Source organism: Neodiprion virginianus, chromosome 4 (genome assembly GCF_021901495.1).
Source record: "Neodiprion virginianus isolate iyNeoVirg1 chromosome 4, iyNeoVirg1.1, whole genome shotgun sequence".
Taxonomy (NCBI): domain Eukaryota; kingdom Metazoa; phylum Arthropoda; class Insecta; order Hymenoptera; family Diprionidae; genus Neodiprion; species Neodiprion virginianus.
In genome coordinates this window covers 40,872,134-41,160,491 of record NC_060880.1, presented here as the reverse complement: position 1 = coordinate 41,160,491, position 288,358 = coordinate 40,872,134, and the positions used below count along the sequence as shown (strand labels likewise).

The 288,358-nt window shown below is 42.5% G+C and overlaps 6 protein-coding genes across 13 annotated transcripts; 4 read left to right on the top strand and 2 right to left on the bottom strand.

Moving 5' to 3' along the window:
- The first annotated feature begins 14,204 nt into the window (after positions 1–14,204).
- Positions 14,205–22,265, top strand: LOC124302656 (uncharacterized). The gene is made up of 3 exons (XM_046759027.1): positions 14,205–14,679; positions 20,896–21,218; positions 21,301–22,265. The coding sequence occupies exons 1-3, from the start codon at positions 14,510–14,512 to the stop codon at positions 21,744–21,746; spliced, it is 939 nt and encodes a 312-aa protein (XP_046614983.1). The 5' UTR covers positions 14,205–14,509; the 3' UTR covers positions 21,747–22,265.
- Positions 22,266–77,884: 55,619 nt separating this feature from the next.
- LOC124302489 (ataxin-2 homolog) lies at positions 77,885–87,296 on the bottom strand. Of its 3 annotated transcripts, none has more exons than XM_046758717.1 (2): positions 86,849–87,296; positions 77,885–86,524 (listed from the first exon to the last, which is right to left on the bottom strand). In XM_046758717.1, the coding sequence occupies exon 2, from the start codon at positions 86,016–86,018 to the stop codon at positions 82,845–82,847; it is 3,174 nt and encodes a 1,057-aa protein (XP_046614673.1). In that variant the 5' UTR covers positions 86,019–86,524; positions 86,849–87,296; the 3' UTR covers positions 77,885–82,844. The 3 variants fall into 3 exon arrangements, with proteins under 3 accessions (XP_046614673.1, XP_046614672.1, XP_046614675.1); XM_046758716.1 differs by having other exon boundaries at positions 77,885–86,583; positions 86,869–87,296; XM_046758719.1 differs by having other exon boundaries at positions 77,885–86,566; positions 86,869–87,296.
- A 49,099-nt stretch (positions 87,297–136,395) lies between these two features.
- Positions 136,396–147,363, top strand: LOC124302909 (uncharacterized). The gene is made up of 12 exons (XM_046759478.1): positions 136,396–136,609; positions 137,200–137,732; positions 138,270–138,635; positions 138,803–138,987; positions 139,137–139,425; positions 139,517–139,689; positions 144,449–144,525; positions 145,084–145,613; positions 145,688–146,050; positions 146,346–146,530; positions 146,618–146,906; positions 146,994–147,363. Exons 2-12 carry the CDS (start codon positions 137,213–137,215, stop codon positions 147,170–147,172), a joined length of 3,156 nt encoding a protein of 1,051 aa, XP_046615434.1. The 5' UTR covers positions 136,396–136,609; positions 137,200–137,212; the 3' UTR covers positions 147,173–147,363.
- A 4,120-nt stretch (positions 147,364–151,483) lies between these two features.
- LOC124303858 (cytochrome P450 6k1-like) lies at positions 151,484–153,868 on the top strand. The gene is made up of 6 exons (XM_046761623.1): positions 151,484–151,733; positions 151,831–152,360; positions 152,440–152,817; positions 152,884–153,068; positions 153,160–153,448; positions 153,527–153,868. Exons 2-6 carry the CDS (start codon positions 151,841–151,843, stop codon positions 153,694–153,696), a joined length of 1,542 nt encoding a protein of 513 aa, XP_046617579.1. The 5' UTR covers positions 151,484–151,733; positions 151,831–151,840; the 3' UTR covers positions 153,697–153,868.
- Positions 153,869–156,165: 2,297 nt separating this feature from the next.
- Positions 156,166–158,794, top strand: LOC124303859 (cytochrome P450 6k1-like). The gene is made up of 6 exons (XM_046761624.1): positions 156,166–156,313; positions 156,792–157,318; positions 157,385–157,762; positions 157,925–158,109; positions 158,171–158,459; positions 158,537–158,794. Exons 2-6 carry the CDS (start codon positions 156,799–156,801, stop codon positions 158,698–158,700), a joined length of 1,536 nt encoding a protein of 511 aa, XP_046617580.1. The 5' UTR covers positions 156,166–156,313; positions 156,792–156,798; the 3' UTR covers positions 158,701–158,794.
- A 2,660-nt stretch (positions 158,795–161,454) lies between these two features.
- On the bottom strand, positions 161,455–285,335 carry LOC124303857 (uncharacterized). 6 transcript variants are annotated; one of them, XM_046761620.1, is made up of 11 exons: positions 285,096–285,335; positions 284,187–284,428; positions 239,448–239,497; positions 210,529–210,927; positions 199,044–199,168; positions 198,744–198,951; positions 177,543–177,657; positions 167,442–167,679; positions 166,968–167,354; positions 166,640–166,891; positions 161,455–166,563 (listed from the first exon to the last, which is right to left on the bottom strand). In XM_046761620.1, the coding sequence occupies exons 4-11, from the start codon at positions 210,680–210,682 to the stop codon at positions 164,821–164,823; spliced, it is 3,222 nt and encodes a 1,073-aa protein (XP_046617576.1). In that variant the 5' UTR covers positions 210,683–210,927; positions 239,448–239,497; positions 284,187–284,428; positions 285,096–285,335; the 3' UTR covers positions 161,455–164,820. The 6 variants fall into 6 exon arrangements, with proteins under 6 accessions (XP_046617576.1, XP_046617573.1, XP_046617574.1 ...); XM_046761617.1 differs by having other exon boundaries at positions 239,454–239,497; XM_046761618.1 differs by having other exon boundaries at positions 239,454–239,497; positions 285,129–285,335.
- Positions 285,336–288,358: the final 3,023 nt, after the last annotated feature.

Here is a 288,358-nt window from a genome sequence, read left to right as displayed (position 1 = left end):
ACCGATTACTCACAGTTTCTTTCACACCTGCCATTGGAATTGGACAAAAAGAATTAAAGCTGGATAGGCGGACAGTATAATACGCTTTATTATGACGCAGGGAAAGTTTGCTTCGAAAACACAATACGCATTCCGTTAAATGCTTCGCCGCAGAGCAACAAAGTTCCATGAATAGAGAACAAAAAATAATTCATAGCTGCAGAAACACGTTTAATTGGCTGAATAGTGACTAACTCTATAGCGGTAGCTTTCGATCAATGGGTGGAAATTATGCTCAGGATATTATGGCTAGATATGCAACTACAACTATGTTTTCTTCCGATATCAGTTAAAAAAATTATCGTAGGTTAAGCCGTTACAGCTTTTCATAACTTAGGTCTGGTACCAATTGCACACATATCGGTTGAACTCGTTGGGCCACCGCAAATTCGACTACTTATCACGAAAATTTTCATCCAGGGACTGCATGTCACATCATTACAGTAAAATGTTGGACGAAACTGATATTTTCGGCAAAAAATTCGACACTGTTTTGGCGGTTTCTATACCCAGTGTCATGCTACGCGGTGTTGCGTATTCTAATATAGAAAGGTCCCGATTACAGTGACTTGTAATAACCGTCGACGAAATTCCGCGGCAGGGCCGAAGTTCTCACGAGTAGTCGGCGACTTTGTTGTCAAGAAACGAAATGCTAATTCGATTTGCATAATTTATTTAATATATTCCGAATAAGATTCTTTCGGAAGACGGAGGCGAATTCATTTCGCTTGCGCAACTCGTCGTTGAAACTTCTGCACACGGCAGGCCGGGACCGCTTGTATTCCCGGAATTACCGTCTACCTACTTTTTCTCAACAAAATGTAAAATTAATTGACCACCAGGTTGAGATTTGATTTTACGATTGTTTTACACACCGGCCGCGGCGGCGAGACCACCCGTGTAAGACCGAGCGGAGAGGCGACGGGCGATTTATTATTGAGGAACGATCACTGCTCCTCTTTTGCGTTGGCAAATATTTGACTCGTCCCCGGCACGCGAGTCGAAAAGGGATGAGGAAAATGCGAAAGACGTAATTCGTAACGGGTTGGGACTCGTGGCGAGAGGACGGGCAAGAGACGCGGTTAAGAGAGTCTTAAAGCAGATGTATGGGATTAAGATAATAGCCTCGGTGTACGGTAGCTGTTCTGCTATAAATTGCTCTAGTCTGCGAAATAGGTACAGACACACACACGCGTCCCGGTATAAAGAGGCGAACAGATCGCGCGCCTATACCTACGTATAGGGTAGCAAAAACGACTGATATGATGTGGGTCAAAGTCTTGAAGACTAGGGCACCAAGTCGGTCGAGTTCGACGAGCGGTTTCCTCGGACGAAGACGGCTGGATGGTGCGAGAGAGTCGAGAACCCGTTGGGGGATGGAAGATTCGTTTTTCGATTCGGGTTATACTAATAATAACGCGCGTCAAAGTCTTCATTCACCGCAGACGTGTCGGATTAAAATTTTAATTCTACGACGATTCGTGTGAAAGTTTAACTACGGACAAAATGTCGAGGCGTTTGATTCGCATACCAGCTGAGACATCGGGGAGAAATCGGATGAAAAAATGGCACAATTTTGAGACGGAAAAGTAGGCGTGCCAAAGCTGATCCGGTCGAATACGTAAGAGACGGTGAAATTGAACGATGCGAGGATGCGAAACAATTGTGTACAAAGCGTGGGGTTAACCGAGAGCGGAATCTGGCTGCCGTTTGACGTTGATAATAAATGCGCGAGCCCTGGCAGCAATCGAAGCGACAATTTCCAGATTGAAAACTTGATTGCTTATCTCCAGACGCGCGATGTTCGGCCGTTTTAGCCGAGAAAGGGGGCCAGCTGAGTTCGAAGCTTGAGAGTCGAGGAGTTAAACGAAGAGCAAGGTGGAAGAAGAAGAGCCGGGCGAAAGATCGCTTTATATGATGACTGATGGGCCGTGGGGTAGGTTCTTGGCTTTCTTTCATTTTTCTTCCATGCTACCCTTCGCCTTCTCAGTCCCGGCACTCCGGCTCCTCGGCCCATCGGACAGCCACCCCTCTGCTTTCGGGGACCCCGACTACCCTAATAAGATAACGATAAGGACGAGAGCGGCCGCCTTATCGCTACGGATCTTAATCTCGCGTACCGCCGACGCCGAGGACTAGACCGCGGCGTTCTCTCTTCCTTTCCCTTTCCTCCCCCTCTCGCGCTTCCCTTTCCGTTCCTCTCTTTCTCCCTCTCGCTGCTCCTCTCCTTCGCTTTCGTGGTCCGTGGACGCTGGCCCGGAAAATTGGGATGTAGATCTAATTACGCCAGTGGAAATGGAAAATGTTCCGACGATGCGACGCTCTGCCTCTGGTGCGCGGGTCCAAGATTTTCTTTGACGTAACTGACCCGAATTCCCCTCGGTGCAGTGTAATGATCAGTCCGAGGTGTACCTATCTCTCGATCCGGCTTAAACCTCAACGAGTCGCACCTCCCCGATCTTGGATAATTGATGAAAGTCGCGTTCTTCGCGGACACTTTCAGTCAACGGTTGAGAAATGTAAGTATGCGCTTTACAGTCTCCTAAAACTTTCATCCGGTTGTACAGAATTGAGAGGAAGCTGCTTCTTTCACATGACTGTGTAAGCGAATTGATAAGAACTTGACCAAAATGAATTCGATTCCAACGCCGCGACATACAGGTTGGAATAAATCAAGTACCCAGTGTGACCTGACCTCTGCAGCGAGGACGTAGAAACATATTTCTGCGTTGAACCGTTACCCGAGAAATCCAGCTCATTCTCAGGGCAGAATCAATCCCCGCGCTTGTCGCGCGAGCGGGAAATTCCTCAACGGAAAAAAAGGAGAGAATCCGCCGAACGAAGGACGACCCCGAAACTCGCCGGGCGATTTTCACCACGGGGTTGACAGCCCCTGGCTCTCTACGTTTCCTACGAGGTGGTTTGGGGCGCGGGTGGCGCGCGCTGCAAGAGTGAACGGAACAGCGCGTCGGTGCCTATACGTATACTTCCTTGCCTGCTTGCGAGTTTGCAAGCTTGGGGCAGCTTTGCCGACCGGACCTCGTGCCTCTCTCGCCCCGCAACGCACGTATATACATACATGTATGTATATGTATACAGGTATATATGTATACGGAGCGCCCTCTTGGCCCCCGGTAACACGTAGGGGTTGTTCGCAAAAGGTGGAGGCGAAGGTGGAGCTCAGGGGAGAAGCTGGCGGAGGCCAAGGGGAAAGGAAAGGAGGAATGGGCAGAGACGGGGGAGGAAGTCGGCCGGAGGAAGGCTAGATCAATACTGGCATCTCCGCTAGCTGGACCAGGCTGGACATTCGCGGCGTGCCTGAAGCCGAGGTGTGGCGAGGCAATCTCTACGAAATTTACATGCGCGCGCGCTGTCGCGAACCCCGCAAAGACGTTTTAATCATATTGTTTCGCGCGTCTAGCTCTTCGTCGCGTCTATCTATGCTTCTGCCCACCTGCGAAGAAAAGTTCTCAGAGAGATCCGCCCCCGGAGATGACTTGAACGGTAATAGGTTGCAGACTAGAATCGGAATGGAGCTATTGTCCAAAACTGGAAACACGTCCTATCCGAATGCAAGCGACGAATTTGAAACATTTTTCTGCAATTTCGCGGGTCCCTCGGCTTCAGGGAGTTGTTAATTTAATTGTCTTTGGTGATGAGGAAACGAGCAAGTGTTTCGCTTTTCAAGTTCAATGTTTGTCCCGCAATCATATCGACGGAATTATTCTTATTAGACCAGATTTCTCAATTTAAATCTTGAAGTTTAACTTGGCTTGTTTGGTGGCTGCTCGAATGAAACAGCTAGGCTTGCAGTCATGCCGTGCACGAACATGAACTATGCACTGGTTAGAAACGAAGGAACCAGTGATTCATCTTTCCTTCTAAGTTTGATGGAATGAACATTCAGGAATGCAAGAGATTCATCACGGTTCCTCCCGGGCTGCCTTTAATGAACGTTAATGAAGTTCGATATTTCGTTCACGAATTGAATGCAGACAACATGTTGTGAGATATAACACTACGCGTTAAGCTCTACCTTATTTGACGTTTCACCTCGACGTATCAGCATGGAACAAATAAGAAATCTTGCCAATGACCATGGCTCTATTTGCTCGCGGGTGTATCTTGTTTCACCGTGATTAATTTCACGAAAATCAGAGGCTACCAAATCTTAACTTGTGAGGACAAAGCTAATGGTCTCTTGTTCTGAGATCGCTGGAGGTTCTCGGATAGCCTGTTCAACCAAGCAGAAAACCTTTCTCGTCTGTGTGACTCTATTCGTCACTTACTGGGACCGGGCTGAACTATACATATATATATATGTATAATACCTACTTATCTGACTAGCAACGGTTTTAGGAGGAGCACAAAGTTCTTTCCCGGTGGCTTCTCGCAAGACTCGTCTATGGAGAAGCCGGTTTTCGAAAGAGCTTTGTTCTTTGATAAGCGATGAGCACCACTGACCTGTGGCCACCGGGGTACTGGTCAATTTCCCCTTAGACTCTGCGAGGGTCCACGACGACGGGCGCCTCCGCGAATACGCAGCTTCTATATACGATAACGCGTTATCGAAAATACAGGAACGCCTCGGTGCTCGCATAAGGTGTAGCACCGCCACACATGCGCACCGTTGGGAAAACTGGACTCGACTCGACTCGAACTGAACGCCCCCATTTGCACACCTTTCCTTTTTTCACTCTCTCACCCTATCTCCCTTGGCTCGTATACCGATTCTTTTTCTCTCTCTTTCTGTCTCCCCACTTCTCACTCTCTCCCGTACACTTTCTCTTTCTTCTCGCTATCCGGCATCCTGAGGCCCTTGGCGCCGCTCTTCGATCAACGATAGACTACATCCGCAGCCGGGACTACAATTTTCCTGAAGGTCATATTCCATCGCCATGGAACGGTTGGAGATGCCGCGACGTAACCGATCTAGATCACTAACGAGGACCAGTTTCTGTTTTCTCAGTCACTTTGGTTAGACGTTGCATGTGTGTGTATCTGTACTTCCGTTCTGGCCGGCGTCCCAATTTCTTTTTCTCGCCCGCAGTAAGGCTACCTCTCATGTAGCTTATTCTACAACATATATTGAAAAATCGAAAGCGATTTTCATTCGTTCCTGTCCGGTATGGTATTTTTTTAGTGTCTTCATCTATCATACCAATGTAGAACGCGACCTTTCAGAAATTTGAAACTATGCCTCCAGGTATGGTTAATCATTGTTCGAAGAGCGGTGTCAAAAGTCAGAGCATATACGTGTATCTATTGTACCCACATATACACATGTATTTGTGACCCGGTGATGAGACGGCCTTAATATCGCGATACGGGGGTCAAACACGAGGTCAAAGACAGTCAGTCCACGCGCACACTTCCTGGCGAGTTCCTTAAAGGAGATCTCCTCCTTCCACACCCCGAAGTTTCTTCGTCATTTTTCTTTGAGCTCTAATAGGGTCGTCTTATTGTCTTCTCCCTTTCTTGTTTTCTGACGTAGCCGGCCTGATTCTAGAATTTTGCCGTTGCCGCGCGGTATGCCGTGGGGTTGACTCGAAAGGATTTATCGAGGGGCATTTCTCTTTATCAGTTTTTTTCCTGTTTCTCGTTTTTCTATTTTCTTCCTCTCTACTCTCTGCCTCTCGCGTTTTCTTTCGATTCGATACGTGGCGTCCGGTTGTCGAAACCGCTGGCTGTCATGGCCCGCATCGGAGTGCTCCCTTCATTCCTGCCACCAGCGTGTATCTGGTGCATTAATCAACTCTACCCATTGCAATAATAGTCTTTGCGCACCTTTTCACACAAACCGAGACGTGGAAGACTTGTACATTGCAGTAAAACTTATCAGTTTTTCCACCATAATGAATCTTATTTTCGTACTTGGCCACAGAAAGTGTGCGATACTTTAATTTTTAGTTCTTTCGTGTGTCTTCATAACCTAGCCGAATCTCTCTCCTTCTCATCCCATCTTTCATAGACAAAGCATAACGATTACAGCACAGTTTTTACATACGAGTATCCATCGATCTTTGCATCAGAATGATTGCAATCGTGCCTGAAAGAAATGGATAGAAGATATAGGAGAAGCGACACCCGACATTTCCTTTCCTTCTTCTCTTTCTAGGTAAATATGCGAGGTTGTTGGCGTGGGTACGTGGAAATGCGTGCGGTTGCTAGGTTTGAAAAAAAGAAAAGCAGAATAAGATAGAGGGAAGCAGGAATAAAGAGAGAAAATAGGAAAGAGGGTTGGTGGATGCGTAGGTAAAAGAGAGAGAGAGAGAAAGAGAGAAAGCGAGCGTGGAGGGGGGGGGGGGGGGGAGGCATGGCATCGCATGGTCGCGATATTACTAATCAATATCCAAGCATGCAAGGTTGGCTCTCGCGTCTCTTCCTTCTCTCTCTCTCTCTCTCTCTCTCTCTCTTTCCCCCGCTCACCCATACCTTGACTCGCTCAGCATACACTCTCACTTTCGTTCTCCCGGCATCGCTTTCTTGCGCTCTCTCGCATCCCTTTCACTGGTCAACCCCCTCGCGGTCTGTAAGCAGCCGACCGTCGTTCGCGTAGTACTGACGCAGTACACGCGTGCATGTATGTACTTTCCACCACGTGTCACCGGGAGGACCGGTACCGTCGTCATCGTCTTCGTTGTCGTCGTTCAGATAGCGTCAGAGGAGGGTGTCGAAGGGCGCCAAGGGGAAACCCTCGCTCACAGGATGTGTAGCCCCAGCTCTCTGCACTTGATTCTTTGACAAACATGTTTGCCAAAGGAAATCCAAAACTTTAATCCACCGGTTTACTCTGGCGGGCTGGACTGGGCTCCCTCCACCACCGTCAAGGGCCGTGCAGGGAGGATTAGTATATCTTACTCCCAAGTGTATTTCTATTGAAAGTAAAGTCGAGGCTCCGAATAGTTTTATCTTCGACCTTGACAAACATGGAACCTGTTAATGAATAAAGGAACTTGAACTCTGTAATATCTGCGAAACAATAATTATACACATTGGTTGGCAATCGATTCGCCTTTTCCAACTCTTTCCCGGAACTTTCGCGTTTTGCAATGATTGAGGATTCGTAGAAAAGTATATGTACCCCAAATGTGGATGCTCCTGATAAATTCCACTTTCAACTTATTTTCAAATTTGTATGTATATACATATACACTACTGTTTGTGATCGCGATATTGGGTAGTCTTCAGATGTAGATCAGTGACTGCGTGTATTATAGTAACTGATAGTGATGTGGCAATAACGAAATGTTAAGAAGGAGAAGACGAAGTAGAAGAAGAAGAAAAAAAAAGAAGAAGAGTGTATGTAAATTTTGGATTAGCGGATCTGTGCTCAAATAGAACAATATAAGAAGAAGAGAAATCATAATAAGACGAAGAAGAAGATGAAGAAGCAGAAGGTATGCAAGTTGTGTATTGGAGGATCTGTGCACAAACAGGACAATATCGAAGCATATAAGGTGTAAAGAGGTGCCCAGGGTTGGCTACCACTGTCCACTTTCTCTTTCGACGCGGAGGAGAACCCTTTTGGCGTCTCACCCCCTCCTCGCGCAGTTACCCCCGGGCACCCCCCTGGCCCCGTCCACCCCTAAGGCCACGATGGTCCACGCAGGCCTTCCCTCCGCTCCTTCCTCTCGCCCTGCACGCCACCTTAGCTCTCCGAGCGTCCCTCACCCTCCGCTGCTTTCGCTCTCAGCATCACCCCTCCGCCCTCGACGCTCTCTTCCGTTGCTCGCCAGCCTCCCGGCTTTCCACCCACGCACGTATACCAAGTGAGAGTGGACCTTGGGTCCAGCGCTGCTGCATCGACCTGTCCTTTCCCCGACGTCTTCGCCTCCCTTGCCTACAACACCCTTCATCGCCGCACCCTAATCCTCATCTCCGAATACGTCTACTCTCACACATCGTATCGATTGGTGAACCGACCGTTAGAGTGCGCCACCCAGCGACGACCTGACCGAACATCACCGCGTGATAATGAGTATGCATCTACCTTTATTTTTATGCATATGTTTCACGTATTATATCTCCGTAGATTGGTACGGGTAACACAATTTCAAAGCGAACGCTGATCCTCTTTCTCGTTACTGCCCGCAAAAACGCGACCATGGGAAGGTTTGCTCGCCTCGGCTCCGCACCACCGGATCGAGATAGAAGACTAATGAAGAGGAAAGCGTGAATGATCATTATTAGCTGCCGATATCTCTCACCAGCTCGACAATAAATTGTAATTGTGACATTCAACGATGTAAGAATAAAGAGTGCAGTTAAAGAGAACTTGTACGACTTGCTTATTGTACCTACATAATAGGTTCTTTTCTCAAATACTTTCGCTATTCGAAATCATACCTTTTGGAGTGCGGTGCTGTAGGTGTTTGAGCAGAGCCTCAACCGAAAATCATAAGAGAAAGCGTAACTTTTTGAACAAACTATGACAACTTTATTAAACTGGTGTGTAATATTATATCACGCCTTTTGACGTTGACGTATTCCGTCGGCGATGAGCACGGGACGTGATGGGCGCGACAATAAAGCGTCATCGTTGTGTACGGAAGAGGATTAAAAATTTCAAACAAGCGGAATCAGCTTGGCAAAGTGGGAGGACTATAAAAAAGTAATTAGCGGCAAACATGTATAATCGGGGAGAGGTCGTGACTGGTTGTCACGGACGTGACGAAGAACAGTGGGCTCTGGCCTCCCCCGATACGGCCTTCTCATGCTGATCCTCACCGACCTCCTCCTCTTCCTTTTCCGCCACCGCCAGTCTAACGGCTTTCCAATTTAACACGCAATAAAGTTTATCCGACGGCACCGTCGCCCGTGGGGATTTTCAGAATTAGCGGCCCATTGACGGGAAACAAAAACGTTATGACAAATTAGGCCACCCGTCCTCACCGACAACCAAGTAAGCGTCGGCAGTGAGAACCCTCGCGAACGACGCCCCGTTGACGTCGCCACCCTCCGCGGGGAGGCCTCACCCTCGTCAGCAGAAAAACGCGCGGAACCTACCCCAACCATAAATATGTTTAGCGGTCGTTAGCCCCCTTCCTCCTGTCTCCTCTGCGTTCCTCTCTATCTACCGCGCTCCTTACTCTCATTCTACCAATCCCCCTGATCAGTCAAAGGCAGGAGGCGATACAGCGAGCAACTCTTCGATTTTCCATATTCTTCCCTCGCACTTCTCCCCGCCATCCCCCTCTTCGCCCCCACTTGCTAACCTCGTTAATTCGCTTCTCTTTCCTTCCTCCTCGAAGTAAATGAAACGTCTCTCTTGTCATAATCGTCGAGCCCTGAATTTCTGACCCCCGTCCCAACCCAGGAATTACTTACCGCGGTCTGTCTCGATTCCCAATTCCCAGCCCCGCTTTCCACTAACATCTTAATCTCTCGTACTCATTAGACAAGTATGACAATGTCCCGGTATTAGATGATCTTTCGAGGGTCTAGACGGAAGCTCGATTCCATTATCTATGTCTCCGTTAGTACAATAACCACTATTTCTATATGACGATCAGCTCAAATACGGATAATTGGTATGATTGGCGGTGATTACGATTCGCCGATCGTCGGGTCACTGGGGATGAGCTTTTTCCGAAATCTGACCCAGAAATGAGACTTAGGTTTTACCTCGTTTCCACGATATTTTGCAAGTAATTCCTGGCTACTTTTTTTGGGAGCGTGTCATCGGGTCGACACAAATCTCATAATTAAGAGCATCAATGGCAACAGCCGATCCTTAATTATATCACTGCAATACTGTGAATATAATGAATCTTACATTTCGACAATTGATAACGGACACCATCCGTCCAGTCCCTCCAATCAGCTGTTAATCTAATTCGAATTTTTAAATTCAACGAATCAATCGAATCCCGAGGACGGTTGAAATTCTTCTCACAATTCTCTGCGAGTTGAGGATCGAAGGGGATTCAGTGGAAATTCACCCCGTCAATAACAGAAATGAGCTTATACTCTTTTTGCCACTTAATTTTTGTCTTTTCCCGAGAACCTTGTAAAGAGATCAAAGCAGAGCTACGTCGGCCTTTGAAGCACCAATGGGTACCGATGACATCATGTGATCGTTTTTGTTCACTACTGATTCCACTTTAGACTCGAAAAAACTGGATTATAAGTAATGGACCGAGTCGCTGATTTAATATCTTCCGGGAATAAAATCATGGTGTTTTGAACTTGGCGCCTTCCTAGATAATTTTCTATAACGGACATACAAATTTTGATACTACGGACGCAAAAGAAAAAAAAAAAAAAAACATTATAAGTCTATAAAGTTAAACAGTCATATTTTGGTTCGGTTTTGGAATTATTATGGCTACGGTCTGGAGTGAAAGATTTTTCGGAACAAACGGAGAACTGGACAACCCTCATCAAGTTTGGAGTAAAAGTAAACATTGCACTGTTCAAATACCTACCGAGTTTCTCGTTATTCTCTCATTTCTGTTTATTTTCAGGTCCGCTTCCACAGATTTCATTGTATTTGTAAAGAAATGATGAGTGAATGTTGATTTCAGACTCACACTCGAGTGAACGATAAGTAATTTACTTCCACCTAATTTTGGCAGCCTTGGTCTTCCAAGGCATCAAAGCCTTGTACCAAATCGGGGCACGACTGGCATGGTCCAGTTACTAGAGGACAAACGCACGGCTTTGAGAATAAAGCCCCTCGGAGCTGCCTGGGCCGTTTGTTGTCTCTTCCTCCAATTTCTCATCCTCATTCTCATCCTCATCCACATGTTCGTCCTCGTCGCCGTCTCCTCCACACACGCACACGCACAGGCGACACGGGCGAGATAGGACCAAAGGCAGAGGCGTGTGGGTTATTGGCGAACCGGGAGAGTCACAGGGGTGGCTCTCCGCGATAACAAGACACGGCCGATCACGTGACTCCAATACGGAGTAGCCAGCCATCAGAGCGAAGCCGGGAAACGCCGTTGGGGGGAGAAGAAAAAAAAAGAGGATCAGAGGGATGAGGACGATAGTGTATCAATACACAGGACAGGACACACTTTTCAATTGGGGCGAAATAGTAGTACGCCGGTTGGATACGAGAACTGCTTTTCGGCCCCTGTTTCGCTTCTCCACAAGGGTGGAGAGTATTAATAGCTCAAAGAACGCCAGATACGCTTCACGACAGAGCCCGAGATGCTCAGTCACTAGGTTAGTAATACCGCTTCCTCAAAGGCCCCGTTTCCCTCTATATTATAACGTGCCCGCTGTTAGTCAGTGGATCAGAAAACTTATCTCAGTCCATCCATTTGTTTATCCGTCTATCGATTTATCAGTTTCACTAGCTCATTGAATGCTGCGTGAATTTGAATGAGCTTTGACCTCGTTGTAACAGAGTAGAAAAACCGGTTGCAAAATTTTTGCCGAACGGACAAGTAAGCAAACAGACAGACAAGAAAGCGAGTTAATAAAATATGTGGTAAAAACTGAATGAGTTTTGCCAGCTTGATCTCATGAAATGTAGTGTTTTCATGTCTCACGCGCACCGCCGGAGTCAAAGTCATGTATTATGGTACACGTATGTATACGTATATAAGACGTAAATCGGTATCAAACATTTATGTAATGTTGTGCAAGTAACGCAACCTTCTAGAGTAGTACTGTGCTATGCGTATAGTCGGGCAGCCATTTTTTAACCATTTCATTTTAACCATTTTAAAAATTTCTTCTAAATTTCGGTTTTTCTACTCTAGAACAATTCATGTCATAAAGCTCGTCTAAATCTACGCTAAACTCGGTGCGGTGCCTCCTTTAAAGAAAAACTGTTTAACTAAATCAAGTATTTGAAAAACTAATGAAAAGTATCAAGTACTCGAATCCTCGATAGATATTGTTCTTTTCGGTCTAATTTTCATTCCGGGAAGGTAGCTTGTCTGTGGACTCATAGTTCAACAATGGGAAAATATTTCGTAAAGAAGCTCTTCACCCTTGACTCTGACTAGGTGCGATGAGCCAACCAGTTTCGTGCCAGGCTCGGCGTTAGCCACGGCGTTAACAATGAAATGGATAACCTTTTGAACGGAGAAGTCAATGGTGTTCAAACCAAACATAATGGCACAACAACCAGTTAACAATAATTGTCATCAGCTCTAAACGTGGAAGCGATTCGTTTGAAACGTTAACACATACAACGCCAACGCACGCATTGTGTCAAAGTAGGTAATTTACAATTGCGCGGAAAAAATCAACATAAAACTGCTGGAAACGTAGCTGAAACTATAAATCTTGTTCACGTGTATTATCAAAGATTGCAACTATCATAACACTCTTGGAATAAGTCAAGGCAAGATTTCACAATGAGGTATCGATAAGTGCACCAATGGACCGGATTATCCAAGACTGTCCTTATTCTCTGTCATATTCTATCGAGTACAATTTTAGTATAGATCGAACACCCGAATATTGCAGGAACTTGTTGAAAAGATTGAACTACCCTGTCAGGAGTATCATTGATTGCAACGAAGTTTTTACCCGGTATTTTAAGATGAATCATTTACTAAAAATTTTAGACATTGCATCTTTACCCGAAATTATGTTACTCAGCTAATAATAGGGTGGGCAACGTGCGTAGCTTTAAACGTATCACTCAACGACTCCAGGAAGGGGGTTTGAGAGAACTTAGTAAGAAGTTGGTTGTGTACCAAAGCGATATAATAGTGCTACCGGATGATGTGCGAACAATGTTCGAAAGCGATTCAGTTCAGGATGGAACTGTTATACCCAGTTGTTCCGAGGAATTATATGGTAGTGTGTTTCATTTTCTGAGAACAGTTACCGTGGCAGGCTCCTACTCAAGTTAGTTGAGACTCATGCATGGCATTTTGTGGCGAGCTTCCTGACACTCGTCGTCAGCTTTGCGCAACCCTTTTCCCTCTCTTGCCCGAAAACGTCGACGAGGAGCTGACTCAAGACGAAGAGGATGAGCAAGAGAATGAGGTTGGGGATGGAGATGGAGATGGGGGCGAGGACCCTTAAGCATCACGGTCCGCGATGAAGTCCTCTGGTAGTACGGAGACAAACAAAACTCACTTAACAAATGATACCGTTTGTAGTCGTCATAGAAGGAGCGAAAATAAGGTTTGTTATACCATGACAGCAGCGAAGTTTTCCCGGAAATGATGAGGTCAGAGTTGAAAGCAGTAGCTCAAACTCTTCTAGTCAACGTGACCAGAGCCTTGATCAGGGTGAATCAAGCTGCAACTGTTAGGAAGAGAGCGCATCATCCACTCTTCTGGCTTAGTTCTACTGTTCATTAGAAAAATATCCCGATTTCTCAACGCACGGCTCACCGTCCGCCAAATCGGCGTTGCATGTAACTGAATACATGAACTTACGCCTCGGTAAATTCATAGTCTGGAATATCACCTCCAACGTTCACAACAGAACACGGTTATAGTATCGTAAATTACTGGCATAAAGTTTTGGCGACATTTAGAGGCACGCAGGTCGCCAAGCTCGTCATTTTACGACCACTAATTGTTGTCTTGACGAAACAGAGTTGTATCAAAAAGTTTGTGTAAAGTTTTTGGTTGACTATATAGGGAGGATTGTATAATGACTTGAGACACGCGTTCCAATTTCAAAATACATTTGTCAATGCTCACAATAGTAATACCTGTCAAAAGCGGACTGCAAAGAAATTATATCTGAAGAATCACTGATGGTGTGCGCTTTCTGAAAACGACAAGATTCCCATTATCATGACTGCTGTTGAAGGTAATCATGTTTCCAGCATTGCGTGTAGGTGATTATACATAGATATCGATTCGGTTAGGTGAGATCAAATTCCAAGTTGAAAGTCGATCAGAATAACCCATTTGATAGCTATAAACGACGGTCAAGTAAATAAAAGTTGTGTAAATAGAGAGAAATAACCATAAAAATTCGATATAGCGATCGTGGGGTGTAGCAGGGGGTCAGTGAACACTAGGGGAGGCTTGCCAACGCACAGGTGAGTATTTCGGAACGCAAGACACCGCGTGTCGTTGCCTCGCGAACGCAGATATTTATGACAGGAGTTGCAGGTCGCGGTGAGGTGCCAGTGGAGTTTCCGAAGCGAGCATGCGATAATATTGCCGTTCGCGAGGGCTGTGAGGGTTGCCGAGGGTTCGACTGCACGCCAGTCCGTGCTGAGACGTGACTCGTGATAGTACGCCGATATTTTTTTCATCTTCTTCTGCCCGGTTATTTCCTGGGCTCGAGCCTGCCATGTGAACGATTATGTTTACCTCGGGTTGCACGTAAACGTCAAAAATATTGTTGGAATTGAATTTATAGGATCGCCGTGCTGAATGGTGATAAGACTATCACTTGACGAATACGACACGGCGCGGAAGGACTTTAAGTTTAAGAAGACTTAACTCGAGACACGGAATTGGCCATGTTGCAGAACGATTTGAATCTCTTATTTAAATCGTAACACTTCCAGTTTATCACTTCATACACGATGCATTTCAGAAATTTGAAATCTGAACATCGGGATTTATGGTCCATTGGTATCTCTGCGAACCATGAAGGAGTCCTAGAATCAATGACTCTATTGAAGCAAGATAAACGTGACCCGAATTGTTTTCGCATAAATATCACACTGCGGGAGATTCTTCAATCTTTAACTCGGTGAGCAAAGCAAGAAATATCTTCAACACCATTATTCGTACATTATTGTGCACTTTGTAATAGTAGATCGATTATTCACTTCCTTGTTGAGAGGTTGTGCACTGTATCCAATGAAGAAAAAAACAGGTCGAAACGTCGGCAGTTGATGAAATTCAACTTCATTGAGGCTTTATATGTGAAATTTGAATTAATTCAGGTAATTTTAGGTATTTTGCAGACTTTGCCTATTTTTGCACGCTGATCTCTTTGGTATCAGAATTTAGTTGAAGGTGAAATTTTACTTCAGCTGTTTTAGCTGTCACTTTGTTTGGCGTGAAAGAACATTCAATACTACGAATGAACTTCGATAATCAGTGAACAGGCGAAATTAAATTTCAAGGGTGTTAACAGCGGCCAGTTTGTTTTTGTAACAAATATTTTTAGTGAAGAACTAATTTTTAGTCTAATTTCTCAAACATACTTTTTACTTTCAAGAATCGAGCCCTCGGAAACCATTTATACATGTGTTCAATTTCTTGTAAGAATAAACAGTTACGGCTTACTCTTCATGCTCAGACTGCATGATAAAACTGTCAATAGCAACGACTATGCGTTGCACAACACGAACCGCTGTCATACCTATATGTATATCGTGCCTACGTAAAATACCTCAAATCCTTCTTGTGCAGAGGGGAACAAAGAGCGGGTGAATCGATTGGCTCATTTGTTAGATGAGAGGTTAACGGGTCCCTTTTTGTACGTGTGTACATAAGTATGACGGCATGACTAGCTGGGTTGCACAATGCTGGGACTTCTGGAATCTCGCGTGGGCCAGAATCGCGGATTGTTTTCGTATTTTTTCCGTCGGACTCTGGTAAATTTATTGGCCGGAGATTTGGACCGCGGGAATTTCAATGAAAGTATGTAAAGTTGATTGGGGAAGAGGACCGGGGACAAAAAACGCGAAGTGGCGAGGAAGAAAAAAATAAAAATAAAAAGGTTAAAGGACGTCCGTCTCGAAGATTGTAAATCGAAAAGACGTTAAAGGTTAACGTGTAGTACATGCCCTTGATATTTGCCGATTGATTGGCAGGTAATTACAGATCTTTTGCCGTTTTGCGAAATATCCAGTTTTAAATTATATACCGCAAACGTTGAAGTTTTCGGCGGAAGTGCCGGGACAAAATACGTCTGGTTGATTTTCGGTTTCGCGCTTCTGCATTATATCTACCTTATACGGCGACGCGGTCTTTCTATTCTCTGGCAGCGCAATGCTGCGGACCTTTTCTGCGGAGGGAAAGGCTATAAAACTGGAGAGGTGCGTCGCAGCTATTGATTCCTCGTGTTTCCTTTCGGAAATTACGCATTTTTTTTTCTTTCTTCTTTCCCTCCTTTTTCCTCTCTTTCCGACTTCGTTCGAGGTCGATAGGTCGCCGGCACAAGGCACTACGCTCTACACACAGCGCGGTAACGCAACGATATACGAGCCTACATACCACGAACATACAGTAACACGTACAGTCACGGTAATATTGCGGCAAATAGGGGGTGGGAATCGTGCCTTCAAATGCGCATCGATAACACATGATTTACCGCGCCTGGTTAATCTTTCGTGATGAAGTTTCGCTGATTGTGAGAACCAAATCGTAAATTCGCGAGTGCACGCCATCTCGGAACCATTATACCGGGAATTTAATGTAAATCTCGTAGCCTAACGCCAGCAGATAGGCAACCGAAGCTACGTTTTGCATATGCGGGAATACAAAAAATGCGTAGGTTGCCTATCTGCTGGCGTTAGGTGGTGGATTTCATATTGAATTTCTGCCATGATCGATCGGGGATGACGTGAACTTGCGAATGGAGCCCAGCGTCTGAAAATAGGCAACCAAAGTTACATTTTGGATGTGCAGGAATACAAAATGTAGCTTCGGTTACCTATCTGCTGGCGTTAGGCGGTGGGTTCCATAGTGAATTCCTGCTATGATCGATCGGAGATGGTCGTAGACTTGCGAATTGAACCCAACGCCTGCAAATAGGCAGCCGGAGTTACATTTTGGATGTGCAGGAATACAAAATGTAGCTTCGGTTGTCTATCTGCTGATGCTGAGCGACAAGTTTTGCAGACAATTCTTGGTCATTTCACTAAAAAAGCACACTTAATATGAGACTGGCGTGAAAAATAAATCTGCTTTGACTGGCGATTTCTTGATAAAACTGTCTCGTATTCTTGTGGAACCTGTTTAGTAGTAATTTCTGGTAGTCAAGCTTTTGGGGTTGTTGTTGATGGGGAAGAATGCCGTTGCGTTCGTCGTCTCCCCCTCTACACCGAAATTCCGCGTAAGCTAATTAATCCCCGCGGCTCATAATCTCGGCGTAATCCTGCAGACAGACGAGACGTGCTAACAGGCGCGGATAATTTGAAAGAGATTTAATAATCCACGACAATTGCAACGATGCTAAAACGCGTCTCTCTGTCGGTACATAGCGGCGGAGTTATTCCGGTGGGCAGTCGTAATGTTTTTCCATTTCCATGAAACGGCGAGCGAACGGCGAGAAAACTCATCAGATGTAATAAAGAAGAATTTGCCCGCGGCGATAAAACATACGGCGAAACCTCGTCGGATATCAGGCTTCAGGAACACGGTTTAGGAAAGGCGTGTGCAAGCGTTCGTTCGTGTGCTCGCTGACGTGTGGGAACGCGTGAGAGCGCGGGTGCACGCGAGTGTGAGGTGCAGTTGGTCACGCATAGAGCGGGGGGGCTAAAAAGAGGAGTTGAGAACGAAGGAAATGAGAAGAACGAAAGCCAAACTCGTTAAGCGGTTCGCGTATTTTATTTTTACGCTTTTTCGCTCTCGGTTAATGTAAACATATTCCTCGAAGAGCCGACTATATACGACGACGTCTCGCACGGATCAGCCCGCGGTCTACTTTGACCAAGAATTAAGGCATTCCAACACATGTGAACGAATTTTTGACCGAATATGTGCAGCCAAACTTGGCACGGATTTTTTTCTTCCCACCCTGTTTCTTTTTTCTTAAATCTCGCTAATAGCTTTCATGAAGCAGCTATATTTGATTGATTAAGACATTGATTAATGAACATATTATGATGTGCACACAATTTTATCATTCTCATGCGTAACAAATTGCTGCAATAGGTACCCACATGAAATGTGAAATTTCGACGTTTTTTTCAATCCATCTCGACAACATCGTCAATGCCTGTTGAAAATGATCAATAAACATGTTTTTCCGTGCCATTCTTTTCGTTGGTAATTTTTCCTGAAAGGCAACCACCACGTTAGATCAATTCGTTCGCCAATTCACCGTCGCGGGGTTACATGCCGAATTTACACAGCATGCAGGGGAACGCGGCGCGTAACCGCGATACCCAAATCCGTTTATCTTCGATCGGCAGGTCTACATTACATATTTATCCTGACTGAACCGACACCCCGGTGGTCCAGCGAAGCTCTGTGACTCAGACGTCGTCGTCGTCGTCGTCGTCGTTGTCGGCGGCAGCAGCAATGGCTACGGGCGGTTCGGCTCACCGCCCGCGGCAACTAGCTGACAGCTACATAAGAGACGTAACTAATCTATCCCACACCTTGGCAGCGGCCAACCGAAAATACTAAAATTCAAAATAGTTCGCTAAACAAGGTTTAAACTCGGTTTCTCCCAGAGGATCAAGCGGCCGGAATCCTCCGGCATACGCAAGCCTTCTCGCGACAGGTCTTGTCGCGTTGAAGCAAAGAAATAAATCATCAGTTGTGGTCTTCAACATATATTGAACATATTTTAAGAAGAAGGTGTCTGTGGGAAATCGGCTAATATCAACCCGAGTCTTGCTTTCAGTACGATTGGTTCGCCCCGGCATTAGTCATGACGAAGCGAGGTTCTTACAGTTGAGGAAACAACCGGGTAACCGCCGTATAGTTGCAGGGATATCACGACGCTGTTTCGGAGGTGAAAATGGGTGTTTCAGCCTTTCGTGAATTGACGTTACCCACATTTTAGGTATAAACACACACGTGCATGGAGTGTGTAAACTTGTGACGGAGAAAATCATCGCAACTGACGCAACGCGGAGGAATCGTGAGGTTGGAAGTTTGTGTTTTGCAAGCAGCATGCTGGTGTGTCAGTCCGGTTGCACGCCACAGGCGCAGTGCGGCATAGCACGTGAACCAGACTTCAAAACTGACCTAAAACTTCACTTATAACCCCTCCAAGTTACGCCGAGTTACCGTGCCTAGCTGTCTGTATATGGACGTGTGGGTCTGCTTTGGTTGTTCCCTCTGTTATTAAATTAAAGATCCTGCAAGTTAACTTTATTGGCAATCAAACATCTTTTCAAACGGTATTTGTAATGATTTGATTTCATGTTATTGCTCATCCGCGATTGACGATAATCACTTGAAGATGAACAGACGCAGATTATTCGTTAGTACAACAAGATGATTATTCTCAACTTCCATGTCCATTGAAGGTCCGATTCTTCAGTTGAAAACGTGTCCGGCTACCCCCACAAGACTTCGTTTAGTTGATGAACCGACGACTTATACATCAAAGCAACACCCAGGCAATTGGCATTTATCCAACGACCAAGTGTCATTGATGGGTCATTATAAATAATAGGCTTATAGCTTAAAGTTTCCTCTAACACTTGAATCAATAATCCATTGACGTATTGTCGATAGACAATGTTTCAAAATGCTCAATCCTTTGAACCTGTATTTTATTTCACAGGGCATGGCGAGGGCCAAGGAAGTCTTGAGCTGAACGAATCATCTATAACAGTGCCGCAAGCCAGATATCCGACCAACTGTTAGCGGAGTTCGCGTAATGTTTGTGGTGAACTCGGTAGGAATAAAGGGAACGAAGGTAGACCACGTAGGAGTTGGTGGTCAGTGATCACTGTGGCTTCGTACGGAGGGAGACAACTTCTTGCGGAGGAGGTCCCGGGCCTCTACATTCGACGGCTGACCCTTGAGGATCCAAGAGACGCGAAAGACCGGTCTCGGTCATCGCCAGCGCGTCACGTCTGCTATCCGCGGCGCAGGCCTTCCCCGCCGCTGATTGGACCAGCGCGGAAAACGTCAAGGTAACACGCGGTGAATTTTAAACAAGCGGGCGAACCGAATTCTCACTTCTCCCACACTCTTTTTCACTTCCCTTTATTATATGTATATCTTTTCATTCTCTGGTTAATATACCGATGTCGAATATACAGGCAGTTAATTACTGTGATGCAAATAATAATCCTTGTCGACGGCTTTGATCTGTTCAAGCCTCGTTGAGCCCAGAATTTATTTTTGCTATGTGTAAAAGAAACTGTATTTTTTTTTTTTTTTGTCAATAAATTATGCAGTACGAATCTCAAGAATTATATCAGGTTTCGCTCTGTGGATTTATATGCTGGCAACTTGTTTCGCTGACTCGGCAATCGTACGAGTCGCTTCAAGTCTATAATTAAGTGTAGTAAAATTTAATGGTTTCGTAACTCGTGTAAACTGATCAGGCCAGATCATGCAGATGCCCTTTGTCTGTAAAAGTTTCTACGTAACAATATATGAGGTGATCATTAGCCTACGTTACAGGTACCTTCGGTCTTATCACAGCTAGGATGCCTTGAATTTCGAATCGCATTGACAACTTCGTGGCTGTGATGTTTGAGAATGCAAAATCGGACCGCTCGGAAAATTGAGTTCCAGCTCACCAAAGTAACGCCTTGTGTATAACAGACATCAATAATGGCTACCCCAGTTGGTATTTGTACTTAATCTCGATTGCCGATCCCCTCCACACAGTCTCGACTAGCCTGTTATAATATTTCGAAGCTGACCATAACAGCAGTGGCTGTACAAGGCTAGCAACTTCGATGCAATTTTTTAACGTTTCGCAGGTGCGATAAAAATATACACTCCAATTTCTTGCCTTTGGTGAAGAAGACAAAAAAATATAAGGTCCTCGACGACGAATATCGCGTGGGGTATAAGCTTTACATATTATATCGATGTTCCATTTTCACTCGCATTTCTTTCCCTCTTGAACCGTCAAACACTTATCTCGAGCAATTTGTCAACCTTGCTTCTAATTTTTTGTCTAGGACCGGTATCGGATCGGTGCTTGACCAGGCGAAAAGTCGCCATGTAAATTAGGTAAACCGATCTGTTGCAGGCAGGGAACCTCGACGATTTTATTGCCCTCGATAATTATATAGGATTTTTACTTCAATAGCTATCGTAGCGTGACGCAGTGGCTCGACCGTATGAAAGATGACGCTCCGGCATTTCTTACCATCACCTCGCTACAGCTTCCCGATTCTCCGATACCCCTGATCGACTCCCAGGCGATCTCTCGATGCCAATCTCAAGAGTCGGCCAGAACACTCGACGGCAATAGCTATGACAAGGACGACATCATGGATGAGCTTCTGAGAAAGGTTGTCGCCGTCAGAGGTCAGACGGAAACTCAAAGATCAAAGCGAAACAAAGGATCCTCATCAAAGTGTTCGAGAGAGTTCACGGATCTCGAGGAATCTACCCGGAGGATAATTGAAGGTCCGTAAATTCTCCTTTCTTCGTGATTCTTTTCTCCTATATATCCCACCATCTGGATTGTCACTGTATTGTCTCCGAACAGGGCCCGGTTATTCAAGAGGAAGGTCAAGAAGGTCGACCCGAAAAGCCAACGGGAACCAACGCAAGGACTGCACTTGTTCAGAGGTTTCGAACAATCTGCGAATAAATATTCGCAAGAAGACGGAAATCCGGCGATCGTCACGAAGCCCGAGTCCGGAGGTAACGCATGTAATAAGGATTGCGATGAGGTACCACGGCCAGGAGGAAGGCGAGGAAGGAAGATCCGCAGCGAAGCCGAAGGATGTCGCTAAGGACAAGAAGGACCGACCCGCGACGGTAGGGCAGGAGGGTCGCGGCTGCTGCCCCGGGGTTAGCGTCGCTCTGGACTTCACTTTGAATTGTTCAAGCCTCCATTTGACATCTCGAGATGTGCCCGTGAAGCCAAGCGGGAACACAGGCTCCTTGACACGCCTGGATCAATCCGACGAAAATTCGGGGCCTGATTAACCCGCGAATTCACTAGTTCGATGCCGATCCCATTATGTGAATGAAGATCATCGAGATCATATGATTATATATATGGCACCGGGTTAAATCTTCTGACTAGTGATAATTTCACTAGTCGCGAAATAGCACCTCGAAAAAAATGACTAGTTCATCAGCGTAGCTCTGATAATTGTTGGAAATTCTTTGAGTATTCGCTACGCATATTGTCACTCTTTTTTGATTGGCTACTATTTTCAGATTTTATGTAATGCAAGCTGATCAAGTGATCGTGCACAACCAAAGATCAAGCGTCTGCACGGAACAAGATTCACGGTTCAGCACGGCTGGACGGATTTTTTTAAAGGTAGAATAGATTGGCTATTTTTTGAGTCGAAAACCAGTGTATCAACCGTTATTGTAATATCTGATTTAAATATATAATTCAAGGTTTGTTGGCTCGTGGTTTGCAGTTATTAGTTAAAGAGAAATTCCATCTACTTGTTATTACAGTATCGAGTTACTGAAAGGTAATATTTCGTACAATCCACACTACACAAACAGTTGATACTGCCATGTGAGATTGCGTTATTAAATTTGAAGTACTCTTCGGCTATCGGGTTTCCTGTGGCATTATCCTTTTACCATTTCCTTTGTCTTTTAGACGTAATCGCCGCACTTTCCCAGGCTCATCCGCGATGATCAACGAAGTCCGAAGAGATTATAAAAAGGTCCACGATACTAAGTGCAGGTGAAGCGTCGGAGGTTGTTATTGTTATCGAATGTTTCACAACATGATCGTCCTGGAGCAAATAGTCGTTAATCGAATAAAAGAAAACCCGCAGGGTCAGGTCTGGCGTATCACGGCACGGGATTCGCGGTGGCTGCAGAACCTCGGCGTGCATGGCTGTGAGAAAAAGAGAAAGAAGAAGAAGAAGAAGAAGAAGAAGAAGAAGGAATAAGGAGAAGGAGAAGAAGTAGAAGTAGCGGAGAGGCTTGTGCGGGGAACGGCCATGAACCATTTTCGCCCTTAGAGCAGCAGCAGCGCCGCGAGCTCGGGCAAGCACCGTACAGCACAGACAAAATAAAAGTAAGTCGAAAACCAGCGAAGAGTGTGCGTTCGCGAACTCCCAGCTTGCACGCCGGGGAACAGATTTCGCGGGCCCAAACGGACCCCGGGAGAGCGTCATCTCTCTCACCTCCGCTCCGTATGTCGTGTGTGTGAGCTGCCGCGGCGCGGACGCCTTATTTTTACAATTTATTAAAGGACTTAATTAATCGAGGACCGGTGCCGATCCATATTACGCGGTCGGTATGCGGGTACGCCTACACGCGCGTGGCACGCTTGCACGGCTATACAACGGTGTGCGCTTTGTGGAAACTGGTTCGTTAAGGTCCCGCAAGTTGTTCAATCTGGCTGATAGGGCCTAACAATATCCGTGCAGTTCGGGTCTCACCGAACTTCGTAATCAGGTGGGACTTGCAAATTCATGCATGACGTGTGTACTGAAAATTAATAGTAGACATGGAGCAATCTTCATGCACTTACTGCGGTTTCTATCCCAAGTACGCTCGGCCTGCGACAACCGCTTACCTGATCGGCTAAAGTGACAGATTTTTGAAAGACCTTTTAAGCGCCAAGCGTTTTCGAAAATTAGGGGACACTACTTTTCATACCTACGTGTATTGAAAATTTCAGCAGTTGTCGAGCGAGAAACCTGAAACTAAAAAACTCCTTTGCTGCAGCCCAATTTTCGTAGAATGATAAATATCGAGTACGATCGATGTGGCGTGAGACTGAAGTTCGGAGAAAATTAGGAACAGTCAAGGCGACAATTGTGCCCCAATTTGACAGGAACCAGTCGAGTGATGGAAACGGCTTTGACTAGGTGGAAACGTTCGTTGCTCGAATACCGACTCGAGTTACATCGTGGGCCTCTGATTCTCTCCAGTCTCTGGTCTTCGTGATTCCCTCTCTCATGTTTCGTATAACGGTGGCAGGCTACGTTCTATCGCCACCGGTGTGTCTGCTTTGGGCCCGATTACATGACGTCGCGTTACGGAACCGCGCATGCGTGCACTATACAAACACGTGATTCTTTATTTCCAAGAATAATTTTACTATACATGAAACTCGCGAGGAATTTACCGGCATTCTTCCCACAGCACGAAATCGTCGTATCTCGTTAGTAGAGCATATCATTATTTCTGGCATAGGGTTCTTGCGGCGCTGGCGTTCGCGCAAATATATTTGCTGAAATGATCAGATCGAAGAATTTCACGGGCTCTACGGGTTTGCTAACCCGTAGAAATCGAAACTGCCGATAATTATTATCTTATCTTTATTTATTGTATCGAAGCCAGATTTCATGCCAAGTCTTGGCAAAGGAAAGATTCAGCGTCTAACGAAAGGTTCGAAGATCTGTGAGACGTAATTCTTGAATTTCGTTTTTCGCCACTGCTCAACGATTTAAATGAATCACGTCGAATTAGTCGACATTACGAGACTCGATTTAACGAACCTTCGTGCTGGTCTCTTCGACTGGTTCGACGTCAATGGCGTGACTCTAAGGTGCTCAGATTTTTATAAAAATGTTAAAATATTCCCGTTACTTTTCCATTCCACCCCAGGAACGAAAACTTTCTTGCCTGCCGTAGTTGAACGACGGTGACTACGGAGATAATTGTGCGCACGAGTAGAAAAGGGATCCCGAAAACAGAGTGGTCAGAGAAAAGTTGCCTCGACGGGAACAAACGACGTTTTAGGCGGCCAATAAAGCAATCGTTAATCTTTGTCAGACGCCGAGTGCTTCGGAGCTGCTGGTGATTCAACGAGATGCCGATTCAGACTCAACGATTCAACGACTCAGCGGCTCGTTGACTCGTTGTCGCTTCCTAGCGTACGGGTTTCTGATAAACCGATTACGATCCATGCGGCGATACCCCGTGAAAGTAGGGGAAAATGTTATACCTCGGGACGCTTTTTCGATTTTGCACTGTAAAATTTGGGGTTTATAAAATTTTGATACGAAATTGATATCATCTGGAAGAGCAATCTTTTCGTAATAAAACGTATCTCCATTTATTTGTTCAAACAGCTTGATTCTTTTGTGACGAAATTTGAAAAAAAGGAAATGAAATGTGCACAGAGTTATAATACCCTCGTGTACCTTGAAATACGATGCGTCAAGTGAGATTTATTGCAAACTAATTATTGTAAATTTAGCGGTTAATCATTATTTTTGTCTTTAACTTGATTCAGGGCTAGAAAGGTGACGATTTTTCTTGTCTGAGTTACTGCATGAATGTTCTTTATTCAGATATACGAAGATTTTTATCAAGTATCTGTATCGTATTATTTGAAGGATCGGTGTACCGAGTTATTCCAACCCTATATTTCTTTGGCAAACTGATAAATAATCTAAAAAAAAAACGACAAAAAAGATTAGTTTACGTGGAAATAACGTTCCAAAGTTCAAGAGGGTATGATCTGTCAACAAGCAATGTGTGCATTTAAGGAGGTTATTAATATCGTTCGTATCTGACATGAATTGTACACTATACTCACTAAGTGTATATGTGTCTTGTCGGGTAAATAGATCTCCGAAAATGTAATTTATTAGACCGTTGAAAATCGACAACTAAGTCACAAAACAGTTGGTTTTTGATGCTCAAATCTTTAAATCACGTTACACGTCAAGATGACGAAGTATGTAATCAACGTTCAGGTAAGAAGTTCACGGTATCTGACTATTGATAGCAAAGTATCGCGTTTTCTTTAATCAACATCCACTACACGTCGAAATCGACGACATGTTTCAAGGCACACTATGATCAAGGTACAGCACGGCCATTTATTTTCGTTCACTCGTTCCTTTTCCAGAACTTTTTTTTTCAAAAATTAATCTCTCCCAGGATGATCAAGTTAATGAGAATATAATCTGAGATGTGCGTGGGCTCACTCGTTCGCGTGGATAATCTTCGCCATTCTCTCCCCTTTAGTGATCGTTCCTCTCACGTTCCATCACTCTCCCTCCTCCCTCCTCCTCGCTTACAACGCCCTACTCTATCTGTAGCTGCATCTCGTGCCATACCAATTCCGCTGCACAATTTAATGCAGGTATAAGGTACGCGTCTTCATTCCTGGTGACCGGACAACGAGAATCAGCCAGGTAGTGCGGAGTTAGATGTCAAGTTTATCTATCGTCAAGTATAGCTTCGAATCATGGATGTAGATAATACCCGGACAGCCGAAACGTTGGATATAATAAGTAAGCGGAAACGTTGCATGCGGTACGCGTGATGTACCCTGTACTTTATACTTTTCACTTGGAGTTTACAATATTATAATTATCAACAAGTTGTTTTAACAGTAACTGTGGCTAATAATTGCGCGTGTGTTAGTATAAGATATGCCCAGTATGTTCATTGTATATTTTTCTCGTAGGTCGGTTGGAAAGTTTGTCAAGAAGATCGACTCGCGTCTAAATCGTTGTATGCGACCGGAATAACAGAATGATGCAATGTCAAGATACACACAAATGCGATACATGCATGCGTCCGGAATATCTAATTGCTTAAAATTAAATAAATTTCAAATAATCGACTAAATTGCCTACCAAGGCGCTGTACGACGAATTGCGCCAATTGACATACGATTTAAAGACTCAAAGACGCAATGATTAACGTCACAATGGGATGCCTCACAGGAAGGCTTCCATCACCGTTGATTTAGCTTCATTAGTATTTTTATTATTAATTTCACTAATTGCCGTTTGGGGAGTTAATTGCCTTCTTCGTCTGGGAACAAGAGGATCACGACAACCCCGTCTTTTCTATAGAAGAATACCCCCAAGGCTTCCGGAATTTACACCAAGGGTTGCAGGCTGCAACCTTTATCGGAGATACCGCCGTGGCTTGCAGTTTTCGTAAATGCACAGCTTGGCATGGATGGTTGACCAAAGTGACGTGAATTAATTGCCAGGGTGATATTATGGATTATGAACGGAATTAGTAGAAAAATCGAACGGAATCGGTACTGATTACGTCATGATATTTTTGTTGTGAATTGGATATGAGTTTATCGACCCCATGAACTCTAACATACTCGCGAACCTGAGATACTTGAAACCTCGTTTTTTGAATAAACGTCGACCCTTGAAATAGAGCCTCACCAAAATCTTGTGCCTTGCACGAGTGTCTTATCGGCTTCTTGTTTTCGTCAAATATTCGTCTCTCTCACTCTCCACTGAAGGGGAAGTTCAAGGTTGGGCATCGTTGTTTAATAGCGTCTGATTTACGTGGCACCACTACGGCATGAACGCGAAATGCACAATGAAGCACGCCATGCTTCTAAAGCTTTCATTATCCACGGCTTCTTTCGGCAAGAGAGCTTAGTCCCGAGTTAAACGAAACTGACTGTCGATTGGCTGTTATACGAGAAATGCGAGGAATGCAGTTTGCAAGGCTACACGCTCCTAACCAGTGGGGAGAGCAAAGGTGGCGGGCGATCGTTTCTTGATAACGCTTATGCCTACCAGACAGGGGGAACTTTTCACAGGTAGTGCGATTCGGTAGGTGGTGCAATTTCCAACGCTGGTCATGTTTACTCGTTACACATTTATCACTTTACCGATTGTTCCCTTCCTCGACTTTGGGAAAGTTGCGATCTAGTTATACTTCCTCACATCGTTTCAACTCCATAACTCGGATTTTTCACAAACGTTGGCATATGTGCCGTTTGACCGGGACAGCGGGTGATCAACGCGGCACAGTGTCACGATTCTTCCGACGCCCTGACGATCTTCATCCCCGCAAGTTGTATACATATTATCTGACCCAGATCCCCGAGTCTGACTGAGTAAGTGAGGTCTAACACGGACTCGGAAGGGACGGGGTCGGGGACAGGGACGAGTAAGGAGGTCTTGGAAGCACACAAACAAAATATAACAGCGCCGGTTACAAGGAAGGTTGCCCCGACGAGATGAGAGGAGGGCTCGCGGAAAGAGGATGGGAGGAGAGCGTACCCTCTTGAAGCATGAATGAATTACGGAGGGTAAGAGACGGCCGTGTTCATTCATTCCCTTCTTAGCGGCCCAGAAACCCACAAAAAGTGTATCTCTCAAGCCAGCGGCGTAGCAGCCAACGGAAGCCGAGAGCCAACTCTCGAGACCCTAATTCCTCATATCTCGTTTCTACTCGGTGTTTTCGACTGTCCGCCTTCTGAACCAATTCGACTGCACCTTCATCGAGGCTCATCGCTGTTTCTTCGGAAGTGAAAAAAACTGCACGACTCATCACAATCATCGTGTGGAATTCTCCTCCAGAGATCCCGGTGACGCGAATGTGAAGACGACAATTTCGTAGATTATACTACTGTTCTCACTGACCGTGTTGTGCATTAACATTTCATTCGCTTAAAAGAGTAGAATTTATCAGACGTGTTCAATGATTTCAATGAAAAACACTTCTGGTAATTCGAGAGGTAGGAATTTCTGGCATTCCGACAGTTGTCCGACATTACCACGCGTGAAATTGAGGAAATGGTCAGCCCATTGAGATATCTCAGCTTCCACGAATGTCGCCGGATTCAGTCTGATAGATTAAAATGATACAATTTCCTTCTGGAGCGTGAAAATTAAAAACAGCGTGACCCAGTCTTTGTAAATAACCTCGTACGTTCAGATTAACCATTTCAAACACATAAATGTTCTGGTGTTGAGCATTGGTCAGGTATACTCACCTCATCTCTTCGCGACTCGTTATAAATCTATTCAACTTCATCGTCTTCTTTGTATTCCTATCCTAGTGGCGAAACGACGATCGGAAAACTTAGATCACCTGACCATGAAACGGGCCGGTAGGCGGCAAGCAACACAAACGTCAAGGAAACGATGATAAAGAATCGGCTACAGGTTGAGACCGCGCGGTTGAACCGTTGACCTAGGTCAGTTATCGTCCGGCACGACCCACTTAGGATTAACTTGGGATCTTTTCAGGGAACCCTCGGCCGTCGTCTTCGATTCGATTAGGTGTGGATTTGTTACGGTACGATGAAAAAATGAATTGGTATTAAACGGATTCTCTTGTATTAAGGCTTTCCTCCAGGGTTCCTTGAAGGGATCTCGTGTAAGGACGTTACCGGAACCTGTTACGTCATAATCCACTTATCCTTCTCATCGATCGATCGCTCGTGGTGGTGGCACACTTGTTCCACCCACAGATATGGCTCTACATGCCTACACTCTTTCACCGCAAGCCTGTATCTCGAAATATTTTCCCTCCAACCTTTATCCCAGGACCTCTTCGACGCTCTGGCACACAAGAATTGACCTGCGGGAGGTTTATCAGTCCGTAAAACAAAACCGGTAACGTCTTCATACCCAAGCTCGAGGGGGATTCTCCTGTTCATTCTCGCGTTGTAAAGTAGATGACTATACACGCAAGCCGTTCAACGGACTATAAAGGAAGAGGCTCGTTATACCGTGTTATTATAGTGGATCAGAAATGGTATACATCCACCAGTGGTTACCGATGATTGGTAAGCACTTCTTTTCTCTTTTTTCATCGCTCTATCTTTGAATTGCTTTTTTGGTCGTGCTCTTCCACCTTCATGTATACAGCACCGTCCCTGATACATATACGTTTTATCTAATATTACGTTCGTCAGGTGCTCGACACAATGTCGTGGCATCGTATCGTTTTAGGTTGTGGAACTAATAATATACTAAAAGTGGGGGCATACGGTTTGGAGCAGGAGAGAAGATTCCGAATAGAATTTCCGAAGGGGATGAGATGGTAGAAAAGGTCGAAGGGAAAAGTGAAGCGAATAGAAAACACGAATCGATGCGGGTTTATAGGTCAAACACCAATACAACGCGGTCGGTATCGTGCAACGGCTTAGCAGACGATCATCCCAGGATCCCAGTAATGACAAAAATATGATCCTGCGGGGTCGGGATGATACGGGATACGCGACTCAAGTAAGTCTCTGGGGCCAGAAAGTGCGCCTCTACTTCCCTAGCCTTTCCTCTTCCTCTTCCTGTTGCTCTTTCGCGGCCTCTTTCTCTTTCTCTTTCTCTCTCGCTCACGACCTCTCGCTTCTTCCTACCAACCCTCAGCGACTCGGATGAAAGATGGTGTCGGGGATTCACACCGCAAAATATTAGGAGAACGACCTGAGAAGTGAAGGCCGACGGAAGAGGAGGACAACGTCGACTTAAAATGCGGGGGGTATGAGGATGTGGAAAAGGAGAAGGAAAGGGAAAAGGAAAAGGAAGAGCGTAAATGGATGCGGAGGAGAAACTCCGTCACAACTTCTTGCGCCTGAGACTTCGCAACCCAAACAACACCACGTGTTCCGGTAGGATCTTACCAAGGAGGTCGTCCCTACCCGATGCCCTTTCCTCGCACGTGTCAAAGGAACCAGTTGATGAGTTGACTGCCGTGGATCCGTGATTAATGCGACTGTGAGGATAAGAACCGCGCAGGAAAATTTCCTTGTATAAGATCTGCACAAGGATTCAGTCAGACGAATTTCAAGCTCGGATGATTTGTACAGAGATCACATGGACGTTGGACTGGGAATATTATACACACAGCTGTTCCAGATCTGGGTAACCGCGTAACCTTTAATTTCGGGTATCACATGGCATCCTCGGATTTAGGTCTCAACTAGCATCTCACATCATTGACAAAAAGAAGCATGGAAAAAAAAATTTTAAAACCAACTGAAATAAAATAAAAGAGGTCCAGATGGTAACGATGGGGGTTTTTGCACGTCTGAGATACCGCAGCCGGACCAAATGTACGAATCTTTTTGCTATTTAGCTTGTAATCGAAAAAACGAATGTACCGTTGGTATTTCACGTCATGTTTTAATAGAAGACAGAAGCAGTCTTTGTCGGTGAATGCGATAACCTTTCTACCTCGCCGACGCATCATTGTCCGACATTGCGCGATATGTTCACTTTACATTATTCTTAGTGATGTACAGGGTTCGGAAGATACCTAATTACTGGCTTTGTTTTATTTTAGTGATATTTCTCGATGTTTACGACATGCGCGCCGGCGAATGATGTCTTCGTGATGTAAACAAGATAATAGGTTCCTTTTTCTACTCACGACGTGGGTAATGACGATGATCTCGGCATTATAGTTGGAGGAAACGGTTCTCAACCTGATCTCCCATCGAGAATCGATTCCGTCCCCGTCGTCAAGTGATGCTGACTCCCATTGCCAGTCGAAAAAAACGAACTGTTTTCATATCAAGGCGAATCGGGGTAAAGTGACCCTTGAATGTACAGGTGTTGCCCTTCCTCACCCCGCTGATATTCCCTCTCTCGTCCTTATTATCATTAAAGAACATTGGAGCAATTTTAACGTCTTCTTGGACAGCAAAAAATGCGAGCCGCTGCCCTAGACTGAAGAATGATCGGCCAGGCGCCGACCGCCATCATTCTCTCTCCTCCCCCTCCCCCTGCCCCTCTGCCCGTCGTCTCTTTCTCCTCTCCGCCGTTCCCTTGGCCGTGACTCTCTTCGTCTCCCTTTTACCCTCTCACTCTCTCATTCTCTCGTTCTGGTACTCTCCTGGACTCGTTAGATTCACCCCCAGATTAGGGCTTGTGCTATTATAGCTCCAGCAGCGGCCTGATGCACCTCGGTGATTCTACTCGTTTTTGTATGCATGTGTATGTGTATACACTTATATCAGACATTATCATGTATTGGTATGAGTATGTGGATGCATGCATGCGGTATATTCACGGTGGACCATCGTGTCTAGAGTTAAGAGAGGAATTTGTTCACGGAAAAGATGAGGTTGGGAAGGGAAATTGCTTTGGAGGTTATTATACCTACTTGAGACACGGTGATGAAATAGATGTTGACGTGGCGTTTGAAATCAATACTATAAAATATCAATACTTATACTTTTCACCACGCCACTGCAAAGATTTCAATGTTTCTTCAATCCTGATAGACTTTTGTAAAGCGTTTGCAATTTATCGTTATAGCTGTCACAGCGTTTTTCCTTCACCACTTTCTAAAGTATTGAATTTCGTTCAATCTATTCCACAAAATTCTTTGACAAAATTGAAATACATGAACTATCAAAACGAGGTCATGACGAAAACTCTGAAGCTGAGGACGATCGGTGCAATTTACATTCCACAAGTACGATCGAAAGCAAACCCTGAATATTGACTCGAAGATTGAACGATGCAGGCAAACTCCCGATCGTCGTAGGAAAGACTTTGCGAGTGACTCAATACGAGAGCACAAACGCCGTTGGGCTGAAATCATGAAGTCAAAACCCAGGTTACTGTATTAAGCTTCAGGGAAACGCCACGGCTAAGCTACGGTGTGAAGTGAAAGAACCGAGCAAAGCCTGTTCAGAGATGTTAGAAGATATATTATACTCGGGCGCCGAGGGCGGTAACACTTGTTTGATTCAATTCCAGGAACCCTGGGAACAATGCTCAGCTATACCACATTTTGCTCAATTTTTCTCTCTCAAAAGACCGACTATTCGCGGCGCGATTCATGGGTCCGCTGCTACATTCCCGTTCCGACTACCGTACACCAAGGATCCTTGGCATCATGACCGTGCTTCTTGAGTGGTCTGCGGACGATCGTCTGTCAGCCCTACAACCGGCGCCAGGGCGTCCTCGCCCTCAACTTCTTGAACCTGCAAACATCCCTCACTGGGCAAAGGGCATTGCGCCGGAGGTATGTTGCAATAAAATTTTCATCTACCTGCTACCTGGCCAGAAAAGATCAGGAACCATTTTGTGGCATAATCAAGTGCTACCTGAGCTTGGGATACCTGGACGTCTCAGGGTAACTGATTGACTAAAAGGTGTCGTAGAACTGGGACGATGGTGTCGAGAAGGCTTCTTCCGGGACTGCAGAGCCACGCGACCGAGTCCATTCCTCCCAGAAGCTGTTCGATTGTGTCCCGAAAAAGGTAAAGAAGAAAATCTTGCAAACCCACTTTAATTCCCGCTATTATTTAAGAACCCATGGCACGTGCCCCGGTTACCTGATGGAACTTTCCTCTGGGTGTCTAGGTCTGTTCCTTCGGCAAAATGGCAGATGGGAGTGAGAGAAGAAGGAGGAACAAAAGCCGTGTAAACGAAAGAAATTCTCGAAGGGAGTTAGAAATCCTGGAACATCCCGCCGTGTTTTTGTGACCTCAGGACCAAAAATTTTTCTCCTAATCCTCCTTCATGAAAGAATCAACGACAAAAAGGTTAGATGGTGAGGAGGCGGTGACTCGATTTACTTATCTTGACTCTCCCTTGGATAACACGCGTCTGAATGCGTTATAGTACCCAGCTTGTAAATCAAAGCGTTTGATCGTTGATGGTATTAGTTGAAAACTGGAAAATTTTTTTACCGACTGACGGAGTCTTGTAGGTTAAAATCAGGATGAAACGTACTTTTGATCAGATTTTTGAATCAAACTTGATATCTAAATGACTTACCTGGAGCGTAATCTATCAATAAGTATTTATTGGAAAGCGGAGCCCAACAGCAGTCTGCACCAGCTGGACATACCATCGTACTCAACTAGAACGTCGTTAGGTTGGTGCGATTGGTGAGGCAAACTATTGTTACTGTAGTCCATATTCTAGTGCTTGTTTTAGCTAATGACTAAAACTACTTCATTGCTCTGCATGTGGAGTATAAGAATTACAAGAGTTCAATACTAAGAAAATACAAAACCGGCGGATTGTTCGGAGAATCTAGACGGAAGGCTGATAACCGTTCAAAGGAGAAAGTAGAAGAGAAGAGGTCAATTATGGAAAACGACTGGGTATTGGCTAGGGCCAGATTAATCTGTAACACAACGATTCTATTTCAGCCCACCAAGTCCGAGTAAATATACCGCACAGTGTGTCTGAGCAGCAGCCTGAAGTCCGGTGAAAAGACACTCACACGATACTATAACCAACTTTCCCATTGTTGCATTACTCGATCCAGATTTCCTAAATTATTTCGAACCACTTTGTGAATTCACTATTATCTTAGACTGTTTATAATTTCATTCTGAAACTGTAATTAGTGCTGAAATTGAAAGGGTTTTATGGTTCTTCCGCTGAAGATGAATAAGAACACAAACACCGATTCGCAGTATTCCGATTTACATTCATTAGAGTTGGTTTTGGCCAAATATTTACACGATTATGAAAAGCGTTGTTTGCTGTCTACATTCTCGGTGTCGATAGTGAACAAAGATAAAAGGAAAACCTCTATCTACGCTACAAATATTGGGTGGGTACCCGAAAACTCAAGAGTAGAGAGAATTAGGAAATGTTTTTACTTGGGTCCCGTTTGAATTTCGTGTTAGCTTCGCGCCCATCGAAGATATCGTTATCAAAGTGCTACGTTGCGTGCGGAGCGATAAGGATTATAACTATACACGCCACGTATTCGAACCCAAGAAGAAAGAGAAGGTAATCGGATGCCGTCGAGTAATAAACAAGAGACCGATACCATAGGAAGATTTTTGCTTTGTGCTCTTAGAGTACGATTTCCGTAGTGCCAAAATTTTATGGTGAATTTTGGGGCTTTGAGTTGAAATAAAAAAAATGCTAAAGAGTGGTAAAAGTTGATACTTCGATTATTTTACGAGACATTTATTACCAAACAAACATTGTCATGCGGAGGCCGAACTTATGCTAACCCTTGGGCTGCGACACTCACCTACTGCTTTTTTCTTGTTGTACACAGTGGTGTGTTGTGGTGTCGGTTATGCCCCTGTCACACGAAGGCCAAACTCATAAAAAATCGTTCAATTTTAGCGTATTTCCAATTATCGTTAAAAGCACATATCTCCTTAATTTAAAAGGAAGCCGAAACAGCAAAGTTTTTATTCATCAAGTTCTCATTATTTTGGTCACAATATCAAGAATCAATGGTCGAAAATTGGGGCCACGGATATCGTACCATTCCCGGAGCCTGCGTGCAATTAATATTCCGAATTATTAGTTTTTTGCCCATCATCTTGTGATACAGCACATAAGGTATTGCGTTTTCCATACAGTGAAGCGGAAGCGGGGTTGAGTATTCGAGGTTTTAAATATTCAGGTGAAAACGTGCCTCGGTAATTACCGATAAACACCGGATAATGGCATGATAATATTAGTGCTATAACCGGCATACGTGGTGTAGTAATTCGTGAGACATTAGCGCCTTGTAAACCTGAATGTCAGAACACCCATCTGCCGTGTTGGCGTCTCGTTACGTACCGCGAGCGAGCGAGTGAACCTTCGTTCAACTTCACACCCGAGTGAAACGAACCTCCGGAACAGATAGATTGTATGTAACAGGCTCGTGTAACACGCTCGTATACGTACGTGCAACAAGGTAGGGCTGTATCTTCACGAGCGAACATAAACTGTACATGAATTTCACGCAAGGAAAGAAAACTTTAAGTTGGTTTTACGGAGCGATCCTGCTTCAAAGTTTTCTCCACCATTCGTACACCTGCAGAGGAGAATATGAGAATTTGATTTTAAAAAATTGCCATATTTTTCTCTAGCCGGACAAGAGATTGAACTTTAATTTAATCTAAATTTTTGCATTTTCTTGTTACAGTTGCAGTTACTCGTACTAGTCCTCCAAACTCAACCGATCGCGTATTCAAAGCGTTCACAGTACTCATCTGGAGGCGCGGAGATGCATACGTATGCCCCTGAAAGCGGCCGTCGGTTTCTAGCTGCAGGTGGTGCATTCGTAGGGCTTAGCTCAAGCCTGCAGTCTTGCGTCTCCCGTGGGCTCGAATGGTGGAACTGAAAAAAAATGGAAAACGGGGGTCGGTTTTGCGAGAGAGACGCAAGGGTTGAGGATATAACGGGATTTTCTACCCGGCCTTGGCCTCACTCCCACGACTCTTGCTGCGGGAGGAAGACGATATTCATCGCAAACGTAGGCACGCTGCACACAATGCTCACACACAGCCTGCTGGATCCTCGTGCCATGGAGAGCCGCAGCGAGGCCGCTTACGCCATGGGAAAATAGAACAGATGCAGATTGACTCGCGGCTTTTCTCTGTGCACATAACCGAGAATTGACAAATAACGTCGATCCCTTCATCCGCTGGCTTCCGGTTTTTAACCAGACCTGCAGGTCCTTACAGCAATCGGGGCGTGTGATCGATGATCGATATCGGTGATCATCGGCATACGTAGAGCAAGACTCGCCTGTGAGTAGAGCTGCTGCATCGTGTCGATAATAAAAGAATTTACGAATTGTTGTCGATCACTTCGCGAGCCGGACGATATTCAACAACCGGACATTGTCGTCATTCTTCATCGCTTTTATTTCCTGAGATACTCGCGTCTCGATATTTCGGATCGCTCGCTCGACGAAGGAATCGGGGAGCCGGAGGCCCGGGGAACAGAGCCGAAGGAATACGTTCACAGGCTTCGTCATTACAGACGGTGACTCAGAGCAAAACCAGTTTGGTAATCCTCTTATTTTACCACTGAGTATATAATATTAGACCGTATGTACCTATGTAGTTGTCACTGATTATAGCTACGGAGCTGCGAAAGAATTTGATACTCTCTCGCCGCGAAATTATCGCTATGCGCAACCGCCAGCGGACCTGGAATAAAATCGTTTTATTCATTTATTATACGTATTTCTCCTCGCTTTTCACGACTCCGCGGTATACGTGCCACAACGCGAAGCGGCAAAGTATACAGTAGAATTTCAATCGACGCTGATTGCCGTTTCTTCATGATTCATGGTGTTTGCTTTCCGAGTTGAAAATTCGTCAGGGATGAATAGACGTTCCTAGAAAATTGTGCATCGTACAATCCCCGTAACCTTGGCCAACGACGCGTCGGAGAGCTCGGAGGGGCGGGGAGCCGGAGGGGTGGGGAGCCGGAGGGAAAGGCATTGATCCGTGAAACTAGCAAATCTCCGGGGGTGAGTTTCAAAACTTTTCACAAATTTACGAATCCGTGGAAGAAACTGAGATCAATGGAGGAATTATTGCATTTCTCGTGGGGATGGGAAACTCTTCGAAATCCTCGCATAATAACGTGTTCTTACGATGATAGATACGCAGTTGTGTACTTTTCATTTAAGCTTATTGTTAAATAGACGTGTTTCTTCCAAGAACTTTTCCGACTACACAGGTCTGCAAAAAATTTTTTTCTCCGGTTGCACGGGATGTTTTTGGTAAATGTTATGTTTTCGAGTGTGCTGAAGCCAAAAATGACCTCCATTTCCCTCCATCGCGTACAGTATTCTTGCGAAATATGAGGTGTTTGCATAAAAAAAGCATAAAAATAATTAAAAACCATCATTTCATTACAATAATGAACTGAACAATATTTCTCATGAAATGAAACAAACAATTCCTTCATGAAATGTACCACACAATTCGTGTTCATTCTTATTCTCTATGAAACCGTTTCTTCTTTTCTTCGATACTTCTCCGAAGACGCTTCCGCTTTCCATTTTCTGTTTCCCTGTTTGTGTTTGTTTTTGAGTCTCACTCTGATACATATTAAATGAAAGTGAAAAATCACTTTTGCATATGATTTTCAGAATAAAGAATAGAACACCGGATTTCGAGTTGAACGGAAGTTTCACTTTAAATGAAACTACAAACACGAGTTCAAGAAAAAACTTGACGGGATGGAATTTTTTGAATTTTTTTTCCGGTTTCAGTGAGTGTAAATCTATAAGAAACAGTATCAAAAACCTGTACAGATTTTAGGTTGCACACCTGTGGTATCAGTCCCAAAGCCTGATATTTCATAACACACGAATTATAGAATAAAATTGCCCAGATTTTGCGACGACGATTAGCCTCGGTGTAAGGTTTCAATTTATTCTTCCAGCTTCAAAACAAATTGCGGAGAAGTTACGCGAGTCTCGCCGCGCGTTTGCAGAAGCATGATTGAGATGACGCTCGAGTTCTTTGAACTGTGAAATTCCAGAGGTGCAGAATCATCGTATTCGCGACCGCGTGGAGGGCTTGCGAACGAACGCGAGTTTTCCTTCGCCTCCTTTATTCGCCGTACCTTCCAAGGTGAGAATTAGAACTAGCACCGCGTGGTCGTCGCGATATCGTAATGCCATTACGAAGTTTGGTTTACTAGCTCATTGTCGGTATTCGCGAAGAGAGGAGAGGAGAGGAGAGGAGAGAACGAGACTAGCTGGCTGCGGTAGCTCGCGTCTAAAACAAGTCGATGCGGAGGTCGAGATGCAATTTGATCCTTTCGGTTTGCCGCTGGTTGAACTTGGTAGTCGTTCAGTATTTGACGTGAATGAGGTGACAGGTATTGTCCCGCGTGTCCTCCCGCAGAAACGTACCTACCTGCATGAATATACCTCACAGTAGTGTACCTACGTTTCTTTGATCGTCACCGTGCCTGTGTGCGCGGTGTCTCATACAGGTATGTATGTATATTTGTGACATGCCGAAGCGCGTGCGGCGCCTTTAACATCGTACTTATGCACGATAAACCTACTGCAGATCCTCCCGTCTCTCATCATCTTCCCTACTTACCTACGCGTGACCGAATATGTGCGGTAGTCAACCGTTGCGCGTGTTTCTATGACCTGTATTTTCCAACCGATAACGTCTTAACGAAGGGGCGGATTTGAAGTTTCGAATTTGAAAAGTTCCGAAAACGTCTAATTCCGACTTGTTTGGTGATGAAACTTGGAATAAAAAGATCAAACTTTTACGACACAACAAAGTTTCGAATGGTCGAAGATCCGACGGCTGAACGTTCCGATATATGTATATGCAAGATTCCGAAAATTCAAATTACAATAGAGCGAAGTTTCGAAAAGTAAAGTTCCGATAGAGCAAAATTCCGATAAATAAACTTCCGTAGACTAAAATTGCGAAAATTAAAATACACACACAGAGCGTAGTTTACTCAACGAGTGGGTGTAAAAAATTATGAAAACCGAAAATCAGAATGACCAGGTTTCAGAACGTAAAACCGTGGAAAATCCAAAACATAGAAGGATCAAAGTGATGAAATTTCACCAAGCCAGAAATTCACAGCACTGAAAATCTTCAATCATTCGGAATTTTAATTTTCTCGTTTTCGCACTTTTGGAACTTTGACTTGTCGGAGTTACGCTCTTTCGGCATCTCGCCCTTTCGGTACTTTGGCCGTCGGACTTTGGTCGATTCGAAACTTTGATGTTTCGTCAAAGTTTCATTTTTTCACTTTAAATTTCGCCACCAAAAAATTCGGAATTTGGCGCTTTCGGGACTTTTCAAATTCGAAATTTCAACCTCGCACCTCCACGAACTATTCCCAACCCGGTCAGTTACAGCAATTCGTTGTTGTCTGCGGAGAGATCGGAAGATGCTAAACGCAGCTGTACAGGGACGTAGGACCGGGGCGAGTGGGATTCTTCGCCGTCTGCAGGAGGTCTGGTTTACTAATAAGGTAAGGAATTATTCGCGGACAAACGAGGCGGCGCGATGCGGTCGTTGAAACTCGAGGCGAGAACCGAGGTGTTTCACCTTATCCGCAAGTAGGTGGCGGAATATGAATTTGGTGGAAAGTTGGCAAGCTGACTCCCGGCCTATCTTTGCGGGTCAAAGGCTTTGTCAAGAACGCTGCGGGTTAATCACACCTAAGCTACCGACCGAATTAATTATCTCTAGACGAGTAAGCCTGTAATTTTATCGCCTTCAAATCACCGGCCGCGTAATGAATATTCTAGTCCTAATCAAACCTCGGCGCATTCCTCACGCAATTAAATTCAATCTGACTCCCGTATCGTCCTCGATCTTTTCTTATCGTCTTTATTACACGCGTTTCTGCTTATACGTTCACACCAAGCAGCCTGCTGCTGTAAATCTAATATACATCCAATGTATCGAAATGTACACCTGACAGTCATTACCTGCATTCATCAAGTTTTGTAAATTTTATATTGTGATGTAAAAACGTCTTTTGGCATTACCAACTTATCGTGATCCCAATTTTTACGATCAATTTTTACGTGTATCTCGCAGTCAATGACACGATCACTCGAAACATCAACCGTGCCTCAATCTCCGTTTATTTGGTGATGAGGAAATAGTATATTCACTACCTTCCATCTTGCCGTTTAAATAACATCTAAGCTGAAAAGGTTGTCACTTATTTCCTGAAGATGGTCAGCAGGGCCCGACCTAAACCTCGATTTTACATACTGTTAATAAATTTTAAATTGTTTGACCTTCACTCGACGAATTTTTTCTTACTACAAGACGACCCGGTCACGAATAATTTCTCAACCAGAAATAGTATATTGTGAAACGTGTGCGCGAATTTGACGATTTCTGACGGGTGCGAAGTTTGCTGCATTCACACGAGTCAGGAATGCCAACGCGTACGAGTTACACATCCCATGTTTTGTAAAACTTGATGGGAAGTTTGACTCTAGAAAATGAAAAGCAAAGTAAATAAGAACACCCAGTAGCAAACTAACTCAATTGCCGTTAACCCGAAACTGTGGCGGAGCTTCAGAAGCGAAGCCCCCCAATGAAAATAATTCCTTTTTGAAGTTTTTTTTATTTATCAAATTTGTATCGAGGTTCGACGGTTTATTTGTACCAAAATTTTAAACGCATCCGTGAGAAAATAATAATAATAATAATAATGATAATAAAATAGATAATCCACACAATTATATAAACTTTCTTATGCTATATGTATCAGAATTTTCAACACAAGATAATAGTCTCCACTTCTTTCGTCCGATGACGCTATTTATGCCTGATTTTCTCAGATTCGGTGTGGTAATAAACATTATTTAACAGTTACGGAACACCATGCAGGTATTGGAAAAAAAGGAATAAGAAAACAATCTGTAACCCTGGTTCATTCCGAATGAACTATCACAAAATAAACTAAGTTTGAGGTACGGTTGATGTTTCAAGTGATCACTCAGTTTGTCCGATGATGAATGGAATCGAAATTTCACGTATATAATATATAATCAACCGTTGAATAACTAGCGCGCATTTTTTTTTTTTTGATATTGATACATCTGCAGTTTTCATGGCAAAAATGAATTGTTCATTACACACATGTTTGTTAACGCAGTATGGACACCACGCGGGCCATTTAACCGTAAGGTTTACGTCGAATTTCATGCACAGTTATAGTTTTCTTATTTAAAAGTAGTTTCTGAAAAATCTGAATATATTAAAGTTATTTTATCGATGCAAGAGTGTATTTATTAATGAGTTTCGATAGATCCACTAAGCCACGGATTGCTTTGAACTTGCGTAAAGAAGTGGACGCAAGAATATTTCCTGGCAAAAGTCCCGGATTTCGGTGCAAGACTTGTTGCTTTGAGAAACTATTGTGCTAGCATATCTACCTTCTTTTTTTGCTCCTTCTTTTGTATACCTTCCTTGTTGCTCCACGTCCTTCTTCGTCTTCCCTACTCCTCCGAAGATTTTGGTAGAATTCTGGCGCCGCAACGCGGGTGGTGAGCTTTCTCGTCGGTTCGATTCAGCCTACTGCGGACCCTCTTTTGTTGACGTTTCCGAGTAGCCCTGCATTCAGCCATTGTTGAGCCTACGTAACACACTGCAGAAAGTAACGCGGCGTCACTTGCATGGATAACATGCATCCGTTAAAAAATCGAAAAAAACATTTGCAGGATCGTTTGATTTCGAGGAATGGAGGCTTTGTTTCACAGCAATGTCCAGGGCGATGTACATGATCGGAGAATAAGAGAAGAAGTAGTGAGAGTTTTTCGAAAAATATTGTTATTGTTGTATTTTCAGAACATCGAGGTCTGCCGCTGGTTTTTCGAGACTTGGAAGCAAAAACATTACTTTAGATAAAATAAGTTTTTCTTTTCCCTTTCGCACGCCTACAGCAATCAGTCATTTAGGTTGGGTTCTATTAACGTTCTGAATTCCTGCATCACAATAAAATATTTGCTTTTCAGCCCGGCTGTTTGTATAGGTGCAGGGGCTCAAGGTCTTCTATCTTTTTTTCCCCCCTTCTTTCCTCCGTTACGCTCTCCGTCCCTCTCGTACCCATCTTCTCCATCCTTCTCGCTCTTCTCTTTTCTCATGCCGCGGATCTTTCATCTTCCAGTCAGCGTATACTAGCGTTTCTGAAAATATCAGGCCAAAACAACACGTGGTTGTTATATGCCGTACCGTTGCCGCGCGTTATTCCCTCAAGGCGTTTGGTCTTCATGTGTTCGAAACTTCTTTGGCACACGTGCTAACCAGGGCATCATAACCTTGTGCAACCAAGCTCTCGCCTTCGTGACCAGAGACTCAAGCTGTCCAACGAAGAATATTCCTTCTTCGACATTTCGTACTTTCCTACACCGCAACGTATCGCGGTATAGTAGAGGATTGGATTGCCCGGCTGAGTTTATAGTCAAGAATCATTCTTTTTCGATGGTCGGAACGATAATTGAACGGTTTCACAAATTCTGCTTCTTCCTTATTTTTTACACTGACGATCTTGGCATTCAACCGAATTCACGAGTAATAACAGTTATCGTGTGCAGGTGTCAAGCGATAATCATACCCACATAGCTTGAAGCGTTCTCATGCCAGTTACTAGACGAAACGAAACACGAGTTTAGTTACTGTTGGAAATTAAAGTGAATTTCAAATTTCATTGTGCAACATTAACGATATTTCGAACAAAATTTTTGAAAGCCACAAGATGACACGCAGTAAATTTTCTGGTCGCACCCTCAGCAAAGCAAACATCATTTTATTGAATCGGTTCGACCATTTGAAAGGACACGTCAGGAAATTTATAATCAATTCGAATCTGTGAATCTGTGTTTATACAACTGCTCGTACGCGTGTCTGTGGTTTTTGCGTCTGATACTAGTACAATGTTTGTGAACGAGAATTGCTTAAGCGTTGATAAAAATTTCAACGGAGGACAAAAGGCATTATCCAAATTCGGAATTAAATTTATTGCAGTCGATGTAATTCAAACTGCTGACGAAACTTGACACGGGGGTGGGTTTTTCCTGCACTGCGGGATCCTACGGGAGTTATGTTCATCGTTAAAGGGGTTGAAATAGCAACACTGTTGCCTGCACCCTACTCAACCAATCGAAGCTCGCCCACTGTGAGGGCGCCCAAAGAAATGCCAGGTGCGGCGGTAATGCACTGGCTATAATTTGCGGTTGCGTCACGCGTACACGAGAAGGAGGTGCAGTGACACCCTGCGTGGTTAGGAAACTTTTGAATTCTCGTAAATCGGATCAAAGGGAACATGCAATTTTCTTTGATTTGACTTGAATTCTTTCTACACCCCTTGGCTTCTTTTTTTACCCTCTCCCCCTATCTCGCCTTCATTGAACGTCACATTATGGGAAAAAGTATAATTTTTTTTCCCCCGACCTGCAACCTTAGACATTTTCAACGGTACGCACGTACAGTTTGCTGTAACATACATCGAAGTGCTGTAATTATCCGCACAATATTTCATGCTCAGGACCTCACGGTCTTTCGCGTCCCCCACAGTAGGTTACAAAAAAGTTTTCGCGCGCCCGTCAGACATATTTTATGCAACTGACGTGAGGGGGCGTTGCGAACTTGAATGACAGAATATCTGGTTACGAGGGGGGAGAGGAGCGGGAAGGCGGGGGTAGGCAAAGAAGCGGAAAAAAACGAAAACTGTAAAATTACAAAAACCGGATACAGTTTGCCACCGGAAGTAAATATTATTCCCTACGTTTCTCGGCGGTCTCTCACATAGTCGTCTCCCATGACTCGACAATGCCGCAATTGTCCCCTCAGCCAGCGTCTCCGGGGCTCTGTATACTGCATGCAACATTTACTGACAAATTTTTCACATGGTCGAGTCAAATGCTCCAACCAACCAGGCTCGCATCCGAGCTCGCAACCGGCGATATGTGAAAAACTGAGTCACATTGTTTGGACTTAAATTGTTTTAAGACCGATAATATAATTGCATTCACTTTAGCCGTTTTTCATTAAATACTGCATATTAGAAACTGTTGCATTCCGATCAATTCCGCTTTGTAACGGCTGCAGTAAGGATCAAATAAGGTGAACAAATTTTCAATAAATTATGAAGTCATATTATTTTTTCATTTAGATTGGACGCCCAAAACTTTTTTTCATCTATAACTTTCCGAGTGATGATTATTTTTCTGTCCAGTTTTCAACGTAGCGATAGCAGCGTAAGTCTTCTAATCATCGGTGGGAATAAGAGTTGTTGAAAAAACGTCGACGAAACTTGGAAAAGTGATGCAGCGTTCACCTGTGAACTAGGAGACTGAGGAGAAAGATCAAGTATAATAGTAAAATGGACATGGTGGAAAGCTTACGAAAAGAAATGTTTTTCAAGCGATCCCTCTCCCTTTCTCTCGTTCTGTCCAGGAAGGTTGGATAGAAGATGGGATGTACTAGGCTCGTCTATGATCCCCGAAACCCCCCCGAATACCACCGAACCTCTCCGAAGCTCCCCGACTACCCTGACCACCCTGACCACCTTCAACTCCTCCCCCATTCCATGTCAGCCTCAGGGCAAGTCGATTCTGGAAATGCTCAAGGGGAGTAGGGTATAGGTGTACAGCGTTGGCCGAGTTCAACTTGTTTTTCGAGAACGTAAAATTCCGGGAATTGAAGATTTATTTTTTTGAAAAGACTCTAATGGCGAGCTCAACTAGCGTGTCGCGTCTTCCTAAACTAGCTGAGTTACTGCCTTGTATGCATGACTTCCCCTTTCCCCCTTTGCCTCTTCTCCCCCTCCCTCCCGCTGCCTCTGACGCTACTCTTCGACCATTCTTTCACCCTCTCCCTGCTTCACCATCCACCTTTGCCATATCCTGCCTCCGTGTAGACTCGGCTATGGGTACGGTGTACACATTCGGAGAAGCCGGGAGGATGAATCATTCTACTTGTACAATGTCTTACAGCGTTTCCCAGATCAACCCCCCCCCCCTACCCCCCTCAACGAATAACCCGGACTCAGTCGCTGCTTCCCCATGACGCCGTAATGGAAGTACGATGCAGAATTCCATGATTGAATCCTTGTTTTTTGCTTCTTGGACCAAAGTATTATTCGTCCACTTATCACCAGCTACCGCTCCAGGACTTGATCCTGGATATGGAAAGGAAGGATAATCAGGGTTGGTATAGGAACGTTGATAGTTTGGAGGAAACGTTTAAATTGGAAATACGGTGGTGCACATGCAGTGGGAGTAGAATTCCAATGTTGCTTGTGTGTATACCGCACACATTTGCAGTGTGAGTATACGTGCAGGCATACCTGTGGCGTCGATGTGCGGTGTGTCGTGTATCCTCCTTTCGAACGGAGCGAGGCCCATGTTTTTAGAAAAGTTTGTACCAAGGGTGGCTAGAACAGCTTCCGAGGGGTGAAACCTGTTGCCAAACCTCCCCTTCGCCCGTCCCATTCCAACGCTCCGTCGACAGCCTCCCCCGAGAGTTGGAAAGAAACTTTTATCCTCCTTTTAGTTTGAGAAATAAAATCATCCCTGAGGAATGTAAATTGAGCCTGGTAGATAATTACCCCTCAAACGTGAGATCAACGTGTGTATCCGTAGTGCGTTCTATATTCGTACGAAATGCACTCACACCTTTTCTCACTCATCTTTTTTCACCTTCGGGTACACAGGTGCATATTAAATTGACCCGTGTAATAGTTCAGAACAATGGAATATTATACCTTGCCAATAATGCTTAGATTTTATTTATCTCCGTTATTCAGAGAGGTCGACCTTTACTTCTGATAGACTAGATGTTTATCCGAGAGACGTGATACTACGATTATCAACGATTGCCTGTAAAACTCTTCTTTAATGAACTCCAGGTACATGAATCCTCCGACGAATTGATAGATCAGCAATCGCCTGTCCCAAGTGTTAATAAAAACGTAATATCGTTATCTGGCGTCGAAGAGCAGTAGTATGGAGTAAGTAAACACGCGTCAACGGTTCTCTTAAATACAATTTTGGTAGCGGGATTACGTGTGTACTCGAATGGGAAGTGATTAATCAACGAAAGATGTACAAATTATGCGGAATATTTTCTAATTAGCCTGACGGTTGGGTGGATTACGAAGTTACGTCGTACAAGCCAGTTCGTATCTTTACACCGTTTACGATGCGCTGTGCGTACATGTAATATGTATACACAGAATATATACAATATATACATATATACGTATGTATATAATTGAATAAAATTACCATTATCATCTTTGGCAAGCAATTAACGTTTCACGTGATTTATATTACGGACATAAATAATTTCGAGATGCACTAATTATTGCCGGTGCTCTCGATGCCCGTGTATCCATTGCACAGGTATACACGCATACGAAGATCTCAACCGTCGGTGGGTACCTATATACATCCATCTCCTCTTCGTACCAAGATGAAAGACTCCCGCTCTCTGGTATACCTACCGAGAGTGGCCAAACTTCCCGTGAAGCGATAAATTCTAAAAACAATAGAAAACACCATCCCCGGACAATGGAAAAAATATTTGGGATATATATGGTCGGAGGCCGGTATGACGCGGTAGGCGGAAGCGTTATTTCTGTTTATTAAAAACCACAACATTTCTTTACGTCGTTTCGACCCATAGGCACGAACGTGTATCATCTGCAAAGCCTACACGTCGAACGCGCATCGTCATACCTTTTTCCCTCCCCTTATCTTATTTTCCCTCCACGGCCACCTTTCTATCCGTTCGCTTCTTCGTTTTCATTATTTTTCTTCTCAGAGATGCGACGCTACGATCGTAGCCATCTGCGAATGACGAGAGGTCCCTCAACGTCTTTAAACTGAGCGTAACGTCTTCTTTTTCAGCGACGTATACACCGTTCGAGGGACGTACCGAGAGACAAGGAGTGGTAAAAGTGCATTAACCTGAGATATAATTTCCAAAAAGATGATGACCTAGATGTGCAAAACGGCTATAACCCTTTTCGGGTAAAGAACAGTTCGCGTAAATAGTTGTCATTTTTAAAATTCCGAGGCTTCGTCCTCAGAAAGCATCAGTCACGTGCCGCTGAAGCATTTTTCTTCAACCCCATAGCCAATGTGAAAATTTTTGGTCACACCGCAACGGAGCAGCTTCCAAGGACACTTAATTGTGTGGAGGCATTTCCCGCCTCTTCTTCGCCTTTCACAATCAGACGCAGAGGAGGGGCGATAGGGGAGGTGGTGGAGGGGAAGCTATCTGTGAACATTGGAGCCCCACCAAAGGCACGCCTGGTGTCCGCATTATAAAAGACAAGGCGAACGAGGAGGACCGGAGTGAATTTTCTTTCAGGGCCCGAGCAGACATTGGCGGCCAACGTTCCGCGCAGTTTTACCAAATTATTTCTAAACCGATTCCACCGCCGTTGCCGCGGTCGCCCGACGAGCTGACGAGCTGACGAGACGGACAGGTAGGTAGATGAAAATTGTGCTCCAGCGAACCGGCGAACCTGCTTCGTTTAGATGAGGAACATATACCGTGCGACTCCCCGGGGAGAGGAGGAGGCACGAGTCGACGAGGTTTTCCTCTCCTCGATTTTCCCCTTGATGCGGACGCATCAAAGTTGACGGTTCGACGGAGCGTGGCTTGTCTGCTCTGCCTCTAAGTCGAAGTCGTCGGGACGCGTCTAGATCAAACGGACGGATGGAAAGCTAGATGTACAGATAGGTGGATGGACCGACAAATGAATGCCGCAAGAATATCGTCGGTCTGTTCGTCGGTACGAATAAAGGATACGATCATTTTCGGCGGAACGTAGTTGGAGCATTAACACCGGGACACGGCACTCGGGCGGGGAAGAGTGTAGTTTTAAAGGGTTGATGACAATCGGAGCAATATTTTGAACGATTGTTTTTACATTTTCACGCGACTTTTCCCATGTACGTTCTGGTTATGGGTACAGTGAGACTGAAATCAATCTTTGATCTCGCTGTGTTTATTTTCAGGAAACTTAATGTGCGCCTGGAATTCGTTACCCAAGCAGTAGATTACTCCGTCAAACATGTCAACTTATTTCTGATCTCTCACATGTACCGACGTTATGTCTTAGAAACTGGAATTAGACGAAAACAATAATGCTAGTCAGTGGAAAGTTTTACCCAAGCGTGCCGTTGCTGAAATAAAAATATGGAATTCAACTCTGAAAAACTTGAGTAAATCAATTACACAAAAATCGAGTTTCCTTTCAAGGAAAAAACATTTCGATCACTAAGCTATATAAAACAATCGAGACAAATGATAAAATATATTTATATATATAAATATGAGTCTTGATTAGATAAGATTGTAGAAAAGCAATTTTTTTCATCACTGTCGAATGGGCGATATGAATATGTCAATAATGGGGATCCTTTCGGCCTGGCTCCAGCTTGAGCGTTTTTCATCTCACCGACGCGACACTCACTCAGAGCCACGAATTGAATGGAGAAGCGAGTGACGTCGACATCTTTGAAGAGACGCACGGGCGAATATCCTCCTACACGTCATTCGTACTTTTCTTTTCGTATCCACACACGTATGTAATCAGGGTAACTCGCTGGAAATCGGAAACTATCACAAATACATCTACAATCGTTGAATACCTCGGAAAATTCCATTGGCTGATACCTTAAGAATATTTTTCGAAATTAAAATCATGCAAAGTAATCGGAAGTTCTAGAGAATCGAATACAAACTTGACGAATCTGATTTGAAATAAACGACTTGACGAGTCCCAAGAAGTTTTACGGTATTGGCTAATTTTTTCGTACAATGTTCCATTTGAATACGTCGAAAAATACTTCAGCGGCTGGTTTTCATTATACTCTATCATTTGGGTAGTTTATTATATTTTTTTTTTGTCAAATACGGGCGTATGCAGATACATATGTGTACGGCATGCATCTGGAGTGAACAGAGGCGAAGAATATACGTAGGCTATCATCGTGAATACGCGGGTGTCCGTGTAGATCGTGAAGGTGTTCGCGGCAGGCGTCAGAATCCCATCAGACCTCGGCGTGGCCGGAGGGTCAACGTTGCCAAAGAGTGGTCGAGCCCCTCCAATTGATATTTCAAAACTAGGGTCAACTGTTATTCTACCGCAGGACAAATTGAATGCCGATATTTTCACAACAGCGAAAGCTATCTTTATTTTAAAGGAAACAAAAGAATAACATTAAAAGTGGGAGGAGAAAAATCGGATGTAAAAAATACACTTTTTCCTACAGATCGACGAAATTTCTTCGCCCGGAAAACAGCCTTCAAGGTCATTTGAGATGCTTGAGAAATGTAAACGAAAATGAAAATAATTCACAGGTAGCTAGGCTTACCGACCATTAAGAGAGACCCGGTTTTGTTGAGAAGCTACGTACCTCGAACTGTCCTGATAAATCCTAGATAAGGATGACGAGAAAAAACTAGGCGTATCTTTTGACCTGACGAAGGCTGTGAGTAAAACTACTGCCGGTAAATAAATCATGCGTGAAAGCACAAGGACTGAAACAAGTACAGTTATCCTGTGGAACGATAGATCTCGAACGTCTTAAATCTTGGTCAAGTTTTTTTTGTTCACGTCGTTTGCAGATAGGTCCGCGCTGACGATTTAATTTCGATTAATTTCTTAGCATCTTGGTAAGAACCTGACACCAATCCCACCTTGCTGCTCTGAAATGTGTTCCTGATCTGTTTTTGTGGCCCGAAAGTTGCAGATAGAAACACGAGAATGATCGTTTCGAGCTTGCATACTTTATCACGCTCTCGTTTAAACTCGCAGGAAATCGTCGCCATGAAATTTCTGTGGCCCAAAAGCTTGCAGGCAAAGGTCTGAACGACGAAGTCAGAGAGGCGTCACTTCGAGGTGAGCTTGATTTTCCAGTAACTTTCGCTCCGGGCCAATCCGCTAATTGCGTCTCTCTTGGCTGTTTTAATATTGCAGACTCTACTCAGTGTGTCAGTATGCCGAAGAGTGGTTTGACTTGCCTGACAGCTCCAGAGTGTACTATCCGATGGGTTATAAAAATTTCATAGTATAAAGTATTCACGAAATGGCAGGTGGGCGAGCGGACGGGCGGAGTGGGCTGGGGTGCAGGGCTTCTATCTATTTTCAATACACGAGAATTCGATACCTCTGGCAAGATTTCCTTAAATAATTCAAAATCGGTAATGATTCCGACACCACGGCTTCCTATCATAAAAACATCGCCGAAAAAAGTCGCATTGGAAATTAACTATAACTACAAGCTTTTGACGATGAGCATCTACTAGGGTCCGAGCTAGAGAGACAACGAACCGAGAGCGTGGAGTAGATACCCTCTCATTTCGCTGTCTCTCCAGCTCGGACGGTCAGGAAATTTTGTTCTATACTACACTGCAGGGTGCCAGATGTGGATAGTACGTGACACGTGTCCATCTAGATACCCATTCAATAATTCACGACTAGTAATGATTCGGGTAACGGTTGACGATGTGCAAAGTGCCGGGATAGTAGGAAGGCGCAAGCTCTTCCCGTTATACGGAAAGCAAGGGTAAACGGTCAAGCTCTTGTTGCCGGGCGTTTGCAGCTTGTGAAATACATTTCACCTCCATTTTCACACCTCTTCCATTTCGGCACCTGCACCCCGATGGACTGGACTCACCAAAACGTGAAATCCATCTTCCTACCTCTCATCCTATCGCGGAGAGGAAAACCATCGCGCAGAGAGCAAAGCCGAGGTGTGGTATGGTATGTCCAGTCCAACCAGGATATCGTGTGTGTGTGTGTGCGTGTGTGTGTTTGCATGTCTATGTGTGTGTAGAGCGGCTCCCGTCTTAGGTCCCCACGGTTACGACACCCGAATTCTGTGCAGTATTGACGTATTTTGAATACAGGGGGTCGGAGGGAGGCGGAAGGGAGTGAGAGAGATAAAGATAGCTAGAGAGAGAGAGAGAGGGCCGAGCGGATAGCTCTGCCAAGGGCCATCAGCAGAGTCCACGCGCTCTGTTCGGGGTGTACGTGGGTGAATCTCGCGTCTTCGTCTCGCACTCTTGCCGTCCGGGCACGTACTCCGTCTCCCTCTCTCTCCCTCTAGTTCTCCCTTCTGTATACTTATACATATGTACACAGATGTATAGGTACATACACATAGATGCATCGCGCTTTCTCCGTCTCTCTCCAGCTTCTAGCACCCTCGCACCACCGACCACCCCAACAACCACCCAGGCCATCCAAGCCGCGCTAGATATCTCCATACGCCACTTACCGAGCTCAGGGTGTTCTCTGCTTACCATCTCGCTTTACACTGGCCCCTCACTCAAAATCCTTACCGTAGAAATTTTTAAATAAATAAATCGCCTCGGACAACAGAACTGTTCTTGCAGGTCTGGGGAATTCTTGCATTGACAAAAATTCCACCACCATGAATTTGAAATCAATGCTTCACCTTCAACCATTAGATGATATCCAAGTCTATGTTATCTTCGAAGAGTACCAACCGCACTGTCTATCAGTAACCCAATATGATATTTCGCACCGGTGGTTCAAATAAGCAAGCCCGTTCCATTCGTGCGAATGACATTACGACAATTTTTAACCTCATCAAACATCAGCTGATGAAGCAGTATCATATTTATCGTCGATGGTGATAATTTTTTTTTTCATCAGATACACCTAGCTGAAGATTCCAAATCTCACACGGTATGACTCTCATCTCGTGCTTGATGAATAAATCGTCTTCTATTGATATGCAATGATTTTGAGCGTCACTGGATCTGGTTTTCGCGTGGCAAGGACCACGAGCCGGTGCCAGGGGTGATGTAGGAGGAGGTTGATGGTGTCAGAGGTGGAGGTGGGGCTGGAAGCAGGAAACGACGACGGTGGTGGTAGCGACCACCCTCGCTGGTCTGCAGAATGTTGTCGTTGGAGGCAGCGGTCGTGGGGTGGCCCAAGGGTGGTCCAAGGGTGGCCGAGGGTGGACTCTAAAGTCCACCGAAGGGGAGCCCTATAGCTACCGAGAGCAAGGGAGAATTTACGCCTGGCAGCGAATTCCTACCGGGCCTCATATCACGAACACGCACACACTTCAGCTTCCAAAATTCTCGTACACCATCTACGCTACAGGTCCGTACACTTTCAGCCTACTCTTGTCATGTTTTATAAAATAAGGTTTCTGAAGCTGGAAAACAAATTCTCAAACGATGTCAATGACCCTGGAAACAAACCTTGACTACCTACCATTTGATGAAAATTACTCGGGGTCATGTCCTCTATATTCGCATAACCTGTTCAGATTCAACCCTTGGCTGGTACACCGGGGTACCAGATAACCCCAGCTAATTCGTTCTGATTTTAGCCAATTTAAGTTTTGAAAATAAGGCATTTTACGCCGTCAACTCTTAGTGTGAGGCAAAAGTCCATTATGACTATTTACTTAAATACATCACTTCAACTCTCAAAACAAATACCTTTTTTTCAGCAACTACTACTGAACGATTTTTGCGTCTGAAGCGGTATATCGCGAGTATATTCAGTAAAAGTTTAGGATTTTTTAATTGAAAATTTGAAAAGTTACGAATTTTTGTTGTGAAAATACTAACTTTTCCGATTCTTTTGAAATTGCAAATTTTTCTTCTCAACAATTCCTTGTTTTCTGAAAATGATTCTCTGGTAAATTTTGCAAATTAAAATAACCAGCAGTTTTACACTCGTGATATGGGTTTTAGTGGTTGGGGTCTCCAAACGTCCCAGTGTGCCAGCAATGTTATTCTGGTGATGTGTACCACCTAAGGGTTAATGCCATCGTTTGTTGTAAAGAAAAATCTACCACGTTATGATCCAGCTGTAGTAAATTGTCACGCATACTCTACGGGGTTGTAAACCGTCCCAGAACCCCATGATTCGTTGTTGTCAGGCGAGGATCCCCTAGCCCGCTAAATGGTAACATCGCGGCTTGTTACGAAACGGGGGCCTAGAAAGATTTGGGGTACGAAGTCAAAGCTCGTTCAAAATCACATGAAATCTGCTTCCGCTCGTTAAACGGCCGCTAGGAAGGTTGAACCTTGCCACGCAACGTCAGGACCGACGATTCCTCTTTGCGATCGAGGACGCGCAACCGGGATCGGGAGTCGATGTAACCCCCTGTAGGCTGCGAAGACCCACGCGTGGTTTCTCTTCCGCGCGTTTCACGCACACAGAGATATTGACGAGTACGTGACCGTGGATGGGCCATCGCGCGTCATAGGAGCGCCAACACCAGCCGGGCAATCACGCGCAAAGACAAACAGAAGCTGCGGACCGCTGATTGCTGAAGAAGAAGTCCTCCTCGCCGGCGTCGCTGGTTCTCTCATCACTCCCGATGCCGCCTGTGGCACCCTCCGCACACAGGAGTTTTCGGGCGGCGAAGGAAAACCGTCAGGGCAAGTCGAGATGCTGACGAACGCGGAATACGAAATCGAAGACGTGTTCCCCGACGTCGAACGAAACGGGCAGCTTATTCGATAAGGTCAGCAAAACGAGGCCCTCATTCCTCAACCGTCGGATCCTGCCTGTTTCTCTGCCTTCGTGTTGGTGTCAAGTTTATCTATGGAGTGAACCGGTGATTCGGATTATTGGCTCGGTGGATTATCGTCTTATCTTTGGTTTCCTCGACGTATTCCATGCTCTGCGTGGTGGACTACAATCTACAACAAGTTGGCCACACTGCCTGGAGGGACAATGATTTTATTGGCATGAAAAATCACTGCTCATAACTAACGGCATCACTGATTATCGATCTGACGTCAATGTTCCGAAATTGAAAATACGCAAACCGTGACGATGGAACTTTACCAAACAATTCACATGAAATTGCTTACAAGATTTTAGCTTACTTTTGCTTGAAATATCTTATGGCAGGTGTAGAAATTCGGACCACGGTTGAGTAGAGTTCTTCACTTCTAGGTATAAGTATAAATGTCTATTGACTTCCAGTCAGATTCTTTGCGTTCCACCGCCTTTGAAGGGTTCTGCTTCACTTTGTACCGTAATAACAAAGCTGGATGGAGAATTAAAAGGAAGAAGCAGCAGAGATTATTCTACAAATCAAAGACGCGGTTGAAATCTCAATTTGAATTTCCGTCCAAAAGAATGAAAAATGATTGCAAACCAACCATAAACTTTTGACCTTGCTGTAAAACACTTGCATTTAGCCTAACAATGTAATGATTCCTACACTGATGGCATTGATTTTAAGACGCTTCAACTTGAATCTTGTACTTGATCCAGATTTAGAATAAAATGTGAGTGCTCTACGAGAGCGGTGTGTTTTTAGATTTTTTTTCCATTTCCCCGCACTTCGATATCCAGACCCGCTCGTCGTATGTGGTGTGGATTTTTTGCGAAAGCCGTAACGTTGGATGTCAAAAGAGCAGAAATCGAGGTACAAGGCGGGGGATCTGTTTCGCTTGTCCAGGACCTCGCCTCCTGAATATTCTAAGCTCTAAAAGCTTCCCTCCCGTTCGGAGCCCGGCGCCGTTCGCCCTCACGTTAGGTACGGAGGGTCCATCAGGTCCATAACAAGCTCTCTCTATCCTAGGCCTCGCTCTTCGTTTCGCTTTCGCTGGCGGCTGCGGCGAGGTGAGGCGAGAGAGCGAGAGTGAGAGTTAGACTATAAACGAGATCGAGAGTGAGAGTGTGAGCGAGAGTGACAGTAAGTGTAGGAGCGAGAGACGGAGAGACGAAGAGAGAGAGAGAGAGGGAGGGAGTGAGAGAGATGGACATGGTACAACTCCCACAGAGCCACCTCTCGCCACCCCCGGCCATTCGCCCAGCCATCTCCTGGTAGCTCGCGCGCTCGCTCTACGTCTACGTTAGGTAAATTCGGTGTAACGTTGAGGGTGTTCGGGGCCGGTGGGGACCAAAGGGGAGAAGAGATGCTTGGGGGGAATCCTACCCCGGGGGTGGACCTCCCGGTGATCGATAGCCACACACACGCGTCCATCTCCCCTCCCTCGGTATCCCCCCCTTGCTCCCCCCTTCACCCCTTAAACTCCCCCCGTGGCCCTTCCTCTTCCTCGCCTCTTCCATGCCCCTTGTCGACCCCCGGCCAGCGTCTCGACCCCGAGAAATCGAACTAGTCTACTGGATTCGCGAAGACTACCGTCAACTCTGTCCACCAGTTCCCCCTCAATTAAAAACTATTCTAGAAGGAGGTTTCTCTTGCCTGCCCTAGTACTTTGAAGAACAATTTCGTTCCAGTCTGTGTGAAAATGTGGTTTATAAAAATAACACAAAACCGTTCAAAATAATCTCGCCACCTCAGGGTTCCAGTCGCGAACTTAACGTTCTTTTATTTGCAAAACAGCCACATCTCTGCTGAAACTATAAGAAGGATATAATATCTGTAGAAAGATCCTTTGAACTGAATTGGACTATCTATACTTCTGTCAGAAGCACGGTGATATATCTTGCGGATGAAAACTTTAGAAATTCTTAAATGGTCCGAATTACGAACGACGATCAAAAGCATTAGACGGACATTCCCTCCATAGCCTGATGAAAACTTTTTCCACGTGAGATCATCAATTACTCGTGTATACTCCCTCCCTATGCCCGCCAGCGAGAGTGTGGATCGGGAGCATTGGGGGACTCCCAGGTGCCGTAGCCGGTGCTCTGGTAATAGTTGTTCAGGTGCCAGGGAGGCTTAGGGACTCATCCGTTGGGTGGATTTGGGCTGGATCGAGATATTCCTAAGCGTACGCTTCGGTTTTCGTACTTACGCGTACTCTCGGTGTTCTATCGGGCTATGGTTTCAAAATTCAGCTAAGGTAATCAGGCCTTTCCACAGCTATTGGCACGCCCCTTTCATCGTTGTTTCCAGGAGCACCGCCCGCTAAGTTGTTTCAACTGAAGCTTGAAGGATTGTATGTTTGAAGCATAAAATTCCTGTCTACCGGATGAGGATGCCAGGCTTAAACATTTCGCAGTCGAAGGCCTAGCCAATAATCCAAGCGTGCAAGTCCAGTCGGAGAGTCCTCGTCTGGGATAGGATTATCGGTGGAAATGAGGGTTGGACCACCTCTGGCTTCACGATGAGGTATGCCGCTTGGTCACGCGTAACTAATTACAAGATCGCAAACATATTTCAAAATGGAGAGGGGGGTGGAAAGTATCCACCACCCTAACTTTCCAAACAACGTGCCGTGTAAGCCTCGTAAAAAATATACGACTGGGTTTGTATGTGTGCACCCTGGCAGGCAGCTACTGTTTGAGTGGCATTTGGAGACATGTGTTGTCGGCATGTTTTACGGCTGACAGCATACTGCCACCAAACGAATGTATCCTTTTGTTCTTTCCAGCGCCTTTTGATGCTGACGAAAATTCTCGTAACAGACTACTTTTCCGAAGGAAAAGTTTTCGCCAGCAACGTGGTTGATTTGAGAGCAGATTAGTAGAAGTGTACAATGATCTGAGTAAAGTGGAATTCCTGCCCAGGAAAATGGGCGAAGAATAATTTCGAAATTGATTTTCGGAATTCCCTGTAGGTCCAACCGCCTTTCCACGTGAATCTCGAATCGTATTCGGAATCTCAAAGTGGTTTGAACGGTGGTGCTCACGGGCGATGGAGGTGTTTGCGTAACGCAACACAGACGGAGAGTCGAGGAAAACGGTGTCGAGTTCCTTATGGTCGTAGGCCTATTTGGAACAGGCGCCCAAACAAATCCCGTTTCGGTTCTTCCTCCCCCGAGACGAGTGTAGGCTCCGCTTCACCGCCATCTTCGAAAGACGAAGAGGAGAGCTGCCTTTGCGTATCTGCGGAGAACATGAATAATTTCATCTACTTTGCTACGCCGAAGATCATGGTCTAGCAACGTCATACGGTAAAAGCGACTGAACGTTGAGGGTCATTTTTACTCCGAACCATCCCTTTGTTACCCTTGTCCATCGCACAAACACCATCTTGCAAAATTCCTATCGCAGCTATTTATCCCAAGCGATGGAAGGAGCCGCTCTTCTTTTCATCTTTACTTCCGATTCAGCCTTGAAAAACTACTTACCTTTTTTTCTGTTCTATCTTCAAGTTTACTTCTCCTTCGTGACGTTGTTGAAACTGTAGGACTTATTTCGCTACAATCTATTTAGAAACTTTCGTGTATAGAACATTATGTTATCATATTAATAAGAAATAATAGAAAAATTGCGACATCAATCACAGCACAATTTTCCCTTCATGTTTTTGATATGACAAATAATTACTGTAATCTGAAGCCTTTGCGGTTTCGTTGTGTTAGATTGTATTAATTTTTATAAATAAGATGTGATATGGATCATGCGAGAAAAAAACAAAGATTTATCTATGCCAGAACGTGGCGGAATTAATGATTGTTCGAAAAACAAGTGGAGGATAAACAAATCTGAACCTTCAAGTTGCTCAGTCCGGTTGTATCAATTGATATTATTTCGTTGTAGGTTTTAGACGCGAAGCAATCGTTCGAGCAGAGCCTCGAAGCCTCGCATTCCCTAATCGCAGAACTCATTAGCTATCCCACCTCGAGAAAAGAGAGGAACGCCGCCCGATTCGAGCCGAGCCTGTGTTTAACTTTCGAAAATGACAGGCGCCCTGTGGGTGTAATGGGGAAAATAAATTTGAAAAATAGACGAAAAGACGAAGTATAAAAATGAGCCGGCGCTGAGGATAATCGCGGCATCCTGCAGGACGTGCAATTTTCATCCGCTTCTGCCATTTTTGCAATACGACCGGTGCACGAAGAGAGAGCATTGACAAACTGGCTAAAACTCCCACCTTGCCGTCTCCGATGCTATGCCCAGTACCTGGAAGTGCTTAGGTTTCCCCTTTTCTCCTTTGCTCCTCTCCGCCTCTCCGCGCCGCTCGTCGATCCTTGCCGATCCTCGGCGAGCCAAAGTCGCCGGTTCCTAAACACCCCCTGGTTCGGGTCCAACCACCCGCTGTGCGCTCCGTTGTCAAAGGGACAATGGTGTCCAACGGCTCAACGACAATCGCTCGGAAATCCTGACGGTTTTACTGTCACTGGAAATCCATGCAAAATATACGGCTCCTGCGAATGAGGGGGGAACCATTTTCCTATGCCCAACAAAATTTTCCACGAAATATGGCTGGGTGTTATACAGTCGAAGCGGAACTGCTTATTTCCGGAATTCATTTCCACTACCCAACGTGGAAAGGTTTCTTTTCACATTTGGTAAAACCGTAATTCCTGGGATGAGGCACCTCTCGTTCTCGTTTTAAAACAGATGCGAATGTCCCTTCTGTGTCGTAAAATAAGATGCAACCTTGTCCACATGACGCGAAGGCGTCGTTTTTATTCAATGTAAATGATTTGATTTACCGCAATACGTGTCTCGTGTGAGCGATACCAAGAAGAAAAAAGGCTCGAAGATGTTCAATTATTTGAGGCAAGAAGGTTTAACAAGCATGTATATTATACCTGTGTAAAAATATCTGGAGGTATAATAATATCAAAAACATACTCGCTCAGGAAGCTGTTGGGCTTCACACCTGACCTGGTTACGGTATATATATATATATATATATATATATATATACACATGCGCATATGCCGAGGATTTATTAAGCCTATTGCTCTCGCGCGACAAATTGTTATACGACATATGTACATACGTATACGGTTTCAGTACGGAGTGATTTTATATATACGAGGGGTTTCCTTGAACGTGAAAGTATCGAAAACGATACCTTTGTTCGGCGCGAGTAACACGAGATTTGCGAAACCCCCATTTTCAACCTCATCGAACCCAGTCGACGAGTTACGCAACCAACACAAACTCATCGCAGACGTAATATCTCCGGCTCGTTTTCTCTTTGTGAAACGCCAGAAAGAAAAACAGCACGGAATCGAATAAAGAATAAAGTACGAACGATCGATCGTAATAAGAATCTGAAAAATCTGTTTGTCAAATGAAAATTATAATAATAACAATGAGAAGAAATAACTCAACCGTAAGTCGGGCAAGACCCTAACGATTTTCCAAAACAATTGCGCATCAGTAGATGGAAAAATTTTCGAAACAACCTGTTTAAGCGGCGAATGTTTTGAGGGTCTGCAAAATCAATCACGGCTATCTTAAGATCTTGAAGCGACTTAGCAAGGATTCATTAGGACGATATTCATTAGCGTTGCAAACTAACTGTTCTCAGAAGGCTGGAATTTTGTGTTCGTATAGAATAAGCTACCACGCTATTCTATGCTGCAATGCTTCGCGCTAGCCTAACCGTCTTCTAAGCTCTGATTATCTAGCCTTGCCACTGACTAGACAGAGCTCTTCTTAGGTCATAAATATAACCGAAAAAATGGACAGTTCTTCTATTGTCTTGACGCATCAGGCGGTCTCCGCTATGTCGTCACGGTTCTGCACCAGACGGCGAGCATTGGAGTCTGTAGGGTGGTAACAGTGCAATTCGAGGAAACTCTGCAGGTGAGGCAACCCCCCGACTTTTACCGATACAAACGCTTTGGCTGCACTGACAACAATACCACCGCAAATTTCTCATCACTGTCATAAATTTTGTCATATATAAGATCTATTTTACGCCATGGAGATAAATTAATAGATAGTCGAATGGACACCGATTTCTCGGATCATACGTTATTCACCACTTGATAATACCTTCGTTTGGCTCAGATTGTATCGCAGGCTGTACCTGGCTGGAACGTACGTATTCAAGTCTCCAATGAACATCGGACGGACCATATTCACGGGTTGTAATTTTCCGTAAGTTACAGGCACCGTGTAGTAAGAATTTTACTTCTGAATTTATCAGCTTCGCTTACAGGAAACTGCAAGAAAATAAACACCAACGTTCACTTTAACGGGTTATACCTAGTTACGATTTTACAAAAATCGAGTTTTTTTTCTAAATTTTATTTTCGTATCGTAAGTACATTCAAGTATATGCACAGGAAATTTCATCTCGATCCGACAAATATTCTCGAAGTTACGCGCACATTTGCAAAGGTACCTCGGAGCGTTTGAAAGTGCTTTTGAAACTTTGAACGCGTTTTTCTAAAAACTATTTTCAAAGTCGGCGAGCAAGATTTCTCGAAAACGGTTGAACCGATCAATCCCAAATTTTTACACATGCTTTATGTATATATCTGTCGGTCCTTGACAGAAGGTCTTTTTTTTTCGATAAATATTATCCACCTTATAAACGAACTTAGGTGAAAATTTACATGGAAAGTCGATTTTTTTTTTAGCATCTACCGATTTGTTAAAAATTAATATTTTGCTCATTGCTTCCATTAAAGACCAGATAACAGTTTATATTAACTAAACCTTTTTGTTTTTTCATTTCGGATGATCCAATACGGAGATATCTCGCCGCAAGACGCCTTTTTTTAGAACTGCTCCTGTGGATCGGCTATAACAGCTTTAAAAATCATTATTTTTACAAATAAAAAATATCAGAATAAAGTTCAATGCTACCCCAATATATATATATATATATATATATATTTATATCAACAAGTTGAAATATATCGTCATGAAAAGTCTTTGAAAAATCGCTTTTTTCGGCCTCCTGACACGGTATAATCCCTGAACCAGATAGAGATATTGAGCATACGTTTCTTTGTCTACAGATGTACCGCATATCTTTATTCGCTCGGAAGACAAAATGTAAAAAATACAACAACACTTCGGACTACCAGTGCTCTGTAGACTGGTTCGAATTACCGAGCAATTACGATGCTGAAACAAAAAACGACTGTTACATTTCCAAATTAAAATAACTATCTGTGAAGAGTTTACGAACGTTTGTTGTTCTCAGACAGACAGTAAAACGACGAGCTTCGATTTGCAGAAATGAGAAACGTGTGCGTACCTATAATAAGCTACGTTCTGAAACAGACGGTTCTTGGTAACAAGTTAATTTAAGCAATCGTTGAAATTGGCATGTGTATTTAAGTTTTTACAACTAATCGCATTACTTCATTCGTGGAAGCATAAGGAACAAACGACGCGTCGGAGTATCGAGAGGCAAACCATCCATCTCGAACTCCAGGCTGCTTTTAGTTTTATTGCTTTAAGCCACAATATTATTGTACGTTTTGAAAGCGTCGACCTCCAGCGTTCCCTGGTTTAGGAAGTACAAAAAATACCCGATATTATTTCTTTTTAACAATACTATAGGCATTCTATTCACTCTCGGTTCACATCGTTCCGGTTAATTGAATTTTGATTTTCAGTTAAAGAATGGGAAAAAGGCAGCTCCGGTTAGACTGTAATTATTTTCGTTTATTTTATTTTCTTGGACATTTTCGGACTAATGAAGAAAATCCACGATTACAGGAACAAAGATTCGAAGTACCTGACACTCGTTTTAATTTAATCCTGTTCGGTGTTATTGTAAAATAATCACATAGTGTCAACAGTTCAGAAATGACCAAATGGCTTTTATTCATCGACTTGATTTAACTTCTGCAAGATACCGTATTCATTGTTGGTCTAATACTGAGGATCAGTGGGTTAAAATTAATCTCCGAATACCTGTTTTACATTAATCTGTGAAATTAGGTTCTTCGGTAAAAATTTATATCACGATTAAATACCGTACGTTCTCCATCATTGGTCAAATATAACTCTCGCTGTTTCTTTCAGACTTCCGGAGTTTATGATGTTACTTTCATTATTCAGCGAATATTCCTGGGATATCACCCTGAAATTTCTCCCTATATTTTCCGTTTCAAGCACTGCGGTCTTCCTGGGTGAAAAAAAATTAAAGTAAAGATGTAATTCGATGTTTGAGAATCACTGGCTATAGACTAACAAGAGAAGTTTGAACGAGTCGTGCCCTCGTTCCACGACGGCCTTCAGGGTCTCTTATGGTGATGGCGGATGATCTCCATTATTCTCGCCCTATCTCTCCCTTCGAAAAATCTAGATCACGGGCGAAAATAACTCGGGTAAAAGTTTGGACGCCCCCTTCTCCCGTGCAACAATGCGCAATCCGCACGGCGGTGTCAAATAAAAGATTCCGCCGAGGAATCGTCAGCGACAGAGCAGAGAAGAGACTTGTTCGCATCCCTTTGAGCTGAGGATCAAAGACAAGAAGCCAGAAGCATATTCGCTCAAAATGACACCGAAAAAAAATGTAACGTAAATTTTAAATTGGAGATTTTTACATCTTTGGCGGTGATTATGTGAGTAGCACTTTTTTTTAGTCTAATCTACGTATGAATCGTAGTAGATCTACCTAAACGCATTGCAACTTTTAACATTGGTTTTACGACTCTTATTACCGCATTTGTAAATCTTGCCACAACTGCTCGAGATCTGATTCAAAAAATGTGCTGTCCATATGTTCACAACAGGAGGTGTACAATAGTTGGGCGATATACGTGCGCAAGGATGAAGAGCCGAAGTTACCGGTGAAAAATCCGAACATACGGAAGGACGCGGAGCAAAGGAGCAAAGGAGCAAAGGTCTCGGGCGGCGAGCCTCGAGGACCTCTTCGACAGACTCGCGCTCGGCTCTGCCTCGTGCCCCATAATCCTCTGCGAGGATTCGCGATCAGACAAAACACACAGCGAAGCCTTCGAGGCACGCTCTCTGAATAGAACCCATGTGATGTTTCTAATGTGCAGCTTAGATTCACTTCGGGTCGGCGTACAGCCGAATGTGTCAGCCGGTCGACGAGCCGGGCCTACATTCGTGACGTTTCTTAAGTCTATAAGGAAACGATCTGATCGTATTCTTTGCCTTCCCCTGAGTGGTCGACAACGTGACGCGTTTTCGGAATATCCGTTCCATGTGCTATTTACTCGGCTGCAATGTGAGCATCTTCAAATCTGAGTCAATCGGTTGTTTGCCAAATTAATGGAGTCACGCTGCATGTTAGAAATCGAAAATCCGCTTGCCTTTTGAAATCTGCACCTAATATTTCGAATGATAATTTATATTGAATTGCAACCGAAAAGTTTTCAATCTATTGGCAAGAAATAGACGATTTTTCACCGATATTTCAATCGCCTAACAGGATATACCTGGAAAATCTAGAAAACCTGGAATTGTCAGAGGATTTTCAATTTGTTAATGAAAAATACTGAATATATCTGTTTTCTATCATGGGAATTAGAAATGATTCTTTTGAGGTAGGACACGTTTACTTTTTTTCGTCGAAAAAAGAAATTGGCTTAAACTGACCTTATTGTACGTTGCACTTTTCTTCAATTCAAATTGAATTTGAACCGAATATAAAGTTAATAAGCTGAACGATTTAGGTGTTCGAAACTTACTAGAACTGGGAAAATGTCAGGGAAAACTAAGTTTTAGGTCTTAAAAATCGCGGAAATAACATGTAATTGTTTGCTGAAAATTTTTTGCCACTCTGGTCTAAGTTTACGCGTTTCACACTTGAAGGGGGATTGAAAATTGAGAAACTCATGCAGGTTGCCACCATTTGAAGGCACGCTGCTGCACTTTATCGAGTGGCATGCATGCAGTTGGATATAATTTATTCCTCCGAAAGTATTCGTATGCCAACCGAACGAGGCTCAGTGTTATTTTGATAAATGCTCTCTCGCCCCTTCCGGTTGACAAGCCTTTCTCATTCTCCCTCGAAATCACCGTTCGTCTCCAGTTTCGCCCATCGCCCTTCCCCTTTGCATGCCGACGTTACGAAATAACGCGAGACGCAGGGTGTACCGCTGAAATTTGTCTAATCCGACGATCGTTTCCCATGAATATGCATCTGCGAGGCTAATGCGATTTGATTCACGAATGCAGGGACACCCCTGTCGAAAGGGAGAAACTCTTGGCGATGGAAAGTGTAACGAAGTTCCAACGAATATATACATATATAGATTGATTTATCGGTGCTCTGTCAAACTGATCGTATACCGCAATCTTCAACAGTCATCAATAATTACGTCATTCATTGCTGATTATAGAGTCCTTTCCTTTGTTCGTTTTTATCATAATTACGGTGGAGGCTGATTTCGAGAGAAAATTTGTATTTCATACGAAAAATTTCTTGGCCAACGTTGCATAACACGCATAAGTCTTGTCCGGGGTGTTTTCATTTCCTTTTAGACTCCGATGTTTTTATATGATATTGAATATCATAAATCGATTGAAATAATCCGAGCTTAAGGCTTTTATGTTTATATGGTCAAGTAGGCAGAAACACAAACCTAATGTTTACGAGAAGCACGTAAATCCGTTTTATGGCCACTGAGCCTAAACTCTAGTGCTTATAATTATCCTGGCAGATAGCGATGGTAATAAAGCAATTAAAATTTTGCCCAAGCAAACACAACCCCGCCGTCAGTTTCCACTTGGCGTACCTACTAACGGTAATTCGGAATTTCAAAGGGAACAATTTCGAAAAATCGTAAAATCCATCGCAAGGATATTGCAACAGTACGTTTATTGATACATTGTATATACACATATATACATATGTATACATATATATACATAGTTATCTCGACGTTCTCGAAGCCGATATTAATTATTGCAGAATGTCCGTCCGTAATTTTAAAAATTAAACGCCATCACATGTATACGAGCCCTTTGAAGCGACCGCCTTCTCATAGATACGCCTAGTCCTTCTTTAATCATAGTGTTTTCCACGCCGACTCCTGCGGGCCGTCCTCTCTCGAGTCTTCCAGCCTCCGCACTCCTTGTATCTATTACACCGTGTGGCTATGTATAACAGAATTTTCTAAATAGATGGCAGACAGACATTGCGTCAACGCGATCGTTGCAATCGACAATACCTACAATCAATTACAGGGTGGCCACTAAATCTTTTCCAGGTTTTCCAGACAAAATTCTTATAATTTTCCCTGACTAAGTCGGATAAATTGGCTATAGCAAATTGAAAGAAATATACGCATTTTCCACGTGATTTCACAAAAAATTTTTTCACGAAAGTATGAACGGTCACTCGGGTTACACCGTCCTATCTAGCCGGTGCGGACAATCGTTTGTAAGATAGTATTTATAAATATTCAAAGGTTGAAGAGAAACTTCCGACGATATGATAAAAAAAATCGCATCAGATCTAATTAATATAGAGCATAAATAAAATGGGGTACGTATATCTATGAGAAAAATATAGTAAACGACTCCTGACAGTTCCCTGACTATTCCAGAATTTCAGAATTCCGTGACGTTTCCAGGTTTTTCCAGAATTCCCTGACCAGCAGCTAACCTGGTTAACTGTTAACGATAATTTCTCTTCGTTTCTGGTCCCTCTGATTCGTCATTCGGCACCCTAGTTAATTCCGCGTGAAACGAGACGAGTTCAACATCAGCACCCGTGCCGGAGAAGAGAGAGAGCGCGGCGTTGCTCCATTGAGGGAAACCGGAAGGCACCTGTTCACCGGCCACTTCCTGTATCGAGGGTAACCAGGTTAATCTGGACTGACCTCCACGTGCAAGTCGGTCCGTGTGCAACCTGCCCACAAAAAAGATTCCGGTCCGGCACGCGACCGCACCAGCGGCGCCGCACCGAGTGACAAAAAGGTCCTCCTCTCCTCTCCCCCTCGGGTCCGACCCGTATCCTACACTGGGACTTACCCACCCGTTCACACAAACGTCCGATCAACCAGCGGGTTTAAGGTTATAACATCCATTCGCCCGAGGAGTCGGCGAGGGGCGATCATGATAGGTACCTGGGTGCCTACATCCTCGTCCCGCCGACGGAATTAACGCAGTCGAAAAGCTCGCGCTCGGCAATCAGCGGTTCATTAATGGAGAATCGCAAGTACAGTTGTTCAAACGGTGCGACGCCCGGATTCAGGGTGTTTAGCCTAAAACCACACGCTGCAAGGTGATAATTTGACTACGCGTGTGATTTCATAAGTGTGCGCGTGTGAGAGAGACTGAGGTAGGTAATAATTTCATTCTCATTCTGGGACGTTCACCCATTTTACGCGGCATAACTCGTTGTCCGTTTTTTTTCGAACGTTCGAACGAACTCCGAGCAGGTATTTGTGCCTAACTCCTTGGAGAACACGAGGTTGGCATTGGGAACATTCAACGCGACGGAAGACCGAAACGAAAACCAATATTACGTTTTTTTCGTATGACTTTGAAGTAATTGAGTTCTTGTGGAACTATTCAATCTTCTCGTAATTCAATGAAATTCAGACAATCCTAATAAGACGTGCGAAATATCGTCGTTGCAATATCGGGACGAACTTGACTCGCATCTGAGAATTATTTCACGTCAGATCGCCCCTGCTGTTCTCCAAATTAACCTGAATTTATGTCGTCCCGCTCAAGTTTCGCATCGATTGTCCGATGTCGATTCCCATAATGTACCTACCGGGAGATCCAGGTATAACAAAACTACACCCACCTGCATGCAGGTTGAACGCGTAGCGGCAGCCGCATAATGCATGTTGCACACGTGTGCCTGTACACTTGAATTCTTGAATTCTGGGATGTAGGTCGTTTTATTCAGAATCACGAGGATATCCTGTCCATAGACTCCGAGAACATACGCGTGAAACTCATGAATGAGAGGCAAAGCCCTCCCGGCCAAGGTAGGCAACGCACTTGCTTCGGCCGCCCGGGGCTCTGGAGACTCCCACTTCCGGTCTCCTTCAGGGTTTCACCGCTCCACCTATTGGCCCACCTACTTCGGACCACAACTGTCATTCTTCTCAGACCTGCTGCTAGCTGGCTGTGACAAAAAAGGGATAACGTTTTCCGAGTAGTTTCGCCGTTTTCACCTCAGAACAATTGATGGAATTAAAAGGGCGCGGGGGGGGGGAGGGGGGGGGAGCACAGCTTGGATGGTCAAAAATCATACTTATTTTTAGGAGTTGGAAGTAGCGCGCTGCGATAGTTTCACTTGAACTGTCGAGTTCACTACTTCGCCGGACGTTAGTTTCAATGAAAAAATTCTGAAATGTTCTTCAAACTATAAATAATAAAGCTCCCTAGTTCAAATTGCTCCGAGTGTTTTCATTATCGTAAGAAAAAAAAAAAAATAATAAACTCCTGAAAACAGGTATGATTTTAGCTAGGTTTTACAGTGAAGTTCATTTCAACGAAACCTTGAGATTTCATACTAGGTGTATAATACATATATAATTATATATGTATATACATGGTTTGAAGGAAACCATAATTTCTCCGTTACATCGAGGAGCCTGGTTTCGATGTGAGCAGGTGTAGTCGGTACAAGCCGTAATTCATACTCTATAGAGAAGCACGATTCCGCTGAGAAACGTGTTTGAAAAATCAAAGGATATCGAGCGGGTTCGAAAGGCTGGTATATGAGTGGGTAATTTTTGGTGTAAGCAGAAGAGCCGAGTGTAGAATCCGAGACCCCGGCAAAGTGACAGGCGTTTCCCCTCTTTTCTTTCCACGGGTTTCGCTTTTTTCCTTCCTCTTTTTTCTCTAGCTTTTTTCGAAATTTGTGAAATCCAACTCTTGCCAGTCGCTCCCCTGTATGCTTATCCACGTTCCCACGAATCCTTTTGCTTTTACCGCTTTAAAAACGTACGACTGCGCGGCCTGCTCCCTCCGCGCACCCCTTTCCGAAAAGATTCGTTTCACCAAAACTGAGAAAACTACATGCCTAGACGATTTTAGGTTAACGCAAACACACGCATTTCATACATACACCGTACAGCCATTGTGAGCGGGGTATAAAACTTATCATGGGGACAAAACTACGTGACATATAGCAAGGAATATATATATATATATAAGAGAAACGGGACGGATGGTGAAGTGAAAATAGGGGAAAAGGATTCTCGGTCAAAATCTTGATGGACGTACGAAATGTGTATACAGCTACTCATACGTACGGAATGATGAGCTCTCGTATACCTCGAACAGATGTTCGCTGCCTTCGCGATTTTACGACTTACGCTCGACGTTTCACTGTTGGAAAAGGAAAAATTGAGGGAAGGAGAGAAGGAAAAGGACAGCGAAGGATCCAACAACAATCCGGCACACCAGCCTTCGGCTGAAGTGAAAAATGAGTAGTACATTTATGTATGTGTTTATGGGAACTCCTGAACAGCGGAGAATTATTTCCCATTTTTCGATAATCTTGGGGTAAAGGTCGCCGCTGTTGCATCGGCAGTTTATTTTTATTATTTCGGTAAAATGCATTACTTCGGTCACCTTTGTTGGTAGGGCACGAGCTTCCTTTGGAGAGTTGAAAAAATAAAAGAGATTCATTCCTTATGATCGATAAACTGGAACGATTCAACGATCGACCAATTACATACAGCAAATGTACAGAGTGTTTTTCAGCCTGTGATGTTGTAGTAAGATTTAACGACGGAAAGAAAGAAGATGCAGAGAATCTCCGGGACACATGGATCATGGACACGTGTTTTTATTGGCCTCTTCGCTCCTCTACACACATGCGTAAAACACGGTACGTACACAATACCGAACTTGTAGAGTTAGGAACTACCGCGTTGTTTGCCCAAATATCTGGCTAGCAGCTGATTACAGGGATTTCCTGCCTCAAGGATTACAGTGCACGCGGAATATCCTCGGGCCCCTTTGCACGGGATTATTCTCAGTGATAACTTTACTTCCTATCAGCTAAATTTATTTTTGTAGGCTTGCAGATGATATTTGTTTTTTGTGTGTGTTTATTTTGAGGGGGGGGGGGGGGGGGATTTTCCCTACTTTCAAGAACGTTTTAAATTAATACTTGGAGAACATGTCGTACTAGCAATGTTAAAAGAAAGGCTTTTTGCGGAAAAATGAAAAGATATTACAGAAGTATAAACAATTATAACACAAACCTAAACAATAAATCGAGTAGGTCTTGTAGTCGTCCGGTAAATACGCATGAAAATTCGGTAGTACTTATTAGTTATGAATCCGGAAAATTGATCTATGGGTGATTCTGTGACGCTAAATGGAATGGTAATAATAATTTTGCAACGAACCCCCGAGATCATTATAAAACAAGGGATAAACCGTTTAATTCCGAACCTAATAACTTTATCGAAAAATATGTCAGACAATAGTTGTTGGGGACGATGAAAAAAAAAAAAACGTATCCCATGCTCATTTTCGTATCTTCAAAAATAACGGAGAAGAAAGGTAAAAATCATTTGAAGGGGCGGGACGAAGACCTCAAAGTTTGAAGTGGTAAAAAAAAAAAAAAACATTAAATTCGTATAGATATCGGTTTTTTTTTTTTTTGTTACATAGAGCTTTACAGTAAGAAGTAATCTAACTTTGTTTGAAAATAAATTTTCATTGCTCTCTTTCTCACTTGTTTTTGTAGACACGAATATGAACACAGCATACGTTTTTGCAATTTTTTTTTTCTTCTTTCTGTCCCAAGTGACGAAACTTTTGCTTGACATATTTTTTGATAAAGTTATTACTTTCTGAGATAAACGGTTTAGCCCACTTTTCATAATGATCTCGGGGGTTGATTGTAAAATTATTATCACCATTCGATTCAGTGTCATCGAACTACTCTTAGATCAAATTCCCGACTTCATACCTAAAAATTACTACCATTCGATTTTTCCCATGGCCCATTGTTCATTCCGTATATGTACATAGGGTATAACTGAGATGCCTCGTACGCGTTTTGGTAAATGAAGGGAGAGGAAAAAAAACCGGAAGAAATAGCGTCGGAATTAGAAGAGAGAAAAGAAATCACTCGCGCTACCGACAAAAGTATTTGAGGGATCCAATTTGAAGCACGCAGGCCGAGCGATTCTCTCCACGGGCGTTGACTTCGCCCCATTAAAGCGCATCGCCCTGTGGATAAAAATGCAAATCTCTACCCCGGGGTATGACGCGGCGGTGGCGGCGGCAGCACGCTCGAGGAAGAATCGATTAGGTGCTCGATGAGTTACAACCCCTGAAACACCCTCCCCCACCCCCTCCTCACCAACAAAGGGAGAGAAATCACCCCATCATCAGGTTTATTTAATACAGCGGTGGCTCATGAAGACCGGCGTTGGATGCGGAGGCGGGTGGGTGGGCGGCGTGAGGGGCCGGGGGGGGGGGGGGGGGGGGGAGAAGCCGGCAACCTGTTGAGTCCGACAATATCGCGTTTTTACTAATGCCCCTCTCACCACAGCGGCGGCTGTGCGGCTGGAAGGGCGGAGGGCGCCGAGGGATGAGGGATGAGGAATTGGGGGGGTGGGGGCCGGGGGAGGCTACATTTTTAGCGGATGGGTTAGCTCTCCTCCCCCCTAACCTCACCCTCCGCCGCCTTCGCGATGCGGCCTTTGAGCGGCTGACGAGCAGTTTTACCGCTTCGGCGACAGAGAGAGAAAGAGAGAGAGAGAGAGAGAGACGCCGGCACGAGGGAGAGAGAACGGAGATTTTTATGGATAATGAGTCGCATGCTGCCGGGCTATTTATTGGCCGAGGGTAATTCGTTGTCTTCTTTTCTCTCTACGCTCTCAACGTTCTGGGTCAATTCCACTTCTTCATCCGCTTACCACTACTCTTATTTATCGCATTTACGAGTAGCATTTGTTTAATGAAAAGGTACCCAGAAGAATCCTTATGGAAATTGGCTATCGGTTGAATTCGCTAGATTTTCAGTATGTTGTAGTACCTATATATCCTCCCGATAAAACGTTCTCACAGACACAAGGCCAAAAAATCGGTAGTTTCCGAGATACAAGCTGCGGCAGGGGGGTGTATGGATTTTTTCATATCTACGGATTACGCGCTTTACACGAATTACTAAGCTTCGAGAGGGACTTGAACTCAAATATATCGCTCAAAAACTGCACAGCCGATTCGCAGAGACTACGCAGACGCGTGAAAAACAGGAGAGGTCCGTTATTGCAAGAGTCGGAGGTTCTCGTTCTTCACGCGAAATCCGACGCTGCACCTCCTTCCGGTAAACCAGCGAGTGCATGGATGGCATCAATGCATCGATGGAATCAATCGCAGCTTCCTTCGTATCTTTGAGAATCAACCGTGCAGGCTTACGAATGATTTGTTTGGTTTCAAGACCCCTTGAAGCTTTATAATTCATGAAAATCTCGAAATTCATAAATATCAAAAAATCTGTACACCTTTTTTTCCGAAGCCTGTATCTCGGAAACTACTGTCTCTTGGGACACGTGTTCATGAGAATTTTCGATCGTGATATAAAATAAAATTCCAATTTCCATAAGAAATCTGTGTGGTCTTTTCAAGCCTCGAATTATACGAGTAAAATGCAATAATGATCACGGGCGGTGGCAAAAAAAAAATTTTTTTTTTAAATTAGAAAGCCATCATACGAATAATGAAAATCGATTCACCTACTATAGCAAATCCTCATATTTAGCAGAGTTACGAGTACTCTTATAATTTTCAGATATATTTATTCGGCCCACTTTATTCCGAAGATAAAAGTTTTAAAACAGCTCTACACACCGTTGAATTATAAAATTCAAATTGAGACAGCTGGGTGGGTGAGAGCCGTTAAGGGCGGGGTTCTTGTTTCCCCCTTTCTTTTTTGAATTTTATTGCCGGTAATTCCGGGTTTATTCTTTTTACGCTCTGGAAAATAATGCCGCCCGCAGCTCATCACCGTCGAAAGATGGTAATGGGGGCGCAGGGGGGAGGCATTTAGCGGACGGTTTTGCACCCCCGCAAACAGTTTTAGCCTGCCTCTGGAAAGGGGAAGTGCAGGTGGGTTGGGGGGAGTGGAAGCGAGAGAAAAAATGACAGAGAGAGAGAGAGAGAGAGAGGTTCGGATTATTTAATTTCGACGGGCGCTCGGTTGTTATGACGCTTGAAATCTCGGCTTATTCGTGTTCCCCAGCCCTCGTTGTCGTTCCCTCAACCCTCGACAACGCCAAATGGGCGCGACAGATTAACTCTTTACGACGCAAAGTGGAGAAGTGAAAAAAGGATTTCACGGACCTGGTACACAGGTTGACGATTGTGGTGATTTTTTACTCGATATCTGGAGGTGAAAATATTGCTAATTCCAGTTCAAATAACTGATAACATATCTCGGAACAGATGGGAATATAAAATGATTCGACGCTTCAAAGTAATTTCTACAATCGGCCGAAAATTGATCATTCCGTTCTATCGACCAATCAGCGATTTTTTTTCTTTCGTAGAAAGTATTAACTGACTTCTATTTTCTTCTCGTGAACACTGATCTGCAGAAAAAACTCTTTTTTTCACCTACTCTATTTCGAAATATAGTAATAAAAAATATGTACCATGTACGCTGTTAGTTGTTTTTTTTTTTTTTTTTTCATTAATGAAACGCTATTTTTTCTTATAAATTAAAATCAAAAAATAATGATAGAAGCAATGTTTATAAAAAAAAAGGTTAGAAAGTAAAAAATTTCAACCATTCAAATCGTCAGAAAATCTATCAACTGGTATAATTCTAGTTATGTTGTAGTTTTTTCGTATCGTCGATCAGAGTTTCACGGCGAATCTCTTCTCTTTCTAATTTCTCCTTCAAAATCTCTTTCTGTCATTTCGAACATGTTTCGTACGTACAGATACTATTTAAATAGATTAAAGCAGTGTAAGTGCAACAACAAAACGCAACAAATTCGGAATTATGAAAAATAAAAAAAGCCATTCACATCATACAATATATGTATATACAACGTGACAGCAAAAAATGGAAAGCAGATATAGATTCGGCACATTGAAACCTTCGTATCCGTGATATAAATTTTTATTTTTTTTTTTTCCAAGGAGGAAGATTTCCTTCCAGACCGGTGAAATCAACCTCATCTATCGTTATCCAGCCAAAGCCCCGCAGCAGCGTTTAATTCTCGCGAAATGCTCTCTTTCACTCGGCCGACCGTGCTTTGAGGGCCGGATCGAAAGCAAGATTGCCGGAGATCGACGGAGATCCACCGCTCCGTTTCCGTAGACAAACAAGCCTCGCATCGCGGAGGCGCGCATCTGCCGTTGCTGCCACGCCGTCGAAGAGCAGAGTTTGAGCTTCCCAGGCTCAAGATGCACCTGGTCCTCGACGATGACGGCGACGGCGTCGAGATGAGAAGAGAAGAGAAGAGAATAGAAGAGAAGAGAAGAGAAGCGAAGAGGGGCGGCGAGGGGAGGGAATCGAGAGGAGAGGAGAGAGCAAGGAGAAAGAGAGTGGCTGCGCCACCTTCATCCAAAGCACGGCACCGTGCACCTCAATAGTCCTTTTCAATACGGAATGGTATCCTGCGGAGTACGAGAGATTTATCTGGCCCGTCCGTGTCAACGCTTCCCCGCCGGATCCCCGAACTCCGGGTGTACCGGGAATATCGGAATCACCGAATCACCGAATCACCGCGAATCTTTCGATATTTCGCTTTAATGATCCGTGCTTGCAGTCCGGTACGAATTGACGTAGCAGAATAATGGCGTCGATCTTTTATCGCGGCTTTACCACGCCGAGCGATATCCATCTGAGACTTGACCGTTGGTCTCTGATAGAAGTCACGGTCTAACAATAGCTAACGGAGGAAAAAAATCGCAGGCGTATGTGCCGATACTTGACTCACAAGCCTATTGTGACCGGCACAAGATCCTAAATCGAATTCACTCTCATTCAATCGGTTTTAAAGTCATCGAGCGACGAATAAATTTTTTATCTTCTTACGCGATCCCGGTTTTATTCCATTTTGATGGAATAATTGTTTGAATTTAGATCGGTTCTCTCGATAGTTTGTATAGTAATTGTTTCTATTCTGTAACTTGATATATAGTGTCGGATATTTAAAATGAGGTTGTAGGTAGAAATACGTACCAGGTTGGCCGCCTTTATGCTCTTACAATTATTTACGGTTACTCAAACTTACGAAACACCGTGCGTGGATGATTTGATAACGATATTTAAAATTTCTGCAAATTATTTCACGTGAAAGGACACTTGTTGTATCACGTGTTTTTATTACTCGAACAGGCTTGCTGTGTCTTTGCAAAATATTCAACCCAAGTTTTCATTTTTCTAAAGCTTATTCAGTTTTAATTCGCCTGATTTATCGTTCACAACGTTTAAGTTTGACAAGTAGAAAACTCACGACGCGCCCTGTCAAGCACAAGCCATCTGTTGCCATTCGCATCGTATGTGATACATACGTGCACATATGCGTACATGTATATGTATACTGGTGATATATCGCTGCGCGCAGGCTTGCTACCCCGCGAAATTAGGTGACATATGGCAAATGTGGATTTCGAACAAGGCCAAACCGATTGTGAGACGAGAGATGAAATCACGAAGGTGCAGAGATATTTGCCGATAAGGTCATCGCGTGTTACTGTGATCTTGTATGTACATGTGTACCAGGGTGTTTGAAAAAAATAATTTTATTTTCTTCGAAACAGGTTCAAAAGTTCCATTCGGGTATAAAAATACGTCGGTTAAAATTTGAGCTCTTAAATATCAACGTTAAGAGGTTGCGCATCGCACTTTACTAATTTCCGTAAGAATAACATGGAAAGAATGGTTTTTGCTCCTTTCAATTTTTGTAACTAGCTAACGATGCATAGTATAGAAAATTCACAGCCGTATTTTTCTAGAGAATATATTTCTCTCTGAAAAAGTTCTCTTATTATTTTCCGATAAATTCACTCGTTCAAAAGTTATTTAAGGTCAACAGTTACACCAGTGTGAAGAGCAAAAGAAAAATTTAAAAAAAGCTTTAATGGGTAATGAATAAGCTCGTGAAAAAAGTTGAGTCGTAGTTTTTTTTTTTTGTACAGAGCATGCATAACGCACACATAATGGTAACCGTATTGAATTTGAATCCTCGATGGTATCGAGGCTTTGGTTATTATTAGGCGATAGGTAAATTAATTAGTTAATAAATCAGAAATGAGATAAGTATCGACTCGGACGCCTCGCCCTCTCACGCATTCCCCGAGCATCAATCAAAGACCAATTAACTAATACGTTCCATCGCTTGTAGATAGAACGAGGCTGCGTGACGGAAGAAGAAAGAAGCATTCACCTCTAATACAAACACGAAAACAATTCTAATAATCGAATTCAATTTCAATACACCATCAAGGTACCCAATAATTGCTTCCCCTGAACTTTATGGGAGTTTTCTTACCTTCGACAACGAGTCATAGCAGCTCGATGGTCGTCCTCGGAACAGAAACTGGAATGAAACTGCACAGTGATCCTATAAGACGCTCTGGCACAATGATTTTCAAAATGATCGTCGAGATCGAATCGTTTACACCAGGATCAGAGCGTGTATAAAGTTCGTTCGACAAACCGTGCACGGTAATACGTCGCATATACTTCCAAATGGAAAGGTGATTTTAAGCATCGTTGATAATCCCTTGTAGACGTGGTTGATTACACGACGTTGCGAAGTGTTTACATTACTTACACGTACCGCTAATAACGATAGTCGAGGACTCGTCGGACTCCCAATCTCGCTTCATCGGCCCCGATGTTAATACTCCAAGGATTTCCGATCTACCGAGAGAGACTTGACGAATCGACCATGCATCGGAGGGCGAGTCGCGTTCACTCGCAACAGGAGGGAAATTTCTATTACAAGAGCTCTAGATCTATTGTATTTTCATTCTAATCGCGGCGTTAATTTGAATTCTTATTTGTTCATCGAGCCGTTTTATGCTCGGGGAGATACGTGATTGGAATCGATAGCAGCGATGACGACGCGTTGCTGCCGATGGCGCGTGAGAATATTACCGGGGTAAGGAGTGAAGGAGAGAAAGATTATCCGTGTACCAACCTATAAAGGTGTAGATAAAAGATGAGGAAAGAAACGGGTCGACTCCTCCCGGCTCTCCGGGGATAATAAACTCGGAGTAACTCCGGGGCGAGGAAATAACTCAAGAAATAACACGAAACTCAATCTCTTCGGCGTACCGCCGCGCCTCTCCTCAACTTCCCGAGGTCTCGTAACTTTCTATTACGCGACCTGCCTCACTTCTGTCGACGCCGCCTGAGTTACGAACTCTCCGTGCGTCTCACCGAAGAGTGAGAAAACAAACCTCCTTTTTGATCCGATTCCTCCTTCGCCGTTCATCCGAGTTATCGACGAGTAAACGACGACGAATCCCCGGATGAATTTACAAGAGTGACAAAAAATAATCGATTATTTTTTCACGATTTATTGAGCATAATTTCGGTATTTTTCAAACTCGATTAATCGAACGACTCAATTTTTTTTTATTTGATTTTTTCACTCCCACGAACGAAGCGCTAAAATATCAATTTGGATGACAAGCGAATGTTTTGACCTGAAAGTGGAAAATATTTTGAATGTAACTGTACATTGTCAAAAAACTATTCCGCTGTTAAGACAACATACTGAAATATACGATCTTTTGGTTTCATACGCACCTTTTCAAAAAAAAAAAAACGTAACGATCAATTAATCGATTAAGTTTTACCGATTCGATCGAGTTGTGTTCGATTATTCTCTTGGACTCGATTGTTCGACGCATGGATTATTTTTAGCCTAGTGGCCATCCCTCAATTTACACCGATATTTCAAACCTCGGAACGCCCATTCACCATGGTGAAATCCAGCCTTTATGCCGGCGGATTTTTCACGGCGTAGAAATCGGCGATGCACCGCCTCTGCAGCCCCCGAGTCTTCACACTTTGAAAGGTAGCGGAGATAAAGGGGAGCGAAAAGAACCCGCATTGTCACGAGACGAGCTCTGCTACCTCGACGCGAGGATGCAACTCATTACAACAGCTGTGTCTGCAGTGTGAGAAACTCTTGCAGGCCGTACGGACGCATTAATGCCCAGAATCAACGCCTCTCCCGCCAAATCCCTGGGGGTCCCTGGATCTCGAGGACGGTAATGACGGTTATGGGATCTGGATACACCGTCGCGGATGATCGGGGAGAAATTTTTCACCAAGAACGCGATGTCGTTCAGATTTTTACTTCGTGCAGTAAGGCACCAGTTATTCACCCTGTCCCATTTATTCACCATTTTTGTTTGTATATGTTTGTAGATGCTTAGTTATAAAATTACCAAAGAATATATTTTTAGCGTCTAATCCTCTAGCGATCGGTTCTAATCATCGAGAAATTTTCAATCTGTACCGTAAATTTATAATCTTGGAAAATAAAAGGGACAATAATTTGGTCTAAGCGTGTCAATAACTGTTACATTTGCCTCAAGCGATGCCGGATATTTTGCATTTGCGGTATCGAAGGAGGAAAATTTTTATTTCATGCCAAGACAGATTACGCTTATCGTTAAAATTATCAGTTCCGCTTGAAGACGGAAAAATGTTGAGAATCGCGGAGCAAACGCAAGCACTTGAAATGGAAGAATTCTTTTTTTTAAGATCGTTTGAGTCGTCGAATATAAAATACAAACGGGTCACGATCTTCGATCGTTCAGAAAACATGCATTTGTAACACTGGCTAAAGGTTTGTTGAAAAAAAAAAAAATCGATGGCTGAAATATTGGAATATTAAATGCAAATTTTCAAGTCAGGCTTTTCTTGATAACAACGCGTCGAAATTATAAAAACTCTGTACATACAGATACAAGGTAGGTGAGTCTTTATTTTCCCGATTTCTCAAAGTCACCACACCTTGTACTCGACTCGTGAAGCGTTGGGCTTTGGGATTAGGTACATATGTAGACGTGTGTACAACACGATGTACGAGTAGTTTCGGCTTGTTTAATGATATGGCTAACTTACTTCGGCTTCTCACACTCTATCTCTGCCTTCGTCACCGTCTCTCGCACGAGTTGTGTAGCCTTGACTAGAAGGGGGGGGGAGGGGAGGGATGGAGGGAAAGGGTGCGGGAGAGACGGCAGAGATGGAAGAATTGGCTCCAACATATGGTCCGCGCGAGAGACTCTGACTCCGAAGACATGAAAGCAGCTCTCGTTCGGCGTCTTCGACTCGACTCGCTGTGCCCAGCTAATCTCGTAATTTATCACAGGATATGATTTTCGGGGTAAAAGCAACGCGGGCAAACCCTACTCACAAATCGTTTCCGTCGTCGAGTCGACCCGCCATGTTTTCGCGATTCTTTCTTATGCTCCACGCACGAGTCCTCCCAGCTTGAAGAACCATTTCATCGTCCAGTCCATTTGCATTGACGCGTCACGCGACGAGTGAATCGTTACGCAATCGGATTGTTGCACAATTTTTCCGAACCAGCGTCGTTCGCCGTCGTGGAGGAAATACGATGTGCATGGGTGGCGGAGAAAATGATAGAATTACTATATCGATATTCATTATTTATTAATTAGCTATTATTCTGAAAACGTATGAACATTTGTACATGGATTTTGTATCATGAGGTACTTTTGTAACGGCATTGTCAAGATGTCATTCATAAATTTCATAATACCAAGAATTGTCCTGAATTTTATTTCCATTCATTATTCAACGCACCTTCGACCGTTTGGCAAGTTCAATTAATTATTATTATGCCTGCTTCGTGTTTTAAAATGTTTCGAGATCGTCAAACACTAAGAAAATTTCGAGTCACATGTTACATATATTAAGAACGAAGTTCCCATGCTACATATTTACGGTTTCGGATGTTAATTGCAGAACGACATAGTATATGAAAAATATCGGCTATTGCTGAATATGCAATTTGTTCACGTTTTTGCAAACACTGATCGTGAATTTGTCTCTTGACTGGTAAACTTGCTGGCTGGCATGTATAACGATAATTAATTTCGAAGGATCCGTTGAACCGCTTTCGCATTCACGAGGATGGAACAACAAGCTGTAGGATATTGCTGAAAGTTATGAATATTCCGACAATGCTTTTATCAATAACAATTAATTCATTGTTCTCGACTGAATCTCTTATATAATTTAGGTTCATATAGAAGCTGATGTGCGCAGCTCGTTGATTTGTATATATCATATTTGTATTATTTCTTATTCTTCGTCTTAATATTGATATTTATGTATTACTTATCAATTCATATATACCCAAAACATTCGTTCACAACGAATTAAAAAACATAAAAATTTAGCTAAAAGACGTACAGTATAGAGTAGACTACACCTAACATCATTTTTCATTTAATCATATTTACTTTAAGTTATCATAAACAGATCGTTCAATATTGCTTCGTCATCAGGTAAATTTTATACTTAAAACTAATTCTTTGAGATATCGTGAGACGTGCCTTGTTGACTTGGCGAAGCTCGTTACGTGTAGATATTTTTCTCTTCGTTTCTGAGTTCAATTATTTCTTATAAGTTTTGTTGCCAAGCATATTTGTACAATTTGTTTGCACATTTTATTCGTCATTTTTCAGCCCTGTCTCTTCACGTCGATATTCAACATCGCAACACTGTGCAGCCTACAAGGTGAGAAAATTTTCTTATTCGCTTTTCTTTGTTTGCATGTAGGTATTGTTATTTGATTTATTTTTTTAGTTATTTATTTATTTTTTTCTTCTCCTCTCCCTTCTCATTTACTAGATCTGAGCTGTTTTTCTAACCGTGTTACAAAATTCTTGACAATCGTTATTACCTTACACATACCAACAGCTATTTAAACTCTTGGAGGATATTAATGATATTGAATATAGGTACTTGAACATTTCATCAAGATATGGTATTTTCATGTTGGTTGCCTGATTGTACGCAGGTAAGCAGGGGATGAAAAACTAATGGAAACAGATTTAAATGCGTGAAGAAAAAATTTCTAGAATAATGGTAAACAGAACGAGGTATGTGGGTGGCAGGATGAGTGCGGAGTAAAGGAAAAAAAAAACAAACGATAATTGAACAACGTAAGGTGTATGAAATAAAATATATTTATAAAAACATAATTAAACACGTTTAAACTAATACAGGTCGTATTATTATATTCTATCTCGATAGTTTTATATCGGCCGTATACAGGAACAGAAACCACATTATTAGTATAATTATGATTAAGATTATTATTACTATCGTTATAATAATATTATTATCGTTATCATTATTATAGTAATTATTATAATTATTACTATTACAATTACAAAAACTTCAAGTTCCGCTACTAGAATGTTTCGAAGTTGGGTTCGAATTTTTTTCTCACATTTAATATTATGGCACCACCAGAGACGAGTATCGAAACGAAGAAAAAATAAAAAGAAAGAAAAAAGACCGGCAACGACGAGTTAGTAACGTGATGGATACATGTGTATGTATTTGCATATAATATAGTATGTAGAGTGGTTAAAATACCGGCTTTCAGAAAACTGCAAGATCATTTCTCAACTCGATAATTTTCGTGGGAACTTTGCGTCCAATAAACTATACAGTTATATGAGATTCCTAATGAAAAAATGGCCACCGTTCCTACACGGTAAAATGCCCGCACGATAAGATAAAACATAAAGAAAGGGAAGAAATCGATGACAAACATTAAAACAGTAAACAAACTAGGTAATAATAAACAAAAGGAATAAAAAAATTGTTTGGCACAACCAATCATTGTTTGGTACTGTATTCTTTCGAATTAGGTATATTTATTTCTATAATAATATATATATATTTATTCATTCATAATAATAATAATAATAATAATAATAATAATAATAATAATATGTATATCGTCGTACAAGTAAATATTGTAAATACGTACATTTCTCAAACGAATGCCCAAGATTTATTGTTACATAATATGTATATCATAATGTATAGTCAAAGATTGCTTTGCAAAAATGCCCAGATTTATCATTTTTGTTTTTTTTTTTGTTTGCAATGATATCTCTACTGATATGAGTACAATATGTATTTATTTGCTTCTTATCCTTTAAACTGAGTACAGTAATACTGCTTGATATGTCTAACGTATGCTGGATATTTGTATATTTAATTTACATGTCTATTACGCTTACATGTTACTGGCGGACGATCGGAGGAACTGATTCTGTGAAAATTTAATCCTTTTTTAAAATGAACATTATTTCTCGTTTGTCTTTTTTTTTTTCCTCTCTCTTCCCGTTTCTTACTCTCTTTTTTCTTCAAACCGAAGGTCTTGATTTTATAATATGTATATTGCAGCAAATGGATTTCGAACAATAAATTCGTGGAAACAGCATCAAAAAGACAAAACTTATCCAATTCGCATGAAGATAAGACAGTTTCAGGATGCGAATAAATTAGAGTATGCGCATTATATTTCCTCTGTCCGCCTCGTAAGGTATTCTGTATTTTACAGTTATTGCATTGGTTTTATTTCTCATTTATTTATTTATTTATTTAACTATTCATTTATTTACTTATTATTCTTTCCTTCGTTTTCTTGTTACATAATTGATTTTTTTTAAAAATTATTTTTCTTCGTTTTTTGTCATTTAATTCCTGAACTCTGAGGTAGTCTGTTCTGAGATTTCATACGTTACAAATGGCGAGTGCTAATTCGTTATCATTTAATATAATTAAAAAAAAAAATATTTACAACAACATGGTAGACCTCGTCCCAATTGAATGACTATAGGCAATTAGAAGCAATTTCTTTTCTTTCTATCAATCACAATATATTTAAAATGAGTTACGCAAAAATTGGAACAAACGCGAAGTGCAAACACAACAACGAACAAAGCAATGAGATACAACTAACTCGTATATAACCACAACACTTTTCAATACTTCAACTTATCAATATTTATAAAAAATTATTAACTAATATTCAACAAAATAACTATAAATTTCGTTTTGGCGAGGTCAGCAGTTACCTACATTGCGTGTAAATACTCCAACACTTTTTCTTTCAAGAAATTCGAGTTCGCCAATCTCTTCCCCGAGTCACGGCTCAAGTTTACAAAGTGTACTTTCTGCATTTCATCTAAAACAGATCGATGGATGGCGAAGGGACGCAGAGGTGATAGACAATCCCCCAGAGACTGACGAGCGCAAAGATCGTTGGCCAAGAAGAAGAAGCGCAAGATTCTTAATAACTTAGTCTATCTTAGGTTTAGAAAAGGAACCAGTGTGAAAACGACGTGCCCTTTGATTAACTTTATCATTATTTCGATTGAAATTCGTGAGATGCGACGGGATAGTGTTCGGAGAAGGTTAGTTGAAATTTTACCGAAGAGAAACGAAATCCAAATACGCGACAGTGGTGTTTTTCAATTCATTCTCTTCGTTGCTATCAGTTATTTTGCGAACTTTGTTATTTCAACTTTCACGCAACACAAGTTGTGATTAGTCTAACGAAAATGAAATGATAAGTGGTTTGCGATGAAAGCGCATTCGTTTTCACATTGGATGAAATATTTTTAATATGCTTTTTATAGATTAGTTATTCACTATAAAATACGAGTATTAAGAATTAAGGATTTCATCAATTTATAATTAGTCAATTAATATTAAATCAGTAATAATTACAATAATATGCCTATACATTTAACGTATTTTGTACAATTGATAAGCTTCAAGGTTTGATATCGTTTCAACATTAATTATTACCGCGCTGTCGTTTCATTTTAAGATTTACAATCATTTCATTTAAGTTATCGTGACTGGATTTGCCATTAGTCCGAGCCGTCGCGGTCAACAAAGCCGAGCAAAAATCATCGGTCAGCCGTGTGTACCGCGATTGGCGCCACTAAATGACTTGGTCAAATGGAAAAAAAATTTTTTATCCCGAATGATGCCAATAAAAAATTGCAAACTTACGTTACATTTGCATTCCGGTCTAACAATGAAGCTACTTCATCCGTCTTCTTTTTGGTTTCGATACTTTTCCCTTCGAACAATTGAAAATCGTGCATACAAGAATACGCGCAAAACAACAGTCCCAGTGACGGCAACGATTGATTAACGTCATTCGTTTTGAAAAGCGATTTGAAGTACGCAGCAATGATTTCATGAAATAATAAATGTCGTTGAGCAAAATCAATACATAGTCCGAGAACCGTTATCACCACGTTTCAGCAACTATTCCGTGCGAATCACAAACTGCCCACATACGTCTATTCTTATTCCTTATTTTGTATATTCATTTATTTATAACGAAGCATTTAGTTTAATTTTTTCTTCTCTTCAATCTCTACAGAAATTTCAACCTTTACCTCCCAGTGCCGACCCTCCTTTGGTACGTTTTCAATAGTTTCGAGAGAAACGACCCGCCGCGGCAACGCGCTCTCGGCTGACTCGCTGCCGGGATAACAATTTCGGGCTTTTGCGAAGGTAAAATAAATACAGGGAGAGGGGGTCGCGCAACGCCCGTCGTGTCCTTGCGTTACGCGTTCAAACGATGAGCACTCTGTTATTGTGTTGATTGTGCTGACCGTGACCGTGATGATGATTGTTCTTCTTTTTGTGAGTCTCCAAGTGTTTCATCATGTGATCCTTCCTTATGAACCCCTTGCCGCAGGTGTCGCAGGCGTAGGGTTTCTCACCCGTGTGAAGGCACATGTGCCGTCTGAGATCGGTCTTGTGATTGAACTGTTTCGGGCATGACTCGCACTTGTAGGGCTTCTCACCGGCGTGCTTATGTAAGTGTTTGGCGTGCAGGTACTCAAGGGGAAATCTCTTGCCACACTGTTGGCATTTAAACGGTTTTTCACCCGAATGAAAGCTTTTGTTGTGCTGCGTCAAGTAGCAGGCCTTGTTGAAGACCTTGTCGCACTCGAGGCACTTGTGAAACCCGTCCTCCGATATGTAGTGCGAACCGGTTTCCGTGACCGCGATTTTATGCTTCTTGTACATCAGCAGTACCTTCTTCATGTCCGTAACATCGTCTTTGACGATCTTCGGACCCGGTTCCGTCTTACTTTGAGGCAGATTGTTGTTCGCCTCAAAAGTTTTCGGTTGACGGTGCTGTTGCTGTTGCTGTTGCTGTTGCTGTTGTTGCTGCTGCTGAGGAACATGAACGAACTGCACGATAGCAAGGGAATCGGGTTCTTGGACAACTTCCATGGCGGTCAGGGACTCGTACCTGGGTGGCGAGTTTCTGTAGGGATCGTAGTTTGATCCTGGGGAATCAAAGGATCTGTCTTGAGGAAGGCTTTCCTCCGGACTTAGCCCCCCCACGTTAACGGCCTGCGGTTGGTTCTGGCCTATAAAAAACCCGGTGATACCGAACTGAGTGAAGCTCGGCAGGGGCTTCTGGTGATTGCTGAAGGTCCCAAAACCGGGCAGCATCTCGTGGCTTTGCTGCTGCTGTTGTTGCTGGGCGCTGGGGTCGTTACCAATAGTAGTTACTTGGCTGGTGATAGACTCCAGTAGACCCGGGATGCTGGTAGTAGTTGTAACGTGGGGGGGCAAGGCGTTTGGGTACGGCTGATGAGGCATCGAAGGACCCCCCATCGGCGGCGAATTCATTGGCGCCCCCATTATTGGAGATGGTGAAGTCATGTGCGGATGGGAGGCCATCGGTGAAGGTGAATTCAGGTGCGGATGGACCCCCATGGGCGACATGGGCGAATTCATGGGATGGTGGGCCCCCATTTGCGACGGCGAACCCATTTGATGCTGGTGGTGGTGCGGGTGGTGGTGGCCCGCCATTGGCGATGGCAGCGGGGAATTGAGGGGCACCATTGTGGATGGGATGTGGAGTGTTGAAGGCGGTTGCTGCTGTATGGTTGCCGAAGATTCGCTGCTGTTGGAATTGCTGTTGGTGTAGAGGGTGGCCGTGTGGAGCAGGCCCCTCGCCGCCTCGCCCGAGGGACCTGCCATCAAGTTTGGGGGACTCCCCGAAGAAGATAGTTCCGGCGACCTGGGCGGCCCCCTTCCCGATCCCATTACCGGGTCTCGGCCGGGATGATGGTGGGCGCTAATCGGCATGTTCGCCGGGTCGGGCTGTCCGCTCTGCTTAACCGCGTTCTTGTGCAGCGTCGTGTTGTAGTGACGCTTCAGGTGGCCCGAGCTGGTGAACCACTTGTTGCACGCCGTGCAATTGTAAGTCTTTGGTCTGCGCGCCTCGTTGCTTTTCCACGACTGATTCGTTACCGGCGGTGGTTTAGGGGGCTGCTGTAGAATCCCGGACAGCTGATGGGTCGGCATCTGTTGCGTGCTGGTTATTATTGGCGATCCCGGATGCCTCGGCGATTCTACCGCCATGTGCTGCGCCCTCAGGAACTGGCTCTGGTCCGGTATCGGCGACACGTTGTCCATCGGTCCCATTGGCGGCATCGGCGACACACCAGGATGGTACTCGTGAGGCTGTGCGGAAGGCCATCCTAACATAGAACTCACCGAGTGCGGTCCACCTCTCCCGGGATGCTGCATCGCCTGCTGCTGTTGTTGCTGCTGCTGTTGTTGTTGCTGCTGCTGCTGATGCAGCTGCATCTGCATCTCTTGTTGCTGTTGTTGATGCAGCCTCATCAGTTCTTCCTCATAGCGATGCGTTTGCACCTTGTGCGAGTCGAGATCGAGGATCTCGGCTTGCTCTTCAGGCTCTTGTTTCACCTCCTGTTTCATCACGCGCCCATTGTTATAGTCGTACCCAGCCGATTGTTGCTGTTGCTGTTGAGAATTTGCAGCCTGCGGCGGTGACGCATGCAATTGTTGTTGTTGTTGTTGTTGTTGTTGTTGTTGCTGTTGTTGTTGTTGTTGTTGTTGTTGTTGTTGTTGTTGTTGTTGTTGTTGCTGTTGCTGCTGCTGCTGCTGCTGGCTCTGCTGCGACGGACTATTACCGATCTGCTGATACTGCGGCTGACCGGGATAACCGCCGGGGGATGTCGGATGATTGGCACGAACGTGCTCACCTAGCAGGCCTACATTTTCGAAAACAGCGCCGCACTTGTCGCACTGCAAGGGGCTCCTGGGGCTCATGGAGCTTACAGAGTTAGCCCGTTCCGGAGGATAGTGCTGGGAATGTTGGTAGGGGTGATACCTGTAGCCGGTTTGCGTCTCGGGCTCGTGACTGGGCGAGTATTCGTGGGGAATGATGAAAGCCGGTTCATTTTCCATGAAGAAGCTTGCGTCGTGGAACATTGGCGTTTGGTAGTGACCGAAGGACTGCGAGGTCGGTGGCTGCTGTTGTTGCTGCTGCTGCTGCTGCTGCTGCTGCTGCTGCTGCTGCTGTTGCTGCTGCTGCTGTTGCTGCTGTCGTTGCTGCTGTTGCTGCTGCTGCTGCGGTTGGATGCCGGGCGTTGGTAAATTTTGCTGAGCCGGTGACGCTCCCTCGGACGGCGGCCTAGAGGGAGGTTCACTTGAATCGGCCAGCGCCGTCGTGCTATCTCGTTTCACTGTCACGTGGCTATTGTGATTCCCAGCCTTGCTGTTGTTGTTGTTGCTCTCCTCCTGCTGCGCTTCGCTTGCCCACTGATTCATTAGATTTTCGTGGTGATATTGCAGATGAACTACCAAGCTCTTGTCACTCTCGAAATAGATGCCACAGTCTTTGCAGTGAAGTTTTTCGCTCTCGGTGTTACCAACGTACTGTTTCTGCTTCTGTTGTTGATCGACACTTGCCATTTCAGTCACAATTCGCTTGAGCTCTCTCTCTCGTCTTTCGTCTGTGCCGTCGTCTGTGTGTAGACGGGGACGAGGACGACGCGCCGACTTTCAAGCGGATCAACACGTGTCAGTATTAATCACCTGCTTGTTTATTTAGCCGTAGACAACACTCGTGGTCGTGTACATGTTTACGAATTAGTGAGTCCATAGTGTAACATTCAATTTGCGAAAGTTCACGTTCACACCGTTTATTCTTTATTATTATTATCATCGATTTTCGTTTTTGTACGCAACAAGAATATTGCGAAATTTTTATTTCCACGCAAATATTTTTATTATATTCATTTTTACATGCTTTTGAGATTGTATAGGGTTTTTTCTTTCGCTTTAGATGCGTGGATAAACGCGTAGAACAAAAAGCAAACTAAAAATGTACAACGTGTTCTACATTTATCATATGATCCACGTCATTACAAATATCTCGTCCATTGTCCAAAGGACGCTAGGCGCGAATGTTTTATCACCTGACATTTTCGAACCGAGATTCAAACGATCAGTGAAATTGGCTGTGTCAATAACCGTACTGAGGTGCAAGAAAGAACGAGCACGCGAGATAGAGAAATATATATATATATATATATATATATAGAGAGAGAGAGAGAGAGAGAGAGAGAGACAGCGCGCGAAATAAAAACAGAGAGTGAAAAAAAAAACCACAAATAAATAATTTACAAGAATAAAGTATAATGAAATAAAAATAAAACGTTCGTGAAAGTGAAAACAATCACGTACGAAACGATAATAATGAATACTGTTAATAAATAAAAAATAAAAAATAAAAAACGAACTTGGCAATTGTTTGATTTACATGTTAGCCGATTCTGTGGCTCAAAACCACCGAATTATCTTCCAAACGAACTGTCTTCAGGTCACAATCTATCACTCGACACTTTGCCGCGCACTGATCGACGCCGCATCTCCGGCGCGGGACTGTTTCGTGAATATTGTTTTTAATGTCCCTTTTTACACATCTTTATACGTATGTGTACAGTTCACAGTTTCCAAACGGTCGAACAACCACCAATAACAAGCACGGGCACCCGCGATGTGCCGATGTATAAGATCGTGGATAAATATGTTATATCCATTTACACATATTTACGTCCTTATCATGTACCGGGGTACAGATAGCGCGCGATGCATGTGTCGAACGGCCGCGCCGAAACAAAACTGTATTTAAGGACGACGTGGGCGACGACGGCGGGAGGTTAGAGGCGGACTGGCGGGCGATGCAGAGGGGGGCGGGAGGTCGGGGTGGGGATGGGGGAGGGGGTAGGTGGAGGTGGCAGCGTCACTGGCGGAGAGTAAGAATAAGAAGGGAATACAAGGAACGGGGAAGGAAAAAAAAAGATAAGAAAAGGAGAGAAAACGAAAAAGGAAGGAAATTCCTTTGCTCGTTGATAAATAATGTGGAGAGCTCGCATGCAGGTGTGTGGGTGCGAAAGGAACGGCGAAGCGGACAGAGATAGGGAGAGAGAGAGAAGGAGAGACAGAGAGAGATAGAAGGAGAGAGAGAAAAGATATATCGTGTGGGCACGACGACTACGACGACACACTGTTGTGACCCGCGTTGGGCGAGCGCCGGTACAATTCTGTCGGTTGGAATTCAGGAGATTCGAGTCCTCGGCTCGCGCCAAGGCGCCGTAACCCCTACTCCCTAGGCGTCCCGAGCAACCGGCTGCTCGAGGTAGCCAACCAAATTTGAGATGTTGAGCGGTCCTTCCCCCCACCCCTAACATCGCCTTGCCCTTCTCTCTCTCTCGCTCGCTCACCTCCCAGGGAACCTCTCACTCCGCACGCAGAGACCGCGGCGAGTCCTGCAGGACGCTACTTTCCCCCTCTCGCTCTTGCACCTCCCCCTCCGCCAGCGCCGCCGCCGCCGCCTCCTCCTTCTCTTCCTTCTCACCGCGCCGCTCTTCCAAGCGTCTCCTTCCCCCCCTCCCGCTCCTTCCTGGCCGCCCTCCTGGACCTCGCTGGCCCTCCTGGCCGAAGCACGAGACTCAACGCACCGCACCGCCTTACACCGCCGAAAAACCAAGCTAGCCCAACCTAAGCTAACCTAACCTAACCTCAGCTGAGCTCAGCTCGCCCGTTGCCCGTCGTCCTCGGCGCGCGGAACGACTCGTGAGATCTAGTCCTGCGCACGGTGCCCGGTATGAAAGAGGGAATAAGAGGGAGCGAGATAGATAAGGCGGAATCCTTGCTCGTTCTAGTGGAATTTCACGATAGCTCGACGTCGCGTGGCCTTACCAATCTTATGATTTTCATCCCCATCAAACCGACGAGGTGTCGCGCGCACGGTGCACCCGCCCTACGACCGCTGTCGCGCTCGCTTCTCGTGGTTTTCAAACTGGCGACGCGCCATCGAGGGCACCTTGCGGGAGTTCCCAGCCGCTGTTTACTTCGTTCGCCGCGATTTCCTCGTTACCGTGATAACCGCGGTAATTGCCCCACCGTTCTTGAGGCATTTGAATTGGACGCAATTTGCCTCCGCGACGCATAGTCTCGGGCCGTCACGCGTACAGCTGTAAAGTAGGTACCTACTCTGATGCGGTGAGACGGCTGCCGTAGCCGCGCTGCTCCGATTACGACATTGCGTCGATCTCGTTCGGCTCTCTCACTTCAAATATCACGTTGAAATCAACGTGGATAGACAATTTAGGCACGAGTGACGAGGGAGGATTTTATTGTCGCGTAGTTGACCTTCGGAAAATGTCCTCAGCGATCGGGGATCTTCGTCTGGGATAAGCTCGGGCACGGCATGCGGAATAACGGAACAAGGTCATGCATTATTTTTCGGGGAAATCCTAGGCTGATCTGAAATTACCTGATTTCGCTGGCAATAGACGTAAGTTTTCGAGCTCCGGGAGACCACTAACTTTTTATTAGCGTGGCACGTTTGGGGAAGGGATGCGAAGGCGGGGAGGGTTGGAAAAGGTTCGACACGGAGATAGCGGCGTTCAAGTGTTTCTTGTATGCGTATATACAGTACTACACCCATCGCATAAAAGGTGAGAAAAATTGCGCGTAGGGTGAGGAGGAGGGCGAGCGGGGGAGAGTGAATAGTGGCATGGGAAAAAAATCTGCGCACGCGGGAAAAACTGAATGTATTATCATGAGCAAAGCTAGGTCCTTACAAAACCCCTGTAGCATTTGCCTGCTTAACCTCACCGCGCGGCGCAGCGATTCGCGAATAAAAAATATGTGGGTAACCTTGCAATTTTTTTTTCTTCCTTTTCCTCTTCACTTACTTTCTCTCTTTTATTATCCCCCTTTCCTCTCCCGCTTCTTCTTCACCCGCTCGCCTGCAGGCCAGACAACGAGCCGATGGCACGCACGGTGCCTTGCCTTATATACCTCAAACCTCACACCCTGCACCTACCTTATACCACACCTCCCGTTTGGTCTCCTCGTGTGCACTTTGCATACAGAGTGCGTCACCCCCATGAATATGTTTATTATATTGCACCGTAGCCGCCTAATAAAATCCGACGATGAGTGGAGGTGATGGGGTGATGAAAAACCGGCAAATATCGCTTATGCTTCCACGTTTCGACGAGGGATATGCGTCTGTAATACACCGAGCATACTAATACGATGCGTAGTCGCAGACGTTACCCGCTGGCTTCCACTAGCGGGATTCCGTAAATCTCTACCGTCAATTATCGTTGTCGCTTACATCGACGATGCTAGCGACGTAGGGTGATTCTGCAACGTAGACGTAACGATATTCATCGATGCAAAGCTAGTCACAGGCGCATCGATAAATGTCGATAGATTTTCAACAAATTTGACAACGTCGCAGATATTTTAGGTTACTTTGACTGAGCCCTCTTCATAAGTCTATTTCTCAGCATCGAAAGAGTTGATTAAATATTATTATTTTATCCATTCTACGGCGAATAAAAAATGAACTTGTTATTTTTTATATTAAAAAGCCATTGAGAGATTTGATTAAATACTATTATTTAATCAACCCTTACGATATCTTATAAATGGACTTGTATATTTGGAAAGATATTGAGGATTGAGTCAACGTAACCTTAAAACTATGTTTTTGAGTCTTATACCATTACTTAGATAATGAACACCGTTTTATAGAGAAGGTTAAAACGATTATGTTATTGTACTAAAAAAAATAATTGCTTGTTAAAGTGGATCTTCATATTCACCTGCACGATGAAGTTTTCAATCCTTGTTAAATCTAAGTACTATTTTGAAGGCTAGAGAAAAATTCACGCGCAACTCATTGACACGTTGTTGCACCATTACTATCGTCCACTGTGTCACTGATTATGGTTACGCCTTGGCGAGACTTCCATTTCATCGCCAGCTGACCGACAATTATCGTAACCTAACGATTCGAACTAGCGACAAATATCGTTAAGGAATCGTCTCAGTGTGACCCTCCGAAAAATCACTGATTTTCGCAAATTTTTTTTTTAATGTTCAAATAAACTAATCGGTCCGGTTTTTTTTTTATAAATAAATACGTTTATGAAGAATAGAAAATGATTTTTTTAAAGTTTATTTATTGAGTGCATCATTGTTGTATAAATTGTTGTAATTTCACGTGAAAAAAAAGGTGCTGCACGGTTTCCACGATGACGGCCGCAATTTTGATCTGAAAAAACAATTTCAAAAAGATTATTGATCTGTAGGAAAGTTACTGTCGCGCTATGGACGGTTTTTTTTCTATTTTCAAATTTGACAAAATGGCGGCGGTTTGAACAAAAAGTGTCGAATATGGCCCTTTTTTTCGACAGTTTTTCGTATAAAAAAATAGGAAGTTTTCAAAAAAAAAAAAAAAAAAGCTTCCATAGCGCGATAAAGAATGACGTTTAAAATGTTCTCCCGAAATTGGAACTAGATATCTTTAAAACTCTTCCTTTGAGAGTGGAAACCGTTTTGAAAAACACCATTCTGAGAAAAACGCGTTTAAAGTTTGAAGTTGGAAAAGTTTATATAAATCGTTTACTTACGATCAATCGGCGATGCCAGGTCTTGATTTTTTTCTTGGGGATTTCTCTCGTACGTCTATCCGTGGTGGATGTCAAAAACGAACTGAAATGCTTGGACAGTTTATTCTGCAAGGTTATAGAACCTTAGCACCTTAGTACACGCGCAGGTAGAAAAACCGTTCCCTTTCTACAAAAGGGAAACGCTGTAGCAACCGTAATAATTTGAATTTCGATTTGAAAATTTGAGAGAATGTTTAGAACAGTGTATACTATACGATAATGCAAAACAAAAAAAAACAATTTTTTGAAAATTTCACACTGAGACGATCCCTTAACTGCGTCGTACAAAATCACTACTAGCGACAATTGTCGATAGGAGGCGTTAACGCTGAAGATAATCGTCGCTAGAGAGTTACGGAATCCCGCTACAGGGCAGTCCAAGGTACAGAGGTCGAGGCTGTGTTTTCGTCGCAGCAATCTGTACGAAGTGCACAACGCACTTGCGGAGGGGTTGGCGATAAAAAATTGGACGGGTTAATATTTCGAATGGCCGATGTATAGAAATTTCAAACATGCGAAAATAGAATAACGAAAGATGAATTATTCGCAGTTTTGATTTTCGAAATTGTCACTCATTAGACTGACTGCTAATCAGTGAGACTTTCAAAAATCAAGATTTTCAACAATTCATTTCCCGTCATTTTATTTTTGGTGTGTCAGTGAAGTCAAGCTTTCCGAAGGAGCGACTGGATCCCAATGAACGATACAATTTGAGTTAAAGATTCCAGAATATGAGCAGCGCCTCACGGAAGTCGTTGGCCGTTTGGCCTGTGGCGGAAGGCTGCCGAGAAACGATCACGCCGATGCGCGTATGGAGTTGGATATAATGGAACGGTGAGTATCGGTGTGATCGGATGATAAATAAACTGGCGCAGTAAAGCTTGTAATGCGGCGATTCGTACGCAAAAAGTGGCCATAACCTTCCAGCACGAGGGCTCTGCAGGGTTAGGATGGGCTGGTCGGCTGGCTTGGCCCGCGCTAGTTTCGCCTGCGAGTTTTACCGTCATGTTTATAGCATTGCGCTTTCCTTTTAGATTCAATAAAAGCATCGATTGAATATTTGATTCAATTTCCCGGCGCCGCTGCGCATAACGTACGACAAACCGCACTCGTAGGTTTCACCGGTGGAAAGAAAAAAAAAATACTTGTAGCCTTTGGCCAAAAGTCTCTTGACGTCCCGTGGCGTAGCTCTTGGGTTCTTCGGCTTCTTCTACCTGCGCAGGTGAACATTACATTGCGATATTTTTGGCGGACTGTAATTTCACTCGAAGGTTTTTCGTTCCTGTATTATTCTTGGCTCTCCAAAACTTACCTATATATACATATATATATATATATATATATATATATATATATATATATATATATATATATATCTTTTCGAAAGTCACTTGAGATGGGTACACAGGTGCTCGGTAATTTTCCGTAAATATCGACAAGGTTTGAAAGTTGAATAGCAATTTGTCAAGATTAATAGTTTTAATTATTATTCTGAACAATTCGAGTTATTTCGCAGAGTGGTTGAATCTACAATTTTTGATACGTACCTACAATATATGGGATAACGTGCAACATATGTATAGCTGTATATTTTACCGAATACTCAGAAGTTACGGAGGGGTTGGCGCGATAAAAAGTTATAAAAAATGAAATAAATAAAATTACACCCCCAAACCCTGCAGCAATTGTTTTTTTATTTTCCGACTTTTCCCGCTTCGTCCCATTCTAAGCGGTTATGCCGTGGATATGAGCGCATTACGTTTACGGTCGGGTATTACAAAGAGTATAAGGCCACGAAAGAGGGCGCGCGGTTTCGCAATTTGAATAATATTTTGTCAGCGAGTAAAGCCTGAGAAATCAGAGGGACCTGGATAACAGAGGATTAAAGATCGGGTTGAGAGGGTAGCAGCGTCGAGTTCCGCACTGATGCTCCAGAGCTCGAGTGCTCATCCATACAGATTCGCAAAAATGTTACCCAGAATCACGATGTTGCTTTTAAGAAATGAACTCGTCCGAAGAATAAAAATTTTATGAAAACGAATGGTCCACAATTTTGCCAGTACCGTTTAGTATATCTTTGTCACCGTCCTCGAAACCTATAATGGTTTGGCACAATCATTCTGTTCAATTTTAATTATAAGTCTACTACGTGTACGCGATGCAATTTTTTGTTTAACAGAAGACTGCGCGAAAATCAAGTAACATGTATCGCACAGTGATTGTTTTTCGAAGACAGTGACATATCGGGTAAAAGGCTTGTGCAAGATAACACGGACAATAGAATTCCGAGAGAGCTGGGCCTAATTGGAATTTTGGCTAGACTGTTCCCGTCTCGTATCGACACCTACGCAGGTATGACGTTCTACAATGAGAACCGTTCGCATTTTTCCCACCGCATGTCCGAGTGTTCCCTTTTGTCGCAACGATGACACATTCACTCACTTGAAACTAATTATTCTACGTGACACATAGTTAAGTAAACGAGCCTGGTATTTACACGAGTCAAGCAAGGGCTGGCTCTGTCATACTTAATACGTACGCTTTATACGTACTTGATTGAGAAAACACGTCACAGCAAACTTAATGACTGTTTTGACAAAATTGCGAACTCGACCGTTCAAATCAAAGTATCGTAGCGCGCTCATTACAGTCTAATTGCATTCGCTATTCAAAACCGTCCTCGCACTCGGGTGCATTGTTCACCTGTCCGTCTATACCTCGAATTTAGCCGCTAAAGGCCCGTGTCGCGCCTCGAAACAAATCAGCTCTGTATTTCACGCATTGTCTACTGTCGCAAAATCATGTCTGCGTGTTATCTATGCGCATTCTCTCGCCTTCGTCAAACGTCCGTTGTATCACCGTTCTCTTGCGATACGGTTCGTATCGTGCATCTAATCAACAAAGTATATCGTTTATTTTTGTTTATACCGTTTCGTTAACACACATCACCTCACTCAATTATCATCCCTATTCACTCATTCCTGCCTGGTATCACAAATTCCCGAATTCTGCGTCAACGATTCGCTATTTATCACAAGCTTGCTAAACAAATGAGTACAGGTATAATGCGCCTCGGTACAGAAGTGCAATAAATGATACAAGTATATAGTATAATAAAGTTGCAATTGGTGCATTATAGGCATACCTGTATACTATTTTCGTATCATTCTTGACTCATGATTTCCAAGTATTCCTTGGATTCGTTTGTTAATTTAACGCACGATATTCTTATGCATGGGAAATTCTACTCCCGTATAGGAAAATAATTGCACTCTAGTATCCGAGAATCTCAGGCGAATCGAAATTGTCGAACAAGTGTGAGAGGCGTGTGGAGCGTAGGCCATCTTGCTACGTAGTCTCTAGGCGGAATGATTTCCATATTAATGTTTTCCCGCCACCTCCCTTCAGCCTGCTCGACGTGCCGGACTTGCGGAATATAACGCAAACTTGGCAAAGGCGGTAATTTCCCCCTTCCACCGCCAGCGCAAAATCTAAAGCAGCTCGGTCGGCCCGCCCGGCCACCGAAACAGCCTCCGGTTTCCGCTGGAGCCAACGAGTCCCGTATACCCAGAGAAAACTGCTTTACGCCTCTCTTTGTTCTCTGTCGCTCGCTCCGAGTCCGCACGTACTGCGTAATAGCGCGCCGCGCGATCGCGGGCGTTCCTCTATTTTTTTATGCCTAGTATAAACCAATTACCTGCTGCAGCGGGCATGAATTCTTCCAGGATTTTCAAATGATCGCACTGGGCAATAAAACCGGGTTTAAATTTACATACGTCTCATGGTTATAAGCTGTAACAGGCTATAACCGGCAACAGTTTCACAGTAGACAAAGAAACGTATTAACGAAGCCTCTCGACCGAACGATCAAAGATCAAAAATCAGGCAAACCGAAACGAACTGGATGGATCTTATCTTTGGGAACAAACCTTTGATATTTTCAACCGAAATGTCCGGGCGCTTTAAACAAACGTGTTGTCCTAACCTCACAAGAATATCGCAACACTTGACGAGTAGAGCGTTACAAGACAAAGCTCGTGTATCGGGAAGGGCAGGACTCGGGATTAACGTACCATCGAAAGTTTGAATGATTTGAATTAGCTGCGGTTACTTTCGCAACGGGTTTTACCGCCGACGAGGATCATCGTAGACGTTTTACGAAGACGGGAATGTAGCGAAAAAATATTAACAACAATTCTCCGTGGCCTTGTCCGAAAAAAGTTTCCGCAGTAGAAGTTAAATTTAGTTGGAAATAAGAGAGTGCAATGTTGGGCAGACGACGCGAGGCGCGGGTTTGATTCGTTATTCCGGAGAGCGCGACGGCTAACTTATTTCAAACCGTTAAAAGAAGAAGAGACGAGGGTGCGGATGGCGAGCGGATAAGCGCCGGATCCAACGGAAAGGGATCTCGCGGGGGACGCCGAGGGCTGCGAGGGGCTTTCTGTCAGATTGAATCAGCGTAAGCAGCCCATCTCACCCGCGAACTTCCCTAGCAACCCCTCCCGCACAGCGCCTGGCACGCAACCGTGGAACGAGATCGCAGCCAAAACTGGACACCGCCACCGTCCGAGAAGACCGAAATTCCCCTATCGGTTGGATATTTGCTGGCGTTGCCGTTCACGCCCCATTTTATTAAGGGAATTCTAACGCCCGAGACTCGCCAACCGACAAGGAAATCGCTAATATATCAGTAATAAATTATAATATCCTTCGCGTCATTTTTCCGTCTTCTATATTTTTCCAACATCGGGATCTCTCTTTCTTCATTTTCAATGCCGTCAAAATTAGTGACGAAAAAAGGCACATCAGGCGTTAATCGGTTGTAAGATGAATCGTTTTATCAACTGGATCGAAAATACGCGAATTGTTTACAAATTAAAGATTTTCAATAATCGAGAGTCGTGACCGTTCTTTTTCCCGTAAGGAAACAGCTGAAACTTTTCATCCGTCATCTGCAATCTTGTCTGTCGGAAATCAGATCATATTTCGTATTTTTCATCTTTCAGTAGGTACTCTATAAAAATCTAAAATCTGAGGTAGAACAAAACGAATTTTCGGATCACACATGAATGAGAAAAAAACAAAAGTATATCACAGAGAGAAGAAAATGAACAGATTTTATTCGAAACTGCTGGAAGACAGAAGACATCAAGGTTTTTGTCAATAAAAATACACACGTCAACTATATTTTTTACCAGAAATCTAGCAGATTCTGATTTACGCACAGTGGTTTCCACTGTTCCTAGAGTAAATTCTTCATTTTACCAAAGCATATTTTACCAAGAAACCTGACGTGTTCCTTTTTTACCGCAGTTCTGAGCTAAACCTGCTCTTTTATTCTCTCCGTGATTCACTTGAAAGAAAATCTTGGAAAGCAAGAGACACAACGCGCGTGAAAGGAAACGAAAGGTCGAAACTACAGGAGCTGCGGCTTGTATCCCGAGTTGCACCGGCGATCCGGCCGTGCAAGCGTTTGCTTCGAGGTACGACTAATAGATGTTTCATCCTCGGTATTAAAGTAACAACAAGAAGATCACCGCGGCATTCCGGAGTCGACATTATTATGGCACTCGGAGACATTGAGGCAGAGAGACGTATCATTAGAGAGAAAATTATAACAAAGTGTAGTGCCGCACGCTCCGCGAAACACTCCAATGGAATGCTCACAGCCGCAGCCGAGCGAAATGAGGTTGGTTTGCGCCAGCCGCGGCGGCCCGACGGCCGAGGAGAACCCGAGATCCGGGCCAGTCCACGTGGAAAATGAATTGAAATTTTAATCATCTTCCTGCACTCCCCGCCTCGTCTTCATCCCCTTCTCTTCACCCCGCCCTCGCAGCAACCCGCAGCCTACATCGCGTGGTCCAGTGTCAGACTTTACCGTAGGCACGGAATTTAATCCATGGAGGGGGAATTAATGCGTTGTAATTATCATTCGCGGGGACGGTGAAACATGAGTTACCAAAGTGAAATTTCAGGTGAGCGACGTCGGGAACCAAGTATCTTGTCGAAACGAGTAGTCGGATGGAAATCAGATAAGCCCGTAAGCTTCGACGAGACGTCGATTCGCACACTGTAAAAAATTTACCAAAAGTATCCGGCGTCGGCGACTGTAGAACAATTTTCGTGGTCCGTTCGGAATTTGAACGTCCGATAGTGTTAGGTTGACGTCAAATAGTGTTGGATCGATAGCAAAAAATATTCTATGGAAGTTCGCACGGCATTTTTTTTTTTACAGTGTATAATCGGATAAATTAATTGGTAAGTAAGAAAAATACCGTTTTGGTCATTTTTTATAATTACAATCATATTTAATGCATAGTTTTCTTATTATCGCAGCAAGTTGACTGCTTTCTAAAAAGTAATTACAATCAAATTATAAAATCTGTATTTTCACACGCTCGATTTTTAAGTCGATGCGACGCTTTGATGTCAGCCTCCTATCTTGTATTCAGCTGTTAACTTTTGTAAACATTGTGGGTTTGCAGGATGTTATTATTTTTTATTTCGTCCGTACCCTACAGATAAAATGTGAACGATAAAACGCCACGGTGATCTTTGCATGACGTTAAAAATACTACCATACCATAGTAAAATATGGTTCTGGGGAAGGCGATAATTACCAATTTGGTTTTCCATCAAGGGATACTTAATGACGACACTAATGCAGATAATCTGCGGGAAATCTTCGCCATTTGCTAAGTAGGTATATTCGTTCTCCGCATCGGATATTATTCCGGAAACCGATAGTACTTTTTCAATGTTCTACGAGTCGTAAAATTGTCTTACCGAAGGATTACCACGAGTAAATGAACAAGCTCGAAATGCAATTTAAATGTAAAGAAACTGCATTACCTTCCATAGCTCGAGTTCCGGTCGCGAGCTAATGGCGTTGGCTATTTCTCTCCGCCGACTTTTTTACCTGTGCAAATTCATACCCCGCACTGACTCACTTTTCACCATTTTTTTGCGCGTGACAAATAAAACGGTTTTAAAATAAATGAAGCGCTGATTTTATTGCTGATCCGCGCCAATTCAACATCGAGTATCGAGGTGTAGCAGTTTTCGCATTTACGATTCTCAAAGAGTCTCATTTAAACATGCAGCGTGGGCCGCGTTCAACGCGCGACAAAAGATGTTGTTATGCCTGCAGATTTGCGCTAGCGAACAACAATGGATTTTGGTGTTAATCGAATTTTATTGGAGCTTGAAGAAACAAGGCGTGTGTATAGATACCCGTACGGACCCTTAAGATTGGTTCTGACATATTCAAAGCCACCAGGACATTCCGCTACCGCTTGTTTAACATGCGAACCAAACGTGAACGGTGGCCTTAAATGTGTCAACACCAATCCAAGAGTCCATACGCACATAAATATGTATGCATTTATGTATACGATATGTATGTGTATATATACGTATATGTATATACGCGTGCGTAATTATACGAAAATGAGCGGCCATTACGAGTGCGTCTATTCCCCACCTTCGGAATACCTGGAAGACCAAGGTTCGACGCTTGGACAGGTTATGTTGACAAGCTGGCACGCGATATGTGAGGAGATGCCGCCGAGGGCAAATTAGAGACGATTCGAAGATACTTTCCGGATGCTGAGAATCGTTCGCGGGAGTAGAAAACGAAAACCGATTGTGGGGAAAAATAATCGATTTGTTTTTGTTTTTTTGTCGTTCCTAGATGTGCGCAAGATGCAGGCTGCGTCACGCGCATTGCGCGTACGATTTCGGTACATACTTTCGAGCAGAAATTAGCGGAGGGTGCAGAGCCGAGGAGCACGGGGTGCTCGGCGTCTTCCGAATGCTCAAAAAGCGGTGCTCCGGCTATTGTGTGAAATTAGAGCCCTTCTCATGGTAATTGGACCGCCGTAAGATCGCCAGAGGCAGTCTCAGTCGCATTATACGTCTCCCGGCGTCGAGGGAATAGGTTATGAACTTTTTACTTCCCATGCTTCTTCCGTAGCCCTCGCTTTACAGCCGCCTCCGCGCGTTCGTACACCTCGCATTATAGGTGTTCGGTAATCGTTCCCTTCCGCGTTTACATTCGCCGTAATTTTACCTCTTTCTTATCCAATCGTCTTCTTATGCCGCAGGTATCGGTGGCCGTGGAAGCATCGACGGATCGTCCGATCCATCACTTCTGCAGATTAGTTTCCGGATAAAAAAAAAAAAAAAAAGAACTTTATTTACCGAGTGACGAAACAAACAATGATCGGAATGAAAGTTTTAGGAACTTTCCGAAATTTTGAGGAACGCGTTGTTTTAATGAAAATCGAAATTCTTGTTCGAACGATTCCAACAATCAATGTTCAACCTGCTATCAACTTGAGATCCGACGACAATAGAGTCCTTATACTATTCTGATTACGTTGAATTTGAAACGACTCCTGTAATCAGTCGCTGATGATCCTCAGAATAAAATAAATCTCGAACTGCTTCATACATTTCACAATTCATTCGCATCGCTAAATTTTTCGTCTCCTCGGAAAAATCCATCGTGTCAGAATTTGCAGATACCTGAATCTGAATCTGCATTTTTCCTTGCGTTTGTAGGAATTAACTGTTACTGGTCTCTTTTGATTTCTATAAGATTCATTAAAAAAAACAATGCATTTTTCATTCATCGTGTATGATGATTGCTATTCATCGGTGTTACTTTTTTACGAATCAGAGGTGGACGAAGATGGTGGAAGATTAAAAATATTTTGATGGTGAAAAAAGTAAACAAATCCCTTGCAAAAAAAGAAGTTGGATTTATATTTTCGATGAAGCTACGTTATCCGTGGATAAAATTGAAAAAGATCTTTGCACATATCATTTATTCTTCTGATATTCGTGCAAGAGTTTCTGTATTACCATTGCAATTTAAGGCTACCACAAGTAAGTTGAGGCTTACTTAATTGGTCCAGCGTATGCTTCAAAAATTCCTTTTGCTTTCCGCATATTAATTTTTTAATTTTTTTTTTCTGTGGTTCATGGCAATTAAAATTTCACCGCTACGTTCCACTCGTGGTTCTCTTTCTCCTCCCCGCCTCTCTCAGCGACGTTTAATCAGCATTGGCGTGTTTTACACTTGAATCTAGTATCGTTCCTTACCATGTAAGATTACGTATCTTCAAGTCAGAGATTGTAAGAAAATGGGCGTAAAATGTAGCAGGAAACTTATCGCGGCGTGTGCATAATAAACGTACTAATGAATTAAAAAAATGTAAAAAAAAAATCTAAAAACATGACAAAATGAATGACAGAAATGTAAGAACTGAAATAAAATTAACGCAAGAATATACTTCTTCCATCAATCGAAATAATTTATTCCCCTTCGGACTGAATGGCGGACCATTGCCGACTTTTCGGAATCAACACTTATTTCGTACAAATCAACAATGCAAGTCCCGAACGCGAAAACAAAGAAGAAGGCACAAATTTTTATGAACAGTTCCTTCCTTTTATCTCGCATGAAAATTCGTTTCATTCTCTTTTATTCGGTACAGCTCGTGACAATAGTTTTCCCATGGCACCTTATTTCAACCATGTACATTTTCTTTCTAATCTTTGAGACTTCCGATCCGTCATTCAAAGATACGTAATCTTGGAAAGGGCGATATATGTATACTTATAGCTGTGGCCATAGAAACAGTGCCACTTCGTGTTTGTTAATTATAATTCATCATACGATTAGAGTTTCAATATGATGAAGGCATTCCAAAAATTTTCATCGAGCTTTTAAAAGATCAACTGATGCATTCATTCAACTGCTAAAATTCAGTTCATAAATTCACTACAATATATCAAGTCATTCATATTCTTCAAGCGCGAACTCTTTAGGTATCCAATATTCCTGTAGACTGTACCTTTTCTATTTCCATTTTTTTTTTCTTTTTTCCACTTTTGTCAACAACTCAACCGTTTTCCCAGCGACTCGGGTTGGTTAAATTTTCCAGTAAGTTGTTACGTTGGTAGTTTCATTTTCAATTCTTTGCAAAAATTTGACCATCGGCTCAGGAGTTTCGCGTTAGGAATGCCTAGGTACGTGCTCGAGGGTGGGTAAAGATGCTTAGTTCTTAATTATGAGAAACGTCTAGCCTTCGGCTTAGGATGTAGGCTCCTCTCCTCTGTTCTCCTCACCTTCCCCGTCCTTCTCGTCGGCATTACCGAGGGAGAGAGAGCAGGGAATAACTCAAACCGCAAAAACCAATAATTTTCGGCCCGGTCTGGCAGCCGAGATCTTATCATGAAAAAGGAAGAAATGTCATTGAGACTATTGGTAAATACTGAAATACCTTTTTCCCAGCCTACCGAAATACCAGTTTACCGGCATTCACATTAATTTTCGATGCGCCGGTTCGATGCCAACGTAAATCAGTCTATGGACAAGCGTTCGTGCAGAGATACCTGCACGTATGTGTGTTCCATACGGGGATACGAGTACCTACCGTGAGCTAGCTAAATGCATGCAGGATCCTTCTCCGTGGAGATAAATAACCCGAACGTCGATCGCTCGGGAACGCCGATTGGTTTTCATTTCCGTCGTTTCTTCGTTCACTTTACTCGCCTAATTATATTATTTCACAATTCTATCTTTTCCACCTCCACCTCCTCCTTCAACCTTTCGTCGATATTAATTATAAACATCGACATTTTTATACTTAAATTTCGCTTTACCTTCGCTCACTGTTGCAACGAAAATATTTCAATACCTATAACGCATGTTTTATTTTATTACATACGAACGAAAGTTGGATGCGGCGAAAATCCTTATAACAATAAACTCTAGTTTTATTATTTCTGAACAGTTTTGAAAATTTTACTGCCCAATACCGTTTAAATAGAATAACGCTACGGCTAACGTACTAAAACGATTTTCCTCAAATTTTATAACTTTTTGGTTATTGTTAAAACGAATTCCCGGGGATTCCCAATTGTCGTATTCCGTATACGAGCCGGTGCTCACATCGACGCTGCAGAGTAGCAACTGTAGCTGTTGAGGCAATAAAACTCCCGTTGGTCGCATATCTTAAATTCAACTAGGCAATTAAAAGGAGAATAGCGCGGGTGTAATGGGCTGTCACCGATATTCTTGGAAATTCAAGTACGGAAAAGTCCGCACCCAAATTACTGAGGCGCATAAAGCGTTGTAGTCGCCACCGTTACGGATGGTTTATTGCAAAAATGGGGCAATTAATCGCGCGTCGTGTAAACACAGGCACTTGTTAATCTTTTCGGGGAAAAGTGGATAATCGCAAAATAGGGATTTGTGGCAATTGCACGCCCTCGTTGAAGCGCACTCACGTGCAATGAAATTTCCATTTCATGTAATTATAATCATGGACACGTCTAGTTATTCGCCATGAATTAGCAGGTGAACAGACGTGTTTCCTTCCTTAATAATTTTCATTCTATTTTTAGTAACAAAGTGATTCTTCGATTTTAATTCTTCTTCCATAAGTTTTCCTCGAATTACAAAAGCGTGTACTTTATCCGATTTTTTCAAATTTTCTGTCACCTCGTTTCTGAGTTCTCAGAAGTAAGAATTTGGTTATTTCCGAAATCGACTAATTTTCGATCAATTTTACCTCGTGACTGGAAAGTCATGTCAACAAAATCAAGGCAGTCGATTAATTGGTCTTGAATCGAACTTTGCCGAATTGTTCGGTTGCTCAAAATTGATTTGAAAGAGATACACTAAAACTCTGTCAATCACGTCGTTTTTGAAAATGTTGAATTTTTTTCTTCAATTTTACACATTTCTTCACGCATAAAGATATTTGATTCTAAAAAGAAAAATTTGCCTTCCACTTATTACCCGAAACGATATTTCTAACCTAGAGTTTGGAATTATACATTATTTTTGGGGGAATTGCTTATGCTTAATTGTTCGTCAAAATAACGGGCTCGAGTGAAAAGTCGGGGAGAAAACGTGATTTAAGCTGAAATTAGGAAAATTACGAGTAATTCGATTTTTAATTTTATGACAACAAAGTGAATACAAATATGAAGGCAATGTTTTGAGGTATGCGAATTATATTCGCGAATCAGTAAGCAAACCACAAAATCAAAATTAGTTTCAAATTATTTAACAAAGCTTATGAGAGCCCCGTACATGATATCTCGAAAATTTGGAGACAGTGTTTTTGAATAATTTATCCTCTTTCGCACAGTCTCCTTTTTCTTCAATTATCACGTTTCTGAATAACACTACTAATAATTCATAGGTTTCGAGTGAAAAATCGTATTTCAATTTTAGTCGGTTACAATTTTGATGAAACGCAAATGGCAACGCTTTTTCTGATTTCGTGGTTAAAATGACAACAGTATATTTTCCGATTTGTATGATCTAAGAATAGCTGAATAAAGTCCACTATGAGTCGACAAAAAATAGATAATGAAAACAAAATTTGATAGCACAGTCGCACTAGGAGTTTCCTCATTTACCGATTTACCGATATTAGAAGAAGTACATGTTCGCACATCCGTGAGCATAATCCTGATACCCAACATTTTTTGTCTCACAATCAACTGTGGCATTATCGTAAAATGATCGCGATTCATCATCACGTAGATAATACATCTCCCTACCTCTCCGACGGGGTGGAAAATTTTTCATGGCTTAGGGGTGCCAAAATTACAAATAGAATCCTGGACACATGCATCCGTACAATTTCGTAGCTCGTTTCATTCGTACATCAAGAATCAGGCAGCCAACCTTTGATTGACTTTCCGATCCACCAAATACAGGAGACATTATTTTCCTTGCTGTTTATCCAGCCACTCAACTTCCTTCGAGACGCAGTTGCCTTGCAGTATCCGGATGAGCAAAAATTTACGCAAATAATCGATAATTTTCACGCCGTAATCAATCATCCGGGCCGGGTGCATGAAAAGTTCGCCATCTATTGGCCGGTGGAAGAAGATCGTTTCAAAATATCAGCTGCCTATTGGCTCCGACGAGTGTGAGAACGTTTTTAAACGCGGTCTGGTGGTGTTTGTGAGGTACGATACTCAGCTGACGACGCCACGACGATACATCGATAACTGTCTTCCGCGAATGATTTATTGCAACTAGGGCATTTTCGATTTCTTTCTTCCTGTTTTTTTTTTTTTTTCTCTACTCCCTGTCTTTTATTTCCGTCTCCCCTTCGCCCTCTGTGGCCCCCTCCTTATACCAACGAGTCAACCAAGGCTTAGAATTTTTTCTTTTTCAAAGATCGACGCTCGTCGCCCAGGAGATTGATAACCATGTAGAGCTGCGGTTAATGCTGCACGTCTCAAGATTTATCCGCCCTGTGATTATTTCCGGTGTTTTGTAACCAAAATTTACTCTGCACTCAATGTCGGAGTAAAAAAGTTGAATTTAGATTGAATGAAACATGTAATAATCGATAGACGTCGAAGTGGTAAATTTCTTTTACCAGATTTACGGAAAAGTCTATAAAGTGTTCGATTTTAAGACGCGCGAATCGTTTTGTTGACATATTTTATCATCATACTAAGTTGGGTGGTCGAGGAATATGAAACGAAGACAATTTGCATAAGTGAGTAAAAGAAAGAGGCGAAAGAGAGAAGAACGGAACGATGCCGGGTGATTTTGATAATTTGAGACAATAACAAAACCCGCGCAGATTAATTATCACGCCGAGTAGAGAGTATGAGGAAATTTGAATGGTTAATTCAGCAGCGCGCGTTATGCTGTGTAATAAGCGAGCGACGAGCGAGTGAGCGAGCGGCAGCGAATTTCGGGTGAATTTCAAGTGGATGTACAGCGTGTAAATGGTTCCGGCATTTTTCCCGCGGGCGTGCGGGAGATTACAGGGCGAAGCCCAGGGATAAAAGTACAAAACTCTTAATAAAACATATGTCAATGACCCGGTTTCGCCGGAGCGGTGGAATGGGGTCGGTTTTGCGGGGTCGAGAGTCAGAGGCTCGGGGTAAATCTGGGGTGGGAGATGTTTGGGGGTGTTTCGGCATTTTTCTGACTCTGGGGTGAGTTCGCCCCGGCGCGGATGTTGCGGCAGGGCAGGGACGCGATCTTCGTATTCCACCGTCAGCCGATGCGAGGGAAAAAATACAAATCTCTCCTTTTCACTCAACAGGTGCACATACATTCTATTTTCACACGCATATTCTAACTCCAATTTCGATTCGTCGGCGTGATCTTCAACGTTTTTATACATCGGCAAAATCGTCATCGAGTTCGTCATGGAAATCCGCCCCTGAACCGTTCTTGGAGAGTTCAAGATCAACCCGGTTTTACAATTACACTAGACGCCAAAATTTTGTAATGAGAATGGTGCTTACTAATTTTTGAATACCTATAATCCATGTTTGTTACTTACAATCAATACGGGTTAGTTAGTTACAATAAATAACAAAACACCCTGAATCAAAAAAGGTAAGTCAAAACGATGAACGGTCAATTGTAGTCGTAACAACAACTAGACCTGATCGAATCAAAGTAAATATGGTTTTATAATGAGGGTAGATAGGTATTTTGAAATTAGTAAGCACCTGCCTAGTTACAAAATTTTGTTGACCAGTGTACTGTAACACTATATATATATATATATATATATAACCTAATTTTTCTTCATAAAAATTGTATTTTTGGAATAAATAAGATAATCATATTACAATGAAACTGTTCGTATCTAAAATATTGTAACATCAATTCTATTATATTAAACCTTTTACCTAACATAATCAGTCACAAGTTTTTATGCTACACACAAAAAGTGAATTTTTGTTGACAAGTGTTATCGCTATTTCCTGTCCTCAAAAACTTTTTCTCGGATCTTCGGTTCGGGTGAACTTCTCAGCGTGTTGAGTAAATATCCGGGATCAGGAAAAATTTCGGTACGAGAGGAACGGAACCGTAGAAAGGTAGACCCACTAAAAACCAGAGCGTTAAACTGTTTTGTTTGGATCTTGGAAGAGTGCGGCAGGTTTAAGAATTAGTCGGGAACGATCGGCGAGTCCGATCATCCATTCCCGTCGCAGTGAGGACTCGAACTAAGCCCAGGATTGGCGGAGATTAGTATCGCATCAAGCTTCGTACCGTGAAAATGAAATACGATGCGTCAGGCCGCGCGGCGCGAAATCTAGCCGGAGCGGCCACTCGCTTATCAGCCGGTTTCCCAGGAGGAAAAAGGGGTGGCGGACCGGGGGAGGAAATGCCAGGCCGACGGAGAAGCGGGCGAAGATAGCCGGCGTCGATTTGCAATATCTAATCTCGCGCTTGCCGCCTAGAAACCCACCAAGTACAGGATGTAACTATGAAACTAGTCCCGCGACGGCAACAATGTTAACACGTCGAAACGCAGGCTGTTGTGCATCGGTTATCTCGCAGTGCGGGCACCTTGCGTGGCGCCATCGGGCGATCGATTACCGCTTCATCCGAAAGTTGCGCCATTGCGAGGGAATCGCCTGTACAAACTACCTGGTGCACCTACCTACTCAGGGGTAAGTCGCCTGACGCGATTACACTTTTTTAACCTTCGGAGTACACACTTATTTTTTTGATCACCGGGTACACTTTGGGTCTGTGAGATTCTGTCTTTTTTTCACGGTCTACCATTTCGGAACTACTCATCCCGTCAACTTCAAGGAATTTTTAGATATTTCCAAAATATTGTCAAATCAATTACCGTAGTTGAAATGCCGCTTCAGAATTAATTTTGAGGGATATGCTGTAGCTCTCCAGGTATTTTTATTCGTATGTGTCAAACCCCCCCCACATCGTAATGGGTCTTCGCGTGGAAGGTTCAAAAATTTGTTTCTTTTTTTTTTTTTATTTTTTTATTTTTCATATATAGACCCAACAGCCTATTGGCCAATAACAGGGTCACTGATTGTTACATTTTTAGTATATAGTAAATAAAGAGATTTTACAAAATATTTGTGATTAATACTAAATAATACTGAGTTAAGATTATTTGAAACTTATTTGGTGCATCATACATGCAATTAAACACACTACTGAAAAATTTAGCAAAAGAATTCGCAATCTTTTGTGGGTTAGAGCAGTCACTGTTATTAATTTTAAAATTTGGTGGGTACTGTTCTTGTTTTTTCTTACTACTGATATAATTCCAGAAACCCTTAGGATTTTTTTTTTTTTTTCAAGTTACTTTCCACTTCTTGCTGATATTTATCAAAGGCTGATTTTATTCTATTTCACTGCATTGAAGCACGCTTATCTGCCTTTTTGAGGCGTTACTTAAAACGTCCGGATATTAAGCTGAGTCCAACCATACGATTCTATTTGGTAACCGATCAGATAAGTTCAACGATGAATCGCTGGAGGTCATCAGGACGTGTATTTGAAAAATAGTTTTTTCTTGTCCGTGAAAGGCCATAATATATTGAACTCGCAAACTTCTACAAAGATTTTAAAAGCGATGCCTGGTATCGTTAATATCGATCAATGCTATCTCCAGCAAACTACACTGTGTAGGTTGTGTATATAGATTGGTATATACGTACAAGTTTTTCCCACGGTCTCTCGCGTCTACTTTTCTGTGAACCATTTTTCAGTCAGGTAAAGATAACGCGGAAACTATTTTTAACGAGCACTTAAGTGAAACTGGGCCCGTTGTCAAACGAAAGAACCATTTTTCTTGTCCGTGCACGTGATCGAATCTGTAAAGGAGTTTTTGCGAAATGACATGCAATTGTACAAGCACGGCTGGTTTGGCCTGTGAAAAAGGTCTCTTCCAAATTTCTGCATAATATTACTAGCGCAAAATAATTGTACGATCGACTGCTGATTTGACCTTTCATCGCTTGGATCCTGACATAGCAGAGACATTGTGTCCGAGTAAAAGTGCAATATCGAAACCGGCGTTAATTCTGAGTTGAATTTCCAAGCAAGACAGATTAAAAAGCGACGAAAAAAGTGACCGTTCTTTCGCGTATTTTCATTCCAAGCAAAGGAAGAGAGACGGGAATAATAACCGGAGGCGAAAGTAAGCGGTGCATCTCGTTTCAAAAATGGTGTGTTTTACGAGCTGAGCCGGTTTTGTTTGCGGGTCCGACGCCGCCCCAGAAGCAAAAACACACTTGGGCTACCGTCGCGGGATAGCCGTTGGCGTCTCCTCTACGAGAATCGTACACGCACACAAATGTGTGCATACGTTTAGGTGTATTCGCGAGTGCGTACAACGATTACTTGCTTACCCATACGCTCGGGATTCGAACGTTTGCATATGCCTACACGCTGGGAGAACGTAAGGTGGCTTTGGCCGGTGGTTGCACCGTACATGCCTGAGCGTATATAAATATATATGGATATGTTACACATGCCTATGTACGTACGTACAGTCAGTTGCGCACCAAGAGCGAAAGCACCGAGCACTGCTTCGCGGGCGTACAATGTTATTAATCACGCGCGCGGGGGGCGGCGAGAGGCGGCGGCAAATGGCAAGGGGGGCGGGGGAGCCTCGCGAACTTAATTAATTAAATAATATAATGGCCAGAGAAACCGGGGAGGCAGGTTTCCTATCGGAAGCGTCCATCAGCGGCAGCAACCCGGAGGCATTGTTTCGCCCGGGTCTTCACCGTCCGAACATCACCGCCGAACAAGAGTAAGATTTCGTCGCCCAAGGGGGCCAAGGGTCGTGTCACGTCTGCTCGTCTCCAGATTCGCAAATATGTTGCGGTAATGCCAGCTATACGTAGTTATCACTCGTCGGACTTTTCACCGTTTCTTTACAGACGTTACTGCGCGCGTCGCAGTTCCACGAACGTTCGCTCATTGTCAAAAATTTACTAGAATACAGTTCCGCTTGGAGAATTCCTGCCACACGTTGAGAAATTCGGTGAACGTATTCCTCAATGTAAAATAATTCAAGTTTTATTCACGAATACTCTTTGTCTACCGGATTGCGAATCACGGTTTAATTAACCCCTTACCGCATACAAAGCCGTATTTGAATTTTGGCTGCTCAAGTTTAAAACCAACTTTGAATAATAATTGTACATTTCTTCGTGTAACGGAACGTATTTTTTGTGTCTTATGGTACGTACGAACTGTTCAAACTATTTGAGTAAATGTAAATTTTTTATTACATCTCCTTTATTATTCATGCAATGAGGGGTTAAGTGTACTGCAAATACCGTATGCGAATGAGTCGTTTAAAAATTCATACAATTTATGCGCCTATTTTTAAACGGTTCTTACCACTATTACGAACTTGATAAAAGATTCACAAGCTGCCTAACGCGGTAATCTGTGCCGCTTGACTCTGCAACGTTACAATTTCGTACTTGATGGGCTTCTGAATCATTATTTATCGATCGCAGAAGTTTATTTGGCCGGTTAAGACTCGGTCGGCAGCAGACACATCCACGGTATGACGGAATGGATCAAAAATTTGTTGAAAAGTGCGTGGCGGGGGGGGGGGGGGGGGGGGCACACACACCAATCGCGTTACTTTCAACGCCAGTCGGCTTTACACGTCGAAGACTGTGACCCTGGAGGCGGTGTTCTGACGAGAGAGACGAATAGGTAGACGGGCAAGAGAGTCGGCAAAGTCCCGGTGGTGCGTTGTCTGTTCTTGACCGGAGGTTTCGGGACTTGTATAACTTTGCACAATGCCCTCGAGAACTTTCTAGACACCCCGAAGCGGCTAAAATTGGAAACTGTCCAGGGCCCCTTCGCTACAGAGATTTCTCCGTATCCGAGGGCTGATTCCCCCACCACTGCTGCATCCTCGCCGAGTCTATTTCTTTTCTACACGCATCTCGTTCAGCGACGCCTTGAGAAGAGAGGAAGGATTACCCGTCTTGATATTCCTGAATATTTCTGTAATTAACGATGGCTTCTGGAGAGGCTGCAGCCGCGGGTCTCGTGTCAAGGACGTTTATCTCCGGATCGAGACTTAGGATGCGGAGTCACCGTTGGATGCCGGGGCGCGGACGAGATAAGGGGTAATTTCTAGGCAAGAGGAAGTCCAGAACTGCCCGTAGCTCATCTCTGGGCGGAGGTAGGTGTAGGGGAGTAGGTCCTTCCCCCGTCCCCGCACTCCCCGCGGGCGAACGTGGCTATCCGGGGAGCCTCGTGGCGTTGGGAGTCGTTTTGGCGATCTTAGCTTAGCTTGGCTTAGCCGGCATGCAAATTAGATGCGGGATCTTATAGTTCGAGATATGGGGGCCAGGAGGTTCCCATAATTAACGTTGTACATCAGGACTATACAGCCAGGAGCTGCGCCGCCGAGCCTAGCTGGGCCCGTGAAATTAAACTAGCTAAACTGTGAGTATCGCACTCGCTGCGTGTTGGGGAACCAGGGGAGAAAGACGGAGAACATCCCTTGGAGGACGTCCTCCTCATCCGAGGGGCAGTTAAAACGGCGCTGAAGCGACCCCCGCGTCCTGCAGGAGGCGCGAATCAATTGAGACCTCGCGGTCTCTTCCACTTCCGCCCGGCCTCGGCGAAACTTCGAACGTGTATGTCCGTGCCGTGACAGTACCATCTACATTCCGAGGGGGGAGGGTGGGCAGGCAAACGTGTCATCCAGGTTCGCTGATATTCCCCGGTACAGAGATTAAACCCTTCTCCCCCTCCGCCTCCGCCCCCGCCGCCTCCTCACCCTGGTCGCGCTAGTCGAGGGCACACACGCTCACGTACGCGCGTAGAATGTAATTAAGATAAATTAGCGTAAAGGGGGAATCGGGGTAAAGCCTTAACGGGCGGGGCGGCGAGGCGAGGGTTAGCCGAGAACCGCGGAGGCCGGAGGATGGGATGCAAGTAAACTCGGAGCCTAATGATGCATGCTGGACTGGCCGTTTCTCGCTTGTTTCTAACTAACCAAATAATGACCGGCGGGGGTGTCGGGGGACTGGTCAGGCGTGGAGAGCGCTAGCGGCCTGGGGGGGGGAGGGGGAGTTATGGGCCAGCGGGGGAGATTCGGGGCGAGAGGGCGTGAATTTTAGACTTGCCGGTCGTCGAAAGGATCAATACCGAGTCGCGAGTGAATACTGATGCCAAAATGCCGAAATCCCAGCTGCCGAGGGTCAAAACTACTCCTCTTCTCATACGATCGAGGAACTCCGTAGATCGATCAGCACATCCGGTCGGGCGATCCGATTCCTGCGTAATATCCTATCGGCGTTTCTCCATTCCAGCTGTTATTCTTTTGGCATCATTAGGAATAAATGCTGGCTCTTAACAACTGTATAAAATGTTCATACACAAGAAGCTCAAATTCTTCTTTCCGCACGATAAGTCTGGCTAAGATATCAACGAATTAAGCATCAAGGCTGACATGTAACGAAATAAGCTCGCGAATAAGGTTATCTCGGCTGAATCGGACCGATGGCTGCTGAATCGATTCCAAGAATCGGGAGCAAGCGATCTGAACGGTGGTGTTAGATCGTGAAAAATAAAAGCGCTCTGTCGATCTGCCAGAGATTTATAGAGATGCATTTGCTGATCGGATGCTGGAGACGAGTGAGGTTAGAGGTTCACCCCATGATCGTCCTTTGTTTCCGCAGATTTTGACCCTCCGGAATCATCGCATCAAGTCTCATGGATTTTGTTAAAATTTTCCTGAGGAAGAGAACACACGTAGGAACCGCGGGGAGCGGAGAGCTTCAACCCCGTTAGTTCACAGCGTCCGGCCGACGTGGTCGACACCCCGGCGGCCATCTCTGACGTCCAATGGCGCAGAAACTCCGAGAATGACCCCCAAATTCGAGTCACCAAGACTTCCAACGTCACCACTTTCGGATTCCCGTCGTACACAACGTTTCATTATCTCCACACCGACGCGAGCTGTTTTCTCAGCCAGCTTTTTTTCACCTCGATATCGGTCTCTGAAGAGGATAATTTATCCGTCAATGAGAGAAATCCTGTGACTTCGAACCCGGAGTGATTACATTTCTCACGGTAGGTACTTGTCGAAGCAATAAAATTGCGTACCTTGGATGTTTCGATTTCGTTTCCCCCTCTCGTGCTGCGGAGAGTCAACTCGGAGTGATCGTACCGTGAATCAGTTTTCGAATTGGATCCACTTTCACTGGTGGAATAATTCGGACCTTCTTTAAAGTGTCCACTACGCCAATGCCAAGTCCACCACCCTTAGCTGGAAGGGGATTGGCGTAGGCGTATAAGCAAGGGAGAGGAGATAGCGGGAGAGAAACGGAGAGGTGGAGGGAGTGAGAAAGAGAAAGTAGCCTTGTCCAGGCTCTCCCTCGGGAGAGGTGGTCGGGCAAAAGTGGAGGCTGAGGCCTTCGCTTTCGCGTCCCCCGCCGTGCTCCTCCGCATCCACCCAGCAAGCCGCGCTTCTATCTCCTGCACAACTAACTAACATGTATTTTGCATAAAGCTTACATTACTTGAATTACAATGCCTTTCCTCCCCCGCGTCTCTGCGCATCCCCCATGAGACGCAGCGGCGAGATACTGCCCTGTAAATTGCTTCGGAGTCGTGCGAGCGATCCGCACGACGGTCGTCGGGCCGAATTCATCCCTTTCCATACAAGGGCCTTCGGAGTTTTCCTGCCGCCTATCCCGGACGGAGAAGAAATTGATAGTGACGTCACTTGTCACTGCAGGATACCCGACGACGCGATCAATTCTCCGTCGCGATTTCTGATTGACTGTACAGGTCGCAAAATGGGGCTGGGAAAACTTCCGAGCGACCGTCACTTCGGTAGAAATTATTCCAGTTTCCCGATGCGCAGAAAAACTAGACCGGTCCCAGGAAAAAGGTTAAGAGCCGCAGGATGTACGACAGCTAGTGTTCGACCTTCTTTCGCAGCCTATCGTGGCGGTCAATCTCTTCGTTATTATCAATTCTGCGCGTAATAATGTGCCGAGATATTCGCCAACTGCCGCCCGGCGCTCTTGGCCCCCGGTATAACCCTTAGCGGCACCCCATACATCCCCAGGGCTATCTCGATCACAATAAAAGAATGCCGAGAGCACCGCTTTTCTGACCCCGAAGATTGTCAAGTCGTAGGTACTCTCGACTCCCGTGACCATTTTCCCTCCGCACTATCTTTCCCGGATCCTCTCTACCTCGTACATTCACCGCCCGGCTCAGATTTACCTAACCTTTATTACGTTACAGTTGAGTAACCGTATCGCGATCAGGATTTTCTTTGAAGTATGAGAAGTGTAAGAGTCGATCACTCCCCAAAATAGGAGAGTTTCGTTCTTCACGACAAAACGTCCTCGTCCAAGTTGGCCGAGAGTTGGTCCCTGGCATCGTATCGCCAGCAGAGATTAGACTCTTTAGACCGACGTATATCCGCAGCCCCAACGCGCAGCGTCAGCGATTGATGCGTCAATCGTCTCGCGGGTCTGACATTGACGCGTAGGTAGTTAGCCTGGAGTTCCTCGATGTCGAGAAAGGAGTATTTGATTGCCTCGCACGAACCAGCAAAGACTCCACCTCGGGATATTAGGTCCGCGTATGGCCAGCCGCGGCGGACGTTACGCGACGGCTGGTCCGTACAGAGGCGGCGTCGCTCCTGGCCCTCGGTGGTAGGCAGAGGCTACTTTGTATGTACGCACGCTGACATCTTATCCACCCGGTCCTCCATCCGACCGGGGGTGGGCCGCGAGATCAATACTGGCGCCCCCTGGACCAGCCACCCCGATGCCCCCGCTGCCCGCGCCACGCACCAGGCCGCCGTGTGTGAGCGCCGGACCTCTTAGAATCACCAACCCCCGTTCTCCTCTTCCTCCTCTTCCTCCTTTTACTCCTCCTCCTGAACCTCCGGCCACCCATCCGCCCATCCGCTCTCACCCTCGCCGGTTTAAAGCGATGTGCCCATATTAGAGTGGCCCGGGGAACGCTGCTGCTGCTACGGAGTTTCTGCAAGCTGTCCAGTAAACGCACGTGATCTCTTATACGGCACAGCCACCGATTTTTGCCATTCAAGAGGCAGGATATTTCTTCGCGATATCCAGGATGCTTCTGTGCTTTGTGAAGGACCAGAAGTGCAGAGCTAACGCCGTCCTTCGTCATGCTTGCGGAAGACCGGACATTGTCCATGGACGTCAGGAAATATCTCCCCTTTACATATTCACAACAAATCTCAAGCGGAAATTCGAATTTCAAAAGTACACCATTCATATTTAACGTTTCTCGCTGCGAACATCGGTCTTGTAGGAATTCATCCCCTTCCTCTTTGACAGGACATCTACGTCGTTATTTTTCCAAACATCTTATCCTTTTATGGAATGATAACCGTAGAGTACACGAGAGTGTGATGCAATCAAGAAAAGATAAGGAAAAAAAACGAAAATAAAGGAAATGATCTCAATCCCAACGTGGCATGGAGGAAACCGCAGGGCAGATGCGATGGCGCAGTCGGTTATTATGTAACGTGGGATTACCGCGCCCTCGTGGAATGCCGGGACTTAAGATGCAGGTCATCATCTCGTGTCCCGCAACTCTCTCTCTCCCTCTGTCCCTAATGAAACTGAGGCGACCAGAGGACCGAACGTATTGTCGTCCGGGACGTCGGAACGTCGGGACCAGGTGGCCAACAGGACCACGGCCATTAAGCTCGAGGATTAATTGTCATGCAAAAACACCGATAGCTATAACGGAATGATACGACTAGCCCAGTAATCCCAAGTCCGCGTAACGTAACAGTCCGTCTAGAACCTTCGGCCGTTGGTCTCAGACACCTTGGCTCTTGGTCCTTCGTCGTCATCATCCCCGAGTCCCCGGAACTGCGATCAATTTCCCTTTGTCTCTTTTTTTCCTCTACCTTCCGCTTGCGGTACGAGGACGGGTACGCTTGTGGGAGATTTTCAATTCTGGCTTTGCGGTTTCTCGAAACTTCGTATTTAATCGCTAGTGCCTGGACGTAATTGCGATTTCCGTATATGTGGAAAGGCATGCTTTCTCCGCATGGCTGAATATGGAACTAGTAAAGGAAATCACTGCGAACTGGGATTATCTCGTTAAGGTTTAATTGAAGCCTAATTCGAGAAAAGTCATCAGCGGGTGAAGGGACGCGAAACGAGTCAGGTGCGCGTTTCCCCCTTTCGCGGCAACCTCTGACCGGTACAATTACATGCTCGTCAAATTTAACGACGATATAATGATTGTTGGATTACCATAGTTTCATGTAACGTACGGACGCATCGTAGACCGCAGCGAAACTAAGACACCCGGGGGACGTCAGCGCTCACCGAGGTCTATTCTCTGTGATCGATCGACGTCGCATGACCACTTCAACGCTCGACGGACAACTGGACGTACGCCAGGGGTCAGATCTTCGGCTAATCCTGATTAATCATCGGCTTCAGGTCAGCTACAAAGTCATTTTTTAAGTGCCTGTAGAACAAGGGTTACGCAGAGACGGAGGTCAGCGCGACCACTCGTCGGCACTTGAGGTTACAAGCGCTTCTGTGGTTTCTTCACATCAAACACGACCCTCTGTATTGAGTCGGCTGTCATTCCGGTTACAACTTTCATCTTTAAAACAATTCACCGCACACGGATTACGCGGAAATATAATCACGTATCGGTCGGAAGAAAACACACTCTTATTTACATTAAAAATCAATTGACGACGCGGAGATGGACGACTGTGGCAAACATCTTTTTCTCCTCAAAGAAAGAAAAGAAGTTACTTTTGTAACAGGAGCGTTTCCTGCAGCCAGGGTTTTCGTCAGAAACAGTGAGATCAGCATTTAGGAATACAGTTTTCTAAAAAAGGCTCGTTTGCTTAGCACGTCATCAGCAAGGACATTAGAGATAAGGTAAAACGAGTGAAAATCTTGATTAAAAATGGGTACAATGATTTGTGCCAAGGATCTCTGCGCGTACGCGGTTTATCAGGTTTCAGTACAGTAAATGGAAGTTTATATACTTGGCTATACATACCTGTGTAATAAAACATGATTTCAAATATTATTTTACCGTTTCAATCACATTCATCATCGTGTACGATACCCGAGTCATTGAAAAGAATCGTCCTTTGAGTACGAGACATACCTGATCGCGGTCAAGAAAATTGTTGAAAAATATCACGGGAAGATTTACACCTCCCTAACGTAACGGACAACTTCCACCGGTGACCTAACATTATCCCTAACGTACACAAGCCTTTCTTGGTCATAGACGTGATAGATACAGCCCGTTGACCGTGTTTCTCCGCCATGTTGCTCGAAGACCCGTAACGTACATTTCGCACCGAAGTCCAGAACCGAGGCAAAGACCTGCAAGAGTCTAGAATAGACAGATTGGTGGTCGAGAAGGGCCGGCGAGAGTCACGCACACTGATTCGCAGCTTAGAAGAATCGAAGAAAAAAATTCAGTATTACGACAAGCAGAGAGCACCCATTGTTATCAATGTACCGGTGTGCGAGTGTCGGCACATCAAAATTCTTCAACCAGTGGCCGGTGCTGGGTACAAGTAGCCTGCGCGACTTGCGAATGTAACTGGATATCCTCAAGTTGGCAACGCCCAAATGTGACCCGTGGTCCACTCTCCCCCCTTCTCTATATTCCTCTCCCGCTCTCTTCCTCTCGCTTCCTGTACGTACGTAGAATCTCCACACATACGTACACAAACACCGTGCGACTCCACCACCTCGGCAAAGGGGTAAACTCCACCGAGAATTTAATTTCCATTTCGGTCTCATCGCAGTCCAAAAATCCCAGTGTTTTTAACTTCAAACTGATTTCTTCGGTCGATTATTTCCTCTCCACTGTTTCCCAGGGTTTTCCCATTGGCGTTGTTATTTCTTACCTGGGATCCTGATCAACGACGACCGAATGATACTGGTCGAAAGATCTCTTTCGACCCTGGCAACTCGAACATCAGAGGAAATGTCCGGAAGCACGAAACAAGGCCAAATTTCAAGGCCACTCAATGAGACCAATCACGTTCGAATTCAATTACGAAACACCTGACTCACTTTCTATAAACGGTACGCAACTACTTTTCCGAGTGGTTCTTATCCTGTATCCTGTATACTATCAGCTCAAGTTTTGATCGTCGTTTATGAATTGCTTGCTCGCACGCTCTGAGGGATATACTAATTGGAACATTTTACGGAGCTCCGATATTTGCGGATGCGTGAAAACCGCGGATAAAGAAATGCCTGTATCCTGTTGAAAGACTTCGGTACCTGTGAAAAGTACGTCACACATATTTAGACACCTTCCAAGCTCCTCAACGCCTCATCTTCCGTTCGAGATCGGTGTAACAGCCGGCGCGTGCCGGTGTCTTTCAATGATGTACTTTTTCCTCTTTCTTCCTGCTTTTTTATTCCGACTTTTTCACACTGCCCTCTTCCCTGACAAGTGGTCGGCGAGTCTCTGTCGCGCTTCTTCGTTCGACTTCTTTAGGACAGGGATCTAACGGGTGTTTGTAGCTCGGCCTCGGCCGCGCTCTGTCTTAATCCTAAGACATGCGGGCTGGACACGTGCTCGGGTCTTCCACGACGCCTTTTTGTTTGCCCGTTGAGTGTGGTCAGTAGTCGGTGGGTCGGGATGAACCTGGAGGTCCATATAGACGGATGTGCCTGCCGCGAGAGCCACCTAACCCGCGGACGAGGTTACAGATGAGATACAGACCATTGTAATCTCGCGTTTCCCCCCCTCGCCCTTCGCCCCTTTCCAATTGACCCCTGCAGCGTCCCGCAGGAAGTTTCGAGGTAACTGCTCTCAATAGTGATCGAACGAACTGTGCGACATTAAAACCATTATTTATGATTTCGAGCCGTTACTTGCCTACTTTGCATGTGCGTCTACCTTGCACGTTCTAGTCCACGAAGTTTGAAACGCATGAACCGGGGGACATATCATAAGCCTATTGTGATATTGGAATTGGCCTGACGTTGATCCGATTCCCGTGCAGCTTGGCGGCGACCGTTAATGTATTCCCGATCGCAGCTCCGGTAGGTTGGCCAAAGGTATTGATACGAGCGAAAGCAGGTCGTGGCGTGAAAAGGAAAGAGTTGAGGAGATGGTTTTGCATGGCGAAGAAGCGAGTAATCCCCGTAAGACCGACACTCAGAATTTTCCCGGGTGCACTCTGCCAACGGTTTTGCATTGATTCCCCATCGAAGCATAACATTTCTCTTCAGAAATTCACCGTCTATATAGCCTATAAATCGGTGCGCAAAGGGGGGTCGCGAAAGAATTATAACGTTAAAGGGATGCGACCTATCCACGGCTGCGGCGCGACGGACCCCCAGACTTTTCAAAAGCCGAGCGTCGCGACGGCTCTAAAAGGGGAAAAAGGGGATAAAATTAAAATGTAAAAGGGATGAGATGTGCGTGGAAAATGGGACGAAATTCTCCCTCCGTTCTCTGCCTTCCTCCTCTACCTCCGTCTATCGTTTTACAGAAGGGGGATTTCGCTAGGAAATTAAAATTAAAAGGGGAAGACGCTCAGGAGTTCGCTTACCGTCTGTTCGCTTCGCTTCGAACGCAAACGGCACTTTGTACTGCCTTTATCTGTTATCTCATGATCCCTGCGCTCTTATATGGTAAATATGAATAGTGAGATGCGATTTTTCACTCGGAAATAACCGTACACCTAATTACCATTGTTATTGCAACATACAAAACAACAATCGACAGCCCCAGACTATCAATAAGTAAACGAGTTCGTATAATTTATGTATGCCTGCATATACCAATCATATGGAACCAGATAAAAGATTCTAAAATAAATATTTTCCCAACTGGCAAGGCACAAATAATAATTTAATCTTATACTTGTATCTGTAGTTTTCCAAAGCTAGGTTTATTTCCTATTTATTCGACAAACGTTTGAGGTTATTATTGTTTCTCATTTGTCCGACCCGTTCGAAGCTAGTTTTTTCGGAATATATCTTTCTATCACGAACCTACCATGAGCGGAATAAAATAGAACGTGCATAACATCAACGTTGAAATATGGTTAAAATTCTAGCTACAGACCGAACAGAAGAGCAACTATAGAATCGTTTCCGATGATCCCGACGAAGAGTTGGGTTTCTTGTAAAACGTCACGGTCCGACAAGTTCATATAACATATTTATCCATCCGTAGATGTGAAGATCAAGTGGATTCGTTCATCCCGTCAAACTCGATAGCCGTCTCGGGTATAGCTCGAGTGATAATACGAAAAGCCTCTCCTCTTAGTGGGTCGCCGAAGGTTGTGGGTAATTGGCGGCTCCGCGGGGGGTTAACAAATTACCTAAACGTGAAGATCCGAGGCAGACTGCATCTGGGCCTCGTCGAGAAGAAATCTCCGCTATCCTGTCGGGCCAGAGTGGGTAAGGGAGTATCCCGCCCCGGGTTAGGGATGCTTTAGTGGATACAGGTGATCTCCCGAGGCTGTGAGAACGTTCCCACAGCTCTTCCCATCCCCCCAGCCAGCACCGCCATGCACCCATTCGCTCATCTCGCGGGCTCCTGCATCCGAGCGTAGAGTTACGTGCCGGAGAAAAAGAAATCTTAGGGCCGAATCAGGCACAAGGTGGCACATGCTGTACGTGCGATCGCACCGCTGGCTGCAGTTTGTCTGCGAACAGGGGAGAGACGGTATTCACCCCTTGCGATACCCCCTTGATACCCATGGATCTCGACGATGATCATAATGGAAAACGGTTGGGGCATATTTCTTTCGGGCCGGGCAGAGAACATCCCAGTATAGACCGAGTGGAGTCCCGTCAGGAAATCCCGCGGGATTTTCGGCGGGGGGCTTTTGTCCTAGATAGCCGAAGCCTCACAACAAACCGACCATCCACTTCTTTGCCCGAAAGCTTCTTTACCTAGCGGAGAGATCGGTGCACTTTCGTACCTGGAAATCCCGATTTACCGAAGACGCAGGTGCGGATGGGACCAAAAGTCGAACGGAAAATGAACCAAGTCCTTTTCAGGGTGGAAAGTCGACTTCGGAAGGTGAGGAGACGTTGAACCTTCGTCTTGCAGGTTTGCTTCAGATTCCGCCTCCGGCAGGCATTTTTTCTGCTGCAGTGCCACAGATCGTACGATACCTACTAATGCTTCTCCACGCAAACCGCGAGCCTTTTCGTAGTCATCCAACCAGCCAATGGCCGATTATTCGCGATTCGTCCTTACAAAATTTAAGATTATAACGATTCCGAATTATCATGAGTACAAATAACGCGCTGCTCTGTCGAATGATTGTATTTTCTGTTCGTATACCGCGATTGCTGATTAAAAATATGCTCCCGCGTGTTATTTTTTTTTTTTCGATGGCAACGTTCAGCGACAAACTACAACGATTAATTTTCCAACCTCACGTGAAAAAAGAACCGTTTACGGCTGAAACGCCAATCACATTCACCGGGCATGTAAAGTAAAGTTGGGATTATACGCCTGGCGTGGGACGGATTTTTCCCGGCCGACCATGCAGCTCGTTTCATACATACATACGCATGTAAATCGAGCTGGAATTTTTCTCTCAGGATTAAGTTTTGACCAAAGAAGTAGAGTGAAGAGATTCGCGGTGTATGGTGGGGAGTAAGAGAGGGAACTGGAGAGGAGAGGCGGCGACCGGGAGGCAGGAGGGGGGAGGGGGAGGCAGACTCGGAAGGGTCATCCGGCCTGCGGCCCCGGGTTCAGGCGGTTCAAGGGAGTTCGCTCGTGTCCGGGACCCCGGGCAATAATACGCGCGTTACCAGTTCTAGTTTCGGAGTTCCAGTTTCTTGAATCGCCACTTTTTGAATTGAATCCTTTTAGCGGTGGGTAAAGAGGTAAACGTTGAAGGTAGAGTAGAAACGCAGCTAGCGGCGCCCCGGAGGCGTTCATTTGCTTTTTACACCGGCGGACCTATGCAAATACGGTAACGCGCGCCAGTCTGAAAGAACGTGTAATGTATATCTCTGAGAAAATTTACGATCTTTTCACCGTGTCCTCGTCGATGTCGGCTTCCGTATCGGTACTTCGAGGAGGGCCACGTCGAATATATAGATCCATACTGCATGGCGTTTTAACTGAAATAATTATTCGCCTTGTGAACCTCGGATATCGGTTACGATGTAAAAGTAAAGGTGGCTCGCAAATATTCGTACATGTTCATCGCTCTCCGAGAATCACTTTTACCGACTTAATTCTTGTGCTCAACTCCGCTGATTTATATGAAGGCTGTTTAAATTTATACCAGCTGTAAGAGAGAATCCGACGAAGAGGATTGCACAATGAACAGTTTGCATTTCAACAACTTATTTACTCTCACATCAACTATAGGTCGTCGTAGCGTCAGAGGATAAGCAATAACTATATCAATGACACGTCAACCACCACGTTTCGTGAATGCGTATGATGTTGATTTCATTGTCAAGTTCCGTCAATCACATCTTGAAAAAATTTACACCTAACATCATGCATCATTGAGATGAAATTAGATAATGCTTATAAAATCAACTACGATGAAAAGTGAGTAGTATCGAAAATGGATTGTCGAAGGTTTTACTCTATTCAGGCACCTTCGAGTGTTCAGTCGGAATATTCTGATCTTGTATTCTCAAAACGAGTCATTGTTGATATGCTGTAATTATAATAAGTACGAAGTAAAGGTGGTTATCTTGATCTTGGCCTTAGATCGGGTCCCTCTTTTTAGGCACTGACGTACGGACGGGTAATTGAGATGAAGATTAGCCCGGCTCGAATGAATAAATTCCCGTAACTGTCGTAGATACAATTGGCGATAAAGTCGTTAACGGTGGTTAAAACCTCGTTGGCGAACGGGATCGTCCCGTGGGAGCAACGGGTCGTCGGAGTCAGGTTTGCGGGGTACGACACGTCCATATGTCGAGGTACGTCTAAAAACGGACGGGACATCGGTCAAACGGGATATATGAACTCTTTCAGAAGTGTCCGGGCGGGTCAGCGTAACTTACCCATTTCGGAATCCAGTTTTGTCGCAAGAAAAACAAGTAGAGAGAGTGAGAGAGCGAAATCAGGTTGACCTCTCCGACAATCGGAGCACGCGCTAAGGGTCAAGCGCATACCTTTGTTACAATTATTTATAACAACTCAACTGCTTCCCCATACCCATCCCCGTACCTTTTCCGTCTTTCCGCCGATCTACTTCCAGATTGACCAGTGTCCAGCACGGGATTCTCTCGATGCGTAACGGCCAGTCGAACCGAAGGACAGGTTGAACAGGGTCAGGGTCAGGGTCATGATCGGTGATCGCCATCGCGTGGACAGGGTCGAGGCCGGGTCGATCTGAAGAAGTCACCGAGCAAGGAATGCACGAGCTGTATCGCGTCGAGAAGGTATAACCCGCGTCTCGCTTCCAGCTCAGCCAGTGTAAGCCGTGATATCTGGTTTTGGGACGGTCACTCGGGTCATATGTCAGAGGATTATAAGGTGAAGAGCGGAGCTAATAGTTTTGTAATGATCTTGACCCGTGAGACGTGACCCCCGTCATTGTCGCGACGAATTACGATGCTGACGGTGAAAACAGAAGTGGTCAAACAGCAGCAACGACATGTTGTATTATAAACTGGCAGTAAAACAGATTTGTTACTCAAAATAAGATGTCGCTGCATTTACGACACCGCTGTTAGGTCCTCTACGATCGTAAATTATTCACCGAAAACGTGTCGTTCGCGTGATTCAAAAATTATATTGAATTTCGAACAGGCGATAAAATTTTTTTCGAAAAGCGTCGTTTCGAAGAGAATCTGAAACTCCGTAAAAAGAACTGTCTGAATTTTCACGACTTCACGACTCACGAGAGACAACAGAGTCCTAATGCAACATCGAGAAATGACATGACTCGCATGATATTTACCGTTTTCGTTTGACGTGAGAAAAGAGCGATGAGAGTAGTAAAAAAGTTGATAATGTCGCGATCCCGCTTTGAAAGTCGATCGTCAAAAATCGCAACTCAAATAATCGTATGAATCTGAAATGAATTCGTGAAGGAAATCCCACGCGTTGAACGTCTCTCGTGACACGGCAGACATTCGGTGAGACATTTCTGGAGCTCATTAGAAGACATTGAGCCAAACCCCCTCTACACAGCTACTTAGACTAATCTCGCGATCAATCTCGAAGCCCCGGCAGAAGAAGCCAGCTGCGTTGAAAATCTGATGACGTCACACTGGTAGAAATCGTTCTTCCGCAGCCTATATACTCGTTCCGCAGTAGCTTTTCCCACACCCCTTCTCTCTTGCCCCGCTCCACCTCAACGAGCGAGGATGAGAAGATCCTTCTGGGCCGCAACCCCCGCTAAATTTATCCTCCACTCCTGCACCGAAGCCCATCTGCTTTTTCCTCTCTTCGATCTTCCGCTAGCTCGTCGTCTCATTGTCGGTAATAACGTTCAGATCGGTTTCATCGGCGGACAGTTTTACCGTACAAGGCTCACCGTTGTTTCGCACTAATCGTCAATGCAAGCGATATATTCTACCTTCGATGCTGGTCCTGGATACGGTGGCTTACGCCGCAGGTTAGAGAATCTGCGACCTCCTCTGTTGTTCCGTTTGACAAATCTCGCAGTGTAAAAAACGGATCAAAAAGTCGCAGGGAGAATTTGTCCCCGATTAATAAAAGGTCGGAGGATATTGCGAATTCAGCGGAGACCGTAGCACGGACGAGAAATTTCAACCGCGTAAGGATTTTTCAGGTGTCCGTTTGAGATATTGCTGCGCTTACGAGCAATGCATTTCTTCAAGATTTTCGCAGCAGCCGCGGGTACCCGAGAAATGAACCTGTTGCCGAGGTTTATGAGCGACATTAACATAGTTTCTTGGTGCCGCTGCCCTTCTCCCGGCTCTTCCTTGAGTCCCTTCCTTGAGTCACCCCGGACTGACGACGAACCTCGATGCTTCGCGGCCTCGCCGTGTCGTAACCACCCCACTTATAGGCGTCGCGATTAGTTAAGCGCTGATGCCGCGACGCCGCGGAAAAATTACCCGCAACATTTATTATCCTAAGATCGTAGTGGAGTGTTCGAAATCGATACGGTTTTAAGGAGATGGAGGTGTTTTTTGTTTTTTTTGAAGAAGAAGAAAACGAAAATACTTGGAGCAATTTTGAGGGCTTCATTATTCATAGTTTCTAGAAAATTTCAGAATTTTTTCATTGAAATTAATAACAAAATGGCGACATGGCATGTATAAGTAGCATTTTTTATCCGATTGACTCGAAATTGTGACACAATCTTTAAGACTTGTTCATTGACTCGAGCTCGTGGCTATACTTTTTGAATTTTTTTACATAAAATTTTTAAACAACATGTTGGTCACAAAATGAATTTTTTTTTTTTCATAATCGTACATATTTGGATATATTGTTTCACACTCGAGCTATTCGCTTGAGCTAGAATCCGAAAATGTGTTTATAGCTCCAAAAACTTTTTCTATCTGTTACAAGTTGGAGAATGATGTCAGGAGATGCGCCACCGCAGAGCCCTCGAGTTCGGAGTGGTTTGCTACTTATATGCACCATGCCAGCATTTTGTTATAAATTTTGTTGAAAAAATTTTAAAATCTTCTTGAAACTGTAAATAATACAGCCCTCAGACTCAAATCTTCATTATCTTTAAAAAAAAAAACACCGAAAAATAGATATAATTTTAAACCGTCCAACCTGTACCCACTCCTTAATAGAAACAACGTATGTCCAGCTGAACTTTGAACGACTGAGACGGTGAAAAAGGGAGAACTTAACTCAGAAGACGCGCTTCCACCAAATATCGGCGCGACGTTTTCAGTTGACGTACGATATGTGTACTCGTACTACAATGATCGATTCATCCCATTGTACGATCTCGTGCGAGAAGACCCAAGCTGTGAAAATAATTACAGTTCGAAAAACAGGGAGAGAAGAAAGAGAGAAGAGAAAAGAAAAGAAGAGAAAGAAAAAAACGTTCCCAGGACCAGAATAGCTCTTCGTATGTCTCTTACATAAAGGGAAGATTGCGTTGCGGCGTGCCGAGGGGATGTTCGAGTTATGGGGGAAGTTACAGAGACGATCCTCGTTCACCGGGGCTTCAGGAAAGCCATTGCATTTTCCAAAAGAGCTGGGGGATGCTGCATCTGCCTCGTCGAGGAGGCAATTACATTGGAAAAGGAAAATTTCGTAGCGAGGAGCGAATGGAACAATCATCAAACGAATCACCAGTGTCCGCGAATTTATCACCCGAAAAGTACGAGGTGCCACGAGAAATCGATAGAGATAGTAAATAATCTGTGATCGCGGGCCTCTTCATTCTCAAACATTTCACCGAATTCTGCTCAACTCTGAAAATTTCGCCGCCAGTTACGCGGTGATGAATTCCCACAAGAACAGATTTTTGAAACTCCGACTCCGCGACGCCAAAGAAGATCTTGTAATGTTCCATTTAGACGCCATTGTATCCGTTTCTTGGAAATTGATTGATAAATTGGATGGTTCAAACGCGATCAGTCAATCAGCGGTGGGCTTCATGGAACGGCAACTAAGACCGCGATGCAATCCCAATGCGCATTTTCGGAGAGGGCAAAGGCCCATTTCCAAGAAAAAGAATTTCCAGGCTGCGAGGTGAGCCGAGTGGACTGTACAGTGTGGGGGAAGGAGCAGAGGTGGAAAGAGATTCCTAGCAGAGGTTCTCACTTAGAATGGCCTCGGGACTCGGCGGAAGAATTTGTTCCGAGATTTGCCAGGGTACAAGAAAAGTAGCCAGCGATTACTGCCAACGGCGTTTTCGCGCGGAACGAGGATCGGCCGACACTCGAATTACCTGTTGGAATTATTCTTTATGCGTGCGGCAGAGGCGTTCAGGCGTCATTGGAAGACTTTTTAAAGGTTGACGGCTACAAGTGGCGATCGTCGGAGCAAAGTTAACGAGTATCTATCCCCGATGAAATTTTTCGAATTCCCAACAACCAGCACGGCGGAGAAACTCTGCAGAGGCATCCACAGATCATTGGATTTCGGGTCATAACTATTGTTCCGTAAGAGGAAGAAATTCCGCAGCTGTGGATTTTATCAAGGAAGTTAAAAGCAGGGTTTCACCGTAGTACTGAAGCCGATTGACGTCACGCGATACGTGCTTATAGCTTGAGGATTTCCAATCCATTCCAAGTTATGGCTGAACCCAAAGCTTCCGCAATATTCTGGGAAGGAAAGAAAAAGCGAAGAAGAAATCAGGGAACCTCTGCTAGTTAGGGGTGGGTCCTGGCCAGTTTTGAACGCCACCCTGCAATTATATACCGCTTGCTAGGAGCTCGGCCTGCCCGTTTTCACACCCACACGCGCATCTCTCACCCACACATCAGTCGTTGACTCACGTACGAACTCTTATTTACATCCACCGTATACCTTCCAAACTATACATAAAGACAGAGATTTCGGGGCGTGGAAATCAAATCACGAAAATATTCGTGGATAAATTTTCCAGTGATTATAGAATCGTGATAAAACACGAGTAACGATTGTTACCGAGGATTTTACATTTTACTCATTTCTCCGAATCTGGTCGATTATCAACTGAGAACGAAAAAAAGCCTATCTTGACAGTCGTTGAAGAGATATTCGTCAGGTACGTTCAAACGCTTGCTGGATAAATTTGTTCAGAAAAAAATTGGTTGCGGTTGAAAAGGCAAATAGGTATTCCAATAACTTTATAAATCCGTGGAGTTTACCTTACTGAACAGAGAAACCACAGCTGCAATCACGGTTGAGACATGTATATGGATGAAAAGAAAAATATGAGTCGATAAGAATACGTCGTGCAGGGGTGTTTTATTCTGGGATGAACTTCACAGTCGATTTTCGGGATATGCTTGAATCGAACGATCTACATTCGTGTGCACGTGTGTCACTTTTAGTCTTCGGTCCCTCTGGCGTCCCCGTAAGATCTTAAGGCATTAAGAGATGATCATTTTTCATGTAACACGACCACAATGCAAAAACTGGAAAAGCTGAATGGTCATTTCATGGTCTGTCTTTGTCAGGTTGGGGTTTGGGAACTTCGATACCCTACATTTGCGTCTCCTTTTACTAAAAAGCGATCGTATTTCACGATTTCCTATACGACATTGACAATGCTCGATTTTTTCAACGTTTTTTTTTTTCTTCCATTTTACGATTATACTTCTACAACCGAGCAGTTTTTTATACTTTCGGCTTTTTTCAAATGTTTTTTCTTTCCTCTAAGAATCATTTTATGAAAAGTAACCTGACTTTTTCTCTCCCCTCGCTGAATCGCTATTGAGACGTGGTCATTTGTCCGCAATATGACCGTAAATACAGTCCGATATTTACTTTAATGGGGCAGTTTTTTCCTCATAGTTTTTCTTATTTTGGTTTTTTCCCCCCTTTATTTCGATCTGCTTCTGAGATAAAATATCACTCTGAGGATCAAGTGACGTGATCCTTACCATAAAAGACCGTGGAAATTCTCGAAATCCACAGAATTCGTAACGGCATTTTATACATTATTTCCGTGTGTAGACGTAAAAACGTTGCGTATAAGTAGAAAAAAAAAATAAAAAAACATATATATATATTATACTGAACCAAAAAAAGAGAGAAGAGAACTGCGGCCGGTATACAAGTTTTCAACTCACCTAGTTTTGAACTCACGGAAGGAAAACCTTAGGCTACCCATTGAACTTCATAGGATAACTGCTGTTGACTCGACGTATTGGATTGGCGGAAATTAAGGTGAGAAAAAATTAAAGCACTGGGAATAGCGTGTCAGCGCCATTTGCATCGCATCTAGCAAATCCTCTACTACAGGTAAAATTCAGTAACGGACATACGTCGTGTTTCCGTTGTTGCTTCACCGACGTCCAAAGGATGTCCCGAAAACGTTATAAAAGGGTCAATGCAAGGCAGGCGATACCAGCAGGGTATAAAGAGAATCGGGATGAAAAAAGGGGTTAAAGAGTGTTCACGCACAATAAAACGCGTTGAACGTTACAGCGAGCGTTGGTATAGGTCACCGATGGCCTCTGGTGAGAGAATAACGAAATTAAAAAAGCATCGCTGGGGCGAGAGAATCTTCGACGAAGGTTCGAGGAGCGGCTGGCTATCCAAGGCAGAGCCATTGGACGTTTGCAACTACAAAGGCGGAGGCACTTGGCCGTTGGAGATGGTCGCCGTTCGCTCTAAGCCCCGGTGCGCGCGTGGTTTCTAAGGATTTGAATATTAATTTCGGGTTGCCCCTAGGGTCACCAGGTCCAAGAGAAGGCGAAGAAGACGTTTAATTGTGTTAACCACTGTCTGGTCTGTCCGCGCAGCCGCACGGCCGTTATTCAAACTCGGATCACCTTCGGGCCCGAAAACCCTCCGACGACATCGACTGAATACGTACATATTGCGCATACACTAGTTTTAGGCTCATTCCGAAATCCGTTGTGTTCTAGATGTTTGCAACGCGAAAATTAATCCGAAGATGTCGGTGTCAAGGATTGACTCGGTCAGGCTGAACGGTCAATTGGACAATGCGATGCTCCTGATTCCAAGGAACGAGGACGAGTACGGGCAAGACCAAGGAAAGGGTTTTTGCCTATAATGGCCAGACTGACTGCCATTCTGGGCGAATAAAAATGAGAGATAGATGGTCGAGTGTGGGACTCCGGGAACAGTAGGGAACCACGGTTGCAGGGAAGTAGGCTATAGTTTTAAATAAACATTAGCACAACGCGTATCTGTGATCTGTAGGGCTATTCTTGGGTCGAACAAAAGGGAGTCCCGCAGCACCTCGCTTCTGGTCATTCGTAATTCGTTGGCCGAAATTCGGCAATAATTCAATTATGAGGAAAGATTTAGTGCGCTGGACTCTATAACTCACTTGTGATGTATGAAGCGGCATGCATGAGACATTGCGCGCGACACTTGGCAAGGGAGGAAGGGAGGGTTGGAGCAAAAGAGAGAGAGAGAGAGAGAGGAGAGGAGAGGAGAGGAGAGGATAGGAGAAAGAGACAAAGACCTGGGCATAAATTAGAAGAACAAAGCCGAGCCTCGCTGCCCACCCCGTGGAGCCTGGACGCCGCGTAAAATAATGATAATAATCATAATGCAAGGACAATAATAATAGTATCAAGGTGTACGTCTACGTGCGCGTTACGCGTACGAAAACGTTATACATTCGTATCTATGTATGTCCGGGTGTACGCAGGAACAGCCGTGCGAGTGAGCGTGCATGGACGCTGAGGGAGAGACGAGGAAAGGGGTTGCAGGACGATGGACGGTCGCAAATTTATACGAGGTATGCATGTCGGCCTCCCAAACAATTAGAAAGACCCGCTGAGATCCGGAGCCGGAGGGTTGGTTCGTACCGTTTTAATTTCATTTTAACCGTTATATTGCAACGTCTTAGGAAATTAGAACGCTCGAACTGCTTTTCCGACTCACTGTCCGATCCTCGGACTTCCCTCCGCGGGGATCCACCGAGTTGCCTCGTCTATTTCCATTCCGTTTCCCACTTACATGCCGATTTTCACGTGAGACCGACTCTGGCCAAGCGGGTCAAGTCCTATAAATTAGTATTTTTTCTTGCGAAAAGTGGTCAGGTCGAAATGAGATTCAGCCCTGCGGCACACGAGGGTGAAAAAGCCTGGTGCAAAATCGAAATACGTTTCACCATTGCCATAATTTTTTATTAGGAAAACAGTCGCAAGAAAATTTCACTTCAAATTGCATACCTAATATATTTTATCGCCGTATGTTACGTTCGAAAACGAAAAACAAAAAATCAAACAGCATACTCTTAGTGAGCCTGCTAAAAAAATTCGCTGTTAAAACAACAGATTGTATAACAAAAAAAGAAAAGAAACACGAAACTTGTGTCAAAGGTCCAAGTTTCGCTGGTACCCGTAGACACAAATCTAGGTACTCTTTGGCGACTTCCTTCCAATAATCAGTTTCCTGCTTTCATTCCCGAAGCAGAAAATGAGAGCATCACCCCCCCCTATACCAAGGAACCTGCAGAGGAGAGAGGGAGGGGCCCGTGCCACGGGCCTTACACGATATTGCAAGGTAGGGTGCAGGTAGGGTTGCCGGAAGACTGGGTGCAGGTCGCTTCCGAGGGTCAATCCACGGGTCACTCGACGGGTCACTCGAAGGGTCAGTGATGTCCGACCGATGACCCACCCCGCCCCCCGTATACAATTATAAATGCATTACCTCCACCCCTCTGACATGATAATATTTAAATCAAAGAGGAATTTAAACGATCCTCCGGGTCGGCCCCTGCACGGGGTCCGAAACGGGCCCCCCTTTAGTCCAGGTACAGATATTGCGTGTCCCGCACGTCCTTGCGACACATTTTATTGCGTGTATTTTCTGTTATAAATTTTAGTCACCCTTTCGGGCAGCCGTGCGTTACGCAGAGCCAATGCGGCCAAGACGACGGTCGGACTGACCCTTCGGCCCATGTGAACTCTTGCTGGCAGAAATTAGATACGATTCGTAAGGGCACTTTAGTACGTGTAAACCCCTCGTTTGATCCTCGTATCTCACGACGAAGGATACATAGTATTTTTCTGTCCGTCTCGATTCACTGCAAATATACCCTACAGCGCGCTTTGTCGAACGGACGAGCGTTACGCGACTCGACGGCCACCGATCGGGTACCTATACGTGCCTCGATACCGCGGGAACCAGCTGTCAGAGCCAAAATGAATATCGTTTAATGGACGAAAGGAGAATTGGTACTATCAAATGTTACTGTACAATCGGATTGAATTGAATTTCCCATAAACGATGGGAAAAAATGCTGTCGGATTCACTACAATATCCGGGAAATTGAAGGACTGTTGAAGTTACTGTTACAGTGATGCGGCCAGTTATTGGATCGACAGTCTAGGTTACGGTTACAAGAATTGTAGTAACTTGAAAAAAGAAAACGCGTTACTCCCAAAAGTAGTAAGTAGTAAGCTTTGTCTGTGGTCGCATAAAAACTTGTACACTGCGAAAACTGTAGTTGCTTTGGTCGGCCCTACACAGAGGCGTAAAATGAACGCAAGGCTGAAATAACCTAAGCTACTAAATTACTGCGAATTGAAACTAATTCGTAATCGAGCCAAGTCTGAAATTAAAAGTAGACAAAGATTTTCAGGAGGATTCGGAAAGACGACCGCGAAACCGTTAGAAACGAAATCAAAGTTGTCTTTTCGAGGCAATGCAGCTGACAAGGGTGTCGGGTACCGGGTCACAGGGTCATCGCAGAAGCGCGTGGACCGAAGCTGAATGCAGGTAGAAGGAGGTGATCGTCGGGTGGGTCGAATAATAAAGGGTTGCTCGAGCGAGGGCCGAGGACCTTTGGTCAAGGCGCGCTCTCTTCCGGGTCCGGTAAAGAATGAGAAAAAGAAAACAATAACACCGCGCCAAAAAAGCTCTATCCTTCAATTCGACAAAGAATTCGTCGGGGCTTGCCTTTCGATTCAAATTCAAATTTTATCATTTCATTGCCGGGCGGATCGGCGAGACGGGGGCAGAAGACCACGATATTCGTTACCCGGTAATTCACGAGTTGATTCAAGCCAATTCAGACTCTCAGTTGTCCGAAAGATGCGGCAACTTACACGTGTCTATCCGCCGATTGAATGAAAATTGTAAGCCGCCGAAGGCCCGTTTCATCCCAAGTTTGAAAAGGGTCATCTCGTTGCGTATACATGTTAAGTGCGCGCGTACGTGTCTCCCTATCGCCCTCTGCCGAGGGCCGAGGGTCCTGCCAGAGTCGTCGAATTCTTCCCCGCGTCAATTTCTACTCGCGTGAAATTATTTAGGCTCGTTGCTCTTTGGTCAGCCTTTAAAATATTGACTTACCTAGGAATTTTCGTACTGCTGTCACGCCACCTGCACCGGCAAAAAAAAAACTGTTGGTCAGGGCGTTGGAGATCCGCGCGCTCCCTGAGGAGCTTCCCCCCCCACCGATACTCGGTCTCGTTTCCCATGCCAGATCGACAAACTTTCACCAGAATTGGTCCAGGACAGACCGAATATCATATTTCGCTGCCAGGCGTCGACAGATTGAAGCTGCTCAGCTATGCTGCGAGACTGGGTATTACTGGGAACCCGACTGATCGAAGACCGAATAGAATGTAGAAGAAATCCAGCCGAAGTACCGGAACACTTTCGCTTCACCAAAGTTTCGTAGGATTGGCTTAGAGAATATGGTGTTTCGAAGTCTTGGAATGAATATATCATCAAAAAAAAAAACATTGCGCGTGATATTGGACGAAAGTTTTCATCGAACTTTAATTGTAAGAGTGGTCGTATCTGATTTACCCTGTTCAGCGAACAAGCACTGATTTCGGTCGCTTTTTCATCTTTTATTCAACGTTGACTTGGTCACTCTAGAAAAAAAAAAAAAAAAATAACAAAGATTTCGGCGAACGAGTGACAAATGATCGAATTCTGATGATGAAAATTTAGAAAATTTCCGGAAAATGGATAATACCCGTGAAGGGTGTGTTTTCGTGGTATGCATGCATGTGGATGTAGGCGCCTGGGGAGTCGGGAATTGGAAGAGGGGGACGCAGTCGACGCTGCTAGAGATTCGGAGGCCTCGAGGATCACGTAGCGGGTAACCTAGCGCCGGAATATTCCGCCTCGGATCCACAATTCGTCGAAGAGCACGTCGTACGGAGTCGACGGGAACAGTTATTGGTCTCGTGTAATTTCCAACCACGATCCGCCCCCTGAAACGTAATCTAGTCTAATGGCGATCTTACAGCTACCCCCTTGCATCCCGGGCGCCCAGCTACGTAGACGACGGCATCGAGACGCGGCGGTCGATTCGTCAATTTCGTCCACCAAACATTCACGGTTAACACGAAAATCGCCCCAATAATCCCCTGACGCTGTATTTCCCCGGCGAACACTGTTCGTGATTATTCAGATATCTTAATTTGTCGACTTGAGAACACAAAATTCGACAATAACGACTCAGACGTCCTTGCTACGTTAGCTGATAACCTCGTCAGGTGTTTACAGCGGCATACAAGGTGTTTGATTTCAAATTCGTTAACGAAAATTCTGTCGAACGTTGTCAGATTCGTTTTATAAATCCATTAAAATAATTATGCTTTGACTAATAAGTACGCTTTTTTTCAACGGGTGAATTTCATCACTGTAGAAGATTTTCAAAAACTATTATGTAAATTCCGTTGTTGTGTTTTTTTTTTTTTATATATCTATGCGGGCTGGTCCGTCTGTTTGGGCTGGTAAGTGTAGAGTAGGATACACGATACGAGTATCGTACGTAGGGTGTCGAAGGGTGTTGATGACACTGTTTGGTGATTTCGAACGCCGTTCTTTCTTTATATTTTTTGCTTGTACAAAAAATTCTTTATCATTCATAAGTTCTGTCTACTCTAAGATGTAAAAATCTTGTGTCCCCTTCGTAAAAGAACCATATATGATAGAGTGGCATCCACCTAAATTAACTATGCTTCTGTCACGACGGTTTTGTTCATATTATCGAAACTTTTCAATTATTCACACTTTCCAATTATAAGGAATGCAATGCGAGGCTGTTAAAAATGAAGCTTTGACAGAAATCGAGTGCTTCCCGCGTTACCAAATCTTTACGTTTTGGATCGGTGAAGCACAGACGGCGAGGCTCAGGCCAATAACCACAGGCTGAATTGAACAGAACGGGGAGGGAAAGCGATCCGATCATGTGTTATTACGGATGGCATAGTCTGGGAAGATGTTCATTAACTACCTCATGCTTAATTCACGAGTCGGTGGATTCACCCTCGGGCGTCAATACACACAATGCATGCTTTGATGAAAGCGGGTGTCTTGCTTAGCTCTGTCATCGCTTGAGCCAAAGTCCGCCGACAGCTATGATCCACCGGAACATTTCACACTTCTGATAACTGTGAATTGTACGAGGAAACGTGAATTAAAGTGCGATCTAAATTTTATGAGTCACTCAATCTATTTTCAAGTATTTTTCACTATACCCATCGATATGTGATCTCGATATGAAAAAATTATCGGAATAATCGAAAGTACATCACTAACAGTTCGCACAGCTCAACGCTGTCAAACTGCACTAAGAAATACTTTTGTTCACTTCAGGACATTATTCACTTGCTTTTACAGCCTTGAAGATCAGATTTATAAGATTCGCTGTAAAATACTTCGTGATTCGATTGAGGATACAGAATATGACTCTCGAGGTCAATTGATGGTAACGTACCGACACTCTGGACGTTACCTATCGACCGCCGCTGCGATATTACTGATATCGCCAAATGGTTCGGCCTCCGTGATCGTCGGTTGAAAATATGCCGGACCGTAGAAATCTGGAATCTTATGATAGAATCCGACATTATCTATAGGCGGCAACCCAGTACCGAATCGCAGCTGGTAAGGTAGTTACGAATTTATCCTTCCGAGTGCCGAGTGTTCAGCTGATGATGGTAAGGATGTTCTTCTCTAGGTTGTTATTTCGACCACTTGCAGATATTCTACGCCTGCCGCTTGCTGAGGCTGTTGGACGAATGAAAGCTGGCTGGCCTCGATATATTTCATACCGAAGATGTTTCAGACATTTAACCCAAGCACGGGTCATATCGACTTTTCGTAACATTGACTACTAGGTACCTCCTACAGCATAGATGTTAAATTTTACGCAAAAAAAATCAATCATTGAGAACATATTCCTGCAGATTCTGTTTCATTACTGTCGTTTTTGTTTAATTTTTGGAACAAGTCTTTGTAAATTTTTAAAGTCAACTGACCAATTATTGAATGAGGTTTAAGTAAAAAATCTTGATGCATATTGTCATCAATATGTACCCGATAAATGCTAATCAATCGGAAGAAAAATTTATCACAGCGTATAACTGAATAACTGAAATAATATTAGCGAATCATTCACCTATGTATTGTGTCAGCTGGGAATATTTGAAACAAGAAATTAAGATAGATGGTCAAGTCAAGTGGTAAGAAGTGGATAAAAAAAAACACAAGTTTTTCTTTAGCTTCATTGTTATTATTAGCTGATACGGGTCAGCAAACGAATACTTTGTATGTGGTAGTCTCTAAATAATTATGGCGAGACGTGTGCTATTATTTTTGACATTATCCACGGACTCGAGGTCACATTTTGTGCGGATACACGATGGATCTTATTTAATCATATGTTCAAAGTATCAAACAAGATACGAAATGGCTGAGATAACGGCCAGTCGTCAAGTGCCGAATAATGACTGCGCACATCGAACGCGAAAATATATAATTACATATCTTATGTCCAGAGCGAGATGTCGACTCCATGTCCGTGGTACACACATACTGTATGCATACATATAACGCAAAAGTATAGATTTGATAATTACGAGTGACGATATTGACTGGCGTTGAGAGTACAAACCACTTTATATTAAACACTTCGCGCAAAAGGGGAACTCGAATTTCGGCAAACCTTCTGTCAAAGTAACCTGTTGATTGTTTATTATTCAAACAGCGATGAGCATCAAGTAGAAAAAACGATCCAACCGTTCTCCATCTAATTAAGAAAGTCTTCGTAGGTAGCATTCATAGAAACACTATAAGATCAACACTTCTATGCAAAGCCCAAAAAATACCTCATAAAATAGTAAAACGACGTTCGCAGATTTTTAAGGTGAAACTCAAACGTACTTCTGAATATGAAAACATAGCAGATATAACGGGTGGTGAAAATTATCATCAAATAAAAAAATTCAAACAATTTTACCGATTAAAACAATATCAAAACATTACCTAGATGAGGCCAGTAATCATCCCTTCGCAAGTATGAGTCCTATAAAGATGCAAGTTTAACAGTGAAAATCTAAACGCTGAAAGACATTCTGGACACAAGAAGTACTGATAGTAAACTCCGACGCTTAACTTCGAAATCCTAGTTTGATTTTGCTATATGTTTTTCATTTCCGCCGTATGATGAACAGCTGTGCAGATGCCTGCAGGGTTCACTAAATATATCAGCATTTGTCATTAACCAGCTATTTAAAGAATTCATCAGAATCAAGTTCTCAAAATATGTTCGATACCTGAGGCACTTACAAAAAAGTAGACGCAAGTGGTGGTTTGCCGTCGATTTTGCATAATTTGAGCTAACTTTACAGGATAGGTTTCGCAATTATTTCAAGAATCACGAGCATTGTATTTGCTTACAGCTGACGAAATAGACAAGTTTGGAATTGAAAATGTACGTAATTCAAAGTATGTCGTAAATTATCTTCGAGATAAAAAGGCTCCGGCATCTTTTCATCAGAGAGTTTTAAGAATAACTTATCGGTGAATTGATAAAAGTTCTGTGCTCTGTAATATCTACATCAGTCACGGCGTTATGTGCCACTCCTTGAAAGTGAAGTTTAGTAGCAAAGCAAAAATAGATAAAGAATCCCCTCCATACGTGTCATGAATTCAGATTTTTCGTTACGACGCTGTTGATCATGCGGTACAGTTACCAAGCAAGTGGATACCACGTATAGATATACATGTGTATCGAAATGATCAAAAACTGGTTAGAAGCGAAACTGATCTTCAAATTCAGTTGTGCGTTCAAAGTGTAAGGTGATTATTTCTAGTTGTTCATTTAGACGGTACCGTGAACAAAGCACACACAAAGGTGTTACTTGGTGAGTGAATAACCGTAAAGCATACAAACAAGGACTGCCAAAGCAAGAGAAAAAATTGTTTGTTTCAATTTTAATCATAATATCCTGCTCAAATCGTATTACATTAAGAAGGATCCGATTCAAATGATATCGGCTTCACCAACTCCAGAATTTTTAATTTTTTTTTTTTTTGCTTTAAATCGATCGAGTATGATTAACAAACCACCGGGGTTTATTTATCGATTTGAAAATGTAAATAATTCTACAGAAAATATTTTCTGTAATTATTAGACTATAATTGTCAAATTCATGAATTTGCACAAGCAAATGACAATCCAGGGGAACTGAATTTCCTTGTACAAATAGAAATGATTTCGAGATTCTCATTTCGATTTCGAGTTCATATTATTGCCTTAACTTCGCTTCGGTCGGCAAATTGGAAAAGTTTTCATTCCAACGATTAGATCGACTATTCTTGTAGGCCTGCAATATTTAATCTTTTTGGATTCAGTGACTGTCAAGTACGTTTCCCTTACTCACGATTTCGAGAGAGATGAATTTGTACCGCAACATCGAATTCTGAAAATATTTTCTCGTAATGTGTGCTTCAGCTGTGGAAAAGCAATGGGTCTCATAACTCTGCACTGGTTCCTCGATGTCATCGTCGTATTTCTTTCGATGGTCGTGCTGGCCTACTTCTATATGACACGAAATTTCAATTACTGGCCGAAGAGAAATGTAACAGAGGTTCCGCCAAAACCATTTTTTGGAAATTTCCTCGACTGCTGTCTCTTCCGACAATCAGCTTCCGGATGCCTCAACGCAGTTTACCAACAGGCGAAAGGTCTTTCGTACATAGGATTTTACATCTTCGATAAGCCGGCTTTGATGTTGCGAGACCCTGAAATCAATAGACGGATTTTGATCAAGGATTTCAGTTACTTTGTCGACAGATATGCAAAATCAGCGGAATCCGATCCTATAGGATCCGCAAATCTATTCCTCTTGAAAAATCCAGCATGGAAGAGTCTGCGCCATAAAATTACGCCTATCTTTACGTCTGGAAAAATAAAGCGGATGTTCCACCTGATGTTGGTAGTTGGCGAAGATCTCGACACTCATTTAAGTACTCTTCAATTGGAAGGTGGGCTTTCCTCGGCCAGTATTCATACTAGTCGTGTAACGAATATTCGCATTCGCATTCCCATCCGAATTTGCAAAAATCATGCGAACATTTTCCGAATGTGATTGTCGCAAATACTTCATATTTTGCTTATAAAAATTGTGAAAATAATATTACATAAAACAAAAAACATTGGTTTGATAATGAAATATTATTATAAAGTTTTGTCTTCGCGTTTGAATTTCACTCTAACCTCAAAATTCATTTGTTTTTGTTATCAGTTTGTCGTCAAATAAACAAACAATCGGCTTAGTTCGGATCAACTTGGCAATTTTCGGAATAAGTTGCAAACGGCGCTAATGTGTGCGCGTGGCTTGCACGGTGTACCTGTCAGTTAATCAATTGTCAATATTTAGACACAGAGAAATGGCACCTGATTTAAAAATGTATATTCGCATTCGCATTCGCGAATACTCAACTTAATTTACATTCGTTACATCACCAATTCGCACACCACCACATGCTTCCAGTAGCATTAGCAATTTCGTGTAATTTCAGGGAATGGAAACATCGTCGAAGCGAAAGAGATTGCCGCCCGGTTCACGACGGACGTTATCGCATCCTGCGCCTTTGGCTTGCGAGCTAATTGCTTGAACCATCCAAAAGCAGAGTTCAGACAATGCGGAAGAAGCATGTTTGAGTTCACTTACAAACGCGGTGCTGAGTTTGCCGCCTTCTTTTTTATTCCAAGGCTAGTCACTCCGCTGAATTTGAAGTTCTTCTCAACGGACTCCTCCGATTTCATAAGAAAGGTTTTCACGGAAACCTTCAATACGCGAATGAACAGCGATGTTTGTAGAGAAGATCTTATCGACCTGCTCATTCAGCTGAAACAGTCCGATTCTGAAGATTCCCAAGGTTTCAGTAAGTTCGCCACCGCCAAATACCGTGTAAATTTTGTTTTCACGTTGGGTTTTCATGGTTTTTCAGCCGATTTTGCGGACTGCTTAATTTCTGTAAGATAATAATTTTCTCCACGTTTCTGCGATTTCCATCGCTAAATAGGGATGTAAAACATTTTCTCGTGGTAGAACTCGAAGGAGACACGTTGGTTGGACAAGCGGCTACCTTTTTTGCCGCGGGATTTGAAACCTCATCAAGCACCCTGTCTTTTGCCCTTTACGAGCTGGCTCTACACCCAGATATCCAATCAAAACTTCGAGAAGAGATAACATCAGCTTTAGCGAATAATGGAGGGAAAATAACCTACGAAATGGTAAAAGAGTAATCAGAGCCATTATAAAGTACCGCTTGATGCTAGTATTAGCACCTCAAGGTCACGGAAACCTTGATCAATTTATAGCACAAAATATAAAGACGATATACGATCACTGATAACAATTATCGACCGAACTTCTATTACAGGTGCTGAGTCTTGAATACCTTGACCAGGTCGTCTCTGAAACTCTGCGAAAATATCCATCCGTCCCTTTTTTGGACAGAGTTGCAAACACGGACTACAAACTGCCAGAATCCGGCCTGGTCATTGAGCGGGGAACTCCGGTGTATATTTCTCTCCTTGGGCTTCACTACGACCCAGAATATTACCCCGAGCCTGATAAGTTTGACCCAGAGCGATTCACCGAAGTGAATAAAGCGAAGCGTCCTGCCTTCACTTATTTGCCCTTCGGCGACGGTCCCCGTAACTGCATTGGTAAGGGTCGAAGAGTGAATAAGTCGCTAACGATTTATAAAGCAGAGGACTTTTGCAGATATACTTATCAACGTAATAAATTGGTTTTTAGGTCTTCGGTTTGGGCAGCTCCAAGTGAAACTGGGAATTCTCAAATTTGTATCGAACTATGAGCTCTCTGCATGCGATGAAACGATGATCCCTCTACGCTTCAACCCAAAATCTCTCCTCGCGGGACCGGACGGTGGTCTGTTTCTTCGTGCCCGTAAAATTTCTCAAACACCCTAGAATCTGCAGAAAAAATATAATTCACTACCACGTGAAAGTTAAGGATTTCTGTATCAGACGGACGAACAAAATGAAATTGAATAATATCATCCCAGAATATACATCGTTCTCAAACCTGGTGTTGTGATGCAGATATCTAATTTTAACAGGGATTCGTTTACGCTAGAATATTTATACATATATATATATATATATATATATCGCAAATGGAGATGAATAATGCAATCACAATATTAGTGCGTCAGGGCACTCATGATTATCTAATATTAAGTACATTGGTTAAAAAATCATAAAATAACATCATCGTCTGTTGTATTGGTGGTAGACCTGGTGGAAGTTCCTATTCTTACCCGACAATTTGATGAATTGTCACTGATTCTTTATTAACGAGAAACAATGAAGATTGTAAGGCGTGCATTAAGATCTGGTAGATGAAAGAGTAAATTACGAAATACATGAATATAATTATACCGATAAAGGTGTAAGTGATTGTGACTCTGCGCTGTCACGTCCCATGTATCACATTTTGGAATCAGTCTGTCAGAATTTACTAATTATCTTGAGCTAGAACTCGTATGAAATTATAGACGCTGACCTAATCGAAGACGATAATTATGAAAGGCTGAAAGCGCTATTTTTTCGAAATAATTTCGAGATGTATGAGTGTCATGAGAATGCTCGGCCATTCCGTGATGAACGGAGGTTGAATGATTTGGCAAAAGTGATAACCCGCTTATTAGTCGAGTTGCGAAATAAATTATCCCGCACGGTGAAGTAGAACTCAAAACGTTTTTATTTTTTTTTTTTTTTTTTTTTTCACCGTCAGGTACTGGTCAACGACCATGCCCCAGAACCCGAAACGTGGTAGTTTTTTTGCTACGTCAAGAATGACAGGCGAGTTCTTCACAAGTATCCATACGTGTTTCAATACTGAGGTGTTAACGAGGATAGAAGGTATACCGACAAACGCTTTGAAACATGTGAATACTGCTATATTCGTACACCGTTGAAAAAGGCACCTTGCATGTGGCACACGAATTACGAAAATATTCGTAAAATTATATAATAGATATTCACGGTTCACGTGCTCGTTCCCGGAAGTTAAATAACCGAGTGGTTATCCTTGAAATAATTTCAGTTTGAATCCATGCTGTGCATAGTTTACTGTATTTTATTACGGCGCCCGAAGGATTGTCGCGGTGAAGATCCGACGAAGGAGCTAAAAGTTCGCCTGCATCTTATTTTAGTACGAATGTAAATGCAAGATGCATCTGTACTTAGGGAACGTACCCATACTACGTGACCTATTTTTTTAGATTTTTCGACCCCTCCCCCCCTTCGGTGACTTCTCGTAGTATATGCCAAGACCCCCCATCTCCCCCTTTATTTTTCACGTAGTATTAACTTCACTGAAATACAAACTGTCTGACAAACAGTGTCTGTTTACAATTGGCTGACGTCTCGGCATATGTGCGTCAGCGCCACCAACTGTGAGTTTAAAAAGCACTAAGCACTGCGCGCTATATTCAAATACAGGTCTAAAAAATACGAGATTTCTCTCAGTAAAATCGACTACGTGACAAAAAGCTGAGCCACTCCCCCCCTCCTGTGACTGATTGTAGTATTTTAAAGACTCCGCTCCCCCCCTTAAACGGGTCACGTAGTATGGGTACGTTCCCTTAACTGTGAATATAGCCGGCGTTACTGGCGATGGCCATTAAGCTGAAAATAATCGATACATCCATCAACCGAGTCCAAAAAAATAATCGAACACGACTCCATTCGATCGATAAAAATTAATCGAGTAATCTATCACTTCGTACTTTTTTCAAACGGTGCGTCTGAAACCAAAATTTCGAACAAATCAGAAAAAATGAAGAGTTTGAAACTGGGGTTTCGCTGTTTTTGCCTTTCTCGTACATATCGAAGAAGTAACTATCATCAAACTTGCAGAGCGTGCTCATACCTGAGATACAATTTTTTTTTTTTTTTTCTTTGGCGCACCGATGAATCGGCAAGTCCGTGCGAAGTTTCGATTTCATAACTCGCGTGGTTGTATAGGCATGGTGTATCGGATACAAAGTTTTAAATAAGATTATTAAGATACAATATAAATAAGTACAACGGTAAAATTATGAATCAGATACGTGTAATTTATTATGCCAACACATATTTTTTTGTTGAAGAAGAATCACACGAAAAGAAGAAATAGGTAAATATTATAAACAAATCGTGGATAGATGTAATATAATAAATAACAACACCGATCAACAAGATATTTTAGTCTGGGTTTTAAGTTTCAAAGTTTGATTTCTTCCACGTGACTAACAAAAGAAGAAATCGTTTTATAACATAAAGTTCGCTTTTTATTTCAAAGTCCTGCTACCTGCCGCTTATACTATCAAGCAAAAACTTCAATACTTATTCATCAACGTGAAGAAGATAAAAACAACTTTATAAGTAATAAATGAAGATCTTGGTTATCATTCGATGTATGGAATGAAAATTTATTGATTTAAATACAAAATCAAAAAAAAAAAAAAAACATACATTGTGTTGAGATGTGTCATCTATTTTCGGTTGAGGTTCAACTTTGTGAGAATTCCAATTCTGATACTCGACTGTTGCACGTACAAGTACAGGGTGCAGAAAATGTATGCACGGAGTCAATTGATGAAAGAGTCGTGGAGAAAAGACGTATCAGTAAACTAGCTAACGAATGTCGTCTCAATCTTAACATTCATTTTGTCATTTCTTTTTTTCAAATCACAACAAATTACAATGCTGCACTTTCGTAATCGATTGAGAGAACGAAATTCAGTACAACGTAACGATACGAAAGTTAAAAATAGATACTAATCATAATATCGATAAAATTTAAGCACTTCGCTAACGGCTCAATTTTGAAATTAATGGCTCAACCGACTGCATAACAAATTTCATCGATCAATTGTTATATTTATTTTGAAATATTTTTAAAGAAATCGTTTCTCCAATCGATATTAACAGGGTTTTAACTTTCTATTCAGACTACTATGCGTATGATTCTTCTTCAAGGCATAGTCATTTCATTTCACCGCCCGTCAACGCACATTTCGTCGATTCGACAACTTTTTTATCTCAGTGTACGCATAATAAATTTCATACATGTGATTTACAGTTTTACTGTTTCAATGATTACTATTAAAATTTGACTGCCCGGTTTATTTTTACATTCTGAAGTGTACATAATAACTCGAACAATGTTAGATAATTGTTGGCCACACCACCGACGACCACGTGGTGCAATTTGCTAACCTTCAGATAGCAAATTTTACTGGAGGGGGACAGCACAGATTAAGATGGATGGAACCTCAGAGTTCGTCAGGCACGGCGATAAAGTGCTGATTGATATCTTTCACGATTGAGGTGTCGGAAGTGGCTGGTGACGATTTCTTCATCGAGTTGTAGGCCGCGACAGCAGTGCGTACGGAAGTGACACTCTCGTAAGTAAACAATTAAAAACCGTAGGTATAACTAGCCGGATAAGTAATACAATTTTTTCATAATAGACAAAAGTGGATGATCGCTTACCAAGGCCTAGATATCTTCAGTTCAATTCGTTAAATGTTCGTTTATTCCCTTACATCGAGAATTTTCTGGTGCGACAATTTGCCTCAGCTTCCCTTATTCGAACATCTAGTGATTTATACTGAGAGCTGCTAATACGATCATCCGATCGTGCCTGTCGCTTAAAAGATCGAAAGTTTTTTGTTCGTCCAGCTAGTTTTTCATTAAATTAAGGATTAACGCAACTCTAACGGTCGAAAAAAGGCATAAATTTGACGATTTGTTTTGAGAGTATGGGAAAAGAAGTATGATTTCTTTTCAGAGGGTTTATTTAACACGTATTCAATTTGATGCAAAATAGCGGCGATAGATCCAATCTTTGGAATCATCTTCTTTTTAAAACTCCTTCACGGGAGGACGGATTTCTCGTAAAGTATAAGACCTGGAAAAAAAACCAACAAATTTTATAATCTATATATTATCGCCTATGGAAATGCGTAGGGTTTTGTTTTAAATCAAATATTTTAGAAACGGTGGACTTTTGAAAAAATTAATCGATTTTTGGCCAAAAAATAAACATTAAATTGTTTACAAAAAAAAGTTTACGTTAAATAAAAATAACGGCTACAAACTTCCATAGAGGATGTGATTGTGAAGCTACTGTCAAAATTTCAATTCGATCCACGTAACGGTGTTCAAGTAATCCGTCCTCCCAGTTCGAAAAAAGTGGTTCTGAGAAAAATGCGTTTAAAGTTTTACGAACACTCAGCGCACGCTCGAAGGCATTTCAAATCGAGAATTGAACGTTTTAAAAAAATTTCTTCGCTATAAGACTATATTTTCGATAATAAGGATATTGATTTTATAAGCCTAAAATATTGTTTAAGCCCCCCCCCCCCCAAAGAAAATTGAGTTTTCCAAAATCCTAGAGTGGTGCTGGCTCTTAAATACAACTAACAAATCGTCTTACTCGATTTTTTTTTAATCAAAAATGCATACACTCCTACAATAAATATTTGCTAGGGTTATTAGATAGCAGTCTTGTTTCAAATTCATCAAATACGGCAGCAAAAGAAATCCAGAAGGCATACATACATGTATCTATTTATTCAAATCGAAATAATTTTCGGATTCTTATTTGATTTTCAAGAACATGTTATCGCCTCGGCCTGATCTTTGCTTGCAAGATGAATTCGTTTATGTTTGAATGATTTGCGATAAATTGATACAGCTGATATCTAATCTGATGGGATTCGGTAATTATCCCAAGTATATTTCCGCGCGGTGAGTGATGAATCCAAAGCAATCTTCGGACAATATAAACAACGCAATTTTATTACGCAATGCCTCTGAAATTATTCAGACAAACCGAATCTGTTATCATTCAATTTTGTAGCAGTCACGATGATGAACAAAACATCTCACAGATCAGTGCGGATTTCATTGGTGTTAATTGCTGTTACGCAACGTTACCCACAGCAATGATTAAAATAAACCACGTTAAAAGTTAAACTTCTGAAATACATGCTGCCGTAATGAGCAAATTTATCACAATAGTCTCTGATATCAGTATTGTTTTGTATCTTGAGGGAGGAAGATAGTATTAAGATAGAATTTTCGACGGTTCATTTCTAGAATCTATCGAATCACATTCGGTAGAAAAAAACCACTTGCTCATATTTTATTTTGGATTTACAAAAGATCACAATAAAATTCTTACTATTCGAAAGTTCTTCCACAAGAGCAAATCGGAGAAAATCAACATACAACTTACATTTTAGTCAGAACTGTCGACGATTTTTAACGTGTCAAAGTCTGATTACGATTCCATTACTGTTCCAGAAATCACAAAATGGTTTTCTTGACGCCATCTTGGATCTTGAGTGCCGCGATTCTCTTCTTCACCGCCCTCGTGTTGGCTTACTTTTACATGACACGGAACTTCAACCACTGGAAAAATAAAGGTGTGACGGAAGTAACGCCGATCCCATTTGTTGGAAATTTTGGTCAATGCCTTCTCTTCCGGCTATCGGTATTCGAGTACCTTGCGGAAATCTACAAATGGGGCCAGGGCCTGCCCTACGTGGGGTTCTACATATTCGACAAGCCAGCTTTGGTGCTCCGTGATCCGGAGGTCATCAAGAGCGTCTTACTCAAGGATTTTCAGAACCTCCCGAACAGATATGGGACTGCATCCAGCAAAGACTTCGTCGGAAATAACAACTTGTTTCTCATCAAGAATCCTGACTGGAAGAACCTGCGCTACAAATTGACATCCGTGTTTTCTTCGGGAAAGATGAAGGCGATGTTCCCATTGGTCAACGCTGTCGGGGACGATTTGGCTACCTACTTCGAGCACCTCAATCTGGAAGGTACAAGGTCACAAGGGTGAAAGACATCGTTACACTAATGGAGATTCGATTACCAAATATCATTTTTCTTACAGGTGAGGGTCAAGTGCTCGAGTTGAAGGAAATCTGCGCCAAGTACACGACCGACGTTATAGGCACCTGTGTTTACGGCTTGCAGGTCAACTCGTTGGCAAACCCGAATGCTGAGTTTAGAAAATACGGGAGAAGGATGTTTGATTTCACCTGGAAACGCGGCGCCGAAATGATGGCCATATTCTTTATTCCCGGGATCACAAATTTCTTCGGATCCACGCTCTTCGAGGGTGAGAGCTCGAATTTCATGAAGAAAGCCTTCTGGGAAACTTTGACGACCCGCATGCAGACTGGCTTGAAGCGCAACGATCTCATAGACCTTCTCATAGAGCTGAGGAATAACCAAACGGACGACGACTTGTTCCGTGAGTTCATCGACATCGATTCATTACGCTTATTTACGAAGGCTTCCACCCTTTTCGGACAGACAATTAGAACTCTATCTACAGTCGATCGTACTGTTAATCTACTTTCAGAATAACATTCGTTGTACGAATGTAGTAGTGTAGTGTATAATGTAGTTTTTTACCAAGTTCAAGGCCAATCATAATAACTAACACAGTATTCCGTAAAGGAAAAATCAAATTTTGGAGGATTGAAGTTTGCTTCAGACGTACGTCTATGAGATTTGTGACGGGGGTTATTTTTTTATTGATCTAGAATTTACTGACGAAAACATGGTCGCCCAGGCTGCAATCTTTTTCGCAGCAGGATTCGAAACCTCGTCGACACTGGTGTCTTTCACGCTGCACGAATTGTCCCTGCAACCTGAGCTGCAAACCAAACTCCGTGAAGAAATCCTGACAGCTCTGGAAGAAAGCGACGGAAAGCTGTCCTATGACCTGGTGAACCTATACTCAGAAAAAAAGCATTATTTTTTCAACTCTTGATGATGTATTTATAATTATTGTAATTCTTCATCGTGCCAACAGGTGCAGAACCTTCCATACCTGGCCAAGGTCGCCTGGGAAACTCTTCGAAAATATCCCTCGGTGCCGTTTTTGGACAGAGAGGCTATTTGCGATTACACAATTCCAAAAACTGGCCTCTTAATCAAGAAAGGAACTCCCGTCTACACTCCATTACTAGGGCTTCACTATGATCCGGAATATTACCCTGATCCCGTCAAATACGATCCGGAGAGATTCAGTGAAGAAAACAAGAAAAAGCGACCTGCCTTTACGTATTTGCCGTTCGGCGAAGGTCCTCGTAACTGCATTGGTAAGAGTTGGAGTCAAATCGTCGAGCTAATTAGTAATTCGTGTCGATATTTGTTTCCAACGCGAGATAAATTCCATTTATTTACAGGTCTTAGATTCGGACTAATGCAAGCAAAGATTGGTCTCATCAAAATCCTCTCAAAGTTCGAAGTCTCTCCGTGTAACAAGACCCTCAACCCCATGCGCGTAGATCCAAAAGCACTCACTTACTCGTCGGATGGTGGCTTGTTCCATCGAGTACGAAGAATCACGACGACAGCCGGGTAAAAGATAACTGCGAATCCTATTCGTTGCTCGTATAAGCCTAGTAAACTGCACGGTGCTTACGCCACGAAGTAGAAAGTCAAATTCAAGAATTAACCCACCTTAAGTAAATGGTAGACAGCGTCTCGAATACGTTTGATCACACATGCGTAAAACAGTAAAGTACTTTTTATATTCAACGTTTATACAAAGAACAAAATGGGGAATCATTTAAAACAGCGTGGTGACAGGAAATTATTGCATCATCCAAGTGAAAATTAAATGGTAGAGGCTATCTCGACTGCTACGATTTGAATAAATTGTTTCATAATTCCTGTTTGTCACTTTTTATGTTCGATACTTTATTGTTCAATAAATAAATTTATATCCTATGTTTAATCTTATGAGACTGTGAGAGACCATAAAGAACTTTGATGCTTACCGATGCTTGGGAAATGGCCTATGTGGAGACTATTGGAAACCTTTATCATCCCTCGAGTTTTTATAAGACAATGAATAAATCACTGAAGTTTTTATGAACATAGTTAGGCGATGAGTTTGCGAATATTGACTGTAATTTAAATTCATAATTAAAAGTACAATGAGACGTTTGTCGATACACCATTCGTCTAAGGTGTAAGGCCACGTTACAAAGAGAGGACCTTTATATCAGAAATACATTCGAGGCTAAGAATGTTAAACAATTAACAAAAACAAACTTTGAACTGTAAAATAAGAATGCCACGACGTATACTAAAATGATAAAATGCAAGCCAAGAGAGAAATTCTCGGTAAGATAGTCGATACTCTATTTCCATATTCCGTGCATCCCGAATAAAGGCATTAACGCACATTCTGATGGGTAAATAATTCGTATCACAGCACAAAAACTTGCTGTTTAGACTACGTTCACGTAGTGGATAACCATTTCTGGCATCATAACCACGTTCCAGTTCTACCATATTTTGTGAACAAAACAAGAGTGATATGTGACCTCCATCAATATTGTAAATTTCAATTCAACATCTGCGCCAACCCTTTTTTTTTCATTTCCAAATTGATTTTAACCCCGTAGGCTGCACTTGAACTATACGAAAGAACAATGAGCACTACTTTGAAACAATACATCTATCCCACGCATACATCTAAGAAAAGACAATTGGACGGTCATTAATCCCAATGATCTACTGATCTTGTTCCAAATGCGCTGAGTACTGTTCAAATAAACGATGATGAAATAGCATAATCGTGACTGTTCTATTCACGAACAGGGAAGTATGGAAGGGTCGAAGTATGGAATAGCAAAGTGATTAGAAACGAACGTCCTGGCGATGGTAATAACTCGAAGTGAATCCAGCGAGACGCCCATACAATCGAAATTTCGACTCGGGTTATTATGGCTTCTTCTATCTACACCTTACGATTGTGATATTGATATTTATCTTAAAGACTTGATTGGATACGCAAGTTTATTTTTCACCAACCAATGAGATTCGAAAACCTGATGCCAAAAACTGACGTTGATGGTTACCGCAGGTAAGATAAGGTTAATGTTCTCGCTGGTTACCGAGGTCGGGAACAACCCAGATAATCACCTTCACGGCCTCATGTTGGAAGATAATCGTGCAGACTGTCCTTCACTGACGAGTTCAGAATAAGCATTCGTCTCTTTTTGACAAAGTAAGAAATTCCGAACCCGAGTAGTGATTAATTGTTTCATGTTAAAGGTGACGGGCGGGTGGTAGAGTTGAAGGAATAGAATTTACCTACGGACGCGCTATTGAAGTAGTGACGATCTTCTCCATACCATCCAGGAATCGTTAAGCATATTGGATTTGTAGCGTTTGAAGACAGCCTCTCAGAATTCGTCCGTAAGGCATTTTGGAGCCCTTCGACACCTTTTTCAAATCTGGGAACCGCCTGAATCATCTTATCGACTCAATCCCCAAGCAATTAGTGAGTAGGTACTTGAATTTGTGCGTCGATTACATTTCTATTATGGATCACATACCAGCTCCATTGTTACAATCTTCATTTAATTCAACGCCTTCAGATTTGTTTTTTATTTAACGGCTTGCTAGTCTTATACTATTCATTGTCAATAAAATATTGCGAAGGTCATATTCTACGATACTTTTTCTTTTGACAACGTTTGGGACGGCCGTGGCGGGATACGATGCCCAATTTGAACATGGACTGAAACTCCGGTTGCTTGAATCAGGCGCGCGGATCGTTCCGCGTTTAGGAAAACTCAGGGTATAATAACGCAAGCATGTTTCACGCAAAAAATTTGCACACCATACTTTTATTGCTTAAATCATCGATCGTGTTGAGATGCAAACGATTGATCGACAAAAATATTTACTTTATTGTAAACGAAATGAAAACATCAGTATCAATCCCAGATGTAAGTGTCACGATACAAAACACTGTTATGCAATAGCTGTTACCAATTATGTCAACTCATGAATTTGCGACACGGTGTAATTAAGGGTTTAGAATCAGTATATAGCAGCATGACTGGAGTCACGCGATATTCTAACGAGTCTGGAAACGATTTGTATGATCATTACTCATCGACGAACCTCCGAGACATTTTCATTCTCGCTGCCTTTCCTTCGTAGAAGCCGTTACTTCAAGCTGGAAGTCCAGAAATGGATTTATATCAAAAGGTTATTGTACTTCAGAATTTTGAATTGACCTAGATTTTCAATATTCGACTGGTAATCCAATATGCATACACAGATGAAATTATATTTCGACTGGTAACCACGAATTCCTTACTCCAATCCATCTTTAATTGAGGAGCTTACTCTTTGCTCGAAGCTATTGTTCAAACTCAACCTCGACTTAATATTCTCGAACCGCAAATACCGTGCTTGGTCCAAAGATCCAGTGATCTTTTGTCAATCAAGTATTCGTGGCTATACTTTTAGCTCCAAAATATGGTAAACAAATTCCTGTTTGCCATGGCGAATATAGGAATCGGAAATGGCAGTTCGTTAAATAAACTGACTTTTACATAATCAAGAACCCCTTTCGAAAGCAGGTACATTATCGACTTGATGCACGTGATGTTTTTCACGCTAAGAATACAAAATTAGTTGATTTTAGCCGTCTGCTGAAAATGAACAAGAAACGCTGTGTCACAATAAATGACGAACGCGTTGGGAAATAGCGAATCATTTCTCTACTAGAGGTGAAATGTTATAAAGATAAACAAATCTAGAATTCAAAAATGAAAAAAATAAATAAATATAGAAATGAAATGTATAACTGAAGAAAGAAAATAAATAAATGAAACAAAAGTATGAATAAGCTGAAATGAAAGCATAAATGAAGGAAAACAAATAAAATAAAATAGCAAAATTAAAGAAGAGAAACAAATAGATAAATAAGGTATGCATTAAAACGAAATATCAGAGCGAGAGAAAGAGAGAGAGAGATAGAAAGAGAAAAGCGTTTATTAACCTGTTAACCAGGTGTGACGTGCTGACACATCCTAGTGAAAGAGCTCGCGCCCGTTATATGCTGCGTAATTTAAAAAGGGAATTTCACGGTTAACAGGTCAAGAAATGTCCTGAGGCTGTGGAGGGAGAGAGAGAAAGAGAGAGTTCAAAGTACAAACGGGATATTCCGATATTTTCTTACGATAAATCTGTGTAAAACCGGATAATCCGTGAAGTGTATTTCAATAATTCAAAATCACGATCAAGTAAATTAATTTAAAACAAAACCACTCCGATACTGAACATGTACAAAATCGAAAGTCTTTCAAATGAGTAAAACAAAAAGTATAATCCACCAATAATAATCAATCTCTCTCTACTATAATATTTAAATAAGACGCTCTAATCTCAATGTATATTTTACATGTCATTTTGCATATCACCTTTTTTATGCGATTCCATTTATACATTTCTGATGTCGATTAATTTTATACATATATTAAACTATCAGGCCGAGTTTGTTTACCTGTGACAAGAAGGGACATTTTTACTTCTTTTAAAAATTGAATGATACGAAGTTCAAATCATTTCATGCATAAATCAATAATCGTTTATACTGATCTAAATCATTTTTGTCCACATTTAGTTTTATTTCGTGTATTTCTTTTATCTCAGACATACCTACATCCTGACAATCCACACTGGTGCGCTCACTGCTTCGTCGTAAACAGCAATCACAAGTCCCAAGATTTTCAATCTAGGCATCCGATAAATGACAAACATTATGGAACGGTACGTACGCACTTGCCTATTCCATATTGGGCAAAAAAATTGTTAATCGACGCTACTGCCACGCGATCCAATCAGCCGCTCATATTCGAGGTTGTAATCTGTGGCACGGGGTCAAAGAAGGTCAATGCGATTAGTTTTCATACATAAAAAGAAAGGTCAAAGTGTGGCGAGAATAGAACATCATACGCATAAATTGAGTTGTTGTCCTACCCAATACCGATTCCATATTAAACCGTGCGTTCATCAGTATTTTTAACCGGAACGATTACACAGCCATTGAACGGCTGTTCAAAAATTTTTCGTATCAGTTCAGCCTTACTGATATATCGGAAACAGAACGTACTGTAAGTAAACCAGAAGTATCAAATGATGATCAAGTTATAGTGAAGTGAATATCCACAGCGTCAAATAATTGTAATTACGAAAAATTGTACATTCCAGAGCCGAAGACATGGCATTTTTCGTGCCAATATGGTTGGTCAATTGCGCCATCATATTTCTGTCCATATTGGCCACGTCGTACTTCTACATGACGCGGAACTTCAACTATTGGAAAAAGAAAAACATAGTGGAGAAAAAGCCGTTACCGTTTTTCGGCAACTATTTTCCTTGTTTCGCCCTTCAAACTTCTCCGGGTGACTTCCTCAAGGATCTGCACGCCGAGCACAACAGCGTTAATCAACTCGGCTTCTACATCTTCGATAAGCCTTGTCTTCTAGTGCGGGACTTGGAGTTGGTCAATCGTATTCTGGTGAAGGATTTCAGCGCGTTCTGTGACAGATACAGCGGGTCAAACAGTGACGATCCTCTGGGGGTAGCGAATTTGTTCACTCTACAAAATCCCCATTGGAAAACTGTCCGCACCAAGCTGTCGCCGACTTTCACTTCCGGGAAATTGAAGCAAATGCTCCAATTGATGGTCAAAGTCGGCAAGGACCTGGACCGATACTTCGAGACTTTGAAATTAGAAGGTCAGTTGAATTGTACAAATTTATCGAGCTTGCGATATAAAGGAACCGTTAAATCCCCAACAGCCCGGTTCTGTTCAAGGTGAGGGTCGAGTGATCGAGCTGCGGGAAGTCGTCGCAAGGTACACGACTGACGTAATTGCGACGTGCGCTTACGGCATCGAAGCCAACTGCTTGAATAATCCTAATGCTGAATTTAGAAAGTACGGGAAGAGGATTTTCAACGATAGTTATAAGCGCGCCTTTGAGTTGAGATCATTTTTTTTCACACCGGGTATTACGAAGCTATTCGGTATGCAGTTCTTCGAGAGAACTTCCAGTGAATTCTTACGGAAGGTACTATGGGACACTCTTACCCAACGTATGAAAAATGGGATTCACAGGAATGATCTGATAGACACTCTCATCCAGCTGAAGAATGGTCAAACCGAGGCCGACCTCAATGATGAAGGCTCGTTCCGTAAGTTTTGCCCGATATCATTTTAACCAGTGACCACGTATATTGCTAGATGTTTTTTGATCATAGAGTTTGACGGCGACAATCTGACCGCCCAGGCAGCCATTTATTTCACTGGGGGCTCTGAGACGACATTACTTACAATAGCCTTCACGCTGTACGAGCTGGCTCTACAACCGGATATTCAGTCAAGACTGCGAGAGGAGATAACTTCGGCTCTCGAGGAAAATGGAGGAAACATCGACTACGAATGGGTGAGTATTTTCTTGGATGTGCTCGGGATTCGTCGAACCGCTACTGCACCGCTATCAATAAACTGTTCAATCGCTAATGACCCCGCTACAGGTGATGCGGCTTCCTTACCTCGGCATGGTCGTCTCGGAGACGCTTCGAAAGTATCCTGTAGTACCGTTCATGGACAGAGTGGTTAACACCGACTACAAGATACCCGGCAGTGATACAGTGCTTGAAAAGCATACGCCAATCTTCATATCTGTGTTCGGATTTCATCACGACCCAGAATATTTTCCGGACCCTGAAAAGTACGACCCGGAGAGATTCAGCAACGAGAACAAGCAAACGCGTCCCTCTCGTGCCTACATGCCATTCGGCGATGGTCCCCATAACTGTATAGGTAACGGTTGTTCACGATTATATGGTACAGCCGCGATTCGATGATGAGAATGTACCATTTTTATTTACTTTTTGATAGGGTCACGTTTTGCACTGGCATCGCTCAAGCTCGGCCTCATCAAGATAGTATCAAAATACAAGTTATTTCCGAGCAAGGACACTGTGATTCCGCTGCGACTGAATCCAAGGACTTTTTTCACAGCCATGGATCATGACCTGTTCCTCAAAGTGCAAAAAATTGATGACTGAGTCACGTCGTTGAGGATTGACCCAGCATTTATTTCTCTAACAGGGGTCGTCAAACGGTCAAATAATACATAAATACAGGAAAAGCTATAAAGTAAATGGATAAAAAAAAAACAGCGCGAGATATTCGTAGAAATTGTCATGAAAATCATGGTATCATTTTGGCACGGTCATTCATGATTGTTCTACCACGAACTTGAATTTTTCTGAATGAAGAATTTCCAGTGTTTATACGAATTTCAAGTATCATCAAAGAGAATACTGTTAATATGTTGATCTATACGAAAACACTGAATCCTCGTATCAGAATCTACTTGATTGTTGATACCGTTCAAGATGAGTTTTAAATCTTGGTCTTCAATGTTAAACTCTTATGTAAACTACGAATTCCCGAAAAATAAACACATATTAATGTGACTGTGACATTGCAATTGAATATTTTCGATACAGTAGCTTTAATGATAATTTTTAAATAATTGAAAGCAATTCAATGATAAATATTTTATCTACCAATAACAATACAAACAATTGATATAGCAGTACAGTCGTTTTTTTTTTCACTTTACGCCCACTAGGCATAAAAGCCAACTTCACGGTCACAAAACATGAACGTTTTCTCTTTATCAGCCGACTATGACAAAAAAACATTTCAATCAAATGTTAATTTTAATACCTTTAGTGTAATTATATTCTGTATCTCCAGTGTTTGATTATTGGTTATAAGTCGCTGTAAAATTGTTATGAAATAATATTATAATTCCGAGTCCAATAAAAATTTGAAATTGAATTTGTTCCAGGATTAATTAAGGTGAAAAAACGAGTCATCGGGCTGATCCCGACGCTATCAACATGTAGCTATGTTGATGCTGTAAGTAATAATTAGACGCTTTACTTCTGAAGGGAGTTCAAAAGTTCATCTTGCTATCCACCCGACGCGTCGCTACGAGACAATGAGTAAGGTCCCAGATAGAAACACAGGACGCATATGTGTAGTCGTGTGATATACCTACGTATGTTTCCGACAGCGATAGTTAAATTACATCTGCGTCGTCAGATAGTACGACACGTCGTCAACACAATTTCTTCTATACCTTGATCTTTGTCAAAAAAAAAAAAAAAATCCTGGTTTAAGCCAGTCGGCAAGGACGTTGTTGTCATGTTTACAATAGTATCGAGATTTTTATACCATATATACATATATCAACGTATCGGAAATGTAATGAATCATCTTAAAATGAGACGGGAAAATACGATATCTAAGTATACACTTATTTTCTCCAAAACTAAGTTGGCAACCCAATGCATGCTCAGTATTACTTATTATTAGTTTAAACACCGGCATATACCGTATAATTTTGATGATTTGAACCAACGGTAATTCTAACTCCTTACAGTGTCAGGGATTTCCTTAGTCCAGACTGAAATGTATTTACGTATTTTCAATAACGAAAATATTTTATACTTCTAAGTCAAATTTACATGCAAATTAATTTTTAAGAAAATAAGAAGATATGCGTCGATATGATCGAAGTGATCAGCTGAACTGAAGATTTTGGAATCATAAATCTGATACTGTTCTACTCCTAATAGGTTCACCCAATTTTATCTCGAGCCGCACTGACAGAAAAGTGTAACGTTACTCCAAAGACACACTGATTGTAAAGTAAAAATTCTGTAGTCACAGGAAGTTTAACCCTTACATGCAAACATTTTACTTTACATGCGATTCACTTGAAATTTTGCATTAATGGGCTTTGGGGATCGCTGATTACGAATCTTGACACGAAATTAAAAAAATTGAAATTATAAATTCAATATGGCGGACAGACAAAATCAAGATGAAAAATTTTGCAAAAATTCTGTACGATATTTTGATGTGTATTAAGTTTGTGTAAGAATTGGAATTCAGGATTTAAGGGCAGTTTAGCAGAAAATGTTTTTTTTCCCTGGAAAAGTACGAATTTCGACCATTTGGTTACATGTGCTATTTTTGTAAAAAGTAAATGAATAGAAAAATTTTGTATTTTTTTTTCAAGACTTGGAAATATTTCGGGGACCACGTGGAACCAAAACAGTAGTTTAATTAATAAATAGCTAGAAAAAGAAAAAAGTGGAACGCTGAGCAACCCTGCGTGAGTTAAAGGGTTAAGTATCGTGAGCATAACAATATTATCGTGAGCTTGGTTATAAACATATATTTATGTTAACTCTTGCTGTTAGTTACTATACCTCCGGTACAGGCCACAACTTCATGGTAACAATTTTCTTTATTTCATATTTAATGAACACAATTATCATTCTTAAAATGAAAACAAACAATTTCTTTGGAATAGTTACACGTACGCAGTGAAAGCACAGATAAAAGCATGCAATTTTTGCATACTCGGTTGCTACTGCTACATACTAGTTATTTGTTATTGCAGATTGAAGGACAGCTTCGTGTTATCCGAGCTCGAAGAGAGGGAACTGCACGCTGCAAAGGAACCGGTCCCCTCATTTAAATGCAGCTCAAGTAGTAAGAAAACTGCGTTTCCATTTCAGTTTCACAGCGGCTTGGGTTGTTCGAACCTGGCAATTCTGCTCTCATTTTCACTCGATACGTGCAATACAATTATTTCAGGTAAGTGCATCTTAAGCCTTACTGCATTTTGCGGATAGTATAATTCACTAATCTTTACATCCTTTGGATCTTTAATATCAAAAGACTAAGTATACACGCTGATTGTTAACGAGAATTTCGAAAGATTCGTAAAATCCGGAAATAAACGACGCCCACTATTTAGACGTTTCCGGGTTTCATAGTAGACTTCAATTAGTTGGTAATATTTCTCTAATTATCCGTATACGATTAAACACAAATCTTGTACTCACCTTTCTACGTGACGTCGAACTACCAATATCTTCATACTTTTGTTACAACTTACTGGTGATTAAGTTATGTCAGATAAATGAAACTGTAGAAAGTACTTACAAATCCAATGTGCAACTAATTTTCACTGAGCACCCAGCTTTTTTCGCTGCTTCGATGAAAGTTTCACTTCGGTGAGATATTTAGAATAAAATGGAAACAAACTGGTGTTTTGATCGTCATTGGACAGGACTAAGATGGCTCTGCTAACGTGGTACTGGGGACTCGACGGTATCCTGATATTGCTGTCGCTGATATTTTCGGCGTACCTTTACATGACGCGGAACTTCAAATACTGGGAGAAACAAGGAGTGTTTGAACTACAACCCACAGCCTTCATCGGGAACTTTAAGGACTGCTTGCTCTTCCGGAGATCAGCCGGCGAATTTCTCAAAGATCTCTACGACAAGGGGAAGGGCTTGAAGTACCTGGGCTTCTACATTTTCGACAAACCAGCTCTCCTCATCCGGGACCCTGTGATAATAAAAAATGTGCTCATCAAAGATTTCAACTACTTTTCGGACCGATTTGTTGCTGCAAGCGACACCGACACCTTGGGTACCGCAAATCTGTTTTCAATAAAAAACCCGCATTGGCGGATTCTGCGCAACAAACTTACTCCAGTTTTCAGCTCTGGAAAGCTGAAAAAGATGTTTTATTTGATGGCTGCCGTGGCCGAGGATCTGGACACTCACCTTGAGACCCTGAACTTGCATGGTAGGTCCGAATTCAGCTTTCTCCTCGCAGACCTCTGTTCAATTTTTTCTTCTCTTTTTCACGAAGGCAAAGGCCGAGTGATCGAGCTGAAGGAGACTTGTGCCAAGTACACCACAGACGTGGTCGGCTCTTGCGCCTACGGCCTTCAGGTTAATTCCCTGAACAATCCGGAAGCGGAGTTCAGAAAATACGGTAGAAAAGTATTCACCTTCAACTACAGACGCGCTCTAGAGCTATCCACATTCTTTTTTGTTCCTGGTATCGTCAAGCCATTGGGATTCAAATTCTTTGAGCAGAGTTGCTCAGACTTTTTGCGGAAGGCTTTGTGGGGCGCCATCGACGACAGGATGAAGAGCGGTGACTGCAGAAACGACCTCATCGACACTCTCATCGAGTTGAAGAAAGCCCAGGCCGAGAGTGACGAAAAAGATCCTGACGCGTTCAGTGAGTTCGTTTTCCACCTGGCTAAGGCAATGCGTGTTCGATGGTTCCGGTTTCCTCGAATAGATGCAGACTACTTCCTAGTTCCTGACTTTGCCTTGGAAACCAGAACATAAAAACTGCAATTCATCCTCTCGGATACATACATGTTCGTTCTGTTCATAGTATTCGACGGAGACAACCTGGTGGCCCAGGCAGCGGTCTTCTTCACAGCAGGGTTCGAAACGTCGTCTACCGCGATGTCCTTCTCGATGTACGAACTGGCCTTGCAGCCAAATCTTCAGCGACGACTTCGCGACGAGATCAATTCAGCTCTCGATGAGAGTGGAGGAAAGCTCAGCTATGATATGGTGGGTATATTCCTTGGATTCACTAACATGTGATAGTTACTTTTCCGCGACTGATTTATAGGTAATGAATCTTCCGTACCTGGATATGGTCGTAAAGGAAACCCTCCGCAAATATCCCCCTCTGCCGTTCCTCGACAGGGTAGCAATGGTCGATTACAAAGTCCCGGGGACTGACCTCGTCATAGAAAAGGGAACACCGACTTACATCCCTATGTTCGGACTCCACTATGATCCGGAATATTTTCCGGAACCCTTCAAGTACGACCCAGAGCGGTTCAACGAGGAAAACAAGCAGAATCGGGCCTCTTGTATCTACATGCCTTTCGGAGAGGGTCCTCACATCTGTATCGGTAAGGATGTGGTAAAAATGGAGAGCTCGGTTCGACGCCGTGCGACATGACATAACGCTTCTCTGATTTACTTCAAGGTCTTCGGTTCGGACTCCTCCAAGCGAAACTCGGCCTCGTCAAGATCCTCTCCAAGTACGAGGTGACGCCCTGCGAGCGAACCCTGATCCCGATGCGCCTCGATCCGAAGGCCCTTATTTTGTCATCGGATGGCGGTCTCTATTTGAACGTACGAAAAATTTAAGCCGATAGTATTAAGTGAAATGCTGTTGACGCTAAGCATTTATGACGATTGTTCCCTGGAAAATGTTTTGTGTTTAAATATTGTATCCATCGTACCGTGAAGGTTCTCTTAACGATCACCTCCGAACAACGGATTTCTCTTTACAACGAACAGTCTGAAAGTCTCCAGAAGCACAATTTACACGTTAATATAACTCCGAATAGCGGACACTCCTCAGTAACGGCCAATATTGTTAGCTTCGAAGATGTCCGCTATTGGTAAGTTTCGCTATACCGAGAAATATCATCCGAGAAATAAGACGTATAACTAATGATGACGTAACTCTGTAATTAAACTTAGAGACCGATAATTCGCGAGATATTGCAGCGACCATCGTCATACATTACAGAGCGTGATGTTAGATGTACACCCGTCAAATCTGGATTATCATCCCGTTACACGAGTAATTTCATGACTAAGTGTTTCAGTGCCGTTCGTTATGATCTGCCATCATGTTATGACAACCCGTGGTTAGATAACATAATTACCGAAATGATTTCACTATAATTTCCACTGTCTTCGGATTATGTGACAACCAATTATTAACGATGACTGAAACAGTTTCTCGGCATTCAACCATCGTACAGGATTATTTTCAAGCACAAATTACACCTATGTTAGTCGAATGAGAATGGTTTAACATTCGAACCACACAAATTTATAATCATGGTGGAAAGAAAAAAGAAGAATTGTCGCGCCGTAATTCGTCTTTGGATCGCTTAATAAAAATTGTACCGATAGAACTTTCTTTTTCGATGATTGTAATTGATTTTCAACATCGTTGCGAAAATAAAGAGAAAAGAATTAGTGAATATGTCCAACCGATAAAATGGGTCCTCCGTCTTGTTGATCATAATTTGACATTCATACTTCTCGCTGTCTTGAAACCGACACTATTAACATCTGTTCAAAGATTTTATTATTCTCTACATTGAATTGATGGGTGAAATGTGAAGAGAAGCCATCAACGACCGTCGATAAATTTGTCCTATATATATACATACATATATATATATATATATATACCTCTTACGTATTACATGTTTAATGTTCATACATGTTTTCTACATTCGGTTTTTCATTAGTTACATGCATATATCGATTCATTTCACTCGCCTGCGAGCATATATTACATCCATCAATTTACCTTCCATTCGATTATTTTATCATTTATGTTTGTTTGTTTGCTCATTATTTTTATTTCTTGTCAATATAATTTCGTGTGTTTTCATAATAATATTTGTGATGATGGTAATAATAATATTAATATTAATAATAATTAACAGTTACAATTATGCGGTACTCTTACCTGCTATTATAATTAACGTTAAACGTAGATCATTATAAATGGAAGTTTCAGTATACGAGTCGCGCGGTATTCGCGTACATGGAATATTTCATTTGCTTTGATTCATTTTTTGATTTTCACAACACATTCGCCGCTGCGGTTTTCGGCAAGCTCCCGTGCGAGTCTGATACAGCAATTGTATATGTCTAATATACCTAACACGGGCAGTATTGACGTGAATAAAGAACATTTTCAATTGACCGCATTCTATATCTAAACGCATACATATATAGGTATATATCTCAATTAAACGTGAATGTTATTTTACATTACTGTATTCAACAGTTTGGGATCAAAGATGCAGATTGACGTTTGCATAGACAAATTTGATATTAGAAATGAATGTAAAAGAAAAGGTTGATCTTTCCATACACGTATAAAACGAAATATACACACCAACAAATGTAAAATGTATAATGATAATCAGGTCAGGCACAGACAGTGTTTTACAACGTGTGATTATGGCTGTAAACTGTATATAAAATATTTCCTTGCATTTTGCATTTCGTGTATTTTCGATCACGTACAAAATACACGATGATGTATCAGTGGCGACCGGAGCAAAGTGAAGCAAACAAATATTTGATTGAGAAATTTTTCCCGAAATTTTCGTACCTAATTGCGTTTTTAATTTATTCATTTTGACTGTGATTGAACATAATTAAAACAAATTAATATGTACTTGAATTTTTATCATCATTATCATCATTATTATTATTAGTTATTTAATATCGTTTCATTCTTCATTTTATTTGTTATATATTCTATTTTGTTTTGATAGCATTTTTTTCTTACAAAGTCTTTCGTCAATTCGACTTATAATAGGTATACAGTTTCAGAATTCGGTATTCCGATAAAATTGGTTTGATTTGAATAAATTTGAAGATTACCGCTACATAACATGTAGTATATGTATTAGGGTGGGCCAAAAAAATCGACTATTTTTTTTTTCACTTTGTACTCCGAAAACTTGGTTGTTAGAGACCTCAAAAATATTCTCTCCAAGTATGAGCTCTTAATTTTTATAGGAAGGTCCTCCGCCCCGCAGTTTTCAATTTTTTTCTTATGGTAAGAGAGAAAAATACATATCTCGGTATCTACTATTTATATAAAAAAAATAGTGTGCATTGAAGTTTGACGATGAATATCTTCTGAACAGTGAGTTATACAACAAAATTGTAAGAGACCTTTTTTGTAGAGAATTCAATTTCCTACGAAAATATGATACAGATTTTTTTTTTATATAAATAGTAGATACCGAGATATGTATTTTTCTTCCTCACCATAAGAAAAAAATAGAAAACTGCGAGGCGGAGGACCTTCCTATTAAAATTAAGAGCTCATACTTGGAGAGAATATTTTTGAGGCCTCTACCAACCAAGTTTTCGGAGTACAAAGTGAAAAAAAAAATAATCGATATTTTTTGCCCAATATGTGTACACATATATATATATATATATAACACGAACATGCATGTGGCAAGCAAAGGCAACGTTTCGAATTCATTCCGACAGGTTTACACTGATCATGAGCACGAATTCTCTCGGCTTGTTTCATGCGTGTTCGTGCTCAATTCTGCACCCGTCTAAACTTTACATCACTCGCCTGATATGATCGATTCGCACACGTGACGCATAAAACAATATGAAATTACTGAAAATTTTATAATTGAAATTTTATAGAAAAATTCACTAATATACATTACGGAGTTTTTATTATTATATGTATTAGAATTTGTCTAATTTATTTGTCAATCTATACGTAGAGTTACAGTTATATACCTATAGATAGAATACATAATTCTAGATATACGATGATTTAATTTATTTGATAAAATTGATAATTAACGCAACAAAAATAAACGAAAGTAATGAAAACAATAATGAAAACGATAAATTATTGAACGGTGATGTTTGTAATAATGATGATGATGATGATGATGATGATGATGATGATGATGATGATGATGACGATTGAACCATATCCCAAATAAATAATAATTTGGGTGAAAATAACGTAAGACTAGAGTTCAACAATACATGCGTTTTGATCGCGCGTAAAGACACATCGATATAGAGTATAAAAATATAAACATCAAGAGACGAAAGCACAGCGATAGTTGTATTTTATATTTGGGAGCGGGTATAATTGTAATAAATTAATATCGGTTCTAAAAGAAATATGATGACAGATTATATCTTGTTGCATAAGGTTTGCTGCGAGTGGCTGCAGGTCACAAGGATTGACGGTACCATTTTACAACTCAGTATTAATATGCAGTTGATATGCGTTATGAGTGAAACTATTTTCACACGTCATTCGAAGGATCTGTGCTTTCTCGTACCAATTGTGAAATTCTATTCTTCTCGCTCGCGAATGCATTAATTGTAATTTATGAGGTCGTTCCTTACTCAAAGTGAAATTCGTCAACGAATAGACTATAGTATTAATACTCTCTCAATTGGCAATCCTTTTCTTTTCCACGATAAGTGAGTAATTATTAATTCAATGAAATCGGTGTAAAAATATTTGTCGGAAATTTGAAAGAAAAATATCGACTCAATGAAAGAATATCAGGGATCATAATATTGTCGAGTTTATAGTGGTAACGAACTTTCTATCACACAACGTAATTTGTAGGAGATTTAATCCTTGATTAGGAAAAATATGTTTGTCTTCAATGAGAGGTATGTTTAATATAAAATTGTAAATACTGACAATTCTATGAAATGAATCTCCTATCGTGTACATTTTATATTTAAGGGCTGAATGATGAGAGGAACAACCAAGAATTTAGCTCGACTGTGCGCCATGGGTTTTTTTATACGTACAACTGATCCGAATAATAGGTCAGGTTCAAGGTATGGAATTCGGAAAGTTTTTCATCTAGTGTAAGATTTTTCCGAATCACCATATATATACATATATAGATAGTATGTATATAGATATACGTTATACAGGTACCTATACGATGTGTACATTGCATATTTGCAACATCATTATACTTTACACATATTTAACGAACAACATTAATGATGATTATTATTATTATTATCAATATTATTATTAATTAGGCTAATCGTCATTATAGGTTTTGGACAATAAATAAAATAGTCTATATGTATTATTGTGTTATGTATAATATAATATAATATACTATATTCTGCCAATTAATAAATACCCAAATTACGAGGCGAATTCGGCCGATTTTTTTTTTTATCATCTTTGTATTCAATGTAATTATTCATTCGCGTCGAGAGATCGAAGTTGACCATTTTTATTTTTGTTTTTTGCAAATTATACTTCATTTAAGTGAAAACTTGATCCAACGACCCGTAATGAAATATTAAAATTTTTGGCAGCGGCACACGACCCCTGAATTTACGAGGGATGCTTCGTCAATCGAAAAATAAACCGAACCAAGTCTCTCCGCGGCTCTCGATCTTTCATCGTTTAAGCGAAGTAAGCACTCTCCGTTTCAGGGGATACATGGCACCTCGATATTGGTGTGAAAATCGATTTCCCGACGCTCCCACATTTATAGGCATGATACACATGTATGTATGTTTTTGTGATTGCAAAACGTAGGTAATACATTCAGTGAACATTCATTCGAACGGTAGCTAAAACCATTTATTTTTTAGATACCTCTCCAGACATTAACCGTCATGTAATCCCTCAGTTCGAGGACAAGTTAAAGGCAAAAGAACCGTACATAACGCCACGTGACGTGTGAAACGAAGTTCGTTTTGATGTATCCATGATATTTCTATTCAAAACCTCGTATTTTTCTTAATCTTCGTCAACGTCGACGTTATAAGCATTTCGAGAATACCTTGATAATTTTTAAATTACGATTCAGTTTCTCCTACGGTTTTTCTTCACAGTCAAAAATTGTCTGAATAGAGTTTCATTTTAAGATGACTGTCTTTTTATTTATCAGTGAATTGCTATTAAATTAATCTTTGGAAAAATTTAATGTCATTCTTAAATAGACTTTGTGTTAGTTATCTACTGCAAAAAGACTCGAGCACGTATTACGAAAATAGTCATTGAAGAAGTAGGTATAGGTGACGTCCAACCGTTGAGCGGAGGAAGAATATCTAAAAAAAATTTACCATTTGAATGAAAGAGCAGTCGTACGATCCTTGTGGATTTCCATTCTGATGTTAACTTATCGCCTTACGTCACTCGAATAAAATCTTCTCGCGATGTTCAAGACGGCAAATACAACTACGATTACGATTCGAGTATTTTTCCTCTCTGCTTGTCCGTAGAAATGCTCTGATCGATAGTTTTGTATCTAAACACTTTATCTTTGGTACGAAGTTGAAAACCTCTTTGAAATATGGTCTAGAGTGGTTAGCAGCACGAGTCGAAATGAGAGAGAAAAAATATAATCGATAAAACTAACCGATTCGGGTTTTCCCATGAATTTCAACTTAAGATCAATAAATTTGTCGAGGGCCATTGCGTATACTCTCGATTGTATGTTCGTGAACCCTCGGTGAACTGTAATCGTGCGATTGCATCGCTAAAGCGATAATGATCCGATACAAGTTGATCTTCCCTTCGAAAGGTGACCAAACATTTTCACCGAAATACGAATATGTATCATCAATCGATAAACCTACGTATTCCACGCACGGCATCGGGCACACAGCCCACCATTAAAACCACACGTACCTAATTTAATTTGTCGTTTATCTTTACCAATATTTGATACCAGTCTATCACTTGAATCCGTCGTGATTAGGATAGTGGGAACGCTGGGGTGAGAATTGCGCCTCACTACCCTGTCTCTTAGGCCTGAAGCTAGCTGCAAGTGAAGATATCCAGCCTCCTTGAAGCTGCTGCTGCTGGGGCTGCTGTTGCTGCTGGTCGTTGAGAGGACCGCTGTTGCTCCTGGCACTGTCGATGCTCATGCCGGACTTGAACCGTGAGAATATACCGGCACTGTACTTCTTCGAAGTGCCGGGCGACGAGAAGGCGAGAGTCTTCTTGCAGGCCTTGTCCGTCTCCTTGTGGAGCATTGAGTCGAGGCTTCCGGTGTGCTGAAGCTCCTCCGCATCCTTGCTCTTCTGAGACCCAAGGAATATCGACTCGTTCTGCATCGTGATCTTCGTTATGTCCTCCATGCTCGCGGAGCTCCGCCGTATCTCCACCTTTCCAATGTCCTTGTCAAGGAGGTTCGTACTGGTGCTCGGGTTGAGGACAATTTCCGGTTTGGTCCGCACAGCTCCGTCGATTCCCTTGAACTCGGTGTTGAACTCCTTACTCCACTCTTCCTCTTTGGGGCTCGTCTTGACCGTTGCCAACTTCCCCTCCGGGTTCGAGAAGTTTCTCTTATGCTTGGCGAGCGCGACGTCAGCGTCTGTTGCCGGTATCGCTTCGAGTGAAACCGAGGGTCGTTTGTCCTTTGCGAAGACCGTCTTCCAGCCCTTGTTCCTTCCCTCCTGGTTCTTCCTGGCCTTCGGCAGGGTCATTGCGCGCTTGTCCTCCCCGGCAACTTCACTCGCCTCCAATCCCTTCCGCGTCTCCTTCGTCTCTTTGGTTTCCTGAGGCTCCCTCGTCTCCTCGAGGACCTTATCGACCTTGGTGAGGTTGCACCGCTTGCAGAACGCCCCGATGTTTCTCGCCGGACTGGTGCCGGTTACAGAATTGCTCTTGCTCAAGCCCTTCCCGGCACTCTTCCCGGTCTGCTTGACGCTCGGCGATTCCCTCGAGTCAAAACTGATGCTTAGCCTGTCGGTGAACGTCCGCAGCCTCGAAAGGAGCGATTTGTGATTGTTCGGGGTGGACTTGTCGCGCTCCTCGCTGCACGAGCAGCTCTCGGGGGTCGCGGTGACGTCCAGAAGGACGGTTCCGTTCTCATTTCCATTCCCCCTCCCTTCCTGGATCTCCGTTTCGTCGCGTTCGAGTTCCTCGACGATCCTCGAGTCGTCCAACGACCTTGCGCTGACCGGCGAGCTCATGTCGCTACTGAGGTTGTCGCCTCTGCCGCGATGCACTTCGTACCTCTCAAGGTCACGGTCGTGCTCTCTCATGGCCTTGGCGAGGTCGTGGTGGTGGTAGTCAAGGGTGCTCCGATCCCTGCTGCCCTTCCGGCTGCCCGGGTAGCTTTTCCTGCCGGCGGTGCTGCCTTCCGTCGATATTTTGAACTTGAGTGTCTTCTCGCTGACCTCGACCTCCGTCGCCGTTTCGGGATCCGAACTCTCCCCCGTCTCGACCTCCTCGATCGTCAGATTCTCAGAAGAGTCCTCGATCGAGCGCGACCTCGACCTCAGCGTGCATCCGGACCTTTTCGAACGTACGCTCTGCGCCGACGAGGACTTGACAACGTACGTCGATAACGAGGTCGTATTCGACTCGCCGAGGTCCACTATGCTCTTGCGGTGCATTCGCTCGTCCTTCGCAGCCTCGTTCAATCGACGGTAGTACTCCAGGGCGTCTCGTACCGGGCGTACTATGAATTCCTGAAGAGACAAGCTGGTCGTTAATTTCCTGGCATTCGCAACTCGGATTGGAAAGAAAACGAAAAATGGATCGAACCTGCAGCTCCGGAAGGAGTTCTCCCAAGGCCTCGAAGAGCGGAAGAAGGACCAGCCCGATAAAACTGCACTGGGAAGAAGGCTTGGTCACCTTGTCTCGGTCCATGAACGGTGTGACCGGAAGTCCCTCGAGCTTTTCAGCGTCGCTCTGCTTGAAGAACTCCTGGAGGAGCCTGTCGAGCCAAGGCTCGGCCACGTCCATCGGCCTCGCCTCGTTGCTGATGTCCGCCACCTTGATGAGGACCATTGTCAACTGCGGAAAATAATGGTGGATCGTTTGTTGATAGTTATCGAAAGTAGACGGTATAGAAATTGAAGCTGATCCTCACTAGATTGGTGTGCATTTTATTAGTGTAATCGAACTCCGGCGTGATATCCCTAAATTGACCGAGTATCTCGTTGTGTCTGGCCATGTCCGTGGCGAGAATGCATCGTATGATGCCCTCGCGAACGGTTCTGAACGTGGCGGTGTCGAGGGAAGCGAGAATGTTGCACTCGGGTGATTCGAGGACGCGAAAGGCGACCGAACAATGATGGTTTTCAAGAGGAGATATGTCGTTGTACCGGAGCGCCAGCTCCGTGCGAGCATTAATCTGGTAAATGTTGTTGTAGCCGGGGTGGTCGAGGTCGTGGCAAATGCAGGACACCAGCAGGACGAAAACCTCGAGGTCGCCGATCTTTGAGGGGAGATTCGCAGCCCATGCTATCGCGTACATCTGAAACGAATGAAGTGTTGTATTCGCATAAATGAAGGCCCGATTGTACCCTATTGCCGATGTTTCAGCCAGCACCGAGTTTCCTACCATTTGAGCAACGCAGAAGCAATGCCTGAAGTTGTGAAACGGCACTTCGTTGTAGTTATTGTACACTTCATAGAGGAAGTTCCTAAGCGTTGCCAGCGGTATGGAAAATTTTTGGAGAAGATCAAGCTCGACGAACATAGCCTGGAGCATCAGGAGCAGCTCCTCGTCTTCCCACTGCCGCGCGTCGAATGCCGGGGAACGAAGCCACTGGCGAACACTCGACGACACAGACACGTCGCTGAAACATATCGGTGAAATAATTCATAAATCTATCCAGGGCTTGAATTTTATGTTGGAACGTAGCCTCGTTCTGTAAATATGGCGGGAGGGAAGAAGGGAAAATGTATTGCCAGGTCTCTCGTCGCAGATCTTGGAACCTTGAGAAGTTTTCCGGGTGGCAATTGAGGATACGCAGAAGCCGAGTTAACGTAATCTGCCGAAACTCGAGAGCAGACGTAACTGTTGCACGTGCAGCTTGAAAGCCACGCAGTGCAGCAATTGGAATCCTAGTAGTAATGGATCGATCTGTGGCGGCCAGCCTCCAGGTTATATATAGCTCGTCGAATGCCGGGAATCATGCTTTACTCCCTGACAAGGGCAAATACGCCCCTCTATGTTCATTGAATCGAATTTGACGGTTTTGCAATTAAACCGTATGCGCGCATTGCATAATTACTGTATCACATATGTGAAGATTGGTTATCTTCGGCAAGGCTTCAGCTCCGAGATTGGTACATGAATGAGAAAATTCGTGAAATCATAAGCTGAGCTTTAAAGACGAATGACTAAAAAGTAAAAGCAAAAATCTGATGTAGCTCCAAGAGCTCGGGCAATTTTCATCGAGAGAACGCAGAGCGCACGAACTTTCGGAACGGTAAGCTCTTTACGGAGGGTATTACTTGTTCAAAGTTCGATTAAAAATGTGAAGTAATGAAGTCAAGTAGATATAGAAATTCTTTGCCCTGCATGTATTGATTCAGTGAGCCGGTGCGTAATTGGTAATCCCTACTTGAATTTGTGCATTGAATTACGTGAATACATAAAGCCGCCGATAATACCTCTTGGTGGTGGGTTCATAACGGTAGGTATTGTCCACACGTACCTGACAGCGTAGAGATAGCTTAATATTTGCCCTGATTGTTGAAAGATACTATTCAATCGCTTATAACCAGATATTACACTGGCATACTGAACCGCTATCGTTCACTCGCCAATGAATATTTACAACTACCTACGGCCTTTGGCTTTTCGTCTTTGCAGATTGGAACTCTATTATCAGTCTAATATATGAAACGTGATTCAGTGCGCCCGCACACACTTATAATACATAATACGATTATATTTTTATATCACTGAATATTTTTCAGTGACGACGAACAATTTTTTACATGATTGTTCTCACTTTGAAAGGCACTCCGTTTGTTTTTTTTTTTGATATTTTCAACACCATTTGAATTTTCTACAATTTTTCAAAACCATGTTATTGATCGGCACAATTTAAAAAACTGGAAAAATTCTGAAAAATTGAACCTCAGGTATGAAAAAATTTTTAAGCTTAGAGCCGGAGTGAGGGGATGTTTCCTTATTATTGTTTTCAACCTTCGTCCAAAAAAAAAAGTTAAAAAAATTACAAGCGGGAATCATTTTAATATACTTGACCAGATTTTTCGGAACCATTCTAACATTAGCAATTTTTTTTTATTAGCAAACTAAAGAAGAACAAAAATGTCTTGCGAAAAATCCGGCTTTCAGTTTCAAAATTTTGATATCTGACACACGATTTTTCAGAATTTTCAGAATTTTTACATATTTTTAAACTGCGTCGATCAATAACATAGTTTTGAAAAATTGTAAAAAATTCAAAACGTGTTGAAAACATCTAAAAAATAACAACCAGAGCGCCTTACAAAGTGAGAACGATCATATAAAAAATCGCGACCAAATGCGAAAGGTCAAGGGTTAGACCCAGGTCAAAATAGTACGACTGTATTGCCCCATATATGTTATAGCACTCAACTTTACGGGAATGGCTGAAAACTAACAATAAGTAAAATAAAAAACATGGCGACCAGTCGAGCGGCGCTAAGGCGCGTTATATGATATCAGCGCCCACAGGGATTACCATGCGAAATAGATGGTGCAACAGAATTGAGCTGCAACGCGTGTGTTGAGCCGGGAACCGGGGCCGCTGAAGCGATACATTCATACATCCCAGCAATAACCGTTCGTAACGATAAACGAAGCTTTATGAGTAAACTAACGCGATGGAGCGCTCTGCTTAACGCACCGTGCCGCGTTGCCCGTGCAAAATTCAACGAGCCAAATGTACCGGAGATAATCATATTGCCTATTATGAGCAAAACGAGTGTACACGTATACCGTGTACAATAATAAAATACTTATGTTATATGTATATGTGCATAAATTACATTAGTTTTGACACTGTTGACCTGCACCAAACAACTGCTGCAGTTTGTCAGACGATTTATAAAATTCAGGGCTGCAGTCCGCGATGGTTTGTCCTTGCAAAATCGAAACCCAATCTCAGTTCGACAGACGCCTTCGAGACAAATGCGGGCTGAGTATTTATCGCAATAAATGCCATTTGGTCCTGTCCGCATTATTCTATGCACGAAACGCGAGAGGAAACATAAGCACAAGTTCCACGTTGCGGCTATGATCGTATGGACGGAAAACTGAATGTATCGGACCGTCAGGAGTGACAGTTAGGAAATAACTTCGTCGTTGCTTGGGAATTGCTCCGTCGTTTGTTGAAAATATTCCATTCTACGGTATCAATTCCAGGCAGCAGACCCTTTCATTTCTGTTCCCCGATGCACGGGTTGAACAACAACGATTTTCGGTGAGTAACTTGTCGGTAAAAAAAATCTATAAGCCCCGCACCATCACAGAAAGGAGAAAAAGTCCCGAGAATGTCAGCTTTTGTCGTTTCCAATTTTCTCCCAACGTCTGCGTACCCAAGTTCAAGTCAGACTAACGAGAGACGCCCTCAATCTTGGCGGCTCGACTCGCAGGATCAGGATTCAGGATTTGAGGGCTGTGCTTTTATTCAATTTACATAGGCATCCCCAGCTGAGGTGACCTTGTGGGTAGGGTTAATTAAATAAGACTGGGTATACAGGCACACACCTACTCGGGTAACCCCGGATTAGGCCAAACGTATCAACCGTAAACCGCGAAAGCTCGGCTCTTCCTTGCTCTTCCCTTGCCAAAAGCTGTCGTGTCGTAATCGATCTGTGGCAAATAAGCGACAGTCCCGCCAGGCCGCATGGCTGTGTAGTATTTCGTTACCCATTTCCGTAGAAAAGAAGCCTCAAATTTCTTTCTAAATTCATTCTCAATTTATCCCCAATTTGAATAAAGTTCGGGGTACAAATTTTATCCAAATGTTGAGGCTTACCGCGGAAATTGTTAGCGTTTATTCGCAAGCTTGACGGATCGGTTTTGAAAAAAACTGGATATCGGCATTAAATTTGAGGGTTTCTCTCAAAGTTGAGGATCTGCCCCTCAAAAGCAGTTAGATTTAACCGTTTATAGTTTCAGGGTTATACTCAAAGCTATAAGGGTGATATCCGATATTCCGAGGGTATAACCCCAGCCTTTGTTGTTTAACCCGGAAAATTTTGTCGCCGAGCCCATTTTCGGAGGCCTTAAAAGAAGTTCAACCAAACATCATGAAATCTTGTACGAGTTGTCCAGTGCTCTACTACCGTTTTGAACAGATGATCGCAACCAGTTTTGTTTTCTCTCGCAAAATTACATTGAAATGAAATATGGCAACAAGTACCATACCCTAAAGGTTGGATGCGAACGTGCCCGGAGAAATGAGACTTCTATGTGCTCATCTTCACACAAAGATGTATAAATATAACAAGTTTCTTGAACATATAATGATTTACAGAGCACCTGAACCTGACGTGGATTTCCGCGTTGATGCCATGCCAAGGGCAGAAATTAATTTTCGAAGCAGCCGCGGCTCGTATACTCTAATATTTCTCATCTTATCAGGAATCCACCTCGACCCAGCTATGCGTACGTATGTAGCCAAGTGTACAAGCTACACGCGCACTCGTACCGCACCTCGCTCATTTGGCTTGACTTTAATTCAGTTTATCGCCGCACTCCGACGGACTCGCAGCGCAGACCCTTGCCGGGCAAGACGTTTCGAGGTGTTACTTCGAGGTTTACAGCTCCCCTTGGAAGAGAAGCATGCAATGTGGCTCCGTTACCGTTTTTACTCGTTAGGTTCTCTTCTCTCGCTTCGCTCCCATTCTCCTTCTTTCCCATTACTGTTGTTGCTCACACCGCGCCAAATAGAGGATAATTACTAAAAGACCCTTCAGAATCCTTATGGAAATTGGCTCAAGGTCGAATTAAATAGACTTTCAGTATGTTATGGTACATGTCCTCCCGCTCAAAGGACACAACTTTTTAAAGTCAGTAGTTTCCGAGATACAGGCGTCGGGAGGGGGGTGTATGAATTTTTTCATATCTATCGATTACGCGATTTTTACGAATTACAAAGCTTCAAAGGGGACTTGAGATCAAATATGTCACTCAAAAACTGCGCAGCCGATTCGCAGAGACTCCGCAGACGCGTGAAAAACAGGAGAGGTCCGTTATTGCAAGAGTCGGAGGGTCTCGTTCTTCACGCGAAATCCGACGTTGCACCTCCTTCCGGTAAACCAGCGAGTTCATGGATGGCGTCAATGTATCGATGGAATCAATCACAGCTTCCGTCCTGTCTTTGAGAATCAATGGTGCAGTTTTTCGAGTGACTTGTTTGATTTCGAGACCCCTCGAAGCTTTATAATTCATGAAAATCACGAAATCCATAGATACTAAAAAATCTGTACACCTTTCTTCCGAATCCTGTATCTCGACAACTCCTGATTTTTTGGATTAGTGTCCATGAGAACTTTTCACCGGGAAGGTAAATACTACAACATACTGAAAATCCAGCTAATTTGACAGGGATCCTATTGCCATAAGAGTTCTGCGGGGTCCTTAGTCGTCAAGCCGCTTGCAAGCTCGTTAACCAGAAGTAACGAAATGATCATCAGCGACATTAACAAGTCTACATCGAACTTTTCTACAATACACTTGGTCAACGCTGTCGCCGGTGTATTTTTCCAATACTGTTAGCTCCACCTCAGAGTGTAGCTACGTATGCATATCTTTGATGATTCAATTTTAACGACTGTTTGCGTTTTCTGCACTAATGAGTTCCGAATAACGCTATTAAGCAAGGACTCGTGACGGTACTGGCAACACGTTCTAGGCGCACGTGTCTGTTCTGCCCTCGTTTAGGCCAACCAACGGACGGCCGAATTAACGGACGAATAAATTGAGACAAGACAAACAAACTAGGGGCGGCCATACGCTCTGATATTTACACGCGGAAATGACGACAGCTCACACTTTCTCTCTCTCTCTCTCTCGCTTTCCGCATGTTAACACGTGTTCTTTCCCTTCCATTCTCACAATATTTCATTGCTGTTTCTTCACCGCACGGCTTGTGCGCAGACCAGCGGTTATCCTTTCAAACAGGGTGAATTGGATTTTAGTTTATCATTTCAACCCGAGGGTGGCAATAAGCCGATATTCCAGTCTGTCGTCGGTGTCTGGTAACGCTTGGATTAAAACTTTCCAAATTTATGCAAAATGCATGATACGAGTTTATAATGCAAGTTTTTCTACAGATGCCGCTGAGATTAGCTTGTGGAAGACGTTGGGATTATAACTGTAGCACGAACAACAGGATGAAAAATTCTCGATCCAGTTATCCAGATGTACCTACGACTATTCGCAACACGTAAACAATTATGCTCTACCCCTTTACCAAAAATGTCTTTTCTTCCATTTTCAGACGTCAGTTTCTGCTTCTACCACCCCTCTTTAATTCGAATAGTTTTCCCTCGGTTCTCAGCCCGCCGTCGCATCGTTATTACTTTCAATTTTCTTCTCTCCCGAAGGTGTACAACTCAGTGGGAAATAAATGACAAGGAATTACGTACACTTTGTCGGAAGGAGAAAGAAGGGCACTTTGAACCGTGCTCTTTGCAACTTTTCGCAACACCGCTTAGTTTCCCTTCTTCTTCCCTTGTAGAAGTTGTTCGTCTGTTTCAAGTAACCTGTAGTTTATCTGTTTCTGCTCTTCGGACGCTGCGGAAAAAACTTCCCTTTATTGAGCTACTCTACCTAATGAAATTGTTGGAATCGACTTCTGGTTTAATTTTTATGGAGAAGAATCACAGATTCTTCGATCAGCGAGGGATGTGGAGGTGGGTTGAAGTTCCGAAAATGAAAAGTCCCGACGGCGCCCAATTCCAAATTATATGGTGGAAAAAATTGCAGTAAAGAAATCAAACTTTGAAGAAACAACAAGGCTTTGAATGGTCGGAAACCCGACGGCTCAAAACTCCGAAAAGTAAAGTGCGGATAGAGTGAAATTCCGAAAATTGAAGTATACTCACATGGCGTAGTTTATTAACAAGAGGGTGTAAAAAATGAGAAAAACCGAAAATCAAAACGACCAAGATTCCGAACCTAAAGTTATCGAAAATCGAAAACAAAGAAAGATCAAAGTGGTGCAATTTTACCAATTGAGAAATTCACAGGTCTGAAGATCTTGGATCATTCGGAGTTTCGATGTTTCAGGTTCTTAAATTTTCTCATTTTCGCACTTTCAGAACTGTGACTTGTCCGAGTTATGCCATTTCAGCATTATATTCTTTAGGAATTTTGCCCTTTCAGAACTCTGAGCGTCGGGTTCCGGAGCATTCGAAACTTTGATGTATCATCAAAGCTTAATTCCATTACTTCGACTTTAGCCGGTAAAGAATTCGGAATTTGTCGCTTTCGGAACTTTCGAAATTCGAAATTTCAACCCCGCCCCAGGAATGTAATGGCAAAATGTCATTTCCGGAGGGTCGCGGTGTAAAGTGTTAGTCGGCTCGCCTTACCCGGCCCATCGAGTCGTCTCAATCTATTTTTACCTCGGGCTCTACGATCCTGCCGATCCGATTTACCCCCGGACTGAATTTTTTCATCACAATGAGAGCGCGTACGCGTATATCCAGGTGCTTCTCATAGCCGACGTTACGATTTACATTTTACCGGTATGTTTTCGTGGAAAGTGCTCGTTCTGCACGTGAGTTTTAATTTTAATTTGCCAAAGCCTCGAGCGCCACGAAGGAAGGAAGGTGAAGCAAAGCGAAAAGCCCAGCGGGATATACGAGGTAGAGATTAGAATTTCGCTTCGACCATGAATTTTTCCTGCAACCATTCGGATCCGAAGTTGAAGAGGCAGAGGTAACGGCAGGAGTTAGTTAATAAATGATATTAAGAGATTTCCTCTACCTCAGCGTTCTGGTTTATTGATTTTTCTATCCCGCTGCTCACCGGTCATTCGATAATCTGTTATTCGATTTGATACTAGCGATTCAACGCGAAAAACGAATATTGCGGATGCGATGGAGTTGATTTTATACGGAAATGCAATTACAATGCAATCTTGTATCATAGTTTCCCTTTGGACCTTACTAATTACGCTCTCTAAGAATTTAGAGATTTAAACGAGTTTTGTTACCTCGAACAGAGATGGTGAAACAAAAAGAAAAAAAAAATTTCAATCTTTTGTCGGGAACGGAAATAAATGCCTCATCAGCTTGTAATGATAAAAGGTGGGTTAATTTCTTTATTTTACGTGAAATAGTATATTGTATAAAAAGAGACGAAAGTTGGCGATTGCGACGAATGTAAAGTTTGCGTTTCAGCGAATATATGTATGTACAACGTATGTGAGTGATCAATTTTTTTGTCCGACGATATTTTGAGAACGAATAACCGGATTCCAATGATTTTGGTCTCAACCGACGCGGCTTTTCCAAACTCAGAACTGATTGAATTTTGGCATTGATCGGTTGGGTACTTTTACAATTATTTCGATACCAATATTCCAAAAAATAAAATAATAATGATATCTTGAAAATGAATAAATGGTTTCCAATGGAAATTGGTACCTTAAAGTTGTTTGAGTCGAATCACGAATATAAAGGCAGATTTACAAAATTATTATTTGGCGTATTCAATAGGCTGGAAAAAACTAAAAATATTTGGATTTTGATGAAAATTTGTACTCGAATCCTAGGTCAGATTTGCGTGATCCAAAACGGCAAATCCAATATATCGGAAAAAAGTCTAAAAATGTTCGGATTTTGGTAGAATTTAGTAGGCGGAGGTTTTTTTGGGTCACCGATAACGAATCCAAGATCAGAATTTCAAAATTAGTAATAGTGGATCCGTAACAGTATTTCAAAATAAAAATAATGGTCACGTTTTCACGTAACATGGTACCCGAGTGCTTTTAAATCGTTAATCACGAATCTGAATTCGTAACTCGAAATTTAAATTGGATATTCATATTTTATTCTTTCCGTGGACTTGGAACCTGCAGTTTGAAAACGGGAAATTCGAGGGCTGGCTCACAGCCAGCCTAACGCCGCTTGTTTTCTCTGAAAATGAAGGAACGGGAAGTTAAAAAGGTTTTTGAAGATCGTTATTGGACGGCGCGCTGCGCCTTACAACACGACGGAGATTGGTGTGTAATTAGCTGCCCGGAGGCATTTCTGGAAAATTAAGCCGTCCATACGAGCGACAGAAGTGAATCTAAGGAAAAAGAAAAATACAAGGTGGAAGAAAGAAGTGTATGGAAGAGGGAAAAAATCACACGTCCATTAAAACCATTCCCCTCTAATCCAGAGCAGAACAACGGGGGCACGGGATGGCGGCTTGCTAAATATTTGATACAGGGATTTACGGTGTCTGAATCGCGGTATGGTAAATAGATCGATAACGGGAAATTAGAAAACGTTTCAATGCCAGCGGAAACTCCACACTGAGAAAAGACAAATATTTGCCGTTAAAAAACGTATAACTGGTGATGGTGAAATAAATTTTTTGTTATTATTATGAAATTTCAGTTGCCACAAATAATGATCGATAGAGATTTTTTAATGGTTAACAAATCATATTCGGCTTAGCTAAAATTTGATAATAATAATAACGTAATATTTATTTCGCCATATCCAAATATACGTTCGTCAGCACTAAATGAAGTCTTTTCTCAGTGCAGACTCGCATTATGCGGGGCGATCGATTCCTCGCTATCTCCAATCTCACCGATGCGTAGAAATATTCGTACAAGAACGGCCTGTCGAAGCTGATTCTGACCACTGGAAGCGATTTACTGTAAGGAAGGGTCGAGGAATATTGAAAACTTTTCAGCGATAGGTAAGCAGGCAAAAATTAAAACATCATATTTCTCCTTGATATTCTTTCAACAGCTCTGCGGCATTGAGAAACGGAAAAAAAGTTACATTGCAATGCGCTCCGCGACTTAAAAAGACTTTATTTTTACGCGTACTGACTGAACACCTTCGAATAAAATAACAAAAGTTCAAAATGCCCCCGGACAACTCCGCCCACCCCTGCATAAAATCCCCCCCTCCATACAATTCCCCGTCCCCAATATTATTGTACGTTTATTAACGTTCGTACAATTATTCATTTATCTATCTGGGGAAATTTTATCCGGGAGAATTCTGTCCCGGAGATATTATCGAGGAGATTTCATCGCATAAAAATAATAACGCCGAGTAAGTATTTCAGTATAATTAAATCGGGGTAAAATATTTCCGCTCATAAATCTGCAGAAGAATATTTGTGAAAAAGTTTGTACCTTGAGATATGATAATGCAGAGAAAAATCCCTGGGATATTATACAAGTGTAAAAACTACAGGCAAATAATTTAGTTTCTTTCAAGAGGGTCTAAAATTTTTCTGAAAAATGTCGCGCCTCCCAGCATCGTTATGATTTTCAGTAATACCGAGTCGAATAAGCAAACTCTTCGGCAATGATGAAATCATTCCGTTTCCGGTTTTTCTTTCAACCCCAACGCGTGACTGTTATATAGTTTTACCTTATATTTGCGCAGTGCGTGCGGAAATAAGATTACGAAGGTTTGAAAAATTGGAGGGTAAAATAATTTGATCACGTACTCGATCGATCGAACTCACCAGATGTTGAGGAATTTTTCACGGACTGTTCGTTTGACCGTATCGCTTTTCCGCCGGTACTGAAGTCTTCGACACGCCTCGGTCGAAATTGGTTCTGGAAGCTGCTTATAGAACCCTGCGGAAAATCGACAAGAAAGATAAATAAAGGTCAAGCTTAAGCTTTGTTCATCAGCGAGTTTAACACAGACAGTTAAATTCACAGAACTTTGAATTATACTACTACTAAGTGTGGGTGGAAATCATTCGGACGAATGCGGCAGAGAATAATAATAAAATAAAAGCGAAGGTACCGGCAACGAGCCGACGCGAGGAGAATATCTTTTACATGTAAATTCGCAGGGGTTAAATTTGCAAGCTACAGCTTGGATATGCAATTCTTATGCACGGCACATGTAGCGTAATTTTATTGTGCGATTCAGTATTACATTGTAGTACAAAAATTCCCCTCGCTATCTCCTTGCGAAACTAACATTTGAGAGAATTCTCCCGCACTTAGGACGCAATACGCTGTATAATATAAGACTAGTGAAATATGTACGTAAGTTGAAGTTGGTAACGTAGTTATCGTCGCGAAGGATTGGGGATAAAATCACTATTTTCTTAAATGTACAACGATTTTTAAGGAACTAAGATTTCTAAATATGATTGTGTTTTGTTTCATTATCAAAATAGCGAAATAACGGTTTGCCTCGGCATGAATCGTTACGATAACCTCGCTATCTTCGATATGATAAATATGGCGACCCACGCGTTCAAGGGGACGGATCCTAACCTGAGGCAATCTTTTGACGTGCGACGTCGTTAAACTGACGGGTTTTGATAGGCCGTCGTTACGAAAATAGACATTGAGTCTTCAAGCTCTCCAAAAAGTCTCGAGTTCACGCGCTTTCTCGAACAAAATATCACCCCAAACATTTCGAGGAATGTAAGCTCAGCGTTTTTCGAACATCTTACCACCTCGTGTGCGCTTTTTTTTTTTTTTTTTTAAATTTCATCTGGTGTTTCCACTTTTTAGAAAATTCCGCAACGTTGCTTCCGAATCCCGCGCGTCATGGTCAAAATGAAATTCGCATCGCCCCGAGGGTAAACAAAAAAATAATTTCCTCCGCGGCAAAGGAGAGAAAATCCTTGGAGGATTAAAAGTGGAAATTAAATTAATTCTCCTGCTTGGTCTCGTTTACCGTACTTTCGTCGTTACTTTTTCTTACTTTATTCGCGCTTATCTTGGCAGAGCTTCGCGACGATACAGAGTCTCAATCCGTCCCGGATTTGGCACCGACGGATGAGCGGGGAAAAAAATGTTGCGTGACGGTTTCAACCGTGCGACGTACGTGGACAAATATTTATTCACCGGTAGAGCGCATCAACCTCGTATATTTACGATCGTTGTTGTTATTTACTCACTATCGTATATCCGTCAGGTTCTCTCGCGGAATCCCTGAAGGATTTCGTCAACACGACGAGGGAACCCGCGGATTCGATTCTCACGAGTCGTCCACGTCGCGTCGGTGAAAACATTTTTATTGTAAGCGTGTTTTCATCCCCACAGATGACGCCGAGTGTTAAAAAGTAAAATTTGTGGAAGATCGATGCAAACGAAGTATTCCTTATTTTCTTCGACAATTTGCGTAATTTTTAATAAATTTGCATAAACACTAGAGTTGGCGAAAGGAGCTTCGTATGCATGCATAATTCAAACCGTCAACGAGGCACCTGTTGATTAAGAATTTTTTCGCTCAAAGAATCGTCAATCTATGAAAATCGAAAATATCGTAGCCCATTTTACAAAGTAATAACTTCACGCAAAATAGGGACAAGGTTTCGACATGGATATTGTTTTCGCTGAAAAACAACTCCGAGGGGTGAAATGCTCGCCCAACTCGCCCACCCTTCGTTTTAAGGGGTTTTTTCGCGATTCAAGGGGGTATTTCCATATCTATCGGAAGGAGGACAAGCCCTGCGGGAATTTTCATCCACCTCTGGTACTTTCACGTGTTCGAATATACCTATGTAGTTACCAATCTCGACCGAATTTGGTAAACACGTCGCATCGTGCCATGCGGTGGAAATATTTCTCTGGCGATTTTCCACCCGTCGTGAAAAAATTTTGTTCTCTTTTTCCGTTACTTTTTTTTTTTTAAATTTTTTTTCTGTTTTCTTTCGTTTTTCAACTCGATCGGTATCCGCCAAGCAGTACGCTGTAAACGACGCGTAATTTCCATACGACTCGATTGCGATTTATTGCTATTTCAAAAAGATGACAAGCTTCCGCTCAGCGAACCAAGAACGCGAACCACCCCGGGGATAAATTGATGCTCGAAGAGAGGAAACGTTTTCACGAGGAGACACGCATATCTTCCTCTTATCGGTTTAAACTAAGACGCGATTGAGTTACCTCGAGGCAATTCTAACAGTTGGTTACCTCTCTGAAAACGTGCAGTGAGGCATAAAATATGTATGCAGATAAACCTGTATCCCGCAAACAACAGATGTAATTAACGGTCGTGATACGTGTAATTGGAAATTGAATAGTGTACCTACGATTGAGCGAGGCTCAATTTCTCATGACCCTAACGCTTTTCTATTTAACTACGTATCGGGTTGACGAATGGGAAAAATTAATGGCTCTGCCAGTGTGCAATGATCGAAACGATTTGATAGATAACAGCTGTGGACCAGTTTTATTGTCATACATCGCACAATGGCCGTAGAGCAGCGCTCGATGCTACAGACTAACCAATTTCAGGGCTCGTCTGGCTGCTCGAGTATCCGTACTCGCACAATGACGTCTCTTAAGCTGGAATAACCACTTCATCAAAATCGAAAATGACCTATATGGGTATTTAGTGCTCTTTAGTTGCTAATTTGTTCCCCAAATTTTGATTTTGTTGCTCCAGTGATTTCGCCGAAATTAAGGGCGATGTCAAGTTTAAAAAAAGTTGGCAAAGCCAGGCAAACGGATGACGGAATATTAACGAAAAAATTATGAGAATTGGTTGCTAATTAGTTGCTCAAACAATAGACTCATTTCAAACTGAAAGAATCAACCCCTGCTCCGGAAACCACCCCCAAGTCGTCACGTACAAACAATACGCTTGAAATGTAATTGAATGTACTGTACATTTTGTTTTCAACTAATAAATCACTGAATCACGTGAATTTGTCGTATCACCGATTTTGTTGCTCAACCTCCAACACCCGAAACTCACCCCATGCCAACGACGCTACACAGAAATGACGGAACGCGCGGATATAAAAATTCGTTAAAAATTGATTTCAGATCCGCGAATTAGTTGCTCTCGATGTACCGTATCACCGATTTTGTTGCTCAACCCCCAACACCCGAAACTCACCCCCATGCCAACGACGCTACACAGAAATGACAGAACGCGCGGATGTAAAAATTCGTTAAAAATTGATTTCAGATCCGCGAATTAGTTGCTCTCGATGTACCGTATCACCGATTTTGTTGCTCAACCCCCAACACCCGAAACTCACCCCCATGCCAACGACGCTACACAGAAATGACAGAACGCGCGGATGTAAAAATTCGTTAAAAATTGATTTCAGATCCGCGAATTAGTTGCTCTCGATGTACCGTGTCACCGATTTTGTTGCTCAACCCCCAACACCCGAAACTCACCCCCATGCCAACGACGCTACACAGAAATGACAGAACGCGCGGATATAAAAATTCGTTAAAAATTGATTTCAGGTCCGCGAATTAGTTGCTCTCGATGTACCGTATCACCGATTTTGTTGCTCAACCTCCAACACCCGAAACTCACCCCATGCCAACGACGCTACACAGAAATGACGGAACGCGCGGATATAAAAATTCGTTAAAAATTGATTTCAGATCCGCGAATTAGTTGCTCTCGATGTACCGTATCACCGATTTTGTTGCTCAACCCCCAACACCCGAAACTCACCCCATGCCAACGACGCTACACAGAAATGACGGAACGCGCGGATATAAAAATTCGTTAAAAATTGATTTCAGATCCACGAATTAGTTGCTCTCGATGTACCGTATCACCGATTTTGTTGCTCAACCCCCAACACCCGAAACTCACCCCCATGCCAACGACGCTACACAGAAATGACAGAACGCGCGGATGTAAAAATTCGTTAAAAATTGATTTCAGATCCGCGAATTAGTTGCTCTCGATGTACCGTATCACCGATTTTGTTGCTCAACCCCCAACACCCGAAACTCACCCCCATGCCAACGACGCTACACAGAAATGACAGAACGCGCGGATGTAAAAATTCGTTAAAAATTGATTTCAGATCCGCGAATTAGTTGCTCTCGATGTACCGTGTCACCGATTTTGTTGCTCAACCCCCAACACCCGAAACTCACCCCCATGCCAACGACGCTACACAGAAATGACAGAACGCGCGGATATAAAAATTCGTTAAAAATTGATTTCAGGTCCGCGAATTAGTTGCTCTCGATGTACCGTATCACCGATTTTGTTGCTCAACCTCCAACACCCGAAACTCACCCCATGCCAACGACGCTACACAGAAATGACGGAACGCGCGGATATAAAAATTCGTTAAAAATTGATTTCAGATCCGCGAATTAGTTGCTCTCGATGTACCGTATCACCGATTTTGTTGCTCAACCCCCAACACCCGAAACTCACCCCATGCCAACGACGCTACACAGAAATGACGGAACGCGCGGATATAAAAATTCGTTAAAAATTGATTTCAGATCCACGAATTAGTTGCTCTCGATGTACCGTATCACCGATTTTGTTGCTCAACCCCCAACACCCGAAACTCACCCCCATGCCAACGACGCTACACAGAAATGACAGAACGCGCGGATGTAAAAATTCGTTAAAAATTGATTTCAGATCCGCGAATTAGTTGCTCTCGATGTACCGTATCACCGATTTTGTTGCTCAACCCCCAACACCCGAAACTCACCCCCATGCCAACGACGCTACACAGAAATGACAGAACGCGCGGATGTAAAAATTCGTTAAAAATTGATTTCAGATCCGCGAATTAGTTGCTCTCGATGTACCGTGTCACCGATTTTGTTGCTCAACCCCCAACACCCGAAACTCACCCCTATGCCAACGACGCTACACAGAAATGACAGAACGCGCGGATGTAAAAATTCGTTAAAAATTGATTTCAGATCCGCGAATTAGTTGCTCTCGATGTACCGTGTCACCGATTTTGTTGCTCAACCCCCAACACCCGAAACTCACCCCTATGCCAACGACGCTACACAGAAATGACAGAACGCGCGGATGTAAAAATTCGTTAAAAATTGATTTCAGATCCGCGAATTAGTTGCTCTCGATGTACCGTGTCACCGATTTTGTTGCTCAACCCCCAACACCCGAAACTCACCCCCATGCCAACGACGCTACACAGAAATGACAGAACGCGCGGATATAAAAATTCGTTAAAAATTGATTTCAGGTCCGCGAATTAGTTGCTCTCGATGTACCGTGTCACCGATTTTGTTGCTCAACCCCCAACACCCGAAACTCACCCCTATGCCAACGACGCTACACAGAAATGACAGAACGCGCGGATGTAAAAATTCGTTAAAAATTGATTTCAGATCCGCGAATTAGTTGCTCTCGATGTACCGTGTCACCGATTTTGTTGCTCAACCCCCAACACCCGAAACTCACCCCTATGCCAACGACGCTACACAGAAATGACAGAACGCGCGGATGTAAAAATTCGTTAAAAATTGATTTCAGATCCGCGAATTAGTTGCTCTCGATGTACCGTGTCACCGATTTTGTTGCTCAACCCCCAACACCCGAAACTCACCCCCATGCCAACGACGCTACACAGAAATGACAGAACGCGCGGATATAAAAATTCGTTAAAAATTGATTTCAGGTCCGCGAATTAGTTGCTCTCGATGTACCGTATCACCGATTTTGTTGCTCAACCTCCAACACCCGAAACTCACCCCATGCCAACGACGCTACACAGAAATGACGGAACGCGCGGATATAAAAATTCGTTAAAAATTGATTTCAGATCCGCGAATTAGTTGCTCTCGATGTACCGTATCACCGATTTTGTTGCTCAACCCCCAACACCCGAAACTCACCCCCATGCCAACGACGCTACACAGAAATGACAGAACGCGCGGATATAAAAATTCGTTAAAAATTGATTTCAGGTCCGCGAATTAGTTGCTCTCGATGTACCGTATCACCGATTTTGTTGCTCAACCTCCAACACCCGAAACTCACCCCATGCCAACGACGCTACACAGAAATGACGGAACGCGCGGATATAAAAATTCGTTAAAAATTGATTTCAGATCCGCGAATTAGTTGCTCTCGATGTACCGTATCACCGATTTTGTTGCTCAACCCCCAACACCCGAAACTCACCCCCATGCCAACGACGCTACACAGAAATGACAGAACGCGCGGATGTAAAAATTCGTTAAAAATTGATTTCAGATCCGCGAATTAGTTGCTCTCGATGTACCGTATCACCGATTTTGTTGCTCAACCCCCAACACCCGAAACTCACCCCATGCCAACGACGCTACACAGAAATGACGGAACGCGCGGATATAAAAATTCGTTAAAAATTGATTTCAGATCCGCGAATTAGTTGCTCTCGATGTACCGTATCACCGATTTTGTTGCTCAACCCCCAACACCCGAAACTCACCCCCATGCCAACGACGCTACACAGAAATGACAGAACGCGCGGATATAAAAATTCGTTAAAAATTGATTTCAGATCCGCGAATTAGTTGCTCTCGATGTACCGTATCACCGATTTTGTTGCTCAACCCCCAACACCCGAAACTCACCCCCATGCCAACGACGCTACACAGAAATGACGGAACGCGCGGATGTAAAAATTCGTTAAAAATTGATTTCAGATCCGCGTATTAGTTGCTCTTGATGTACCGTATCACCGATTTTGTTGCTCAACCCCCAACACCCGAAACTCACCCCATGCCAACGACGCTACACAGAAATGACGGAACGCGCGGATATAAAAATTCGTTAAAAATTGATTTCAGATCCGCGAATTAGTTGCTCTCCAGAAGAAAATCCAAATATCATTCAAGGCCGAGTAAAAATGGGTCACGTATTGTAATCTAGTCTCAGGTAACCCTGTAATGTTTTTTTTTTTTTTCATGCAATAACGGAATAACGCACATATTTCTGAAAATCTCAGAACTTGTAATTTATATTGATGACTTGGAATTATGTCCAAGTTGACCGATTTTGAGACCTATCTGGACCGGACTATTTTGATTTTCATTAGAAATGGAATTAAAAATAATATTAAACGCAGCAAATTGAATCTTCACTTTCGCTTTTATTCTAAATGTACGAGGAAAGACCGGCTTTACTTGACTAATATCGCTAGAAGACTGAGGGCTATTCTAGACCCCTTAGCGCCTTGAGGGGCCCGTGGGCCTCATTTTTCGGCCGCAAAAGGAGCGTGATACTTGAGAAAGTGCAGATAACCTATACATTGCGTAAAGAGTTCTCTGTTTATGTTTATATTTCCTCTCCGGCACTTTCCACGTCGATTCGTTTTTGAACCCATGATCCGAAGGGGGACATGATTCTAGGTACTAGTAATTCAATAATCCAATAATTTTGATCGATACCACAAGGAATACCGTCGACATGTCGTACCGTGATATGAAATTCGATGTATGCAAAATATAACATCTCGCACTCGCCTTTCGTTTCATGCCTACTTTGTTTTGACTGTGATATTTAATACAGGAGGTTGGATAGATTCAAGTGTGGCGGTGTTACAATGTATTCCAGCGTCTCCTTACTGATCTTTGCCGCCCAGTCTTAGTCAATGAAACCGGCGTTCTTTCGGCGTTTCTTATCCCCGCCGAACTAAATCAGCATTTCCCCTTAACTGCTGATTTTTTCCATATTCTCCTCCGCATCAGCTCCAGTATCTTTGAATCTCTTGTCGTGAATGCATCAACTTTGATTTAACAATGAATCCAGCGCGTGGTCGACCCTCAAAAGTCAATCAGACAATAATCGTTGATATAATACTGGAGCACGGGGACGAAATATTGTTGCCGAATAAAAAAGTGGTTGGAAAATCTAAACCAATATGGGATTTAATATCACGTAAACTTGATAATAATATAACCTCAAGGTCGTTGTATGTATTTGTTACGTGCAACAGATATGGAGTCAGAGACAAACTTTTACAGAGATATTCGAAGGATTCGAATATTGACGTACGGGCGAGCGATAGCGTCCACAGCGATATTGTTTTTGATTCCTCATCTATTTGCGAGGCATCTTTGGAAGAACAAGATCCTCAGTGTCTAAGTTTCACAATTCCGGTTTTGCGATCCAATTTCGAAGACTTAGTTACTGATCGATTGTACAAACGTACAGACAAAAAAAATAGAGGTTATCGCCAGCAAAAGGTGCTGAAACCGGGTAAATGGCAAGAAATGATTACCCACAGAATTTGGGATGCAACTCGCATTAAATGTGGTTTTAATTTCCAAAATCACTTTCTGTCTAGTGATGCGAAGTCTGGCTCCATAAACGGTACGTATTATTTCTTTATTATTACAACAAATTATGTTCACCTACCAATAGAAATACGGAAGTACCGAGATTGATATGCTAATATTTCGGAAAAAAATGTGTTGAATCATGTTATAATTATTATTGGAGCGATATAATTCCTACAGTAGAAACGTACCTATCTTCATTCCATCAGAATTGTTAAGTTAGCAATCGAACGCCGCAGGCCAGAACCGAATGCGGACAATTAGTCTCTGAGGTAGCTACGTGCACCGTGCGTCTTGTACATACATCTACTCGTCCACCAAAGTTTTTCCCACATATTTCGAGCTGCTAAACCGAAGGAGAAATAACTTGAGATTTCAGTGAGACAATAATTTTCCGAGTTGAATTAATTTAAGTAAATCCATGTAATTCAACTTAATTTTGTGCATTTAATTTTTTTTTTTTTTAATTCAACCTAGTTTATTTCAATTCATGAATATCAATCTTTTCTCGATAATAATCTATTCTAATTCAAGTGAGTTTAAGAAAATTTTAAATTATTCTCTTGTATTTCCTGTTCATTTGCATTGTTTTTTACTTTCTTTCATTCAACTTAATTTCCTTAATTCATCTTAATTCACTTCAATTCAGGAGTTTTAATTTTTTCTCGATAATTCACTTCCATTTAAGTGAATTTGAAAGAATTTAAATTCATTCTTTTGTATTTCCTGTGATTCAAAATATGTATATTTGTTTTAATTCAACTCGACTTCTTATTTCAACTTATTTTTTTTTCTCTGTAAGGAGATAATTCAGTATGGTTTATTTGCTAGTAGATTTTTGTATTTTTTATTATTCTTGAGAAATATAAAAATCGATTGTGCTCCATTATCGTATTTCCGACATTAAAATTTGTTTCTACTGGATGAGAAATTTTCCCGTACAACGAAACCGAAAGTTTTTTCTCAAATTTATCAAAAGAAACATGAATTACGTAATCAAGTGTATTATCCATTGTATGTTTTGGAATCGTTTTCTTTGGATGTACAGGTATGTGCAATTGCGGAAGTAAACTTCGCTGTGTCATACGAGATGTCGATGAAAATGACAATAATATTTATTTCAATTGTACCGTGACAAAAGGGTTTGGTACGTGTGGTAAAAGGTACCTTCGAGCACCAATCAGAGAAGTAGTAGCCAAAGATTTGATGCACAAAGCCGTACACGTTTATCGGGCGGAAAAAGCAAACGACTTGATGTCAGAAGGGGATCCAGAACCACCGCACCTTTATTCGGCAACAGTTCTTGGTGTTGCAAAATATGAATACATCGCCAACAAATATTTGGATCGGGACCCATTGAAGGCAATTGCGGTTATGAAGGCTACTCATCTGAGGAATGTGGTCCACAACATCGGATACGACCCATTCCATGTTCATTACTGGACGAATTATCAAACGCAGAGCTTCAGAGCGAATTGTAATTGTTCCGTTGCAATTGATGCCACTGGAAGTATTATAAGAAAAATTGAGAAGCCGGAAAAAGCACACTGTAAACACATATTTTTATACCAGTGTGTAATTAACTGTGATGGAGAGCAGTTTTCAGTGTGTCAGATGATATCCGAGAGTCACCATACCAATGCGATTCAGTTCTGGCTTATGGAGTGGATCCGGTCTGGGGCTCCGATTCCTCGTGAGGTAGTAACAGATGCCAGTAGAGCTCTGTTAACTGCAGTAATACGTGCGTTTACAGCATGCAGCACAATTGAAAATTATGCCGATGCATGCAGATTTGATGAGCTGCCACCGTGTTACGTACGCATTGACGTCGCTCATTTTATAAAAACTTATTCCTCATTCCTAAAAGATGTTCCTCAACGCATTAAAATCTTTTATCTCGCTGCAATCGGGAAGTTAGTAGTTGAACGAGATATCTGGGAAGCTCGAAGCATTGTGAAGAATATAATCCTGGTTTCGCGCTCTGAGACAGACGGTGGTTTAACTTGTGGACAGAGGTCGCAATGCGAGGAAGCAAAATCGGCTTTGAAAACATTGATCACTGAAGTGACTATAGATATTGGACAAGCGACTGTGCTTGGAAGATCGAATGAGACCAAAATGAGGTTAAGTAATTTGGTCGAGGGTGTAACAGTCGAAGTGCGTAGATTTTTTTTTTTATCAAAATAATTACCGTCACGCAGAGTAGCTTCTTATTCACATTAAAAATTTAATTAGCTTTAATTTTACTAATCACCGACATATGTGTTGGTTTAAAACTTATTCGTACAATTCCATTAATTTTCCACGTTTTGTTGGTTCATAGTGCAATGATTTTTATCATGACGCTGCTGCTGTAGATGAAATTGTCATGAGTGATAACTCGGCGAACAGCTATTGGTTTACGTGGGCGGCAGAAATTGAAGTGGAAGTGAATGACGCTCTAAAAGAGGTTGGTGATCGTGAAAATGCTCACTATCTTCCGCGATTAGCAGACCGTCTTTTGAAAGACGTTAAATTGATCCCGCTCTGGTCAAACATTTTTCGTGATAAGTTTGGCTACGGCCGTGTACCGGCTTCCAGTGCTGCAGTAGAGGGAGAGTTTAATAAAATCAAGACCCACCTCTTAAAATATTGTGCAACGCCAATGCGGGCAGATGTCTTTTTGCAGAAGCACGTAGACTATATAAATGGCCGTATTAAGATAGCTAGTTCTAAATTAGCTCGTAAAGATGATTCGTCAGTACCTAGACATCAAATAGAGGACATAATCAGGGACGAAGAAACACAATCCAAAATATATTCCGATCAATGTCGTGAGTTTTTAATTACATTTTTAATTTAACTACACGGTCGACTAGTTAGTTCTGTGATTAACGTATGTTTCAAAAAATTCAATCAAATTTCAATCCGTTTGTTGGAATATATTAATATTGTGAGTTTAATAACATTAGAATGATAAATTCAATTGAATTTCCTCCAAATATATGTATAAATCACAAAGATAGTTTAAACAAATTCAATTACCCAATGCAAGAGTAATCCGTAATTTTTTTTAATTTGCCGTCATAAACGTTATTCCTCATTGAACTCATTGACACATTACAAAAGTGAGTTGAAATTAAAGTTTTTTCAAGTATACTGCAGAAACGTCATTGGTGATTGGGTTATTTTTAATGACAAATCATAAAAGTAATGAGTAATTTTATTTTTTTAATTAAAATTTTTTCAACATCGATTCAGGCGTGAAGGAGAAATCTAACAAAATTGAGGATATACCATCGACAGCGTCTAAGGCTTTAGAAAAAACAAATAGTCCCGATGTTGTTGAATTAGATTCATGTCCTGCATGTACCACTCATGGAAAGCCATCAGGTGCACACTTCTGTGTCATATGCGAAACACCAGTACATGCTCTACGCCAATGTTCTATCCCTGTGGAAAACAGCGAAGAAGGATATGGACAACGTCGACTTTGCGTTGCCTGCAGCCGTACGCGAAGCGTGCCGCAAATACTTGCAACACGTGAGGTAGAAGATTGGCGGGGCCATGGTAAAGCATCGGAAATGAAGTCACGAAAGGCGCGATATTTGGGCATGAGAGCAGATGAAGTCAGGGACAAGTTGTTGTTCGAAAAACACATCACGTTACCAATTATGAAAAACGGCAATTCAGGCACGCTACAGTCAGTTAAAATCGGAAACGAAAACATATGCCTCTATAATACGTGTGCTTTCGATAGTCTCCTCCAAATAATGTTGTCTGCGATCTGTGATTGGCCATTGTTGAGAGAAGCAGTAAGTAAAACATAGCTTTTTGTTCTGGTGATAATTTCGCTCACAATCAGTTAAAGTTCCCTGAATTTTTCATGACTTTTCCCGTCGACAAATTTAGAAGTCCCTGACCTTTTTTCACGAAACTTCGGTAATGTTGGGCAGCTGTTACGACTAAAACCTCCCGAAATTGTGCACCTTTGATATATGAATTTCAATTCAAAATCACATTGTATTGCTTCGATCTACACAAATAATCAGAAACTGTAAAATGCCATTTCCGAAAGTTATATTTGCTAAATTTACGAAGCATAGTTGACGTTTGAAAATACATTTAAAAAAAAAAAATACGTCTTTCCCTGACTTTTTCCGATAGACAAAATTCCCTAACCATTCTCAGTTTGCCCAGTTTTGTCGGTCGGTCGGCACCCTGTGTTATAAAGTGTAAATAGTTATACGCGGTTGAACCAAGAAAGAGAAAAGGCAATGAATCACTATCACTAAATATTTGCAACGAAAAAAAAGTCTGAGGGAAAATGCCTCATTGGCTGAATATATTGGGTATCTAGTTTCACGAAAATTTTTATACGCAATTCTCGATATTTCGTTGTTTAAACATAATGTGTAACGGTTATCACAGATGACAGAATCGAAGGAAGGGAACCCTTTCATCAAGATGTGCTTCGATATTTTTGACAAAGGGCTAAGAGCTTACTCTTACAAATCACGAGCCGCGATATTGCTTGATCTTTTTAAGAAGGACAGTGACGTCATACGCGGTGGATGCCGCCTAATTGACTGCGCCACAAATGTTGGTTACTTGGCTGGTGTACTATTTAGAAGTATACCCAGCTATAGAGAAAGGTCACAATGTGATCATGGATGCCCAACTCGGGAGAAAACGTTGCCCATTATAACAATTCAACGAGCAACTCTATGTAATGGAGAAGAATTTGAAAATGTTATTCTGGACCAGGTTAAGCTCACTGGTCAAAAGAGATGTGCTTTAAGATCGTGCTCCGGATGGGAAACGACGGAAATATTGGCATTAGGTGAAATTTTGCATACATAATTACCTACTTTAAACAAGTCATCGAGACAAATTGATCTTGCGAATGTCGTAAAAATCTCGTTACGGCAAAGTAAAAAATGTTATTAGCAACTCAAGGAATGACGTAATACAATTTTATTTATTTATGGAGTTGAAGTTCGGAACATAAACGTACTCCAAGATAACGATACCAGTTTTAAAATTTTTATTTTGTGCCATTACAAAAAATATACGTTAGAGGAAAGAAAATGCTAATGAGTTTTGTCCAACTGTGGCCGGAAAATTTAGAATCTGTTATTGCTCTTTTCGATTATGCTTACTCTTCCTATACTTTCTTGTAACTATGACGATAATATGATCGTCTCAACAACAATTAGTGCCAAGGCCTTATTTAATTAGAAAAATACAATGAACCAAGCAAACTGATTTTGCGTTTCAATTGCCAGAAAACGCAGTGAGAAGTATAACTGACAACTCAAATCGCGCAGAATAGTTACTCATGTTATATTATTTTTTTGCGATTCCCACAATACCTAAACAGTTGTTGTAAGGATACCCATTCTAGAAAGTGGCCTGTTAGATTTCGACGTTGATGCATACATCTCCAAATATCAAAGTTTACGTATCGCAAACGGAACAATGGGCTGAACAGACCTATTCTATACGCAAATTTAAACAAAAAACAGTTCGATGCATTTTCATTTGCCGCAGCAATAAAAAAATTGCATGAATCCTACGAATTTACTATTTCGTAATATACTATTTCGTAATATACTATTACGTAGAATCCATCAGGGGCGGCGAAACCACTACGGTAGGTATGGAGAACTCCATACCTCGAAATTTAGTAGGCGTGGAATTCTACACCTCAGATATCAGCAGTTGCAAAAAATTTAATTGTGTTTCAATTACTTGAAAATCAACGATGCTGCAAGATCGATGCAGAAGAGTAACTTTAAGTACATCGAAGTGAAATTAAAGTAGTTTATATAGGAAAGATTGAAAAGTTTAACGGTGTAATTTCATACTAGTCCAAAATAACCTCTTCCTCGCCTCCCCTCGGCGCACACACACCTACACTCAGTTCCACACCTCAGAAATATAAGTTCCGCCGCTTCTCGAATCCATGGTATTTCTTTATTTCTGTGTGAAATAAAAATGTATTGGAATGATTTTTTCTTGAGAATTGCGTATACAATGGGACTGTTGGGCCATTTTTCGCGTTTGAGACACGTAGACTTGGATGTTGAGAGATGTACGGTACGAGAACGTCGAAATCGACTAGTGTACCCCCTTCACTTTGATTTTCTACTACTAGAAGGAATGATAGTGTGTTTTGCATTAAGAGTGTGAAGATTTACACCCGGGTGCAATCAGCCGCATAATAGTTCAGCGGAGCCGGCACGAGCGCTCGGCATGATCGCACAAGGTTGTAAATCGTCACGCTCGTAATGCAGACAATTTTTTTGCTCTAAGTACACGAAAAATGGGATTCAACGAACAGTGTTATATGTCATATTTTCAAAGGCCATGATGATTTTTTTCCTGAGGTTCAATTACTCTAACGTTTATAACTTCAACCTCGAAAAATAAATCGTTATTTCACGATGTAAGAATTGTCTGGTATCTATGAACACGTGATTAAACATTATTAATACTTATTTTAACCTGGTCTAATTTCGTATCTATGAATAATGTGCTTGATATACTGGTCTACATATTCTGAAATATGTTTTATGTTGTGGGATTTATGTTGATTGATTCAATCAATTTTTTCTGAACCATTCCAATATTGATGTTATACGTTATGTCCAATTGTAGGTGAGCTTGTGCTATTTGAAGTATTCGATTTCGAAAATGACGATTGGCCAATAAAGCTTGGCCAACTACCCAAACGGTTTCTAAACCCTGTACCATCTCGATCGGAGACTTACGAACTGGTGGGTCTTGTTCACTACAAGGGCCCAGCAATCCGAACGCGTACGTCCGATGACGGAGAGAATAGCAGGCTCTTAGGCCATTACACGGCGGTTTCAAGACGTCGAGGAGAACGTTGGGTGGAATACGACGATACCCGTGAAAGGGATCTCCGATTGAAAGACATTTTTAGTGCTAATCCAAAAATTTTAGTTTTTGTGCGACAAAGTAATAAATAAAACCCGTGTTGCAGATAAAAAAAAAATTTCTTGTTTAGATCTTCACGCATTTGATCATCCAGGGCATCTCAGAGTGCTAGTAAAATGGGCAAATTGTTTTGAACACATTTTCTGGATACAATATCTTTCCTTTCCTGATAAATTCGTTATGAACAATTGAATGTGATAGTGTAAGCAACCGTGCCCGTGTAATAAGTAACAGTAGTTCTAAAAATTAACAGGAGCACTATGAACATACAAGCGTAAAATTCTAATTTTATAGATCAGCATGCTACTTGAACCACATACTTGTCGTGATTTTGCAATGAATTACAGATTCTTCTACAAAAATAATCGGTGATACGGTAAATCGAGAGCAACTAATTCGCGGATCTGAAATCAATTTTTAACGAATTTTTATATCCGCGCGTTCTGTCATTTCTTTGTACCGTCGTTGGCATGGGGGTGAGTTTCGGGTGTTGGGGGTTGAGCAACAAAATCGGTGATACGGTACATCGAGAGCAACTAATTCGCGGATCTGAAATCAATTTTTAACGAATTTTTATATCCGCGCGTTCCGTCATTTCTGTGTAGCGTCGTTGGCATGGGGGTGAGTTTCGGGTGTTGGGGGTTGAGCAACAAAATCGGTGACACGGTACATCGAGAGCAACTAATTCGCGGATCTGAAATCAATTTTTAACGAATTTTTACATCCGCGCGTTCTGTCATTTCTGTGTAGCGTCGTTGGCATGGGGGTGAGTTTCGGGTGTTGGGGGTTGAGCAACAAAATCGGTGATACGGTACATCGAGAGCAACTAATTCGCGGATCTGAAATCAATTTTTAACGAATTTTTATATCCGCGCGTTCTGTCATTTCTGTGTAGCGTCGTTGGCATGGGGGTGAGTTTCGGGTGTTGGGGGTTGAGCAACAAAATCGGTGATACGGTACATCGAGAGCAACTAATTCGCGGATCTGAAATCAATTTTTAACGAATTTTTATATCCGCGCGTTCCGTCATTTCTGTGTAGCGTCGTTGGCATGGGGTGAGTTTCGGGTGTTGGGGGTTGAGCAACAAAATCGGTGATACGGTACATCGAGAGCAACTAATTCGCGGATCTGAAATCAATTTTTAACGAATTTTTACATCCGCGCGTTCTGTCATTTCTGTGTAGCGTCGTTGGCATGGGGGTGAGTTTCGGGTGTTGGGGGTTGAGCAACAAAATCGGTGATACGGTACATCGAGAGCAACTAATTCGCGGATCTGAAATCAATTTTTAACGAATTTTTATATCCGCGCGTTCCGTCATTTCTGTGTAGCGTCGTTGGCATGGGGTGAGTTTCGGGTGTTGGGGGTTGAGCAACAAAATCGGTGATACGGTACATCGAGAGCAACTAATTCGCGGATCTGAAATCAATTTTTAACGAATTTTTATATCCGCGCGTTCCGTCATTTCTGTGTAGCGTCGTTGGCATGGGGTGAGTTTCGGGTGTTGGGGGTTGAGCAACAAAATCGGTGATACGGTACATCGAGAGCAACTAATTCGCGGATCTGAAATCAATTTTTAACGAATTTTTACATCCGCGCGTTCTGTCATTTCTGTGTAGCGTCGTTGGCATGGGGTGAGTTTCGGGTGTTGGAGGTTGAGCAACAAAATCGGTGATACGGTACATCGAGAGCAACTAATTCGCGGACCTGAAATCAATTTTTAACGAATTTTTATATCCGCGCGTTCTGTCATTTCTGTGTAGCGTCGTTGGCATGGGGGTGAGTTTCGGGTGTTGGGGGTTGAGCAACAAAATCGGTGATACGGTACATCGAGAGCAACTAATTCGCGGATCTGAAATCAATTTTTAACGAATTTTTATATCCGCGCGTTCCGTCATTTCTGTGTAGCGTCGTTGGCATGGGGTGAGTTTCGGGTGTTGGAGGTTGAGCAACAAAATCGGTGATACGGTACATCGAGAGCAACTAATTCGCGGACCTGAAATCAATTTTTAACGAATTTTTATATCCGCGCGTTCTGTCATTTCTGTGTAGCGTCGTTGGCATGGGGGTGAGTTTCGGGTGTTGGGGGTTGAGCAACAAAATCGGTGACACGGTACATCGAGAGCAACTAATTCGCGGATCTGAAATCAATTTTTAACGAATTTTTACATCCGCGCGTTCTGTCATTTCTGTGTAGCGTCGTTGGCATAGGGGTGAGTTTCGGGTGTTGGGGGTTGAGCAACAAAATCGGTGACACGGTACATCGAGAGCAACTAATTCGCGGATCTGAAATCAATTTTTAACGAATTTTTACATCCGCGCGTTCTGTCATTTCTGTGTAGCGTCGTTGGCATAGGGGTGAGTTTCGGGTGTTGGGGGTTGAGCAACAAAATCGGTGACACGGTACATCGAGAGCAACTAATTCGCGGACCTGAAATCAATTTTTAACGAATTTTTATATCCGCGCGTTCTGTCATTTCTGTGTAGCGTCGTTGGCATGGGGGTGAGTTTCGGGTGTTGGGGGTTGAGCAACAAAATCGGTGACACGGTACATCGAGAGCAACTAATTCGCGGATCTGAAATCAATTTTTAACGAATTTTTACATCCGCGCGTTCTGTCATTTCTGTGTAGCGTCGTTGGCATAGGGGTGAGTTTCGGGTGTTGGGGGTTGAGCAACAAAATCGGTGACACGGTACATCGAGAGCAACTAATTCGCGGATCTGAAATCAATTTTTAACGAATTTTTACATCCGCGCGTTCTGTCATTTCTGTGTAGCGTCGTTGGCATAGGGGTGAGTTTCGGGTGTTGGGGGTTGAGCAACAAAATCGGTGACACGGTACATCGAGAGCAACTAATTCGCGGATCTGAAATCAATTTTTAACGAATTTTTACATCCGCGCGTTCTGTCATTTCTGTGTAGCGTCGTTGGCATGGGGGTGAGTTTCGGGTGTTGGGGGTTGAGCAACAAAATCGGTGATACGGTACATCGAGAGCAACTAATTCGCGGATCTGAAATCAATTTTTAACGAATTTTTACATCCGCGCGTTCTGTCATTTCTGTGTAGCGTCGTTGGCATGGGGGTGAGTTTCGGGTGTTGGGGGTTGAGCAACAAAATCGGTGATACGGTACATCGAGAGCAACTAATTCGTGGATCTGAAATCAATTTTTAACGAATTTTTATATCCGCGCGTTCCGTCATTTCTGTGTAGCGTCGTTGGCATGGGGTGAGTTTCGGGTGTTGGGGGTTGAGCAACAAAATCGGTGATACGGTACATCGAGAGCAACTAATTCGCGGATCTGAAATCAATTTTTAACGAATTTTTATATCCGCGCGTTCCGTCATTTCTGTGTAGCGTCGTTGGCATGGGGTGAGTTTCGGGTGTTGGAGGTTGAGCAACAAAATCGGTGATACGGTACATCGAGAGCAACTAATTCGCGGACCTGAAATCAATTTTTAACGAATTTTTATATCCGCGCGTTCTGTCATTTCTGTGTAGCGTCGTTGGCATGGGGGTGAGTTTCGGGTGTTGGGGGTTGAGCAACAAAATCGGTGACACGGTACATCGAGAGCAACTAATTCGCGGATCTGAAATCAATTTTTAACGAATTTTTACATCCGCGCGTTCTGTCATTTCTGTGTAGCGTCGTTGGCATGGGGGTGAGTTTCGGGTGTTGGGGGTTGAGCAACAAAATCGGTGATACGGTACATCGAGAGCAACTAATTCGCGGATCTGAAATCAATTTTTAACGAATTTTTACATCCGCGCGTTCTGTCATTTCTGTGTAGCGTCGTTGGCATGGGGGTGAGTTTCGGGTGTTGGGGGTTGAGCAACAAAATCGGTGATACGGTACATCGAGAGCAACTAATTCGCGGATCTGAAATCAATTTTTAACGAATTTTTATATCCGCGCGTTCCGTCATTTCTGTGTAGCGTCGTTGGCATGGGGTGAGTTTCGGGTGTTCGAGGTTGAGCAACAAAATCGGTGATACGACAAATTCACGTGATTCAGTGATTTATTAGTTGAAAACAAAATGTACAGTACATTCAATTACATTTCAAGCGTATTGTTTGTACGTGACGACTTGGGGGTGGTTTCCGGAGCAGGGGTTGATTCTTTCAGTTTGAAATGAGTCTATTGTTTGAGCAACTAATTAGCAACCAATTCTCATAATTTTTTCGTTAATATTCCGTCATCCGTTTGCCTGGCTTTGCCAACTTTTTTTAAACTTGACATCGCCCTTAATTTCGGCGAAATCACTGGAGCAACAAAATCAAAATTTGGGGAACAAATTAGCAACTAAAGAGCACTAAATACCCATATAGGTCATTTTCGATTTTGATGAAGTGGTTATTCCAGCTTAAGAGACGTCGCACAATGGGAGATTTGTGCATTATATCTATCCGCTCACCTGCAGCGTGTAATACTGTACTCTGGGGATGAATCTGCGGAATATCGCGACGGGCGCGATTGTACCGAGAGGAAATGGTGAAAGTTGGCTAAAGGCTGAGTGACCGACTGCGCATGCGCGAGATAATTGAAGCGATTGATTGGTCAGCGAGATCAGGGGAGCCAACTTAATTGAGACGGAGCACCAGCCGAGTGAAATCTTTCGCATCGTCGATGGCGAATTGAGGTTGTGTCGTTACGATGACTCGTAGCAATTGATAATAAAAGTGCCAAACCTTTTCAAGAGGTTATACGCGATTAGGGTTTTTTTTAAATCGATTTTTTTCTATTTCATTTTCGTAATGCACATACATTCTTCAAGTATACACACAGAACATTTTATGTCAAATTGAATGTTTTTTTTTTTTCTGAGAACCCGCCGTTTTTTTCAAAATTAATAGTTTGCTTATTCCTTTGTTTAAAGATCGAAAATATCTTATATCAAATAAATCTTTTCTGTTTTCTTATTTCCGATGATCCAGCCCAGAGACATCTTGCTCACTGCAAGACGACATTTTTTAGAATTGCTCCGGGGGATCGGCTATAGCAGCTTGAAAAATCATTATTTTTACAAATAAAAAATGTCATCGAACGAAGTTCAATTAATGTTATCCCAGTATGTGTATAAATTTTTGTACCAATAAATCGAAATAGTTGTTGATGAAAAATCCTTGAAAAATCACTTTTTTCGGCCTCCTAACTGCGTATAATCCCTTAATCCACTGCATCAATTATATGAGATCCGCTACGTAACCTGATACAAAAGCCGCGTTTGACGGCTGAAGTTTAGAGTGGCTGCCTGCACGAGAAGACGAAAAAGCTCGCTCATGTGTAGATAATCGCTTACCCCGCTAGCTTTCACCACTTTCTCTCGGTACGTAGGTTTAGGAATTCGATACGTATTTTCGTTGATTTACAGGCGATCGTTGAGGGTCGAAACTTTCCAAAGTTGTCTCGTTACCGGTCGGAGAGTACAACCCTCTACGACAAACCGGGACTAAAATACGTTCGGGCAGGTTTGCTCGCAAGTAGATAAATAATTCTAAACAAGGAATATGATTAATTTAAACTTGTTCGAGCTTTCGTTCATCGAAACAGATCGTTTATACACCGTCGTTCTCTGAATTAGTTCAGCTTCGTAGTCGCCGTTTCGAAGACTACGGTCCTCACGATCTCCTTCAAAACGAAAACGTTTTCTCTCAAAATTCTCGACGCGTGCAATTTCTCAAGATGCGATAATCGCGTGAGCGTAGAAATAGGAGCGCAAGCTCACCCAGCCAGCTGAGGTGCTCGGTAGTCTCGAGCTTTTTCCTGAAGGCGTCGACCTGCCTTTTGAGCTCCCTGAGCGGCAGAAGCGGCGCCGAAACGGCGATCTCCTGGTGTTCCCTGAGCTCGCGTTCCAGGGCGGAAACCCGGCGCTCGAGGGCGCGGAGCAAGTCGGCGTCCAGCATTCCGGTGCTCCCAGGATGAGCCCCGACCACCTTGTTCATAACCGAAACACGCGAGGGGAATTAGGGAGGAAGGCCTTGGTTGGCACTCGAGAAAATTGATCAATAATCCTTGGGCAAGTTACCTGCAGCGAATACGGAGTCTCCGGCGTGTTCGATGGGAGGTGGGGCGAAATGTTCAAGAGCTTCTCTCCCTGGCGAAGCTTCACGATGTCCAGAGGTCCAGCCTCTGCCGCGCTTCGAAAGAGTTCTGCAAACACCGATATCGACAATCAGTTTAATATTATTTTCAGGGAAATCATTCGATTTGCGATTTTAAACGAGGTCAATGAGAGCCAAACGTGCCCCGAGCGCTTTGCCCGCAGCTCCGGGGGCGAAATTAGCTGCCATTCGGTAACGAGTGAGATGTACTATACGTACTTCAAAGGGTGGCGATATCGTCGTGTCATTTCCATGCAAAATCGGCAGTCGAGTTACGAAATGGATCGGAACCCGGTTTTGCTCTATATCAAAAACTTGCGTCCCCGTAGGATGATTTATTTTTGAATCGAACCGTGAGTTCACAAATATATGATTCTGAAAAAACACCTGACGGGATATTTTCGGTCCTTAATGCCAGGTAGGTGAAATTTATGATGAAAGGAAAAGCAACGAATATTTTCAAACCTCCCAGATGGAAAAAAAAAACAAGAAAAATTCTCCGGCTCTTTGTCACGGGATTTGTGTGCCGAGTTGCGGAGCGGAAAATATAACGTGTTTTCAATCCAATTTGCGGGTCTGTCGACTCACGCCGTCTGTTCTCTCCACTGAAGGGCTCGGCTAATAACGGGAAAAAAGTTTTAGGAGCTTACGAATACGCGAAACAAGATGAATAACAGCTCTTGCGCCATTACAAAAATTATCGAGTCACCGCCACCGCCGCAGAGCTTGAAAACTTTTCAATTCATCAACGCAACTGCAACGGTGTAAGTGCGATAAGATTTATTTCGCATTGCAGCGACTTCTATTTATTTCATGAAACCCCGACGATCGTAAAATCGCGTTTTGCATGATCCTCATTTGCCTCACGGCTACTGTAAGAAGAATGAGTTCAACGACTGCCAAACGAATCCTGCAATTTGTTGCAAGGAAGTTTTGCCAGGAATTCATCTTTCCAAAAATCCTAACGCTGGAATCATTTCAAGTATTTCATCATACACTCGGGAAAAACAGATTCACTGGCTCGTTTGAATTGAAATTACCATTTTATTCTTTAATCTCTGGTTGTGAAAAATTTTCTCGGAGAAAAGGCGTCGCGAAATGAAAACTCGTACGAGTTTGTACCGGAGTCACGATTATCTTCGAAACGTCCGGTCTGTTATACGCAGTAATATGCACATACCGATTATTACCTGCACGTAAATTTTAATGCAGAGTGTCCACGCGTCGTGGGTGTCATTGTTCGATAAGATTTAGTATTCCGCGAAAGTATTTCGACGCTTGCCTTTCGACTGCTTGAAATTCTATTGAGCCTTATGTACCGATCACTAATTCAACTGAAATGACGCACGTGTCACTGCCGAAGGGAACCTCCGCATATATCTGCGAGAACCGCGATAATCTCGCTAATTGAACGCTCCGACGTAGATTAGGAATCGTAAACATCGCAGACGTACGAGACGAACAAATAATTTGCAACGCGGCATCATTTCTGGGGTCCGATCAGCTGATTCCACAGAAAATTTCCGATCACGAGAGAAACAACTTGAAGAATCGCTGTAAGATATTGACGAAATCGAAGCTCATTTTTCGAGGCATGGCTTTGAGGAGGGGTTGTCTAGAATTATATGTATTTGAATAGTTTTTTTTTTTTTTTTAAGAAAATGAAAACATTTGGAGTGATTTCAATATGTGGGATTTATTGTTTATAATTTGAAGAACACTTTCATTGAAATTAATAAGAAAATCTTACGGTGGTGGATCTCCTGACATCACTGTCCAACTTGTAACGGTTAGAAATTTTTTTTTGAAATTAAAACACCTTTTCAGGTGCAAACACGGAGCCGAAATGTTAAAAAAAAATCCAAATATACACGATTATGAAGAAAGAATTTAATTTTTCGAGCAAAAAATACTTAAAAAAGCTTTCACAAAAAATATTCTGCGATTGAAATTCAAAAATCTAGCCATAAGCTCGAATTGATAAGCAAGTTTTTCACACTGTGTAAAAATTTCAAGTCGATCGGATGAAAACTGACCGAGGAATCTGCGCCACCGGATTGAAAACGTGGTCGTTCGCTACTTCTATGCGTCATGCCGCCATTTTGTTGTTAATTTCGATGACCAAATTCTGAAATTTTCTTAAAATTATAAATAATAAAGCCCTCAAACTCGAATTGCCTAAAGTGTTTTCATTTTCTTTGAAACGAAAAAAAAAAGAAAACAAAATCTTAAAAATAGGGATGATTTTAAACAGTCCAAGCTGTATCCCTCCCTTAAAGTCGAAAGCTCCTCACTGGGACGATTTTACAACGCGTCTCGAACGTGAAATTCGCAACCAAGTATTTCCCGCTAATTAGAAGGTCGCGTGAATAGGGAAAAGTAAGACGACGATAATCCGATCCGGACAGTTTAATCTATAATTCTCCGGGTGATGAATCACCCCGGCTAAACAGGCGATAAATAATCTTACGTAGGTGGGCTTAATTATCATTCCACTCGGGTCTGATCAGATTCTAGTCTAGTCAGTTCTCCTTTGTGTCAGCACGTCGTCGCGGCTACCGCGGCAGGTTGCGGTTACCTCGCCTTCAGCATCGAGGAAATGAGATGTTGGTTCGTACGCGTCGGAGCACGCCGGCGGTAAATCATTGAAAACGCCACCACCGATGCTGAAAGCTCCGCAGGGCATCCCGGGATTATTACCCAATCATCGATCCCCGAGCATTCCCAGAGCTCGTTCACGTGTCAGGCTAATCATTTTTAACCAAAGTAATTGCAACAGCTGCGACGAGGTAATTACGTTAGGATAAATAACGACGTATGAGAAACAGCTCGATTATTCTTCGTCCGCGGTATTTCGGAAGCTTTACTTTCCTTATTCGTCAACAATTATTTCACTCTTATTGTTCGCCAAATCCTTTTTTTGCGGACAAAGAGGTGGCGGAAATTCGTGCGTATAATAGATTACACGAGGAGGGTGGAAAGGCGGGATGCTACAGCGACGAACTGACAAGAAAGGTATCCCAGGTCGATGCCTCCGAATTTTTTTCTTTTTTAATATGTTACAGTAGACTAAAAACTAAACTACGCGTATTATTTTTTTTCCTGCCATTAATCACTTTAAAGGGGTGAAACCGCTCTCCAAAAAAAGGCGTGTCGAGGGGCGATTTGGCAGTTGAGCCCAAAAGAACATAATATATTTTAACCAATCCAACTGTAAACGTTTTCTCATAACGAGAAATGATAAATGTAATTTTCTCGATTAAAAAAGGAGAGAAAAAAACACTGCCAAATCACCCCACGACATGCCTTATTTTGGAGGGTAGTTTCACCCCCTAAGAGTGTTCGATAGCAGATAAAAAAAAAAAATGCGTGTGGCGTAGTTTTTCGTCTACTATAACGTGTTGCAAAAGAAATGGAATCGGAGAGTTCGACCTGGGATACCCTTCCTTGTCAGAGGTTCACCGACCGGTTGAATTGCAGAGAGCAATCGTAAAGCATCCGTGAAGCTGTATCATCCCTACATCCCTGTAGCGACGCCAACTCAACGCCACTTCGTCGCGTCAAGCGTCTCTCACCTCCTGCAGATCGATCGGTTTCGCGAGCTTTACGTGCAGCTGCCGATTTTCGCGGTGCATCTGATCGGCCATTGTCATTCTCATTGTCATGAGAAGAAGCGGATTTGTAGCGCCTTGATGGTTCGAGATCCGACTCTTCGCTTACGCTTTGAGAAATTCATTGGGAAGACGGTTGACGAGGCGTGTAATCCGGAAATCATGTCTTCATGATCGACCTCGCGATCGTTCACGGATAGTTGGTCAGGAATAGGACGTTTCAATGCTCCTGGCAATTCCGTTCCTCGTTCATCGGAGTCGGTGAAGAAAGAAGTAAAGCTGTGTAGTCTGTTCATCTAGGAATTAGGGGTTTAAGAGCTTTCGAGAATCTGGATCGAGCGTTGAAATAAGTTTAATTTGAGTCTGATAGTTGGATAATCGATTCCGACTCGGCGACTGGCGTAATCTTGTTCCGAAAGTGTTTCATCCCACTTTTACAAACCCCGAGCTTCTAAGCTGCTGCAAACATTCGTCTCTCTTTACGTGCGGGGAGAATGTCTTGCCGACGGGGATGAAATTCGCACGAATAATATTACAAGAATTGCGATTATAGGATTCACCCACGTCGGATGAGAAATGAATTACACGGGTCTGCGATATGTAATTTTCTAGTTTCGCCTCAAAATAGTAATGCTTTTTTTAGGTATGTAGACCACCGAGATTTATGCTGATGCAAGGTATGCATATTTACAGATTTTTTAACAATTTTTATGAAAAAGCAGAATATCACGTTACAAAATAGTTATAAAATAAACAGCATTAGTTTTAAACAAGACGTAAAAAGACTAGATAAATCAAAAAGATTCGCGATATCTTTTTCTACTCTCTTCAAAACTCCCGTTCAATCTTTTTCTCTTGTGCTTGCGTAGTTCAAAATATAGTTAAAATCCTCACAAACAACAACTAGTTGAGGTAGATGAATATTTAAATATGAACACTACCGTCAATACATATATTTAACACAGAAATTGGAAGTTAATTCTAATAGTACTAAGAAAACAGGAAAAATTGCCAAAAAAAACTACGCGATGGTACGATTAAATACTTTCTTCACAGATTCGTACCTAATTCCTACAAAAATTACTAATCAGTTTTGTCAGGGGAAAACCATCGCAGGCTTGTGTTATTGACTTGACTTGAATAAGCGTCAAATTTTCATTTCATCCAATTTTCTCGCGGACGCAATCATCGTAATGGCACCGCCCGTCCGAGAGATGGAGTCCATTAATCTTAATACACTCGAATTGTGAATATTTTACGACACGAGACCGACTGGGCGAAACAAAACGGCGACGACGACGTCGCGACGCTCCCTCGGATGAAACAATGCGCGCAAGCTGCGAGATGGGCGCGTAGGAAGCAAGCCGACGGCAACGTCGTCATTCGGAAGCAATTTGTTGCTTGAAAAATCCGAGACACAGAGTACCGCCGGTCGTGAGCTCGTTCCTGCTTAGTGCTCATCACCGCCGACGACTTCGGCATGGTCGGCATGCGGTAATCCATACTTGATGTAAGCTGGGTGTGGAGTTTCCATGCATGGGAAAATTAGGGCGTTATCGATGGGCGAAGCCTTGAATGGAATGAAATTAAAGACGGTCGAAGGTTATGATTGAGTCAGTAGCTCGTTGCCTCGAACTTCCAGCGTATCTATACGTCTGTAAAATATTTCACTCATTTACGTCGCATCAAAAATTGACTTCTTTTATTGGAAATTATTCATTTGATCCCAGCGTTTGCGCTGCTGTATGGACACTTTTTCATTTTGCAGGTTGAATACTGATATCTTAGTATAATGATAGTATCTGGATTAATTCGCTCAGCGATCCTTTATATTCGGGCAAAAATGGTGATGGAAATAAATCGATCCTCCATTGGAAGTAAACAAAACGTTGAACTTCAAGCTACTTTTGGTTTTATTGAAAAATTGTCTATAAATAATATTGATATATTTCGAATGTACAAATGTATAACGTTAATCAAAATCAAACTGTAAACCCCGTTGGCGATAAGTAATCGATTGCTTGTGCGTCACAAATTTTGTACAAAAATACAGATCTTGCCAACATCGTGTCAAATCTGGAGATCCGTGTTACGAATGCAGCTCGACAAGAATGAATTTCGGTCTATCCATCAACAGACAACGAATCAACACGATCGATTTGTAGGTAATCGATCGACTTCTTTGGGTCCATGAAGACCGTGTCTGTCAATGTCTCCCTTCCAGCGGTAAAGAGATAACGAGCGGACGGTTTTTTCAGTATGAATATGTTGTGCATAGTAGAAAACCCGAGTGTTTCGTATTTCGTTAAATCTTTCGCAAGCTCCGCACATCCCTCTGAATTAAGTCACACTCGAGGGCTCCCCACCCTTGGTTGAATTCGCAGTCCTAGATCGCGACGCTGGGTCGCCGAGTAAAACGTGAAGAGAGTTTTTTTCATTTCGGGCGGGTCCTCGGTATAATGAAACTTTTATTAGATTCTGCGGTTTTTCGGCGTCCTCACATTCGTGCGACCATTTAAACTCAATTTCGGATGTTACTTTTATTTTTGCTGTCTTGAAATTAATCAGGGCTACAGCTCTACTAGCTCTGCACCTGTGCGCGCTGGTTATTATCCTCCATGTTGTTCCTTGACATTTTTGCCGGCAGATTAATACCTGTAGCGAGTAAAGCCGTGAATAACTGATAAATTACGACATGTTTTTCTCGAACGCTTCCACAGTCATGCATGCACTCACTCATTTCTTATCTAAGCAAAGAGAAAAATTATGTCCGTCATATACAGGTTATTAATTTCTCTCGTATGTGTTACTTTGTTTTTTTTTTTTATTATTATTATTTTGCGTGAAAATAAAAAGTAAGCGATGTCAACTTTTGTCCGGGCGTCGAAAATATTTACAAAGTCATCTTTATGCTTTCATGAATTCTGTCAGATGCGTAATCCCTTTCCGTCTCTCCATTTCACGTTCGTTTTTTTTCTTTCTTTCTTTGCACTTTCCTGTTTCGTTCATTATTGAATTCCTTCGGCCAATGAGTCGCGATGATGAAAGGCAGCGGGCAGAACCTCCGGGTGGTACTTCCTTTCGCTGTAAATGGCGATGATGAAGCGGCGGGCGACTTCTCAATTTCAGCCTTTAATTAATTGCATCACGAGGCCGAAGCAAGTACGCATCTCGATCGAAACTACGAGGGCCTGATTGATGCGGGAATCGATATCGACGACTGAATTTGGCTAATTATTGAAACGTGGGGTACGATTACTTCGAGGAAGACGCGAGAGGCGGGGGGAGAAGCCAGGCACGTGAATATACCGGGCTTATTGTGCCATTGGAAGGCAACGATTGCAATATCTTTCCTGCGATTCGTACGCCGCGCGAAATAATCGGATGAAAATTACAGCGGGTTAGAAACAATATTCACGATGTTGCCTACCGAACGGAAGGCAAACAGAGGAGGGCAAAGAGTAATCGAGTAAACTCAAAATCGCGGGATGAAATACGAGGTGAAGGTGCAATGAATTCAAAGAATCGGACTACCGATCAGTCTCTTTTACCGGAAGGAAGTTTGTTTAAAATGGAACGGAGTGGCGTTCAAGGGGTACGAAGCAGCGAGGTAGAAATGAAGAATCAGCTCGCATCCGAGTGGAAAAGAACAAAAAATATGATTGCCTTCAATGGGATAACGAGTCTTGAATCGCGACGTTCTACGTCTCGATTTGCTGCGGCTAAACGTCTTCTCTGTTATACCGACGCACGTGGTTCACGTACAATAAGCATGTGCCGCGTTGTCTACGAGGAACAAGATTCACGGATAATACAGCCGTGTCTTCAGCGAACCCAGCGTAGGAGTTCAGTACGCTGAAAAATTAATCACCGTGGCCTGCGTGTCAATGTACCATACACGGTATTACCATACACACATATATATATAATTAGGGTGGTCCTGAAAAAGGTCATTTTTGAATTTAAACCAGCTCGCCCTCCAAATCGTCTCCAGATAATTCAAAATAAAATCCCTAATTTTTTCAGATTCCACCCTAAATTAAACATCGATAATATATGTATAAAACATAAAAAAAAAAAAATACCTATATTACCGATAAACTTGTCCACGTCAAGTGAGGATGAAATTTTTGGGATCCATTTCGAGATTTTTATCGTGTACCTGCGAGGAATTTTCATAAGGTTCGGAGGTTGGCAACCGTGTCAAATCGAAAGTCCGTTAAAGCTTGCAAAGTTCTTCAGCCCACATTTGGAATGATAGTAACACCGAATGTGTATCTGTGCACGAATGTTCTGAGTGGTCAACGAACCGAAGTTTGCCACCTGGCTATTAGAGCGAACAGGATCCACGGCACCGGGATCTGGTTCACCTGCTCCAGGCATCTAATCAAGCTCGACTGCACGTATCGTGCTGGCATTACGCCCGCGCGAGCTTATTGTCGGATCAAGTGACGTAGGGTATGATTTTGCGAGGCTGAACTTCGTAACGTTAACGCAACGTAGCTTTTTTTTTTTTTTTTAAAAAAAAAAAAAGGTATTTCAGGCTTGCAAATTTTTAAACGGACAGAAAACGACGTAATAAGACTCGAACGTGATTCAACATGTTCGATTTAAGACCGCGACCCCTAAAAACTATCTTTACGCGTCGCAGTGTGTCAGAATTGCCATAAACATAGGATTGATTCGCTTGAAACTTTGCGCGAATTCTTTCGATGTGACAACGAATATAAATCTGGAGTACCACGTCAACCGTGTAATCTGAACTCACCCCTTACCTGCAGCCCTGTTTCTTCGTAATTTATTTAAGAAATTTGATACAAAAAAGAAAATAAAACAATTTTGCCAACCTGAAACCAACGCGCAATTGCTTCTTGGGTATACAGAAGCTGGAAAAAAAAAGATTCAGAAAAATTCACTTGTCGGAAGGGGATTGTTATCGGCGATATATGTCTATGGCTGTTTCAAGTTGGCACGTAGATTTTAATCCCTTTACCACCTGAAGCCATGTTCGAATTCCGCCGAATTCCCGACTCTCTACACGATCCTCCCTTTTTTTTATCGCCTTCTCACCACCACTGATGCCGTAATCAGCCAGCCAAATGAGATTTAACTTCTTTGCCGACAGTTTCAATTATGCGGTAATTATATGTATGACGCACGGAATGGTGAACCTTTCAACTTACAAAGCGGCTACCTTTTTCTAAATGACACTGTATTGAATTCACCCTCGAATTTATATACTTTAAAACACGAGTGAATTCCGAAAAATGTTCATTAGACCGAAGTGATGTTATTCCATGTTGAAATTACGGTGCTAATTGTGTGATACTTTTCGTCGGGACTTAGCTGCAGTGAGACGAGGAGATCAAGTGTCCTTAACCCCGATGGGAATAGTTAGAAACATCGTCCATGGTGCCGGCTGAAGGTGTGGCACTTCCATTAGGGAACGAGAAATGAGCAAACCGATTAACGAGTAACGAGGCCCGCGTGGCCTGAGACTGATCGATTATATCGACACCCATAGACGATTCGTCGCGACGTAATAAACATTGATTAAAGCTCGGCCGAACGAAAATGGTTTGTTTTTTTTTTTTTTTTTTTGTGAAAAAAAAGACCAAACAAAAACAACTCTTGCCGTCTTTTTCATTGAGATCAGATAATCTCCAAAGTCCTTTTGGTTCTGGAAGACCAATGAAACTTCGCCAGACGTTAAAAGCTCTATCTCTTTGCGAAAAATACCAAAGTGCAATTTTTGTTCTCGTGTTCAAACAGTTACTTGTACACTATTTCTACATGATTTCACGATGTTCCTTACTTGGCATGAGCTACCAGTGAAGCGAAACGAACAATGTTTGGTTCCGGGCAGCACCGTGCAACTTCAAGTGGCCAACGGTTAGCTTTAGCGTCATATCCAATCGTTGACTGAATCTCTTCGTAAAGCGGAACAAAGTGAATAAGTGAATAAAATTTACGCTACGCTCCGCAGTATCAAGTCCCGGGTTGGACAAACGGAGGAATTTAATCGACCCTTTTGGCTCTACGGCACATAAGCACATAATGTTCAACATTGTACTTAGGCGCGGCATGACGGTATAATTTCATTCGATTCCCAAAAGGCTGTTTCGAATCAATACGTGTTATTCTGATGGGACCAGTTTCACGGGTAGCGTGTAATTAACAATGAATTTCGTCGTCGTATACACGCATGGATTGACGACTCACCGCGAAACTTCACCACAAAGTCGGCGATTTCCGTTTCCAAATGGAACTTCCATGAACAACAGTTGCCGCAAGCACATGGTAGAACCCTCACTTTTACCACGTATAGATTTAAAATTTATAACCAAATCTGGCTAGGATATTGCTTATCGAGTTCATTTTTATGCGGAGACGAAATAATGAATCTGTAGATAGATAACTGCGGGCTGCTTGGGGATTTATTTTCTCCCGGTATCTTACACCCACGTAATCAAGCTCTTCGAGATGAGTTCGATAGATGAAAAAAGTAATCAAAGGTTGACGCAAGTCCCACCATTAAATCAGGGTATTAACGAACGCGATAAAATAATGACGTTACGTCAAAGTATAGGGTATGAGGACATCATTGCGAGATCAAGGGTCTTATATTTTACTAGCCTGTTAGAACTTTCCCATATTTTCAATAAAAGCTCGACTCCCGATCATGGTGAACATTGAAGCTATCAATATAGACTACATCGCGGAAATTCTACTCGCGTTTTGTAGTCATTCGTGTTACAGTTGAAGAAAGGAAAACGGCACTCCTTGAGTAGAAACAGTTTCGAAGCATGCGAATTGCGTCGAGAGAATGTGAATCACAGTTCAAAACAGCGGAAAGGCAAATTTCGCAAGTAAACGAAACTTCGTGTTCTTGATCTGTTTGTGTAAATCTTGCGAAACATTGCTGAAGATCATTTCCCTGAACAGTACCTATAATTTCGGTAATTGTATGCAAATGGAGGACTCTGGAGAGTCTCTGCACCGAACAGAGCCGACATTACAGATCATAACGGCACCTTAGGGTGGAACATTTTTTAACATTGTTTTTATTTTTTCAAGGTACCACTTGAAAAATTTGTAAAAAATAAAGAAAAAAAATTTTTCGTAAAACCTGGAGGAGGTAAAAAAATATTTAGAGGTCACTACCAATTATTGTAATATTTTTCATTTATCTTTACGTGTACACCTTACGGACTTCTATATATATACATATACATATGTTGGTTTGTTTTTTTCGTATCATGGTCCAATTAATCGTTGTATATAAAAATCAATACCGAAAACGAAACAGGGACGTTAAGGTGATGCGATAATTCAATTTCGGTAACAAAAACTGTTATCCAAATTTCTCCGAGACGATTAATCTTTCGGATAAAAGACGAGAACAGCCAGCTGCGTAATTGTTAAGCGCAGTTTGCTGTTGATCGGTGAACGATTAATTGAACCACGATACAAAGAAAAAAAAAAAAAAAAAAAACAAATTAAAATCTATATAAATATAACTCCGTAAGATGTACACATAAAAATAACTAAAAAAATATTACAAAAATCAGTAACGATCTCTAAACATTTTCCTACCTCCTCCAGGTTTTACGCCATTATTTCTTTCCCCAATAATTGTCACAAATTTTTCTATCAGTAGCTTAAAAAGAAAGAAGAACAGAGGTTAAAAAATTAACAACCCTACTGCACCTGCGCGACAGTCAAGAACTCTCCACCGTATGCAGAGAAATGACGCGACGTGATGGGAATACCTGGTCAACCCTCGGCGGCGACTCACCCTTGATCTCCTTGTGCGTGACTCGGTCCGGATCGAAGGAGGCGACCTCGCACCGATCGCCGACGAAGAAGTAGATGCTCGTAAGGTTCGCCTCGCTCTCGGTACTGCCGGTGGTCCCGTTGCGCGGCTCGCGTTCCATGGCCCGAGCTGACATGGGCCCGGCGGTGTCCTCGTCCTAGAAAAACGGGGGTCAACTTGGGTGACGGGTTGCCCGCCGGTCGTCGGGCTCATCGCATCGCCACCTAGGCACCCCGGGCGCCTCTTGCCTCGGCCGACCTCTCGAGCGCCTCTCTTCGACTGTCTCTGAAGCAAACCGATGACCTTGAACCGCGGGCGACCGACGTCCCTTCGAAGGAGAGCTTCCAGCTGCGCGGAGACCTCATGCCGTCATCACGGGAGCTGCAACATTCGGAAGGAGAAAAGCTCGTTTCATTTGCAGAAAGGCTCGGATCGGGTTCTTTTTATGCGAGGGAACGCACGGTGGGGCGAAATTCAGAAAAGCTGGCAAATACGTGAAAAATGATGGTCTTCGAATAACGTGTGAGACTTGGAAATTTTTTAGAGGGATCCTTGGTACATCTTACGTCGATAGGACGGTTCGCTGCATTATCATTTAGTGTCACCGCTTGAACCCTGTTTATTGTCATATTCGAAATACGTGAGTGTTGCAAGTGTTGCAGGTGTTCGTAAATTATTCATCGAAGTGTCGTCGCAGGTTTACGCAATGAAGGGTATTCCTGGAGGTTATTAATGCATGAATTCGACAATATATATTTATAAATAATTTCGTTGCAACCAAGGGTAGACTATTGATAATCACGAGTACTTGAGAATTTGCGAAACTAGACACGCCCTACTTAGAAATATCACTAAGTTTCGCGCTACGTATCGCTCCGCCTTCAAATTTAAATAAGTAGTAACAGATCCGTAACCTAAAAATGTAACCTCTACCGAGATCTACCAGCATCTACCTGATTTGCGATCTTAAAAACCCTTTACGGTTATTTTAACGTAGATAAAGCTGTTTGCGATAATATTCGTACACTATTTCTGGGCGCCAATTGTTTAAACAAAATCCAATTTCATATTCATAATGAGCGACCTTGCAAACTTCCGACTGCAAAATTTCACAAATGTTCACGGAGACCTTAACGTTTTGACCAACTTTTTTGAAATTCGCCCCACTGTGGAAAGGCGAGGATATTAATAATTCCTTATACTTCTGCCAGAGGGGTATAAATTCCTTGCGACTTCAATGAGGATGATAAAACGATATTCAATGTAAGGCTTGACCCTTCGAGGACCTCGTTAGAATTAATTTCGCGTTGTAAAGATGACGGAGAGGCATCTGATAAGTTTTCATTCGGTGATACTCGACTCGTCAAATCCTACTCAAGTCTTCTTGAAAAATTTCACTCAGGGCATTCTTCAATAAAATACGGATCCTAAAATTCTGCTCAGGGCAAAATACGCGAAAGAATTGCGTGGGCCTGGTATAACGAAAAGCTTCCTTCCTCCCTGTACCTTCTCAGTTCGACCCCACGGGCGTAATCCAAATAATGAAAAAAGAAGTAAAAACAAGTCCCGGCTACATCCGGTTTGCCTGACGTGATACTTTTTGTCAGCAGTGTTCCACCGATTATCGGTACAACGTCTGACCTCGTCGTCTGCTTACTTTCTCCTTATAGTGTTTGTGCAGAGAAATTGAAGAAAGATAGAATTAGTGATAGGAGAATTGTCAAAATGAGTGATGTGTACCGAGTTACCGGGCAGCAATGATAACTTTTTTGATACTTTCTTTGATCTCAACTACGGAGAAGGGAACGATTTCGTCTAATTTTCACAAGAGAACGCCTGGTGATTGACGACTTAAGTTTTGCCGAAAGCGAATTTCAGCCGTAGCTTCGAGAAAGATTTTTTTTTTAAGGACTCCAAGACCCAGCTTGGTTTTACGCTTGGATTGTGTCATTATGTACTGAGGTGATCAATTCTCATTGACTAAGCGAGATACCCTTGCAAAATTACAACAGAGTCAAGGATGAAGATCGGCACCAAAAAGAAGAGAAGATGAAAAAACACTCTGACACAATTATCGACTTGCGAAAATTGCTGGAAGGAATTATTTACGATATCTGTTATGTTCCACGTCAAAGAAATAGCAGATGAAGCAAGCGAAGATCGTATACCTACGATTGTGACAAGCATCTTCGCTTCGATTTTCACGGAATGTTTTTTCTTCTTCTCATACAGATCACTCTATCCGCAGTTACCAACCGTCTCACGGCGATCAGACTCTACGAAATATCTACCTACAATCTCCGTGTGATTTTCAACACGTGAAATCTTACTGTCCGCATGCGGGAAAACCGATGAAAATAAAAATGAAAATCTTCATCCCCGAGAATCAGGTGAGCACTGTGCAAAATTCAAGGGCCGATTTATTATTTGGCACATTGTGATGCACGCTCTATGACTGGAGCAAAAATTCGTTAAAATCCTCTGCCTTGTCTCCGTTACATGAAAAATGGAGGACTAATTGCACGCTGTTCATTTTGGAAGCGATTTCGCGTTCCCAAAAGTGGCGAGCATCGTCAGCCCTGCTCGACAAGCAGTCATAGATCACCGTCAAACTTTTTACCGGCTCGTCGAATCCTAAATTATTCATACACGTGGAAGGCCCTGACATGAGCTTCAATGCGATGAGGGGAAGCAACTAATTTAACGTACAAAATTCTTCTCTCTTCTCGCTGGGCAAACCGTCGAGTTCAGATTTGCGAAGAGGAGAATTTTGGCGAATAAGCAACGCAGTTAACCAAAAAATTACTCTGAGCACGGTTTAAAATCCTGCATTATATTTGTTGCATAAGTTTAGTGAGCTGCAAAGAAATGTTGGGTTTGGTTTGGTTCCACTCGACTTGCGCGTTGTTAATAAAATGCATGTATAATATGAGTTTTGTAAGTAATTACCTGTTGAACCCGAATGCATTCAAGTATCTTGTACATTAGTTTACCATACTGACGAATAATTCACTAATCGCCAGGCTTCATTCAGTAATTTTTTGGACGTGAAGTTCGTAACGTTAATGTAACGATTCATTTCTAGGAAAAATCGTAATCTCGCAAATTTAAGATCGTCTCCAATTGAGTAATTTATTTTCAACAAGCGAACTGTATTCAGATTTTGGAAATTACCCTTAAGGTCGTTTTAAACTTTCGAAACAATGATTTTAGTTTCAATATTTCGTTATATTAAATTACCAACTTCGATATGGTAATTTTTTAACTCACTACCTATTTTATTTATTTTTTTTTTTTCTGTTGAAAACCAATCAAGTATAAAAAAAATTAAACCAAGAACCTGGATCAAATCGAAGCTCTTATGGGAGAATCGCTAATTACGTTCTTCTATTAAGCTACTACTGAACTAAGAATTTTTATGCCCACATCATACCACGTTTCAATGACTGTTTATTCGATTTAAATTGAGGAAAAAAATATAAAATATACGGAGAAAAAGCGGCCTGTAATTCGTAGATTTTTATTCTTCCAACATATTATTTCACCTCCAGTACAACGGCGTTACGCAGGAATTTCGAAAGGAACCATCACCGTCAACGTGAACTGGCAGCCGCATAATTCGACCGGCAGCGGCCACGCGAGGCGATCGATTCGAAGAGGCGTCGAGTATCGGCAACCCGGGCCCAGAAACGTGGTTACGGAGAGTGAGAAGTCGAAAGTAGTACGGAGGGTGTGCGGGGTGTAAAGTCGTGACGGCAAATCCCCAGCCGACAATCGATAAGTCGTGTGCGAGGCTGGGGGCTAGTAAGTGACGTAACTTGCCGAGGGGCGAGAGCCTCTCCAGGAACTGGAAGGTAGGTTCGTTAACGGGGAATGATTTCCACGTCTGATTGTAAGCGAAGGTGGAGCGAGTCACCACCCAAGGGGGGGAGCCTTACGTGTTTTGTCGCGCCCATCGCTCTTTCGTCCTCATCTGTTTCCCGAAATGGCTCCGACTTGTCCGACGGTATATACCGAGAGGTTTTCTTGAAACAATCTGCTCGTCGTATAGTTTATACGCGTTGCCAGCTTCGTAAAAATGTTACCAACATGGCAGGCAGAGTGATCGATGCGACGTGGATCACGGCTGCGCCGAAAACCGACCCTTCTCGACAGGCGAGAGGTTATGGTTAACTGTCACTTGTCAACCGGTCGATTCTAGGAAATTTGTTTTTGACAGTGAACGTTTGCTTCGGGCTGCGAACACGGATGTCAGTCAATAAAAACTTGATTTTGATCTTCTTTAAACGACCTGCTAACCGTCTAGCTTATATGCGTAGCCAACTTCGTAAAAATGTTACTAACATGGAAGGCAGAGTAATCGATGCGATGTGGATCACGACTGTTTCGTGAGCCGACCCTTCTTAACAGGCGAGAGGTTATGGTTACTTGTTACTAATCAACCGGTCGATTCTAGGGAATTTTTTCTTGTCATTGAAAGTTTGCGAGCATGGATGTAAGCCAATTAAAACCAAGCAAGTTGAATCGCGCACGCTTCGAGCAGCTCCTTTCAAGAAAACCTCTCGGTATAAATGTACGTATTTCACGAGCCTGAGAGAAGCACGAGCGGGGAAAATCGACCTGGATCTGCATGTTTCCTCCGCCTCTGAGAAGGAAAAGGGGAGGGAGTTTCAATTAAATGTGACAAATATATCTGGGGGTTTTTAATCTGATATTGACACCCGAGAGATTTTCGCAGATTGAAACGAGGAACAATTATCTGGCGCGACAGGTGACGCGGGGCATGGAGAAGGCAGAACCGATTTTATGTCCGGTCCAGTGTAGGCTATTGGCAGCTCTGATTGGTTCGCAAATTTTTTTTCACACTATTCGATTGTACACGTGCCGGAGGCAGTGTGGCAATCACAGACCCAGTAAAACTGGCAAGTGTACCTTTATCAGATTATCAACGTCACGCGTACCTGCCTACCTCGCAATATTCCATAAATAATTCACGCTCTAGCCAATACCGTATAATGTTTATTGAAAATCAATGTTACGGTGAATAAAACGTAGGTACGCAAGGAAACTCGTTTGGTGCAGAAACAGCCGGAGATGCGTATCGTGCACGAATCAGCTCTGTACTCTGCCTGTGCCAGGGTTGAATTTAATCTTAAGAAACTAACAATGAATAAGAACCGACGTCAAGGGAGGTGGGTACATCAGAGACCGAAAAAGACGCCGATTTTTTATTTTTTTTTTTGTTGAAATTCTATTGCACTCATACATCACTTTTTTATATGAATGAACACACATTCAAGTACATATGCAAATTTTTTTATCGGAAAATATTCAAAATGGTGCCCTGGCAGCTGGTTGAATGAAAAGCCTCTTTTTAGCGGCGGACAGCCTTCCGGCTAAACGGCTGGTTCGAACCAACAAAATCAAACGTTATTTTGCAGTCAAGATATGAAACTAGAATTTCAGTCGAGCACATTTTTAATTTTCGAAAGTTTGGAAAAATGGCGACCTCATTAACAAAAAAAAGCAACAATTCATCAAATTTTTGTACGGTCTTTCGAGTCAAAAGAGTGGAACAAAAATGTATCAAAAATTTGGCCGACTGAATTCCAATATGAAGGAATGGAGCTTATACTGTCCAAAATTCAAGCGAATCGGTCAAATAATTGTCAAGTTATCATGTTATCACCAATTTTAAAAACGTGGTTTCGAGAAAATCGCGTTTAAAGTTTCACGATTGCTTCATTATGCAAAACATCGGTTTTTTCAACTCACGACTAATCCGCAAGCACTTATTTATGAAGAAAAAATCAACGTTATTTACAGCGGTTGACATGGTAACCTGGTAACAAATGCTTCGCACCATACAGTGTGGTACAAAATTCTTTGTAACTCTGTCATTTTAAAACCTCATTTTGACCTTATATTTGGGAAGGGGTTAGATAAAGATCTGAGCTTCGTGAAAATGCAGAAGAAATGCGAAATTTTGTCATTTTAATGTACCCATCCTCCTCAAATCATACGATTTACGTCAAACCTCGCCTGAACCTATACGCGTGATCAGGGTTTGCAAAAAATTTGCGAGAAAAGGACTGACGAATATGCTAAAAGCCGTTACGGGGCGTGAACACATTCCGTTTCAATCCTACGTCGGGGTCCATGACCAGCGGTTCCATATCGTCGCTTGTGCATGCATCGTATAGACGCGTTAATATTTGCACTGTGTCACATGTCGAAAGTCCGGCAATGAATGCACTGCAAATTTGAGCTCAGCTTCAAAGCTCCAAGAGGGCAGTAGTAACAGTCAAACCGTTGATTGGCACTGCAAATCAATCCCATTGATCAGTACGCGCGTCATTCGCGCCGCGGTCTGTTCTATTAATTCTTCCGTATAGCGCGTTTCGACGCTTTAAATTCATCCCTGAGTGATAATTGTACGTCACGCGAGGAACAAGAATTTCAAAAAGCAAGTATTAACCATAGTCTGATACGTACTAAACATTGGACTCGCAATTATGTTAGTTCTTTCGACCGTTCATGTGGCTTTGAAAGCGAAACACCGCAACGACATCCAGCTTCGTCTACTACGTGATGATGTAACGTTGAGCGCGTCTTATCTTCTGCCGCCCGGTTTGCAGTTTGTTCAATTTTCTGGCTTAATCGATTTGTTCAATCGCATTTCATCGATCACCAAACAATTATCTCTGTAAACGATCGTTACTCACTTCCAGGGCTCATTGTCAGAGGATCGTTCCCTCATGTTCGCCACAGCCATGCAATACACCCTTCTGATGCGACCACGGGATCCACGCACAAGTTATTAAGGTAGACGCCTCCCCTTTCACTGCTGCTTTTCATTCTCCCCTTGATCCATTTCTCACCCACCAACCAATAAAGAATTTCGCTTTCAGCTATAAGTCATCTTTATTCTGTTCTCATGGTGGCGTTTTGACATGTGAGAGTAAGTGGCTGAGGGTCGTTGTCAGCACCTCCCCTCTCTCCCACTCTCTCTACTGCACATTACCAGACGAAGCCATGGAAGGAACGATTACGGAATGAAGCGACTGCAGAAAAAGATATATTCTACCCAGATTCCGCTATAAGGTGAGCAAAGTATTTTGACTTTTTCAAATCGAAGCCGAGTAGGCTCGAGAAATGTAAAACCGAGAGAAAGACATGCGGGAAAATGAAAGGTGTCGGTGCCGTCAGAGGAAGAGGAAGCAGCGCGACTAAACTGGTCTCGGCTCGCCACCAATTGCGACATCCTCTTATGCGGCGTTAAGCACTGGGAACTTCCGTCGCATCATCGTCGCGACGTCACCGAAGGAAGCTGCCAAGACGTTCTCACCCACGCTCATCTCCGGTGTCCGAGCGATTAGGGGTCTTCGCTCCGCGCTTTCATCGGCAGCAGGACTCCAATTCTCTCCTCTCCACCTTCCGCTACGTGCGTCGGTTCGTCAACCCTTCGTCTCGTTCCCAAAGCTTTTAATTCCCTCATAACACGTGTGCGCACTTTGACAAATGCATTCGACACTTTCCGTCTCACACCGACAACACCGCGCTGAGAATTACGAAGATGCACAGAGAGTTTGGGAAAAGGGCCTTTAAAATGGGGGTAAAGCTTGGACGGTCTAGGATCACACCTATTTTTAGGAGTTTTTTTTTTACAGGAAAGGAAAATACAGCTTATCCTTCCCATAAAGGGGTGACCTGTACAATTTCGACGTTGACGTATATATCGCCAAATATTAAAGTCCACGTACCTCAGAATCGAATAAGTGCCTTACAGTCCCATTCTATACACAATTCTGAACAAAAACATTTGTATGCATTTTCACTTGACGCATGAATAAAGAAACGAAATACGTAATAGTAAATTCGTAGAGTTCATGACACATCTTTACTTCTGCGTCAAATGAAGACAAATTGGAGAGTTCTTGTTCAGAATTGTATATAGAATGGGGCTGTTGAGCCCTTTTTCGCGTTTGAGATACACAGACTTCGATATTGGAGATATATACGTCATCGTCGAAATCGACTAAGGCACCCCCTTAACACCATCCCGATATCTGGCCGGCTTTTACGCGGATTCTCAGAGGGCTCAGCATTGCCGGGTAGCAGTGGCACGGAATTAACGGGTGTTTGTTAGCTACCACGCGAATGCGAAATGAAGGCGTGTTCATAAGCCTGTCGAGCACCTGCTACAGCGGTTGGGTGTAATTTATTTAGAGCAAAGGTGCGCGTGGCGCGAGCTTCATTCAATCAACCTGTATTTTCATAATTAATTGGTTATTGTGCTAAGCCTGGTGGCGTAAACTGATTATTCAAACCACGCTCCAGCGTTACGTTCCGGTATCAGTCGATGTCGTCAATTCGACGAACGCATGCGGGTTGCACACGGTGAATCGGGATACAAAAATGGAAGAGATGGCCAACTAGAACGTATAACATGGGAAACAATACGATGAGAAATTTCTGTTTCCAACATGAAAGGTGTCCCGGGTCGATTTCTAAGATTTTATTTCTTTCGTAACATGTTATAGTAGACTAAAAACTAAGCACACGTACTTTCTTTTATCTGCCATCAAGCACGTTAAGGGGGCGATACCACCCTACAAAGTAAGGCATGGCACAGCGCGATTTGGCGGTTTCACCCAAAAAAACACAATATTTTTTAACCAATCCAACTGGAAAAGTTTTCTCATAACGAGAAACGAAAAATGTAATTTTCTTACTTAAAAAAGGAAAGAAAATGGCCAAATCACCCCTTGACATGTCTTACTTTGGAGAGTAGTTTCACCTCTTCAAAGTGTTCGATGGCAGATTAAAAAAAATACTTCTCGCTCAGTTTTTAGTCTACTATAACATATTACAGAAGAAACTAAATCGGAGATATCGACCTCCGATCCCTTCCTTGTAAGTTGAGTAAATTTTCCCATGGGTTGGACAATTGTTGCTTTTAGATATCTCATTGTCCATAAATGCAAATAAAGTTCCTTGTGTTCCGTCTTGACTGGTTGAGTTCTTGCTGAAACGAGTGAAGGGCACAAAATATGAGAAACGCGACTGCGGAAACCCTGCATTGTCAATGTTCATCACGAATGTGGAAGACGTGCAGAGTCCATTTTGGAAATGGACACTCCGAAGACTGTTACATAATCGGTGTGAGGGCACCTTTACCGTGCCGCCAAAACCCGTAACCAAGAAAGCAGTTCACTCAATTTCACCCGGTACAACGAGATCAATGATTTCACGTCGTGCATACAGCTTGGTAACTTCGTGAATCGTGAAAATAATTCGGATCAACGCAGCACTGAAAGTCGTATACCAGAAGGGGATGCGGACGAGGTTATGAAGTTTCAGCAATTCGGCAACATAAAAGCACAATGAAGCTGCAATGCCTTTCGCCGAGTTTTCTCCCGGAAAGTTGGGAGTATAAGGTATAATAAATTATTGAACTGCCTGCCCCCGGGAAGCCGCTTCTCGTTGGTTGTCGGCGCTACACGTATTACCAAATCAATGTATCGATTTATTCCTATTTTTCCCCCGGCGGGTTCGCACGGTTGTAGTTATACGGTGCGCCGATTCAAACGAGTCGACGTGAAACGAACGGTGGCTACGTAGGATTTGGGTTGACTGTCGTACAAACCGCAACGTTTGAGTCAAGCCCCTTATTTCCTCGTTTAGCCTGTCACGTAACATTTTCACGTTATATCGCGCTGATATTATCATTACATCATCATTAAGTTAGAATTCATTGTCTGTATTCCATCAGCATTCATTCTTCTTACTGTGTGCAGTATTTAAAGGGTTTCACCCAGTCAGGATTTTTAAAAAATCCGTTTCTTTTTTTCTTTAGATTTCATTTTTGTAATGTACATACATTCAATGTTCACAGAAAATTTCATATCGATCCGAAAAATATTCTTGAAGGTAGACGCCCATTTATAATATAAAGGCGACCCGGGGCATTTGAAAGTGCTTTTGAAACTTTGAACGCGGTTTTCCAAAGACTATGTTTTGAAAATCGGTGAGCAAGATTTTTCGGAAATGGCTGAATTGATCAGTTTCAAATTTTTACACGAGCTTTATGAATATGTTTTCCAGTACTTCATCAAAGGTTGTTTTTCGACGATAAATATTGTCATTTTATAAACAAATTAGGACGAAAATTTTTATGGAAAATGAATATTTTTTTTTTCTTTTGAGAAACCGCCGTTTTGTTAAAATTAATATTTTGCTTATTCATTCGATCGAACACCAGATAATACCTTATATTGATTAAATCTTTTTTGCGTTTTCATTTCGGATGATTTGGTCTAGAGACATCCTGCTCGTCGCATGATACCTTTTTTTAAAAGTGTTTCCGGAAATCGGCTGTAGCAGCTGTAAAAATCGTTATTTCTACAAATAAAAAATATCAGAACGAAGTTCAATGTTACCCCAATATGTATATAAATTTTGATATTAATAAATTGAAATGTCTCTTCATGAAAAATCCTTATAGAATCGCGTTTTTCGACCTCCTGACTATCTATAACCTCCTAATAGTTATGGGTGAAATTCTAGGATCATTCTTCTTGCAGTTCAGCAGCGCACTATACACTATGCATATAATATTATAAGAAGTAGCTAATAGACGTAGTTACAATTTCGCCAATGAAGATCAAGAGCCGTGTGAAACAGCGAAGTTTATTTCCGTTTAAGAATTTTCGAGTCAAGCTTTATATCTTCATTATGTACCGCCCGCTTGTTTTCACGCAACTGCGTCTTCGATCGCAAATGATGAATGAAGTGAAATGATCCCTAGCAGCCTTGAACGGTCATTTATTACCACTGATATGATAAACGCAGTTAGCAAGACATTAATTACAAATTTACAAATACTGGTTTTTTTCAACGACGCGATCTATATTTCCCCCCGCATAACGATTTCAGAGGTCAACTCGACGCCGCGATGTAATCTCCGTCGTTATGTTGTTATTAATTATCGTAACATCATTATCTTCACGACGTAATTACGTTCGGTATAATTTCATTCGCAAACATGTTGTACGTATAATACGGTACGGGGTGGCCGTAAACGTGTGTGGCAATGGCGCCGACCTCATGCAAGCTCCATGCTAGGCATCACTCGTTGTTATAGCTGCATGGAGATTGTCCTCCGTCGCTCAAATTCTGAACACACCGCCGCGTGTCGAACCGACGAAACCGATATTAGGTACCCAACAGTTGCAGGGCCCTGCAAGTATACACGTGCAACAACAGCAATATAATTCTGTTCGGATCAGGAATGGATTCGATCATCACGTCAGTGTCGAATCCCCCGTGAACCGAAAGATCAATAAATAATAGAGTCGAGTTTGGTTGAGGCGAGTCGAACCCAAGCCGCAAGTAAAGATGGGAATCAACGGCTAAGATTTTATTATCGGGATATTTTTTCACCTTTCAAGGCGAAGAAGCTCCACCAAGAATACGAGCAGCAGGCGATGTGTGCAATGTTACAGGTACCTACGGCGACATCTGCAATCCGAGTAAAATAAGTCAAAACAATGTTACCTAGAGACAGCCAAGTGTCGAATAACCGCTTATGAGAGCGACTAGAGTCATGGATGACGGATTTTCAGAGGTTGGCCTCCCGGGTTATTGTAGATGTTGTCTACGAGTTATGGATCAATTCTACTCTCAGCGTAATATGATAATCATGTCGCAAATGTCATGATATTGAACACCAATTAACTCTGGATCCTGTGGTACAACGGTGAAGACTGTTATCCACAACCATTCGTCAACTCCGAAGCACGTAGGCAGCTGGTCAAACATCTCCACCTGCCATTACAAGTTTTAGTCGCATTGCGTCACAATTAGTAAGCATCGTCAATTTCTTGAGTCAAGTACTACAAATCTACGAACGCGTTAACTGTAATCAAATTATCATAATTTGGAGAATCCTGTGTTTCTAGCGTCCAACCTCGTTTGAGTACTTAGCGTCACTGTTAAACAGAGTTACCTATTTATTTGTTTTTCGTCGAATTCAAATATCAACTTTATTGAAACAAACTTAATCACGGAATTTACACTTTCCAAGCTGATCGGCGTGTTTCAAAGTGTATAGATGAATGAATGATTGTAAGCTCTTCTTCGTATTACTATACCTGTGTCGAATTGATTAACATCATCAGTATGGTCGAATAAATCAAACATACACAATGTTTTCTTCCTTTTTATTTTACCGATACCAAAATATAAACCTATACATCTGAATTTTAATTAAAATAATTCCCCTTTCTTTTCTTTCTTCAACTTCGCTTTAGGTAAATAATAATGCCGTTACGGAAAGTAACGCTGAGATTGGGGCTTCGGATTCGATTTTTCCAACCAATTAGCCGCATGTCGAAATAGCGTATAATACGTATCTTGTTTGTACGTATATTGTGTATATGTATACATACATACACGTGTTTCGTATTTTCCGGTGCCCACACACTTGCCGTAGAGACGAGGGAAAAAATCACGATGTTATGTCAAATCATCCAAACACACGCCTCGAGATGTGCTCACAAATCATGTATCTCGGGTTTCTTGGGTTTTCGATGTTCCGAGAAGAGGTTTAAGAAGATGAACGAATAAAACGGGCCCTTGTCGATCTCGGAAAGAATGGGAGAACGCGTCCCCTGAGATCCTCCGAGTCTGTGAGAATCGATCATCGCGAAGCTGTAGATTTGATAAGAGAGATAAACCGAGAAATTTTACTCAATTATTATTCGGAGTAGATTGGAAACTCTACTTGGACTACAGCTATACATCCACGAAATTCAATTTATGTTTTGTTACGAAGCGTTAGATCCGCCGGGAACGCTTGAAATGCACTGTGGTTGATATCGCGCAACTGTTCCTTAATGTCAAACACAATCTATTAAGGGACCATGCTACAAAAATAGCTGATTATCGCAATTTTTTTTTTATATTCGCAACGGTTAAAACACGCTGATTAATCTGTTTTTTTTTATGTCAAATCAAAGCACTCGTGAAGAACACAAAATAAATTTTTAAACGTTTGTATTTATTTTTTTTTTAACATTTTTCTGTAACGGTTTTCTCGAAAGGTGGTTTTTCAAAACGGTGCACACTCTCAAACGAAGAGTTTTCAATTTATGCGTCTCAAATTTGAACACAATATTCCTCACGCCATTCTTTATACTGCTAAGAGTTTTCCTTTTTTTTTTTTTTTGGAGATCTTCATATTTCTTTCAACGACAAACTTTGTAAAAAATTGGCTACATTCGATACTTTTTCTTCAAACAGCCGCCACTTTGTCAATTTTGGTTAGAAAAAAACTCTATAGCAAGATAGCGGCTTTCATAATGATTAATAATCTCTTTGCAAATTTTGCTTGAGATAATATGTACAGCCACAATTGTTTACACCTTGAGAGCTCTTTTTTCAAAGTCATTTTGAGCCTTGTAAAATAAATGTGAAGAAAATAAAAGTAAAAGTTTAAAAATTCATTTTCTATTCTTCGTCAATGGTTTGATTTGATGTGCAAAAAAAAATCAAACTGATCAGCGTATTTCAATCATCCAAAAAGAAACGCGAAAGTCACTTAATTTTCGACCCGTTATACTAGCATGCTCCCTTAAGTTTCTCCACGTGAACTCTGCCCTCTCAATCTTCCTTTCTTTTATTCAGATAAGGTGACTGCAAATACTTGCGTTATTTGGACCCATAATAACTCGAAGGTGCAATCTTTTGTGGTCGTGACCTCGTCGGTACATTTCGCATGCAGGTGAGGCGATAAGGTAATCCTAAGTGCTTCTGGAAAGTCAATGTCGGGCCCTTCGCTGTGAGGGTGTTTCAAATATTTAGGGACTCTAAGTCGTGTGATAGGTAACCTGAACATTCGTGAATTCTAGGCATACCGTCTCTCTGTCTCCCTGTGATGTATTATTTATCGCGCTGAGCAGCCATCCCCTCACGAAATCGATGCGACATACGAACATTCGTAGATATCTATAGGTTCGGGTGGATAACGGAGCACGTCATTCATTTTCCTTGATGCTCACTCATCTCGAATTTGCACAACTACTCTCGAATAGCGCACTCCATCTTTCTTGCCAATTCGAAATGCCAGTGGCGAGGTACTTCATTGGTCAGATAATGACTACGCCGTTTTGCAACAATTTGATGGTAAATAATTTTTCTTGTGTTCAATTACACTCCAAATATAAAAACAAAAAAAAAAAAAAAAGAAATCGTACGGTATCCGATCCTGTTTTACATCTTATCTCACGAAGAACGGAAATTTTTTTGTTTTCACGTACGATTTGTATGCTGGGTAAACATGTAGCAATAATTAGATGTGACACTGATTGAACTTGCAGCAACTAACGAGACGGCAATCAATACAATGCAGAAATGTCCAGCGCCATGAGGACATGTTGTATTTGCATTCAAGTCCATTACCAGATCCTTCACTCAAATCTCTGAACCAGATGAGAATGCATTTTGTACTCCGAGTGAACTGTTACTATAAATGCAAATCGTTTCGTGAAAAACAATTTCTAATTTGTTGTAGCCGCGCTGGGGGACGACGATGAAAGAAGAATTAAAATTTTTCCGAAGCAAAAACGTACCGTAATGCAGCAGGGATTCACGGTTATTGATGCAACGATGCCAAGTCCCACACCTACCGTTGAAAATTTTCACTGACAGACACTCGTATAGCGCAGAACGTCGAAGTTCCAGCACCGGGGAAGCCATTTGCGAAAAATACCATCAGCTGGTAAAAGCGAAATCTACTCACCATGTCCTCTACATGAATGATCCTTAAAAGTTGAAAACGGAAAAAAAGTATAAAGAGAAACGGGTTGGCAGGAGAGCATGAAAGCGTAAAAACACTCGATGCATTTACTTCGCGCCTCACTTGGTTATATCGAAGTTGCATTGCCTGTGGCTACAGCAATGACGCGATGCATGCGGCGAAAGCATTTCAACCATCGATTGTCGTGGTCTTCGAGTGCAAATTGCTTTTTGCTCTTGACGAGTAATAGTGATTGCAGAGTAAAAGGTATTGCGCACCCTCCATGTATCGCATATCGACAAGTCTAATACGCTACGAACTTGCTTCCAATCAGGTCTTCCCAAGAACGCGGTTCGCTAAACTAAACTAATTATTACAAATTAAATTTTGAACAATTGAGTGGGCCGTGATACACTTCCAGGAAAAAAAAAATGACACATTTTTTAATTCATTTTCCACGTGCCACTTTTAAAACTCCACCATTTTCCACCGTTTTTTTTTTTTTTTTTAAATTCATTTTTACGTACCACTTTTGAAATTCCACTCTTTGTGAGCCTACCTTCGCCTAAGCTCTCGCAACAAAGCGGACGAAATTAGATGAGCATTCTTTTTCATTTCGACGTCACTCCCGTACCAAGTTACTTCGGAGTAAAAAAAAATTACTCGCGAATCCGCCAGCTCACTCAGTCACGCCATCCTGCATTCAGAGTCAGTGATGTTAGTTAATAAACGAGGATAAGGCGTCAGTGTCAATTTTCAACATGCGCGATCAGTTACACGCTATGCATATGGATGAGGAACGTACACGTGGAGTTGACGTAACGGGGATGGTGGCGTTTTCGATTTGCTCGAAATTTTCGCGAAACGTGCAGTCGCACATCAAACAGCGAGTTTTGATACACGTAGACAGCGGCCTAGATGTCCAATCTTCTCAAAATATAATATTCAGTGCTGTTCGAGTCGCGTATACGTGAAGGTACGAGAAGGCGACTCTTGATCGGCGAAAGCTGAACCTTTCATCCCTTTAATAAAGGTTGACTGAACTCCCAATCTCGAGGATTCCTGTAAATTTGACAAGATGTGGAGTAACGAATAGACCCGTCACGGATCCGTGATTCGAAAACGAAGAAACTGCCTTAGCGTTTTAAAAAATAAAAAAAAATTTACGTATTTTTTAAGGATCGGAAAAAAGCTCCGTGAGTTTTCTTGACCAAAATTGCTTGTTTAAATATTGTAAAACGTCGGCAAAGTTGAAGGAAGTGCCAAAAATGACGAAAAATAAGGTCTTCATTCCGCATGAAGAATGGCACCGCGAAGCCCATTTCCACGACTAAGGGTCTTTACGAGGAGTTTGAAAAATGTTTGGGGTGAAATTCACCCCAAGTGACCTATTACGGTTTATGAACAGAGCGGTGGTTCACTATATGAAAGATGGATGGTGCGGGGGAGAACTTCATGGTTAACTGGGTTACGATGACATAACATTTGGGGTGATCAAGCATCAATCGTCGATACACTTTTGCCAGAAAAAACAATTTCGAAAACGGACCCACACCGTGACGGAGGACCAACGACGCTATTTTCCTGCCGCTCTCTGACACTTCCATTTACTTGAAATCGTTCGTTATCTAAAGTGCCTACATGATATTTGTCAAGATATATTTTCGTGGGTGTTTTTTAGGGTTCCATACCTTGAAAGGAAAAGATGGAGCCCTTGTAGGATCACTTCCTTGTCGATCTGTCCGTCTGCCAAGACCCTTTTCTTCAGGAACACGTAGACGTATCAAGTTGAAATTAATATCAAACACGAACAATAACGTCTACGATCCCTTGGAGGTGTTAAAGATTCAAGCTTTCAAATGAACGCAATCAAACATACCGCCATTTATGTCACATATTTTGATACTACCAAACTCACTCGCCAAAACCTGTAGGGTACTTCCCGGTGACCAAGAATCATAAAATTTGGAGAGAAGCAAGGTCTCACAGTACAAGTGAAGAAAAAATTCCGATAATAGTTAACTTGTAGTTATGTGTAACATATAGAAAAAAAAACCAAGTTTGTACGGAATCGTCAAGGCGCGAGTTCTACTCGTAGTTGTCCGGTTTTTTTTTCTTCGTGTCCAATGTGTTTAAGGCCAGGAATGTCGGGATAGATCATCAATCCCATAGGTCATTAATTTGGGAAAATATAATCGGGGTGAGACTGGAAACGAGAAAATGGATAAAACCGCTCGAGCTTTACTGAGTGGTTAGTAAAGTGACAGAGACAGGCGTATCGATACGGAAGAAGAACGGTCCTCGTCTATACACATGGTTAGGTTATCCCACGTCTTTTTCCTTTCCTGCTTCTTCGTCTTCTTCTCATTACGCCACGTCCCTTTATCCCAGCTCAATCCTTTCAGTCTGATGCATCGGTTATGGGCTACACAGAGAGAGGTTCGTTCTTCCGCAGAATTAAATCTAACTAGATACGACGTAGCCAAAAGTTAACGATCGCTTTAGAGACGGTTCAACTGCCCGTGAGGATCGGCATCCTAAAGGACGGAAAACGCATCCGGTATTCGGCAGACATTCGACGAACGTTAGAAGGAAGACGTTCAAGGAAAGATCGATCAACGTAACGACAGTCGAAACACCATCGTCCTTGTCTCCGGCTACCACCACGGTATCCATTCGGTCCTCTGCTTCAGGATATGGACGTCGAAAATAAATCGACCTCACGTGCACCAGCCGTCGCAAGATTGTTCTTCCAGCCCCTCGACTTTCGCTACGCGGAATTTCCCGAGAGTATTCGACGGTTTGAACAAATACTCGTTACGGTGACATCACTTTTCGCTTTCAATACGACGTCTTTGAGTGCCGTTGGTGGTACACGCGAAACTGTCGTCCCGACACCTCTACACGAAATTAGTTCAACTTTACGAGGTTAAACGTCGAGCTTTACGACGCGTTTCATTGCCTCGCGTCTGGAGGGCCGAATGGTAGAATTTAATTACCATGTTGGCACTCGTTTGCGCTACTTTATTGTTTTGCCGAAAGCGGGAGCATTGGATATAAAGTCAGGTTAGATTGGCTTCCAAACTCGATTTTGATAGATTGCATCTATTATTCTCTTCGAAAAAATCTTGAGACCCATTCGGTTTCACCGGTACGAGTTAGCCGCTGAACAAAGTATGTTTTTTTCTGGATGGAATATGATTTTACAATCGCTACTCATTTCTCGCGTACCCCGGCGAGTGAGTCGCTACGTTTTTGCGTAACAAAAGCCGGGGGATTGGATCAGCTGGCATTGTATTGGATTTGACGAGACGCTCGCTTCAGCTGACAAAGCTGAAGAATACACACAGATCCCGAATCTGAAATCATGCATAAGGAATTGAAAAAAGAAAAAAAGAACACCAGAGCTTTAGAACGGGCACTCCACAAATATTAGTGCACGCATATTTCGGCAAAATGTTCACTTACACGTCTTCCCGGGAAACGAGAATGTCTGTACCGCGCAAAGGCGAGGAACGAGGATAAAAAAGTCAATTCCCTCCCAAAGAAATGGCTTCTGCCTCGGTGTGCAGAAGCGCCGAGCTCTACTCAGCCCAAGTCAATATTATCACGGTATAATATGTCCTGATGACGATATTATATTTGACTCGTCCCGTGGTAATAAGCCGCACCGAGGGGCTCCGTATAACGCGGTATACTTTTAGCCGAGTAAAACGGACCTGGAGGAAAAAGATTGCGAGCTAGATGAGCCGGCATCAGAGAAGCACGCCCCGCAGCTGCCGTGCCGGACTCGCGGCTAACTATATTGGATCAGAAAGAAGACAATAGGATTACTGACAAGGCGCTTCCTACTCAGAGGGACCCAATCATAGACTTAAGGGCCACGCCGCTGCAGCACAGAGCTGCTGGGCAGAGGATCAAGCTTTTAAATTCTGTGTAGCATAGATCTTGACCTCAAATTTTTACGCGGAAAATTCTTGGAAATGTAGATCCACTTACAAAAAAAAAAATTTTCTTTTAGTTACACACCAATCTCAGTGGGACAATGATAACGGAAAAAGAAACAACTGAACTAAGTAAGATTTTAAACTATGATTGGTGGAGACTTTAATTATCCATTGCTTCATATAACATCTATCTCAACATTTAGAAATATGGGGGCACTTGGATAAACATCGTCATTTATACATACTAGAAAAGAGAAGAATGCTGAATAGTAAAAATATTATATCAGTGAGGTTGACCATGTCGAATGCAAGGAGCAAGCGTGTTTGACAGAATACTAACCTTATGTACAAAAGCCAGAGCTTAAAATTGACATGAAGTTTGATATAAAAGTTCTGTCATAACCATTTAGAAGCGCCAGGTGTGTTTTCCCTCTTATGTTCCTTCTCTTCTACGTTTCCATTCGTTGACTAAAATTTGTAAATTAATGCGAACAAGGATTAAAATTTTTTGATTTGATAATAATTTTATGCTCTGTGCCTGAGTTTGGCACAACATCAACGACCGTTTCGAAGCTCGATCGATTTGGAAAACTCAAGAAAAACCATCCAGCCTCATTTCCAACTTTGTCCTGCAATCTCAGATTGCTCCGGAGGTGGAAATAACCACGCGATGGCATCACGAGGACGGATTCATTTCTTCTTCCACAGACAGTACAGATATTCATTTCACAGAAGCAATCGATTCGCCAGTAAATTAAAACTTAATTCCTTCACCCGCGATAACATTCGCAAATTAAACTTTTCATCGTAATTTCTCTCTAAGGAAAGGCAATTAGAATTTGTACCTGCCTATCAAAAATTAGCATTCATTCAAAGAATGATAGTAATCTTTTGTGGCGACTGGTTTGCGCAAGAAACATTATGACAGATACATCCGGAGAGGAAAACGGGATTGCACTCGGCTTTGATTCAATTAACAGTGATCTTAGCCGTTGAAATTCATTTCCTTTGCCGAAATCGGTGAAGACTCGAAGGACTTGAATTATATTTTCATCAATGTAAGGGCGTAGTAGCTTGTCGAAGATCCGTGAAGCGTCGGTTTCCTGCAGCTGTGCAAAAGCTGTCAGACAGAAAAACGCTCACCCCACCAACGCGGCACTCGTAGCTCAACTGGAAGCTCCAGACGTTAAACAGTGCAAGTATGCCGACTGCCGTCCAATTAACGTTGTCTTCAGCGACTGAAGTTTGGCACTCGACGAGCTAAAACTTTTGCAATTTCCACATGAGCATAAGGCGCGGAGGATGTCTTGTGTCTAGCCATGCGTATTCATAAGAGGTTCCAACTCAACGCCCGCACGCACGTACCTGTAAATACCGGTCGTTATCTAATCTGACGAGAATCAATTAGTTCAAATTTACCCAAAGTTTAACTCCACGCATCAGTGAACACCGCAATGAACACAACGTGGTTCCTAATCCACCTCGCGATTCGCGAGCTTGTTTACCTGCCTCGACATGCGTTGTTACTGGACTCGGATTTCTGCTCCGCGAAAAGCACACGCGAGCGCTGACTCTCACCCACACATTCGGTTTCCCGCGGCTTCATTGAACACATACCCGGTCCATGCAGCTCAAAATTGAAAGAAGCTGATTTCAGGCTCTGCTCAATGAAAACATATAATGCGGTGTACCGGAAACTCGAGAACATTGTTCCTGCAGCGAGCGGCTGTGACGTTCGTAAAGTGATTCACAAAATTCAGATGAGGAAACAGAGGCTTATAATTAAAAATTGCATATTTTTTAATCATTCGTAAAGTACACAGTATAGGGTTGTGTATGGAATAGCATATCGGGTAAATGGCCTCCACGGCTCGCTGGCACATACGCACTTTTCTGTTGAAATTTTCCATGAACTTTTCGCACGAATGTGGCTGAATTTCATTGATACAGCGCTCAATCGTCTTCTTCAGGGCGTCAGTGGTCGTGGGCTTGTCGGCATAAGCCTTAGACCTTAAAAAACCTCAAAGATAAAAGTCCAACGGTGTTAAATCATGTGATCTTGGCGGCCAATTCTGATCATCAAAACGGAAAATCGAAGGTGCAGGAAAATTTCGACAAAGACGTGTATGCCATCAAAGCCGTAGAGATCATTTACCCGATACGCTATTCCATTCATAACCTTGACATACCGTATGCTCTATGAATAAATAAAAAACTTACAATTTTTCAATTATAAACCTGTGTTTTCTATCAAAACTACTTCTTGCATGAATTTTGCGACTCCCTTTACATGCCCGCCAAAAAGAAACGACACCAGGCCACCAGTCTACACCTGACAATAGTCAAGAAGCGTGGGTGAAGTTTGGCCATACAGCTGCGATTCACACGCCCATAACTCTAATCCGATGCAACTGTACGATAGTTTAAAAAAAAAAAAGAAAAAAAAACGTTAATATCGAAATCATCTTTCGAAGAAGAATATTGAGTTCTTCGTTACATATCTGTTACACAATAATTTGCAGGTTCAAGGTGAGAATAAGGTGACAAGTTTCTATGAGCATTATACTTGATATGTCAGATAGTGCGCAAAGACGTTAATCCGCTTAATTCGATTCAATTCTCAGCTCACGCCGCATACGCTGGTCGTTGGTTATTCGTCGAGCCGAGATTTAACCGCTTATTAAGATAAATCGCCGCCGAGTGTCACCGAGGGATGAAGAGGCGGAGAGGTGGAGAGGGGCGAGGGTTGGCTCGAAAGGGGGCAGTTCCCCCATCGGTTGACCCAAGTTTCAGAGAGCTTTCGACTCCTCGGCAGCTTCGCACACGCGCAGGGACTAGACAGACATTTGAGGCATACGTCCCACCATTTCTTCGTCCACGGCCGACATCAAACGAGCTATTAGGGACTGCAGACCTCGGACAATTACGACGAAGACGAACCTTAGCCAATGACACAGTCGAGGGGGAAGACGAGCCAAAGGAGTCGAGGTTTAAGATAATAATCTGGAGTATCCAGTAAATAAGCAGTAATACTGATGACAGAAGTTACTCGGCAATTTTTTTTCAACCTTCTTGAATTCGCGGCCATTTTACAGGTGGAAAAAAATCTATCAACCCCTTAGGTCCGTAATAGAACTACGTCAGTTATTTGAAAAACGACGTATTTAATTTTCAATGGTAAACATAGAAGCTAAGAAGAGAAATAGGCTCCAATTAGAAAATGATTTGATTATTCAAGTCTCAAAAATGCAGTGTAAGACATACAACCCTTGCTTTTCACTTTCACCCGGCTTGCGACCTACAGGTTGATAAACACTGTGCTACTGTATTCACCGGCAACTCACTTTCCCATTCTCTCACTATCTCCCCTTTTCACCTACTGTCACTCCCTGTTGCCATATTCTCCGTCACACTGTCAGCCAGGGCGAGAAGTTAATTCCGCTTAATAACGGTGGTCCAATTGCGCCATCAGCAAATCTGCGTTCGGCGCTCGAATTGATTCCAAACCAAAGTTGCTTACGAATCCAGGGAGGTCGCTTTGCGTTTGATGCACGGCTATCGGTCAACACGCGCTTGAACAGATGTCGAATCCATTCTCTACGTTGAGCTTGAGATTTCACTTCCTATTGCTCTTTCTCAAGCGTATTCATGAATTTATGCCATAACGTGTAAACTATTATCACAAGGCATCGTAAGAGCACGGAGCGTCTGAAACTGGAAAACAACTCCAAGGATACTGCAAGGCACTTTGTACTTACTGCTGTTTATACAGCCCATTCCGTTCCGATCGCGTTGTGTTTATGAAACTAGCAGTGGAGGTGTCACAGACACACATGCACGCGCACAAATACACCCAGCTGCCTACATGCGCTGAATCCAATTCCTCCGGCTAACGAAGTTTTAAAAGTTTCTCGTCCCCCGGCTGATACCAAAGATGCATGGCGCCTCGCTGAGCCAACAAGCGAGAGAATTTAATCCGAAGACGTTTGGGATTACTAACGCGGCATAATAACAACCTTTACCACTTTCCGTTCTCAACTCTCATTTTCTTTTAACTCATTTGCGACTATCTTTTGCATCTCAGATGCGTTTCCTCGTCGAATTACTGATCTGATTTTCTCATCCAAAGTCCAGCACGAAAGCTCGGCTTTCATTCATTTCGTCCGTACCTGTAAGAAGTTTCCATATCAGCTTAACGCTAGTCGGTTCAAGGTCTGTCATTCGCAGACGTTGTTGCCTCAAAAACTTCCTGATTGGAGAATAATCAATTTCACAATCTCAAACATGGCTTGGTTTACATACCCAACGCTTTGTTTGCAGAACCATATCCCAGATACGCATTTTTTCCTCTTACTCTCGGGAAAATTCGTTACACCGATCAAACAATTCTGAGATAATCCGACAATAAATTTATGAATAAAATGCAAAGAACGAGGAAATCTGAAGAGGAAATATTCTATGCTTGTAAATCCTCGTAGGTGTTTGAACAGAGAAGTAATTTTTCTCCAACATTTTCCATTCGAATTCAATAAATGGGGTGCCATACGTCAAGTGAAATTTTTTTAAATGAAACTAAAACACAGTCTTTACCACATATATATGAACGTCGAATTTGGACCGTCGGATATGTAACAGTTTCCCCAAAAAAATGACCTTTCCATTACGTCTGGCAAATCGATGCAACACGGTGTGAAATGTTTTCCCACGAGAAATCGTGGTTCAATCGACACTTCAAAGCTCGTGAATCTACGAACTCTAATTTACATCTCGTTTCCGAAAATACCAGGAGAGGAGGTACGAGAATTTAAATCTGTAAAAGATGCATTCCCTCCCTTTATCCGGAGTAAATTGAAAAATCAGGGGCAGTTAGAATTCGGGTGACGCGTATCTGGAGGCAACGGAGTGACGAGGGGCCCGAAGCCTTTGTAACGCTCCTCGAAACGCGAAATGGCTCTGAAGCAGCATCGACTGTATTTTTTTCCGAGCAACGAATCGATAACACCGGTATCGTCAGACTGCGCGTTTGAAAATTTCCGCCGAGCAAAAGAAGCTGGAAATTCGGTTTTGGCGAAAAGACGAATGCGAAGGAGTGAGATAAAAAATGGGACGAGAATGGGAAAGGAAAGCGAGGCAAGGGAACGGAAATAAAAAGCTACAACGAGTAGGCCGATACGGACATATTTTTTCTCCTTCACAGGCGTTTCCTCCCTCCCGAGTTTCCGTTCCACCACCTATGGATACGGCTCGACTCGCCTCCCGGGTAAATTATGGCTCCGTGTATTCGCCTCGTGTGTTCCTGCACGATACGTGCCCTCATAGCGTGACAAAACAGCAGTCAATGGCTCGGAAGCAACGCGTCCGTTCCGTTCCGGCATCACGCGATCTTCAAGTCTTCAGCTTTAGGATCAAACGCGACGACTACACGAGACGAACATTTCAGTTGGGAGTTGATGATACGTACCTGGTAAATTGTCTCGTGCACTCGCGGACAAATGTAGGAACTGAATATTTCTTCCTTGATTACACAAAGCCGAGAAGATAAAGAGGCTTTGGGCGGAGGCTAATCCGACCTGATAAATCACCTGGCAAATAGCTACTGCACGAGCTAACCCGAGATAAGTAGTATTTAATAGCCCCATATCTTAGGACAACAGACGCAAGGGATGGATTCTGATTGCTAAGAAAGCCGAATTCTTTCGCAGATAAAACTTGTAGTTAGACTCTTTGAATCTCCGGTGTAACCAAATAATGGATAAGGTTGCTAACCTTTTTTTTTTTTTTATCGAATAATAGCGCTTTGTTTGTAACAAGTAGAATCTGGGGGTTATATTTTGCATTACTTATTACCGCAGTTTTTATGAAGCGAAAAAATCTTGAAGGTTTCATAATATTGAATCCGAGAGCGATGTGCGTCGTAGGAAGTGACAAAGATCGTTTTGGTAATGCGAGAACAGGTATGGAGCAGATTACACTTACAGCTTCTACGGTTAAAATCGATCAATGAAATGAAAGATGAAAAACCGGTCAGAATTCAAACGGCTTTAACTGGGCTAATCGGTGAAGCAATGTCTATCTTTCGGCTGCCCATGCCGATAGAAAATGAATGAAAACGAGTGGCTTTCAATAAACTATATCAGTTTTTATCGGACTGAATGAGATATAATCAGAATGTTATAATTTTTTTTCTACAAGAAACGATAGAATCCGATAAAAATTGATCAATACAACGGGTCGGTTCCGATAGAAATTCAATGGGAAATATCGTGGATAGAAATCCTATTAAAATCGACAGAAAATATCAATCGGTTTTAATTATTTCTCTGAATCATGGGCGGTATTCGAGGATTAAAACGGCTGGGTAATTGATGTTGGGATTAGAGAAATGCTTGTGAATATCCTGGTCGGTAAGTAAGCCTTCCAAGCGGATTTCATTCCGTCACCGGAAATCTTTAAATGCCGTGTTTACGTATAGTTTCCAACTGGTGATCGAAAGCCTTCGGCAAGCTCGTCAATCCCGGCAGCTTTGAAGGGAGCTTACAAATCAAAACCCGGCTTTGTGTTTACAATATATAGCATAATATAACAGGCGTAATGGCAGCTGTACAGCCTGTTAAACACCGCCAGCTTCTCAGACCCCGAACGGCGCATTTTGGATCCAAAGGACCCTTTGTACCTTCAAATTGAAATGTAATTGCCGTATCGACCCCTGCCTAGAAGCCCAGTAAGATCCCAATGCGAGGCTACGTGACTGGAATCAGCCTTGTACTTGTCCCACTTATTCCCGCGAGCCGCCCTAGAGAATTAAAATGCGAATATCATTGGCCGAAACTAGGACGAGAAAGGATATTCCGCGCCAGGATGTTCGAGAAAAAACGTTCCTCCGTGACGGAGCCGAGCCACACATCTCGAATCCCTGATCTCTTTTTTATCGCCCAACGAATCAGCGAATTTTTGCCAAATATTTCACTCATTTCGTGCCGGTTCATCCGCGATATCGTCGATTCCCTTCAGACGGTATAATTGCGACTCGAATAAACCTCCGTTCAATCCAGCTGGCACGAGCTCGTGACATCTGCCGTTGGCAAACAAGAGGACTTGTCACACAATGGCAGCTCTGCTGAATCCCCTGCAAGCCAGAGGTGTCGAGGGTGTATCAAAGATGTATATGATGCCGGAGAAAAAATTGTCAGCACAAGGCACGGCGTGACGTGGTGGACGTTGAGAAGCAGCAGAGAGGATTCGCGTAGACGAACGTGAGGCGAGGAAAGTACAGGAAATAAAATATTATATGTGAGATACGCGCAGAGGCTTGGAACTATTGCCAAGAGCAACATCGAGTCACTTCCGGGATAAGAGTTTTTCACGTTTTGGTTGCTGGAAATTTCAACTTTCGGTATGCCGATCGGTAAATTTGGACAGAGGGCATGTCGACGCCTCTTACGAAAAGTAGCACGCTCCAGATTTCATACGAAAACTAGCACGTTTCGATTTTCACCGCGAAAAATAACACGTTATCATACAAATTGGTAAGAGTGTAGTATTGCTGAGTATAAAAATCCAAAAAGACTGATTTAGTTAACTTCAATCAGATGCGATAGTTGATACACTCTTGTAGAAGGATTACGCGTAGTTTAGGTTAGAACGACTTGATATAAATATAATAAGACCAATTGATATTTGTATTGATAAAAGATCTGGAACAAATTTAAAACATCTGTAAAGAAGTTGAAAAAAAGCATTCATTTTTCCAAGATCTGCATCGACGACGCAATTACGGGGATATTTATAAGTTTGTTTTGACACGAACAAAACGCACTTCTGCATCCGCAAACCGACTTTCATTTCGACTACCGCACACCGCACAAATCGTCAGAAGATCCTTCTTGCACTAATCGAACCGTGATAGTTTTCACGGCAATGACTGCAGCATACTAGTTTTCGCAAGAGGCGTCGATGTGACGATTGAAAGATGACGAGATGAGTTCGGGTACGAAGTCAAGAGAAAACGAGAAAAGGACAGTTTATTACCGTACTTCGGTAAATATTTAAAAGACAAAAGAAGGAAATGAAAATTTTAATACATCACCGGCTGGACGTAAGAAGTTATTTGGAGGAAGGCAGGCTGGAAAATAAGTGACGAACGGTAGTTGAGAAGCCAGGGGGATACCGACCGAGAAGAAACGAGATTAAAGATCAATTTGCTGGGAATCCACTTACGACTATTCCTGGTATACGCCGAGGGAACGACGCGCAGGCACGAAGCATTAATGCTTGAAAGTAGCGACCAGCGGCGAGTTTCCGTGCGAAGCTTCGTGCAATGAGACCAAAAGTTTGCAGTCTCGCATCTGAGACTCGAGTTGGACTGCACGGAGCTTTTTTCTACAGTTTCGCAACCATCATGGACGAGTAAATTCATTTCAAACGTATACATACGTAAGAAGTTCTGCCGAGGGTAAAGCTCGAACTTTATCAGCACCCGAGGCGGCGGAGCTTTGTGTTTGTATAAAAAGGAGAAACGGAAATGAAAATATAGTTGTTACATGCTCGGTCGGTGCGTATTGCAAAAAAACTCTTCAAACTTTCGCTGGACAAAGAGCCGAGGGTCCCACATGTGCTCCCGACACGAGGACTCGGCACTTGAAGTAAAATCCAAATCAAGGATTCCTAATTTATAGTTTTTACTAGATTTGTATCTTTGAATATTCTGTTTCGATACCAATCAATCCAGCTTCGATTTTCAAGTTTCAAAGACTTTTTCCATTCAAAGCTTAAACAATTTTCAGGGAATGTTTTCTTTTTGTCATGTGAAATGAATTCGTTGATTCTTCTGAATACACATGAATTTTTAAAGAATTTGCTCATTATTTTGAAATTTCCGTTTTTGAAAATTTATGAAAGCTGTATTTACGAAACTATTCGTTCAACGCCCCGAAACACTTCCTGACTGTAATGTACGATGATTTTGCGAAAGCATATCCAAAATTCGTCATTTCTCCTCCATTTTTCGAAATTCAAAATTTTCGAAAACGGAAATCTCAAAATGATGAGAAAATTCATTAAAAATTCATGTGTAATCCGAAAAATGAACAAATTCATATTACATGCAAAAGAAAAACATTCCGTAAAATTTTTTTAAACAATGCTGTGTTTAAATAATTTATTAATAACTTATGTGCATCATTACTGTTCATATTTAATTTTCTTAACGTCTGTACCGTGGTTGATTTTTTTTCGATTTTCATTTCATCATATCGTATTCAATACCGTCGACGGAACTAATTTTTGGTTGAGACTGTACAGCGAATACATCCTTAAACAGTCCAAGCCCTCGGTAGCGTTTAGTTTAAGGAAGCACGGGATTATTTCAAATTACACCTGGCACTAGTCGCTAAAATGTAAATAGATGTAACTGATAATTTTGCAGTACGTTTCTTGGCCATTTATTTGCCGTCATTCCAGCCGCACGTCCTTGAAACGTTTAAAGATTTTGTCCCCGAATCATCGCTAAAGGAATATTAGCGACTAGTTGTGACCACTTAGCCGCCTAGCTATAATCAAAAATCGTATAAATCAACTTGCACGCGAGAAAATCTGTCGTGCTCATTCGCTTTACGATTCTTACAAAATCCGATCAATACGTCGCGCATGATAAGTTACCTATAACAATACCCTTTTTCGCCAATCGGTAAGCCGAATAAACTTTCGCTGGTTTCAGAAGAACACGCGTCCAGAATGTATTCTACATGTGATTCTCTACGAATGACGATGCATTCGTGGAAGTTGTTGCAGTAAAAAGAAAAAACGTACAATCACGACGGTCCGTCGATTCCTAGAATTATAATGCTCTGGATAAAATCTCAAATTCAGGACGAGTTCGCCACGTCGCGTTGCCTACGCTCATATATATAGTGCATATTATATGTCATACCAATTTGAAATGTCGTGTTTACACGCATCTACTATTTTATTGTTTGCCTACATTTATTACGAACGATAATAAAAGCAGCATTTCACCTCGCGGTTCTCGAGTTAGAAAAAGATGCATGCAAGAAATATCAACAAGTGAATAGCTGCTAATACCTGGTTTAAAAGTGGGTTACAGATCGGCTGTATAAGATGGATGGAGAAAAAAACATACAAATAAAATTGAGTACATTTACCATTTGAGGTGCTGGGATATGGAGGCGGCAGAAAGTAGACGTATCTGGAAATGAAAATAAAAAGAGATTATTCGTTACTTCCACAGCGTAGCTTTTCACTTTGAAAGTTATTTCATGTTTCGGGGAGTTGAAAAAAACGAAATTCAGAATCGAATAACTCTTCATTACTCGAGGTACGAGTTCGGAGTAATAAAAGCGCGCGATGTTCAACTCCGTGCATAACCTCTCGCATTACTAGAATTAAAATCCGCCACACGGCAATACGGCATCAGTCATGAAAGGGTTCAAAGGTGTCACCTTTAAATTTTAAACGGGGTCCTGCGGCCGCGTAGAGCGGCTGGCGGTTACGGCTCGCCGGTTAAATTTCGTGAGAGAAAATAAAAAGGGTGGAACAAAAATGACTGAAGAAAATCTGAATGAAAAGATGAAAAACGAGTGGAACAAAACAAAGAAAAGGGAAAGGTGAACAGCGAACAACTGATTTATCGTTCGACACCAGCCCAGCAGTAAAGGGCTGTAGACGTATAATGGCCCCGTTGTTCAATCTTGCAGGGGTTACAGCGCCGCCTCGAGTGGTGCTCGCCTTGCAAGAATCGCTTAATTACTACGGAAAAAGTTGCGCTCGACAACATCCATAACCGTGGATTAAGGACTTTTCACTCTGGCGTTTCCCGAGGAAAAGCCCAAAAAGTCTCAATTACTTCGTAAGGGTGGCTCAGACTTTGCAAATGCCGCCGTAAGCGAGGAGAATGTGACCTCTCAAGTCTGGATTGCAAAGAACCAATCAAGCGTAATTTAGCAAAGGTTGAAACTATAGGTTCGGAAGGACACCGATAAAATCAACAAATACACAGGTCTGCAACGAAAAAACTGCGCAGGTTTTTTTCTACTGTTTCTTGTAGATTTTCACTCGCTGAAACCCGGAAAAATACTCAAAAAGTTCCATCACGTCTGGTTTTTTTCTAACTCCAGTTCAGCTCGAAATATGGTATCCTATTCTGGATTCTAAAAGTCCTATGCAAAAGTAATTTCTTACTTTCATTTAATATGTATCAGAGTGAGACTCGAGAATAAGCACAAACAGGGAAACAGAAAATGGAAAGCGGAAGCGTCTTCAGAGAAGTATCAAAGAGAAGAAGAAAAGGTTTCATGAGCAAAAAGAATCAACACGGAATGTTAAGTACATTTCATGAAGAAGCTGTTGGTGTAATTTTATAAGAAATACCGTTTCGTTTGTTGCGATGAAATGGTGGTTTTTTCGTTATTGTTATGGGTTTTTCGTGCAAACATCTTGGATTTTGCAAAAATCCTGTACGCGATGGAGGGAAATGGAATTTATTTTCGGCTTCAGCACACTCGAAAATATATTATTTCCCAAACACCTACCATGCAGCTGAAATAAGATACTTTTTTGCAGACCTGTGACATCAATGACGCGTCAAAGGTTATCATAGATGTGTGCTCACCCAAACTCAGTGTCCTTCCACCCTGCCATTTCCACAGGCTCGTTTACTGTACGAGTATGATCACTTGGGCGTGCACCCACACGTGGGGAACGTGACGTAGGATCAATATAGAGTAGAGAGCTGGAGAGGAGAACGTACTACAATCGAGAGCTTGCCCAGCTAGACAATTTGTTACTTCCTTATCACTCGTCGGAGAGCTTCACTCGGTTAAACAACACGTCAGTTCCATTCACGAGCCTTATATGCTCGCCAACTCGTCCGTAAGGGCGTAGAAAAAAATATACCAGACGAGCAGCGGACAATTCCTAGGAAGAAATCGGCCCATTGTTCACCTTATCTTTATATTTGCTCCGATTCTTTTCCTAATTACTTGCGACGTAGACTCCCGTTAACGTAAGAATAAAAGAGTCATAATCAGCGAATCGCCAGTCTCGTTATCTCGACTGATCAATGCTGTCTTTCTCGACACCTTCTGCTCATAATGTCATCCAACAACGGAGACACCTCATTGTCAGTTGAAGAACGGGGAACAGCTATCCTTATCGTTCTGCTCCTTACCGCGACTACCTTCGGACTGGTGGTTTGACGCTGTTTTCAATCCATCAAATGATGTTTACGTTTAGCTCAGGGCCGAGCGTTTGGAGCTGCTGCAGACAGACAGCCTCTGGCCGATTGAACGAACAGGAGACAAGGGCAGACGATCGAAATCGTTCACCAACGGTGCTAGTGTGTATTCGGTAAACATGCTGCGATATATTATGGGTTTGACTACACGTAGTTCCCTCAGATTCTCTCAATCTCTCCACATCGTGTGATGCTGAAGCTAGTCTCCGACGGCGAACCACCGATTCACCAAAAGATTATGCACCGGATCACATTCTCGAAGTAATCGTTCAAATTAACGAAAATTTGACGTTTTTCAGACTTAACACTGATTCCAAAAGTTACGCCAAAAAATTATTGTCAGAAATTGCAGTCGGTGAATCAGTTGTTCGCTATTCGGCATCAGTGAAGTGCACATCGTTTCTGTACACCAGTGAGGTTATTAAAGCGATGGAAGTCAATTTCTCCAACCAGTTTGTGAATTCATTGAAGAACAAGTGACTAATTTTCTAATATGGTTTGTACAACTGTTCGCCAACAATAATACGGACGTTCGGTACAAGTGTATCTGCACGTGTCGTGAAGCTTATGATTAGACTATTGTCTTGGGTTCAGAGTTCCAACCAAACAAGAATTGAGTTTAAACTTTTGATCAATAGTGCACGAAAGACAAAACGATAGCCACAGCATGTCTTCAAAGGAATGTTGCATTCCATTGTCCTTCGCCAAGGTTGTTGTTTGCCCCATATTAGAGAAAAAAAGAAACAAGCACAAAAATAAAAGGTCAAGGCTCGAATCACACAGACATTGCATGTACGGTGAAAGCCGAAGGTACTTATTAATGCGAGGCTGAAATATCTTTGAAGTCGTCAACGTTGCCTGTAATCATCGTTCCTGTCGAGGTAGAATAGTTAAGCTTCCGAAACAAATTCGTTTCCTTTGGAGAACGGTTTGACATGGATAAAAATATGATTTGACGCATTGGGAATGTCACGTGAAACTACTTCGCCCGACCGACATTTGTGCGGATATGTTGTTGGGCTCTATCTCGTTCGGGATCTTGGAACCACTGGAAATCAATGAGCGTTATCTTGAATATTAGATTTACGACGCATCCTTACGGTCCTTTTCTTTCCATCTGCTCTCCGAGTAAAGGGCTCTCCGGACCATTTTGGATGACCCCGTATGACCCAGGTTGACCCAGGATCGTTTGGGACGTGATCAGACTAGGTACCATAAATTAGACAGGGTGACTGACCGACCCGACCTCAGACACACGACTACGTGCCCAACCGACAAAGGAAAATCCCTGTAGAAAGTCTGCTTTTCTCTACATTTTCTCCACTTTGCTCATCAACGAGTAGCGGTTCGAGTAATCTATTTCCCTTTCCTATATTTTTATTTATTATTTAAAGGGCTATCGACGTTGCAGGCAAAAGTTCAACAATTCATACCGCCCCCTTCGGCGTCGGTTGAAAACGTGCAGGAAAATCCAAAGGCGCGATATTGATCGGGGCGCGAATAGGTCGAGGCTGTACACATCCTTCGAGAAGAAGATAGTTCCCCAACGGTGAGCCAAAAATGATCCAATTCTTTTTCACAACAGGGTGAGAAATAGGCTTGTCTCTGGGCAAGCCGTTACAAATTGCTCGATAAGAGTTTTGCTAATGGAGGCGTTTGTCCGTAGCCCGCGAGTCGTACTGCGAAGAGGAGAAACGCCGAGAAACGATGAGTGCCATGAGGGTGTGACAGGCGTGACAGCCGGATATATTCGACTTCGCACGGTCGGATTTATAACGGTTTCAATTCACAGCCGACCCCTTGAAAAATTTCCACTCTGCGAACGAAACTGCAGGTGGTCTTTCCGCCAAGATCCTGTTACCGACGCTCCTTATCGCTCCTTTTACTGAACCCCGATGCGTGGCTGGTCCAGGATGATCGCCAAACATGGAAACATGAGTCATTTACGTGACAAGTTCATGGAAATTAAGTAATATCGTCGCCTGAAAGATGGTAAGATGGAGGTGAATTTCGGTTGATCACCGTGGATGTCAAAAGTTTTTTTCACCTGGATTTTAGTGGAGTGCCGGACATGATTGAAAGGTGAAAAATTCAACTAACAAGAATACAAACAATGGAAAATTGAAGTGATAATGAAATTTTTTATAAACCGAAACCATTCGTCTTATCACAAACACTCTCCTATACAAATCCCAAAAATTCGAAAAAAAACTCAACACATGAGAGATAAGAAGATGAGCTCTGTACTAGTAAAGAAGATTATTCCTGCCTTGCGAATTGCCCATACTCGATCAATACGATACTTCGGGCAATTGAGAAACCTTCCATTCCGTTCGGGTCAAAGATAAATTTCATTTAAGCGAAGGGATGCGCGAGCATGGACTTGCGGTTCGATGTAAGCCGATTTGAACTTTGACCGGTGTTTGGTGAAGTTGAACAAACAGACGACGTTATCATCAGCGATCGACAAAGTTTTAGGACTTACATATAGCGGGCATATTGCCGTTGCAGAGAAACCACGGTTTGAGATGTATGCTTTTAAAGGAGGGGTACAGCTTGGACGGTCTAAAATCATCCCTATTGTTAGGAGTTTTTTTTTTTTTTAAGACAATGACAACATTTAGAGCAATTTGAGTTTAAGGGCTTCATTATTTATAAATTAAAAAAAAAAAAAAAACTTTCAAAAATAGGTATAGTTTTAGATCATCCAAGCTGTACCCCCGCCGCCCTAAGGTCGGAACATTACGTCACTGATTGTGAGCAGAAACAGCGCACAGCGGCGAACCGTCAAGCAGCAGGCTGGGCTGTGGTGGCGGTACGAGCGGAACCCGCAACCCGCAGAAGCACCTCGACGACTGAATACAAATGATGCTCTTAGCATCGTATTATAACAAACAGCCCAATCGCAGTCCGCGGACCTTCTTCTCTTCTCGACACTTCCAACTACTCATTCCTTCTTCAGCCTGATTTATTACATCATTTTTTGCATGTCCATGGATGTGTGTGATGATCGATAGATCGTCGCGTTGAGGCGATCAGGTGTAGATTGGAGCCACTACGATCCAACATTCAACGGTAAATTGAAGCGCGGGTCATCTTGCGGTGAATTGGGGACTAATTAAACAATGCGACAACCCAGACTTATATTTCATTATCCAGCAAAGTGAGTTGATGAAAAGTGAGCTAAATTTGCAGCGCCTGCATTTGTCCCGTAATGTTTATCAAAGTACATAAATTTCTGTCGCAGGTTTTTGAGAAGATTGCACGTTGCATCAACAATCTCTCGGTCCTGACCGACTCGTCGACGAATAAAAAATAGCCCGAAGATGTGTGGTAAGCGCCACCTGTGGTGGACATCTATACTGGATATACACCCTTTAATGGCGAACTTTCTGGTAATCAAACTGAGCGTAGCGCAGGGATCAGACAGCTCAGAATATTCTATGGCTGTTAACGATTCGTGTAATTCAGGATCAACCGCGCTCCCTTAACCCATTGCAAACCATCTGCAAATATGAACACGTACCCTGAGCAAACTGAGCTCGCTCAGGGATCTCTTAGATCTCGATTGGTAAGGAGATGAAATAAGGAGAGTACCATGAATTGAAGAATATCACCGGCAGTTACACATAACGTGGTAAGATAATCATGTTTACTTGCAAGCCGTCTAATTAGTCACACTGTGATGTTGAATTATAAATTCCTTGCACATTTGGTAACATACAACAGCTTTATAGCGAAACGATACATCATTCTGACCCAGTAGTAGGTGATGTTCCGTATGTTTCTGACTTTTTTCTACATTATGATTGTCACTTTTCGTTTCACTTTTTGCTAACTGACTGCTCGGGATTTTGACGGCAGCTGGTTCTGAAATAAGCCGGAAATGACCTAACGTACGTCACGCGCTGTCGCCTGATCGTCTTTTCGTTCTACATTTCAACATATGCTTTACTGCCGTGCAGGTATTTCTGCAGTCCCTTGGCATCGAGACCAACATGCGAGGATAAAACGACGTGACTTAGAAGGCGAAATGCGATTGGCCTCGTTACAGGGAAAGTCCTCGAAATTCGGAGTAAAGTAGGATCAGCTCCTCGGGACATCAGCTCTAATACCTTTTTCGGTTTCGGTAAGGAGAATGAAAGAAAAGCGGAATGATATTATGTCAAACCGCAAAAATAATTCTCTTTCTTTCAGTATTTTTCGCTTCCCTTTTCTCTTATGTCCCCCTTTTTCAATTCTCTCGCCTCGATGTGGTAGAGTTGGAAGTTTTTTCGTAGCTGCCACTTTATGTTCACGAGAATATGAGAATTGATGAAGACCCGCAACGGCGTACACGATAAATCTATACGACCCATCTGTTGCTCGAACAATCTTGGCAGAGCGGGCCGGCTTGGGCGGCGAGATGGTTCTTAAAATTTACATTTTGTCCCAGCCAAATGGTGGCAAGCTTCCATGTGCATAAGGTGCCATTTTAGTTCCACTCGTGAAAACTTATTATTCCAAGTTGGGTCCAAAAATTCATTTCTGATTTTCTGCTACTTCTATCTCTCTCCATTCACTTCTTTTGTATTCCTCTTTAGCCCCAACAACCTCGCAGCTCTTTTTGCGTTTCAACGATGTGACTAATGTACCTTCGTGCCGTTGAACGTTGCAAACCGTACTACTGCAAGCAGTCAATTTAACGACTCGGTACATACCGTAAATTTCCAGTTCAGTAAAGAAACTCTAAATACATGCGCATAATACGTCCCCCAGGGATTTTCCGCGGCAGAACTTCGAACTACGTTAACAAAGAGAGAGAAAAATACGAGCGGAAGCAGATTAGACAGCGAACCGCCACATATATGTCGGGTGAACTGAGGGCTGGTATCGAATGGAAAATTCTAGCGAAGAAGATATCTACTGGCTGAGGAATTTGGAATTTCTTGAGAATTTCAGGTTTCCAGGATTGACGGAAAGAAACGGATTTTTCAAGTTTATCGTGCTTCAAACGCTTATTCGAAACTCGATATAGAAGAAAAGAGTCGCAAAAAACCGTGAGAAGATAAAATATGGTCTTCAAATGCAATATAGTTATAAGGATGAAGTTAGTAATATTAATGTAACGAAACATCAGAGGGAAAATTATGGAAAAATTATTATTGCGCACTTTTATAATGACTTTCAAGGAGTTAGCTTTGCAAAATATGAGTATGCTCTGTCATGGCTTACGAAATTTCAGGCATTCCTTAAGGTGCGAAGTAACGATTTTTTTCAAACACGCATTTTTACGATACCGTTATTAACAGGTTTCAGGTTTTCCAAGTCTGTTGTGAGAGAATTCCAGGCCATTACACAGGCTGATCAGAATAAGGGTTGGATAATAACCACCAACAGCCATTGATTCAGTGACCTTGCAAGATAACGATATGATAAGAAAGCGACGAAAAATGTACTTGCGCAGGGATTCGGCAATGAAGAAAGAGGTAGAGGTAAAGAGAAAAAAAAAGAAATGCGCGCCAAGTGCTACGTCCATTTTCATGTGGAATACGGGTAGTATGGTAGAACCGCAGTGTTACGTGACCCACAATTACAATTAACCAGATTTAATTAAAGGAGCCAGAGAAGAGGGGGAAACGCTGCATATGCCCGACAAAGCATATGGCGAAGCAGACCTGGAACGAACGCTTTGTGTGTATGCCACGCATTCACACGTGGTCACATGCACGGGTGGAATACCGGAGAATAACGCTCCAGTGTACCCTGGAGCTGGTGGAACTGCAGTCGTTTAGCGCCTGGCTAATTGTAGAATGAACATGGAAGTGGAAAATTCACAAGCGTGCATAGAGAGGCACTAGGTGAGTTCTCACTGCGAGCGCAGGCGCTTGGAATCCTTGGATCAATAGCAATCCAAAGAACCAGTTAATTGCACAAGGCTAACTCGAACTGTTTCTGAATCAGAATTTAAAAGTTCTTCAAACATTGGCTCTCCGGTATCGGGAACATGTCGGAAATCCGAATCCCCGTCTGCGCTGTGTCACGTTTCGTCCCGAAATTAACTTCTTGGCGGAAGTCCTTTTTCACAATAACCCTTTGTCAACTAGAGTGGAACGTTGTCAAGGGCTGACAATGAGCTCCGGGATGATACCAAATCTTGACTGCCTGTTCCAGTTTTAAACTACCGTGCTCTCGGATCTCTGGTACTGCTATATAATACATGTATGTATACTAGAAGCCATTCATAGCACCTAGGAAATATAAAAGTTATAATTATTGATTTCGCGGATAAAAATATCTCCGAAATTAGGAACGACGAAAGAAAGAAGCGAAAAAAGTGATGAGCGACCACGTCTAGAGTCTAGACATTCACGCCCTCGCCTTGAACCCGGCTTCCACCCTCGCCTCGAGGATGCTTGTGTGACGTCAAGAACGTTACTATCACGTGAAGCCCATCTGCTCGGCGTTTTCCACTTCTATGCGGCTCGACGCAATTCGCACATCGGAACCCCCGACAAAGATATCTTCTTATGGAAAATAATGTTTACACTTTTTTTCTCGAAGACAACCTGCCATGTATGTTATAACCAATGTGACCATTCGTCAGTTCCGTGAAACTAATAACAAAGGTATCCTAGGTCGATCTCTCCGACTTGATTTCTACTATAATATGTTATAGTAGACCAAGGGGCGATTCGACAGTTTTCTTTTTTTTAAATTGAGAAAATAACATTTTTCATTTCTCGTTGTGAGAAAACTTTTCCAGTTGGATTGATTGCAAAATATTATGCTCTTGTGGGTGAAATTTCCAAGTCACCTCTGGACATAGCTTACTTTGGAGGGTGATATCACCCCCTTAAAGTCTTCAATGGCAGATAAAATAAAATAAATGTCACTTAATTTGTAGTCTACTATAACATATTACAAAAAAAATCAAATCGTAGAGACCAACCTGGGGTACTTTCCTTTTAAGGACGGCCATGGCAGGAACTTTGCACGCCCTATGAATTTTACTGCAGTCGCGGAGGTTGAAGGACGTAGATGATCGTCACAAAATAACAAGCAATCCGAGACTCTGCATGTCCGAACCCAGGTGCATGCATCCTAGTGGTAGACACGTTTCAGCCCAATGAGGTATGTTTAGAAGAAGAGCATCGACGTGTTTCTTTCCACGCGAGGATTTCACTTATTTGCTTCAATTTCCTGGTCTTTTCAAGGACCTTTTCACCCTAGCTGGAGTCCAAGAGTCGTTTTTGGAATTGAGGTATCCGGCCAGATTTGAGTCTAGTTCGGAATTAACTTGGCTGACGACCTGGATACTCTACGAGGAAAAACGGAGTGGAGTGACGTAGGTCGCAGCTCCTTTGAGGAATCCTACGAAGACTTCGGGATAAATTTACAGAGAAAAAGTTCCCGTGATACTTTGTCAGCCCGAAAACTCTCTCGGGACGATCAAAGAGCAGCTGACTCCGAATCGCGACGTAACGCGACTTCGACAAGGAGATGCTACCCAATACGCCAAGCTTCGAAAAAAGCTACAGAGTTCATCGGACGTAATCGACCTCTTTCTGGGAATAGATTTCACGCAGGCAAAGCCACCTTTTCAACGGTTAGCATATTGATGAAAAAAAAAAAAACGTTGAAAACGAACCGCCTTATACAGGCGAGCAAAGACGTCGCGAATAAACTCTCTTAAGGTGGATTAAATACCGAAATATTTGAACGGCACGAGTATAAAGATGGCGACGACTAATACCACCTTCAATATTATCGAGGCTGGGAGAGTCAGCGTCGCTATGGTAAACAGGGGTGATAATTTGATGGTGAGTATGATTATTCTTTGAAGGTCTTGGCTGTAATATAATTTTTTTTCAACATCCTTTTCTTTCTTATCCTGATTGTGAGTAACGGTCTTAATCACGGTATCCCTCGCTTCAGTAATGGTTCTATGTCTGTATAAGCCAGTAACGCTAGAAATAGTCACAACGTACCGAAGGTTCACCACTTTTTCAATTTCTCCGCATGCTTTAGAGGAACAAAAACGACCTCACGGTATGTGCATTGGCGCAGGATATTTGTCGAAGGTGCGGCTGTAGTTTTTTTTTCTCTCTTTTCTCCAACTTCACAGTATTCCTCGGGAACTTTACAATGTCAAGACTAAAGAGTTGGAAAAACAACCTTGCGGTCTCTCCCCTTGTTTGGCTTATTTCATAAAGGATATTTTTATGACCGTGGTAAAAATGTATTCACAAGCGTCTGTTTAACAAAGCACAAAAAAAGAAATGAGTTATCGTCGAGATAAGAGAACGAAAATACTCATCCACATTACGAAGGGTATAGCCAGCTCCTGTATTTTTATCAGGCTCTTTTTTCTCTACCTTTTTTTAGCGAGTAGCTCCGCTGTTTACGGAGCGTAACCTTCTTCGTCCGTTTTCCATTGCAAGCTTTTCCATTAGGTTATATTCCAATGCACTTATGATATCCCAATCAGTAGGAAACTCGATTCTCGAAGCATTTAATACGCGAAGTAAAATATAAAGGAACACCGTCAGCGTAGTTTTACTGACTGAACATCTAAGATGGATCGCATACATACATATAAATCGTCAAACTGTGGAAATTTGGCACCTTCGAGTGGTAATTTAATTCGATCAACAGCGTGATGCGTGAATTCCAACGTGCATTCTATTGTGAAACACACGAAGTAGATGGTTTTGTTCTGTACAACGTCGAAGCAAGTGAGCACAACGAAAAGAACGAATCCAAGCAATTGGGTAAGACCAATTATTTTTGCAGTTAGCTCCAGGGATCTAGGAAGGAGTGATTTGCGACACCTTCCTAAGCTAGTAATCGTATACCCGGTGAATTTGTTTGACTGGTTTTGAGCTCTGGAGGTCCGCAGAAGAGGAAAGATATGTTCTCCACATCTCGTATCCCTGATCTATCCTATCCGTTGATCTCTATCTTCCAATCTCGGAGCTTGTTTCTGGCGTAGTGGTCCAGACCGAGGGAAGAGGCAACCTGTTGACCCGTGCTCGCCAGATTGGACAATCGTCGAATGACCGTGCCAACTGTGTCAGGGCTGGTTTGGCTCAGGAGAGAATCAATATTCATGTGAGAAACGCGACGGCATGGTGCTGGTGGTGGTGGTGGTGGTGCTGGTGGTGTGGTTGGTGCTGCGCACCACAACCATGGGATCCCAGATCGCCGTCGACGTGCGTAAGTGCAGCGTAGATCGTCGACTACAAATCGCAGAATTATCTCTTGATGGCTTATTGTTCACCGGCACCCGCAGCCTAATACGATCGATTTGTCGATGAGAAATAGCGCCGCTTCAATCACCTTTGACGGAAAGACCTGTACGGGGTCTGCACAGATCGTCCGGAAGTTGGCCATTCGCTTATTCAACTTCCTGGCCAACGTGCGACGAAAGAAATTTATTTAAGACGGTCCGACTACTCAGGGTTACGTGTAGCAGCGGATAAGGAGTGAAAAATTGAATTCACGCACTGCTCACGCGTAAGAGTTCAACGTGAAATTGGTGGGGTGGGATTGAAATTTCGAATTTGTAAAGTTACGAAAGAGCTTAATCCCGAGATATTTGGTGGCGAAACTTGAAGTAAAGAAATCAAATCTTTGCGAAACAATAAAGTTTCGTACGGATGGAAATCCGGCGGCTCAAAGTTCTGAAATGCAAGATTCCGAAAATTGAAGTTACGACAAAGCAAAGATACGAGAAGTAAAGTTCCGATAGACAGATATAAGCAAAATTCCGAAAATTAAAATATACTCGCACAGCGTAGTTTACTCAAGAAGTGGGTGTGAAAAATCAGAAAAACCGAAAATCAGAGTGAACAGGTTTCTGTGAAAGTGGTGAAATTTCACCAAGTCAGAAATTCACGGAACTGCAAATCTTGGATCATTTGGAATTTCGATGTTTCAGATTTTTAAATTTTCTCATTTCCGCAATTTCGGAACTTCGATTTTTCGGAGTTGCCATTCAAAACTTTGATGTTTCGTAAAAGTTTGATTTCTTTACTTCAAACATCGCCGCCAAATAATTCGGAATTAGTCGCTTTCGGAACTTTTCCAATTCGGGATTTCAACCCCGCCCCAAATCGGTCGCAGATATAAAAAAATCAAAACACACGGCAAACAAAACTGAAGTTCAATCTAATGTAATTTCTATCTTTCATCTCTTTGAGATATCCACTTTGCACAAGCATCGTCGCTTCTCGAAAACTTTTAATGGCCAATGCCGGATTATATCGTTAGAGACTCTTGACTGGCAAGTATAAGCACTGATTCGCGTCGCGTCATTGTCGTTTGGTAATAAATTGGATTCTACAATTAAAATTATTCATTACCCGCAGACATATTACTCGGCAAGGTCGGGAGTCGTGGATCAGATTAATGAGGGAGTCAAATAGTGGTTAATTAATTTGAACCAATTGAACCCAGCCGCCACGATTAAGACGTTTATTGCCTTTCTCGCGGAATAAGATGGGCTCAACACGCACCTGGATACAGGATCTGCCATGCCTAGAAGCCATATCCGAGTGCTCGGGTGATTGTGAGAAATTGATGACAAAATCGAGTAACAATATATTTTCAGGCATGACCAGGCGTCTTATGAAGAGATCATTCTGTGTCTTGGTATAAATGGTAGAAGAGAAGATATGTATCGTGTCAGTGTACGATTTCACTGAATCATTTTACCCGAAACAAAAAGCATTTCACAACATTCAGACCGAGGAGAGAAGAGAAACGGATTTGGAAAAATCAGGCCGCCGGCTATGAGTGTCTCCGGAAAAGGAGGTGAGGATGACAACGAACAACCCGCGGGGTTCAAAAGGAAGAGGAATATCATCCACGGGAAAACTTTTACATTACAAACATTTCCCAGGCGTATAAAGCCTCTCCCCTAAATCACCAGCCTGCCAACCAATTTAATGCCTTTTTTCTTATTTCCACCCTTTCTGTTACAATCAAAATTTTTCCAGACATTCTTCAACGCGCTTGGAGTTTCTCCGTTAGGTGTGGAAGAAGTAGAGAATTCATTTCGAAACTGTCGCGTATGATAATGCGCAACCTTTCGAAACGTCGCGAAATTCAAAATTCCGCGAAATTTCACGCCTGGAGACATCCGCGGCAAATATCAAATCCTCATAAGCATACCGTTTCAAACTTTGCAACGTGACTGAACGAAGTTCGTTTCCTGCGACCAAGACAACTCAAAACAGTTTAATTAACGCAGCTTAACGTAGAATAGCAGAAGGTAAAACGCGTATAGAGTATGATGGCTGAATGTATTCTGAAGGTGGTGACAGATGGGCGAAAATTGAGGCTACCAAACGATTTATATGTCGTCGAAGAGCCGATGGATGTTTAACGAGTTCCAGTCCCGAACCTCATGTCCGTAAGAATCGTCTTGACGGCAGCAATTAAAATATGACTGGACGAAGTAACCGTCTTAAATTGATTATTACAGGTGGGTGGTCTTCTGGAATTGTGAATACTGCATGATTTCCGCAAAGCTATTAGAGGAAAAAAAAAGAGGAACTTGAACCGTCATCGTGCAAGTGACGTACAGTCCAATAAATAAATTAGCAGAACTCGATGAAGAACGATAGTCGATTACGTTTTAGGGTTGAGACAAGCAAGAGAAGAAGTGAGAAAAGGGAGGCAGAGAGAAAAAGGGAGAAGGGGGGAGGGGGGGTCGGGGGATCAATTAAGGGGAGAGACCGTTTCCCTGAGGAATAAATTATTCTTGGTACAAAGTTTCCTGGCAGCCGAATGAGTTTCTGAAAGTGTCTCCGGACGTCATGAAATATAATTATGAATTAAAATACTAATTAATAGTTCACTGAACAAACTTTCTCTTATTAGATATATTATTTCCGTTTTATTTTTCCTCATTCAACAACATCCGAGGGTAAGTAATTATTTTCGATATTACTAATTTCAATCACAGGCTTGAATTTTTCATTACAAAATTCGTAAATATTTTATACCGTCAGTTACGGTGACTGCTATTATGTTGCAGATGATAACTGTTAATATAATAATTATCTACAGCTGGGAGAATTGGAATTCACAATGAGCACGAAAGATATTATCCACGACAAACATGTTGAGCCGTTCGCTCAGCCGGTATAATAAATAATTAATTGTTTGAAAAAGATCGTTAAGTACGCGTGCGAAAGCATACGCACGAACTAATTAGCGAACTGCTTCGCAGGCGGTCAAACTTCTTTTCTTACAATATATTGACGCGACGCGTGAGGGTTGCTGGGTACTTACGATTATTATTATTATCATTGTTGAAAATTCCTCGATACAAAGCAATAAGCCGAAGCACGATCGTGCGTCGATGAATAAATAATCGTCGATACAATCGGTAAATTAATAAAACAATTCGTATTATAAACACGCATAAACTACTCGCCGATGACGTGATCGCAATAATAAGTAGCTGTTATGAAGAAACGGTTCTCGTAATTAAACCGCTATCAGTTTATAATTATTAGCTTGAAACGACGTTAATTATTGTCGCCTACGTTATATTATTATATGTACAGTCTTACAACCGATGTGCACGCTCATTTCTTGCCAACTAGAGGCTTTCCACGATTTCATTCAAAGCTGAGCTTTGATGTATCAATTATTGCGTTGCTTGCAACATTTCGAAACGGAAATTGCATTAAAATTATTCATCGCATCGAGGTCAACACATCTTTTCGCGACACCAGCGAGTGTCCGTAACAATAGGTCAAAATGGGGATGAGGGAATTTCCTAAGTAACTAGGGAAGTCCTAGTAACATACATTTACTCGGAATTATCGTGAACAAGATTCGAGAATATTCGTTAAGTTGATAATTTGAGGGAGGGAGGAACGTTTGTTCCCGATTCCTACAGACAGCGAAGAGGAGAAGAAGAAGCGTGTAATCAGGATGTATCGCGATAATCTCGCGACAAATGGGCGAAACCCAACTCGTAATCGGTGAGGTCTAAACAATCCAGTGAGTGGAATAAACCACCTCGCCTCGTCGCTCTATCTGTACATAATACGGAGCAAAGTGAGCGAGAGAACTAGCACCGAGTTGGAACGTGATGAGAATTTCCGTCCTCCTTTCGGTGTGTACATAAAAGCACGGCGTCGGAATTACCTTGCCTATTGTCAGTCGTACGATCGAGGAATCGCTCCGACGGTCGCGACGCCAGACGCTGAGAATCGCCGTTTCCCCCTTTTTCACTCTCTTTCCTGACAGTCGTCTCGCGATTATCGGTATCTACTTGTAAAATGGTTGGGAAAGTCTTATATGAAATACAATGGAATGATGTGAAATGCTTGTAAGATGCGTAATGATGTGTGAAATTGTATCGAACGCCTGGAAAATTTTACGAAACCTTGATATAAAATGGTTGGGTACTTTCACAGGGACCGGTACGCATGAATATAGCTATTAATTATCGAACATGAAACACCATGCGGGTGTAACTGCAATACGGAACAACTCCGTCGAGATATGAGGAAAAACACCTTGAATACTGACTAAAGAGGCAAAATCAGGCTGAAGTTTGTAACGTTACTGTAATCTTTAGAAAAAAGTCGTTATTTTGCAAATTTAGGATTAACTGCACTTTACTCAACCGTTGTTCATACGGCATCGACGAATTCAGATTTTATAAATTCAACTTCTTCAGTTATTCCAAAGGCGCGAAGTAGTAATTTTTTGTTTCAAGGGGTAGTCTCACATTTCAACAACATTTTTTAATCATTATTTTTCGTCACTGTAAGATTCATTTTATAATCTCAATTTTTTAACACATAAAAAGAAAGTTGCAAGGTAATACGGAAATTTTTTTCTTCAGTTTTAATGATTAATCTCGCTCTCAGCTTGCATGCAACTGAAGAAAACAAAAAAAGAGATTATCAAAAAGTACACTAGTCGCTATCGTCTGAAGCAAAAAGTAATGGCGGATTTTTCAAATTTTAGACCTCTTTTTTCAACTCAAATTGTTGAAACAATGGTTCAAATATTGATTAATAATATTGATGGTGCTTCAGACGATAGCGTCAAATGAACACTTTGATGATCTCTTGTTTTTCGGATGGATGAAAGTTGGGATATCGTGTCGGCCAGATTTAAACAGGGGTAACTTCAGGCAGCCATACCAGCGAGATTCACCATCGAAAACGAACAAAAAAAATGTACGCCTTACTTTATAACTTCATCTTTTATGCGTAAAAAGTTTGAAATTATGAAATAAATTTAACTGAGAAAAAAAATTGTTAAAAAAAGTCATTGAAATGTCAGACTACCCCTTCAACGTTTCGATACGTTAACGTTACCAACTTCAGCCTCGTAGTTGGACGCGGACGTGAAGCGCAGAACAAGATCACCAGAAACAAGAAGAAAGGGAGACGACCCAATGCGTTTCACCCTCTTTACACATCCGGTATTTCATTCATCGCGTGGTCATTCTACCATTTTTTCAAACGAATTAACGGCAGAATCCTGACGAAACGTCGGCGATGGTAAACCCTCGTCCGCGCAAGAAGACCGCTCGGTGAAACGATCCTCCGGCTCCTCCTCATCCTTCTTCGCAAAGCCTTTCTCCCGCCTGGGTCTGACGTCGCTAGACTCGACCACCACCTACAACCCAACGAGACTTAAACCAACCGGAGCAACCCTCCTGCGCCTGCTTACCCCCAAGCCGAGTAAGCGCGTCACGCTATCCTGGCACGAGATCCAGATCTACAATGCAAGTCTCCCTGGAAAATTTATTATACTACTAGAGGGTATTGTGAGGGGTCCGTTAGCCACGTTGTAAAAATTGCCGAGGGCCGGTAATCTCGTGCCCGTTAAATTCATTACACCGGAGACGCTGACCTTCTTGTTCTCTTTCTTGTCTCGTTATGTGTACGCGGGGTATTATTCTTTCCAACGCATTAAAAGTGGACTCCGCGTGTTCCGAGTAATTAAAACTTACGTGTGGTACGACACGCGATAATGTATAATCGCAAGTCTTTTCGAAGCTCTCATGGTCCTTAACCCTGGTCGCTTACACCTATGGAAACTTCCACGTTACTTACACGGGGTTACTCAAACACCAGCCAACTTTGGAACGTTATTACCGTACGCAACATTACGTTGTGCACAGTTACGATTCGAACAAAATTTAACAATTCACATGCATATTCAGGGTTTTTTTTTGGGTCAACGGATACGATTAGATCCGCCATTTTTAATTTCACAATTCCGATGTTAGATTCGTTTGTAGCGACTCCAAAAATCCGAGATTACCGAGTCCCACTTTTCTAGTCCCCACAACCTTCGCACAATTACATTCATTGTATAAAAACAGGCATTTTCAACACTTTATTTATTTATAGCGCTCACTATATTCGCAGAATCATCATAATACCTCTCAAAATTTCAACATTGACATCTTAGACGTCTAATTATGGAAAAAAAAGACAGCTATATCTCAGAAATTGAATGTCAATCTTGAATCCGATTCTAAAAAGGTGTCTCATGTATGAGAGGCTGTACCAGAGAGGCTTAATAATTCTATTTACTGCAGAGAACGTTCGGAAAGAAGAAACAGGATGGAGGAACTGGGTCAGGATATTTTTATACCAAACCACAAGGGTCTAAAATCAGCCGAGGCAAATCGCAAATTGGATATTAAACGTTAACCTTCCAGTTCATTTTCCCGAAACGGCTGCACAGTTATGCGGCCGTTTACCAGACTAAAAATGGTTTTCTGAAATTTGAGGGCTTCACCGCGACTATTAACCACAGGACGCTGTCGGTCAACCGAAAAAGCGACCACTGCTGGAACCGCAGCCCAAGCTGTTAAAGTGGTAAGGTGCCTGAGGGATTCCCGAAGCTGCTCGGAGGTGGTTAATTGATCATTATATTATCGTAAAGTAATTAATAAGTACCAAGGGCCTCCGGCAGCACCGTATCCAGCCAATCCAGCTTTTTCTCAGATCGTTTCAACGAACGCATTAATCATCCGGACTTAATGAATCCAGATTTTTCTCTAATTAAACTTTGTCCACGGACATCTCAGCCGGGATCCGATGCTCACAGTTGGAGGATTGACAAAATAGAAATTCTGTTCTACAAATTGTTTCGATTTTGGTAGAAATTGCAAAATTTCAGGTGAATAATGAAGGAGAAAAGACAGCGGGGCAAAGCTTTTCGAAAGGGGAAGCTTCTCCGTTGTGCTCGTATTACTTCGAGGCCGATACACCTGCTCGCCAATAACAATACCTCTGCCTGGAGACCTATAGCTGCGTCAGAAAAGGTCATTGAGCGTTTTTGCACTCTCTCGAGTCGAGGCTTACAGAGGAAAGCACGTAAGCCGACGAGAGTGATGAATGGAAGCCAATAGATGTCAGCGCGAGCGAGAGCAGACCGAAGACGAGGACGAGGACGAGGGTGAAGATTGATCCAGCGACCGCTATGCGCCTGCAGGTAAAATCTAGGTAACCGTAACCCTTCTCGGCAAGAAGAGCGTTAAAGGCGATCGATGTCTTCGCCAATAGTCATGGAAACCATCGGCCTCAAGGACCACCGGAGAAATATATACCTATGTATATATATATACATACATACATACATATATATATATATATATATATATAGAGAGAGAGAGAGAGAGAGACATACGGCGCTAACGATAACAATTGATCAGTCGTTCACGGGATGTTTCTGATCAGACTGCACTTGCAGTTGGCCTGGAGTGATTTTTAATTTCCGGAAGACTAGATTGTCCCTTCGACCCTGAACACTGGCTGGACAACTTGTATCGGGTGGAAAAATCCACGTGCGGAGAGAAATATTGGATTGCGAACTATTTCGCAATTTTTCACGACATCATGCACGAGTACTCTTCACTCCAAGGGACCGAGAACGGTGATAAAGGAGACTGTATCCCAGGGTGACACGTCTTCCTTCATAAGCTACAGATATGTGAAGATTCTTTATAAAGAAATTGGTAGCAGGGCCGTCTGAAACGTGCTTACAAGAAACACATCTACGTCGGAATGCCTCCATTCCGAACGTTTTCTACTTGTCGCAACTCCAAAATGAAGGATTCAGTTTCGAATACTTTGAGAAAAACGAAAAAGAGGATACTTGCATTGGTACAATGGAGGTACGTGTGATTGTTGGATTCAAGTTTCCCTATCCCATGCTAATATGAGCTGCAGCTACTCGCACTTTGTCCTCGATGATGTAATCCGAAAACTCCACTTGCTGCACACTTTGGAAAAACTAAGTGAATAATACCAGCCTCCTCCGTCTTTGGGTATAACCATGGTGTCCAGTAAAAAAATCCGTCAAAAATTCAAAAGACATTTCCAGGACCTCGAGGACTTCCAGAACCACTGGACACTGCGATAACGAAGCTCCGAATGAGATAACGACCAGATAATGAACTCAACTAATTTTCTGTAAGCAACCTTTAGAACAGACCCGTACTAACCAAGAGCCAACGATCACTATCGCTCGACGATGAAAATTCCCTCTGATTTCGGGAAGGCTGAAACGGTTTTGGATAACGTATCTGCAGGATATATTTTCATAATACCGCAGAGACTTTATCTAGTCATTAAATCTGCAGCCACGGTAATTCCGAAGCTTCATCCTCAATTGTCACAGTTTGACCAATAATGTGAGTGCGGATTTTCGCGTTAGATTCACAACATCCACTCTTTCTACTCCCTCATGAAATTTTTATCTCGTTGGGGATATTTGGGTCTGGTTTCCCTCGATCGGCTTTGAGGCTCGCACAACAAAGGATCAGAAAGTGGAAACGATTTCCTGGCACAGGTCGTGCCAAAGTGGTAGATGATCGTTTGGATTTCCCTGAATTACCATCTTGCTATACACTGTCTATTTGTGGGATACGGACTCGCCGGCTTCGGGAGGATTGACACATTTCCGGTGGGAATATCTCGATGAAATTTTTCGTGACGAAGGTTTTCGCCATTTTTCCGCTACATCTTTTAAGGACAACCTGCGCATAAAACACTCTGGGACAAGGTTGTGCTTTATTGGGGATTGTCAGAAAGAGTGATTGAACAGCATTCATAAATACGACTGACAGATATCGCAGGGGTCAATTTTGTAACCGTTGTAATATAAATCACGTTTCTGTCTACAACGTGGACATTTAGGAGCATCTAGTTCGATGAAACGGCACATCCAGTAATTCGTGTGACTATAAGATAATCCAATCATTATTTATTTCACTTTAAAGAGATTTCGCTGACAAACACACGCAGGATTGTAAATTTCCGTACACACAGACTCTGTGATTTTAGTATAGACAATAAATTCAGTAATCTGCACCATATAAAAAAATTTTCATCACATTCGCGAAAGGCCACGATACGTAGTCACAATATTACGATGCGAGAAAATTCGAAATTTTTAATAGGTGAACTGTAAAAGAAGACAGTTTTCTTTCCGATAGGTTAAGAAGAAAGCTTATCTCCATGTGTTTCGCCAATTTCATAACTGTGAGAAATACGCATCACTTAGTGACAGGCAGACTTATGCTCGGCTATAATTCAATTGCGGATTAGATTAGATAAATAAGTACATGTAATCTGTCTAGTTAAGCTGGATTCGAACGAAGCAAGTGTTATAAGTTACCTTATTAAAAAACATCTGAAGAAAATGAATTTCTACGTATGGAAAAAATATCAACTAAAGGACAAGAAACAACGTGCTTATTTCGTAAATTTGACGTGATGTCAGGTTGAGGATTTGCTGAAAATACAATTAACGACAAAAAGGATGGTCGTCAAAAATTTTCATACCGCCATGCAATAAATGTTTGAATAAGTGTAATCTCGATGAAAGCGAATTGAGACGAGGAAACGATCAAGTATGAAAAGAATGGAGGTGTAATTGATACTGAAAATTCGTACCTACCACGAGTGAGACCGAGATAATAGAGAGAGAATATAAATAACACTTGACACAGTCTATCGCGAACACTACTGGATATTATCACGAAACCACAGAGTCGATTCGATCGAGCAGATGGTCCAGGTCGATTGGATCCACTTGACTGGCATACAGCGAGTACACGTTCCGCGGCGTGTTGAAACTTTATCACTTTTATCGCGAGCTGATTGTTCAACGAATTACAGCGTCAAAAAACGTCGGGCAGAGCGCAACCGGAAGGCATGTAGCCTGTGATCGCGACGAAACCACGTTGTCATCTGTTCGACTATTATCGGCCGTTGTTACTCGATCGTCGAATCACCTGTACAATTGTAATCTTACATAATCAGTAGTAAACGAGCGGTCAGGCGGTGTCGAAAAATGCATAGTATCTTTCTGATATCAGGTGGGAAATTGAATTACAAGCGGACAGAGGCAGGTGTGAGAACGTATTTTGAAATAAAAACTCAGCTCGAGCGAGGTAAGAAGAGAATATAAAATGTGAGGGAATCAATACTCGGATTCAAGATTGTCTCGTTGAGACCCGACGAGCAGCTAGAGAAAGAATTAATTACGCAGAATTTCACTCCGGGCATTTTCCTTCTTGCTCTTGAGCTCCACTTCTGTCGACGCTCGAGTCGTAGTGAACCATTCAACTCCCTTTTTGCACAAGAGGGAGCGTAAAAGTGTTCGTCAATTAAGGGAGACTAACAGCGGTGAAAGGAAATCCAGAGCTGAGTTTTTGTTTGCAACGTTGTAAAAATGAATCGTAGAAAAAGGTTGAAACGAAAGAATTTAAGACGTAGTCCGTTAGACGGCTGATCCGCATCGCCGTCGCGTCCGCTTATCGAGATAAGGAAGCGAGCCGAAGTCGGTGGCAACCTTGTTTGAGATACCTAGTCATAAGTATACTTACGCTCGGCGTTCTATATCACGGTTCAGTGTCGGGCAAGCGACACGCTTGTTATCCGAGGTATCGACAGGCTTTGCTTTGCTCTGAAGTGGGCGCTAAGCTCGCGTATTGAATGGATTCATGAATTACGCCTCGGACCGTGCCAATAAATATCATCGGACAGCGGAGCGAGGGTTATGGCCGAGTCGGAGAAGGAGAAACACGCCCGGGAAACCGCAAGGCTGCGGACACCCCATGGGAACCATGACCGAGACCAGGCGGCGTTCCACCCCCGGAAACCATCAAGGTTCGTACAACGCTGTTACATCATTCGCCCGCTACTTGGTGAGGGTCAAAACTTAGTAGGGTGAACATTTCGAAATTTCAAACATGCGAAAACAAGATATCGAAATCTTGATTTTCGAAATAGTCACCGATCATACGTCATTCTGATCAGTACCTAACACTTTCGAAAATCAAAATGTCCGACAATTTATCTTTCGTTATTTTACTTTCGCGTGATTGAAATTTCGATGTATAGGCCATTCGAAATATTGACCCTTCCAAGTTTTGACTCCCACCCTCGCTACTGGCGTAGAATTTCTAATCAAGCAACCCCCGTACAGGGTTCGAAAACCATTCGTAAAACAAACGCGGTAAATTTGATCGCGGTTTCTCGCCAATGAACACGTGGTTTGAACGATCTTTCAACCAACTGCGCGAATCACAATTAAGGTCATGTGGTATGTCTACCTTTACCGACCGAGCAAACTCACCCTTTTCCTTCCTATATTGAATAAACAAACGAACGGACAGGGTCCAATTTTCGACGGCGAGTCGCTCTTTTGTACAGGAATTCAGGAAAGTTACTCATATCCTGAAAATCGTCATAAAAAATGTGCGGTTCTTTGACACGTGTTACTATTCCCACATTTCCCGCATTTTAGGGGCTAAAAAGTTCATGGCTGAGATACTTTGCACAATTTCGGAAAGAATTAGGAGTAAAATGAACCATCGTGAGACTGTTTTCATGCAGTATTGAGGTCGCTAGACGAGAACTAGGAATTAAAATAATCTCGTAAATAAAAGATGCTCTCAAGATCAGCTGGGCGCACGACCAACCAAGAAAAAGGTGAGTTTGCTCGGTCGGTAAGGGTAGGTGTACTACATGAGCTTAAGATTGGACGAACTTTTGTCTCTGTTTCGGTTTCCAAAGTAGATTGATCAGTTTTAATCCACTAACTACTGGTCGAGGGCTGGCAGATGTTCGACTTATAGTAACAACTCAACGCCAATCAATCGCCAGCGCCTGTCTGTCTTGGAAAAGCTACTATGGAAAGTCTCTGATTTCATAGTTTCGTCATCGTGTAAGGTTCGGTTATGGATGGAATGTCGTCTGGCATGAGATTTCCGTGCGTTGAGTATTTTGCAGGTAGAATTTGATGGTTTTTCACTCACTTCCTGCCCTTGCAAAAATTCACCATACATTCATCGAGTATATTTTCAATTCCGTATAAAGCGATTTACAAATCTGATAGTTTGCGGCTATTGTTTATTTGTTGCGAAAAGTTGCGCTGTCAATTTTTATATTCATTCATGGAAATTCACATGAATTCTTTTATACCACAAGGGGATGCGCCGGTTCATTCCGACGTTGACGTTTCCCGTTTGGGACACGTGAACTTCGATATTTTTAGATATATACGTGAACGCAGCAATCTACCAGGCATCCCCTTGATTTTAACAACGAAGAACGAAGCCCGAAGAAGCAGTTATCGTAAGAGGGTTACTTTTTCCCGCCCACTATTCGTTCAATGAATTAATATCGTAGTATTTGTCGGTGATCTTGCGTACACCTACACGGATACGGAGACGAGGAATCGCACCAAATATAGGAAGGCAAAGAGCCGCGCCGTATCAAAGAAACTCAATCGCCAGCCAGAAGCCGGTAAGTTTGCGACGATGAAAAGAGCAAAAAGAAAAGAAAAGGAAATAAAAAAGGACCGTAAATGAAAAAAAGAAATTGCAAAAAATCACCGCGACTCGTACAGGTTTCTGTGCTTTTGCTTGCGCCAACTCCGATAGAAGTACCTGTGTAATTATAGCCTTACGGATGAATCCGTTTGTTCAACCGCAGTTGCAGGTTTATAGCAAGTTATACTCGAAGCTCAAAGGGCGGGATTGTGCGGGGAAGAAGAAGCGGGAGGGGGGAGAAAATTGGAAAGCATGACGCGATATGAGAGGAGGACAAGAGAAATCTCAGCCTCGATGGCTCGATGCTCTGCGAAATATTTGGGAAAAGTTTTCGAGCGAGCCGGTTCAGCGCGGTAGACGAAATGCAAATATGAAAGGGACTGAAAACTGGTTAGAAAACCCTCCGACTATTCGCGAGACTTGTAAAATTGTTACCGTAGGAAAGGTTTGCGGGACTCTTTCATTTCTCCCGTGCCTGTAGGGACTGGGAACACTCGATTTTCAAGATAATCCGAAACTCCTTCGGGAACTCGATTCCCTCCGAATTGCGCGGAGCAGAGGGTGTGCCGTGATAAAAACGCGACATAGGCAGAGGGATAAATATTCGCTCGCGTACCGTGGCCCGGGATTAAACCCTGTCTGGGAGAAAAGGGGAAATAAAAAATTTTTAGTCGCGGTTGAAATACGAGTTGCGACGTCAAAGCCGGAGCATTTTACATATTGTGCGCCAAAAAATGCGCCCGATCATCATTCACTGAAATTCGAGTGGACTTTTCGCGTGTTCGAAAGGATCCTCTTTCACACGGAGGGGAAAATACGCGAGAGATCACCGAGCAACGCGCAACGTAAAAGTTTTCTCTCGGTCGGTTAATTGTCGGTCAAACAGATCGGCGTAATACGGATTGATCGCGAACGTTGAACTTGATCCGATGAAACTGTCACATCAAGGTCACAGTGGCGCCTTTCAGCGAGTCAGAATTCCGATCCGTAATCGATGTTTCCACAACTGTTTTTTTTTTTTAGAGAAAAAATAACAACAACATTACCTAGGCGGAGGAAATGAAGAAAAGAATATACTATGTACAACTGCTTGAATCAGATTAACAGCCCATTGTTATTTCCCCCAATGGAAATGTTTCCATCCATCTCACAAGGAACGTATTGTCGGGACAAATTCAAAGACGACGTGTAAAGAAAGGAGTAAAGCAAGTCTTATTGATAAAATACGTTTCGGAAGAAAAAAATTTCAAGAGTGACCCGCTTTCAAGATGTACAGGCTACGAATGTATACAGACCTGAGATATTAAGTATGCATAATATAAATTAAACGACGTTTTCCATTCGGGTGGATTGCGAGGCGGAGGAGAGTCGATTTTATCGCGCTTTGCTGGACTAATGTTATACAAAAATACAAATCAATTCAAATTAACCAATTCAAATGATCACTCGATAGAAAAACGGAGAAAGAAGTAATGTAATAAAAAGAAAAGGAGCGGAGGGTAAGGGGGGAGGGGGGGGGGGGGGGTGGAAAACAATTACATCCCTGATGAATTCAAGCTGATTGGCGGCTTTAATTTGACTTTCAAATGACTGCCTGATAGGGTCTACCTTTCCTCCCCGCTTAACTCGCGCTCTCCGCCACGGAGCAGAACATCGTCCCGATTCCTCTCTCGATGTCTCTAGGGACGAAAACGTTGCTGCAGAGGTTCTGTGTCGTCTGTACGAAGTACCGATTTACGAGCTTTTTCCAGCCCCGCCCTGTTGCGTTGCTAATATCTGCATCAAGGGACGGAATCCTTTCCGCAAATTTGTGGGGAGCTTTTCGATAGAGGTACGGTTCAAAGTTCCGAACGGTCAAAGTTCAGACAAACCACGATTAGGGCAGAGGTTCCGTTTGTGGTCGCGGTTCGCCATCCTTGGCCAGTCGAGTAAAGCGTTTCGATTGTTTTTGGTACTAAAAATCTGTCCGGTTATCGATCCAATCGCAAGAATATCTTCCCCAGTAAGGGTCAGTGCAGGCTCTTTTGATTTCACAGCGCTGAAAAGAGGCCAAACACTTTTGTACCAATTTTGGCCAGGGAGTTGTCTTCAAGTACTATCGAGTCGCCGAAAATGGCACGTCTACCCTGCGTTCGAGATTTTTACCATTTAGAATTTGATCCATTCGGTGTTGAATGGTTTGTCCGAACTCTGGCCATCCGGAAGTTTGATAACTTTGCAATGCTAGATCCCTTATTTCTCGTTCTCCGCGTTGTTCCGAAACTAGAAGGAAGAGAAGGATCCTCGGGCATGATGGCGCGGCTTCGTGTGTGCACCGCAGCACTCATTAGCTTCCTAAGTACATCGTAGGTATACCTTACAGCTCGCCACGTTGCATGCCGGGTAACCGGTGCGGCAGGTTGAAGGAGGCTGGTAACAACAATTCGAACAACTCTCGTAGCATTAATTAGGTAATTAACGAACTCGGGAATCTCGCGCTGCAGCGGAGTCCTGCAGTGCTTTGAAGTCCTGTAGGACTAGGGGGGCGAGTCCTGAACGATAACCGGGAGTCTCGATCGGCGCATCGATCGAGCCGTAAAATGTCCGGCACAAAAGCCACGTATTCGACGACGGTGGAAGCTCAGCTTTATAGGGTCGTAAAAGCGGCTCCGATCCCAACATTCATGTTGCACGCTACGCTGTATAGATGGAATATCGCGTAAAACAGACACTCTAGCTTCTTATTTTCCGCGATGTTGCCGAGGTCTATATCCGCAACATCGATACGTCATGGAAATACGAACGCGACGTGAATTATTACGCAATGAAACGCTACTCTAACGGCAAAGTCCGTTTTCCCGCTTTAAAGCTCTCAAACATCAACAACGGATTACCGATTATCACAAACTATTTATTTTTCTACTTTTATTTTCCAGCGATGTAACATAATTACAATCAGGACTTTTTTTCTTTGTGTTTTAATGGATTTAATATACCTGCACTGTGATTGCTTCGATGTGTTGTATCGCACGTCTGTCGTATAGTTATCGAAGCATTAATTTTCATTAAAGAAAAAAGACAAATTTCCGTTCAAATTTTGAGTGAAGCATTCATTTTTACGAAAGCATGAAATTTGCCGCTCAATTCTTGAGAGAGGCATTAATTTTCACAAACGAATCAAATTCATCATTTAATACCGTGTATTCGTTTTTTGACGCAGGAGCATCGATTTTTCAACGATTGCTGATTTTTTCAAGGTTATCAATTTCAATTCCGAATCCTTCTCACGTTATCGTTGACAAATGTTTGAAAAAATAATACTGCAGGTCCAATTTCACTGTGGATTGGAAAATTATAAAAAGAATAATTTTTCACCGAAAGCTTCGGGAAACGTAGATGGAAAAAAGTGGTGGATGATTGAAAGGCCGTGTATGTCTAATACTCTGAGTTTAAATGCCCGATCTATCGACTGAGGATCTAGCAACGACGGAAGTACACGAAAATGAATAAAGAGAGAGCAGGAGATTCAAGTGCCGATTTATCGAAAAAAATTGTAAGGGCTTGTTGGTTGTTTAACAAAAAGTTGTCACAAGTTACAGGATAACTTGGCCAAATTAATTTGCCGGTAACTGTAACACCTAATTAATAATAATTGGCCGGCGAGAATATATTTTTAATCGAAGGGAATTCAAAGCTTATTGAGAATGATAAATTACCGAAAGACACAAAATTCACATCGTATTTTAGTGTCTCGTGGATGCAATTTTTAATACTAATTTTAAATCACGAGAAAGAAGATTCGTTCACGATTTCTACAATCACCTGCTTTGATAAAGTTGTATTGCTACAATTATCGCCATCCTGAAACGGAGATCCGACGGAAATTGTCCGTTCGATCGGATCCGAACCAGAAAGCCGTGTGCAATGTTTGGCAAAAAATCAACGACGAGCTTCGGAGGCGTTGAAAGGTTAAGAGGTTGAGAGCTCGAGAGGAGCCTTGAATAAGACGATAGTGACTGTGGGTTGAAAAATGAAAGGCTCGACGTTGCGTACGGAAAGCCACGGCAAACTTGTGTGCCGGCGTTAAGATAAGCGCACATATATCATCGAAAATTTCTTATCGCTAGTCTGTGCAGCCTGTTGTAAAAATCAAATATCGTCGGCGCGTATTTGTTCGGTGTCTGTGTCGAACCGCCTTTTGCTCTTTAAGCAAACTCCGAGACAATGGTAGCCACGTTTAGTATTACCAACAGAAACCGGTTGAGCATCCGGACCTCGGCTATGCAAATTAAATCGTTTATATGGCAGGAATGAATTCATTCGCAGTTCAGAAATACCCATATTCTATCGTAAAACTAATTCAATTTTTATTTGCATCGAGCAAAAAGTAAGCAAACGTTTTTTCACCTTTCCAAGTATTTCGTCTCAGAGCATAACCGGTAAATCGATTTTATAGTCGGACAAATGCTTTTTCACACTTGACAAAATAATTATGCGAGCCTAAACATGCCGTAACTTTGGTTGTCGTTCGAAAATTTTCAAGTCAATTCCAGATTCCCGGGCCTTTTTTCAACCGTTTTCATCTCGTCTCTGTCTCTTTAAGCGTGTGAAAAGTCTTAGAAGTTGAAAGAGGAAAACAACGGAAGGGGCAAAGCGCAAATGACGTCGAACGGCGTTTTACGAGTCGGGTTTAAGGAGGATGGGTGAAAGCTGCTGGTGGCGTACTTTCGTCAGTTTGATAGGAATTTTCTTCCTGGCGTACACAGCCTTGGAATAATTACAATAACTTCTTACCGAGCAAAGTTCTTATTTCTTCACTTTCTAAGAAATTTGAATAGCGCCATCCTGCAAAGACGGCGGAATAACTTTTGGATAACAAATTATTTTCTCCAAATTTCCTGGCAATTGAAATAACGTTAAATAGCTCGAGACCGTAAGTGATACTAGATAAAACGACCATGAAAATATGTAAATAAATACCAACAATAGAGTAGATAAGTCAGATACGATACACACAAAGCAGAAAAATTTGGAGAACATCATATTTAGAATTTGGAAGAAAATTATACCGAATAAGTTATTTCATTACAACTTTAAATAAATAATCGTTTTGATCATTTTTCTATGGTCCCCGTCCTACCCGTAAGTTCCAGCGAAATGGGGATTTTTTTCCTGGTAATCGTAGCCAAATAAAGGTACACAGATGTCGGATACGAGTAGACGATGTCCGATTCCACAGAAAAAGCCAAATTATATCGATTCTCCCTTAAACGTCCCCGTTTTACCCGACTTTCCCCTGTATATATATATATATATACCATCACTCTGCACTTGTTACTGGATAATTTTGATGGAATAATAATGTGCTTGAACTTCGCGTATTTACTTATAATAACGAGGACCGTTATTTATAGGTTAAAGAGTTCCTCGGGCATGTTCCGCTTTCGTGATAAAGAAAAATCAATATTTACAATTCCATCTGTTTTCGTCCTGTATTTATTGTGAATAATGCTAGGGTAATTCCTCGTTTTTTTATTCTTACTTTTCTTGTTCTCCGACAGGAAATATAAATTTCAATTCTTGACAGATACTGAAATTTGTCAAGATCCAGAATTGCTGCAAACTCCGATCCGTTTGCGAAATTAATATTGCCAGGGAAAATACGGTCTTGTACAAATTCGATGTAATATTTATACGCTGTGAAATGGAGTTTATTTTACACGCATATCTGAAATGTGAGTTTCGTTATAGGAGAAATCCTTGACGCGCGGAGTTTCAAATTAGGGAAGTGAAAATTTTCGTAACTACTTTGAATCGCATTCAGACGCACGAACAAAGCACGCGAAGCACATTTTACGCGTCGTACAACATCTCGCATCCATACAACTACCCACATCGGCGTGACAAACGACGCGTTAATTTTCATCGATTTCCATTAATTTTCCTCGATAACTCCGGACCAAACCGACACCATTACCGTTTCAATTATAGCGCGAGGCAGCGGATCGTGAATTTGAACAGCAACAGGGACGATATCCCAGCGAAACGCACTCGATGAAACGTAAATCAGTATAATACAATGATTTGCGAATCGAGAGAATGTGAAAGTTGGAAAAATTGAAGCACAAACTGCGGTCGATATCTACGGTCTGAAATCGTGAGCCTGAAGTTAATGACGTTATTGTAACGATCTAATTGTAAGTTTCGAAAAAATCGTTACACATCACGATTACAGAAATCTCTGAAATGCAATAAATCATAACAAGACGAAACGCATAATTCATATTTTGAAAACTTGACTACTTCAAAGTCACTATAAACTTGCAAAATAGTTCCCCCCAATGTTGCTTCAATGTTACTAACTTCAGTCTCGTGTATAAATGTTTTTCCACCAGGAAGCTTCCTGAGATTTTTACTTCACACACAGGCACGAAAAGGACGATTTTTTACTTTTCCAAGGATCCAGCCTTCACGGATCTCGTCGCGAGCCTTTTGAAGTGTAAATCTGACCCTTGGGGGTGCAGGAAATGAATCGAGAAACGCGTCGCCTTTCCGCAGTCGAAAAAGCAAGGGAAGAAAAAACTTGTAGATATTTTGAACCTCGATCGAGGACGTGTGGGAGACGCGTGAATGAATCGATCGAGATTCGCGGGTTTCCGGAAAATTTCGCATCAGGCACCGTAGTGGCCGCCGTGTTCTATAGACGATCCTTTTTCTACGCTGATCTCCTTCCTGCAAGCGGAAACGAGGGGAAAGAGCCTCCCGCAAAGCACGTCCTTCGCCTATCGATTACTCGGACCACCGCGAATAGTCCATGTGCACACCGGCGCCGCTAGGAAGGGTAATAATAATTCCTGACCGATGAATTACTTCTGCAAAAGCTGGCGCAGACCGCTAAGAACGACAAAAAATAATTGATTTTTCATCAATTAGATTACTTTTACCGATTAATCGAGTGTAATCGATTATTTTTCAAACTCGATTATATTTTTTCACAATCGATTTTTGATTTTTAATACCATTAACGATGTAATACAGTATCAATTTATGTGATTAAAGTATCAATCATTATCATTCTCTTACTTACCGAGTACACGTTTGATATGATAAGTGAAAGATAATAAAACGAACATTTTCACTTGATATTGAAAAATATTTTCAATGTAACTATGAATTATCAAATATCTTTTCCGCTGTCAAGACTACGTATACTGAAATTCACTTGAAAAAAATAAGAAATAATCGATTAATCGGTTAATTTTTATCGATTCAATCGGGTCGTGTTCGATTATTTCTTTGGACCCGATTAATCGATGCATCGATTGTTTTTAGCTTATTGTTTCATTCCAAACCATTTTGCAATATTTACAAAACAATTATACCGTGAACATCTGATTTCTCGATTAAAATGGAATTTTTCATATCGCGGTAACAAACTTTTTAAGCGTAATTTAAGGACTTAAATTTTCTTGGTCGTCGTGTGAGAAGAAAAGGAAGAAAGGGGACTACAAAATAAACGGTGTGGGTAAAATCGAATTTGCAGTTCGATTGTAATTTCTGCCTCGCCGCCATCGGCCGATTACAAGGTAAGTGTATCAATTATTGACCTTGTCTCAATTATCGATTTTTTTATTATATCCGTTGATTCCTTAGTTCTAAAGTAAGGAAAATTTTTTTGTTTTTTATATTTGCAGCGTCTAATCCTCTAGCAATTGGTTTTAGTAATCGAGAAATTCACAATTTGAGCGGTCAATATATAATGTTGAAAAATAAAAGGGTCGACAATTGGCAATAACTGGTACACTTGCTTGGTACGTGTATACTGTATACCGGGGCAATCTCTTGAAACTTGAATATAAACTGCGCATGCGTGAGTTTTATCGGCTATTCGTGCAGGCTGGCCAACCCAAGTTTTCAGCTTTCAAACTGTTTCTACCGGTGATGTAGTTGATACGAATTTTCGAGGTTAGAATCTCAAATAACTGAGTTAGTGACTCGGAAAGGTTTCGGAAGCATTCGCTATCGGGCCGGAAGGTTGATCCCTCAAAGAACGGTCGGAATTTAATGCTTATGCTCTTTGAAAACTCCAACGTAGAAATTTTGCGTACGTTGGCCCAGCTGCATCGCAGAAAAAAATATCACTGCGGGAAGATTTCGCGGACCAATGATATTGAATTATTTGGCGCATGCGCGGTTGATTTTCAACTTTCAAGAGTTTGTCCCGGTATAATCGCGAAGTCGACCGCTTCACGAGGGAAAAGCGTCCCCATTGACAGTCCGATATCCCTTTATCGCAGCGACGAAGCAGCGCTTCATAAACCGTAAGATTATACGATCGTAATTCACTTCGCTATCGGCTGACAAAGAGTCGTCGGCTCGGCGACGGAGGGCGAAACGAGGCAACGGTGAGATATAGGAAGCAAGGCATGGGAAACTTTTGGCAAACAGGAAACAGAGCCAGCGTGAGACCCGGGAAATAAAATTATTATTTCCTTGCAAATGCGCGGCTGAAGGATAAGGGCTTAGCTGGTGCCTTATTATAAACACACCCGCGCCGCTAGTTTGTGCGAAACTCTCGTCCGTGCGGGGCTTATTTTTAATGGCGGGCCGTCTGCTGACCCCGTCACGACTGACGATCGTGGATCGTGCATGACGAGTGCGGAATTATGCGAATTAGGAGATAAGGAAGGCGAAAAAAGCGGGCGCGTTACTCCACGTCCTACATTTGCAACGCGGCCTATTGTCGTACCTCATTCACGTTTAGCTCGCGTCGCGATTTAAAGCTTTGATTATATGCCTCCTCGAAACCACGTCATCCTTTGTCGAATGGTGGTTCGTACGCTTGTTCCTTAACTCTTGTTGACGTTTTTTTTTTCCTCTCTCTCTTCTTAGTCGTAAATTCCTTCGTTACTGCTCCTCCGTCAACTTTAAAGCAGGAGACGAATTGATGCGGTTCATTCTTTACGCGGGCAATTTAGTGGGAATCAATTATCCAATGCCAGAATATTTATAGGTGTCATGCGATTTGCTACTTCAAAATAAAGTTAACGTACGACGGAATGTTTATATTTTGCATGTTTTCTGCAGACCCATATCTGTGTCTGAAATTTTTCAACTATTCGAGACACCCGTGAAGGGGAATAATTCTTATGTTCCTATATCTTTAACCCTTTCATGCACGTTAGGACCCTCAGCGTCGGACCTTTTTTTGTTGCATCTTTTTATTTATTAAACTGCTGTTTTGGTAACAACTGCCGTGTTTTTTCGTTTCACGTGATCCCTGAAATATTTCTAAGTGTAAAAAAAAAGATAAAATTTAGTCATTCATTCGTAGCGGAAATAAGCATTTGCTGCTAATCTAGGGTGAAAATCCAAATGCCAATTTTTGTACAAACTTAATACACACCAAAAAATTTTACAGAATTTTTTTAAATATATATATATATTTTTTTTTTTTTTTTTATTTGGTTTTTGTCGAAAAATAAAAATACCATAATTTGTATACTATGTCGAAAGAGACAATCGTATTTACTGATAACTTTGATTCCGAGAGTTGTGTGCATTCGAATCTGAAGAAAAAATTGTATAATTTTAGAAACTCGAAACGACGGAAACAATGACAAACCCGAATACAAGATAAAAGTAAGACTGCTTCGTTGTTAGAAAAGTTTATGACTTCCGGATGGTTGCGTTGTGTTCACCTTGGTTTTTTCGCTCTTGACGCTATCCGAAACTATAATAGCGACTAATTTTGAACTCGGACTCGTAATCAGCGACCTTAGAAATCATCCCGTACTAAGCTTTATCAGAATCAAATAACTGTTTGAGTTCACATCCGCCATATTGAGTCCGCCTCTTTGAATTTTTGAATTTCGAGTTCACATTCATAATCAGCGACCCCAAAATTTCGAGTGAATCTCGCGTAAGGAAAAATTTTTCCGTGAAAGGATTAATTATACTTATTCCAGGTCTCGGGTCGCTTGCTTTTTCGTTAAATACACCGTTACAGTCGCCTGTAAATTATAACCGTCAAAGTTTTTGGCCCTGTCGGACAAACGTAAAACGGGTTGCATGTGAAACTCGACCTTTACCCTCAAGGAGTTCGCCCTTCAAGTCCTCTGCTTAATCTTTATCTCTTTGTACGGTAAATACGCAAAGCCCTGGATCATACGCCTACAGCGGACGCAAAAATGAATCAAATTAATACAAAAACTGTATACCCTGCCAAGAGGGAGGGGGGGGGGGGGGGGGGGGGAGGTAAACAAATTATACACCTGTGCATTGTATGAAAAATATAATTGGATTTTTCCCATTTTTTACACTGAAAAATATTTCAATCGAATCAAGTTATAGACACATCCGAGTTTTTATCCGCATTGTATACCGGGAATTCCAACGATTTTTCAATATTATACAATGAACCAGTTTACCGGCACATTTTTGGTCTCTCGGGGGTTATTTTCCAACGTTTAATTTCCCTGTAGTACTTTAGCGAGAAACCTCCGTAGACGAGGTGAGATATTTTATGATACATACCGCTATTTGCACATAAATACACAACGAAATTGATCCATGTTTCAAGAGTCGACTCCGTAAATAATACTTCAACAAAATTTAACTGCCGTTGAAACGCTTTTTCAACCTGGAATGAACTCTCCGCAACTTTCTGAACTTTGCCTGATTGACTCTCTTTACCTTACGATTAAGAGATAGGTACGCACTCAAAACGGAGGTCTGTGGACTCAAAGAAAGAGAAAAAATAAAAAAATGAAAAAAACCGAGGTTACGTGAGTTTTTGTTCACAAAATATACGGCGAGAGGGAGACGTAAGAAGGAGATGAAAAAAAAGAGGGAGGAGGAAAAACTGCCCATAATATTGAAATTAACCTCGCACCGTGCACGATAGCCTTGATAAGTGGCACAGGTACTATCAGTAGGTAGGTACACTTGGGGACAATGAATCTGAGACGGCTAATTTTTTAAACTAGACAGTCATGTTGGCAACGCGGAGAAACCTACAGCGCCATAATCTGCCGAGCGCGAAACAAACTCAAACTCAATGAACGTAACGTAATCCATGACCGTCGGATCCAACATTAGAATACGTGTCAATCCAACAAGTCGTTATCCCCGCGGTATTCTAAGGTTAGATTCGACGGCCATGGGTTATGCTGCGTTTATTGAGGTTAAGTTGGTTTCGCGCTCGGCCGACTGTGGCGCTGTAGGTTTCTCTGCGTTGCCAACGTAACTGTCCAGTGTAAAAAAATGAGCTGTCTCAGATTCGTTGTCCCCAAGTGTACGTACGTACGCGTACCTACTTATTAGCCGAGGTTACACGGAGGGCGGTGTGGAATCGTCGCAGAACGCGGGACTTCCAGGTGTTGGAGCATCGAGGCGAGTTGCGACGAGGTAATTAGCCCCCTGCCGGCTCAAGGATGCCGAGTGTAAAAATGGTCCGAGCGCGTGTCCAGGTTGCGGATGCCCAGAGTTCGTGACCAAACCTGGACCGCGAATGGATATCGGACAGCCGTTTGGCCGTCGGGGATTCGCTGCAACGCTGACCCATCGGGAGGAATCCGCGCCAATACTACATTCAAATTACCATCCTATTCCGAATCCGGGCTTCGGCCCCGAGGCTTCCAGGAGTACCTAATCTGCATTTTACCGACCGCGCCATCTTCCGGGAGAGGCGAGCTCGTCGCTGCCGCCTCCCAGGGGGCGCCAATTTTGCGCATGCGGTCTTCGAGTCATTTGCTATCTGGATAGCAGAGTTTTTTTGACGGATCAATTTGCAGAGGGTATAAATAAGTTTGAAAAGTAACGGAGATGTTGATCGTTCGACATTTTGTGTAAAGATATTAACAGGAATTGAACAAAATATTTTTACCAATAACGACCCTACAAGCCTAAGCCTGAAATAGGGAGTGTAGAGGCAAAAGAAAGTATGTCGTATGGGATTTCAACTTAAAAAATTTCCGCCAATTCTAAAATGATCAAAAAATAAATCTGCAGCATCTGATCTTCTAACAATTGGTTCGAGTAATCGAGAAATTCACAATTTGCGACGTCAATTTGTAATTTTAAAAAATAAAAGGGTCAATCGTTCGGTCTAAACCTAGAGTCAGTGTTTTTCGGTAGGTGATAATGGTTCGTGAACATAAGACTGATCTTTTCAAGTGCAACCACCCGAGAATCAGGATTGACTAACCAATCTCCCTCACCATAGAGGACACGGTCAAAGTAAGAGCAGTTTCCAAATCGGTATAATTCGATTTGGAATAGATGAATTTTATTTTTTTAATCCACTGACAATGACTTGAGTTACGGTTATTAATTTCATTGATAACATTTCCTGGCCGTGAATCGGATGAACGATGATTCGTCGTTGTTGGTAAAAATAATTTGTTCAATTGCTGTTAATATCTTTACTCAAAATGCCGAACGATCAACATCTTCGTTACTTTTCAAACTTCTTTGTACCCTCAGCAAATTGACTCGTCAAATAAACTCTGTTAAATACTGTTTACTGCATCGTTGCGCAGTATCAAATTTTTGCTGCAAACATATAGTGTCATGATCGGCTTGTGTGTATTAAACATGTAAATAACGAACCGTAAATTGAGTTAGCAGCAACGTAATCTCTGCAGATGGTTATCAATCGCGACAGTTGTACGTACATGTATACGTATATAATACTCTTTTATGTGATATCTGATCGCAACTGATGCCTTCTGATCGATGGTTGATCTACGTTCACGGTCGAAAAACTTACGAGGCTGAAGTTAGTAAGATTACCGTATCACACGTTCGAAGATATAATTACTATTTTGCACTTTATGGAATAACTCGAAACTTCACCCTGATAAATATTTACCAATTTACCTTAAGGTGGTATTCTGGTTTAGAGATTTGGAGATATCGATTTATTTTATATATTTTTTTTTTCATATTATTATAGCTTCATCTTTCAAGAATATCTTGGCCCAAAGTCGATGTCGAATTTTCAAAAATTGAGAAGGTTATGAGCACTTGAGTGAAACGATGTAAGACCGCTCGGTGTGCGCTTCGAGAAATTTATCGGCTCCAAAGTTAGAAAGATCGGCCTGTAAGGAAGCTGCGAATGCGGCAGAAGGCCTTCTATATGCCCCAGGAATCGCCGATAAACGATAAGAAAAATAACCATTCTAGTTGATACAGAAACAAGCGTGAAAACCGAGTGACTTCGTGACTTGAAACGCATCATCTTTAATTGCGTTTATCTCAAAACTACATTTTTCAACCTGGTTGACATAAAATCTCGAATTCTATTCAACTGATTGACTTGAAATTTGGTATGAATCTTCAGTACAGATCCCTCTAGAGCCTGTACCATAGGCATTGCGAAATTGTTATTAAAACTATTGAAAAAAAATTGAAAATCATCGAAAAAAAATTAATTTCTCCTTTTAACAGTCGCCATTTTCCTACTTTATTTTTTTTTTTTTTTGTTTTTTGTTTTCTCTTCTTGGTACGGGCTATAGTGACGTTCTTATCAATCAAAAAAGTTCGTCGTTCTGTTACCGATGACCGAAAGCATTAGAATCGCGTCAACCATCTCAACCGGTTTTTTTTTTTTACGTTTTGTCACCACTGTATTTAGAAAAATTTAATTGAAATTTCTTTAAGCATCAATAAGAATTCCGGGAAAAACAGATGATGAGGAATTTTTTTTTTTTTAATCAGGCTTGTGAAAAAACGCCCGAAATTCAGAGCTCTAGACCAGAATACCCCCCCCCCCCCCCCCCCCCCCTCCCCCCTTATTAAGGCATGCGAGTATATGACTGCTGAAAAATTTTTGTCTTGTGATCCGAATCGACGATCTCCTTGTCGGCCACGTCGCACTCTCTCTCTCTCTCTCTCTCTCTCTCTCTCTCTCTCTCATACACACACTTCAATTCCGTCGCTTCGTAAACCTTAGTTCCGAGCGTCTAGTTGTTTTTCACTTCTGCTGAAATTATCATAAGCCCCGCATGACGGATTTCACCTGCATCGATCAATGACCACCGTCAATAGCCGGTGAGAACTCCATGCTGATTCAACGTCTGGTCAGCGCAAGGCTTATCGTCCTTGCTCCGAGTGAACCGCGTAGCGCTGACTATCAGAGAGAGAGAGAGAGAGAGAGGGAGAGCGATTTAGCCGGGAAGTTCGAGAGAGAATAAATAAAAGGCGAGTGACTGACTGATTTTGCACGGTCGAAATCGAAGCTACGCATCAAGATGGAGATGAGAAGGTCCGGCTCTCGACCCGACATGGGCCGAGGGTCGATCCTCGGTGATTGCCGCGGTCGGCAATAAGGTCGAACCAGTCAAAAGTGGTTCTTCTCTTTGATAAGTACAGGCAATCTCAGCGTGCGCTAATCAAAAGATTTGTCTCCCTGCCCCGTTGTGGGTGGGATGCTTATAGTCGGTGCCCGCAGAAGCGAGCCGAGCTTTTGTATTATTCCATGTTGCGCGGTGTAGATACTACCTCCCTCGTACATATATGCTTGACGATTAACCTGAAATACAACATGTATACCTGTGTAACAACAGCCGTGCGATTACAAAAGTTTTTCTCGCCTGGCGAGAAATTTAAAGATTTTCGTACACACGTGTCTATATTTAAACGGCGAAATAAGTTTCTTTGTTGTTACACACGATACGATTCTTTGATCAGCTTTTATCTTTAAAGTATCATCGTAAATTTGGTTTATCTGTCTCTTTCCGCTCTCTGTACGTTAGGGATTACTTATGTGCTTCGCAAAGACTTTCAAGGTGACAAATATCCTATGTACGATTACGAACGGCCAAGTTCAGGGATCATGCTGGTTTAGTAACGAATCGAAGATTAACTGTGTTTCGCCGTGGTTAAAATACGCTGATCGGTATGATTTTCCTACGTCAAATCAAAGCACTCGCGAAGAAGAGAATATAAATTTTCAAACGTTTATTTTCATCTTCTTTACATTCATTTTATAAGGCTGAAAATGACCTGGAAAAAAAGGAATCCTCACGGTGTACACGATTGAGGCCGTAAATATTGTCTAAAACAAAATTTATAAAAAGATTATTAATCAGTACGAAAGCCGCTATCTTGCTGTCGAGGTTTTTTCTTTTTAAATCAAAATTTTCAAAATGGCGGCAGTTTGAAGAAAAAGTATCGAATTTAGCCGATTTTTTCGACGAATTTTTCGTTAAAAGGAATATGAAGATTCCGAAAAAAGCTTCAATAGCAAGGTAAAGAATCGCGTGAAGAATAAAGAGTTGAAATTTCATACGGATAACTTGAAAACTCCATCTTTGAGGGTGTACACCGTTTTGAAAGACCAGGTTTCGAGGAAGCCATTGAAAAAGGTACAAAAAAAGTGAAAATAAACGTTTAAAGATTTATTTTTTGTTATTGACGAGTGCTTTGATGTGAGATGAAAAAAAAAAATCAGATAGGTCGGCTTATTTTACCCAACGAAAAAAAAGTCGCGAAAATCAGCTATTTTTCGACCCGTTACACTAGCACGGTCCCTTAAATTCCTTCGGGAGGCTCCTTATTGCGACGCTTCGTTGAACCTAATTCGAAACGATTTCACCGATTTTTATAAAGGCACAATTTATGCTCGTATGTATTATAATTGCGTGGTACAAGAGCTTTTCACTGGCTAAAATACAAACAACCTTATCGATCAACTTCTTCTCTGTTCGTATGCTTGTTTCTCATACAAGCATATATCGCGCGTCTAATGGTATAAAAACGTATGCGCCATTATGCGACCTTTTACCACGCGTAAAGCTGAAAAGGCGTACCTTTTCCCCCTTTGTATTTACGCGAAAAATATGAGGATACATTCAAAAAGTTGAAACTGAAGAATGGATCAAATTGACTGTGAAAGGTAGTAAGTACTGTCGGTTATTCCCTTTAACCGCGAACTTTGTGAAAAATAATCACATTCGCATGTATCTTTTTCTATGCAATAATTTTTTTCAAACATTCTCCCGCAAAATCCACGAATCTTTACATTTCGATATCATTTTTTGAGAAAATATGAGGTTTCTTGAAATACCCTCTGAAATGAATAAATGATCGCGTTTTGAAGGTTTTCGCGTCGTTTGTGAAAGAAAAAATATTTTTGAAAACAGAAAAATGATGGATACGACGTCGTATCATTTATGTTGGTGTTGGAAGGACGTATCCGCCAAACATAAAGTCTTTTACCTTTATTTATTCTATCACTTAATTTTTGTGTAGATATGCATTTCGATTGCTTTCGTCGCGAATTTAATGCCACAAAAGAAAAAAAATGCAATCGTACGTCCCCGTACCATCAGACACGCGATATAATTGACTGCTACACGTGTGTCCAATCTGCAATTTTGATGATCCTGCAGTGCTAAGCGAGGAGACACCGTGTTCGTTGTAACCGATACGTTGCAGCGTGTATTCTGCATACGCTGCTACGCATATCCACCATTAAAATTGAATCGTCCGATCCGAAGAATAGAAACGAGCTGCAGATCCCGGTTCAATTTCACATCGATTTCAAACGTAAACTTACTCACGTGTCTATTCGTATTCGTACGAAGGCGTACCTATCTAGATTCGAGAGTATCTCCCACGTAAGTGATACGCTAAATTACCTACTGCTAGAAATGTACGATACGTGAATATAATTCAATATTTTCAAACGATGGGGTGTTGGATATACCGCACGCTGGAGTTTTCTTTTCTCCCGTATACTTTCTTCTTTCTTGAAATCCTCTCTTAGGGGGTAACACCACTGTAAAAAGAAAAAGAAAAGCGCTTTTTTGATCACTCGTTTCTTTTTTTGGGTGGATGAAAAATTGATAAGACAATAATATTTACGGAATTTATCAAGCGTGTATTTAATTGTAAGTAAAACACAGAGAATTGTTGTCAATAAATATGAAAAAATGCCCACACTGGAGACATTATCGCGAGACATGATGAATTCTGCGGCACGTAGTGTAAATGGGGCATATTTGAATCTAGAAAAAAATAATTACTTAATCTAATTGTTTGTAGCGAGAAAAATACGTAGGGGGTTTTAAAAATATTGATTTTCGTATAATTGGCGGGTATTTGAATGAAAATCTTCAATTATTGACGAAAGAAAGGGCACTTATTTGTTAATTTAATAAACAATGTTTCAATCAACTTATCGAAACTCCCCGACATATTTCTTTAGTTAATAATACGTAGATTAAGTGATTTTTTTTTTCCAAATTCAAATTTCCACCAGTGTTACACTGCGAGCCGTATGTCTCGCGATAATGGCTCCAGTGTCGCCATTTTTTGAATATTTTTTGACAACAGTTTTCTGTATTATACTTTAAAATATGCCTAACAACTTCCTCAAATATTATTATTTTATCAGCTTTTCTTCCATTCAAAAAAAAGCATCGAACATTTTTTAAATTTTTACAGTGGTATTACCCCTTAAATTGCAATATTTGCAACATTTGTAAACCGACTTACGAAATAATAAAACTTGGTCGAATGACACGGCAAAATAGTGTAATTCATTAATCACTCATTTGTATTAATTGCACGTTCAATCCGCAGTCTGACTCATAGTACGCTGCACAACGGTATTAGTTGAAGTCATACTCCGCGATATGTCTTCCGGCGCAATACATTCCTCGGTCATCCTTGAGAGGACGATATAGTCCTTAAATGTCTTCCGCTTCGGCTAATGTCAGAGGCTGTATGCCTCGCGACGCAAGAAAAGACATGACAGTCGAATTCTTATACATGCAATTCTGAACATTTCTGCATAATCGGTGTTTTTTTGGTTTTGTTTTTCGCGTTGCTGCGCGTAGCCTCTGACATTAGCCAGAGTGGCAAATATTTGGCGCAGTCGTTAAGGACTGACTATAGCATCCCTTTTAGCATCCGTATTGCGAAATTTTCATTGCCGTATTCGCCACCCTCAGACACTTGTGCTAATGTTGGTTACGTTCGCCACCGCCAAATTTTGCAAGAAGGACTTTTCTTTACGCGACAAAAAGCGACTGCGGCGTTGTAAATTTGCGTAGACGTTGAAAAATGTAAAAGTATCTCAGGTCGATCCCTCCGATTTGATTTCTCTCATAATATGTTACAGTAAACTAAAAACTTAGCGACACGTATTTCTTTTTTTTACCCGCCATCGAGCACTTTCAGGAGAAAATTGCATTCTTCATTTCTCGTTATGAGAAAACTTTTCCACTTAAATTGGTTAAAAAATATTATGTTTTTTTGGGTTAAACCGTCAAACCGCCCGTCGACATGCCTTACTTTGAAGGGTGGTTTCACCCCGTTAAAGCGTTCGATGACTGATAAAGAAAAAAATATGTGTCGCCTAGTTTTCAGTCTACTATAACGTATTACAAAAGTAATCAAACCGAAGAGATCGACCTGGGATACCTTCCTTGTCAGAAACGAATTCAAGGGTTGTTAGAATCTCGACTCGCAGATTGAACTACGAGTTGAATATTAATATCGACCTTCTGACATCTTCCATCAAATTCCCTGAGAATTGCGCCGTTCCTCGAGTTACGTACCGTGACCGAAGTACATTGGCGAATCCCACCAGAGATGTATCAATCCCTTATTTCACAATCAGACAGTGGCTGTATATATACATGGGGATGTATTCCGTCGCGCGCTTTCATCTTTGTCATATAAAACTCTGATTTACGGGTGTACAAGCATTAATCGGGAGGGTCTCTAGCCGTACGTACGTACAGGTTTCAAGTATTGCCGATAGCGAATTGAAGCCGCTGCGGTATCCGTTCCTCCAACCACCAGGTATAAATCATTACCCAGAAAGCCGTGATGGATAACCGGCAGTCGCTCACAATCAGACGAATGTACGAAACAAAAGTATCGGCAGCCATCGATATTCATAAATTTACTGCAGTATACACGGAAGTTTTCTTCTTTTATACTTCCTTGAATTCGCAAAGGATGGTTAATGCAAAAGATGAAGAGTAAAAAATGAAACGTAACTAATGAAGATGCGCTAATTTTCGAAGGGATTGTATTACGGCACAGGGTAAAGTGGAAAATTTACACGAGTACACGCGCGTCCATCACCGATGTTCACGAGGGAGAAATGAAAAAGAGAGAGAAAATAAACCGAGATCTCAGTACGTAACATCTCGGCGCCGCCGCGGAATTAAAGCGCTGCACAGCTTGCATTGACAACTGTAAAAGTAAAGTTCTGTTTACCAATTAAAGGCGTGTAACGAAACATTGGTAAGCGGAACAGATAAGCTTCGATGGATATACGTGTGTAATAATAAATTGAAAGAGACGTATCGATACTCGCAGTGATTTATATAAGACACGCGCGTTATCGGCGATAAATAAGGTACATACTGAAATTGGTGCGTGGGGATGTTTAAGACGTATTATGGCAGTAGGTATTTATTTGATGATACGTCGAGCTGAGATTGACAGCCCGAAATTTTACCGCCGATATAGATATAGGTGTAAAATTTTCTACCGCACAAGATGCGGGTGAAGAGATAAGCGTTGGTATAGTCTGTGTGTATAGGCAATAAAACAGAAATAGAACGAGCCAGCGGAAAGAAGAAAAATTATTGACCACAACCTAGCGGAAATATTGAATAATACATTCTTGAAAAGGTCAGGCGAGTCAATGAAAATTACATTATGTACCCTGGCAGGGAAAGTTTTATGTGTAACTTTGTCGGGAATTCCATAACTTTTTGCAACGGTATCTTATGGTCGGAAATTTTTCATCGATATTGAGGATTCAGACAAAAATTGCAAAGAAAATTAGGACGGTAGTGAGGTCTGTAATTCACCGTGTAAAGGAGGTTGACACGGGAGCGTGAGTGAACGTTTCTTTGAAAAATTACGAAGCTCAATTTTCACAATACGTATTTCTTCAGATATGCAAATAGGAACGTATTTCGGAATAATAGTTGAGAAGTTTTCAGAGAATGAGGTTCAAGTTTGTAACGTTGTTAACTGTTAATTAATTATTTTAACTCACTGTTTTCTTATTTTTACATTGACTTTGAAGGAACTAAGATATCGAAATATAAACATGTCTTGTTTTATTAAGGTTTATGGAATTTCAAACAAAAATTCCAAAGTCGCGAAGTAATCATTTTTCATTGGCATAAATCGTTACAATAACGTAACTGTAACATCAACACGATTTCAGAGAGACAAACTTCTTCCAGATCCGTGTTATGAGAGACAAACCCGCGGCATCATTCGGCCAGTTTTTGTTGAAAAAACGAAATTTAATTGATAAAGAAAAGAAGATCTAGATCAGATAATTTGGCAAGACGGTAAATACTTATTCAGTATATGCAGAACATATTGACGTTAAGTTGTACACAAGTTATACATTTTTCAAAATCATTCACAGAGAATCGACTAATTGCAAGTAACGCACCATCAAGTATATTGTGTTCTGCGTGCACGGAGAGAGAGAGAGAAAGAGATATGCAAATACGCCGATTATACGTACGATAAATATATACACAGCAGTTAGATTACGCACGTATACAAACGATTCGTCCGCCTACAATAACAATTGAATATCGCGGTGAGAATCGTAAAGATTGAAATGATATAGAGGTGAGAGAGAGAGAGAGAAACTTAACACCAAGTGCCGCTGGCTTGGCGCTAGATTCTAGAGCTGCAAGTCACACGAGTTCCCGTGTAAAAAATTCAAACTCACTAACGTGTCTGGATGGAACGGAAATGGTGGAAAAAAAAGTAAATTACAAAGGATGAGAGAATGCGAAATGAAAGTATAAGTGTTTGCGTAATCTCGGCAATACTTACCAATCAATTAACGTCGACGCGTAGAACAAAGCGAGTAGCAGAAATAGAAAGAGAAAGAGATACGTCGCTGGTGCAAGGTATCGTCTCTTTATACGCACCAAAGTACAGACAGTTGTACGTATTGGTCGATATTGTGGATGCACTATTCGGTCCACCACAAACTTCGGATGCACAAACTTTTACTTGAACGTATACGAATGATTTATATCGGAACTTATGCTTGGACTTTCTTTGTTATCTTTCTGAAACAATAACGTAAGGCTGTTGTTAAACTTTGAACGTTGTTGAAAATCAAGACAAACGGGGGATCTTGGAGAGGGCGGGGAAAGTTTGAAAATAGAACTTGTTTTTTTTTTCAAATTATACAACACACACGAGCACAGGAATGAGGGAGAAAAGTTTTACTACGATAATAACACTACGTTGAAATATATTGTGTGCTGCACGGGGCGGCGCGACGTTATTACGGCTTCGGTAAAAGTTGAACGGATTTTCAAATATATGGCGCGTTTCTCAAACGATTTTAAACCCTACAGCTGCCTACGATCTCGATATTGTCGGTTAGGTTGTTTCTTTCGCAAACATGTAACTTGTACGTTATGCTACATCGATTACTTCGCGATTGGTGCACACACGTCGAGCGGACGTTTATTTGATTATTTATAATAAGAGCGTGGTTTACGTCGACTTATCACGCGCTTCTGTTGTTTGGAATATTTTTCAAATAAACAACAGGAATCCACACGTTTCTTAGACAGCTGACAGGCGATCGACGAATTGGCGCGTTTGTTCAAATTAATAAATCACGACGCGACGCGTTGATGCGTCTTCACTTTCTCTCCGTCTCCGCGTTTCCTTTCTTTCTTTGTATAACTTGAATTTTACCTCATCTTTACGACTTGTACTTACATACGGTTGCTAAATTTTAATTTCTCAACTTACACAAGTTTTAATTAATTAACAAACGTCGATTCAGGGAAAAAACAAGCCTCGTCAAATTTTACAAAATCCGCACTTACTGCCGACCGAATATCGTCGCATGTATACACATGCATATATGTGCACAAACGGTGAAGTCGAAGCCGTCGCGGGGTCTATCAAATAATAATATTCAGAGGCATTCGAGCAAACACAAACGTGATAGCACGCCGCATGCTTGTTTAGAATATACTGAATATATTTTGACCCGAAGCAGCGCCGGTGCTTCGCCTCGGCGAACCTCGGGGACCCTCGGGATCTGTCCCAGGGTCGGCGCGACGCGTTCGACTCGCGGGGGTCGAGGAGGAGGAGAAGAAGAAGGAGGGAGAGAAGAGTCGGAGATACGATTCGACCGCCGTCGGAGTGACTCGGGGGCCAAAATTCATTTTCTGCACTCGGTCTATCGATATAACCTCGCCAAAAATAAGACAAAAAAGAAAATGAGATAAAAGAAAAAAAAAACGAAAACACTCGACCGGAGATTCGCACGAGTCAGCGACGTTGTTTCGAGATTTTGAAATCGAACGACGGAGAAAACGAAGAGTAAAATCAACGGATAAACGCTGCACGGGTGGAAAAATCGCTACGCGATAGGATTGCCCCCCTCGTTACTACGAGTACGAGTTCTATTAAATTCATCCGCATGATCGCGTTCAACAATGAATCGTGATTTGTACATCCCGCTGACTCGCTTCGACCTTATAATACGTTTAATGTTTCACCCGTGGACCTGTAAGTGTAGGTACGGTAACGGCACCTCTGCGTGTATTTCTCATTTAGTAACCAGTTTTCTGCAAGCTAAACATACAAAGTTTTGCATAACAATATTGAGAAGCGTATAAGAATGAAAATAGAGGTGAAAATTAGAACCCGAAAGGTGATGTATTATAGGTATATACCGCTTTGCGAACAGCCTTCCACGAAGATCCTCATCGTCGTTGTACTTTGAGTTCTGTCCCGAGATTCCAGGACCATACTCTTACGGATCGACACTTTGCGGTTATTAAAAACTTTTACCTGGAACTCTGGTAGAGATCCAGCCGGTTTGGTTTTCAAGCAAATATAAACCCTGGTCCAGACAAAGTTCGGACTAATTTCGATCTAAGGTCCAATTCTGCAGGGCAAAAACAAACGGATAGATGCCTAGGTGGCTAGACGGATGTATAGATAGAGCGAGAGCGATCGGGACAAGGGAGCAAAAGTGAGAGATTGGGGTGGCCGGGGACAAAAGTCACTTCCATACTCCTGCATTATCTTCCAGGCGCTGATCACGATCCAACGCATGGTGACACGTATATGTACCAAGAAGATGCTAGGTATTCGTAACATTAATGTCCACGGTTCGTCTGTCCTTGGGGGACACCATGTGCGAACAGCGAACAGACTGCGAGGAGTGACCGTCGCATCGGTTCCGGTGAAACCCTGCTGGGTTTGTACCGTAGATACGGATGTGGGTACTGCAACGTGGTCGTGGCTGATTCCTCATCCCGCAACTGCAGCTACCTATCAGGAATACCACTGGGTATTGGTAAGTTACACAGAAGCCCTGTGGCTCGTATACCCAAGTGTTTAAGGACCGGCGTCGCCGCGGCCGCGGAGAAACACCAGTCAAACCAAGAGACTTGACCAGGTCCAGCCACTAATCCACCGTACACCTCCGCCTCCGGCCTCAACCCAACTCTCCGGCATGTTCGTTATAGTTCGTGTGCGACCCCGCCGACACACGCGTGAATGCGATGCAGTCTGGATCTACGCATCCACCACACGACCGCACCGACATGCAACCCGTGTCTCAGGCCCACGATCAGCCACACTCGGCAAACGTATGGGAGAGGAGATTCGAGAGTGTACGTTACTTGCCACACGCGTGTACGTGACTACGTGCGTGGAAGAGACGGGACGGTGTGTGCCATGCACTTCTGTCAAATGGACCGACCGCGGCTGACGGCTCCTTCCCGAGAGAACACACGTTCCATCTACTACTCGTCCGATAAACGTTGAACAAAGTCCTCGACTGGCACATGTTACACTTCTGGTGCTCCTTATTGTTAGCCGGCTGGCTCGCTGGCTCCGTAGCTTGAAACTTTTGGACTTCCATGTGCCATTTGCGTGCGCCACCCCGCGTGGGGAGAGGTACACCTGATCTGCGTAATTTATACGACATAGCGGTGAGATTCGCCCATCTGACGCTAAGCGTAAGCGAGTACGATGACAAAATCTGTTGGCGACCAGGGCTTAACTTGCGTCGGAACTCGGGGTCCGACCTACCAATACGCGTAAGTGCAGTACGTCATGTGGGGGGAGGGAGGGGGGGGGGGCGATCAGTGAAAACAATCAAGTCCAGAGGTGCAGTTGAACGATAAACCCACCCGATCGCCCTATGCAGCTTTTGCAAAAGGTGAGAGGGAGAAGGGGCGAAATCTCCGCCAACCAAAATAGCTTATAAGTTATAGTCTCGCCAGTAACCTTCCATGGGTAATGCGCTCGATACGCATTATGCAAATTGACGTTATCGATTGGTATGACTTATTGTTAGGCGCGAGAAGACGTGGTGTTGACCGTTTTTCTAATCCCGGCTTCATCACGCGTGTCGGGTTCGGCCAGCTGAACCTAACCTAGCCTCAGAACTCTTCGGAATGGCGAGAGATAGCGAGATTATACAGCATGCGTAATGGGTAAAGCGTATCTTTGACTTTCAAATATATGTATACGTTTTGGAAGCTATCCGGGACAGGCGATCGATAAAAAAAACCTTTAACGGCTCGATCTGAATCAATGTTGCTTGTTACCCTGTTGTTTTGGCTAATCTCACCATCGAGAATCCACAATTCTAAAGACACTGTCGAAGAGGAAGTGAACAAATTGCTACAGCAGTCGAAAGATAGATAGATAAGTAGATAGATAAGAGATTTATTACGTCCATAGCGATGTTAGACAAGTACATAATGGCACAAAGTTAATACAAGATACAGGAAATATAGAGACAGATGAAGCAAGTAAACGGACGAAACATAACTTGAAGTAGATAAAATCAAAATCCAATGAGAAGAAATTAAAGTAGATACAGTAGAGAGTACACTGATACAGGTTAAGGAGGGTGGGTACATCAGTGATAAAAATTTCAAAATTTTTTTTACATTTGCACGATGCTTCGACCTTTGTCTAATCCCTTCCCAAACATGAGGTCAATTTTT

What these genes read in the sequence shown, in the direction of transcription:
- LOC124302489 (XM_046758717.1), bottom strand. Translation starts at nt 86,018, where the DNA reads ATGGCAAGTGTCGATCAACAACAGAAGCAGAAACAGTACGTTGGTAAC.
- LOC124303859 (XM_046761624.1), top strand. Translation starts at nt 156,799, where the DNA reads ATGGCTCTGCTAACGTGGTACTGGGGACTCGACGGTATCCTGATATTG. An exon ending in TGAGACCCTGAACTTGCATG is followed by an intron (nt 157,319 to 157,384) that starts GTAGGTCCGAAT and finishes TTTTTCACGAAG; the next exon opens with GCAAAGGCCGAGTGATCGAG. An exon ending in AAAAGATCCTGACGCGTTCA is followed by an intron (nt 157,763 to 157,924) that starts GTGAGTTCGTTT and finishes TTCTGTTCATAG; the next exon opens with TATTCGACGGAGACAACCTG.
- LOC124303857 (XM_046761620.1), bottom strand. Translation starts at nt 210,682, where the DNA reads ATGTCAGCTCGGGCCATGGAACGCGAGCCGCGCAACGGGACCACCGGC. An exon ending in CGAGCACCTCAGCTGGCTGG is followed by an intron (nt 177,658 to 198,743) that starts GTGAGCTTGCGC and finishes GATTTTCCGCAG; the next exon opens with GGTTCTATAAGCAGCTTCCA. An exon ending in GCTTCTGCGTTGCTCAAATG is followed by an intron (nt 167,355 to 167,441) that starts GTAGGAAACTCG and finishes CATTCGTTTCAG; the next exon opens with ATGTACGCGATAGCATGGGC.
- LOC124302656 (XM_046759027.1), top strand. Translation starts at nt 14,510, where the DNA reads ATGCATTTCAGAAATTTGAAATCTGAACATCGGGATTTATGGTCCATT. An exon ending in ATTCTTCAATCTTTAACTCG is followed by an intron (nt 14,680 to 20,895) that starts GTGAGCAAAGCA and finishes TTACTTCAATAG; the next exon opens with CTATCGTAGCGTGACGCAGT. An exon ending in TACCCGGAGGATAATTGAAG is followed by an intron (nt 21,219 to 21,300) that starts GTCCGTAAATTC and finishes GTCTCCGAACAG; the next exon opens with GGCCCGGTTATTCAAGAGGA.
- LOC124302909 (XM_046759478.1), top strand. Translation starts at nt 137,213, where the DNA reads ATGGGTCTCATAACTCTGCACTGGTTCCTCGATGTCATCGTCGTATTT. An exon ending in GTAAAATTTCTCAAACACCC is followed by an intron (nt 139,690 to 144,448) that starts TAGAATCTGCAG and finishes GTTTATGTTTGA; the next exon opens with ATGATTTGCGATAAATTGAT. An exon ending in AGGTCCTCGTAACTGCATTG is followed by an intron (nt 146,907 to 146,993) that starts GTAAGAGTTGGA and finishes ATTTATTTACAG; the next exon opens with GTCTTAGATTCGGACTAATG.
- LOC124303858 (XM_046761623.1), top strand. Translation starts at nt 151,841, where the DNA reads ATGGCATTTTTCGTGCCAATATGGTTGGTCAATTGCGCCATCATATTT. An exon ending in CGAGACTTTGAAATTAGAAG is followed by an intron (nt 152,361 to 152,439) that starts GTCAGTTGAATT and finishes GTTCTGTTCAAG; the next exon opens with GTGAGGGTCGAGTGATCGAG. An exon ending in TGGTCCCCATAACTGTATAG is followed by an intron (nt 153,449 to 153,526) that starts GTAACGGTTGTT and finishes ACTTTTTGATAG; the next exon opens with GGTCACGTTTTGCACTGGCA.